This window comes from Athene noctua, chromosome 1 (genome assembly GCF_965140245.1).
Source record: "Athene noctua chromosome 1, bAthNoc1.hap1.1, whole genome shotgun sequence".
NCBI lineage: Eukaryota > Metazoa > Chordata > Aves > Strigiformes > Strigidae > Athene > Athene noctua.
The window spans coordinates 176,636,858-176,925,215 of record NC_134037.1 but is presented as its reverse complement, the minus strand read 5'-3'; the positions used below and the strand labels follow the sequence as shown (position 1 = coordinate 176,925,215).

Below are 288,358 nucleotides of genomic sequence, written 5' to 3'. Positions count from 1 at the left end.
GCTCCAGTTAACATTATACCCCTACTAACAACTATCTTATGCATCAGAAAAGGCAACTTTTAAGTACTTTTCCTGAACATTTGAAGGAACCATCTTCTAAATACCACCTTTCCTTTGACTCTCTGAGTTTACCCAGGTAGCATCGCACTGAATGCCTACCTTGCCCTGCCTGACTCTGATTTTCCCTCCCTGGTTTGTTTTCTCTATTATCAATGAGTTTCTGCTTAGACTCATTTTAAAATTCAGTTTTCATATCAGTTCATTAAAGTATCTTGATCTAAACTTTTTCTGTTGAAAAAGAAATGGCATTAAGCATATCTGCAATTTCTTGTGTGAAGTAAATCTGAACTGAAATAACACTTCTACAGATTTCAAAGCTGCTGTAGCTCCTTGTCATATTATACTGATAGTACCATAACAACTAATTAAAGATTTTACCCTCTTTGAAAATGTGTGCTCTTTTTTTTCTCTGTTTTCTCAGACAAGAAGTTCTGATTTTTTTAGTAGCACCTGATATTTCTGGAAGACATGTTTTCCAGATAGATATTCTGGAAACAGCAGTAATAATTTCTGACCTATTATGGGCAAATCAGCAGTATTAAATCATCTTCAAAGCACTTCTGCGGATGGTGCAAAATGTATATAAGCTGCTACAACCAGTTATTGACAAAATTATCTACCTTCTGGTGCCATTACACAGAACAGCCTAATATGCATAATTACAGTAATTATGCAGAGTATAGCACAAACAAAAACAAAATTATATGCTGCTTCACACTGACACTTTCAGCCAAATTCATTTTCACATTTACAGTATTGCAAATACAGACAACATTATTAAAGCAGAATTTGAACATAATTATGAGTACTGAGTCCATATTAAATTGGTGTTTTCCATCTTCAATAAGTTGCAGGTAGCTGCTGTGATGTCATTTTGATGGTACGTTAAACCACCTAAAGTCTAACAACCTATAAGACTATCTCTGCTTTTCTTTCAACAGTATTGCCGGAAGTGAAATATTACAGCATCTGTAATCACCTGATGCCTTCAAGCTAACAGTCCCTGCTTTACATAGCACAAGAAGCTGGTAGGAATTAGCAGACAAGAAATCTTGACTTTGGAACCAAACGAGTCCAAAATCACATCTTCAGGCAATCCTGAGAAGAAACACCTTTTCTCTTTCAGGATTAAAAATATACTTTTTAATTTCTACCTCAAAAAGGAAAAAGTCTAGAGAAAATATTTTAAGCACTATTATTTAATTTCATTTCACTTATTTTTAAGCAAAATGGAACCTTGGAGCCCAAGCTCTGAGACTTCCCACACCCCAGTAACAACCTGCATGAGCACAGCTGCTTCCGGAACGTACATCCCTCTATACCCTCTGATAAAATTTCAAGCTATTCTTATTTTAAGCATGAGGTTATATAAAAGGAGAACCTCTGCTGGGACAGAAGACTGCTCTGAGTTTGGGGCTGCCAGTTTGGCCTGTGGTTTGCTGGGAGCCAAACTGGACTTTTTCCTCCTGCCAGCCCCAGAATCTGAGCAAGGCACTGGGACAAGGACAAGAAGGAACTGTGATTTGCTGACAAGTATTTTAGGGGACAAAGTTGAAGGTACCTGCAAAAGATTCATCAGGCACAAGTGATAAGATACTGCTATGGCTGAAAGAGTTTCCAGACTCATCTAGCCAAGCGGTAAGTGATTATAGCTCTGGGATCTGATTGTAAGGGGTGAGTTATTGCTGGCACAGAATACCTGCACTTGGAAACTCTGTAGCTGAAAGAGGAAGAATAAAGGATGGCCCAGCTTAAAGACTCCAAGGGAAGAAGCTTGATAGCAGCAGTGATTATGGAAGTCTTTTTCACCTATTTGGATACCAGCTCTTTCACAAGTGGCTTCGTCTGTTCAGGATTTTGATACTTGGGAGTGGGAAGGGGGAGAAAGAAGGAACATCGCAAGCAAGCTGCTGAGGAAAGCCAAATTCTGAATAATTTGTTAAAGGACTAAATTAGTAGAACATTCTTCCACATTGATACACGTTAATGATGTCCTCCTTCAGCTCAGAGTGGATACCCTAGCTGACATTAAAACCAAGACCACCAGGAAATGCAGAGAGTCAGCAAAGACTGCAAATGTGAGAGGAAATCCGTGAAGCCCCATTGTGGGTCAGCAGGGAGGGGGTGATGTTCAGGCTTGCCCTGACTGATCAAGCATGAGAGAGGAGACCTTGTCACCAACAGCCAGACTCTTCCAATCACTGACCTGTCCTCAAGGTCCCCACATCTGAAGAACCGTTTGAGCAGAAAAGTACTGTTTCTTTTCATATGTTCCTGTAGTCAGCTTTGGTTCTTATTTTAAGAGTGAAAGCTAAAATGCTAACATTTCTTAAGGAAACAAGGCTCTTGGTGTCTGCATCTGTGCTTGTTTGTCTTTTGTTTGGGTGTCTCTTCCCTAACCTTTTGTGAGCCTGCTGGCCAATTTTGATCTAATAAGACAAGTAAAAAGAAGCCTTAAATTCATTAAGTTCCTACATGTTTCCGGAAAATAAGGTGTGGGTGGAAGAAAAAGTCCTCATTAATGCTGTCTGTGAGGGAAAGGCTGTTGAACAAACTCCCACCTCTCTAGAAACCAGATTGCTCACAAGAGAAGGAAGGCAAGAGGTTATGAATATCTCAAGTGTGGGAAAAGCTTCACTGAGCACTCACGCCTTGGTAGTCTGCAGAGGACCCAGACAGAAAGCTCAGAACCACAGAAATCCAAACTTCCCTTTCTCATATATTTTGACATTCAGTATTACCATTTGGGATAACTCAATCTTTTTTAGTTTCAGGATCTGAAATGAGAAGGGGACCAGATGTGTTTGTGCCTGGGGTCTAAGTGTGGACATCTGTGAGCCCACATAACCTTCATGCAGGGGGGAAACATGCCTCAAATAACACACAAAATTACTCATGTATTTTTAACTGTCCTGAGACTGGGGAATTGCCATCCGGAATTGCTGATAGTTGATGATCATTGATAAAATTGATGGAGCCTTGGTTGTTGAATGGACTGTGTTATACAGGCAGGACAACATCTTGCAGGAAAGGAAAGGAAGTGTTTGGTTACAACAAGATAACTTAAAGCTAAGATGAAATCTTTATAATCAGAGTTGCAGTTGTGGTTCATGTATTAGATAAACATTCTGCTTCTGTGTGGAGATGTCACCCAGCTAAATGGATCAGCTTTGACTCTTTGATAAAATTATCTATTTAATCAAGTTTAGAATCAAATAGTGGTGAATTTCTTACTAATTTCTTCACAGTGAATATGATTTTGATTTATTTATTTTTTTATATGTTAGCATGCTGTGTGGACTCTGACTGGATCTCCACCAGGTGCAGGGACTCACTTTTCCTGGCAGAAAATCTCCTACAATTCCCCTAAAGTTCAAGCCTCAATTCTCACACTTCTACAGCACTCTGTATATAAGTCTCCAAGTTGTCACTTAGGAGATATGGCAACCACTTGAAAACAATGACCCAAAACAGCTTTTCAAGCATCTACTTTTTTTATCTTACATTTCTTTTAACCTTAATTTCTATAGAAACAAAAATTTTTAAAGACAAAAAGATTTTAAATGGGGAAGATGATATTTTAATGTAATATCTTTAATCGCAAGATTTTCAAAAATGTGTCCACTGCAAAATAAAAATTTCCACATAAATGCTTGAAAAATAAAATGCATTCCACAGAATGTTTTCAGCTTCTTGGAGTCACGATATTTAATTTCCATATCTGATTTATTTTATGGGAGTGTTCTGCCCATTTTACTTTATCCCGTGATGTTGTTAGAATGAATTAATTTTATCCTTAGATCAATCCACCTCCCTAACAGGTTTGTGTATCCTTTTGGCCACGTTGCTTGTGCTCCAGAGCAGTGCCGAAACTGTTGAGTCAGTACATCCAAGCCAACACAGCACCTATCTGCTCCCAAAAAACCCTGCACCCACAAGAGTACAGCACTGCACCTGAGCCAAGTGAGGTGAAACATGGTGCTCACACTACTGTAGCAAATGTGACAATCACTGCTCAGCCATTTCTACACTTCCAGAACAGAACAGGCAGATATTTTCCTTGAGGGAAGGAAAAAAAAAAAAAAACAAAAAAAAAACCACGATCTATCTGTGATGGGATTATATGGAAATTAGCTGTCTACTGACCCCTTCAGTCCTATACTGAGAGTCTCAAAAACTAAAGAGTGAGGGTCTCACTCACACACTCGCTCTCTAGCGTTACATGCCTGTCTATAGGCACCTGCATTTTCAGCCTTAAAGCTCCTCTGGTGCTACCTCAAACCTGGGCTCCCACCAGAATTTACAAACCATGGCATTTGTCCATTTGCATGCCTCACTGCTGCTGCCATTCGCAGGCAACTCTACCAGGGCCAGCTGAGGGTAAATCAGCCACAGGGGTTAGACACACGACAGAAGCTGAGTCCACACAGGGCAAAAGATGATCACACAAACACTCCAGTGGGAAGCCACCATCCTGCTTTAGGTCCAGGATGGGACAGATTAGCTCAAACTTCTTTCACCCGCTGCAAGTGGACAGTGACAGTCAGGTGATGCATCACCAAGAAACAGTCACTGGATTTCATATTGGCCAGAAATGAATTTTCCTAATGAGCACTGATTAAGAGAGGCTGGAAAGGGTTTTGCTGCCTCCCTTATGACATCTAGAGAACAAGTCCTGTGAGGAGCAGCTGAGGGAACTGGGATTGTTTGATCTGGAGAAAAGGAGGCTCAGGGGAGACCTTGTGGCTCTCTACAACTATCTGAAAGGAGCTTGTAGCAAGGTGAGTATTGGTCTCTTTTCCCAAGTAACAAGTGATAGGACAAGAGGAAACAGCCTCAAGTTGCACCAGGGGAAGTTTAGATTAGATGTTAGGAAAAATTTCTTCACTGAAAGGATTGTCAAGCATTGGAACAGGCTGCCCAGGTAAGTGGTTGAGCCACCATCCCTGGAGGAATTTAAAAGACATTTAGATGTGGCACTTAGGGACATGGTTTTGTGGTGGACTTGGCAGTGTTAGGTTTATGGTTGGACTTGATGATCTTAAGGTCTTTTTCAACCTAAATGATTCTCTGATGGTACAATCTCAAAAGATCTGGAAAGCTGGCATTAGTATTCACAAAACTCTGTTAAAATGAAGATTACTCTGAGTGCACATCACTTATGGCCAAAGGCCACGCTTCCACAGTTTCTATGGGTGGCATCTGGAATCCTGGCCAGTCCCCAGGAGGAAAGTTGTTTGAAAGCTGCATGGAACTTTGGTTTTCCAGGAGAAGGGCAAAAAGCTAAGGATCTCAAGGAGCCCAGTTTGATTCAATAGAGAGAAACTTTTTGGAGTCTCCTACAGGACACCTGGGCTCTGTTCTCTGTTCCTGTTCCCATGAAAAGGTCTCAACCTCTGAGTAAAAATGTATTCTGGGTTCACAAAATCATAGACTGCTTGAGGTTGCAAGGCAAATCATCCAGTCCAAAACTGTGCTCAGAGCAGGGTCAGCAAGAGACAGTTGCTCAGGGCTGTGTCCAGTTAGGTTTTGGATGTCTCCAGGATGGAGACTCCACAACCTGTCTGAGAAACCTGTGCCAGTGTTGGCTCACCCTCACAGAATAAAAAATAAATTTAAAAAAAAAAATTATTACATTTAAATAGAAATTCCTGTATTTAGGTTTGTGCCTCATCCTTTCGCTAGGCACCAATGAGAATAGTCTGGCTCCATCTTTTTTATGCCCCCCCCATCAGCTATTTAGACACATTGATGAGATCCACCCTGAGCCTTCTTTTCTCTAGGCTGAGCATACCCAGCTCTCTCAGCCTCTCCTCGTATGTCAGACACTCCAGCCCCTTAATCATCTTCACAGGCCTTCGCTGGACTCTCTCCAGTATGTCCATGTCTCTCTTGTATTGGGGACCACAGAACCAGACCCAGCACTCTAGGTGTATCTCACCAGTGCTGAGTAGCGGGGAAGGATCACCTCCCTTGACTTGCTGGCAATACTTTGCCTAATGACACCCAGGGGACCATTCACCTTCTTTGACATAAGGGCACACTGCTGGCACCAGGACCCCTGAGTCCTTTACTGCAAACCTGCTTTCCAGCCAGCACGTAACTGGTGCCTGAGATGATTCCTCCCCAAGGGCAGGACTTGGCCTTTCCCTTTCCCTTTGCTGAATTTCATGAGGTTCCTGTCAGCTCATTTCTCCAACCTGTTGAGGTCCCTACGAATGGCAGCGCAACCATCTGGTGTATCAAAAACTGCTCCAGTTTTGTAGTGTCTGCTAACTGGCTACACTTGGATACAGCTGCCCCCTTCTTGAAGCAGCTCCAATTTATCAGTCAACCACCTGAAAGTACTGAAAAATATCTCTCTGGGTAGAATATCAGTATTGATCTGTCTTTTAGCAGAAAGGCATGAATTTGCCTAGGGGCAATTTTTCCTATAAGGTTCAATATTAAAAGAAGCAGTCCTACTATAAAACCTGTATCAAGTGATTTAATAAAAGATACCATCTCTTCCTAAAATGTCACATCTCTTATTAGACTAAAATGGTTGCTACTAGTACTACTGCCATTGTTACTATAAAATTTCAATCTTCTTATTTGGGCTTTAGGAGTAGAATTTACGGATTCTTTACCAGGAGTTAAAAACCCCTGGCTCTTACCTCTGCATACTTGAATAAATTGCCTCAGATAGTCTGTTAAATTAATCACATTTATTAGCTGAAGATTTAAGCCTCCATTTGAGAGATCCATAGAGAGAGTAAGGAGGCACACACTGTTGGAGGGGCACATTGCTGAGCTCTCTACTTCTTCCATTAATCAAGGCACCAAAGGAAAGATCTCCACCAATACAGCTACACCAGTTCTCACCAGGCAACCATCTCCTTTTAATGTCTGAAAAGCATTTCTTATTTAACAATGCTAGATAATTAAATAACCAGAGAAGCATATGTCTATGGAGAGTCAGAGAAGTATAAGCCTATGAAGATTGTTCAGTCCCAGGCACAAGTGTGAGAATGGGGTTTTTTCCTCTAATTAGTACTGAAGTTAATTTCCTCCTTAACTCTTTATCTTACTGCTCATTTGAATTTCTCAGAAGCATTCATTTTTACTCTAAGAAAATCTGTGTTTCAAATGCTTGCACCTTTGCTGATGTTCAGATTAGATCTCCTCACGGAGCAAAGCGTTCCCCAGGACGGGTCTGCTTAGCAGGACGCAGGGCTCGATATTTGTGTGAATCAATCCAGACCGTTTCAGGGTCACTTTTAGCAAAGGAAAGCCTGCCTGTTAAGACCAGATAAGAGTGAGGTCATTGATTTATTTTTTCCTCATTATCTGGCAAGGTTTCAGTTGAAGCCTAAACTCATTATCTCTGTGGAAATACAAACATAAGTCGGTCCCTTGAAGCAAGTTAATTTAGTTTGAAAACAGTTAGGGAGTTACCTTCTGAATTCAATTAGCTAATAACTCCTGACGGGTAAAGGTCACAGAAGATCAAGACACCATGCTGGTTTAAGTTAAATGCAATTCCAGGTAATATCAGAGCAGCACTTTTCCCCTTCCTACTGAATCATGGCTGCAGCTTCTGGCCACCATCTCCAAATTCTCCATCAATAAGAGAGACAGGTTTAAGCCAGAAGGGAACACCTTCAGGTATGAGGACCAGTACTTTGAGTCACAGCTCCTTCAAGGACTTCCCTTTGTACAGAGAAGAAGTTGGTAGGGGAAGACCTTGCCCCTTCCAACCACACTGAATCAAGCCCCTCTACTCACCTACATTAATAAGAATAATGTGTACGTTAAAATCCAGATCCCTCTCTGCAGCAAGGCTGCAGCTAAATACAGGATCCATTTTCTATTCCCAGATGTAGAGACGTTTTTACAAGGATTCATGCCATAGAAGAGCCTGTGTTTCTGCAGAAGATGTAACTTCTGGATCACTCATGGGTCACCAGCCACAGAGGCTGTTTCAGGCTGGGCTGGGAAAACATATCCAGCTTAACAGCCAAGTTAGAAAATAACACTATGATAGAAACACTGACAGGCTTGATCACAGTATAATAACTGTTGGTATCACTATAATGGAGGGGAAGTAAATGGTGCAAGGGCGGCACATTGTAATTGTTCTCTCAAGGAAACACCGGACTCTAAACTACTCTGGGCAATCACAAGCTGCAAGCAGCTCCCTCTTAGAGAAACGATTTTTCATGTTACAATGTGAAAGCAAATTTCTTGCCAGTATTACCTCAGGTCATTAGCTGGATTGTAATTCCTGTGTTTTTCCAAACTGATTTCCACCTTAATTTGATTTTGAGCACCTGATTAAATTTACCCTCCCTGAAGAAACAGACATTCAATTTAACTCCAGCTCAATGTTATCCTTGTACCAAAATACAGTTCTCATGGTTGCACTCTTAGCTATAGAGTAATTTTGTCACAGTTTTAAAGTAGCATTCTCTAACCAATGACAATATATTGCCTTGCTCCTGCACATTTGTGCTATACACAAGCTCAGAAAGTAGAACAATAAACTGTACAGTGTAACAGGCGGAGCAGTAACTCATCAGAGAACTACAAAACATTGAATTACAGGATGAGGAAAGCCATGTATCTATCATGCATTACTCTCAACACACCTTACCTAACATGCAAGGTGCAGCACTGGTATTCATTTTACTTCCTCATCCCACAAGGAACAGAATTCAGTACCCAAAAGCATGGGTATCTCTTTGGTTCATTACAGTAGTCCTCAGGGCTCTGCCCTCCTCAGGTGGCTGGATTCATGTGACCTTCTGGATACTTTCTCCTGAGACTCCAAGTGCATATCCAGGCTAGGTCTAAATTCTTTAAGTAGAGATTAAGCCTCAGGACCCTGTGTGTCTCTGGGGTATTTTATGTGTCTTTCTCCCAGACTGATTCCTCATAAAAACGTTATGCAGAAAAATTAGATCAGATCAGATCAAAGGTTAATTTAGCCCACTATCCCACTGCTCACAAGAACCAACAGCAGATACCAAGGGGAACATTTTTAAAAAGAGGTAATCACTCAGGCATATTCTCCACTCTCTCCTCCCTGCATCCATCAGCCTGCCACACAGGCAGCTCCTTAGGCAGGAATGTCATCTTGCTGCCTAATAGCCCCTGATGGATATTTTTTTCCCATTAATTCATGTGATCGTTTTTGAGCCTGTCTAACCTCTTGACACCCATCAGATACTGTGAGACTGGTTCCAGTGTAATCACACACCGCAAGGACCGAGTTGTTTGCTGTTGTTTGCTTAAGCCACTAACCAGCAATTCCACCTGATGTCCCTTGTTCTTGTTCTGGGAGAAACGCAAATAATCATTTGCTACTTATTTTCTCCATGCCACTCATGATTTTAAACACCGCTATTGCATGCTTTTCTACCTTCTCTTTTCCCATCTAAAGAGTCTATTTAATCAATCTCAATTCAGAAGCCATTCTCTATTTCTGAAAACACTTGTCAGGTTTCTCTCTCCCTTTTGGACTCTGCTGTATCTTTTCTTAGACAGGGAGACCAGAACAGCGCAGAGTAATCAAGAGGTGAATGCACAGCAAAATGATTATTTTGTTTTCTGTGTCTTCCCCAGCAATTTCTGACAATCTATTTACTTTTTGAGCGTTGCTCTGCCCTCAGCCAACATTTCTTAGAATTACTGACAGCCACTCTGAACTCTCTTCCCTGAGTGGTAAGAGGCAGTTTAAAGGCCATCTTCAGGGTCATACAGTCAGGTTTATTTTTTCCCATGTGTATTATTTTGTGCTTATTGGCACTAAATGTGGGCCGCCATTTTACTGTAATGCTACTTGGTATCATGAGATTCTTCCACATTTTTTAAAGTAGAATTTTATATTTCTTACCCTGAATAACTCAGTTAAAGAAACATCCAGCACGTCACTAGCACATTTTCCAGACCACTTATGAATATGCCAGACATCACAGATCTTTGTGCAGATCCCTGTGGGATTCTACTTGTTATCTCCCAGTGAAATACCTGACCGTTTATTCCTACCACTCACATCAGTTCCAGAGGGGATCTTTCCTTTCATCCTGCTACAGTTTTGCTTCTTTAGGGTCTTCCAACTGAGGAGCTTATCAAAAGCTTTTGGAAAATCTGAGCACAACATACCAACAAAATCACCCTAATCCATACACGTGTCAGTGCTTCAGATGAACAGCAGCAGATTTCTCTCAGACACAATTTGTGTCGACAAAAGTCACATTGACATTTTTCCAAAATCCTTTTTAAAGATTCATGTCAAATTGCCATTTTCCCTTCCTGTGGTCCTTTAGTACAGTGGATTGGGGGGGGGGGGGGGGGGGGGATTCCTGCTCCGCTACTGAGAGTTGGCTGAAACACAGTACACTGTGGTTGCAATGACCAAAAGTCCCTCCAGTCCTAACTGTGCAAACGAGGCCCCGCTTGCTCTTCTGAATGACGCCACACATTGTTTCTTCTCACGGAGATTCCCTGTTTAGTGACTTACAAGCAGTCACTTGTGCTGCTTACAACAGCAGTCTCCCTCCCCATCACGATGCTTTCCCCACTAACACTCCTATTTTTTTCTTCAGCTGATCGGTTCTGTGGATTGGTCCCACTCCTTTAATGTCCTAAACAACCCCTGCAGAATAGCCTTCCCCTCAGCCATCAGACCTCTCATGCAGCCACTCAGGACACTCCTCGGGAACTCAGGCCCTTCTGGAGCTCACCTGGAGGGCTGGGGATCTGCTTTCAAAGGGGTGAAGCCCCTGCCTTTCACCCCCGTGTTCAGCCATCCCTGATGAACATCACATGATAGAGCTGTCTTTTAAGAAGTGTTAACAAAAGCCCAATTTACAATTCATATGGGTTGCCCAGTGATGAAAATTTTGAACCTACAGAACCATACTGGCCCTTCCCTCTATGATTCTAGGTTAATTGTCTTAGTGTTACGGCTACTCATCTAAAGCCTGAGACATTGACTAAATGTATGTCAGTGATAGAGTTCCTCTAATAACATCCAGCTATTTGTCAACAGATACACTAGTTATTCAAAAGTGTTGTGGTTATTCCAAATAAAATTTAACTATGCAAACATACTTGGTTCTTTCTAATTTTACTTATTTTTATGTTAACGGGCTTATTCTTATCTTATTCTTATCCCTTTTCAGATTTTTCATTCAATGCCTTGAAAAATATAAATGTGCAAGTTCCAGTGGCAACTTAGCTTTTCAGAACACATCACAAGTTCTTAAGCCTTTATACATACAATCAGTAAAAAATTCACCAGGATCTTAGGCACTGCTTTGCATGTATGAGGTGCTATCTGTAAAAGAATTCAATCAGAAAATTCATTACAAAATGTGAGAAATGGCCCAGAACCTACATTCTAGTGTATGCAGAACTTTATGAAGTGGTGCAAAGGGAAAATTGTTTCCAGAAGGCATCAGATGGATAAGATAGCAAAGATAAAAACTTCCAGATAAGAAATCAGAAAACAGACCACACAGTAATGCCCAAAAATATGCCATCATAATTCAAGATACCGATGCTCTAGTTAACAGGTAGATTTGTATCCACTCATGTGAAGCAAGACTGGGAATTAAAAATGTTCCTGTCTCTGAAAACAGGTATTATGAAGTACATCAATATTAATTGAGTATTCTCCACTGAAGAGGTAAAACCTTCCAGTGGCAGAAAAAAAAATAATTTGGGTTTTCCGACTGACACGCGTATGTGTCTCTTGTGTATAGGTACATAAAGACGGCCACATGAGATCATAGAGCACTGTGAAAACATATGCTTTGAGCTTTGCCGTATTTTTCCAATCAAAAGATGAAAGAAGTAAGGTAGCAATACTGCTCTGTTGTGAAACACCAATGTGTGAAACGTTTTGTTTCGGATGAAATGTCTTTTGGACAGAACCATTTATGTCACTGGAGCTACAGTAAGTACCATTAGGCAGTAACTGGTATCATTTACTGCAAAATTTAGTGTACAAAAAAGTCTCCCTCCACAGCACTCCAGAAGCCAGGACACATGTATAATGAATATTTCAGTACTTAGCATTCATAAAGAAAGGAAAATTCAGCAGTGTTAAATCCCAAACCCAACCACATTAGGACAATCACTGCACAGAAACAGAGTTTAAATGAACAGTTTCCAAATAATTAAAACCTAACAACCGTAGCAATGTTTCCAGCTCTGCACGCTTCACTAACGTTTCATTTTTTTCCATTAACATTCATTTCATATAATATTTTAGCAATATTTGAGTCTTTTGATACCCAGACTCAGCTCAGCTTCCTCAAGTCTTTATTCCGTGATAATTCCCTCAAGTACCGGAGTCAGTCTTTCAGAGATGACATTCCTCCAAACCCAGGCCTGGCCAGCTGTCTTGAGGTATTTAACCAGGGCAGTAGGGTCCATTAGGCAGAGTGGAAGCAGAGTAACACCAGACTCCCCCTAGTGATGCCTGTAATCTCCTTTTCTCCAACCAGCCTCTGAAAACGGCTCTGACCCTGCTCCATTTCCCAGCAGCAGTTGCCTACTGGGGAAGGGAGGGTGGAAGGAGCTGCTGGCCTCTCCCTTAGCCAGCCAGCAGCAGGAGAAGCCTGCAGGCACAGCAGAGGCTGAGCACCTGCATGGACCCCCATGCGCTCTGTCCTTACAGCCACCTTGCATAAGAGCCAAGATCAAATCTGACCCATGGCGAAAGGAGGAGACTCCTCCAGGCTGTTCTGCCTTCACCTGCCCAAAGGCTGGGCACAATTCTTCAGGAGCATCAAAATATTTTCTTATTTTCCCAAAGTCCCTCCTTCAAAGGTCTCGTAATTACATGAAAACTCATCTTTCATTTAAAACAAACAACAGTTTTGGACCTTCATGGAAGCCCAGACATATGAACCCTACATGAACACAAGGAACCAGATAGGTCCAAAGGTCTCCAAGTCTATTACTGTTACTGCTTCCCATCTCCTGATCTTTTAGCATCTGGATTGGCAACACTGCACAAAATCTCAAGGCATGGGGCTCATCATTTCCTTTCTTCAAGCCTTGGGACTGTTATGTGCCACTGGGGCTGAGGAAAGGGGGCAGTTTTTCCCCCACTCGTCTGCCAAGAAGCAGACCACTACTGCCCAGAGAAGCTCCCGCTCTTCAGTTGTGGGACCACTGCCTTCACCAACAGCAGGCTTCACATCAGAGACATTCAGGCTAAATGCAAAATCTTTACAGCTGCCAAAAAACAGACAGCCCCTGTAGCTACAGACAGGGCAGGTTCACATTTTCTTTGAGCGGGTGCAGAAGGATTTAGCACATTTACTGACCAGGCTATACGTTGTCATCTGGAGCCTTCTGCTTGTTTGTAATTTAAAAAAAAAAAAAACCACCTTGGTGAGGAAGGACATAACCTGGGTTGCTGGTGACAGTCTTTTCCCTCCCTCCTGCAAAAACAACCCCACAGCAGCTCTCTCGCCATTATCAGAAGCACCCAGGAGCACCAAGATGGGACCATGGATGCGCTGAAGCGTGATGTGGTGTGGGATTATAATGAGCTACTGACCCTTAACAATAATTTGGTAAATTTAACAGCAGTTACCCACAGCAGCTCTCCCGCCATTATCAGAAGCACCCAGGAGCACCAAGATGGGACCATGGATGCGCTGAAGCATGATGTGGTGTGGGATTATAATGAGCTACTGACCCTTAACAAATAATTTGGTAAATTTAACAGCAGTTACCTACAGTGACCTATTCAAACGTGGCCAGGCACCAGGCGCAGTGAGCAGGTAATTTGCAAGGCCTACTGCTGGTGCCTGCAGAGGAACCGAGCACGAAGTCCGTGCCTGTTTGGTATCGATGCCAACTTGCCACAGCTGTTTCTGGCTGTATCCATAGTTTTCCAGGAAGTAAACTGCTCTTAGGTAATAAAAATGAAATCACCGAAGAGAAGATGTCAGGTATTTTTAATGAGGCATTTTTAAAATTAATTATTCCATGCTAAACAGTGAGAGGCTCCAATCTGCTGGTAACATAGCTGCAGACTCACCAGGATGAAAAGCATCATGTCAGTCCTCTGCGAAATGCCAGCAAATGTTGCAAATGACCTTGAAGTCTGCTTTCCTACAGGATGATCGGGGGATATGGAATCTGACTTTTCCTTTTTTTTTAAAAAAGTGCTGCTTGTTTCATTTCCATTAAAAATACCATCTGGCAGAAGTCTTATCTCAGAAATCAACACCTAGGTCTAAGAGAGGAATTCTGCCCCATGAACTATTTAGTTATCAGCTTTCTTAACTGGGAACTTGAGCTCACTCAGCCAACTTTTCGTAACAACTATTTCAAAGCGTAGGCCTCAGGAATAATTCCATGTAACAGCTAGCTGTGCAGCAGGTCAACACATTATTTCATTTATCTCAGCAATACCTACCATCTTCAAAATCTTGGAAAGTTTTAAAATCTTTTTTAAAATAGCGGGAATTATTTAGCAGCACCTCCCACTCAGTGGGAGGCAGAGATGATACAAATTTTGACAAGACGATTGCAGCTCCACAGCAGTTCAGATGTACCTGTCCCCATGTCCAGAGACAGGCTTTGCTGCCTTGAACCGTGTGGAGAGCAGCCCTCAGCATTAATGGGAAATGTGCACATGCAGAACTGCTCTTTTATTTTCAGATTACCTGATGACATGAACAAACCCATTCCCTTTTTTATCACTTTAGGCTCCATACTGAAGAAAATAGTCACAGTATTTCCATTTTCACTCCTGTATTGTGATTTAAGTTGCATACCATGCTTTACTATAGGCTTTGAGAGCAGCAGATACAAGAAAATCAGCTGCACTCAACTGCAGCAAGTATTAGTATTTTTTACACATTTTCCTCCATATTTTGATTCTGTAATGGTGAATGAGATTGTAGGGTATAAACATATAAATGCTTGCATATAAGTAGTATACTTTAAGTGTACTATCTTGAATACATACAGTATGTTGAAATCCTTATGCCTTCACTTAAGAGTTTGTAAACTTGCAAACTTTTCTAAACATCTAAGAAGATGTCTTTCTCAAGAAAAAGTAAGCACGTAATAGTAAACAAAAGCCTTAGCTATAAAAGACAGGGTTTTTTTCCTTTAGTTATGAGAAAACAACAGCACTCAATTTCAAGTTTAGATGTGGTAGATCAAATATCGGTTCTTGCACAGAGGCATGGCTTCCCAAGGCACCTTGGAAAGTTGACGATTCAAAGCAGAGAAAGAGCTTTGACTCAAACAGGGGTTATGTTAGTACTGACCTAAATTAATATACAGTTTACTACCAACACAATTTATATGCCCAATTAGGCGATAGGAGCTAACTGAAGGAGATTCAAGACACATACCTATCTATGGTCTGGGGAACACAACTATTAGATCTGTTTCGCTTCCAATGACTAAGAAATTTTGCTTTGCAAGGAAACCTCTAGGTCCTTGCATTAGACCAAGCAGACGAGGTGAAATAGTTGAATCTCTGAAATGTATGCAAAATTTAATTAGAATGGATGAGAATATTACCATAAAAATTTGTAAAGTCTTCATTTCTTTACAGCAATTCTAAATGGAGCACAGGGATTTCTGAAGCAGCAGAGAAGAACAAGGACCTGCGCACTCCACACAGCTTAGTTAAAGTAGAGATGATAGCTTTCTGGACTGCTATTTAACCCCGCAGAAAACTGTGTCTAGCTAGCAAAAAAGGAAGCAGAAACAAAAATCCAATATTGATTTCAGTACTTCATAGTGATCAGGTTAAAACTTATCTTCTGTTACAAATTTCCACCTTTTTCACCACGAATTTTATGGTTATTTTTTTCTTATTCTGCCCTCCTTTTTAAGAGACTACTTTAGTATCCCCAGCATCTTCACTCTTGGAGGCATAATAGAGAAAACTTACTGAAAAATTACACAAGGGTGATTACCTTTATTGTTGTAACAAGTTCACAGGACCTTCATCTTGCATTTCCCACACCTGTGGACCTTGCACTTTAGAAAAAACATAAAAAAGAAAAAGTGGTTCTGATACCAGATCCTCAGGTTTTAGGAAATTTCAGATACTTGGAGAATACACGACTTCATTTTTTTAAATCAGTATAACAGCATCTTACTGCCACCTAGTGAGCAACGTAAAAGCGACTAACTCATCAACGTGCGTAAATATTTCCGGTCAAAAGCCATTTTTCTCTTTCACAAGTCCAAATAGAAAAGGAAAGCAAATTTACATATGGAACAGTGCTAGAAAATAAATAATACAAATGGCTTTTCAAGAGAAGACTGAAGAGGGGCAGGCAGGCAAGCATAAGGAACGGAGCTGGGAATTTTCTAAGACCACATTATCCTGGTATCATGGGAATGCAGCCTCCTCTCCTCCACAGATCTTAATGTGACCACCCATGCTTCAGGCAGTACAGTCTACTTTTTTGACAACAGCTAAACATTTAATTTTCCTCCACTTAGCCCAAATGCAAGGCAGCTAGCACACCCATAAACTTGAGTGAGGCTTTAGTGACTACCCACAGAAGAGGAATACCCAGGTATCATCAACAACACCAGTTCTCGTTTGAGACAATATGAAATTGTGTTGCCACAGAGTTTCTTTCCACACATGAGGCTGTGGTGCAGATCCCTGTGAGGGCAGGACGCAGCTTTGCTTTCTGTCTGAGCCAAGATGACAAATTTTCCACCTTTTCCCAAAGTCTGACTGAGCTCGAGGCTTAGACCAGAGTGTGCTTGTCTCAGTTCAGACCGAAGGAGGCAAAGCCAAGCATGGGACCCTGAGGGCAGGAGCCTGTGAATCTCCATTAATGATGCTGAGGGAGACCACTACACTTGACACAGTGGGGTTACTGCTCTGTGGGTGAAGGTCTCTCTTGGTCAGCAACACCAGACAAAGATAGATATGTTATTTTGGCTAGCAAGCTTCTAGATGTGATGGTCTCAGGGCAAGTCAGCAGCACACTTCCAAGGGTAAGTCCAGACATCCAGTGTTGATTTTCTGGAGCAATACCTCAGCTATCCTTCATAGTCCATTGACTTGTAGAGGACAGCATATGTCTAACGCATTTTGTTCGGTGTTGACTTTCTCTGACTTTGCTTGTCAGTGCGACTGTCCAAAAATTGTGCTAATGCTCAGAGACATTTTGGGCACTTTCTTTGAGTACATGTTTGCTAGGAAGAAAAAATTAGATAGAGCATAGACACACTTGTAACCCACCCCCGGGTGACAGCCAAAGGAAAACTGACAGGGCCCACAAGAACTATGTTATTTATTAGGTCAAGAAGGTGGTTTTACAATATTTGTTGACATTCACAAATTGGTAGATTCTGTCAGCACTTACAGAGGCAGAAGAAATCTTGGAACAGGTGGTGCTTTAGGAACCCTACACTGCCATTGCCCAGTGACTAGCAATATTGATGGCCCTTTTTTGCCACACTCAGTCAAACACATTAATAACATGCTAGGTCTTGTTCCTATCACACAGGCTCTGCAGGGTTTCTGACACTGATGCTGCAGGAAGCAAAGCCAGCTGGAGGAGAAAGGAAAAGAAATGAAGCAGAACTTTTCTATGGCAGGTGTGTTTGCAGAGGAAAATCATAAATTCATCTCCAAACACTAGCATATTCCCCAAAGGTAGGTTACAGGAATAAATATGATACCTCTACACTACTGTGTGGCAGGTTTTAGAACTTTATATCTACTCAGCCATACTGCTTCAGCTAGCTGATAATATTAGCAGCAGTTAGAAGTCAGGATGAAGTTCCCATCAAAGCAAACGGCACCACCCAGCACTTCCCAGCCTGCTACACATTTTCTTCAAGGAGTCTTTGCAGTCAGTGCACACACAGCTGATCTCACCAATCTAGCCTTATCAAGAGCCAAAAAGGAGAAGAATTCTCTAATTGGTAATTTTAATTATGGTCATTCTGATCCAATACCACTTACAAAACACATGTTTTCTACCCTCTTTTCTCAAGCAAAGTTTTCTACACTACAGATTTTCTGTCATGCATGACAAGCAATGCACTATATTTGTTAAAATGTCCCTGTAAGCCATGAGGAAGATAAGCACAACTGCTAGTTTCACCAGCACAATATTGAACATCTGCTCCATCTGTTCCAGGAAATGGTGACAGACATCTTGCTACAAAATAGTATGCTAATTTTTCCAAGATAATTTTATATTAGGTCATTTAAATGATAGTGAAGTATTTTATTACTACAGGCAAGAATAGACAGAACCTCTATAACCATTTCTAAATTGCTTTAGTAGCCTAAATCACTCTCTGCTTCCATAACTTTATTGACACTGTGGCAATTACACCCTGCCACAATCAAGCCCTTTGCCAAAACTGAACAACCTTGTGAGCCTGAATATGGTGTGACAGGCAGGAACACAGCCTGTTAAAAGAAAGGAAAGATTTAAGAGCTTTCCCTTTGCACACCTACCATCTTTGGAGCTGTACAACTGAATAAGTGTAGCACAGTGATGAATGTAGCACCATGTTACTCATATTCCATACTAACATCATAACTTAATTTCATCAATTTAACAAAAAAATCAGTATTCAGATCAAGTATTTCATCACCACTCAAAGAAAGAAGCTGCCATGTTATCTGTTTGGACACTGAAGAGTGATAGATATGTGGATTTCTTCTTGGATTTCATTTACAAAATTTTTAATTTTTAATCACTTGCAGAAGTTTTGATAGTACAGCGACAGCCAGAAGATCTTTCTTGTTGCTCTCCTGAACTCTCTTACATGCCTATATATAATCACATATGAACTTCAAATTAGTGCTATTTAACTAACATTATATTCTGCAGATAAAACCCATTTTTCTCCTTCAGCATTTTCTCCACTCACCAGAGGCCTGATTCTTTTCTATTTTTACTGCATTGATTGTATTGGTTTTCTCTCTCATTTATTGGCATCTTTCAACTGAGGGATGTTAACATTATGCAAAGTGCATACCTCTCAACCTCTCACTTTTTTTCAACTTCACTATACAACTAGTCTTCAAATCACTACTCTTTTACAGAGAAGAGCAGGTACAACCAAAACAACTTTGTGAGGCCATGACTGTCACTTTCCTTACAAGCAGTGAGATTTAGGAAAGCTTGATGTTCAGTACGACTAGAGTTGGATCATGCAAGACAGTAATCTATCAACACATTTTAGCAAGCTTAAATGTAAGGCACGCCTGAATCTGAAATAAGTGGGAACACATAGATTGTTGAAGTGCTTTTTTTCCATCAGGGCCAGAGTGCTTAAGCAAACAGGTTTTGTTCATCCTCCCTTTAATGACATGCCCTTGATAGGGGAGGAAGGTCAAACTTAAGCAGCAGTGCTGAAAAGATCAGATTTTATCCTGCTTCCAATATTTTAGGAGGTATAATCAGACTGACCACCATCAACTCCATGTGAAAAAAAAACCAAAAGGACAAAGGGATCTCGTGCCATCAAGTCCATTTCTCCTGTAGGCAGACATTTAATACAGTTTTCCATAATTTCACACACACTGATCAAGCCTGGCAGCTATGTAGGTGTTTTGCTTCCATAGCCATCAGAGGACTGTTCCAGAGCCTTACCCTTCTGATCCTCAATATCTTCAATTCCTTCAGGTGAGCAAATACACCCCAGTAAGATTATTACTGTGACAGTAACAGTATGAATGGCATTTTATAAGCATGATCCGTAACTTGTAGAGCCTAGACTGGAACTTAAAGGCAAGCATGACAAGAGATGGGAAGGGAAAGAAAGGAGAATCTTCTGAAGAGAAGTCAGAGCTTTGGGAGAAAGGAACGTAAAATCACAGGTTAAGAAGTGCAAGCATGCTTGCAAGGTCTTGTTTCTCCCACTTCCATTAATTTAATTTTGTGAAATATCTTTTTAAAGGGTGGATTCTGTTGTAGGAAACCAGAAAAATAGTGGGATTTGTTCAAAGCACAACATATAATGATAGGTGCCTTGCTAACTCCTTTCTTCTTCTACAGAGACCGTATTCTTTGAAAATAGCCCTCAGCATTTTCTTTTGGCTCTGTTCTATATCATTTCCCCTGGAAAAGGGGAAATATAACCACCATTTTTACAAAGGGAAAAAAGTACGGCTTGGAGAACTACAGGCCGGTCAGTCTCACCTCTGTGCCCAAGATCATGGAGCAGATCCTCCTGGAAACTATGCTAAGGCACATGGAAAATAAGGAGGTGATTGGTGACAGCCAACATGGCTTCACTAAGGGCAAATTGTGCCTGACAAATTCAGTGGCCTTCTGTGACAGGGTTACAGTGCTGGTGGATAATGGAAAAGCAATTGACATCATCTACCTGGACTTGTGAAAAGCATTCAACGCTATTCCACATGACATCCTTGTCACTAAATTGGAGAGATGTGGATTTGACAAATGGACCTCTCAGAGGATAGGGAATTGACTGGATGGTCATGCTCAAAGAGTTGCCACCAACAATTCGGTGTCCAAATGGAGAGCAGTGACAAGTGGTGTTCCCCAGGGGTCAGTGTTGGGACCGGCGCTGTTTAACATCTTTGTTGGTGACACAGACAGTGGGACTGAGTGCACCCTCAGCAAGTTTGACAGTGACACCAAGCTGTGTGGTGCAGTCCACACGCTGGAGGGAAGGGATGGCATCCAGAGGGACCAGGACAGGCTTGAGAGGTGGGACCGTGCAAACCTCATGAAGCTCAGCAAAGCCAAGGGCAAGGTCCTGCACATGGGTCAGGGCAATCCCAAGCACAAATCCAGGCTGGGCGATGAGTGGATTGAGAGCAGCATTGTGGAGAAGGACTTGGGGGTAGTAGTGGGGAAAACTGACTATGAGCCACAATGTGCACTCACAGCCCAGAAAGCCAACCGTATCCTGGGCTGCATCAAGAGAAGTGTGGCCAGCAAGCCGAGGGAGGTGATTCTCCCCCTCCACTCTGCTCTTGTGAGACCTGTGCTGGGTTTTTGTGGTGGGGTTTTGGTAGCAGGGGAGGGGGCTACAGCAGTGGCTCCCTATGAGAATCTTCTGGAAAGCTCCCCTGTCTCCAAGTCAGACCCATCTCTGGCCAAGGCTGAGCCAATTAGTGATGGTGGCTGTGCCTCTGCAATAACGTATTTAAGAAGGGGAATCTGAAAGGGGGCTGAGACTTGTGAGGAGGAGTTACAGGAAGGACACTATGTGAACACTGAGGTCAGTGGAAGGAAGGAGAAGGGGGGGAGGTATGCCTGAGCAGCTGTTATGTGAAAAGCAAATTCATGCCTGGCAGGCAATAAAACAGTCTTAACACACTCAGGAGAGATACTGTATTTATTCAAGCCTGGGGGCTCAGTGGACTTTTCCACAAATCAAGCACACCAACAGCAGGTTTTCATGTTCCTTATCTCCATTCCTGAGCTTTTTGTTTCATTTTCTCCTTCCCTGTGCTGGGGGGGGAAGGAGGGAATGAACAGCTGTGGGGCACCCACTTGCCCTCTGGGCTCAAACCACAACAGACCCACCTGCAGTGCTGTGTCCAGCTCTGGAGCCTCCAGAGTAAGAAAGACATGAACCTGTTGGAGTGAGTCCAGAGGAGGACACGCAGATGATCTGTGGGCTGGAGCACCTGAGGACAGGCTGAGAGAGTTGGGGTTGTTCAGCCTAGAGGAGAGAAGGCTCCGGGGAGACCTTATAGCGGCCTTCCTGTACTTAAAGGGGGCCTACGGGAAAGATGGGGAGGGACTGTCTATCAGGGAGTGTAGGGATAGGAGAAAAGGCCATGGTTTTAAACTAAAAGAGTGTAGATTTAGACTAGATATAAGGAAGAAATTTTTTACAGTGAGGTTGGTGAAACACTGGAGCAGATTGCCCAGAGAAGTTGTGGATGCCCCATCTCTGAAAAATCAAGGTCAGGCTGAACATGGCTCTGAGCAGTCTGATCTAGTTGAAGGGTCCCTGCTCACTGCAGGGGGGTTGAACTAAATGACCTTTAAAGGTCCCTTCCTATCAAAACCGTTCTGTGATTCTGTGAATTAAAAGACACTTAGTCGTCTCATTTTTGTTTAACCACACTCTTAATGCAGCCACCACACGCACTACGTGGAGCTTGTTCAGAAATCACTGCCCAGCTGAGAGCAATTCCAGATTTCAGACCTAAGGCAGTATGCTTTTCCACATTTAGGGTATTCAGTTAGGCCAGAACCTATAAGCTGCACTTGGCAGAGACTGGTGTGACCGCGAGTGATGAAATGCCCACAGAACCCACGCTGCCACAGACAGGAGAGATAGCAGGCGGGAAATCTCACGTTAGCAGAGTTTCTGCAGTCACACGCGCTGGACGGCACGCATGCTCTCTCCCCACATACACCTTCATTTTCCTTTTCTCCACACACATACACAAGTTGCCATTTCCTCCGGGGCTGAAGCGTGAGCCCACAGCCCCGCCGGCCCTGCCCGGGCCCAGGCGGCGGCAGCGCCCAGCGCCACCGAAAGGCGGGCTCCGGGGAGGGCTGTGCGGGCGGGGGCAGCGCGGCGGGCCGCGGGCCTCCGCCTCTCCTCCCGCAGCCGGCCCGGGGGCGGCCCCGGCGGGCTGGGGGCCGGCTCTGGGGTGGGGGCCGGCGCCGCGGCCGGCAGCGTGCGAGAGCGCACCGGCCAAGCTCCTCCCCGCCGCCGGGACGTGCACTCGGTCGGCGGACTATGGAGGCGGCGCGGCGGCGGCTGCGGGCGGGCGGCGCGGCGAAGGCCCGGAGCTCCGCGCTGCTGCTCCTGATGCTGGCGGCGGCGCTGGGAGGCGGTGCGGCGGAGGCGGAGGAGCCGCGGCCGGCGCGGCAGCGGGGGGACGAGCAGTGCCATTACTACGCGGGTGGGCAGGTGTACCCCGGGGAGGCGGCTCGTGTGCCGGTGTCCGACCACTCGCTGCACCTCAGCCAGGCCAAGAGTAGGTGCCGGGCGGGGCGGGCGGGGGCTGCCGCTGAGGGGCGGCCCGGGGCCGGGGCGGGGCGGGGCGGGCGGTGCCCGCAGTGCGCCTCCTCTCGGGCCGTGCCGCGGGGTGAGGGACCGCGCGGGGCCGTTAACGGCCGCGGGCGGCGGCGGCGGCGCCACGTCAGGCGCTCCGCGCCGGGGGGAGGCGGCGGGGTTCCGGCTCTCCCGCCCCTCTCTCCCCCGACATCCCGCGGCGGAGAGGCTCATCCCCGGCGGGTGGCCGGACGGCTCGAGCAGCCCCGGGCCCGGCACGGCCCGGTCGCGGGTGTCCCTGCGGGGCGGCAGCGGCCGTGCGCCCCTTCCCCAGAGGGGCTCCGGGCCGCGGCAGCACGGCCCCTTCCAGCCCTGCGCCTTTGTGGGGAGGTGGCGGCGAGTTAAACGCTTCACAAGACCTTTAGCAAGGTCTGTGGTTCCAGAGTAGCGAATGAGTTAAGGGAAACGCTTTAAACGATAGACAGAAGCGTTTTGTTACGTTGAGTCGCGGGGGGATGTTCAGGGGCACCCCCTCAACTGTCAGATGCTCCCCAAAAGTCCCGCTCTGCAGAACAGAGAAGAGAGGCAAGTCGAGTAGAAACGATCTTCGCTGTGAGAATTTACAGCTTAAATCCTTTTCCTTTACCGAGCCAGGGCATGACTTCTGTTTTAAACGTTTGCAAACATGCTGCGAAAAAAAACGGAAAACCAGCCAAAATATTTGTAACTAACAGTTTGGTTTTTCCTCCCTTCCTAATGTAAATTCTTGCAGCGTTTCAGACAAGTGTTTTTAATCCCCAAAAAGTCACCTTAATTAGGGAAGGGGGTCAAGATGCATATTTTACTTTGCTTTTCCTTCTCCCTCATAATCTTAAAGTCAGTTGAAGAGAATGTTTTGCTACAGAAATTAGATTTGGGGTGTCACTATTTTGTAAAGAGCAACATATTTGAAACATTTTTGGAGACCTTGAAGAAACTTGGAGGTTAATCCTTGCTTTCACTTGAAAATAGTCCCGTACCTGCAAAGACTCAATAAAAAAAACATTAGAAGTCGGGGGCTTGATATCTGATCAGAAAGAATCCTGCAGAAGACTTTGAGAGGAAGAAGAGCATTTCTTCAAAAAATGTAAACTGAAATCATCGGTCATACCTACTGACTCTCTGCATTGCTGCATCCTTTGTGAATTACATCAAGTGAAACCAGACTTCCCACACAGGGGCACAAGCTGTCTGATGATTTGGGGTATTTTTTGCAGTCCTTGTTGTACATCCTCACTAACTTATTGTACGGCTGTGGGTTGTCCTAAGAAAAAGAGAGCCCAACAACAGTCATCCAGATAATTAAGATTCCATATATTTTTCTCAGCAGCGTTTCCCCAATGTCCTTTACATCACAGGTGTATTTATATTGCCTTGTACCTCCAGCATACCCTATCCTTTGTCTCAGAATTCACGTTACTATGAAAACAGTACCTGGCAGGTTCATTTTTAATATTTTTAATTCAAGGTTAATCCGTTCTGATAGGAATAGTAAATACATTTCATGTGTTTTAATTGGATTATTTTTTTTAAACACAACTATCTTCAAATTATTATTTGCTTAGGAGTTGTATGTTAATAAATATACACTGCATTTTTAGGTATTCGTCTCCAAAAATGTTCTAGCATGTATTTTTTATGGACTTGAATTCCAAGTAGTTTTTATGGCTAAAAAGTAACAATATGAATTTGAACCATCTTATGCTTCTGGTTCGCAACAGCTATTAAAAATAAAATACTGAGGGTTCCTGAAGTTTTAAACAGTTTCTCTAACAGTTGTTCTGCCATGAGCTGGTAGTGCACACGTGGTTCGTTCAGTATGCCCAGATAAGGTTTGTGTGCCCTTGATTATCAGTGATTCAGAGGGCTCACGTATAAGCACAAGTTGGTCAAAATATTTGCTTTCCACGTGTACTGAAACCTGCATGTCTTCATCATCCTGTAACCTCTGCCAGCTGTGAACTTTTTTAAGTGGTAAGAAAATTTCATTTTTTAACTGTGTCCAGTAGGTTGTTTTTCAAGCAAAAGGAGGAACAGTTGTCCTTGCACACCAGCTAGCTAATGAACAGCTTTGAACACATGCTTTGCATTCTGACTTTTAGCTGAATGTCTTTCCTATTTCAGTCTCCAAGCCAGCACCTTACTGGGAAGGAACAGCCGTCATTAATGGAGAGTTTAAAGAGTTGAAATTAACGGATTATGAAGGAAAATATCTTGTCTTTTTCTTCTATCCTCTTGACTTGTAAGTATGACCAGTGTACATACCAAGACTGAGTGCAGCTGCACTAGACTCATCACTCAGTAATTTTCTTTTCTTTCAAGGTCTTGTTATTTTGTTTGGTAAGGGTTTGGGGGAGAAGAAAGGAGTGACAGAAGAAAATACATTCTTTGCATTTGTGCTTTCTTCATGCATTGATAAAATTGCAACCCAATCTTTGTTCTAATAAGTGTGTCCACTAATTTGTCTCTCCACACAAAAAAAATAGCTTTCAGTCTGTAGTAGAAGAGGTGGCATTTTCCCTTTAAGCTCATCCCTTAACATCCTAAAAACACTTAACCATTACCCTTCTTTGTTTAGAATACTTAACTGGCTGAGTGAAAACATCTCTGCTTTCTACCAGACAATCCCATTTCTTTCCACAAAATGAGGAAAAGAGGACAGAGATGCCTAACTACCATAATATAAAGGAAATAAGGTGGCTCTTGGCCCTTAGCTTCCAGGCCCTAGATATTGTGATCTTTACCACTTCATTTCTTCTGTAGTGGAATAAGTTCACGTCAAAACAGTTAAAACTTGCAGACATGCACAGTAACAACAAATTACAGTATGTACCTCTGAAAAAAATTGGCTAATTGTGCTTAAATTCAAGCACTTAATGTTCATAAAGTGTAAAAGAAAGTAAGTGTAAAAACACTTGAATCCAGATTGTAAGATAACTGTAGGTTTATAATCTTCAGTAATAAATCATTTGTAACTAAGCTGGAGTCTAAGGCTGGAAGACTTGTCAGGCAGCATTTCAGTTAAGTACTTGAAGAACCAACAAAAATAAGTAAAAGCTGAAATAATTTATGATAAATACACCATTTTAAGTTAAACAGAGAACTTACTGGATGTTTCATAAAATTTTTACTCTATCTTGTCTTAAATTATCTAGTACATTTGTATGTCCAACTGAGATAATCGCCTTCAGTGACAGAATTGAAGAATTCAGAGCAATAAATACCGAAGTAGTAGCATGTTCTGTGGACTCAAAGTTCACTCACTTAGCATGGTATGTATCTTATCCTTGTCTTTCTCTAAAAGTTACTCATGGGTCTATCTTAGCTGAAGAACGGTCTCCCCAGATTTTTAACCTATGTAGGTATATCATAATGTGTAAAAGTGTGACTCTATTGAGACAAATGTTTAAAATATTTTTCAGTGGTAAAATTCTTAACCCTAGTGCAGGAAAATACCTTTATCTTTGAAGCTTGTGAAATACATCATGTCTCAGTCCAAAAAATACTGCATATACAAAAAAAAAAAAAAGAGATAAGGATGCAAGTGCCTGTAAATGCATCACACTGTCCCAATTCATGAACACATTGGTATAAAGCAAATATGACTGATAAGAAAGAGGTCATTATTAATAGATGCAGCCAAACACTGCAAAAGATCTACTGAACATTTTGCTTGAACCATAAATAGTATTCATCTCTGTTTTGTGCAGAACGAGAAAAATGTCGCTTGCACTAAATCCTTCTGTCTGTACTGTTCTGGTTTGTGACTTCTGATTTTGTGTAGGGAATATAAATCTTTGTGAGAAATACATCTGTATCTCATTTCTTTCAAAGGATTAATACTCCTCGAAAACAAGGAGGACTTGGACCTATGAAGATTCCACTTCTTTCAGACTTGACACACCAAATTTCAAAGGATTATGGAGTATATCTGGAAGATCAAGGGCATACACTTAGGTATTTCACTTGATTAGAGTTCGTTGGGATTATTTTTTTGCCGGGATAGTACTTACTACTCTATATGTAAAGGAGCATTTGAAATCTTTCTTTGAGAGCATATTTTACTTGGGGATTCATGCCGAGAGACAAAATAAATATTGAAGAACACAAAAAAATAGCCCTAATGGGTCAAAACAGGGGTGGAGGTTAATATCCTATTTAACAGCAGTCATCAGCGGGTACCTAGGGGAGGGCAAACATGCAGAATTCCCCAGAACTGCAGTTACTCAGGGACCCCCAAATCCAAGTGGAGTCAAGACTGAGGGTAACTAATGGCCTCAAGAGGGACATCTTTCATAAACTTGATTAGTTGCTTTTGGGATCCCTGTAACATGATAGAATCTGCAACATCCCCTGGCAGGGCCTGTCAAAGCTTAGTTTTGTGTTCTGCAGAGAAGTATCCTTTTTTGTTTTTAACTTACCCTCAGCTCATGTCATGTGATACCCCAGGTAAAGAATAGTAGGTTACTAGCATTCTAAGGTGGTGGGTATTGGATGGTGTTTGCAGAGATCAAATTCCTCCCATTCAGCAGACATGAAATAGTGCTTAAACACAACACTGTAATTAGTTCTGTTTCCTAACACACACAAAAAAAATATTTTCACAGAGGCCTTTTCATTGTTGATGATAAGAGAATCCTTCGACAGATCACGATGAATGACCTTCCTGTTGGGAGATCAGTGGATGAAACGCTTCGTTTAGTACAAGCATTCCAATACACAGACAAACATGGAGAAGGTGCTCTTTTAAATACTTTCATGCTGAAGATTGTTTTGCTTAGACTGGAAGCTGTATTTGTAGCTTTTTGGAAGAAAGGTACTCAGCAGCATTAGAGACTAGCCTTATGCTACAAGATTCTGTGGTCCCCATATCTCCATAGGTTGTTTCTAGAATAGTAGTTCACATTTTGCTTCACGTCCATGAGAATGCAGAGCATAAAGCATTCCTTAGTCTGAATTAAGGCATTCTGTACCATTGTCATGGTTTAACCCTCGCCAACAGCTGAGCCCTACTCAGCTGCTCGCTCACTTCTTCCCCCTCCCAGTGGAAAGGGGAGGTGAGTCAAAAAAAAAAAAAAAGTAAAACCTGTGGATTGAGATAAGAACAGTTTAATAACAGAAATAAAATATAGTAGTAATATAATAATAGTAACGGAATATAATAGTAATAATTGTAATGACAAGGAATATAGCAAAAAGAGAGAGAAATAAAACCCCAAGAAAAAAAGTGATCCACAGTGCAGTTGCTCACCACACACTAACCGATGCCTGAGCAGCGATCCGACCCTCCCAGCCAACTCCCTCCATTTATATTCTGAGCATGACATTGGCCAGTTTGGGTCTGGTGCTCTGGCTGTGCTCCCTCCTGGCTACTTGTGCACCTGCACACAAGCAGGATGCAGGAAGCTGACAAGTCCTTGATCTCTTCATAACTAAAAACATCAGTGCATTATCAACATTCTTCTCATACCAAATCCCATACTGAACCCAAACCGCAGTACTATTCTAGCTACTAAGAAGAAAAATTAGCTCTGTCCCAGCCAAAATCAGGGCAACCATCTGTCAGAAGCGTAAGTCTGTACAAAATACGAGGCTGTGAAGAATCAGGCCAAATACTTCCGTTCCTGTTGGCAGTACAAAATAATTGAGATGCAGGCCATCCTTGTCCTGGGTCATTCATTGGGGATCTGTGACAAGTAATTAAGAGTACTTCGTGTCAAGATACATGGTGATACTGTGAAAGTTAGACTGCCATCACTTTTTTTGTTACAAGTCCTATGTGATCACCTTCCCCTGACAAAGAAGGTTTCACTGGCTTCAGATCATTACTTTTTCTCAAGAATTCATATTACCCCAGTTCAAGCATAGGGTGAACTTTTCACATTTCTTTAAATAATGTGGTTAAATAAACACATTTATTTGTTTAAATATTAATACACATGTTCACCAGCTTAACTTCCATTTCAACTCAATTTCACCTGGCATTTTAAAGTACCTTTATCCGTAGGAACAAGTCATTACATGCTTTGCTGTACAGATTTAGAAAGATAAATGCTGATACTTAGGCTATGCACATGTAACTAAGGAAATTTAGCCTCTCTTTAGTTACAAAGCTGTCTTACAGAATACTGATGTGCAGTGTGTTTCCAGAGTACCACATTTTTTTCCAGCTCTACATGAAACCTCACTGGCTTTTGTATGCCTTCCTAGGCGTCTTACTGAATCCTTTGCACAGAACACAGGAAAAAAATTGTCCAAAATTCCTAATTGCATTTGTGGTGCTTTGTCTAACAGCATGCCTCAAAGCAGTCTAATAAGGCATAACTCATTGGGCTAAAGCCTCAGAGGGAGAACTCTGAACAGATAAGAGCTTCACTCCAGAATGTGTGACTATGCAGGTGGTCTCGGGGCTCTCAGCCACACTGCATGTTAACCACATGCTATAATCCCTTTACTTTGGAGGAAGGCTCCAAATAAAATCACTCAGTCTCATGTGGAATCTTTCAACTGATTTCTTTGCTTAAAAAATTTACCCTAGCATTGGTTTTAAAGAAAGAATGGTAGGTCTCCGTGTAGTCACCTGAATTTTATCATGAAACTTTTGTTTCGACTAGAAGAGGTGTTCATTGTCAGATACTGCTTTGCCAGTACTTTGTCTAGAGGGGCCCGAGAATTAAACCAAGGCATAGGCATCCATCCAGAGATACGCAGCTTCCAGGTAATGGAAGTGGTAGGTGGTATCAGGTATAAAATGTTATGACACTATCCCATGTATAAAGAAAACTGCATATTTAATAGTTGCAGACATTTACATGTGACACCTGTGTGCTGTTTTAGTTTAAGTTCAGAAAGAGAATATTGTGCTCAAAATTAAGCATGTCTAAAAACACGTTTAACATTGTGCTTGGTTTTGTTTTTTTTTCCAGTTTGCCCTGCTGGTTGGAAACCTGGCAGTGAAACAGTAAGTCACTGTTTTTATTTAAATGCACATGCTACTGAAAAACACTGTTACCATATCCAATAAAGCCAAATCCAAAATCTTTGCAACTTACAATGAGATGATATGAGTATACTCACATTATTATAGTTACAGCTTTTGGATTACTGCTGATTTAATTAGGAGCTCATTTCCTGCACACTAGGAATATTCCAGTTGTTTCACATTTCCTGTGTGTGAACAAAAACACTTGAGCAGCAATGAGTTCATGATCAAAAACTTTTTTTTCCTCTTACCACCTGATGAGAGAGGAAGTTGGAAACTCTTGAGGCTGTCCTACCTTCTCGGTTATTTGTCCATATAAATTGTTGGCTCTGTTGAGTCTTACTGTGGATCCTAGGCACTACCCAAAAAAAGAAAGGTACAAGTTCCCAGGCTGCTGTAATATCTGACAGAGCCTATGTGCCACTGTCAGAACTCCAGCAGAGAGCACTGCTTTGCTGTGCAATAGCTCTTCCTCCTTTGTTACTACTCACCTACATGTGACTACAAGCAGAAGAGCTAGGCTTCAGATAAACACTCATTGAACTTGTTTGTGTTCTCTGACTTGGATCAAGCCTCAGCAGAATAATGAAACTTTCACTAGAGGGCTGAGCTGCCTAGTTCAGATGAGATCACTGTCATTTATTTGAGCATGTGGCTTTCTTCTGAACCATCTGGTGATGACAGAATGTTGTTGTTTAAGAGCTGACTCAACAAAAAGTAGGTCCCAGCGGCCTCTTAAGAAGGGTAGTGAGCGTGGTAATTGATAATAAAAACTGTGGAATGTTAAACCATGTTTCTTTGCTGGATGTGAAAACTTCCCAGGATGACTGGAGGCTAGGAGTCACCTCTTTCAAGCTAGCAGAGGAGCGTCTTAGTGAGGGAAGCTGGATATTAAGACTGTAAAATGAAAGCAGGCTGGCTGGCCTAACAGACATATCTTGAAGTTCTGCCCTCCATAACCATGGGTCACTTAAATAATACATTATCATATTTTCTATAAAACAGTCTTAGTGCATCTCCAATACTACCAGTTTAAAGATCTAAGCCAATACGTAAGCATTCTCTTTATCCTCTGTGCAAAAGATGCAGATAATTTTAAATAGCGTAGTAGTTAAAAAAGCCTTTCTCAAAGATGTAGCCATGCCTTCTAAATGTATTTGATTTAATTAGATCAAACCAGAGGAAGCCATGAGAGTGTGGTGGCCAAGGGAAGAACTGTAAGTAAGTTCTAAGCCTCTTGATTACAGATGTTAAGTTATTAAAATGTCTCGCCTTTGGGGCAAGCAACATAGATGTATGTGCTCCCAGCTGTCAAAATTCTTCCTTTGGTAGGCTGCACTCTCTTTTTCCCCAGTCAGTTAAATCTTTCTGCCTACTCTCTTAGGTACCTTTAGAGATAAACCATAACCTAGTGTCAAGTCAACTGATAAATTGCTCTTCAGCATTGCTAATGTATTGGCCTTAGCATCATATTATGAACTACTATGCTTTTTTATTTTATGGTTTGTTGTGTTTGTGTGGTTTTGGTTCTTGACTAACATTTTCCTTTTTCTTTCTTGCACAGATAATTCCAGATCCAGCTGGAAAACTGAAGTATTTTGATAAACTAAACTGAGTCTCACTTCTGTTGAATTACATAGGTCACATTCAACTTGATTTTTGCCAATAAAATTTCATTAATTTTGTTACTTTCATGAGTTTGACTAATATGTAACTAGTAGACCAGTAAAGGTCTTGTTGCTTAAACAGGAGTCTAACCTGTGCGAAGCACAGGTACCTCATTAGTTATCAGGGAATGGTCTTATGAAATACATGTTTTCCCTTGTTTAGATGCTTGGTTTTCCCAAAATTTACTTTTCTTAGCATCTCAAGCTTAGATTCATGATTTTTGCTATTGCTAGATTACTTAATTTCTGCAAAAATGTTGTCTGCTGGGTCACATTCTAGGAGCTACAGCTAGAAAAGAGCCACCTGATTATGGTATGTTAGTCCATAGTCCAGAGGCAATAGCAGCTAACCCAAAAATCAGAAATAAGTTAGTTGATGAATTAAGTTTCCAGTCTGTCCAAAGCTGGAAAACTTGTTGAAACTACTAAGAACGTACCCTACACTACATAAGTCAGTACAACTACACTGAAAGAAATACAGCTGTGCCAGTTCCTGTGATTCGAGAGCTGAACCGTGCTTTTCTATGCTTGTGTTTGTAGTGTACATGCTGATAAGATCAATTGCATTTCACATGGTCTGAATTTTTTCCCTGGCCCTACACTGTTGACATATGTACATAGTGGTTAGTGTCCTGTGCTAATCCACTCATTAACCATGGCTCCAAGTTTTAAGGGAGTAATTGTAGCCTTTCCCAAGATCAGTATTGACATGTCCAATGTCCATCAGAAACTCTTGTGGCTCATGTACATTAATTTCTTCTTTCAAGGGCAAAGAACATCTCCATAGATAACATACTTGTGTGCACTGGAGAACCCTTTCATAAGAATGTATTTTCCTGCTTCTTCCCACCTCTCCCTCTTTTTACCATGGTGTTCTAGAGTCTGTGCAACTGGAAAACAGCACCTGAAATCAGTGTCAGCTCTTCACCAGGGTCATCCCTGAAAGGCCACAGAGAAGGCGTCCTCCCTGCTCCAGTCCAGCACCACTACATTATTACTCTTGGATGAATCCCACACTGGTGGGAACTCGCTTCCCCTTCCCCCACCAGACCATACAATTCCCTTTCTGTACACAGACACTTCAGTACAGTTCTACAAACTAGATCAGAAGTTGCATTTTCACTTAAAGTTACCTGATTTTGTAGACACTGGTGAATACTGAGCAGCTCTCCGGAGTACTCGCTGCAGCTGCTTGACTTCTGCTTCAGCTGCGATACAAATACCAGCACCTAAGCGCTTGCCTAGGGCAGAGGGAACCACGGCCAGAGCAAGCAGAACTCCGCCAAGCCCCAGCCTCCCTGTCTCTGTGAGGCCCGAGGAAAGGAGCAGTTCCCGATCCCGTCCAGGGGGTAATGGAGGCACAGTGGGACCAACACCAAAGGCTGCTCAAGTGCTGCTCCAGCCCATGTGATCGCAAAGACCAGAAGGCAGCATGTAGAGAGGTGGTTTCTCATGTTACTAGGCTGTATATCAGTGGCTTGAATTTTACTCAGAATTTTGTTTACAGCCTTTATCAACCCTGAAACATCAAAAACATCAACACAGAGAATGTTCAAATAACTCCAACTGCAGTGTGACAAATGCAGGCCCAGCTATTACGTGGATATTCATGAGCAGCCCAAGGCATGAGACAAACCTTCTGCCTGCCTTAGAAACAGGGCTTGTGCCTTCTTCAGCAGCTTTGCCTGCCTCTCCAGCCAGGACAATCTCATGGATATCTAACACTCTCCCAGCAGCAAAAACCACTGTGGCACCAGGCCAGAAAATGAGATATTACAAAGACGGAGATATCACCCACGCGTTGAACATGCTCCATCCAGCCCGCGGCTCCTTGTGGAGCCAGGCGAGTAGCAAGTTACAGCAACAAAACCACAGGTTGTATCCCTGTAGCACATAACAGCAGTGAAAGCATCAAACAAAAGCAGATGTCGAAAGCTGTACGAACCCTCAGCCAAGAAAGGAAAAAAGGACTGAGAACACTTACTGACTGAAAGAAACTGAGGCCATCTGAACACTTTGAACGTTGCAGAATTAGGTCTACAGCAGAGTATGTGTGCCAAATTTGAAAGCCCCAGCCCTCTCAAAGGAATGGGCTAAGGAGTTACTTTTTTTTTAAAAGCAGTTCAGTAGGAATAAAAAGTCTTAGGGAAATAGTCCTTAAGCAAAGACCTGAGGTCGCTATGTCGCATTACATATTTGAAATAAAAGATTATTTCTATGGAAAGAGAGAATGGGGTTTTGCAGAGATTTGGCTATACTGGTAGGGAAGTTTAGGAAGGAAAAGACTGCGAAAAAAATGCAAAAGTGATAGTGTTTGAGGAGGAGAAGTGAGAGTCTGGGGGTGGAAACAAAGGTAGATTCTCAGTTACACACTGCCTCCAGGAAAGAGGGAAACCAAAGGACAGGAGATGAGATCCATGAATAGAATAATAAAATTAGAAACTCGGTGGGGGCGAGGAGGAAGAAACACTTTAGTTTGTGGGTTTGGGATCATAAGGATTTGCAGATCATAGAATCACAGAATCGTTTGGATTGTCAGACACCTTAAAGGCCACCTAGTTCCACCCCCCCTGCCATGGGCAGGGACACCTTCCACCAGACCAGGTTGCTCAAAGGCTGGTGCAGCCTGGCCTTGAACACTGCCAGGGAGGGGGCAGCCACAGCCTCTCTGGGCAACCTGTGCCGGTGCCTCACCACCCTCACAGTAAATAATTTCTTCTTTATGTCTAATGTAAATCTCCCCTCCTTCAGTTTAAAACCGTCACCCTTCATCCTATCCCTACACTCCCTGATAGAGTTCCTCCCCATCTTTCCTGTAGCCCCTTTAAGTACTGGAAGGCTGCTGTAAGGTCTCCCCAGAGCCTTCTCTCCTCTAGGCTGAAAAACCCCAACTCTCTCAGCCTGTCCTCATAGGGGAGGTGCTCCAGCCCCCAGAGCATCTTTGTGGCCTCCTCTGGACTCCCTCCAACAGGTCCGTGTCCTTCTTATGTTGGGGTCCCCAAAACCAAACACAGCACTCCAGATGAGGTCTCACAAGAGCAGAGCAGAGGGGGAGAATCACCTCCCTTGACCTGTTGGCCACACTTCTCTTGATGCAGCCCAGGATACAGTTGGCTTTCTGGGCTGTGAGTGCACATTGCTGGCTCATAATCAGTTTTCACCACTACTACCCTCAGGTGCTTCCCTGAAGAACTGCTCTCAATCCACTCATCGCCCAGCCTGTATTTGTGCTTGGGATTGCCCTGACCCATGCACAGGACCTTGCACTTGGCCTTGCTGAACTTCATCGAGGTTTGCACAGGCCCAACTCTCAAGCTTGTCTTGACCCTTTCAAATGTTGGCACAGAGAGTTGAGTCTAAGAGCCTGATTTTCAGCCGCTGGTTTGAAAATGCTGACTCACATCATGGCAACCTCAAATGAATCCTGATAGACCAGGCAATGCCACCTGCAATGGTCTCTCACAAATGATTAACTGAACAAACAGCAGAGTGGTCTGTTCTTCCAGCACTCTTCACCTGATGTTTGAAATAGTGGAAGAATTAAATTTCACACAACTCTGCTTCCCAAATCCTGAGATGTATTCATGGGTCTCTCTTGGAATTGCATGAAACACAGGTGCACAGAGCTGCTATTGTGAATTCAACTTTTCCATGGAAAAAGCAAAGAGCTCTGCAAAGCAGTAACCAGTAATGAGACTGTCTTCAACTTCCACTGCTGTTTCAGGCAAGCCTCTCGCATGCCTTGACTGCTCTCTCAGCTGTTAAAGAGAAACTTGATAGGGTGCTGAGCTCTGCAGCTAAAAGCCACCTCTCCAAGCAGGACAGATCTAGGCTGGGGTAGGAACTTTTGTGACCCAACCCCCCTTGGGACAGGTACTCCAGCAAGCCTACCCCACTGAACACCACCCACCAGTGCTGCCCCACTGCCTGCAGATGCTCTGAGCAAGTTCTGCCTCCCCAGCAGCCAGCCCTGCGTCTCCTGCACTGCAGAGCCCTGCACTAGCCTCCTTGCAACACCTGTAAGAAGAAAATCACTTTTAGCAGCACAATTCTGGAGGTCATCCCCTCACAGGCACCCCACCAACTGAACTCAGAGGGCCCAAGTGACTGCTCCCTGCTGCAGGGACCACACCTGAATTTTCTGCTGAACAGTTACCAGATAAAGAAGTGACACTGTGAGCAGGGACCAGACCCCGTACCACTGTCCTTTCTGAGTGTCCCAAGTACCAGTCCCCAGAGACACGCTCCCCTCCTCCAGAAATCTCCCATTTCTGCTATATAACAAAAAAATAAGAGAGTAAGGAGCAGCTAATGCCCAGAAGTGCCTCCAGCCTCATGGATTGGAGCCCTGCAAGGATAAGGATCCCCTGCTGTCAGGGAAAGTGCTCCAGTATATTTTTTGTGCAGGTATTGTCATCCAGCTACACCTTCCACAAAAGGCATCCCCCTGGTTCTCTTTCAAGAGATCTGCATATTTCTATCTTCCTGTTAACTACTGCCTTGCCCGTGAAGAAATCATCTCTCCCACACCTAGTTAAAAATGGATTCAGAGGAGGATCAACAATCAAACAAGTCTGTCACCAGACAAAGGCTCAACTGAACATGCAGTAAAACCAATTAAGCATGCAGTAAGTTTAGAGCAGGTTTCTGAACTAAAACCCTTGCTCAGTGGCCCATGCTGCACCAGCTCCAGTAAGCTTCTTCCCAGAACACTGTACACCATGACATAGCTGCAAAGGAATCGTGCGCATTTGAAGGAGGCAAGCAGAAGCTGTTACAGTAAGTCTGAGTAAAGTAATTTAAATTATTTTTTTTTTTAAACTCAGAAAAATAAAAACATTTAAACCAAAGTGCTTTTTCAGGCACTGAGCTCAACCAGTCCCACAGAAATTTCCTTTTATATCACCATTAAGGGAGAGGGTTAGGGGAGGCAATCCAGCTACCACAGGATTCCCCCTCCTCCTTGCTGTATTCCAAGACACGATGGGCACAGAAACATTCAGTTCCCACTACAGAGCCACAGCCAATTACATAGATAGGTTCACTACAAATAAACAGATTTTCTACTAATACCTGTAGGCTTGTGTGGTAATGGTTAGTCACTTACAGTAGTGACGAATGGTCACTGAGTTGCAATGTAAACTCAATATTAATTAGTATGTTACTTTAATTCTGAATGTGAGATCTCAGAACCATTTTATCACACACAAAGATATACAACGATGTGCATAAATTACACCCTTGAACAAAGATACGTTTAGCCTATTATCAGAGAGCGGAACAATTTGGAGTGACCTTCTCAGAGTAAAAAATATGTGAGCACATATTCTATGTCTTTCTGTTTATTACTGTATATATTTTATATCTTTTACATATGTATATATACACACACACATTCTGTATGACTGTACATACATTTCTATAACTACTGTGATTGTGGTACATGATTAAGTTATCATGAACTTCAACAGCACAGTAATTCTTCTAAGCATCTTCATTTGCAGGATTCGTTTTCTTCACTGTGTCCAGAGGTTCTGATGACACACCTTGACCCCTACTCTATTAACCTCTTTTTCTCCTCTCCAATCCCTTCCCGAAGGTTGAATTTAGAAATTATGATAAATTCATCTTCAAATACAGCTGAAAAGGCAGTAGAAAAAGAACTTGGTACCCCCTTAACTTTAAAATGTTACACAAAAGTGACCCAGGTAGGACCACTGGGTCAATGGTAAAAATCTGCAGATAATCAGAAGTAATACATAGTTCTGAAATAGATCCCTCCACTTCCTGCCTTCCTACTTATTTTTTAACAGCTAACAGTGACCAATGCAGCAACAGGGAAAAAAGCTGGGGTAGAATTTCAGTTTGTTTATTTGTGTGGTCAGTCAAGTATATTGAGATTCCAAAGAGTTTTAAAAAGAAGAAAAACAGAAAATACAATATATATCCACAATGTCATAATCATTAAAGAAAAAGATTATATCATCATACAGACTGCATCAGCACTGGAGCATGGCTAAAGAGAGAAACTCCACGTAAGGAACCAAGAGCTTACTATCACTGTGATGCATTCACCTGATCTGGATCAGGCAACACCCTTGTGCCTCTACTGGAAAGCTATCTAATTTACAGATAAAGGCAGCCAAATCTAAGAAAGGAAAGGCTGATGTATGACATGCTGGTTTTTACAACGCTCACCATCCTGACATGAATAGCAATCAGCTGTTAGGAGTCGTGACCTTCATGCTATTCCAGCACCAAAGGAAGCTGGTCCTAACTGTGAATGTCTTAAACTTTCTTATGCAGAAGTAAAATTTCAACATGTTGCTTTATTTTATCAACCTGTTTCATGCATCTGTGCTGGTTCACATGAATTCTACTTGCTGCTTCCTGATTTCAAAAGATTTTAAACCTAGCAAGGAAGCCAGAGTCTATTCTTATGTATTATAAGACATCATATTTCATCCATTTAACCTACCATTGAGTCCAACTACTACTCTTTGGGTGTCTTGATGAGACAGGGTATCAGTCTTGATTTGAAGGTACCACAGGTCCAGTTTTGTGCTTGTGACTAATCATCCTCACTGCTAGAAGTTGATGCCTCCCATCCACTCACCTTCCTAATTTCAGGATGTTGAGCTTTATCTGCCAGATACTGGAGATTATTAAAACTTTATCCACCACATCAGAAGCACTTCAGTATCAAGTATTTTCTTCCTGTTACTTATTTGCCATAGTTACGTCCCCTCTGTGGTGGGAAGCTACTCTGTCCTTCACAGGTAAACTTGACAACCTACAAAGCTGTGCAATATTCATGTTTCATTACAGTCTACCATGGAACCAGACAAATAATCCAGCTGAGGAGGCTGTCCTCTAGCTGTATGATAAAAAGTCAGTGCGATAAAAATCCCCCCACCATTCAGCAGCTGACTTGGGAGCTGGTCAACACAGATTCTCTGGACCCTAACTCCAGCATCAAACATAACCATTACCATTTTAGCAGCATTTTACCTTTCCTGCTCCCAGTCCCTAACAAACCAAAATGCTATGCTCTGCAGTGCCATTTTCCAGTCCCACCCAATCTCACCAATCAGATCTCGACTCTACAGACCATGAGAAACAATTCATTAAGGAACTCACTCACAGTTACATAAAAATAAAAAAAAAAAAAAAGTTAAAAGTGGCTGGCAAAGACTGGCTGTACGCAAACAGAATGCCTGAAGAGACCATCTGGCCACCTCATTTCACGGCAAAAATCAGTTTCCTCCCATAGGAACGTCCAACTATCCAAAAGAGGAGCTACAACGACCTTATAAAATCCCAGCTGATGGGAAACACCTGCTTTACACTGTGCACACACTAGTAACTTCCAAGTTTATGCTGCTGCCCAGATACATGTGTCCTTGTCAAAAAAAAGACCCTAAACCTAATTTACACAAAAGTGTAGGTCAAATGAATTCATCTGTGTGTATCTACTTATGCACACATTCTTCTGATAGAACTTCTATCCCTTAACAGGGAAACACAAAACAGAGCTGCTAAGGGAAAGAAGGCAGATGGTGACAAGCAAAGGTTGCAATGAGATCTCTCAAAGCAGACAAAGAGAAGCTATCTAAAGCTTAAAATTGTATTTTTTCAGCCTTTTTTCCTAGCATCAGCATACAAAAGTAGCTTTCAGCAATTCCTAGTAGCAGAGAATAAAAAATCCAAATATATGGAAATACATAAATAGCACTAAAAAGGTGGGGTGTGGGGTTTTGTTTTGGGGTGGGGTTTTTTTAGTATTGCAAACACCTGTCTGTTAGCCATCTCTGGTGACAACTCTTTCCAAGACAGCATACTGCTACACTGCTGATGCAGCCTTCAGCATGTCAAATGTCTTTCATGATTGCAGCAAAGTGTCGTTTCCCATCTAAATACAACATGGACTCTGAAATAAGGTGGAGAAAAGGGAGAACCACATTAGTAACTCAGTATCAGTACTGCAGCAACTACACAGAATGGCAAGATTATGAAGCAATCCACACTGTTATCAAAGCATAAAATAAATGTGGCTTGCCATGAAATCCTGTTAAATTATTCAAATGCCAACAGTCCACCTACTAAAATGACCAATGTTCCAACAGAAAGCAAGTCGTCTTGTCCACAGAGTTATGATGACAATGCATTAATTGGATACTTGCCTCCGTAAGTTTTGGGGACAACCTGTGGGACCTCATTTTCTGATATAAACGTAAAATGGAAGATATTTGTTGTCTGGTGCTCCCTGGTATCTGCATCATAAACTTCACTGTGTACTCGAACCTGGATGTAGTTTTTTTCTGTGTAACAGACCTGCACAGTTAAGATAAGAGTTATAGTTTGTAATTTATCACTGGCACTAAAAAACTTACAGACTTCCTTACACTGTTTAACAATAAAAGTCACACGCTCTCATAATGCACTGTTCATTATCAGTGATTAAAAGTCACTACAGCAAAGTTTTTCTCCTACCTGTCCAGAAAGCAGTAATAAGGATCCAACTTCAACTGGCCTCTGAAACATGATATCGTCAACAGATACAATAAAAGGTCTGGAACTCCTGAGCAAGAAAAAGAGACATTTCTTCTCAAGAATAATGAGGGTGTTTGGAGAAATTTAAAATATTTCATTGTCAGCATTTTAATGAAACCTCTCATGCAAAAAATACACACTCTCTAAAGATACATTATTGCATCATTACTGTATCTTATGACTTACACTTGCTAGGCAATCTTCATGCCATCAATGCTTAGGCCTCAATTTTCCAAGCACTGAAATAAAACACTTTCCATCAGGCTATGCATGCTCCATTAAACCTATGTATATATCTTTGTTGGGTGATGACCTCAGTCACACTTTTTAAGCACAAGCAGTTACTGGAAGTTCAGAAACCACTCCTCTTGTGTATGGAATGAAAAGATGTAATATATATTTGATAGAATGTCTATTTTATATGTTTAGAAAGAAAACATATCTTCAAAAGTCAATCTCAATAACTTGGTAAGATTAAAGAAAACAGAAAAAGGATCTATCTTCTATCTTGACATGCAATGCTTAAAAACCAAGCTCCAAGGAGCAAGATGCAAATCTCTTCATAAATACAAACAGATGCTCTAAGTAAAATAGTGCTGTGCACTAACAGTGCAAGATCCTACTAGATAGCTAGGTCTTTTCTATTCATTAGATTGGTTAGCTTGACTTCCTAACCTACGTATATGTGCACAGGGCTCTGGATTATATACATATTGCAGGCCTACAACTCACCCATAGCTGCAAGCAGTTGCCCATCCCAGTTCAAATGCCTTTCTCATGAGAAAACCCCCAAAGATTCTATTGAAGATGTTCCGTTCCTGTATGTAAGGGAAAAAAAAAAAAAAAAAAATCGAACTGCTGTATTACATATATTCTATTCATTGTGTTGAAGTCTACACTTCAGTTCATAGCATTTAACAGAACTCCCAGCATCCGAACGTATAAAAAGCACTACTGAAATATATATGCAAAAATCAAAATGGTTGAGGCAACTTAATAGGAGTTCATCCAACTCATCTGACAACGTAAGATAAAAACTCCAAATTGTTTCAGCAAGTAGAAGTCCAACTTAAACACTGTGCAAAGGAATTTCTTTATAGAAAATGAAAGAAAACAAAGTAAAAATCTTCTATTTGCAGTGGCAATCCATACAGATAATAAAAAAATGGCAAAAGAAACCAAGATCAAAATACATTGCAAGGATTGCAGAACAGAAACAAAATAATGGCTTGACTAGTCTTACAAGACAAATCATAAGTAACTGTTTCTGTAATTCATTCATATTTTTCAAAATACCTGAGGATGGCAAATCTGTAGGCCTTTTAGCTTTGCATCTTCCATCCACACTGAATTGGGTGGTAATTTACGACTCCGGAAACTTACTGTCCTTTGGAAGAGACAATAAACTTTATAGCCCACATTAGCAGAATTCAGCAAGTCAAAAATGCACAAATGGCAAATGCAGACATACACTAAAAAAAAAAAAAAAAAAAGAAACCACCAAAAAAACCCCCAAAACCCAGAAATGGTATCACTTAACACTGTTACAACTAACCTTGAAGCCTTATCTAAAATGATACTCTGATTTGTTATTGCAATAAGCCTACACTCTGCTCTTTCAAAAACTTCTGCTAATGTTTAACCTTACGTGAATGAACCAGCTTGAGAAAGGTACGTGAAAGAAAAGATGAATCACGACCACAAAGCTCACACTCTGTCAGAAAAGCCTTGCTCTGTTTTTTGACCCATAATATGAATTAAAAGCACACAGTGAACTAACAGAGTAATTCAACATCAAACATGCAGATGGTTCAAGGTTTTCAAATCCATACAGAATGCATACAAAATACACCTGCCAATTTTAAGGGAAAGCATGTCTCAGTTTGGTAAACAGTTTTGAAAATAACAATTGTTTAATGTTAGTAAATTACATAAATTATAAATTATCCACAAATACAACATTGCACTAATGTTATTAGGCACTGTTCTATCACCACTGGCACTGGACAATTTCACACAAATTGTTGTTCTCATACTTGAGAAGTATGCCAACAACAGTCCCCCCTCAAATAATGTTGTCAGGTATTATATTTAAAACACATTGCAAGGTTACCCAGTCAAAATATGGCCAATTCCTTCCCTGACAGGTATTTTTCTAGATATCATGGCAGAAAACTCCTTGAGTATGCAAGTCACATGGCTGCAAAACCATTCCATTCCCTTACTTGGTTAAACAACATTAACCTTTTTCCTCAAGATTATTCCTAACAGCTTGCTCAGAAGCTCTTTGTGCTTACACTATCACTTTCACCATCTTGGCACTGCTAACACTTTAACAACAGACTCTTGTAAGAGATGCAGACATCATATTAAAGTTTGCACCTGTGTTTCAAATAAAATGCCACTGAATTTAAATAGTTAAAAGGGAAAACAAAATGTGTGTGTTTATTCCATGCTACTCTGTTACTAAAAACCACTCAAAAGGCACATTATTTTTCTCTTTCATAAGACTTCAGTCCTCCTCCACCCCTCCCCTTCTTGCCTTGTGTCCAATGTATTAAGGAATATGTCATGAATAATTTTCCTTTCTTCTGCAGTGGGAGCCATTTTCAGTAAGGAAGCAGTGCTGAAATCAATCCTCTTCAGCTTGTTCACTAAACGCACACACAAAAAATCATATTACAGTTCAAAGAAAAAGGAAAAAAAAAATCGGCTTTGCTCTCAGATTTTAACCTGGAATGAGCTATCTCTTTCCTTTTTCCATTTTCCCCCTGTAAGTTAAAAGCTGTAACTTCACAGTCCCATAAATTCAAACAGAAGTTTGGCTTTTAGAATTGACTGCAAATTAAAAATAAGGCAGAAGTTCACTGTTACCTCACCAATGTGATGAAGACATTTTATACATATTCTATGACACCCACCCACCAGTCCTACAGAAAACTTAAGTACTCCCCTCAAAGTACAGAAAAACATATCAAACAAGAAACCCTACAGAACAAACAATCCTCTTCAGGTTTTGCGAGTGGTACAAGAACGTAAATTTATGATAGAACTTATCACCACAGGCCACACTGATGGAAATTTTAGCTTAAAAGATCTTCTGTTCAGTTTATTCAGTTTTTAAAGTTTCTCTAATTCCCTGATTTAAAATTCCAGCTTGAAACAAAAGAAGATGGAACTACACACTCCTTCCCTGGCTCTCCCCCTTTCTTTTGGAGTTTCCTTCCAAAAGGAACATGGGACCCCAGACAGGTACGGAGCTATGATGCACCTAGTAGACCCACCACGTGGGCAATCAATCACTCAGAGCACTAGGAAAGCCTGCCCTGCACTCAGATCTGAGGTGCACTGAGCATCCTGGAAACAGAGGGGTCTAGTGAAGGTGCAGAGCACATCAGGAGCGCCCTTGTCTGTCAGTCTAGCCAAAGAGTTTCCAAGAATGTAAGAGCCTTTTAAACTCTCTTGCTGACAACATGTGACAGAACAAAAATCTGTTTTTAAACAAATTAGGAGCATTTGTAAGTAGCAGAACTTCTGAATTTTACTTCCTTCCAGCTATTAAGTTGAACCTGAGGCAGATGTGCATACTACCGGGAAATATGACATACATTCTCCTTGCTTGAAGATTTCTTCCTCCTCAGGGCTCTCAGGAACAAGTGGATTAACAAACGCTGGCCTATGGACAGGAATTTTTTTTTAAGTTACAAACTTTACAAAAATTTGTCCTGTAAATATGTTATAACAGTCTTCCATTTTTGCTTACATAGGCAATACAAGATGAAAAGACAAACTTCAGGTTATATCATAGAAATAAATATATTATTTCATAATGTGCAGCTGCCAACACTATAACACATTGGTTTAAACTCTGAATAGGCAGTTGAAGTAATCCAACCACTATACAGTATAACTGAGAAAGAGTAAGTGATAAGGGGTGAATCCATGCTTCTTAAAGAGCTAAAACTGTATCCATAGATTATAATGAAGATTATTCAAGCAGAAAGCTGTTTAGAAACACAGCAAATGAAGATGTGATGATCTAGGATAGTCTAAAACAGATATACAAAACTTGAATGGTATCATTCCTCCTGGAATAGAAAGAGCACAGTGCCGTAGCTAGCAAGCATTCTTATAATCTACACGTTCCCATGACAGCCTTATCAACAGCCAGAAGCTGTTTACCCCGTGTACCACTTATCAAAGAGAATGATATGAGGCTGCTTTGAGCACAAATTTGTATGTTTATTTTACTGCACAAATAAGTTTACTCTAAACTCATTATACAACATTTAATTATTTCTTTTCACAAAGAAAGTCAAATATTTATTTTCAAGAGCCATTCTTCCCCATAATTTCTAATTTCTATTTTTCTGTTTTCCACATTTATACAAATACTCAGAACAATATACATATATACGTACACACACACAAATATCTGCTGAACAATTCACCTCTACCCCAAGCATTTACTCAGGCTGGTGACAAGAGACATGCGGAGAGGATCTTTTCACTTGGAACAAACTGCTCTTTCCTGGTTTGCTAAACCTCTGGATTTTGGAGACACACCAGCTTCTTCTCCATCGCAGAGCTCATTTGCCCTCTTCTCAGCTCAGGACACATTGGCTTTCGTGTCCAAGCCCCAGGCTGCTGACATGCAAGCTTGCAATGGTCCAAAAGCCACACGACCATGTTTCTGTGGCACTATAACCAATCCAACATACCCTGTAGTCCTCTGAAAGGTTTTTACCTCACATAGAATAAATGCCCTTCTTATATGGACAGAATGCTTCCAAAACACAGCTGGCTTGTGGCCAGCTGGCTTGAAGAACAGCCACTGAAGCTTGTATCTATCTGCACAAGTCCATGTAGGCTTGTCCTCAGTCAATCTGCGAGTGTATAATTCCATCAGATTTTATGTAATTCTTTTGCAAGCAAAACCCCTTCATTAAATACAGGCAATTATTTAAATTAGTTAGAAACAGAAAATTGTTTATTACTTTTGCAGGCTATACAAGTAAGAGCTAAGAAATACAACCAATTTTTCTGGTGCTGGAATCATAAACCAAAACTGAAACTGAGCAGCCTGTTAGTTTAATGACCAAGAAATTACAGAGAGAGTAAACCCCAAAAATAAGAAAATTTGCTGGCGTTTTTTTAAGTTCTGTGGGAATACTTATCGGTTCCATGTTACTTACATAAGCAAGTTTTAGGCTGAATTATTCTGACCTATCATGTATCTATTAGGGAATTAGAGTACTATTCACTCAAAGACTATTTAACCATTGAAACTCAATCTTTTCCATTTTTATGGCAAGAAGGTAATTAATTCTAACAACTACTAGATTGCAGGTAGGTTTCTAGCAGACTCACTCAATTCTGCGTTCATCAGACCAGTTATTCCGGCACAAACAAAATCTGTTCAAGAAAAGGGTCAGATCCCAAGAGTAACAACAATTCCTAGTGTCATCTCACTGCTGAAAGCAATGCTCTGAAGCTTGCTGCAGGAAAGTAACACTTGCCAGTAGAAAACACTGACTATGTGATCTATTTATCACCTACACTGTATGGCCTCTACACATACATGGCAAGCTGACATGTTTGCTATTTTCACCACAGCAGGAGTCTGAAAATTATTTTTCTGTCCTACAAATTACCGTTTATTCTCTGGATCCCGGGCCACCATGACAAAGGTTGCATCTAACACAGGGCTGTAATCACCATCATGTAGCTAAGAGAGACAGGAAAAAGTTGTATTTTTAAACTCTATAATTGTAAATGTGTTTAGCAAGCTATTCAGCTGACATCAACTATGCCATCACACTGTTAATGTCGTTTATTTTCATGTTCTGTCATCCCTTACAAGATCTCTCACAACAGGTCGAAGAAAAGGAAATAACACAAATTAAAACTCTAGTTTCAGGAATGCTGCAATGTAAACATTAAGCAGGGAATGCTTATTGATTACTACCTTCAGTTGGAAGGGGAGGAAACACAGGCATTGTAAAAGGACCCATTTACCCTTTACTGTGAGAAATGTCAAAACATTTTTTGTCAATACCAAATTGCCACAAATGCCAGCATTGTGAGGAGTTCTGACAGTAAAGGTGTAACGTTATTTTCTACATCAGAGACTTTACTTAAGGAGACCAACTGAATAAACAGAGATTTACCTCTTTATCTGAATTATAGCCACTAACACCACTTAAGTGTTTATAGCCTATCTTTGTTAGTCTAACTAATTAAATTGACCTTTCAGTTAACTAATCAACTGACAGTAAATATTCAATAGAAATGTTAAGAATTTTTAAATTTAATTATTAATATTCCTTCTGTTTACTGAACAGTGTAACCTAGCTACCCTTCATTTACTTTCTAATATTTAGTATTTAATAACTTATTACAAAAATTATGCTACACAGTAGATAAGATGAACGCAAGAGATACAATTTAATACTGAATCTGAGTATCAACATTAAAATTTATAAATTATAAAATGAAAAGGTATAAGGAAAATAAAGTTTTTCAAAAGCAGGGAGAAATTTGTTTATGAACATGCAGAGCACAGACACCAATTTTTTCTGTAGGGAGTACTGTGTTGCAATTTAATTACAAAATGCTGGTTAAGAAAAATGCATCTCTTGAAAGAAAGATTAGCAACAGAGTATCTTGCTGCACCTAGACTACTGGAAGTCACCTCCGTCTTGAAACACAAGGGCTGTCTCAGGTCCTTCAAAAACAGTTATTCTAGAAAATATAATTTAGATTGCTAATGCCATCATCCAGAATTCCCCTTGAAGCACCTCATGCCTGTCATAATATGGAGAGAAGTCACAGGAACTAACCTGCAGCATGTGCATCTTCACTTCCATTGAGGTCCTCCCAACCCAAGAAACATTGCCTGTGAATTTGATGTCACAGTCTGGATATATAATCTTCTTGCACAAATCTACAAGACAAACATTAGAGGTTACTGAAGACAGATCACACATCTAATATTAGAAAGACCAGACACTCTAAAACCTTTTTTTGTTCTGCAAGTGGCAGCACAGACAAAGACAACCCAGAAGAGAGAGTTGTTGCAAGGGACCACACTGCTAGCCTGCAGTTTCTGCCTTTTCAGATGACTACAACCAGAACAGGAGGAGGAAGCAGGCACACAGGAGGCAGACAGACGGCAGACTCACAGAGGTGTTCAGCAGGACATTCGACACAAGCAAGGTCCAACGCCACCAGAACAAACACTGTTCAATAATGCAACTAAGGAAACTCACTTTCCAAAATAAAACCAAACACAGAAGTGCAGGAAGCATGAAAATTGTATTTTGAAGGGAAGGGAAATACAAAAATGGTGAAAAGCATCTACAAAACCCTCTTCCCTCCTCCCTTCAACAAAAGCCACAGTGCTGAGTTCAAAGCCAAAACAAGATGTAGTACACTAAACAGGAGAGTGAAGAAATTATCCTCAGTAACAACCATGGGAAGGCAGTAGCTGCTGAAAGAGTAAGGCAAACAGATGAAACCATTTCTACTGACCAAATTGCCACTTACTGATTTTATCCACCAGAGCTGTAACTATTGATAAGGGAGACCTTGGCTGCATTTCCTGCTTGGTGTGAGTGTAGCAAATAAGAACTGTGGAGAGACCAAAAATGGAGTCAGCTCTTTAACAGAAACCTCAGTGGAGCAGATCAAAGTCATCTTTGTGAAGCATGAGGAGTACCTGCAAAACACAAACTGAAGAATCATACTGTAAGAGTGCACACAACTTCCACATTTTCATGTATGTAACTCACAGGATTGCTATTAAAAAACCCACTAATTCAGCAGATGTCTCAGTTATCTGCGTATTTACATGCCACACAGAGAAATTCAGCTGAGCACTTTAAATCAATCCATCACTCCCGATCCAATGTAATCTCTTCCCTCTACCCTACAGCCCACTGTCTCAGATGCTTCCTACCCTCTATTTTGTCATGCAGGTTGTCCAAGGATATGTGATGAGGACTTATTTTCAAATTCACCTTTAAAGAGGTGCAGATTAGATGAACTGTGCCTTACAGGCATGAAAGCACAGTCAGAGGTATTCATTATACTGTAATTACTACTAGACAAACCACTATTTAAATTGATTATCTGTGCTCATAAGAGCACATCCAAGTAAACGTGCTCCTTAGAATAATACGAGGCTGCAAAGATTTTTTTTTTTTGCAGTATTCATACAATTTTCCCTCAACACAGATTTACATAGTCAAGAGTATCTGTTTGTACTTAAGGAGAGATAAGAGAGAGGGACAAATTCTGTCCTTCCAGGTAATCTAAGATTTTTTTTTCCCTAAAATTACTGAAGTCACAATTCTAAAAACTGTTATGCCTATCAACTCATGACATCAATAAGATTAATAAGAGTCTGAATGGGATTTATCCAAATCTTATTGCCAAAGACAAAAAACTAGAAGTCGATCAGACCTTTATGCAGTACATCTGCCAGATCACAGAATATATTGGGGCAGGGCAGAAGGGAGATGAAACAGTACATTTTCTTGTGAAAACTACTGACCAGCATCCTGAATACTGTGTTATTGGGACAGAATCTTGATAAACCCAAATCGATACATCCCCAGTGGAACTTACTGAAGCCCAGTACGACTACAAACAAGGCAAAGACATTCTGTGCCGCAAAAGGAAAAACTTAAGATCTTCACAGATTTCCAGGGAAAACAAACAAGGCACAGAATGAAAAACAGGCTCATCTCATCTACCAATGAAGGGTAGCCAATAGTTTCAAGTTTCCTTTTCTAATTCAGGACAGGTACTGAAACCAGTATCTTCTACATCCCAGAAATAAATATAAATTATCTAGCTATCTTGTCTATCCTTGATAGACAGGTGACATGCATTCACTTGTTTCTTTGTCTTCTCAGTCTTGCCCATCTGGATCCACAGAAGGGCTTTCTTTCCTGACCAAAAAAAAAAAAACAAACCTATTCTATTCAGAACTTCCTGTTAATAAGCACTTACTCTTTGTCAAAAACCTCCGTTAAAATGCTCCCAACCAGCTACAGAACTCTGATGAAGAAGGAAGTCAGCTGGTGACATTTTAAGGTAAAAGTATATCTGAGTTATATAATATTAATGACCTAGCTCTTATTTTATCTGCAAAACAAAAGTCAAGGATCTTGACCTTTTAAAGACCATAAATAAATGAAAAGGAGAAAAAAAAAAAGCCAACTCATGAAACAACTGAGTTGTTTTTACCCTTAACATCAATTTGGAGACAGAACCCAAGAATCTGTATCAAGTGTTTTTCATCTGTTCTCAACGGATACATTCTGTTCTTTCCAGATTATACTCTCCTTTCCCCAAAGGGAAGATTAAGATATCTGCACCTCCCTATCTGTTAGGTTTTGTGATTTTTTTTTAAAGAGAAGAATCATATGTTTTAATTTGAACTAGTGCACTCTGCAAATTTTCTCTGATTTAATATCCAATGCAGATTAATAATCTAGGATCATTTCTCAGTAAATTATTCTTGTAGTTGGTCCTTTACAAAATTGGCAGAGGCAAGAAGCTGAAGCTGAGCAATTTTGCTTCCGTCTGTTCTTTATCATCCTTTCTTCTCTTTCAGCTTTGGTATCTTTCCTTTTTTTCCTCCTCCTTTGAAACAGCACATCGATATGACTTCCTCCCTCACTGATGTGTCTCCTTCCCTCATATCAAACAGTGCTCAATAGTACTCAAACTCACTTTGTCTGCCCTGCTTGTGCATTCTTTACAAGGGCATAGATACATACCTCCTAAACTGTCAAGATCTTCAAGTATCCTTCCAAACCTGTAAGATACGTTTTTGGACAGTTAAATACCTACGTACATAGAAAATGAAAGTTAATGCTTTCCTGTATGTGTAACACGGTTGCTTCGTTACCTTACACTGTTGTGTACATTCAAGTACTTTTCTCTTATTTCAGGTTGACTTCCTAGAGGTAGAATAACTTCCAAGTAGCTATCCTTCATTCTCCTAGGAGGGAGATCTTCCTGTTGTTTTGCCAGTAAAGTATGAAGAGCTTTTCTTTCTTGCATTGCTTGCACATGATCCCTGGTAAGAAAAAAAAACCAAACCACTTCGTCTGGAGTATGACAACAGAACTGCAACCCTAGCTAAAAGATGGCACACTGAAAATTATCAAAATGAAAACAAAAAAATAGTAAAAATAGGAAGACACAGTGAGCGTGCCTTGAAAAGAAAGTGAAATGCACATGATGAGATATACTAAGCAAAACTACTGCAGAAAACATAAATAGTTTTGTGTACAAGTGGCAAGCACATACTTTGCACAAGAGATGATCTGAATGCTACCAAAATGGTTCCCCTTGAAAAGAACAAATCAGATGTAATTTAACCTATGAGGTTCTGTGCATATGCATGTCTTCCATAACTACCGTATCACAACTCTTCCTACAGTACCAATTTTAAAGGACTGACTGTCAACTTACAATCTCTCCCAAGAAGTAAAGCAGATGTACAGTGTCAGTTAGTACTAACAACAAAGCTAACTAATCTGCTAAACATGCTATCATCCACAGGTGAGTTCTCCCTCTCCAGCATTAGTTCATACAGCATACACTTGATCAGCAAGCTAAAACAAAGGGAAAATTAATCTATTTCTCTCTCTCTTCCTACCCAGTCATCTATTGACTATACAGCAAAGTTATAGAAACAACACAGAAAAGGAAGCACTACCCCTTCAGAGCTGCTTTTCCAGCACCACCAAGTCAGAGGGGTTGCAACTCTCACAAGGGAGTAAGGGCCAACTTACTGTCACTTCCTTCCAATCTACCAAGTTGGCTCCTTGCACAGGTATGTATAACAACCTTACCCAAGACTCTCACTGACCTGTGCCTCCAGTATTCCCTCCCTTTAAAAGTGCAACCTGACTGAATGGAGCAAGTATTTTATAACATCCCCAGAATCGACAACAATGCATTAAAAACCTAAGGCTTAAAAATGTAACAGTTCCGGTATAAAGCCAAGAAGTATGCAAAACTATGAATCCATCTCATAGAGCAAGAGAAGACATAAAACATTATGTAACAAAACTTCATTTTAAACTTGTGGATGCATGCCATTCATTCCGTAGTTCATGCTGCATTGCTGAGACATGAGTGCCACTGTGTTTAACAAAACCAATTTTAAAAAATAACTGAAAGAAAATGACAGAAAGAACCTTTTCACTAAAAAGAAAATTTGTCTTAAGATTTGACTTTGGATGGATTCTGGGTATTAGACATTTAAGATGAAGACTTTTTTGGCTTGAGTTTTATTTTTGGAAAAGTAAAAAGCAGTCACACTTCAACATATTTATATTCCCTCTTTTCTGTTTCATAATTTTTGGGGAACTAAGAATAATCCATGATCAAAGAGAGTAAAAGTCTAGCAGAAAATGTCAATTAGTTTTGTTTTAAACATGAAATATGGTTTACCCCATCCGAGCAACATGATTACTGCACAGTTCAGAGAAAATAGAAACACCCTCCTCCAGGGGGTTAGTGTTTGAAGTTATGTCACTGCATAGAAATAGAATATACTGGATGACTAAGGAAAGACGCAATGTCCAAAATTATGTACTTTTATGCTTTTTAAAAGATTTGTTTCCAAGGTCTTTCAGTGAAAGGTTTAAGAGAAATTAATTAGAGAGTAAATCAGTAATTTGTCTACAAGAACAGAGAAACCAAAGAATGAAAATTTAACTATATCCCGTTTTCACCAGTCCCATCCTGGTTCCTCTGAGGTCAGCAGCAGAACTCTTCTTGATGTCAGCTTCAGAATGTATTCTTCAACATATGGAAGTATTGGGCTCAAGACAATAACATTTTTCAACAGATAAATACTGTTACACACTGCAGTACTAGTCATAGTACTGCAGTACTAGTCATACAGTAACAATACTTCATCTAAGTATTAACTAATACCTACTCTAAACATTCTGAGAAACTGCATTATTGATTTCTGAAATGGCCACAAATCTATCTAGATTACAGTTAGCAATGAACAGATTAATAATTTTAAGTACAACTTAAGTACAAACCCAGACTAAAAATATAATCAAGATATTTCTTTCTAATACAAAATGCCACTGGCCTTTACAAAAGAAATCATGAACCACAGTTCCCTTTTAGCAAAATTAACAGCCAAAGGCATTCCTCCAACATGCGTCTCTCCTCCTTCCCAGCAATTCAGAGGTATCATTCCTTCCCTAGTTCCAATTTTGGGACCCTATCAAGCTATTCTCTTAGGTTTGTCCTTTTTTAGTCATTCTGTGGCCTAACTCAACTAAAGCACTGGCTGTTCAGTCTCCACATGTATCAATGCTTTGTCACTCCATTTTAAAAGTGGGATCTCAAAGGCTATATGATCCATGTCCTCCAAACCTCTCCATATTAAACTCATCATTCTCAAGCACTCCCGGCTATGGGCTCCCTGGCTTTACTTCTTCATGGTAGTTGAAGCATACAGTACTCTACAAACCATTTCTGCTGTATTTTATACAGCATAAGGGACATACCTATCTCAGAAAAACAGTGCTGTGATGATCCTGGCTTCAGTCTGCTCTCCTTCCAGTGTGGGAGCAGTGGGGAAAAAGAAATGGACAGAAAATCAAATTTGACCAGAGCCCCCTAAAATCTCAATCCTCAGATGGTACTTCCATGTGGTGCGGTTCTTCTCCATCCATTCTGGGCTGCAGAAAAGGCCTTTATAAAAGTCAACTTCTAGAGCCCTTTCAGCTGACCTACTAAAAATTTCAAGCGCCCTTCTGCTTAGATCTAAGCAAAAATCAGCTTCCCAGATGCAGGCGTTTTCTTTAGTGTGCCTATAATCCTGTTTAAATAAACCTTGTCAGAAGGCCTGGACACATCAGACACTCCACCCATGCAAGCCTCTCTCATTTCCCTATCAGTGGACAAAGTGTGAAAGAAGTGCACAGCAAACACAGCCACAGCAAATTAACAATCAATACAATAACTATGTGACCAACCAAACTGCAGTATAATTCCCCCAGACTGCTATATTGCCTTTTTCAGAACTATTAACAGTAAAGGATTACAGTCAACTCTGGCTTATTCAATGTAATGGAAGGGGAGGAAGGTCACCTGAATAAAGCCAAAACATCAATTATTTAAATTATATGCAAATTAATCTAAAATTAAGTTACAGCAAAGAAAGAAATGCCTGAGATGCTCCTGACTAAGGAGACACTGATCCCAAGTTGACAATTTTCCAAAGTGACATAGGTGCTGTCAGGCCATTTGTAATGTGGCCTGCTTCACACTGAACCAGCTGCCAATGAATCCAGTGCAGGATAAATCTACCATACGGGTAATCCACCTACACATAAATCAAGAGGTAACAGCAACATAACACTTCCAGCCAGGCTCCATAGCTCTTAAATTTCCATTGGGTTCAAAGCTAATGGGAGAAAGTTGTAAGCATCAAGATCACATATTTTGTTCCTTTGGTGTTTAAGATCTTCTGCCAGAGAAACCTCAGAAGTTTGTGATTCATAAAGTAACAATTCAGAAACCTTGTTTGAATTACTTTTTAGCTGGATCTTTTTTCTTCCCCAGTCAGCAAGCTAACATTGTTAACTTCCACTACCACAATGCTGAGTTCTACCTGGGTTTCACAAATAAAGTAAAATACATTTAATGTACACTGTACCTCCAGTTGGTAGATGCTCCCACTATATCCCTCAATCTGCTCCGCACTGAAAAAAAAAAAAAAAATCAAAGCAAATCAAGCTTAGCTCTGCAAGTGATGAACATGAGGTTGCCTGGTGTAAAAGGCACAATCCTCATCCCAGACCAGGAAAATTAAGCAAATTCATGCAAATAGCAGCTCAGGAACAGAAATTTGGCCAATTACTGAGGCTGTTAGTAGGCATATCACAATAATGGGTTGAGTAACATGATTCCGTAGCTTATTGTGTATAGCCAACAAAGAGTGTTTGTTAATGCAGTCAAGAACCTACAGTGCTAATTAACGGCTGAAAGAGCAAATTGAGATCAGATTGAGGAATTTTGATGTGAAAATATTTCAGCCTAAACACAAACAAACTGTGGAGATAACACAAATCAGAAAGTCATAAAAGAACATAAAAAGGAACAGTGCAGCTGGGAGACGGGGAATGAGAAGAGTACTATTTAAATAATTTCACCCATGAAGGCAGGTAATGTCAGCAGACTGGCTGTTGTCAGCAGGGTTTTGTAGCCTAAATTCTAAGCACTCTCAAAGAACACAGTGTTAAGACACTGAAGCCAGACCTATAAAACTGATTCCGGCACTGTTTGCACCATCCAAATTAACACTAGATCTGCACAAGTTTTTCCTAAATTTTAAGAATACTTAAGTGTGCTAAGGTCCCATCAAATATATCAAACTGCTCCATCACTGTTAGGATGGTGAATGTATGCTGTTTGGAAACACCTGAAAACAAGCAGCAACAATTCTCAAGCTCAGAACAGAAGTTGAGAATTGTATAGTAGGGATTCCTTGCTTATTTACAAATATTTTTAGACAAGGGGGTTCAAATATTAGGACAAAATAGTTAGGGACACATCAAGGAAGGGCTACCCAAAAAAAATCCAAAATTTCATGGTAAAACAGAAAGAGGGCTGCTGGTGACTCACAAGCTGATCATAACACTGAGTAACTTTTGGGTTATTAGACATCATCAGGCTTGGCACTTTTCAAGCTAAATGCCCAGTCAGAGTATTCACAATGATCAGCAAGCTGTCCTATGAACCCTGCAGTGAGCAGAGCCTGATTTCCTAGGTAAATCACATACCCCACTCTCACTCAGATCCACTCAGCTCTGCCTCCCTCCTCTCCATACAGTCACTTCAGCTTCTGCTGCTTTCCTACAGAAGTGCCCCACACCATCACTACTGCAATACCCCCAGACTCCCCTTTCTCATTCCTTCCCCTGCAACACCCTCAGCTCCCATCCCTACACTCACAGCCTGCTTTTGTTTCATCTGCCCATGAGATGTGGTTAGCCCAGAGGCAGGCAAGGGGCTGGCTGCCAGCAGCCAGCACACAGATCCTAGCCACTCGCCAACTGCCAGCAAACACCACGGTCCGGGGCTGACCCCAACACCAGCTCTGGCACCCTAACAAACCTCTGATTTGGAAGACAGTTTTCACAAAGCTTGTGGAAACCACGTTTCTCTTCGAGATTTATGCTCATCTATTTTGGCTGACATCGAGCAACAAAAGGTTCTGGAAGAAGGAGACAAGAAGATAAGCGGACAAAGACAAAATAGACTGCTTAGGCATCAATTCTTTAGGAAATTAGGCTAAAAACATGTCTTGGAATTAGAAGAGTTCTACTACTAATTCTAAGAACAAAAAAATTTTGCACAAAAGAAACTGATTGAAAATATAAGGTCGATTTTTTTTGGAAGGGGGGAAGGTCTGAAAGAAGCAGCAGGCTTGTTTACAGAATGGGTACTACTTTCCTGTTACTCATACTCCACCTGTGAAGCTGCCATAGCATACATTGGATCAATACAGTGTTAGCAGAAACACTGTTACAGCTTCTAGAAGACAAAACCTCAATTTTCCAACAATGTGCAGACTGTGCTGGGATGAAGGGAGAATAAACAGCACTTTTCTCTGTTTAAACTAAGTTCATCTTCCTTTTCAACTCTAAAGGGGTAAAAAGCTCTGAAAAAAATCTCAGGTCAAACCTGCAAATATATATACACCATTAGACCCATTTAATACTTCTGATTTCAATTTTAAGCGTACAAGTAAACATTTGCCAGGGTGAGACCACATAGTTTTTATTTTAACAATAAAAGCAACAAAGCGTGAAAGTGTTTCCAAGCTAAATCTAGTCCATTTTACAGGCTCCTAAGTGCACAGCTGGTTTTTTGGGAAGTCTTGGGAAGACTGTATCACTCTTCTAGATATTGGTTACCTTACAGCAGAAATTTAAGTAAGTAATTCAGCATAAAAATCCATAAACTCTTTCTCTTTTCTTATTTGGCAAATGTATTAAACACGCAAAACAACTACAGCAAATGGTTTATCTGTAGTTATCATTTTGCTTATTTCACAGCATATCCTAAACTGTAATCAGTGGATCGTTAATGCCAGAACAGCAGGGTCTGAGTTTATTTGCACTGTGTTGTGACGAAGGACAAGGGCAGCAGTACAAGATTGATGCATTTATCTCTGACAGTGAGATCTGTCCCCCCTTGTGCTGGTGTCTCCCCAGGCTGTATCCAGGTTCAGGTAGGCCACTACGGTGTATTTTACCACCAGTTTTGGTACAGACCTTGGTCTGGAGTTCAGTGAAAGATGCAGGTACAAATGTCAAAAATGAAGCTAAATACTGCAGGAGTTGCTGTGCAAGAGATTTTGTATCCCACAAGCCTCTTAGAAAGGTGTTATCCGGCACGCCACCAGAAACACAGTGTGCTGCCAGAGATCTAGTACAATAATACTGCCACAAATAAGATCACAGCCATTCACTGAAGGCAAAGAGGCTTTAAGCAAGTCGACAGAGAAGAATAATAGCATTTTTCATGAATGCTAAAGTAAGGAAAAACAGTAGCTAAGTTTAGTGTTATAGCAAATATTAAAATATGTACAGATTACCACAACACACCATTATTCACATGAATGGGTAAGTGTCCTGTGGAGTGGAAAACACATGTCAGATTAACAATTAAAAGAAACAATGCAAACAACATCTAGTAAGGAGTTACCTGATTATTCTACCTGCTTGACTTTCACTTACGCATATGTTCCTTAATTTTAGTCAGCAGCTGTAGGCAACCTGTCCTTGCCTCATTTACAGTCAGTACTTTTGTATTTTCAACCGAATTCATCCTTTTCTTCAATGCCAGCTTTCCAGTTCCTTTGTATACTGACTCTATGTAGTATCTGCTTGCAATGTAATTCCAATCTGTTTTTCAAACTTGGTGCTACCATTGTATTGTTGACAAACACTATTAACTTTGGAAATAATATCTGGAGCATTTTTTAGGAAGCGAGATGAGAGTTACCTCAGAGGAAACTTCTAAAGTCCTGCTTGGTGTAGCCTTTGGGGGAACCACGGAAGAAATGAGGGCATTCACAACTGGGACCCGAAGTTGTGAGGAAGCATATGGAAAACTAGCAAGAATAAAGTATTTGGTGTTTTCTGAAAGCATGGGTACCAAATCAACACAAAATAGTTTACGTATCAGCAAAAGTTTGTATAACGTTATTTAAATGTTACAATTTTAAAACAGAAACTCAAATATTTACAGTTACAGTAGTCCAAAAAATATGAGCATTCCTTGGAAACAAATCACAGGCAAAACCAGTATGGCCTCACTGCTTCACTATTTTTACTGCCCTTCTAGGTGGTAACATTATCAAATATCCAAATAAAAGGGAGGAGTAGTATTTGCAAATATGAAATATTCTGTATCCTTGCTTCTCTCCTTTAACCTCACAGATTACTATTTAATAACAATAATGAAAAAAAGTTCTCTGACAATGAATAACCCTTATTTTCTCTTTTACTGGATAATCTGTGGTTTCTATTTAGAGAACAAAGGGGAAGATTTCAGAAACAAGCAGGACTTCTTGAAGAAATTATTTATACTTGTCTCCAGCCCTTTCCCTTCTCCCTTTTTTTGCAGTACATGGGATTAGAATGGGATTAGAATGCAAGAAAACTTTTTTAAAAGCTTCTGAAACAGGAACATTATGGTTTATTACTATTAGAGCACTAAAACAGTCTTTCAACACAAAGGTCTATTGTCAAGAGCATTTTCACAAGGCAATGCTGCTGATCTGATTAAAAGGTTTCTTCAAGTTTACAAAATTAATGGTACTGACACATTAAAAGTTCTGTAAAACATTATTTCCACTCAGTTCCTCCATTTCTTGGCCATTCTCTCCAGTTGCCATAATACCCGTCTGGACTATGTTTACTTCCTATCTAGAGTCAACCTGAGAAGCAGTTGTCCCTCCAGAAAATAATCAGAAAACGCTCTTCCAAGACTAAAGAACCGGACAAGCCTCTAAATCTGCATGATTGTGCATATTTGTTGCCATTAATCTCCAAACATACACAGTGATTTTCTGCTACTTCCACATTATGAGCTTACATTCAAGGGCATGTTCATTATCCAAACCATATTAACACATGAAGGGCCACCACCTCAAAGAATAAACTCCTTAGAAACATTGCTAAATCTTCCAAAGTACAGCCAATTACTTTACCTTCAGACATGTCGGGAAGCACTGGAGAGCCACTGGTCCCAGTAGTGAGTGTCCTAGCCAGAAGAGATGGAAGCTTCCTCATGATGCACAACCTATAGGCAGAACAGAAGAATTTAGTGTCATCAAAACCAATGCCATCAAAATAATTTAGGATTAATTTTTGGAACGGTGCTGATTTCTTCAGAAACACCGCTCCTTATTTTCAGCCTCATTTTTAGAACCAGATACAATCAGTACGACAGTTCATGCCCGCTGAAACTCCAACTGATACCTGTCCTTATCTGAAAACAGGAAGGAAGAATAATTTGCTGGCGGTAACTGTTCTCTTCACTGACTATTCAGATGCCCTGGGACAACCAGCTTAAACCAAACTCCAGTTTCTTACTCCATAGACATCCTAACACTGATGGGATCTGTGTGCATCTAGGAAATCATCCATGACCCTAACCATACACTTCTCCTCCACTTGGCTAGTGTGCACAGCGGTGGAATACCCCAAGAAGGATAACACAAGGCCTCCCACACAGTCCCATTCAGCTAAGCCTGGTCTTCTCCTCCATGGCTTAGTACTGCTGCGACTCAGAAAAAGCCCAAAGTGCAAGATATAATCCTTTTAGCTGTGCAGCCAAAGGGTAAACCACAAAACCCTTCAGAGAATGTCATCCACTCAGCAATTCAGTAACTGTTCAACCAGGTAGTAGCCAGTGTGACTCCTCCACTGTGTAGTGGTACCACAAAAATACACAGAGCATCAGCAGGAGTAAAACCCCTCCTGACAGTTCACGGCATTTTCCTGACAGGAACGTGGGTTGCCTGTCCCTTCGTTTTCTTCAGCTGAGGCTGGGGTTTCACCTCAAAAAAATAGCAAGTCTCCAGGCTCCAAAGGAAAAGAAGGGCCATGTACACATGCGTCTATATATACATCCCTCACGTACATATCATGTGCACATAAGCTTCCTCTGGCTGCAGGTATACCGGGAGTACTTAAGGGAGTAAAAGGGAACACACACAAAAAACCCCTCAGAAGCCAGCAGTGTGTCCTACGCCCCAGACAGGACATGAATGGCAGTGGGGAAAACTCCGTATAAGGGGCACAGCTTCTTGGCTCGTGTCTCATGGCACAGTCAGCAAACGACTCCCCGCTCGGCCCAGCCTGCGCCCCGGCAGGACCTCCCCAAGCTGGGGACATTCAGACGCGCTGGGGGACGGGACAGGCGCTCCCCCTGCCCAGAGGGGCCAGCACTGACACGGCCAGGCGCCATCACCGAACCCGCGCTGCCTCCGCCGCTGCTTCAAGTTTTAGGGTGCCACGCCCCGACATCGCCCCGCCGGCCAACGCGTCGAGCCTCCCCTCGCCGCAGAGGGCTGGGCAGCCGCGGAGCGAGGGTCGGGGCGCGGCACCGCACCCCCCGGGGCAGGGCGGCGGCCCAGGGCCCTGCCCGCCCCGGCACCGCCGCGGGGAACCGCCGCCTCCCCGCCTCGGGGAGCGGCGTCTCCGCCGGCCGCGCCCCCCCTCCCCCAGCCCCGCCGCGGCGGGCAGGGGCTAAGCGGCACGGGGGCAGCCTTACCGGGTGGCCCGCATGGTGCTCGCCGCCGCCGGGGCCAGGGACGGAGCCGAGGCTGGGGCAGAGACCGGGGCCACGCCCGCCCAAGGCACGCGGGGGGCCGGGCACCGAACGTGCTCCGTGCGCGGCCCTTCCGCCGCGGCGCCCCGCAGGCAGGGCCGCTCGCCGCCGGCTCCCCCCCGCCCCCCGGGCCCGCCGGGCGGTGCCGCTGGGCCCCGGCCTCCGCCAGCGCCCGCGCCTCCCACAGCGGGGCCGCGCTGAGGGGCGGAGGTTGGGGTCGCCGTTCGGCGTTGGCAGGGCCGCGGCAGAGCGGGCCAGCGCTGCCCGCCGGGCTCCGCCTGAGGCTCGCCGCTGATCAATACCGCCGTCGTTTTAATTTTTATTTTTAAATAAATTACTCCTTTTTCCTTATTTTTTTTTTACTGTGTCTTGAAGAGGGCGGGCTCGCGGGCGCAGAGCGGGGCGTGCCGGGGCACCGGGCCCCGGTCCCGCCGGCCTCCCCCAGCCCGGGCGGCGTAGGCGGGCGCTCGGCGGGACCCGGCGGCGCCGGTTCAGCCGCCGCAGGGCTGCGCGCAGCCGGGGCACGGGGGGCCTCGGCCTCCTTCCCCCGGCCGGTCACCTGGTGGCACTGTAAGGGAAGGTAACGGAGAGCGCTGGTATTTTCTAGGGAGGTTGACGAGAACACTGCCGTGTGAAATAAGCCGTGCGCTTTCCGCAGACGAAGAATCAGCAGATCTAACTCAGGAGAACTACTTTCATTGCTGGGGACTGCACAGCCTCAGAGCAGAGAGCAGAGTCGGCCTGCGGCGGGGTCCGCGGGCAGCGGGGCAGGTCCCGGGCTGCCCGCAGGCGCCGTAGAGCCGGTGAGGGTCCGACATGGAGAGAACCCGCCGGCCGCGGCGCCCGCACCTCCGAGGGACTTGGCTGTAGGTGACCAGGCGCGGCCCGCGGCTTACACCGACCGGCACGGGTGTGGCTCTCGCGGGGCCTTTCAGCTTGCCAGCAAAGTGGTGCTGACAGGAGGTACGGCTCGGCAAAGGCCTTGTTAAACGTGCCTGGCTAAAGACTTACCAGGGGCCCCACTGAGATAGCACGAGGGTCTAAGAAAACGGATGTGCTAGCAAACAGTGAAAGTGCATGAACCAGATTATTCATTATTTGCAAGAGTAACACCCAATCAGTCTTTATATCACCTGCTCCTTGATAAACGGCTTCCAAACTAAGGGTATGCGAACTGGAAAACAGGACTCTGTCATGAGACTCGTGAGAGATTGCAGATTTCTGGTTTGGAAGACCGGTGGCCTGAAGTTGTGTGTCTTGCGCACCAAGTACAACCCACCCAGAACCGACTCTTGCTACTAACACAGTTCTTCTGTCATGGATGCGATGCGAGCGCTGCCTTTCTGTTCCATGGCCGCATCACCAGGCACAAGTGAGGGGCCTGGCAGGTGGTCCCCGTTTGTGGAGGAGGCAGAGAGCAGGCAGGGTGGCAGCCACGGCAGGATGGGGGAAGGCTCCTTTCAGCTGGCCCACACATCTTACTCACAAGTCCCGTTTCCAGCTACAGCCCTTGTACCCACCAGCCCATCCAGTCACACGCCTCTGGCCACACATCCACCGGTTCTGCGTGTCGACAGAGGAAAAACTCAAGAGGATTGTTGCAAAGCTGCTTCATATGGTTTGGGAAAAAAATGCGGAAACCTGGTATGGGCGCATGCTGAAGGTTAAAAAAACAAGATGCAGTGAAAAGAATCACCGCCAGACAGTGAAAAAGGCTGCGCCAAAAGACAAAGTTGTGATTGTGATGTGTAAGAAAAACACTTGCTCATCATTTGAATCTCCATTAGTTTCAAGGAAAAATTTACATTCCCCTGGTTTCTTTTTAGAGCCCAAGATATTGCACCCAAGAACACTGATTTAAGTATATTGCAGGATCAGAGCCAAAGGGATTTCTACTGTATCCAAAACATAAAGTTACAAAATTGAGGCCTGGCTTGATTTTTTTCTCAACGCTTATTTCAGTAACTTTTACACCCCAAATTATTTTCATGGATGATACAGATGATTTGTGGATGCAGGCAGATAATTAGTTATGTCTAACTCCCAAATTCATCAAATTTCATAATTACAAATGACAGAGGAGATGGACTACTTTACAGGAATAGGGTTCTAATGACCTAAAATAAATCTTCAAAGATAATAATGGAAAATTAGGGTCCTTTTAGTTCCCGCACACGGAAATTCATGTAGTTTTATTATATGAAACTGTTGATTTTGCATTGCTGTGAATTCTGAGCAGTACTCCTACAGCATTTATTTACTATTCTGTGCTATTCTGATAGAAATGAATTCATGCTTTTTCTGTGTACAGCCTAGTGTTGATAAACTGTCAATTGCTTGAAAAAATATCTGGAAGCACCTGTAAACTCAAAAATATCAGTGCAAGTTCTAAGTATTAGGAAGAAATTATTCAGTTGAAAATGCTAAGAGAATCCTGACTTTTGTCCAAAGACTAATATAGAAAAATTACAGGTCAATACTGAATATTAACTGCACTTAATCTATTTTACTCCAGAAATTTGACAGGAGATATAATTTAGAGATACAATTTGGATTGAAATACTTGAGAACATTTAATAATGTAATCAAAAATTATTAACTCCCTGCATTTTAATGTGGAATAAGCAGTTCTTCCCTCTTTTATTTATTATAAACAGAGAACCTTTGAGGCATGGGGGAGGCATTCATGAAGGAATTCAAGGAATCTTTCTAGCGAAGGAGGAAATCAAAAATTAAAATACAAGAAGAGAGTTTGATTAGTTGAACAGTAAACTGGTGCCCACTTTGAGCTTTTCCGTACAGCCAGCAAGAAAAGAGAATATTCAGAAATTCAGATGCAAATAAAAATATGTTATCAGTACAAGTCCAGCTGAGATCCTGTAACTCTCTGAATAAATTGTTCAGTTGCATCACCATGAAGGGATCTTGGGGAACTAGCACTGTTATTTCCTGTAGCTTGTGACTAGACAAGACCTCCATCTCTGGAGAGGATGTCGGGAAAACTTGCCTCAGTCACATATGTAGCACTCTGTATGCTTTTGTTAGCACCAGTTCCTGTTGCATGCTAAAAAACTGCTTCTTGCTATTTTGCATTATATTTTCTGTTTCTCCACTTACAAGTAAGATTTAGGGAGGAGATAAACTGAGAATAAGAGCAACGATGCACATGATCTTTTGAGATAATTCTAACCATTCTACCCCTCAAACACCGAAGTACTAACCCTCCTAGTGAAAATGCAAATGGATTCACTCAGCAAGTTCTGCATGGAAGAAGCTGCTGGCTGGGAACAGAAAAGCAAGCTAACCCAGACTTCAGCGCGTATTTCATTAAAAGAGGTTATTTCAACAACAGTTTACCTTGTTTGCTAGCCACTTTCCAGCGTAGATATTAGAATAATTTGAGAAAAACTTGATCCTTTTCAGTACATTTACCACTACTCATTCCCTTGGAGAGAAGTGCAAATAAACAGGCTGACCACTCAAGGATAAAATCCAAGCCCTATGCAAGTCATTAGAGATTTCACCACTGACCTCAGCTACGACAAGATGACACAAAACTTGCTCAAAGATGAAGAGACCTGAGACGAAAGGAAGAAGCTGTGAAGTACCCCATCCACAATCTGACTCATTCACAAAACTGAGTTCTTTTAGAACCTCTTTGTAAAATATTCTTACAGTTCTTATTGATCTTATTTATTCTGAAAAACTGCCTCTAGTAATATATAACTAAATAATTGCAGCATAGCCTCTGACATCTAGGTATCTCAGATATTTTTAATTTTTCTTCTTTTTTTTCCTCTGCATTTCCTATTTTTTCATGAAAATATTTTTGATACTTTAGGAAATTTTATAATAGTGTTTACTTCTGCCCTGTGAATTTCAAAGCTAACTCCAGTGAACTGTATTCACTGGGATAACACAATATCAGCATATTTCTGAGCAAGTTAAAGCAGGACTTTCAAAAACAGTCAAAGTGGAAAATGTGGGGTTTTTTTGCTGAAACTTCAGCTTCTAAAATCATGACATTTCTGACTTGATAATGAAAGAAATCAGGCACTTTCTGTTCTTACACAACAGTAGGTTTCCTGACAGCATGACTTCCTCATTGTGAAATGCAAAACAAGAACAGTTGACACAACACAAACACTGTTAAGTCTTTCGAAGGGAAGTATTCCGCATTTCTGATCCCAGTCAGATCATTTCTAGGGATTGAAAAAATGTCTTTTAATTAAATGTATGTAGTTAGGCTGAGTCCGTTCTTTGCATTCCGTTCAGATTCAGTCTCCCTACCAAAAGCCCTATCCTGAAGAATTTCCAGATCTGTAACTCATGAAACAAATCTTAACTGTTCTACTACTAGCTATTGGCAGTTGATTTGTGTTTTGGAAATGCTTCTGTTCTATGGGCATCTCCATTTTTGCTCCAATAGAGGGTAAACTGAGCCAGTGAGGGTGTTTGCATAAATCCTACATTACTCTTCCGGGACTCTAGGCACTTTCCACTGTGTGCCAAAGTATTTTCTTAGCTAACACGAGCCACCAGAATACACATTTCTTTATACAATTCTCTTGTAGTATCATGTTCCATGCTGACCCCTCTGTCTAAATGAAGGTGAAGCTCATCGGTCGTTGGATACACTGAAAAATAAAAGGGCGAGTGTTGTGAGAGTGTTTGGGAATCCAGGTTTTCAGGACTGTTACTCTGCAGCAGTAGCATGACCTAGTGTCTTCCCATATCCCAAATCACTCTTGAAACAAGTCAGATTAAGCTAAATGTAAAATAAAGAGTTCTTCACAGTATCTAACAAAGTTTGCAGAAGAGAGTGAAAAAACCCCATGTGTATGCTAAAGAATTATACTACTCTGGGTGGCCTAGCTGGTCGGTCTATAAGCACAGGTAGTCATTTAGATCAGGATCTGGCGCTCATTCTGCGGCACAGATCTACATCTGTAGTTAGCAAAGAGCTGGGCTGGGGATAAATCCTTCATCCTTTCATACCCCAAAGCCATTTGGGGAAATTTATCACACCCACCTCTCTCCTCAGGGATATCCATACCTCCATCGGGAAGGAGTCTCAGCCTCCCTTACGGCAGATTACTGGCAGAGCCCTACTGTTCTGAAACACTCCCTTCCTTTGTGCTTCTCCCAGCGCTACCCCTTCCTCTCCAGTCGGGCTGGTCAACCAGGTCGGTTACGGTCCGTGTGTCAGGCTGGGGAATGTCCCAGGCCCAAAGTGCAACTAGATGTTTCGAACCTTTTTCCATCAGGACGCTCCCGCCCAGGGCGTCCCGTGGTACCAGACACACACCCCCGCCTCGGGGTTCGATACCGATCATTACTTAGTATCTCAAGCAAGTACAAAGGAATGGGTTTTTGTTCCACACCGTGCCGAAAGCCGCCGTACTCCCCGAGCGCTGGCCCCGCGGCCAAGGCGGCGCCCCGGCCCCTAAAACGGTGAGGCAGAGCCCCGAGTCAGGCGCAGTCGCGCTCGCTGGGGCGACGACGAGTTCGCTTTACGGGAAACCCGGCAGCCGGTGCCGGAAGAAGGCCGAAGCCCCGAGGGGCGCCGGGGCGGGCTCCCCGGGCGGGGCTGGGGGCCCCCTCGCCCCGGAACCGCCACCCCCCCCCGCCCGGCGCCCGGTGCCGCGGAGGGCGAAGGGGCGGGGTCCGGCCGCGGCTCCGCTAGGGGGCGCCACCGCGCGGAGCGGGCAGGGGGCAGGGCCCGAGTCACGAGACAGCCCGCAGCAGCTGTTGCCGGCAGGCTGAGGCCAGGCCCCGGGGAAGGGCGTTATCATTGGCCGAGGGCGAGCGCCACCGGCGCTCCTATTGGCTCGGGTGCGGAGAGAGGCGGGGCGTGGACGTCTATAAGTAGGGAAGGCGGGGCGGGCGCGGGCACAGGTCGGGTCGGGGGAACGGTGAGAGCCGCGGGAGCGTCGCCTGTCTGCAGAACGCCGCCGGGACATGCTCGCAGCCTGACTGACCGCAGGTGGCCGCCGCGCCCGGGACACGAATGAAGAAGCTGTTGCTCCTCCTGTTCACACATCGGGGACTCGTCAGCCGAGGGGGCCGCAGGGGGAAGCGCCGTCGAAAATGGCATCGTTCAGCATCCGCGCCGCGCGTCCGGATGACTGCCCCGAGCTCCTGCGACTGATCAAGGTGCGGGGCGGAGGGAGAGAGGAGGGAGGGAGGGAGGGCGGGCGGTGGTTGGCGGGGGTCAGAGTCGTTCCCCCCTCGCTTGCGCGCCCCTCTCGCCGCGCCCTGCCGGGGAGGGCGCAGAGGGTTCCTCAGGCGCCGGTCCGCCCGTGGTGGGCGGCCCGGTTGGGGCAGATCCGCAGTGATCGGGGGGGGCGGGGGGGGGCACTTTGCCCTTATGTCTGAACAAAAACAAGCTCTTGCGCAAGGCGGCGGGGGGGGCAGGGAGCGGCCAATGGGGAAGCGGGGGCCTGCGGGGAGAGTCCGCTTACACGGCCTTTTCTTCCAGGAACTAGCGAAATACGAGGACATGGAGGATCAAGTGGTGCTAACTGAGAAAGGTATAAAAGCGACGTCGGTTCGGCGGGCTGGTGGCCTGATGACGGTCTCTGTATGTAGCTCAGGTGCCGATTTGTTCTCCTTTTCTAGAACTGCTTGAGGATGGTTTTGGCGAGCACCCTTTCTACCACTGTCTGGTTGCGGAAGTGCCAAAAGAACAGTGGTCGTCTGAAGGTGAGACTTCCTGATGCTTACTTTTAGACGCTAAATACACAAGAGGCATCTTGTCCTTAATGTTTTCGGTTATACGTAAGGTCCCACCAGTGCACTGGGGTAGGAGGAATAGGTTAACTGTTAAATGCAGTAACATACAGTGATACTCTGCTGAAGTAGTTGCTAATCCTGGAGGAGTGGGAAGATCAGGTATAACGTAATTGTACTTGACTCCAGTTAATTAAATGGCTTTTCTTGTTTGACCCTGACTTACCTTTATGTAAACCTGTTGAATCACATTTTTTTCTTTAATTTGTCCCCAATCTTCAGGTTACAGTCTCTAGCTTCGCCATGTACATGGCCCTTCCGTGTACATGGATGGGCGGGGAGGTAACTAAAAGATCCGTTACACAATAAAGTAGATGATCATAATATGAGGTAAGGTCTACAGGGACAAGTGCTATTCCCAAACCTTTACCAAAGACACAGTAGATGAGAAATCTGTTTGCACGCTTCTCTTACAGTATGTGCAGAGAGTTAATGGCAGATACAATTAAAATACTCAAGGTTTAGGTTTGAGTGGGCTGCTGTTGGAAAAAGAGTTGGTTTCTCTTCCCTCTTGAGCCACAGAATTGTAATTGAAACTGCAGCTTTACTTACCTTGACTTTATGGTGCTGAAGGTCAAGAAAACAGTGTGATGCTCTCAGTGGAAGCAGAAGTTGAGGTGCTGGAAATGCTGCTGTAAAGGTGGCCTGTCAGCATGCTCTCTCGCACAGTGTAGTTAACTGAGGAATATACATTGAAAGATCAGTGTCCTTTAGTGTTCAATAGACTGTTTTGGTTACTAAGGAAGCAGAGTTGGGGCAGTCACTGAGATTGTGAACTGATGTGTAAAGTTTTCACTTGTATTCCAGAATGAAAATACTGATACATCCATAGGGTATGCATTTGTTCATAGAAAAGAAGGCTTGTGTTCAGCACTTACTGTGATACTGCTTTTGAGGATTTCAGGGTACAGCAAGGTTGTGTCAGGTTGATACAAGTTTGTCAGAACTCGTATTTTCAGTTGTGTGCTTACTTGCAAACCTCATTCTTAATTCTAACCTAGTAGCAAATGTCTGCATGTCACAGAAAGAATCTGTACGTTTAAACATGCATGTAAGACTTAATATTTTTGCCTTTTAAATTCAGACTAGCTCAAGTTACACCCTTTGTTTCAGAACACTGCATTGTGGGCTTTGCCATGTATTACTTCACTTACGATCCATGGATTGGAAAACTGCTGTATCTTGAAGATTTTTATGTGATGGCTGAGTATAGAGGTATGTATTACAGAATTAGATGAGTTGCTTCCTGTAGGCCATCTTTTAAAATTAAAATAGTTTCTTGGTTTTGTTTTTTTTTTTAGGACTGGGCATTGGGTCAGAAATTCTGAAGAACTTGAGTCAGGTATGTCTAAGTGATGTCTAAAGTGAACTGAGGACATGTGGCATGGCAGTATTCTTGCTCTTCTGTTAACTGCATGAGAGCTTCCCCTTCAGCACTAATCAGAGTTAAAAGGAGGTAACAGGACACTAAACAGCTTAAAACATTGTCTAGAGGCTGTTAAACAGTGTCAAGTGCTGAAGTGACCGACAGAATGAACTTGATGACTTGTGGTGATACACAGTTTGTGCTGAGTAGTTTCACCGGTTCTTACTAGGCTTATCATCTAGGATAAGATTACTAGGATTGTTGTTTGAAATGTCATGTTGCACACTTTTGCAGGTTGCTGTGAAGTGCCGCTGCAGCAGTATGCACTTCCTCGTTGCAGAGTGGAACGAACCATCCATCAGGTTCTATAAGAGAAGAGGCGCCTCTGATCTGTCCACTGAGGAGGGGTGGAGGCTCTTCAAAATTGACAAAGAATATCTCTTGAAGATGGCAACAGAAGAGTGAGAGATTATTCCAGCAAATAAATTCTTTCTGCGAATATATATGCTCTCTGAATAAACTCCTTCTTGCTTTCTGTGTACAGTTTGTAGTGGAATAAAGTAGTGTGGATGCTAATAATGAAAATGCTATGCAGGTGTGGTCATAGAGTAATTAGTACTGTGATCTGGAATTGAGGCATCTGTGAAGTTGTGTATGTGCTTGTGTGCATCCTTTACCAGTGTGGGCTTGTAATCTTTGTATATGGAAACTTCATTCTTGTAAGTGTCATTCAAATGTGTACAATGTACACACTGGTAGAGTTTGTTTTAATTATTGCCTTTTATAAAAATAAATAGTGTTTTCACTTCATGGCAGTAGTTTTGACTTTAATTCTCAGATACAGCTTTCAGTTAAAGTGATGCAAATTAATAAAAGACACTCTTACACACCCAAACATCTTCATGTGTGAAGCATGATTTACCACAGCCTCAGAGTGATAAAAGGAGCACTTGTGTGCTGGCAAAACCCAGGGCTGAGGTTCTGAGCCCTTGTGCTGAAGTGGAGTGTTTAGAGGGGTTTGAGATCAACTTCTGATTCTTGTGTGTTGCAAAGCACCTTGTCAAGGAAGCACTCTGTGCCAGTGAGCTATGTTTGTGTGGCCGTTGGTTCATGGGGAGTCCTTCAGTTAGACTGCTGATCTCGGCCCTCTAGAAAGCAGCTCCAGAAAAAGGAGCTTGTGGTGTTACCTTCTTGGGACTTAACAGTGAACTGCAGAACTCCTCTGTCATGAGGGCATAACCGTGAAGGTGCATCCAGTGGCTCTTCACTAAATCACAGAAATAGGTTTGACAGGTCAGGAGTAGGAGAAATACTTTTACAAATCATTACAGAACTCCCTCACGTGAGTATTAAAACATCAACATTGAATGCTGCTGGTAATTGGGTTTATGTCCATCGTTTCAGATACTGCACAGTTTTTCACATGCTTCAGTGCTGTGTGGTCACTGCCTGAAATTAAGTGCTGTGTTAAGCACTGAAATATCTCATGTCCTGTGTGTTTAAACCTTTGTATAGCAGTAAGTGAAAATAGTACTACTCATCAACTTTTTAATCAGCTTGGAAATGGACTTATGGACTTCACAATACTGTGTCTGCCTTTCTCATAAATTTATGGTGAAAGTGGATGCATGCAAGTTTTATACCGCTCTCCTCTTGCTCTGTAGTAATCCTGCAATAAAAGACATTTTTGCCAGCACTGCTTTCACTTCAAAAGAAGGGAAGAGACTTACCTGCTTTGTAACATGCACTGGTTTAAATAAACCAAGGTTTTAAACTAATTTTGACTGCTGCATAAATTGTGTGCCATCTGGAAGATGTCTCCTCATCCTAGAGAGTAGTGATCAGTGACTGCTTCAATCATCGGTAATGCTGAGCTCATTTTAAGAAAAAGATGTTCCTCTGCCCAGTGCCAGCAGTAGGTTGTGTAGGGCATTTAGCTGAAATTATTCTTGTTTTCTGCTTTGTTTTTGTTTTTAACTAAGGCGTAGGCAGCAGTGTGCCAGCTCTGCCCAGGTGTGAGATACGGCTGTCAGCTGTTGCCTCAGGAATGAGAAGGCCAATACGGAGAAATACAGGAGCTCTTGGAAGAGAACAGGAGGTAGCATATGTCCAAGTGTTTGTTTGGACAACACAGGCTGGATTGAGCCCAGAATCTGTCACATAAATTACCCTGATTTAGCAGATCAGGTTCTGCGTAAGAAACAAACATCTGCAGACACTCCCCGTGTCTGCACAGCACCTCAGCTGCTGTGACAGCATTCATACCACGAGCAGGAGCCTGAGGCTCAAATCCCTCTCCCACCCAAGACGGACAAAAATCTGGTTTCTCGCTTGACAGCATGTTAACTGCTAGGCTACCAACTGCCCTACTTGCTCTTGCTGAGCCTGTACTCTTCTGCAAATCAGCAGGCCAAAGGAGGTGAGAGTAAGTAAGCCTGGCCAATGAACCGGCCTGCTAACTAGAGCTGGAGGTGGTATGGGTAGGATGAGGTGGTCTCCAGCACCTCTTGCTAAGCATCAGAGTATTGCACCTTTTCACTGGTGAAGCTCTAGTAACTTCACCGGTTAACTCTGTGAGCTGCAGCAACCTACTTGTGCATCTCAGGCCTAGTCGTTTGAAGTTATTTTAAGTTGGTGCTTTTGGCTCTATATATCAGTCCAGAAGGTGATTACTAGCAGAGCAGTTTAAGAATGTTTTTATTTTCAAATTAACAGTTCATTAGATATCTAGGACAGACCTGCTTAAATCTCAGGCCCCAGACTTCTGGAGCACAATAAGGCTATCAAAGCTGCGTGACTGAATAGAACAAGCTTACTAATTAGGCAGTATAATTAGGAAAGTAAGCAGTCCGGTCAAATTTTCAATCAATTTAAAAGTGTTTATCGTATCTTGTTCATATTCTTTTGCCAAAGCAGTTTACCATTGCATTTTCTAAATGAGTTCTGCTGAAATAGATTCTCATGAAGTCATAGAAAACAAGTGAGGCAGTGCTAAATGAGAAGACCTTTTCTAGCCAACTGTGATAATTTTAAACATTCACACTTGAAAGTAAAGAAAAGGACTAACCTTTCAGATGTGACTTTCACTGAAATCCTACTAAGAGGTAGGATTTTTAAAACCAGCAGAAATATTCTCACAGTTACTGTACAGTGTCCAGCAGAGTGATGTGGTAATGCCATGGCTCAAGGAAGGACCAATTTTAAATTCCCTCAATAACTGTATCAAGCTACCAGGGGACCAAAGTAACTCTGTAACTACAAGACATGCAGCTGAGCATTTTCTATGGGTTTAGACACAAGACATCCTCACCTGACTTGACTTTCTTCATTTCCAGGATCATGATCGCACCACCAACACGCAGCGTGACCATATAATCGGGGCTAAGCAGTACCAGTAGGCTTTGAGCTGATCACTGGTATCACACCGGCAGAATCCATCACAGCACAGGCACAGGATTTGTTTGGGGCCTGCAGGTATGTCAGACTTCTGCATTGCCCTATTTCCTTGCTGCAGAGTCCCTGCCTCTGGGGAAGAGTTACAGAGTGGGTGTTACAACAATGCTGATAACATCTCTGGGGAGGTGAGGTGCAAAGATCCTCCTAGATCTTGCTCTCAGGCTCATGACCTGGGAAGTTCTCCTCAAGCCAAACCAGCCAGCAGAAGATTTTGGAACTGCAGTGTTTCCTCATGTGTGGGTAGGGAAAGGTGGCCTTGGACATACTTGCAGCTGGAGGATGCAGTGGAGGGCCATACCCGGCTGCAAGAAGGAGCCCTGGGCTCACTGCCCCCTCTCTGCTTGGTGTTTTCCTGCTTGCAGGCTCCTGCACAATGATCAGAGCTGTAGCCATAGCGACGGCATGGAAGGAGACTTTTTTGTCTACATAATTTGAATTAAAACATAATATATGCGAGAAAAACAACCCTTCCCCCTCCCCTTTTCTTTTAAAGAGCCTTTGCTCTCAACTCGATTAAAGAGCCTTTGCTCTCATTTCAAAAAGCCGATGAAAACTTTTCCCCCAAAGAGCATATAGGTGCTTTAACGTGTTCCTGCACATGGCATTTTGTCTTGGGAGGCTTGCCATCCTGGAGCCTGGCCAGCTGAATGCGGAGGTCTCACTGACGCAGCTTCGGGGAAAACACCAGCTACGTATGGAGCAGAGACTCAGAAAACCATTGTGTAATTCACCACTGCACAGTGTTACCGCAGGCTGGAGGCTAGCCCAGAGATGTGCTTCATGCCTCCCTTTCTTTAACTTGACCAGAAAGTTTATTTCCTTCAGCTTGCACAAGTTTCCTCCTCACAGTGTTCGTTCCCCTGGGCTCTCCTTCCACATGCCTTGTGGGAGCAAAAGCTGAGCGGAATGCACACACACGCTGACCGATGGCAGCACCGATGAAACCTGCAGTGTGCAGCTGTTTGCTTTGGTTTAAATAATTCAGCTCACGTAACAGACTCAGCTTTGCCCAGTTGTTTTGCTTGCCTGGACAGGATTGCTTAAACGTTTTTGGTTTTTTTTTTTTTTTAACTCCGGTTTCAGAGAAGTGGCTGCAATTTAAATAAAGGCATTAGCTGCTATCTGAAACAAAACAGCACATGACTAGCTTGCCTGCCACTAATGTTTAATCTCACTGCAAACTCAAAACAGGCTGTAACGTCACCATCCAGGCACGACTCCCTTCCAGGACTCTTCTTTCTCCCCCCACAACCTGGCGAACTTTTTTCTGTCAAGCAGGTTTGTTAACTGCAACCTTGATGGAGGTCTTTAGAGTCCATCAGGAGGTCACACTAGTCCCTGTAGGGAACTCATGGAGGAGAAGATGTAAGGCTGAAGATGGTGGATGTGGGCTCTGGGGCAGGAGCACAGCCCGACACCAGTGCAGCACTGCCAGGGGCGCTTCTGTCCCCCAGGCTTCACCCTACTTCGCTCTGACTTTTTCTGCAATCAGAAATGCTCACCGTGGTTGATAACAAAATAAAGCACAGATACACCTCTCCCAAAAATGGAGGGCGAGGAGGAATTCCATCTTCAAACCAGTTTCAGTTTCATTTCACAGATTTACTGGATGTCAAAGCAAGAGATTAAAATCCTCAGGGGATAATTAGCTCATGAGAATGAAAAACAAACATGGGTTGCAAAAACTCCTCTAAATTAAATAGTTTTCTTTATTTGCACTTGGACCTTTGTGTATTTCTATTATTCGCACAGCAGGTGTGAGCTGGTCACATTTGCTCAAAGGGAAAAGGCTTCTCCATTTTCTTGAGCTCTGTTTCCCTTCTTCGCCAAAACAGGTTAAAAGGGTGGTGCTTTGGGAAGCTGAAACTATCTGGCCATCATCTCCTGAAAGTTTGCAGTACAGCATGATGAGGTGGCTTCATGTCTTCCAAATCACCACCCAGGAGCCCACCATGCAGGGAAGGGACATGAATCCCTGAAATTCCTTGTAGAAACCTTCCTTCTCCTGGGTAAAAAGCATGAGAGAGTAGCTTTCCACATGACAGCCCATCGTGTTTCCAAATAACATGGATATTGCAGTGGCATTTTCAAAACACGCTGGTAAAAGTGCAGGGTGAGATTTTTCAAAGCTGGTTACTATAATTAGGCTCCCAGATAAGACTGCAAAGGTACTTTCAAACAGTCTTCCTCTAATTGCTCTCCTGATGTGCAAACTCCAGTCTGGGTTCTTTACAGTCTCCCTGAACTTTCACATTTGACCCGTTTAAGTCACTGACATAGAAACACCATTGTATAGATTGTAAAATAGGAAACAAAAGAACTCTTAGTTTTGGTCTATCGTCTGGTGCCTTCTGCAATCCATTCAAATGATATAATTTTGTTTTTTTCTCCAGCCAACTTCCTACCATGGGCTAACACAGATGTATAAGAACAGTTCCCACCACACAGCCTGAATATGATTTAGCTACCGTTACAGACACATGGGTCTCTTTTTAAAAAAATTTTTTCAGGTTTAATGTGAAGAGAAGGATCTAAATCTGCGTTCACCACTCCTAGAGGTAATAACCTCCACACAGAGCTGTAGGTTTGCCATTGGGATAGAAAATGTAAAGAAAAAAGAGGCAGGAGGAGAGGTCTGCAGCAGTGAAGAGAAGTCAGGTACAGGGGCTGACTATGTAGCCTGCCACAGGAAGCCATGCACCCCACAGAGGCAATGGCATCAAGGGAAATGGGTTAGGCTTCAATCTTTACACGTAAATGTAATCAGAAGAAACTAGAAGACTCTTATTTCATGAAATCACAAGCCTCAGTGGTAAATTCCTGGGATATATTAATAATTTCTGGATTATTTTTACCTCCTATCAATCTCATTAGCCATAACTCAATGGATTAGCAAGCATTGGATTTAGTGGTGCAGAAGCAGGAATTACTTGTTGCTGAAGAGCAACAGGCAGAACTGGCAGATAGAGGCAGCAACAAGCGCTATACTATAGTAATCCAGTTTTAAACAAAAACAAAACTAGATCAGAATTCAAGGGATAGTGGCAGTCAGTATGCTGTTCCTTAGCCAGTCAAGGAAGCACACCCGTTTTATGTAACTACATATCTCTGAAAGCTGGCAGACTGTAAAAAAGGCTGTAAAACAAAGTCCACCGCATTACAAAGTACAGCTGGTCCAAATTATGGTGAAGTGGGGACAAGGTTAAAGAATACCAGAGGAAAAAAACAAAACCTTTTAATAAGCAAATACTCAGGATTTATAGATATCAGTTGATTACCTTCTCAGCACAGGGTAGTAATAAAATGATTCTCCATTTCCATGCTGAGTTTGCCATCAGCAAGATTTGACTGAAATTTGATTACAGAAGTCCTTCGGGGAATCAGAACCCTAAGGCTCCTTTTCTAGACATTTGGGCTTGGTGTCAGCAAGCTATTATTTTCTGCTGTTAAAAGCCAAAGCACTTTTCACCCCTGCAGTTCAACGTACTCACGTCACTGCTTCACTCCCAGCCAGGACCAGGTTTGCCTCTATGCACCCATAGCCATGTGCCTCTCCAGCACAGTTCAGGCAGCTGGGGCTTCCCTTGTACACGTTTACGTCTGGTTTCTCAGCTAGGGTATTTTCTGGAATAAGCATAGGACTGTAAGAGCCAAAGTTCCTCTTAACACAGGTCTAAAAGCCAAAAGGGTTCATGAGATGTAGAGGAGGATGTGACATTACCTCCCATTCTTTCTGAGAGAAGCTGTTGAGCCTTTGGGATCCAAGAATTGATGGACCTTTCATTTAAAATATAAAGCATCAGGTGCTCCTGTTGCAGGAGTAAAGAATGTAGATCAAATCTAAATCCTCCTAAAGCCATGTGCAGCTTGCAACAAAAGGGTGAGAAACACAAGTATGCCATGGGCTGTGTGGGGCCAGCCCTCGCTGCTTGCTGGGGTCCAGCCCCTCAGCTGGCTGGGCTGCTGTGCGTGCTCCATAGACCCAGCGTTATGGGGACAGTGGCACTTGCAGCTGGTCCTTCTGTTTCATGACCTTTTCTAAGTTCGGCCATGGTGGTCTTACTTTATAAAGCTCCAAACAGCACCCGTACCCCCTCCTTAAACCCATCACAGGCACTGCAGTATGTGTTTCAGGGGAGGTTCTGTGGGTGCTGGCACAGGATGAAGTGGCATGGAGGTGGCCATGAGCAGCTGAAAGCCCTCAACCCCTTTGGTGCACAAGAACTTGCCCTGCGCTGGAGGTCCCACCAAGTACTCCATGGGACAACTGGCTGGGAAATGATCACAGACATCTGCAAGTGTCAAAGTCTCATAGCATCATCTCTGGTGCTACTGCAGACAGCAAAACCTGCCCGGCTTCAGCGTGGGGAACATCTTCTGCAAGCTCAGCACCTGCTGACACACCACAGGGACTCATGCTTCTGCCAGTCAAAGCCAAAACATCTCTTTCCAGTGAGGCTGAGCCCCAGCAATCTCATGACACAGCAAACAGTATTTGGGAAGAGCCTGGTTTCGTTTGAGACAACTTCTCTGCAGCGGGGCTGAGCTGTGGCAGATGAGCTCTGGTGCCTGCTGGGACATGAAAGCCAGAATCACGGCCATGGCCTCACCGTGGTCTGTGGTGGGAGCACAGTGGAGGAGAAACCCACTGAGGTAAACATGGGGAGAAGTGGGGAGCAGGTGTGGGTTCATCCTTCCTCAGGATGGCACCCGACTGGCCAACGGGGAGGCCTGGGCACGCCAAGGGCAGGGGAGGGCCGGCAGTGGGTCCACTTCACTGCCAGGCTCCCTCGACAGCCATCTTACATCCCAGGGAGAGAGAGGAAGCTCACACTTCTCCTTCAGACAAGGAAGTGTCTCATCCGAAGAGACTTTCAGACTTGAACGTGATACACAAGGGGTGTGTTATGGGGCCATGGGCACATGCTCGGGTACCTGTCTCACAGGCTGCTTTCTGGCACACTGCATAAAACTTACATCAAGTTTTACAAGCAAAAAAATACAGCACCGTACACTCAAACAACAGGCATTCCCCAAAACAGCTTTCTGCAACACAGCTGGCATGAAACATAAATATTTTTTCCAGAGACCCTTTTTTAACTAAAACCCTGCAAACTCGGCTGCTGCCTTGGCCAGGCAGCTGCCAGCAGTCAGGGCCTGCACACCCATGATTGGGGACAGCACCGGGGCGTCCCCGGGGCCGAGTGAGTACAGCCAGGGGGATGTTCAGGGATCCCCTTGAATCAGCCCTCACTGAAACACCTGGCAATGACTGCTATGGACATCCGACAGAGCTATTGCCATTAACTAAATCTCCTTTTCTTCGGTGTAGTTTATTAAATCATAGCCTCATAGTTGTGTTTGACTTCTTGTATAATGTGTGTATGTATGTGAATTCCTCTTCTTTCGCTCTGTTAAAGCTATAGTTAAAAGACTTTTCCCACAGAAATATAGTGGAATTTTACTTCTTTCCCAGCAAATGCAGTGTCTGAGTGATAACACAAATAGATAGTGTGTAAGTTGCACGAGGTCATGATGTGGTTTTTGTGTTCTTTCCATTAAAAAAGTAACAGTGAACTAATGCCCATGCTCGGCTGTGGGATGAGCAGGTTTATGGTGTGCTGAATGAAGAACTGGCTGAACAGCAGTGCTCAAACAATTGTAGTGAATAGGCCTACATCTGGCTGGCAACCAGCCACTAGCAGTGTTCCTCAGGGCTCAATTCTAGGGTCAGTTCTGTTCAATATTTCTATCAATGATGTGGATTCAGGAGTTGAATACACCATTAGCAAGTCTGCTGATGATACCAAACTGGGAGGTGCTGTTGACTCTCTTGAAGAATAAGAGGACTTGCAGAGGGATCTGTATAGGTTGGAGCATTGGACAATGATTAACGGGATGAAATTTAGCAAGTGCACATGCCAGATTCTGCACCTCGGATGGAGTAACACCGGGCACAAGTATAAACGGGGAGAGGAGTGGCCGGAGAGCAGCCCTGCAGGAAGGGTCTGTGGGTGCCGGGCGCCAGCAGGCTCAGTGTGCGTCAGCAGTGCCCTGGCAGCCACGAGGGCAAACTGCACCCGGGGCCCATCAGACGCAGCATAACCAGCCGGACAAAGGAGGTGATTATCCCGCTGCATTCAGGGTTGGTGTGGCCTCACCTTGAGGACTGTGTTCGGCTCTGGGCCCCACCATTTAAGAAGGATGTGAAGGTCCTTGAATGTGTCCAGAGGAGGGCAACAAAGCTGGTGAAAGGGCTGGAAGGCATGTCCTGTGCGGAGTGGCCAGGGACTTTGGGTTTGTCTGCTTTGGAGAAAAGGAATCTGAGGGGTGACCTCATTGCTCTCTGCAGCTTCCTGAGGAGGGGAAGTGGAGAGGGAGGTGCTGAGCTCCTCTCCCTGGGATCCAGGAACACGGGAACAGTTCAAAGCTGTATCAGCCAGGGGAGGTTCAGAATGGACATTAGGAAGCATTTCTTCACTAAGAGCCTTCCTAGAGAGGTGGTCAATGACCCATGCCTGTCAGCGTTTAAAAGGCATTTAGACAAGGCCCCTAAAAATATTTTAACTTTTAGACAGTCCTGAAATGGTCAGGCAGTTGAACTAGATGATCGTTGTAGGTCCCTTCCTGCTGAGCTGAGCTATGCTATGCTATGCTATTCCATTCTATTTCATTCCATTCCATTCCACTGAAGACCACAGAAAAGTGTGTTAAAGACACTAAACATTGCATTTATGTATAAAGTAACATTCTGTTTTACTCTTTGGACAAGCAACTGCACTATTAGAGCATTAAATAAGAGACTTTTACAGCCACCAATAACAAGTGCATACTATAGCCTTGGGAATTGCTGTCCACTGCAACCAAGTGCCATGTTTTGTGTGCCCTTTGCTCAGCTGAGAAAGACACACTCCACCCAGCAGCCCTGGCATGTCCCCAGCTGCATCCCAGCAGGTGAGGAGTTGGTCCCTGCAGCAAAGACCAGCAGCCCCGGAGGGCTCCAGCCCCAGCCAGTACCTGCCAGCTGCCTCTATAAAGGTGTTACAGGGCTTTTTGGCACAGGAGGAGAGCCCACATCCCGCTGAGCCCTGTGGCAGGGCTGACTAATGGCAGAGGCATGTCTCCAGTGCAATCCTGTTTGCTTACAGCAAGCCCTCTTTTCCTGGAGGGCAGGGGGTGACCAGAATGCCATTTAGGCATTTTTTCTTGCCTTTCATTTTGGAAAAAGGGCAGGGGGCCCTGCAGTGAGCCCCTGGGCCACGCATGTTGCCCTGACATGCAGCATGTGGGGTCTCAGCATCGCCTCAGGATCACCTTCCTTGGGCCATCACCTTGCAAGTGGCCTCGGCACACCCTGTCGCCATGAGCTCGCACCAGCACTGCCTGCAATACCAGCTTCCTGCAAGTTAGCCCTAAAAATACCGGTTGGGCATCCGACACCTGCCAGTTTCTTTTTAGTCAGAGGCTCCGCGACACTCACTTTTATCTGTCCTTTCCTGCCCTGAGACAACCCCTCATTTCACTGACTCATCTGAACGTAAATAATGCCCAGGTAACTTGGTGCTCAGAAGGAAATCCTCACCTCTACTGTGGCTGCTAAAAGGTTACGAGACACAGCTGTAACCTTCAGGCATGCACCAGGAAAAACATCTGGCACACTTTTCAGAAAAGCATTTAATAACATTTATTAATCCAAAACCACCACTGGACTGGGATTGACATATGATATATTACTTCAGGGTGCCTACTTTTCATTAAGATAATCGATGGCTCAGGATTGTTAATCTATAAAGAGAATTAGGGCACTGTAATTGCACAGGCCTGCTTGGAGAGGCCCAGATAGCTGCTTCTTTGTTATAAGCACAATTTTACTTGTATCTTCCTGTTTGTTTTTGTTTTGTTTTTTTATTTTTTATTTTTAGGACAAATTAAATAGATCAGATGAATAAATCAATGGCTAAATCTCCATCCCAGGAGAAGCAAGCAGCTGTTCTGTATGCCTTGCTACTGTTCTCTATGAATTTTTTAAAAATCTCACATAAATTCCCTTTTCCAGAAGCCAAAATGTCTGAATGTCAAAATGTTTAAAGAATACATTACCTAAAGCAATCAAAAGAAAACTCATTATGAAATATGTGTTTGAGTGCTGCCTTTCAATCTAATGATCCAGTCTAATTCTCACATTTGTTATAAACATGCCATTGAAAAAAAATAAATACCTCCTAAGGAGGGGAAAAAACTCTCCTAGATTTATTAGTAGGCAGGGTTTCTCCTCTGCACACAAATTAGCACTCAGCCTCTGCTATTCCCTAACACAAAACAAGTAACATAAAGACCCTTTGCAACTACAAGGGTACATTAGGAAAAAATCATTATAACAAGATTTATGGGGCTATGTAGCACCTTGAGTGAAATCAGGGCTGTGTTGTTGCCTGCCCATCTCCAGCCTTTTGCAACCCAAAGAAAAAGCTTTCCTCTTACACAGCTGTAAGTCACCAACAAAAATATCCCTTAAGCTTTAATGTGGGGAGGAATGTGGCCCGCCTCCAAATGTACTGCTGAGCTGGGAATAGGAAAGGGGAGAAAGGAGAGGTAGGAAACCAGTCCTTACTAGCAGGGGTAGAAAGGCAGTAACAGGGAGCACACATTAAAAATTCTGCCATAGTTCCTCTGCATGCTTTCACTGTGTCCTGGCTGATCACAGTGCACACTTTTGCTCTCTCTTGTTCTGATGATTCTTTTTTCTCTGGTTCGTCATTGCCACAGTCCCCACACTCAGCACGGAGGGAAGGTCAGGTCCAAGGAGCTCACCTGCCCAAGGGTACCACCACAGCCTGCCAGTCAGGACAGCTATCCCCTGCACCTACGTTCACATGAGCAGGAAATTGAGCATTAGAAAAACAAATGCAATGCCAATCTCTTCATAAATAAACACTCATATCCTTCAAGTATGTCCCTTTTATGCAAGGCATGTGGTAACACCCTTTCAGATGGTTTTGGCTGCAGGGTGCCAAAAGAGAAGCAGTTGTTGCCAGGCTTTTAGGGACAGCCGCCTGACCTGCAGCCTCTCCCATAAGGGAGGAGAGACTGCTGATGCGCCAGCATGGGGAAAGAACCTGTATGAACCCATGTGAGCACTGGGTGATGCACCACAGCCCCGCGCACCACGTGTTTAGGAATAACGGCTCCAGGGGTATCAGAAGTCCTCCAGACATGCCAGCGCAGAGCCAAGGCTCCCTGTACTGGGTCACATGAGGCCAGCACAGTTGTCACCGTTAAAAATTAACCTGGTTCAACACCTTGACATCTAAAATAAATTTAAAAAACAGTGAGAACACTGTTCTCCATTTCTTAATTGACCAGGTTGTAAGGAAACACTGTCTCAAAATCGGTACTAAAAGCTTTTAGCAGTAACCATACATGAGAAAGAGTTTGAGGAATCCATAAATGAGAAACCTTGAAAGCAGGGGAAATGAGGTGTAGAAGTCCTCAAGAAAATTACTGAAATGAGAGAAAAATGTTTGGAAGACCTCAGCAGGACCCGCAAGCCAGGGAGGTGTGCCAGGCAAAGCCGGACAAGTCTGCCAGAGAGGGGTCACAAACACAGTGAGAGGAGAAAGGTGAAGCAAGTTGGTGCAGAGAATTAAGTCAAGAATCAAGTATGGAAAATGTTACTGGACCTTCTGCCTAGGGACCCCAGTGCTGAGTTTCTGCAGATGTGGGCAGAAAGATCCCTGTTTTCCAGTTGGGAGGAATGGTTTTGAGCTCTCGGATGTTCTGGGAGCATCCCTCCAGGGCTGGCAGGTGAGCCAGGTAGTTCCCACAGTTCTCCTCAGCCTTCCTGCAGGCAGAGCAGTTTTTCATCTACAGAAGAGGGGAGAACTTGTGTGCAAATAAAACTGCTCCCCCCATGCCTTTCACTCCGCAGGAAAATACAAACACAGGGGAAGTCCTGCAGGATTACTAATTAAAATGACCACTTCACCCTCCTTAACAGTTACGATTTTTTTCATGGCAGTTTACTTAAAATTGATGGCTATGAGTTTATACATAGTAGCTAACCCTGTAGCTTTCCAGGACAAAAATCAAACTCGGAGCACAGGACATTCTTAGCTCAGAGGCTTGTCACCCAACGTATGTAGCAAGTTCTGTCCACCTGTGTCACCTTAGCTTACCCACCGGGAACCTAAAATCACTTGGGTTTTTTGCTCCCATAGTTCTGTTACTTTTGTGAGTCACCCGTTAGCCCAGGGCTGAGGGTGTTTTTACACCACTGTTCCTCTAACATTCCTCAAACAACAGTCTCCTTAGCAGGCTAACCTCATCTACAAATAGAATAGTGTAAAAACAATAATGCTAAAAAGCAACTGGTAAAGTATCTGGCTTTTTAGCGTTTGAGAAGGGTCACGGTAAAGAGTAAAAGAGGATGCACTCACATTTATGTTGTTACCACTTTTTTCCACACGCTAAGACTTCTTCCCCTTTACTGTTTTCTTTTTGGTCAAAACACAGTTGCTGATTTTAGCATGTGTGTGTTTTGCTCTCTTGTACAAGGATAGATCACGCTGATCTTATGCCATCAAGACAAAAGTACAGCCAAAGGTTGTTTGGCCCCAGGGACATGCCCTTGTACAGTTGGATGCTGTGCAAAAGCTGCTAAATGACAGAGGACTCCAATATTATGTATGAATTGGCTCGTTCTCTCTTTTGGCAGAGATGTGGGAGAGCCGAGCAGATGCACATTTCCTTCTTCCATCAGCCAGTAACAGCTCATCTTTTTTATTGTCAGATGAACCTGGAGGCAAGCACAGGAGGGATAAACACAACAGACTGTGCCTCACTGGTGTCCCACCAAACCACAGACAGAAAAGTAAGTCCTTTACCGCTGTTAACAGCTGAGTTTTCTCCAGAATTTTCACTCAGTTTAGTGTACAAGGGGTTGTGCTGAGCCCCGAGCCTGCCTGGGCTTGCTGGCAAGGCTGCTGTGCAAGCACCGTGCGTGGCACCGCGCCGGGGGCCAACGCTGACTCACAGCTCCTGATGCCATTCCTCATCTCTGGCAGGATATGGAAAATGCGTCAAGCCTGGCACACAATAGTAAACATACTCTTTTGGGCTGGCTTTGGTGCTTTTACCAGCCCGTTTTAGTTCAGGCAGTTTGTAAACGATGCTTCTAAGACAAGATCTAAAAACCCAGTGGTGCGGCTCCTCAGTAAATGCAAAGATGACTTTAGGGTGCTGCGTTAAGTAACAACACTTTTTTGTACAACCCCAAAGTATCAGCGGCAGTGCTTTGAACGGAGGTTACCTTTATGATTCACAGCATGAATGAGCACTTAGTGGGTGCATACAAGAGCGCTGTACGAATCAGGAAATGGCTCTTTCAGGTCTCCTTACAAAAGGAAGTGAGTCTGAAGCTTACTAAATTTACAGAGAGGACGTTTGTGAACTTAATCTAGGGCAGGGGAGGGGAGGAAGGAAAGAATCCCTTTTATTTCACTGTGGGTTGATACATGAACTCTGCAGGTTTCGGTACACAATTTGTAACAACAAAAAAGGAAAGTAAAGGGGCTAAGACTGTGGCAGTGAGGGCTGTCTCCACATGACCCTTAGCTGGTGCGTGCCTACAGCCACGAAGACTCTTCTGGCTTCCTGCTTCAGTGTTCCCCAACATCCCTGGGAAAATGAGCGCTTCTCAATGTCCCCGAGGTACAGCCATGAGTTGGCTCGGAGGGAGCATCACTGCCCACCTCTACTCAGGACGTTCTTCCTGCCTCCTCTCTGCCTCGTTACCCGGCTGCTTGAGGAGCGGGGGCACAGCAGGCTCGCAGGGCACCTCAGTACTCTCGGCCAAGGGCTGGATGTGGCTCATTTTCAGTTCAAAGCAACAGATCAGATCTTCAAAGGCACGGGTGCTGCACCCTGGAGTTGAGTGTAGGTACTTCAGGTTAAGACTTGGGAGATACGGATGCAGTGGGACACAGAGCACTGGATTTTGAAAGGTTTGGGTATGGGAGGTGGTATGATCCTGTGGCCTTCACACCGAAACGGCCAAAGGAGGAAGGAATCAGGTTCTCCTCTCGAAGTTATTTTTTTATCCAGGCATGCGGTTGCTGAACTCACTGCTACCTTAAAATGAATGCTGAGCAAGCCCCTGAAGCAAGATGAGGTGCTCACATGCAGCCCTCCAGCGCTCATCCGCACAGCAGTCTCAGGGCTACAGGCTGCTTGCCTCAGGTGGAAGGACTGATGAACCCAAGTGGTAAAAGCCAGCAGCAACAGCCTTTCTGACATGGCACCTGCCCTCTCTGCCAAAGTGTGTTATAAATTACCCATCTCATTACTTCACATCTTCCAAACTTCAGGTTAGTATTGCTGAACAAGATCTGGACACTCAGACTACCCATAAAGCACATCCTCTAGCTTTAGTCTCTATCAAATTAAATTATTGAGTCTTGTGCAGGTTTATATCCATACTAAAAACAAAAAGAGAAGTTCCCTGACCAAGCTGTTCCATTGTCCCACTGTTGTTTTCATGGAGGGCACAAAGGCTTTGGGATCATGAGTCCGAGCACAGTTCAGGCTGCTACATGGCTATTCCCAGGTAAAAGGTACCAAGTCACCTGGGATCCATCTTCCTCTCTCCAGAAGATCTAGCAAAGTTTACCAATAACAAGATCATGACTCAGTAACTGGGCCTGGTGATGCAACACCACAGCTGGACATGGCCCACATGACTGACTGGCTCTGCATGTTAGTTGGTAGATTTACATCTTTAAATGCACCCCCAAAAAAAAGCCAGGAGTCAGCAAGAGAGCCTGACAGCTTAGACTGGTACATGCACACTGTAGCCCCACTTCCTATGCAGAAAGGTATTTTTAGAGGAAGAAGATTGGTAGCCAGCTGTGAGACATCATGAGCCCACCTTTGATCTCTCCAGCTTTCACCACCAATGCAATGGCTACAGTAGCACCAGCTTGAAAATGTGGCTGTGAGAGCTGCATTCTGGTGGAATCCATAAAAGTCCATATCAGACTTTGGTCTTTAACAAGAGATGGGCAGTTATGAACTTCACTGACATGAAAGAGTCAAAACCACAACGGCATCAATATACAAACGTTGCTTCCAGAGAAACCTTAAGAAAGCTGTCAGCTCCAGTCAATTTGAGAACCATACAGTCAAAAAATAACAGAATCAACTAATGGTCCAGGCTTAAGAGGACAGGGAGTTGTTACACAATTAGAAACATCCTTATTCTACAATTTCTGCCCTGTAGTTATTATTATCAAAGGTTTTCCTTGTAAACAAGAAGCTTTTGTACCTGTCAAAACTGGTCTGCCATGGGGCTGACCTATCCAGCTGCCAGGCCATCCAGGTGCAACAGCTGACCTGCTTTGAAATTCTGCATCTAGGAAGGTCCAGCAGGAAGTTACGCAGGTCTCCCCAGCACGCCTCAAGAGTCAAAATGCTCTCTGTCAATAGAAGTTTATTATGATAAGATTGGCTTTACAAGGAGCTTGGGATTTATGGGAAGGTACAGAAATAACCTTTACCAAAAATAAAGAAAAAAAAAGAAAAAAAAGAAAAAACCCTACATGCAACAGGAGCTCATATCTGTTCTGAAACAAATGTGCTCACACTGAGATTTTTCTGCCAGGGTTAATAAATGGAGCAGCAGCAAGCCCCTTCAACTTCCAAGGCATTATTTTCTCTATGTCTAAAATATGATTCCCTCCACATCAATCTTGCTCTTTATTGCACTGCAGTTGTAGCTCTCTTTGAAGGTGACAGATGCAATGAAGAACACTCCAAAACATTTCAGTTACAACCTCTACTAATAAGTCTGTGTCTGGGGCCTTATGCACTGAGTCTAAACCAGATTTTTGCAGTGAACACTTGTGGCAAAACATTTACACAAGGCTGCAAGACTCTGTCATAGTTACCTGGGCTAATAGGATTATTCCAGCTTGGTGATGCTCTAACAAAAGGAGAGGCTACACTGTCCACTTTTATTCAGACAATTAACACAGTACCTATAGGAACTGTCATCCCAGCATTGAGGCCTGCATAGGCCAAGTTGATGATCTCCAGTTGTATGATTTTCACATGCTGCAGAGATTAAAGATCGTATTTTTAAGAGAGCACTACAACCTGGCCCCAACGTATCCGCTAACAACCACTATGGCCAAGGATGCTGAGATGAGAACACTATTTCACAGTTGCACAGACTCATTACCAAGCTGAAAGGCTTCCAGTCGAAATATGACCAAATGATGGGAAACCCAGGTGGGGAATATATCTTTTTTAGCTTCTGTTGTAATACCCACAGGCAAAGTCTGGCAAAAGATAACACATGCACATAAAAGGTAGTTCCATGGATCTCTGTATGCGTACGTACGTGTGTGTGTATATATATATATATATATATGTATTAACAGTGGTCAGTTGCTCTCCTGTTCCTCATTAGGAAAGTCTGTGCCGAGTGAGTTTAATGTTTATGGTCTCTTGCACTCTTACCAGCATGAAACTTTTTTTTATTTCGCGTATTTGTAAAAACCAGAAGACACAAGGAAAGGATTTCAGTTAAGGCTATCTTGCTCACATTTTGGAACCATCTCCTCATCATGTGCATATGCAGGTGCTCAAAAGCAGTCATTTCCTGCTAGATAAAAGAATTCTGTTTTGGTGTCTGTGGCTTGGGACATTTTTAAGCAGCACTGTAAATATGCAGTATGAAGATGTGACCATGTAAAAAGCATTTAAGTCAAGTGATACTTATTTAACCCAGGATTTCATAAACATGCACATACATATATATGTAAACAAATATTAAAAGCTATTGTGTTTGGATGAGGATTAGCTATTGAAACAGACTGGACATGAAAAATTTCACTTTGCTTTCACAGGCAGTAAAAGACGACAGAATAGCAAACCGCTGGATCAAAAAAGAATGAGGAAAGCACATATTGGTAAGAGTCTAGGGGTGAAAATACCTGAATTACAAAGTTATGTTCTTAAAAGGTCACTGTGGCATATGCCAAATACTACTGAAAAAAAAAAATACAGGCCTTTAATGCTGTATTCCTAACTCAATGGTAATACAGTTCTCTACAATATGAGAATGCATAAGTGAAAGACTATCTTTAAGAGAAGAAACAAATTTATGCTTGTATTGCAAGAACATTGTAACACAGCAGTTACAGCTATGACTGATATTTCTCAAGTTTCGTTTCCACTACTGACAAAAACACGACTTTGATCCTCCCAAGCCTGTCTGAGCTACGCTGGTGAATTTACAGTAAAAACAAAAACCACACACACCCCCAAACCCCACACAAGAACTCTGCTCCCTTTGCTAAATCAACATCCATCTTTACCAGTCTAAAACAATCATAGAAGCACACACTGAACATGTCAGGAGATACTGTTTTTCCATCTGAGACAACCACATGCCTTATGCCTGTATTAAAAAAAAAAAAAAGGCCTGTTTTATAATGCCCACACAGACTGGTATTTGCCTCGCCAGGGTCTGGTTGTTTTTCTCTAAACATTTGTGGAATACGCTCAGCTGGAATACCTAACCAAGTAATAACAAAGATGTTTAAAAGCATTTTGAATCTGATTTACTTTGTATTTTCTTCCCTGTTCTTTAGAAAGTTAATATACCATACCAGCACACATTTAATTCCATCCTTCCTCCATTCCTCATATTCACTGATTAATTTAGCAACATTTAAGACTCACCAACACAGCTTTAAATGCTCCAAGCTACTTGTATTACAGTAACTTGTAAAGCATCATGCCCCACAAGACTCACTCATGAAAATGGCAACATATTATGAAAGGGTTTTATTGTGCAAAGATTTCAAAATGCTGGAAAACCTTTTGTATTTCCCTTTGCTTCCCCTTTTCCTGCCCTCCCCTGGCTGGGAATAAGGAAACAGCCAAGTTAATTCTATAGCTGGTTCCCACCACTGTAACGTTCTGGTTCCCACTGAGCTGTGCATTCAAGCAAAAACAAGAACAAACGTTAACAGCTCCATTCCCATCCATCTACTAGACAGGAACTCACAGATGCTTCATTATATACCTCCTGCTGGCACTGATGAGGCAGAAGATTTGTATAGAAAGGAGGGGCACACTCAGACAAAACACAAGAGTCACTGTAATTGTTCTCATTCGTAATTCTATGAGCTAATGTTAGCCAAAACATCGTGCTACTTCAAGCTTTTCCTCACTGTTAAAAAATACAGGCATTGTCAACAGCATCTCGAGAACCTTTCACAGATTGTACAAATGTCACATATATGAATTTAAAGAAGATAGGAGGCGAGAAAAAAACAGGACTATTTTGTGTAACTGGAATTTTATTTTATATATAAATAATAAGAGACTGAAGAATTTTGAGGTTTGCTACTAGCAATGCTGATCCTGCAATGGGACAAGCATGGACAGACTTGAGTCCCGCTGCAGAACTGAGGACAAGGTCTCAAGGCTGACCTAAAATACATAGTGTCCTTTCACAGATTCCATACCAGCAGTCCAAGCAGCACACCGTCATTCTTTCCTGAGGCAGAAGGCAGATTAGTCACATTCAAAATCAAAATGGATTCAGATGTTTCTCCTCTTTTTCTTGGGAAACTGTTGCTCATATCTATATTTTTTTATTCACCTATAGCCAAAGAAAGGGGACAGAGGATATGGGGGAGAGAGAAAGAGGGAGAAAGCAGAATTACAATATCATAGGTCTTTTCTTTCAACTGTCAAAGTGTAATTCAAACATTTTTTCCTTTTTTTTTTTTTTTGATGTGGCAAGTTGATCAAACTCTATCTGAGGAGCATAATACAAATTTACTTCTAAGTAAAGATATTTAACTCTTCATATTACTGACATTCGAGCACTAATGATGATGTCTGCTCTAGAGAACTGGATTCCTACAGTTGAACTGTATGGAAATATAAAAAAGAAACAACACTTCATAGCAACAAAGCACCAACTGGAATCTCATGTAGTAAACCAACTTTCTCAAAAAGAATTCTTTTTAAATTCCCATCAAATGCATTTTTTCCTAATCTCACTTACTCGGGTGTAAAGCTGGGATAATTTAATGCAAAGAAATGGAATTACATAAATATAGAACCTGAACAGAGTGAAAATGACATATGTTATCTTCATGGAAAAACACAAAGCCATGTCACTTCCGTGCAACTCCTCAGCACAACAGCTGGATAAAATTAAAGCTTGCTTCTCCAATAATGGGATGTGGTTTGAGCTGTAGTTTGCATATAATTATTGATAACAGACATACTGTAATAAAGGAGGTGCAATGCTGCTGGTTTTTGGAATGGAGACATGTTACTGTCTCCAACCCAAAGTGATTTTGTCCTTGGCTGACCATTCACAATTCAGAGACCCATGCTGTGGCAAACTGTTGAGGAAAATGAGATTGTCTTTATTTTAGTAACCGTATTCAACTAGGAATATTGCCAACAGCTGAAAACAGTGAGACATTCAGGATTGATCTCGTTCAGAATAAACAAACATGTCTTTTCAAAGGTAACAGCAGCATTCTCCAACCTTTGGGATCACCCAAATCCAACAAAACATCTGGACTTGGGTATGGAGCTAAATAACTGGATTCAATTCCAAGCAGAAGTAACAAATCACCGCCCCCGCAGAACAGCTGAAAATTGATACTGAATTGAACTTTCACCATCTGGTTGCTCTCGGTCAAAAAATCTAGCAGTTCCATCTATGTATCTCCTCCAGAAACAACATGTGGCAAAGAAAGTAAATTTCAAAACCAGCAGCACCCAGGTACTTTAAGCACTTGAGTACTTATCTTCACTCTTTAAAAAACCACAGAGGAACATCTGCGACAGCAACTGTTAGTGAGGTTTTCCTCAAAATTTACTTACATAGCATAAGTATATTTACGATTAAGATCCTGAAGACAGAGGGTCTGGATACCAAATTTAGTGAAAGCCTTCCTGACAGTTTCTGTTCCTTTCCTTCCACCACCCCACCCCCACCAACTCCCCACAAAAAGATAATGTGCCTTAAGCAAAAAGCACTAACATTTCAAAAAGTGAGTAAAGACCTACCAGAAATTATATTCACAGAGTATGAAATGCTTAAAGAAAATAAAAGCTATTTATGGATTTCTGTTTCTAATGAACCTTGGTATTTGTACAGTGTCCCACATACAGAAACAAAAGTTAAATTTTCCTGGATTTTTATCATTTAGTAGCTCTGTCCTAATTCACAGTAAGTACAACATTTTAGTGAATTTTAGAGAAGCTTTGCTTCCTCTTGGTTCTCCTGGGTATCTTTACTCAAAAAAACACCTCTTCCTCCTAATTTTTTTTTATTTTTATTTTGCATGGCTATTTTATAAAGGTCTTTTAAATTCTTAAAGTTTTCTTAAAGAAAAGATTTTTCTTAAAGATTTTATATTCATATGTCTGAAGGAAAAAATAATGTAGGCATTAAATCAGCCAGCGAACATACCTTTTAGCCCTTGCGAGAGTTAGCTATAGCAATTAAAAACTCATTAAGGAAAACACAACATTAGAAGATAGTTTTGCTTTTAAAGCTGACCACGTAACAGTGGAACACTGTTGCACAGCAGATGTGTGCGTTCCATCACATCTGCAAACATCTTTGACTGGTGATGATGCATGGAAGAAAAAATGGATGCAGTTTTCTAAATCCGAACTTTATTTACACAGTTGGCAGTTAGGAAAAAAGATCATTTTTCTGGTAAATGGAACACTGCATACAAAAATAATGAGGAGTCCCTACAATGCTGGAATCACTTTCTAATGAAAAATAAGCCTTTAACATAATGTAAAAATAATACAGGGCAGAGACAAGCAACTAGAAAACATGTTCAGAAGAGACATCCTTCATCAACAGATAACACAGCAGACATTATATGATATTTTGTACTAAATAATGTCCAGTTACATTATCAATAATAAGCCTCAAATACAGAGCAATTTTTGTGCTATGAAATTGAACCATCTTAAAGTTGAGAGGGTGTTTTTGTGTGGCTTTTCTAGAAACTGTAACAACCACAGGACTTGCTTGAGTAGAAAGCAGCCCAGTGGCCAAGTCAGAAACAGAACTGGCATTTCAGCTTCTATGAGCTTCTGGCTCATAGAATTGGAAAATGCTGCCTCCATTTCCTCCACCATTCATTCCCGACTGATGAAGTACGTCTCATTAGGGAGGTGCATCAACATGAAAGGTCAGGCACATTGTGGACTGTTACATTCTGTAAGATAACGCTGTATGCTGGCATTGAGAAATCTTTCCGGAAAGGATATCAGCAGGGAAAAGGTTTCTTTCCCTGCCTTCATACCTGCACAAGGGTGACAAAGGAGGCTTTAGGTATGGGAAGCAGAAATGGGGAGAAGGAAAAAGAAAAACCAACTAACAACTAACAATACATTAAAACAAGACCTTGCTAAATTAAACCAGAACCCTTGGCAGAAACATATTTACTTGCTATGCTCTAAAGTTGAAGTATTTAAATTAGTTAAATAGTGTTAAGGAACAAGCATACTCTTAACAAATGTTACAACAAATAAAATTATTACCTGTCTTCTCCTCTTCATCAATATGAAGAAAATAACTACAAGTCAAACTTGCAAATATTCAGCTTTTCCAAGTTATTTTGCTGCTGTAGTCACATACTATTACCACTCTTTACCTGTTTCATGCCAACTGATTTGGTGTTCTACTTCTGGACTCGCTCTTCATTTGAAGCAGCATGGATTTCCAGGGACTTGTTACCATCTGCATCACCCTTGCAGAGGGAGAAATACGCACAAAATTTCAACTGAGGCAATCCATGATTAATGTTTTTGCCAGAACAGAAACCCTCTTCAAAAGCTGAAACCAAAAATTCTTGCAAAATCACGTGGTTGATGAGACTAATTCGGTATAATATACTCAAATATGATCTTCTCCCAAACGGTTTCTAGATTTACATCTTCCTGTAGTTAGCTGAGCAATTAAAGGTTTTGAAAGAACAAGTAGTTCAACAGAAATGCTTTAATTGACTCATTTTGCCTGCACTAATAACAGAGGATGAATTCCCACAGAGTAGTTGCTATTTTGCATTCCCTAAATTCTGTGTGGATTTATACAATAGGTCTCTTTTAATACATATCCTTTGAGAGAGTGTTCTCACACTTTCCCCAAAATAAATGATAGCAATCAAAGAAGGGAGGGAGGCTTGTTAGAGTGTCTGGTCTATCTACTTGCCAAGTATGCTATAACGAACAGGCATTTGACTATAGTTTTAAATAGATATCAACAAAACATACTTAAAGGGCCACACACGGCTATGGGACTGAAGCACATGACATACAAGGACAGACTGAAATGTGGGCCTGTTCAGTCTGGAGAAGACCAGACAAAGGGGGAACCTAATTGCTATCCACAGTTCCTTAATGGGCATTTACATATTTGGAAGAGCTATGCTTCCCAGAGGTTCACACCAAAAGGACAGGGAGCAAAGGACACGAGCATGGTAAATTTCTATTAGATCTAAAATAAATGTATTGCACCATTGATCAAGCACTGGAGCAGGTTTTCCGGAGAACTTTTTGAATCTCCATCCTTGGAAATATTCAGCACTTGCCAGCACGAGGCCTGAGCCAATAAATCTAACTCCTAAGCTGTCTGTTTTGAACAGGGTGTTGGATGAATTGATCAGTGGTGGCACCCAGCCTTAATTATTCTTAAATTCTACATATGAAAATTAAACGGAATTTTCTTTTTCTTCTAAAAAAGATATTTTTACCAATTCAACTTAAATGTGATAGAAAATATGAAAAAAAGAAGCCAGAAGAGACTAGAAGACAAACATTTCACAGGATGGGTCAAATTTATGTCCCAGCACAAACTGAATGTTATGCATAAGGCATCAAGTCTGTGAGATCCTGCATATGCTGTGCTGAAGACAGGGACTCAATACATTAAGATTCAATTATTAAGCTAATTCTTAAATTTCTTATTCAAAATATGCCTAGCAAGAACTTTAAAAGGTAATTCTTTCTTTCAAAAGCCCATTCTGTTTTGTTCACTATGCTGGGTATTTTATAGTATAGGAAATCACATCTACAAACCACACCCATTTCAAAATAATGATCTGCTCTAATTTTCCTGTAGAGGAACTTGTAAATTATGACATTTTACTACAATTTATAATGAATAATCTGATTTGCAATGCTTCATCTCAGGGATTACTCAATCCTGAACAAATGAACTAAAAATAAGTTAATAAATTGTTCACAGAGAGTTCTATGTTTTTCCACTTGCTTGTTTTAACTTGTAAAAAACAAATACCATCTAGATAACCTTTTTTTTTTTTTTTTTTGTCCTGAAAGAGGTAACAATCCCCATAGCAACACACACACAAATGTACAGGAAAATAAGGGTCTTGCTCAGTTCCTTTGTTTCTGTGAGCTCAGTAGATCTCATCACAGGGCTTGTCTTCACTAGATCTGTTAACCCAGAGTTATTTAATTCGAGCCAATCCACTGCTAAACTGTCATTCCTCACACAAACTCATTTGCTGAATTAGCAATTAAGAAGTTCTTTTAACTCCTGCCACTGTACATGCCCACTACATAGTGAGCCTGAGTGAGACTGATCAAGCAGTAACATGGGTAGCCAGAAAACTTTTCCTTTCAACTGGCACAGGAAAAACACAGCTAATTTTGCAACAAAGTGTCAAAGTCCTCTAGTCATACTCAAAACCAGATCAGAAGCAAGAAATGTGTTTAGATCAATGACCCAGAAGACAGACCTCCCCTGTGCCATGATGCCCTCTCATAATTAGAAGCAGGCACATGATCAAGACGGTCTTTCTACTTTCTGGCTCCACACAACCACTCCATAATATATCTGAGTGGCCAGAGGAATTCACGCATCAGAGCTCTATCCCACAGCTGAAGGGGAAGTATTTTGCATTCTTATGCTTCTGACAGTTTCAACCAAAAGGTAACTGATAAGAAATCTCTGTAACACATTCATTAGTGAAGTGGTCAGTACATTAGGATTCCACGTGGTTAAAAAAAAAAAATCATTTGAAGTTGAAAATAATACTGGAACTAAGGGGACCATACACAATGCTTTTTGTAAGATTTCAACACGAGTGATTAAAAAATACCCCACCTTCGCTCTCAATATCTAACAGAGATACATTGAGACCTAAATTTTAAACAACAAACTTAAGCCACAATGATTTCTCTGAAAATCTTCCTTCCATACTGAGAAAAATGCCCCAAAGCAACCTAGCCTAATGTAAAAAAAACCCTGAAGGTATGGTGGCTTTTTTCTTACATTACAGACTATCCAGATGCAGAAGTTAGTTTCTGTTGCTACCTCTGAAAAAAGTCTTATAGATGGCCAGACCCTTTTACACTGGCAACCTCAAGAGACTAAATCCAAAGACAGGTATTAATCTCTCTCATGCTTATGGGAAACTCTTGAAAGGTAGAGTGCAGCCACCAGAAAAAAAACCAATGGCTCATCTGGGCTCAGAGATTAATAATTTACCTTTTCTTCTGTCCTCTTCTCTTTGCAATGTATTGCTTAGAATAAAGAGAACATCACTGGTTTACTTTATTCATCCTCCACTGGTCAATCAATAACTTATTCTCTTTTTTTTATTTTCAGTTGAGCTTGAACTTGACTTTCTCAGAAATACGAAGCATTTGTAAAAATGTTACTCTAAACTGCCCTGAAAAAGCCCAACTTTTTGCAGAGTAGATTCTGTCTTTCCCACCTCTAGCACATTCAAATTCACTGCTACCCATACTAAGGATCCAACTAAAAAGAATAATTTTTTTCAAGTTTTACTCTGTTGTTCTTACTACCAAGCAACAAAAGGAGAGCATATGACAGAGAACAGTATTTCCTGTCAGAAGTAGATGTTTATCTTTCAGTTCAGATGACCAAACTTTTGCTTGTTTGTTCAGAAACTACCAAAAACAATTCTTACAAGCATTTGCTGTAGAAAGGAGTTCTCTCATCTGCTTATGTTGTGTTTTAAATGATGCTCAAAACACAAGTGACTTAAAAACTCTCTTCTTAAAAAACAATTTAAGGTTTGCTACAGTCACAATCTGTGATGCTGAAGGTAAAGCTCCCCAGTCAACACACTGACACAACTTCCACCAGAGCTTTCAGGTGAGGAAAGTTCAGGTCTACAATTTCCTTAATGCTTGTTCTGAGCAAGCACAAGAAACCAGCACCCAATGCTGAGCAGTCTTTGTACTTGGAAGCAAAGCTAGCCTGGGGACTTGGAAGTCACCAGCTAGCACTTTAGAAAATACCCAGAGATAGCCATATAGAGATTTGTTAATATTTATATATTTTTATGTGTGTAATACATATATATCTATAGGTTAAAAATATATACTACTATTAGTAAGTCAAGATGGTGTCTATCAACAGACCAGGCAGGAGTGAAAACCAAACAATAAGACACAAGAGTGTCTCAATCTCTGAAGCTGTTTTAATCAAAGGACAGACAGAAAAAAAAAAACCCAAACCATTAAAAAAATCAGTTTCCTGTAAGATCTTATTACTGATTGGATCAAAGTAGGAAAGAGCACACACTTGAAGATCAAGGAACAAGATCTGAAGAGGAGGGTGTTCTTAGAGCTCTAGTGCTGTTCTATTTTTTCATATTTTGGCCACTTTAATAAAAACAACAGGTGTCCAACTCAGTGTCAGGGAAGAGAGAGAATCCAGAAAGGCTGAAAATACAGCAAAAGTCTCTGAGTGGTATAAATACAAGACAAAGTGAAGAACTGTTTCTGCATGTTTCAGTACGTATTAGCACACTGGCTGGAACAAAACCTGAGTTTAAGTGACTTGGTGCCATAACACCACAAGACAAAGACAAAGTCATTATAGTATGAGAGCTAACAACCCTACAACACAATAAACCAGTACAAATTATGGAAGTATAGAAATCAGCAGCAGAAGAGGAAGGCCAAAAAGGCTGCACTTCATGAAAATAAACATCAAATGAGCTAACTGACAAACAGACCAGACAGTTAGAAGCTTACAGGTAATATGTTTTGAACTGTAGCTCTGAATTACTAATCTTCAAGCAGCTTTCTGTAAATAAGTTATAATCCTTTGTATGGAAAACCACAGTCCTTAAGTTTATGCTCCTGCACAAAATCCTCAAGCTGCTCATCCATCCCTCTGACCTAAGGACAGGTATTAAAGCTGATAAACTCAGATAGTATTAAACAGTTTGTTGTGGAGAAAAAAAAAAAAAGCTGCAATTCACTGGCTTAACAGTTCAGTTAGTTCAACACTAAGGCAAAAAGTGTAGAAGAAAATAAACGTTGAAAAAGATCTTGCATGAACTACAATAACATCGGGCAGAGCAGAGGGACCAGTTACGCACAAAGACTAGCTGAAAGCAGTGCAGGGTATTAGCCCTGGTAACTGCAAAACTCCAGTAATGAAAGTTTGGTGCTGCCTAAGGCTATCAAAAGGCTTTCAAAGACACCAGAATTGCATAAAGGTGTAAGCTTCTCTACAAATTTTGCATGCTAACTTTAAGATAAACAAGGTTTGAGGGACATGATCCATTTCACTATCACTTCCCCTGAAGATTTACAACTGATAATATAAATGTTAATACTATTTCCACTGATTTTTGTGGAATTACTTCTTGTGAGTAAAGATCACTTAAGCAAGCAAAAGACTTTCAGAAGATAAAAAGCCTTAAAATATACCTGGTGACCCAATAAGATGGTTACATTTCTTCTACTATCTTCTCTACAAGGGGGAAGTAGAAAAGTTGACCACTTTTTATTGAAATAAAGAATAAAGAAGCTGAATAACTGCTCCTGCTCCCCCTTATTAGGAAAATGTTTCATCCTTTTGGAAATAAAGAATGTGAGCACTGATTTTTATTTATGTTACTTGTGTAGTTTTAGCAAAGGGCTTTCATCCTGACATCCTGAAGAGCTGGTTCCTCCAACAAGCCAGCTTCAGGATACCAGAATGCTACACTGTAAACAGCACATTCAAAACCTTTTTAGACTGACTTGCTGTATGGAGGGGCTCCAGGCAGAATGTTTTGAAATGTAGCAGTAGAAAGTCCTGGAATTCATCTTCCTTGGCAAAACTTAGATTTCAGTTGATATGACCTCAATTTGGCACAGGTTTTCGTTTCATAAAACCTTCAGAAAATCAGCATACCACATCTATTTTAATGACATACTGCTGCACAAACATGAAGTTATGCACAGCTGTGGTACCTATGACTATCAAACAAATTATGAGCAATGTAACAAATTAACACAAGCCAAGAAGAGCCACCCATATACTGCTTGACTATTTGCAAGAATCCTTTGTGTAGCAACAGGAAAATGCTAGAGTAAATGTCACAAAACCAAAAAAAAAATCATGTTTTGCTCTGGCATAGTTTCACAAAGTGAGTTACATCTGCTGTAACAACATCAAGAATAACATTTATATTTGCCTTAACTAGTTAAGGAATCTAGCTGCCTAGTAGACAGTAAGAAATAAATACACAAAACCGACCCAGTTCTTTCACAGGGCTGTCAAGACAGAAGTCCCAGAACCTATCCCAGAATGCTTTGCCAATTTTAGTACATGATAGTTAGAAGTATTTATTTTCTTCCAAGACACTTCTGTTAGGAGTAAAAGCTCCAGTAAGAATGTATCTTAAGCAGAAATTATTTTGATGGAAAAGTTGATACTGATTTGGTGAATCTAATAATCTGTGGGAACAAAAAGTACTTTTTTTGCCCCAGTATAACCATACAGCATTAGAGACAGACTGAAAGTTTTTCTCGGGTAGACTTCACCTCTCATCTCATGTTAGGGACATACCAGTGCTTACATGTATATAAAAAAAACCCCAACAACCAAACAAACAACACACACCAACAAAAAAAAAAAAAAAAGGTTTTCATTATTAACTGTGACTGACCACATCCTGATAGATCATCACAACATTGTCTTAAAAAAAACCCAGAACAACAAAAAAAGAAACCTGCCCCTACCTCCCCAAACTCTCAATGATTCAATGATGTATTTCATACTGCTTCACTGACACAGACCGAAGGAAGTTTCAGAGCAGATTTCTTCCATTAGAAATATTTTTCAGTCCACATTCGAGCAACTTCAAAAGCATGTGACTTTTTACAACTGCTGTTCAGCTTCTCTAGACACCAGGGAGACAATACCTTCTCTTTAACAATTTCAGAGGACAAAGAAACAATGAGGCTGTGTGCTCCCGGGGTAAGAGATCACTGAACATCTGAAATGCAAGCAATTTCATCAAGTGCGTAATGCTTCTTCATTTGAGTCACAGGATTTTCATATCCTGCCTAATCCATCACATTAAATGGCAACAGTTAATGCTAACAGTATCTGAACAATTAGACAAAATTTAAGTCAAAACCATCCAATGGAATTTCACTCCTTTGTGCAAATAACATATTTTGGCAACTAAAGGGTGTGATTTAAAGATTCTGCAAGGAGGAAGAGAAAGAAGTGTGTTTACTTAGTGGTCTCTGCAATTTTGCATGTCGTTTGTTTTTCTGCTGAGGTAGCAAGTGCTTGAATAAGCCTTATAATAAGATGAAAGCTTCAGAAGTTTTTGCCTTCCAATAACAACCACGTGTTTCCTTTTGAAAGCCTGGGACACAATAAAATAAAAAGCTCAGCTAATTTTTACTGATGCTGTCAGTTTGTCTTTCTGAAATGTTTTAATGTTGCCTATTTTTTTGAGATACTTTTGACAGCTTAGGTTTTAGGAAAGGTACAGTATGATTGATTAACTTGTGTTTATTCAAAGAGCTATACAAGTGCATTTACTGAAGTGCCTAGGGCCAATACAGGATGAGTATCCACTGATGAAAGTCTCCAGTCTCATAAGACTCAGCAACTGACAGGATACATGAGCACTGTTCTAATCCAGCTTGTTTGGACCTAGTCCCACACCTACACCTATGTAGGGAATTCAGTCCCATACCCACATTCTATTCAAGTGCGATTGACTCTCCAAAACATCTCCCTCCCAGTGGCCCTTATATCTTCGGCCTCTGGGTTGAAAATACCATGTTCTTGTCAGATAGGACTTCTGGTTTACAACTACCCAGAAGCTATACATCACCGGCAACCTAGTATGAGCTGTTACCACTTGTGTGCTCTAGCTCTATCAGGAGGTCCGCAGCAGAAGACCAAGACTTTCTGCTGGTTCAAAGCTGTTTTCTAATCACCTGTTAGTTTTGCCACGTTACATTAAACAACTAAAATAAGAGATAGGAAGCAGTCCGCAGATATGGCAGCAGTTCATATCAACAGAACAAGCATAGTTACTTAGAAATCAGGAATTAAAGATGCAGTGACTTTAGAAGTTAATTTTAAACCACAGAAGCTTTACGTTATGCACCTGAACTTTTATTTCTTTCAGTAGCAGTTAAAAAAATTCCCTAAAAACCTTACAGGCTCTCCCTGGCACCCATTTAATCAACTCACACAGTCCTCTGGTATCTTACACTCTGCTTCACTGAGCCATCTAAATATATTTGCTAGAAGTCAGTTTGCTTATCTATATTAGAGTGGTACAACTACAAAGAGAGCTTGCTCCTGCGGGATAACAGAAATGTCTAGTAGATAAAAAACCAAAAACATCATTAAGATACTTAACTTCAGAAGCTTCAAGCAGGTTCTAAATTATGCTCAAGACATTACATAATGTAATGATTCATTAAAAGAAGTTCTCATTTCTTCACAATCTTCAACTAATATCATGAATCAATCACAGAAACTTGGCAGCATTTTGTAGAGTGCAAGATGCATCTTGAAGCAGCAAAACAGAATTTTCTTCTTTATGATTTTTGGGCGGGGGGGAATATTTATGAATATTTGCTCGAACATAATGATGTCACTGTTACTGCTCTATTGGACATTACTATCCAGTCATAACATCTAGCAATTTGTAGAAGCAAGCAATTATAGATACATAAAACCAGAATCCTACAATTCACTACAGTTTTGTATTATGTTTGACCAACTCTATAAAGTTTAAGTACTGTGTCCAGTTCTGGGTTGCCCAGTATAAGAGACACATGGACATTCTGGACAGAGTCCAGCAAAAGGCCACAAAGGTGATGAAGGGAGCATCTCTCCTATGAGGACAGGCTGAGAGAGCTGGGACTGTTCAGCCTGGAAGAGGGAAGGCTCAGGGGGAATCTCATCCGTGTGTATAATACCTGAAGGGAAGGTGCACATAAGATGCAGCCAGGCTCATTTCAGTGGTGTTCAGTGACAGGACCAGAGGCGACAGGCACACACTGAAACACAGGAGGGTCCCTCTGAACATCAGGAAACACTTTGTACTGTGAGGGTGGCTGAGGCCGGGCACAGGTTGCCCAGGGAGGTTGTAGAGTCTCTGTCCTTGGAGATATTCAAAAGCTGCCTGGACACGGTCCTGGACAACTGGCTCTAAGTGGCCCCACCTGAGCAAGGGGTTGGACCAGATGATCTCCAGAGGTCCCTTCCAACCTCAACCATCCTGTGGTTTTATAGAAAAATGTAATACACGTTATATATATAGTCCATACAGTGTATTATACTCTACTTGGCAGAGTACCATGAGATAAAGCCCTGGAGGAAAGAGGGGCACAAGAAAGTTGGTTAATATTAAAGGATCACCTCCTCCAAGCTCAGGAGTGATGCATACTGACCAAGAGGAAACTAGGTAAACCCGAAGGCCTGAATGGATGAACAAGGAGGTTCTGGACAAGCTCAAACACAAAAAGAAAGCCTACAGAGAGTCAAAGCAAGGACAGGTAGCCTGGGAAAAATACAGAGAAACTCTTCAAGCAGCCAGGGATCAGGTTAGGAAGGCCAAAGCACTACCAGAATTAAATTTGGCCAGGGACATCAAGGGCAACAAGAAAAACTTCTATAGATACATCAGTGGTAGAAGGAAGACTAGGGAAAATGTGGCCCCTCTCTGGAAGGGAACAGGAGACTTGGTTACTCAGGATATGGAAAAGGTTGAGGTACTCAATAAATTTTTTGCTTCAATCTTCATTAGCAAGTGCTCCAGCCACACTGCCCAAGACACAGAAGGCAAAGGTAGGGACTTGGAGAATAAAGAACTGCCCACTGTAGGAGAAGATCAGATCTGAGACCATTTAAGGAACCTGAAGGTGTACAAGTCCATGGGACCTGATGAGATTCATCTACAGGTCCTGAAGGAACAGGCAGATGAAGTGGCTAAGCCACTATCCATCATATTTGAGAACTCATGGCAGACTGGTAAACTTCCTGCTGAATGGAAAAGGGGAAACATAACCCCATTTTTAAAAAGGGAAAAAGGAAGGCTTGGAGAATTACAGGCCAGTTGGTCTCACCTCTGTGCCTGCCAAGATCACGGAGCGGATCCTCCTGGAAACTATGCTAAGGCATAAGGAGGTGATTGGTGACAGCCAACATGGCTTCACTAAGGGCAAATTGTGCCTGCAAATTCGGTGGCCTTCTACAATGGGGTTACAGCGCTGGCAGATAAGGAAAGAGCAATTGATATCATCTACCTGGATTTGTGCAAACTTTTGGACACTGTCCCACGTGACATCCCTAAATTGGAGAGATGTGGATTTGACAAATGGACCTCTCAGAGGATAGGGAATTGGCTGGATGGTCGCACTCCGAGTTGCAGCCAAGAGCTGCAACTGATGGTGAGTTGCGTTCCTCAAGTGTCAGTGTTGGGACCGGCGCTGTTTAACATCTTTGTTGGTGACACAGACAGTGGGACTGAGTGCACCCTCAGCAAGTTTGCCAACAACACCAAGCTGTGTGGTGCAGTTGACACGCTGGAGGGAAGGGATGGCATCCAGAGGGACCGGGACAGGCTTGAGAGGTGGGACCGTGCAAGCCTCATGAAGCTCAGCAAAGCCAAGGGCAAGGTCCTGCACATGGGTTGGGGCAATCCCAAGCACAAATACAGGCTGGGCGATGAGTGGATTGAGAGCAGTTCTTCAGGGAAGCACCTGAGGGTAGTAGTGGTGAAAACTGACTATGAGCCAGCAATGTGCAGTCACAGCCCAGAAAGCCAACCGTATCCTGGGCTACATCAAGAGAAGTGTGGCCAGCAGGTCATGGGAGGGGATTCTCCCCATCTACTCTGCCCTTGTGAGACCTCATCTGGAGTGCTGTGTTTAGCTCTGGGGCCCCCAACATAAGAACATGGACCTGTTGGAGCAAGTCCAGAGGAGTCCATGAGGATGACCAAGGGGCTGGAGCACCTCCCCTATGAGGACAGGCTGAGAATTGAGGCTATTTAGTCTGGAGAAGAGAAGGTTCTGGGGAGATCTTATAGTGGCCTACAGTACTACAGGGGGCCTACAGTAAAGATGCAGAGGGACTCTCTATCAGGGAGTGTAGTTATAGGTCAAGTGGTAACAGTTTTAAACTGAAAGAGGGGAGATTTAGATTAAACATAAGGAAGAAATTATTTACTGTGAGGGTGGTGAGGCACTGGCACAGGTTGCCCAGAGAAGCTGTGGCTGCCCCCTCCCTGGCAGTGTTCAAGGCCAGGCTGGACGGGGCTTTGAGCAACCTGGTCTAGTGGAAGATGTCCCTGCACATGGCAGGGGGGGTTGGAACTAGGTGATCTTTAAGGTCCCTTCCAACCCAAACCATTGTGTGATTATATATATATATATATATATATAAAAATCTAACATAAAGCATTAATATACACTATTTTAACACACACAGACATACAATAAAATAGTTAGGTACCAATACAAACACTAACTCAAAACCAAGGATAAATTCATTCATGTACGCTAAATAATATGACTTAAATACAGCACAACTATTTCAATGACTATAAATCAACTATGCAAAAGCACTCTTGCTGAGATACTGAGATTTCAAGTAACTAAAGGCACACATGTCTTAAAATGGTGGTCTTGTATAAGCATGGACCACAGGAGTGCTGGAAAAAAAGGTTTCCTTTCTCTGGTGAAGTACACAAGGAAACCCTACTGTATCACTGATGCTCTATAGGGGCAATAAGGAAAGCTGATCCATTCTAAAACTGAAAATAAGCCTGTAGACATTCACTCAGTTGTATTAGCAGCATCAATTCAAAAATACTGTTTTAAAGAAACTTCAGTGCTTGTCAAACTAGAAGACAAAGCCATTATGTTAGCATTTGCTGTGTCATCGGATGCAGGCATCTCTAAGGCATGACATCAGTCTGCTTAGTATAACACAGAACAATAATGCCAGGCCAAAAAAAAACACCCCCCCCCCCCAACTTGCAGAACAGAAAATAAAGATGAATGTATTCTAACTAAAATTAAAATAAATAAATAAATAAAATCACACATGTATGTTAGTCTGACACCTCATACAACATTTAACAATCTAGAAAGTAAAAACTTAGAAACTTTCAGCAATGGCTTGGTACCTCACTAGAATGCCCGCTTCAAATCAGACTCAAAAGAAACTCAGTATTTATTGGCAGTCTTCTGGATGAGAAGCAATTAAATCAAAGTTTCCTAAAATAGGGCTGTAAGTATTAAACCACATGGCTAGTTGTCTAGGACTAAATCCCCAAGAACTGCATATCCCTATAAACTGCTTTTTTTATGACTAGATAGTAACATTTAATAGAGCAGCACACAATGACATCATGCTAGAGCAAATACTTGTGAACATTCAAAGGACAAAAGGGAATAAACTGGAAACAAGATTCTATCTTCTCCCCTTCAAAGAGGAGATATGTAACGAAAAATGTTTTCCGATTTTTAAGATGGAGCTTGTCAAATTGCTTTAAAAAAACCCCAAACAATACCAAGTCACTTTAAATAATCAAGACCATAAAAGCCTTGATCCCTAGCATTCCAATCACAATATTCCCAATTTTCCTATTAAACACTTCATAGATTTTACTAAAGAAAACTTCCAAATAGCACCTCTGAAAGTTTAACTTTTCCAGAGCTTAGAAAAACGAATGAAATCTTAAGTCTTCAGAAATAAAAGCTGAGTGAGAGTGGAAAAAGCAACACTATTGTTAGTATATTTTGTCTGAAAATGCAGTGATAAATTCAGAAATCAAGGTCCTCAGACTTCTTACCTTACCACTTTTTTCCCCAGATTTCTTCTTTTTAGGATTATCCTTCCAAAGAGATTCTACAGCAATATATCCCTGAAGACTCCAGTCATACAGCTGTGTACCAGCAACCTTTGAAACAAAAGATATCAGAAAGCATAAACTTAATAATCTGGGAAATATTATTTTGCTTTGTGTTTAAGTGGAAGAAGTCTCAAAAGACAAGATCTTTAATATCTTCCTGTTCAAGCTCAGGGTGTATAGCGCTAATAAACATCTTGAAAACACATGACACATGAGGAATAAGAAAAGCCTGCTTGGTATAATACTGTTTGAAAGCTACCTGAAAATACATCTGTATAAAAAAGGGTGAATGATCCTGCATGGAAATAAATCTGGTTTCCTTAGGATTTGATGTTCAACAGATTTAACATATGCAAATTATTTCTTAATTTTACTATACTCATTTTAAAGACCAAAAAACCCTCACAAACCACCCAACCCAAGCCTTATTTAGTTTGTCATTATTTTGCCATTTTACATTTTCGCTGCTTTGACAGAACAGTAAGAATACCCCTTTATTTCTTTTTATTTGCTATTTAGAAGAAAGCCCTAATTTGCTGATAGATGGCTGTAATGAATAACCATCTGCCAACTCTCAAAACAGAAGACAGACAGGAAAGAGGGTGTTTGCTATAATACAGCAACACATAATTTTACTACAGGAAAAATCCCTAAATTTAATAAAAGAGTATCTCCTGCCCCTTACATAATATGGAACTATAGTATTCACAGCATCCTTTAAAACTCAGGAGCATTAGGTTTTTACAGTTGTAGGCTCAGGGCAATACTCACTTTCATATCACTATCAGTGAAAAGCAAAAATGGACAATTCGCCCAACTAGACAGCTAATAAAGTAAAAAACTTATGAAATTAAGTAATAAGAAGGTATCATCCTGTCTTCCACAGCAGGGAAAGCTGGAAAACCAAAACTATGAGAACAGGGCAAGCATAAACAATGTTTCTGAAACAGTTTCTGAAAGAAGTTTCTTCCAATCTCCAACAATTCACTGCTCAGAGTACATGCATAACAATGCCCAAGGAATTTCCCTCCTATGAACTTGTTGCACTTCCCCTTGAACCCCAGACATATTTTTAGCATCCACAACATCCTGTGCCATGGCGTTCTACTGCTGGGCATGCATGGTGCGAAGAACCACTTCCCTTTATTTGTCTGAACAAAATTATGTACACCAGTTATGTATCACAGCAGTAAGTGATGTGCTTCTGGCAGAGATCATGTTACTACCTTACAGAAAAGGCTATTTAATAATTAGAATTAAAAGAAAACAAACCCAAATCGGCAACTACATTTCCAAGTCACAACTAAATCCGAAACGTAGGCTGTTTTAAATACAAAGAGCTAGCATATTTGTCACCACATTCGACAATTACATTTGTACTTTGGTTTTAAACAAGTCTGTATGATGCACTGAGTTCTCTCTATATTTGAAGGTGATAAATGTCATCAGAAGAAAAGCATACCAACTGCTTCAGGGATGAACGTGTTAAATCTCCAAAATCCCTGAATTCACACATTACAGATACAGACAGTTACCTTCTTTTTCAAGATCAGGAGTGTTCATTCTCAAGTACTTCAACAAACTAGTTCTGAAAGTCAGAGGAGCCTATGGCTCATCTGGAAAGATAGTGCGATCAGTTGTGCAAGCAGTACAAACCTACCTGGACTGAAAACCAACCACCATAAACAAACAAAGGGTTTTTTTTGTCTGCAATGATATTCTGGACACAGCTATCAACATAAAATGAGAAACAACCACCATCCATAAGCCATTTGTTGTCTTGCTTAAAAATACTCCATTGAAATACTTAAAATCACTCTAAACATAAAAATATTCTCATTATAAAAGCCATATAATCAAGTCAATGAATTGCACTACATGAGAAACTGGTCATTCACATCGCTGGAGTAAAGTGGCTACATCACAAGGTACAGCAACCCAGATAGTTTAGTCTGCCACAGTCAACCAATATTTCAACACTGTACACACCTCCCAAGAGCTGGGACCCACGCACACGTTCACAGTTCGCATGGGTTCAAAAATACAGTTCTAGACTGTAAGCTGAAAATTACAGGGTCAACAGGAACATAGCCAAGAAATGCTTCTAACCACCCAACGCATCCTCTCATGAACACAACACTCGAGTCATATGTTAGGCTTGTGTTTTGTATCTCCTCTTTTTCATGGAGTAGTTGAAGAGGAAGTAGATAAGTGTACTGCAGTTGCCACCACTATTCTTGGCAGTGGCAGGTCAAACCAGAAAAAGTAAAAGGAACAATAACAACACAAACAGTTCATTCAGTTGTTGAACGTGTTCACTCAAACATTCATGCAAAGAGTTCCTTTCAAAGGGGGACAAGTTTTTCAGTCATTTGGAATTCTTAATTTCTGGAAGATAACAATTTCCAGCTTGTTTGTGTTAAATTACAACATGCTAAAATACCATCTCACCATCTCTTAGTGCAACACTAAGTAAGTTTGTATTCTAAAATCTGAAGAAACAAGTTCAAAAGAGATATTGAATGTTTCTCAACAGAGACTCTGAAAGAGTTTGGAAGCAACTTTGGGCCACAAACATCTGTACTAGGCACTACTGGGTAGCGTCAGCAGTCTCTAAGGCCTGATGTGCATGTAAACAAGCTCCCATATTTTAATTCCACACAGAACTGTAAGTATATAATATTGACTATACCATATGATATATATCAAGATTATTGAGCAGAATTATGGTTAGCAATTTTTTGTCTACATTGCATGCTGAGAAACTAAACTGAGAATCCGCTGGCTTTTCTACATTTGTGTTGTTAAAGTAGCCATAACGCAATTTCACAAGCATTTCATTCAGCAGCAAACATCGATCAACTGACCCCAAACTCCTCCTTTTCAACCCACAGTTCCTGTAATCATGTCATGCTCTCAGTTGTGCCAGTACAACTGTTTATGCCTTATGGACTGAACCGAGCAAGGGACAAGGTATAGGTTCAAAACAAACAGAAATAACGTAGTTTGTTGTCAAAAAATAAACTCACGTATTAGGAAGCTTTTCTTTCTTTCAAGAAGGTGGTAAGCATAGCACACACTAGGAAATCTGAGAAGTTCTAATGACAAGGAATAAAAATTAAATTCTAATGATAGAGACTGATTTAAGTAGTTTCATAACGGAAAGTTTTTTCCAGATGGAAGATAAGCTGCAGTAAATACAAAATATTTTGAATGTGTCATGATTAGCTGGAAAGCAATACAGTTCCAAAACACTAAAGTTCCACTAGAATAAAATAAATGTCAGTATTAAATTCAGTTCCCTTACCACATATACAGTCTGACCACTTGTTCAAAGTCATAAAAAGTAAAGTAATACTAGCAGTGAGGAAATAAATCCCTTACAAATGTGTGATGCATTAGAATGATTACTAAAGCAGGGAAAAAAATAATTAGTTTGTGCATGTCTTCCATCTCCAGTTAGATGAATAGTGTCTGAAAACTACCTATTACCAATGGTGAACTCTGCTGCTCTACCTTAGCAACTCATACATTTTCATTAAATAAAAAAGTTTTATTCCAGACAGATGCATCAAGTATTGTACCTCAACTACAAATGTATTTCGCTGTGTTTATTTCCAACTCTCCAATGGAAAATCTTTAATAAAAGCGGGAAGGAAAAAAACCTAAACCTAAACACCCAAAACTCTTTTAGTCTTTTAACGTATGGTCAAATCTGAAAGTTTACCAAATGAAAGGAACTATACCACTGTAAATGAAAAAGCCATGATGAAGTATTCAAATGTGGAAGAAAAATATAAAGAACGTAATATAAAGCATAAATAAATTAAATTTTATGTTCCAGAATATTTCCTATATTCTTCTATTAACTTGGCAAGTGAGCTTTGTACTGCAGGCATCCCTTTCTAGGCTTACAGAATTTTTTGAAAGGCTTATGAAGCATTTCAAAATAATTACTAGAGAGCAAAGTGTTTCCAATTTTAGATTAAAGCATAAAAATTATGAATAGTAAAATGTGGTATGATTAAAACTGTGCTTCTTTAGAAAATAAGAGTGTGATAGAGATTAGAGCAACTAAAAAAGTACCTAGGATATCACTCTCTCCACAGAAGTTTCCAAATTCCTATGTCTAGTGTCCTGACCAAGTCAACAAAGCTAAACCTATTCCAATCAAGCTTCAGGCTCATGGTCTCATATCAGATTTTTCATTACAGTCAAACCAAGAACTGTGAATTAATCAAAGGGCAATCATGCACTTCAAAGTTTTCATAAAATAAACAAGGTATTGTGAAGCTGTTAGTAGCAAATCCATAGTTAAGACAGAACTGAGCTTCTTTAAAAACAGTAACATCAGTTTGAACATCATTCAGTCACTTCCCACTTCACTGTTCAGAAGGCAACTAGAATTTTAATACACAGTTTCCAACAGAAATGTCTAACCTTTTTAAATTTTGGTGGGTTTTTGTCTGCCACTTGTGTAATTTTCACTCCCTGAGAATAACTCAACAGAACTATCCGTATTTAGAGCTTCTGAAACCCGGAAACACTAAAAAAAAGATTCCATTAAATATCAGGGTATCATCATACTGGCAGAGTTCAAACACAGTGGTTTTGACTCTCCCTAAGTTTATGACCTTTCAGTTTTCAAAGAACACCATATGTTCTTGCAAATATCATATTTTCATCCTGACATCTCAGTGTCATTCACAAGTCCCTAATAACTGCATAGCCAATTTACCAAAGCCTGAACTATAAAGAATTTCTGACACATGAAGTATGTGCACTGTGAATGGTTAAAAGCTGGATTTGGAAAAGAATATGCTGGAGAACTGAGGAATCTGACAGGACAATTAAGCGTGGACAGCAAGGCACAGGAACTGACATCAGTAGGGGTGTAAACAATTGTCTGGTCTCTTCAGTTTCTTCTTTCACAGGAAACCCACTTATGCAACTGTAAGTTAATGTGCTTCTTATGTGCCTGATACAACAAATGCACAAACAGGAAAGGGATCCAATAAGCAGCAGAATTCTCAGCCCATTCCAGAATGTGCATGCTATCTGTCTTAAAACTCTTATCCAACAAAAAAGCAGAAAACCTCAATAACAAAGTTTATCTCAAAACACTGTTCCGAAGACTTCTTTACAGAACTTTTTGTTTTGTTGTTGTTCTTTATTTCAAACCCTGTTTTCATCTGCTCTCAAGATATTTCAGGCTTCCTTAGTCTTGTAGGTAAATGTTCAAACTGTACTCACTAAGCATTTTTACATTAATTTATAATTACTTGAGGTTAGAGATTCAGAAAGGAATTATGTTCCTCAAACTGAAGACACTACTGTAGATGTTCGAAAAAAACAGTCACAAAAAGAAACAAGAGTGTCTGACCATCGTTCAGCCTAGACTGCTTGTTCTTTGACAAAATAACTAACATTTTGTTAAGTGCCAAGCACAGACATGGCTTTTAAAAATGGATTACCAGTTAATTTGAAGGCAGGAGGCAATAATCAAAGTAAAAGCCACTTCTCCAAATAAAGGTATCATCACTTACTTTTGCAATAGCAACTGCTTGCTGAGGGTAATACATGGAGGCACCAATACCCATGAGACCTGTGGGATACACTAACTTCTTTATTCTTGAGCCTGTTTCATAACAAAAAAAACAAAAAACACCACAAAACACTGTTAGAATATATGTTAACCAAGACAGCTGAATGGCCCTACCCTTTTATTTATAATCAAAACAATTTTACTAAATACAATTTAGCATATTCTCTGTTCAGTCCTACTGGTTTCTTAAGAAACATGATTACTTTTATCAGTAATTATTCTTTTAAAATTTTAGATATTTTTATGAGTATCTTTCCATAATGAAAAATTACCTTACAACTATATTTACTTTAGTCATAGATGATTTATTTTAGTACTGAATAATGAAGTAAAAGCCACAGCTAAGAGATATGCAAGAGAATTATACCAACTAATACTCTTTTCTAAAAGGAAAAATTCAGGCAAAGAAAGGTTAGGATAACGTTCTTTTGATACATCAAGCAGAACAAGAGACATTCCAATACAAACTTTGTAAGTTACCTTGACTCACAAAAACTGATTTCTTCCACAACGGCGATTATGAATAATTTTTTCTTAAATCACTATTGCAATTTGCAAAGCATTTGAAAGTACTTTTAAAGTACTTACAAATTATGCTATATGCCTATTGCTCAGTCCCCAACTAAATTTTGAACAGTTTAATCAATTTGAACTCTCTATTCAATTATATGAGTCTAAAATAATTTAACTGCCTGAAAAGTTCATCCTCTTATGACAGCTGGCCAGAGGTTGCATATCCTGGCTGGCCAGTGACAACATGCATCACTGAATCAGTTACGGGGCATGCTGCAGTTTATCCAGTCAGAAAGGAACATAGAAGGGAACAGGTGAAGGAGAAGAACAAGCAGTACAGGAGAAAAAAAGTCATAGAACAGACGTACAGGAATCAGGACGCAGCAGTTCTGTTCCTCATAGAACAGCCTGTTCTGTATGTGAAGCCACACGTGCTTCTAATAAAGGAATAATTAATTTTGAAGAGGAAATGCATATTAGAAGTGTTTAAGGTTTCCACTAACATATGCTCAAGATGAGATGAGAAACTTAGCAGTAAACAAGAGACATTCATAAAGTGATGTTTCTAGCCTTGTGAGGAGGGAAGTTGGTACCAATTAGCTGTAAGAAAGCACAGAAAAGGCAAGCTTCACTGCTTTTAATGCCTGGGAACAGGGAAATCTTCGTCAGTGACAGCTTATCAGTGTGCCTACAGCATCACTTTAGGAATAAACATAATAACTGAAGATAGTAATGCCTTCCAACAGGCTGTTACCTGCTGAAGATACCCATTAGAGGGAAGTTTAGGAATACTCCTGTATCCATTCCATTACTACTCAACAAGGCTAGAACAAATTTCTTTAAGGCATTTTACACCATGCTGGATGACTGCACAATATTCACATGATTAAACTCTGAATACCGTACTTCCTACATAGTGGGCAGCTGTATCTTCAAGTGTTAGGCCTGGAAGATTTTTTCCTGTACCTTCCAAGACAGTTTTTCCAGTAAGACCAAGAGGGGATGAGATTAAAAAAAAGAGGACATTTGGTTCTAACTTTCGGTAGCATCAAAATTAAGGGGCACTTCCTTCTACAGCTTGAATACTTTCTGGAAATAACATCCAGTATTGTAAACCATAACCAGACAAAAAGTTTTAAAACTACGGCTCCCATCCTAAAAGATTCACAAATCAGACATTTGTATTATGAGGGATCTTTATTTTTACTAAATACTGAATTAGGATCCTCTAGTCTTTCAGATCCAGCCCCAAGACTGCACTCCCCTCACCCCCTCCCTATTTTGCTACCGTTGTAAAGGCTGGAAGCTGATTTCATTCATAATCACATAACTCAAGAAGCAGGAATCTGAAGAGAAAGAACTTCAAACAGGTAAAGTTGGAGACCTTGATTTTCATTTAAAAAAAGGTTAGAAAAAAAAGTACTGCTTTCATCATCTTCATTAGAAAATGAAATATTTTGAGGACTGCATATACCAGTGCATATATTCACAGGCTGCTTTCCATTTCTACATGGACAAGCACACACTTCCAGTTTGTTCAACACATACAGGCCCCACAAAGGTGTATTTTTATCCGAAGCAAGTCCTCACTAGTACTTAAATTCTAGAACTTTACAGTTCTGTTACCTACCAGTTTTCTTGTGTTACTTCATTTCACTGTATTAAGAATATCTCAATACAAACACAAAAGACTGTTTCACAATTAACAATTCTAAGACAACATTTCTATGAAAGCATAAACATATTAATTTCTTCAACTAGTGTGATGAAATTAACTGTATCATATTTCTATAGCATAAAATGATGGATGTATGTGTGTATAGTACACTCACGAGTTCACAAGTATTTTTGCCAAGTATCACAATCTGCAGCAGCTCTGTGCCTGAACACACGATACTTTGAAGGAACTTGAATATACAACTAATTGTATGCGTGTCACAGTTCAGGAACCTCTGTATTTTACTATAATTTATTCCTCCGCAGTTTTCTACAGTGACATATGTGATCAAGAACTTAAGTAATTAAAAATATTTTTAGGCTAAAAAAATAATCCTTTCCTACTTTTGCTGTAATAAGCTAGAACTGGAAAAGATCAAAGACTAGAATTCCAGTAACAAATACAGTATTCATAAACAATAATTGATGATTATTACACACCTTTTACGTGAAGTTTCTTTATAATTGCAGGAACGCTGTAGAAACAGGCTTGTACAGTTAAGTTAGATCTCATGCATCACAAATAAAAACTAGTACCGAAACCCACAAATAGACTATTTATCCCAAACTGTAACATAAGCAGTTCAAAAGGTTCTCACTTACCTCTAGCAAGAAACAATCCAACAATTCCAGCAAAACCTATCACACCAAGCCTTGGATAAAATCCAGCAGGGGGGTTTTGGAGAAATTCATAGCCTTCTGAAAAGAAGCCAGAACAAAGTGCTTTAATGTAATGTGAAAGTGTTTTTGTGATAAGGAATCATCAATACATGCTGGCAATTGTTATAAAACAAAGAGTTATCAAAACACATTTAACTATCAGGCACATTTCAGATCCGCTGGCATAAAATTCAAAGCCTTTGAGATCTCTAGTGACACATGAATGAAACTGAACATCGTATTGTATTTACCAATTTTCACAGAAGCTTCTGCCTTTGCTCCTGGGCCATGTGTTTTGTTTTGCTCTTTTGCATCTAGATTATATCTTCTTCAAAGTAATGATAAAAACCTTTGCAAAATGGATTCTTACATTTACATATTAACAAGAATTAGTTTCAGTAAAACATCACACAAAAAACAAACTACAGAACAAAGGAAAGACACAGCATAAACAAAGCTCACTCCAAGATGGGGGCCTGATTCGGGAACGAAAAACTATGAAAAAACTTCCATACAAAGGAGTTCAAAAGACTGAGACTGTTAAGTTTAAGGAGAATAGACACAGTATCTAAAATGAGCTCTCGATAGCATCCATGCTCAGTCCTGATGAGCCTAAGTACAAAAGGATGCTTCAAAAATAAAAAATAAATACAAATTATTTTTGATTAATTCAAAATTCTTAGGAGATCCAAGAAAGTAAACCAAACTGAAAGGCTTAACATTACAAACAAAAGACCTAACCCTTGCGACAATTAATAAACATTGCAGAAAATTTCAGTTACTAGTCTGGATCAAGTAAATACTACCAACTAGGAATAAATTGTGAGGCACTTTTTTTTTTTCCCCCTCCCCTTCTTTTCCTGTATAACTGTCATTATTAGTGACATTGGTCAACATAGATGCAGGTCTCAGACTACAATTGTTTAGAAATGTAGTGTCATAAACACCTACAAAGGAAATTTGAACAAATACACAGAGCAAATAAAGTAGTCTTAAATGCATCAGAAATTACATATATAATGATGCTTAATGGAACTCCCCTTTAACCAAAGATACAGTACAGTCCTGTATTTTAAATTGCTTTTTAAGAAAACTAAACTGATTTACCTCTACCGTGCTCAACAGCTTTTTCTAATCTGGGCATAGCTTTGGCATAAAGATCCTAAAAAAAAGGAAGAAAAAAATAACAACAGTAAATAGGTACCAAGTAAGTAAAATATTAACTACAGATTGTAACTGACACGATCAAGAAAAGAGGGGGGGAAAAAAAAAAGGAAAAAGAAAAAAGTGTCAGATCCCTAAAATAATTTTATTCCCACTTCCACCCTTAAATGGCTATGCTTGGTCATCGCAACGTTTGGTATAACTTACAGCTTCTACTCAAGTTAGTCTTTGGACACAGATAAAATACAATACCTCAAAACACAGAAGTCAACTTCAGTATTTCACCGAGTTCCTGGTCAGGTAGCTGGAAGTTAGAATTATCTCAGGTTTCTCATTGTGTGTAGGTATGACAAAAATACCTGAGTCGATACAAAGAAAAGTACAACACACTAACAACCTCTTTCCTAGAACTTCACTGGGGTACATGACTCATTCTCCAAAGTGATAAATTCCACTTTCCAAGAGACTATCTTAGGCCAACAAAACTGCATTTTTGAAGTGATGTGGAAAATGAGATGTCCATACAATGTCTGAAGTAAATCAAGGAGGACTACGTCAAACCCACAAACTATTTCTAGACTTTTTTCCTCAGACTCAAAATGTGCAGGAAAAAAAAGAATTCACATTGCCTTTAATCAAAGTGGAAAGAAAAACCTCAACATGAGCAACCCTGCTAATTGTTATTATGTTAATAATCCTTCAGAGAGGCAGTGTAAGACTGTGTATCACTTAAGGAACAAATTCATAAACGTGCATGACCAAAGCTAAAGCAGAGAATGATCTCGCAATAGCTCCTGAGCTGCATCTGTGCAGAAGTGAAAGCATTTCTTTAGAACACTGCATGGGGATAGTATCTTTCATTTCCTCACTGGCAAGAGTGACTTAAAAAAAAAACCTGTCATGAAAAAAAAGTGTTAGCATGTGACACACATCACAACTCTAAATGAATGTTGGTCTTATTAAAAGCCAATGAAAAAGCACATGCTCGAAAGACCCCAGAGGCTAGGTCTGATCTTCTGTCGCAGCTCACACGTAACTGGCTCATTTCTACATCTGTTTTGAACGGACTTTCCACTACAGTTAAGCAAGCAATTTTTGAAAAGTAAAATGGATATATGAACATAACCCATTTTATTCTCATTATCCTGCGTTATATATTTAATCTTAAAGACAACTGATACACCCCTAAAATGTTATTTTCTTTAACATAGCAGGGGTGGGGGGAAGGAACCAAAACTATCTGACTATAGTTAAACAAGTAAGATGACCCCAAACCCATGAAGTTTACATACCCACTTCATAAAATGAGTCAGTAAACCACTGCCAGGAAATGGTTTGTTGTGTGCGAGCAGAAGAGCACATCTTATGTAAGTGACCACCACACAGACAAAAAATAAAGCAAATAGGAAAAGAAGAGGCCAGTGAGACAAAGCACTGCTCAAGGCTTAACCTGCAGTCAGTCCAACTGGGCAACTAACCTCGTCTCACATTTCTTTCCTGGTTATGGTTATCACAGGCAACCAAACAGAAAATGCGTTTAGAAGGTCAGAGCTCTAACTATACTGTGGAAAATCCCCCTTCTTCAAAACTGAGGTCAGCACTTCTGATGGTGGCACTTTAGAAACACATCACTAGACTGAGTAACCTTGAGTATTTCTGGAAAAACATTTTAGTGTTAAAGGTTAGCACCACAATGCAGAACTTCTAGGCAGAAAGGACACACTGATCTCAACCGCTTAGCTTTCTAAGGAGAACTGGAAAACCAGCTTGCAGCCTAACAGGATTCACAGCACCAAGAGTGCAAAGTAGAGAATCACCTAAAGTTGCCAAGAGGCAACCAGATGACAAGGATGCCTTTGCTTCAAAAGTAAACCTCAATATTTGCTGGGTCAGGAAAGAGCAAGAAAGCCATCATATGAATCTGCAATCTAATTACCAATAATTTAGGCCTTGATTACAAAGATCTTGGTTTTTCTGTGTGCAACAAAGACTTATTTTTGTATACAATGACTGTTTAGTATAAACATGCTAACTAATAAAATACATATGAAAGTTTTGGGGTAAGGTCCGAGGGCTAGGTTTGCCACTCCTAGTGGCCTAAGATTTTCTCTCTTCCAGAGACGCACTCCTTCCCTCAACATTCCAGTTCAGCAAATACTGACTTATTTTCTGCAAAGTTGTGTTTGGTCACAATTGCAGTAAAAGCACAACTCGGTATTGCTGCTCCAAAACACAGTGCTTGATAACTTAAGGCCATCTCCTTGAGAATGGAAAATGAAAATTTAATCACTCTCCTGTCTTCCTCAGTCACGGGACAGTACCAAATCCAGATATTCCTAGATATCTTTAAGCTTAAAGTTTATTTCAAATAACAGTTCTAAGCTTTAGTTAATTTTCTTTTAATTCTCTTGGAGTGATACAAAACACCAAAAAGCAGGGGTTTAGTTCAGCAAATCAGTAGAAAGAAACAACTGGTTTTGTGTGAGGAGGGGGCAAATATTATGACCCAAACTGGGGAAAATTTTTAAATAATGAAGCATTTTTGAAGAATGCTTGTACAGCTATCAACTTTTACTTTGCTGGCATCTATTAATTCTGCCTTTAAAAAAAAAAAAAATCCCAGCTCAACCCTTACCACTGAACCACTACCAGATATGATATAAAACCATTATACCTGACACCAGGCTGTATATGGCTCCATAACATGCCGTAAACGCGAAACCCCCTCTTCCAATTGGGTTTGTGGATTCTCCACATATTTAGTCTCACGAGCTGGAGAGGAGTAGAGTGACAGCTGTGAATATTAGCAAACAAGAGGTTAAAAAACAAAGGTGTAATTGTGTAACTAGGTCTTCAGGGCATGAACAGTCTAACCAGAGAATACCTAACACAGTGCTTACTACATAAACAATACATAATAAAAATTCAGGTAGAGCTGTGAGACAACCACTATGAGCAAAGTTTAATTATACACTACGATGAAGATGACTTCTAATTGCTGTGCAATTCATCCATTGCTGCTGTATGATCCAAGTCACAGGTTATAAATTAATATTAAACTAGTTTAATAAGAACACAAAACATAATTGTGAAAAATGTTTCTAGTCTTAATTAGCACTTCTGGTTCCAAGTTAACATACTAAATGTACTAGAACTCTGAAATCACAATCGATCATTTTCTATATTTGCACAAGCCATCATTAAAGAGCCTAAGTAGCTTCTAACAAAGGTAACATCCGATACAAATTTGTTTGTTTGTTACTGAGCAGGAAAATGGTACAACATCCCAATGATGCAGTCATGAACCACATCAGCAACTGTCAGCATTAATAGCACCACAGGGCTGAGCAAATAGGAACTGTAATATCCACCTGAAAAGCAATGGACATCTTCACATAATAAATATTAAATACAGTGGTTTAGCGTTTAGCATCACAATGTATTTATTACAATTACCCAACCTACTTAAAATTTCTATTCTATCAAAAAAAAAGAGAACGAAGTCTATGCTGTTGAAGATGATCAGCAAAGTTTACATTAAACCAAAACCTGTTAAAATTCCTAGCAGTTTTTATATTACTGTTTAATATAAAGAGCTTATATTTTATACCACATTTATACTAAATTTCGTGGTTTATAATAAACTGATGTTTACACACTGTTGCATCAAAGTGTAGATAAGTTGGAAAACAACTGTATCTCTATCATAATAAAAAAGCTGCTCACCATAAGAAAAATATATGATGACATTGAATATGTCAAATAATTCATTAACTCATGCAGCTGGATTTCCCACAGTACTTCAAAAGACAAGCATTTTAAGTCTCATTTCCCTAGGAAATTTGGCCATCTCTGGCAATCATAGTTACAATCAGTTTAACTCTGATCCTGTGAGACAACCTAAGAAGCTTGTCTGGCACCAGGACAGAAGTCTCAGAGATAAGGAAATTTCCACACATTTCATGAAACTAGACAGCTGACAGAACTGAGACCCAAACTAAGATACTCTGTGAATGGCAAGAAAGGCAGCCAAAACTCCATGGCTTGCACATTCTGCTTTGCTGAAGCTGATGGGCAAGCCAATTATTCAGCATATAAGTAACTTCAAACTGCTGTCTCATTACTGACTCATGCCAGCGGTGGTGGAGGGCACGAGATGGCCCAAGCTAAGTTTACTTCACTGGGGTGAAGCCAGGAGACTTCTTCAACTAGTGATCCTCTCATATTATGACCGTGAACTGCCCATGTGGGCACATCCAAAGGATCTAAGCATACACAAAAATATGCTTAATTTAGTTTCACTGCTCACGTAACAACACTTTAGCTTGGGTTGAAGTACTTCCAATTTTTAAACAACTACAAACTCATGCATATAATGCTGTATTTAGTTATATATGTTGGTGGGTTTTTTTTTTAATCTTGGAGACTGTTAAAAGCCTTTGGAACAATGCTGGTGAGTCTACAGTTTGACAGGGTGTTTTAAAGCTCTACTTGTGCTATAACCAATTCATAACAGAGAAGCAATAAAGTTACAGGGTTTTATTATTGACACTTAGGGTATTTGCTGTTGCTTAGGTCTGAATGCTGTAAAGGAAGGAAAACTGATAAAATTCTCTAGGCTACTAAATCGGATTCAAAGCACTGCCAGACAAGAATTTTGCCTGTAAAAAAAGATAATATTTTTAGAAATAAAACCTTCTGATTTCCTGTTTTACTGGAGAACATAAATGAAATTGTATTAGAATTTGCCAATAGTACTTGTAATAAAAAATACATGGTGTTACCTGGATAAAAAGCAAACAAAATATTGGATTTGGTTTTTTATTGGATTTGAAACATGATCACAAGTAAATCTACAAACATTAAAAAGTAATTTCTGAATGAAGAACAGGCAGCTTTAATGTAGGAAGATCTCACACAGAAGCAAGCTTGATGTTATCAAATGGTGGATATCAAATGCAATCCTCAGGTAAAAGAAGCAAAACCATATCAACATCTCCATTACTGTAAATAGAGAAGCAAGTTTAAAGGCAAGAATACAAAAGGTGAAGAGATGTACCCAAATACTTCCATGCTTCAAAAGATCATGTCTTCCAGAATTCTGTAGATAGTTCCATATAGACAGAAGAGCACTAGGACTCTAACCATACTTACTTCCTCGATTTTCAGCAACTCCTTTTTGGAAGTCTTCTCTGAAGAGGAAGCATAAACCTGGAGAGAGAGCAAGCTCAGGCTAACAGGGGTGGCCCCCAGCCGAATTACCTAGAAACATTATAGGAAGACAGTAAATCATTAAATTCAAACAAAATGGCAACATGTTTGAACACATCCATGTAGACAATGTTTACATCCCCACATATGGTAATAAGTGATACATTATGATGCTTAGGAGAAGGGGGAAACAGTGGTACACAATCTAATGCTCTCAGGCAATCGAATGATAACAACTAAATTATTCAGATGGTATTTGGAAAAGCCTAAGGCTGAAGGAGACAGTAGATGTAAATGCTAATCTCATCAGTTTTCATCTCAAGATCTTCTGTTTTCTCTCAATCAAAACATAATTTTCATTAACTTTCTCGGTAGAGCCACTAACAACATTATATTTGTATTTTAAACAACTCTGTGAATGTCCATAACACCACCGTTTTTTGTAGTTAGTACCATTAAATTCAGCACTTTATTTCTACTTATTGTCTGCATCTAGATTAGCAAAAAAAAAAAAGAGACCTACAGTTGAAAGTATCAGAACGTAATCACTGCTTTCTAAGAATTTTAAGAATGTCTCCTACTTTTCTGCAAGAAACATGAATTAGATGACAGACACTTGACTGTTTCTGAATACAGATTCAATCCAGTCACACAGCACAACCACCATGAGTAAGGTGAATATAATTCTTCCTATGTTCAAGATCTACTCTGAAGTGTATTTCTTAACAGGAGAGACTGCTTTAACTTAAAAAAACAGTAGATAAAAATCTTATCTGTGTAGTGAATCAAGAACGCATGGAAAACATTTTCCAACAAATGCACATCCTTATTAAGAGCACCATTTAACTCAAGAAATGGCAGTTGAAACAGGAAACCTTTCAATGTCTCATATTCATGTTACTGCTCAGATAAACATATTCAAAGTTACAATAGCCTGTGTTTTGTTGTATCAGGTTACAGCGTGAGTGGATCTAACAGCCTGCGGCCACCCAACTGGAGAGGTCTGGCTCTGCTTGCGGCATCAGTTCCCAGAAGTCCTGCTGCTCACCTTGCCCTAGCTTTGGTGGTTGGACACTTCCACCACAAGGCAACTCACCTCGCCAATTTGGCAAAAGATTAATCCTGAAAAAGAAGTGGAGAGCTTTGTGCGGGCTTAGTAAATTGAACCCATCCATGAAACAGCCTGACAAGCACCAGAGGAACTGTGTGGACAGGGAAGAGGGGATGTAAAAGGAGAAGGCAGCAAGCCCTCTTCCTTTTCAGAAATAGTAAGGGTACATTACACTGACCTAGATGCTTGTGAAACTGAAGCCTTAGTCAAGCCATTATGATAACTGACCTAGTCACAGGACTCCGAAACTTCATTTCTGTCCATTGCAGAACTGTTAGAAGATAGCTTTAAAATTATCCAGACTTCATGCTTATTGTATACAGATCAGCATTTGCAGCTTAAATTTCTTCCACTGCTTTGCAGATGAAATATTTATTAAATGTAACCAAGAAACTCCTCAAACTTAACATCAGACTATATAGCTGTCAAACTTCCTGAAAATGTTTAGTTATCTATAGAGAAACAGCACACAAGAACTAGGTCATAGGATTGCTTTTCAGAAGAATGTAAGGGATCTGACGGATCAAAAGGTACAGGAAAAACTTGCTTAAAATTGAAGTTTTTCCTCACTTGAATTTATGGACTCATTATTACAGCACTATAATGAAACACCACAATGACTGGATCAGTTGTTTCACAGCCAAGGAAAGACATGAATAATCTTTAACACTGTTTACTTAAAGACTTTTCACATAATTTCATTAGCCAAGATAAAGACATGAACGCCACTAACCATTAATAGATGAAGAATCTATTTTCTTAATCTTTCCTTTTTTCACTGCAAAACTGTTCTGTCACTGAAAAGGCAAAAATCTAAATGCATTTTCAATCTGAAAAATACTTGCAAACTGTATATATAAATGGTGCTAAATGTCATCAGCAGAAACAGTAAATCCAAATGCTTTAAATATTTGAGATTTTTATATAAAGATTCAAACAGTGAAGCACAAGAACAGAAGCACCTTGGTTTTACAAACAGGTATCACTGATCACAGAACTACTGAGACCAAAACCATCAACTGTTCATATTATCAAAATACTGAAGTGCAGACATTTTCCAAAGGTTCCATGTTTACTTTTTAAACAAAAGGAAATTAACCACTAAAAGTGCAAGATTAATCTCTCCTTAAATGTACTGTTCAAGCTATACTGCAACAGTGCCCTACATCAGCAAAGTTTATGGGACAGATACAACCAGTACTGAAGTACCATATATACACACACACTAAAAGGTTTACTCGGTAGTATGAAAGATTAACCGTTCTACTTTTTGTTTCCAAAATTCACTTTAGGATCTCATTTCTTAATTTCATATTAACCACGTATTACTAAACCAATCGGTTTAGTAAAGCATTTTGAGCTGTGCCTTCAGTCTGCCTAGCTTACAACTATTCAGTTGATACCAAAAAAGTAGAGCTGACATTTTCTCTACGCAATACTCTGCATTTACTTTAAGTTAAAAAAGATACTAAGCTTATTCCTTCCCCTAGCTGAAAAATTCAACTTTATCTGTAGACACCAGATCACTTGTAAGCAAGTTCTGTGTGAAAGTTGGAGGGGAAAAAGACTATCGTATTTCATCTTCTGTTGTCCTGCTTTTCTGTCTTTCTCAAAGTTCTTAATTCTTAACTAAAAAATGCCTCTGAGAAGCAGAAATCCTATATTAGTTCTCAGTGCAAGCAGGGGAACAAAGAGCTAAAGATTAACTAGAACTTTTGAATTTTTCTTCCTCTTGTCTGTGGTTTCTCAGTTCACTTGTCGCTGTTCTTGTCACCCTGTCAAAACTTGGGAAGGAAGAACACAAGGAAAAAAAATCCTTAAACATATTTTTGTGAAGGCTGATATTTGTCCTAATGGATGAAGCTGCTTCATTTTTCTCTTTTTACATTCTTCCTCCTCAATCCCAAGTGAAAAAACAAAACCTCCAAAACCAAACTCTTCAGTACTCCTGCTCCCTGAAGCACAGATATCAAGGACAAGAAGCCACTTTCTCCTTTTGCTTTTGGAGGCAAAAATTTAGGTTGGCCTAAAGCACTGAGTTCTGCCTAACCTCAATTGTTGTGTAAAAGTAGTAATATTACGCACAGTACCTAAAACCACGGTTCACATGTAACTTCTTTAATGACAATTCAGCATCACTTACGGAATGCTCAACGATTCTGAAATAAAATCCTTACATCACAATTCCAGCAGTTGTCCCAACATTAAAGTACAAAAAAAAAAAAAAGGTTGTCACAAGAGCACAGAAAGCACGGGCTGCTCAGCAATGAGTATATTGATATCTATTGATATATTACCATCAATAACTGGCAAACAAAAAAGGTACAAAAGGGAACGAATTTTAAGAATCAAGTGTCACCAGTTTTTAAAAGACCTCCAGCTTCTCGTGTAGTTATGACAATTTGATTGAAAAACACAACTTTTAGCCCGAGGGGATCTGGGGTTGTTCTTATCAGAGGCAAATACTTTTGAGACAATTATCTGATTTAAGCTCAGCTCACGCACGTTGACCCCTGTTCACTAGATTTTCCTGACAACCTACGTGCAATAAAGGGAGACTTTCAAGACGAGGACTTTCACAGCTGTACAAATCCAAATTCTGCAATAACACTAACTCACAGCTCTGTGATGCTGTATCCAAGAAGTAATTTTAAGTAAGGAGTGTGTTTAGGCGTTTCTTTTCGTGCAACACGGATAGGGCACACAATTCTGAAATATTAAAAAGAGATTACGCAGCTGCAACGGGAGTAAAGCTAACAGCTTCTGAGAGGTACAAAATACCCTGAGTACAGCTGCCACCAGATAACACGGGTTTTCGAGCAACTTCAGCTGGAACGTGAAAAAAATCACTCGCTGGGAACGACGCCACGGTATTCGCTACCGCGTCTCGTCAACCGAGTCATAAACAACTGCTTTAAAACGGGAACCGGGAGAAACGGGCCCGCCCCGCCCTCGGGGCCAGCGCGCCGGCCGGCTTCACCCCTCACGGCGGGCCGCGCTCTCGGGCCGCCCCCTGCCGGCTTCGCCCGCCCGCCGCACCGGACACGGGCGCCCCCCGAGCGACGGCCCGGCGGCATCGCAGCAGCCCTGCCGCCTCCGCGGGAAGCGGCGCGTCCCGCTGCAAGGCCCCGGGCCGGGGCGGCGGCCAGGCCTGAAGGGAAGGGCCGCCGCCTGCCCCCGCCCTGTCGGAGGCAGGTGGCGGGGGGAGCCCTGTCAGCAGAGCGGGGCTGACGGAGGGACGGGCGGGGAACAGCGACGGCCACAAGCGGGGGCAACGGCTTCCTCACCTTGAACATGGCTCTGCCGGGCGGGCGGTACACACCGGCCGCGTCGCCGCGCTGTGACGTCAAAAAAAATGGCCGGTAGGGGAGGTGGGAAGGCTGGCAGCACGACCCCAGAGGCCGGCCCAGGCCCCGCCCACCGGCGGCGCGGTAACCTGGCAACGCCGAGGGGGCGGGGCTTTCTCATCACCCCTGTGGCCCCGCCCACCACCCTCCTGCTGCCGGCAGCGGCCGCGACGACAGCGGCAGCGGTGGCGAAGAATGAAGGGAGAGAAAAGGGGGGGAAAAGGAGGCTGTGTACGGCCACATTAGGGAAAGGAGGCGCCATGGCTTGTGCAGGCTAGGCGAGGGCATGGTTTCTATCCATTGTTAATATTAAAAGCAATGCAAGCGTGTATTCATAGGTAAGGGGAGTGCATGAGGCACAGTTTGAATTGTTGTTTAAATTTGGACTTACTTTGAACTTGGATCTTATTTTGAGTAAGTGCTTACTGTGCACTGGAAGAAGCTTGGTAATGGAAAATGTTCCAAATTTCAGTATCTGCAATGCAGAAACATCTCTTTAGAACTTACGTATGAAAAAGAACAAAGTGCCAGCGCGCCAAAAGCACATACACACTGTTCTTTAGACTTGCAAGCCCGGCTTAGTGTGTTACTTTGTGGCCTTTATAAAGTTTATTCAGAGACATCTCAGTGCCAGTAGAATCTGTTCCTCTGTTGCGGCTCACTCCGTCAGGAGTTGGAGTGAAGGGGCGATGCAGGCTGCCTGACTTCTGAAACCTCGTAGGAGCCCCTGCTGCCTGGGCAGGGATGAGGTGTAGGCTCTGCCACAGGGTTCACAGCAGCGCCTTTCTGCTTTGAAGCACACTCTGTCATCTCCTCCTCCTCCCCGCCATGGGGACAACAGCCTACGCTCCTCATTTAGATATATAGGAACACCAAGAAAATAATGTGGCTCCTCTCTTTATGAGTTTTTCAGGTTCCCCAAAATATTACAGTAATTTAAAACTATTGATTTTAGAGTATGAAGAATAGCACCCTATTAAGTCCTGGAAAATGTTATAAAAAAGAATTTTTACATACAAAGTAAAGCACCTGAAGAACACAGTAGCAAATAATTCATCAGGAAGGGTATTGTGGAAAGACAGATGAGGTATGCACCCTCTTATAATCTTAAATTTTCTGATAATTTTTATTGTTCCCTCTTTAAGAGTATCCCTAAATTTCTTTATTGTAGTCCCTTTACAGACCTGATAGAATCAGCTATACCAGGAACAAGTATTTTCCAGACTAATGGGGGTGTTTAGCCATCGCATTGCAGAATTGGGTGATGCTTCTCAATGAGCTGTTTGTAAAATCAGCAGACAGTCCTTCTCATTTGTTGGCACATTGGATTATTGTCAGAAGCAATTTGAGGTGAGATGAAAAGACTTAAGGTTTGTGGTTTGTGTCTTTTTTTTAAAAAGCTTACTGTGTTTTTCTGCTGTATTTCACAGGCAGCTGCTGGTGTTTGCAAGTTAATGGGGTATCAGAAATACTATGAACAAATGGTACAAGATGAGCTTCAGTACCCAAACCACAGGATAACAGATTACAATGATATTTTATTACATATTTGGTTATGAAGATTCCCTCTTTAGCAAGGAAGAGTTATACCTAAAATGTACATAAATGACCATTGGGTGAAGAATGCTAATGGGCCTCTTTCTCCATTGTGTTTATGCTTTGAGGACAGAGTCAGTTATATCTGTGGAACACAAGCAGCCAGGGTGTGGCATATGTGTGGAAAGCTGATTTTGCAGTATTTTATGGCAGTTTTGTGAGAGCATGGAGAGTGATCAAGTGGTTTGTAAAGCTGTTGCATTTCTTGATGCATTTCATTCATCCTGAAGGAGTTAGAGAAAGAAAATATTCAAAGCTCAAAATGACAGTAAAGCCCACAAGTGGAGTGATGGCACTGAGGTTTGGCACTGAATATTGGCACCTGCTCAGGTTAGTTCTCGACCAAAGCTAAATCCCAGGCTGTGGGTGGGACTGGCTGTTTCCCGGTTTTGCAGAGGACAGACATAAGAATACTTCAAGTGCATTCTCTTTTTAAGTTTGGTACATGAACAGTAATGAAAATTCCAATTGTTTCTACACATACAATTGTGTATATCTTAAAAATACATATTTTTGTGATCAATTTATATTCAATGACTACACAGCAATTATTGATACAATTATGTAACACAGATATAAATATCTGAAGAACAGATGGCTGTTTTATAAAATTCTTTTAACCAAACAATTTTATCAGCTCCAGCACCTCCAGTGCATTTTTTTCTTTAATGTGGAATCTAATCTTTAAAGTGATTGATATGACCAATTAAAAAGAATGGGAAAACCTTTATAGAGAAGAACAATACAAATATATTAGCTTTCCAGTAGGTGTATTGTTCTCTTAACAGTCTACCAATAATCTGGATGAAAGCCCTGCGTACTCTGATGGCACGAATAACTGCTGGATAAAGTCATCTCTACAAAATTTCCCTGGGACAACGATAATATAAGCCACAATGGATTATGCACAGTCCAAAACATTGTCAGACAGGCTTAAGAAGGTGCTGAAGTTTCTTCTGCTGAGGCCACAGAATAAAGAGCTCTGGCATGATTGACTCCTGCATGAAACTATACCAAGTTTCAGTTTTATTTCGCATGCCACTATTTTTCCCTTTCCTTGATAAGTGGCTTTTCTAAATACTTGTGAAAGAAATACTTCCTTTAGGAAGTTGCAGCTCAGAGGGGCTTGAAAATGTTGCCACAGTTCATAAACTGTATTTCAGCCCAGGCAGAAATACAATTTAAGAAACTTAATCTCTAATCCTTTGCCTTAGCCATTAGAATCTGAGCTTTCATGATGTTGCATTATAGTGCTTATTTACAGTTTAATTTTTTGTCAGGAAAATAAGAACAGTCCTTTACTAGCAATACAATGACAGTTATTTGTAACACATTTACTGGTATAGTAGAAAAAAAATGGATTTGTTGCACATTTCTGTTAAAATGTGAGTTTGCAACATCTGCTCATTAAATACCAATGCAGTTACCTACTCAGACCACTGGAAAACATAATTGTGAAAGGCTGGCATATTTTGATGTTCTCCTTCATGATAAATCTTGTTTTATATTAAAAAAAAAAAAAAAAGCCAAATTCTTCCATGCACCTTTTATTCATTAAAATGAGTGAAATTTTTAATACCATAACTTGCCACTACAGTTTTGCCAGCCTGTTTAGGATTCATTTTTAAGATCTTTATAAAATAAACTGCTTTTCTGCCTCTCACAGCTTTTCTGTGTTGTGTTTTAAGTTAAAAGAATGCTGTTTGGCAGATCTCTCTTCAAGGTTTTTTGAAAATGTGTAGTTAATAGGAAATACACCCCCACAAGGGCTCCAATAAAAACTTTCAGGCGTTAAGCAGCTTCACCTAATGCCATGAGCCTGGCTTTCTAAAATGCTCCACACAAATCACAGTCAGAGGTGACACGTCAGATACACAGCTTATCTAGATTGGTCTCCAAAGTACACGATCCATTTCTCACATTCCCATCACTTTCAGCACATATGTGCTGAACAGCTGATTGAACTGGCTTTTATAGCGGTGAGTGATGATGGACCTTTCACAGTGCCTTTATGAAGGAAGTGCAGCTCGCATATTCATAAGAATATTCTTTCATTCTTTCTACTTTATTCACTTCCCAATTTGTTAAAAAAAAAAGGTGTTGAACAGATTTTTTTATTTAATGATACGGTTTTATTTGGAGTGAAACTTACCTTGTGCTTTTGCTTTTCATGCTTTTCAATGTTTGTCATAGGTGCTCTTTTAGCAACTACAATGTCTGAAGTCAGACATTCTGAAAGTAAACTGAATGTTAAGGACAGATGCCATTGCAGAGCTCTTTGTGCCTTCTCACTGACCTACCTTTAATTGCATCAAAGGCATTACTGCATTCACACCTGGAGTAAACCAGTATTTGAATTTCAGCACATGCTCTGTTGAATCAACTTTGTCACATTCTGACAACATCCAAAATACACTCAGTGCTTTCCAAATAAAGATTCTATATTCTGAGACAGGGGACAGATAGAAAAGAGAAACATACCATGCTAAAAAAACAGTGTAATCCAACTGCATAAAGTTTCACTTTTGATATTGCCATGGTTAAACACCCAAATGTTCCTTCCCCAATTCAAATCCTTGACTTCTCACTGCAACCATCAGTAGCTCTAGTTCCACATTTTTCTATTACTCCCTTCCAGCACCAACAAATAACTCTTCTGATAAAAGCTGTTGATACTACCATCAGAGATGTCAGCTAATGTGTGGTGTAGCAATCATCTTCTAAAGCACAGATATATGCTACCATAGCAGTGAGAACACAAACACGTTTCTGATGCTCTTAAGCACCCATCACAACAAAGCCCAAGTCCTTTCAAAGTTCAGATGCATCTTGATTTCAGCCAAGCTGAATACATTTTGGAAATCAACTGAGGCTAAGAGGTGAAAGGTCTTGCATCTGTTGCCAGTCTCTCTAGTTATTTAGTGCATTAGATCTTTTTATCTTAAAAACTATTTTCACAGTAACACTTAATTTCTTAGCAAGATGATGTGAGTATCTTTATCTCATTTGCCTATAAATGTATTATCAGAATCTTCATAAATATATATATTAAATGTAGTCCTTATTTACCTGAATGTTTCTAGGTCTACCAAATAATTTCCAATTAAAGGCACACATTCCTTCTTTTACTGTGCCACCTCTTCAATAATTAATGTGACATGCTGAGCTTACTTTGTTACTTATAACTCACTTTTAGGATGATCCTTTTTGAAGGGTTTTAATTCCTACTTTACTTTCTACCAGGGCACATGATCTAGTTCTCCCAGGAATGAGCAGAATGCATTGTATGCTTACTATATATACATATACCATTACATGATTATTACACTCTATTACTGAAAGTGTTCCAGTGTCTTCGATTTTGCTGTTAGGAAATGGCACTTAAAATGTTTCTAACAGTATACACAGTCACTTGTAAGAGTGAGAGAAGTTACAGTGAGGTCTATGGAACTTACCACTCACACATACAGAGACCAGCTGGAGAATGCAGCATGTACCACTACCTGCTGTGTGACATCTTGCATGATACAAGTTACTGAGAAATAGAGAAAGATTTGTGTACTTGAGTAGTGAAGCCTCTACTTCTGTTGTTAATTAACTCTTGGCTTAAGCTCTGACTTGCTCCCCCATTAAGCCCCTAGGCTGGGGCTTGGAGCCTTACAGGATCCAAGAGACCAGAAGAGCAGCAGTCAGTTCTGCAGAGGTTTGTTTGTGCAGCTTGAAGAAGAAGGGAGACAGAGCTGAGCAGCACATGAAGAATCATCCAGATTTCTTCTTCACTGATGCTGCCACCACCATTTGATGTAACAGAAGAGTGTAAAGGAAACCCTTTATTATTCTATTTTTAGAAGGCAGAATTTGGTTTCACAACTTCAGTCTAGAATAACACCCTTCTGGAGAGGAAAAGTTTGTATTTAGATTTTAAATATTTTTATTTATTTAGATTTTAAATATTTTTATTTTCTAGATCTTCATTTCCATATAGTTCATCAGTCACTTCTTCATTTTACTCTTACTGGCCCACTACAGCATCCATGCAGCCAACATGTTGCTCTGCTCAAGTTCAACAGAGGCTAGCAAAAATGAAGAGTATGTATTTCATTGAGAGAGAATGAGAGATATGAGGCAAAACTGGAAGCAAGATATCCTTTTCAGGGCATCTGTGTTTCTGTGTACTCATTAGGCAGGAAGTCCTCCTTGCTCTTTGGTACCATGGCATGTGTTCAGCCTGGGTTTGCACCTTTCCCTTCCTTTGCCTCACATTCATCAAAAACCATGATGTCCGGTACCTTCAACTACTGTTTCCAGTCTGGGAGCATCTTCCACAAAGGAGTAACAGTCAACCTTACACATGCTTAATCCTGAAGGGCATTTAGGAAACTGTAGGACATGTTTCCGGGGTCTTTCACAACCACTAATGAAAACTGTCATTTAGATGTTTCCCCAGTGATCCCTTATATGTTCAATATGTGTTATAACAGGAGTTCTCATAACAGGAAGTTGTTTATGATTTTGCCCCACACACTATGGAAGAGAGCTATGGCTGGCATAATTCCAGCTCATGGTATAGGATCTAAACGGGCACTGGGTAGCAATGCACAGACCGACATGGTCTTTAAACTGTTTCTCTCTAGCACAGCATATGAAACCTCCTCTTCAGTCATGTAAATTAGTACAATATGGCACAGGCACAGGTTAAAAACAATGCTTTAGCTTACTTTGGCAGTTTCACAGATGAGAAAAATGTCACATTTCTCAAGTGTGATTGAATAGGTTCCTAGTCCTGTATAACAATGCACAGTATTGTACAGGTAGAGGAACTGAATGTTACAAATAGAAGTGAGTTTGCTGAACATCAAAGGATGGCATTTTCATGAACTGAAAAGCCTGAGGGATCAATCTATTGCTACAGAAGAATGGGAATATGAAGCAGGTAAATTGTATGCCTGGCCCCAGGCATTGTCTCTGAAGGATACTGGACTATTTCCATCTACAGCAGATGCATAAGTCTTCAGAAGTTAAGGTACTGGAAAACTGCTAACCCTTCTAGTCACTTTAATGCATTCCACCCTGCTTTGAACAAGGCTTGCAAATCTGAAAGGATGGCCTCCCACGCCAGTTTAACAAGTTTAGCAAACCATACATTCTTGTAATTTTTACCATGGGGAAAAAAACAATCTCCGCACTGCAAAGCTAGGACAAAACGAAAACTGAGCAACTGTGGTAATTTAGTAAGGTTTGTAACTTCTGCACAGTACAGCTGTTTGATTATCTGGGTATTAACAGTTTTGTACTAAGATTTCTTTGGCTGGAGTACTTAGTTTATTTACTTATGTAGAGGTCACCCTCACTGAGCCAAAATCAGTCTCTTTCAGAAACCAACTAAAACACTTCCAATAAGGTTGTTAATTGGATCAACTCCCAACTTTAAAACCATGAAAAGTCATTAAATTAAAAGTGTAATTAAATTAAAAAGTAGTTCAGTTAATTATCACCACCTTTTTTTTTTTCTGACTACGTAATTTTTTTAAAATGTTTTGGATAATCTATCAGGAGAAACAGTGAAGGAAAAAATATTACTTGATAGTAACTCTTCCTGACTGCAATAAATGAACAGAGAATCAGGAGAAGTATATATTTAAAAAAGGGTTTGCACTCTGAAATGTCTTCTTCTGAAGCTTTAATTTTTGATGTTTCAGGTTTCATTATAATAACTTAAGTTATTAATATCGAGTTGCCACCTGTATTACATAAAAAACTCCTTGCAGAATTGCCTGTAAGAACCAGAGGAAGAAGTGAGTACATGTGACATGAGGCAAACCCCATGGAACATCCTCAGCCAACCAAGGACACCCAAGTGACTAGGACCCCGTCCTGGTAATAAACTAGCCAACAGGGCTTTCCAAGAGGGGCAAGATGACAGCAGAGCAATTTCTTGTTTCCCAGGAGTGAAAATGAAGACCATCACTACACCAACATAGAAAGTGCTTAGGCCATGTCTTGCACTGACACCAGTGTCACCACCGCAAGCTCAACTGCATCTCGTATGACTTCAGCAATCTGGGAAGGTAAAGACAAGAGGAATACACTGACCATCTTGGAATTTCTCCCCTGAGGCTATGGAAATTAAACATAGGGGAAATACTTGGTTTCACTTAGCATTATGCAGTTCTTTTGACAAAGAAGCAACGGTAATATTGGTAATATTGGAAAGTCTCATCAGTAGTACTCAAATACATATAAACAGACCCATAACATGCACATTTCCCCACAGGAGGTAAAGATTCTCACATAGAAAAAGAATTTTATGGTTGGTATAACTCAAACGTGTGAGATGAAACACATGACAAAAAAAGGAGCAAACAGACCAATGCTTAGAACATGCCTGAGGACATACTGAAACAGGTGTGGGAAAGAAGGCTGCCAGCTTAGGCCAAAGAGGTATCTGTCTGATAAAATTAAACAGTGCAATAAGAGTTAACCATTAAAGCCATCTATTTCATTAGAAAAATTATTTTTCAGCATCATTTATTGTGCAACATTTACCCATAATACAGGAGAACTGCTACCAAGTGTGACATCACCAGTTGTCACATCTGACAGACATCAGATACATGGCAAAAGGAGTATTTTTTTAGGTCGTCAAGTATTACATAAGATCAATCTAGAAGGCCTGGCACTCAACATGTGAAGCTTAATGCTGGCGTTCATTCCAATGGATAGATGACTGAAGAGTCACTGGGTTCTTCAGCAATCATCACAAGGCTTATTTCTACCTGTAAATATCACCTAAAGCACCTGTCAGTGCAACTAAAGCATCAAATGCAAAAGTGGAAAGTGATAATGAAAACAAGAAATTAAAGCTGTCTTTACAGATATCCCCTACCCTCTCCCTTGACAGAACAAAAGTTTTGCACATGCCAAGAAAGTTGCCTTGGACAAGGCGGCACTCATTGATACTGAAACACTGGTAAGACTTGGTAGGCTAAAGGCTGGGTGGGGGATCACATGCGCACGAGTATGTTACGAACTCAAAAGGTACAGAACTAAACAGAATCTATGCAACACCCAAAGCGACACTTTTCCTTTCCATGTTACAAAGCTGATGGAATCAGAAAAGAAAAAAACACACAAAACCAAAACCCCAATTTGTAACAAAGGGGGAACATCTGTTGAAATTAAGAATTTCAAGTCAACAGAGGTGGATAACTTATACCAAAGAATCTGGAAGGAATTAACTGAAAAAAAACCCCATTTGCTAAACTAAACATTAATTTCGTATCACACAAAGCAAGTGAATACAGATGACTGAACTACTGCCAAAAAATAAGGCTGCACATTCAAAAAAAAAAGTGAGGAATTTGGTATGAACAACTATGAACCAATGTGACAGCTCTCCTTAGTGAAATAATGGAACTGTTATTGGAGATTCTAATCAACTACAGAGGTGCTAACAAATAAGTCAAGTTGGCTGGTGTAGCATCATGGAGGAAAGGTATTGCCAAAAATACAACCTGGCTCACTAGAAGAGAAATTTAAAAGGTGAACAAAAACAATTGTAAATAACATTTACAGTGTGAAAAGATTGCTGTCATCTTGTCTTCCAGTGTATAGTCTAATACATTTGGTCTCCTTTTGAACCAAAAAATGGGGACACATGACAGCTAAGAGACCCTTCCACCCGTGAAGCATTCCACTAGGACCTGCACAAATTCATCCATAGCATTCTCCCATTAAACAGTACTACTTAGTGTAGGATGAAGTCAAGTTACTAAGGAGGAAGCAGGGAAAAAAAGGTTACTTCATGCAAATAAAGTTTTAAGTCATTCAAAGTATTAAAATAAAATTAAAATGCTATTTTAGAACTCAAAAAAAATCAGTTCTTTTCAAACATTCTTGATAGTTGGTTTTTAAACCAGGAGTTTTGATCTGACAGCAAGAGAGCTGCTGAAAAATAGTGGCAGAGAAAAGGAAAAGCGTGGCAAGGGACTGTCAAGGAAGGCTTTCATCAGACTGCTTGAGAAAATACAACCATAACCTCCTGTTTTACCTGCCCGACCCCTCCCCCCCTCCCTTGCTTGGTATTGAATGTTGTTCTAATCTGACACTTTAATCCTGAAATGAAGTTTCCCCTTCCTGTTACGGGAAACATTACACAGTATAACTTGGAGTTCTGACACTTTGAGGTCCAAGTGTGTGATGAACACATGTTGTCTCAGAGCCCTCAATTCCGTGTACTTGATAGCGGAGAACAGTCTCTTCTCCTGGCTTCTGACTAACACCAAAGGCTGACTGCAGTTTGCAGTCATATTTAAATTTATGCCTTGACACTGAGCTACAAATGTAATGATGATGTCAACTCAACATTATTTCAAGCCTGAAATGCAGAGTAGACACATGAATGCACTACAGCGATTAAAATTGGGAAGACTGTAAGCTGAAGATATGAGCTTGTAAGGGCACCCAACTTTTCTTGTTGGGATAACTTTAATGAAATGTTATGAATTACAGCAACAAAACATTTTTGAAGAGTTGCTTAACCAAGTAAACTCTGAAGTCCTGTAGAAAGTAATCCAGGTGCACTACACTTTGAGTATTACAAAGTTTACACACGAGTGTTTAAAGATTAAAAATATTTTATTTACACTTTTCTTTATACACATTTTATACATTTTTTTCAGTTTAAAACCCAAACAGAGCACATATATGCAAGTCTGAGCATACTGTATCCATAGCTAGGGAAAACTACTTTCTGCCAAAAAGAGAGACAAGAAAAAAAGGTTTTAAAACAGTTAAGAAGAGGCAATTCTTAAATTATTCAGAGAAGTTTATAGCAGCCCTGGGGTAATCATTAGACAGTTAATCCAAATGTACATATGAGGTCATATATATATAATTTTAATTTTCTATAGGAAAAGTATTTCCAATTGCTAGACACAAACACAGCATGGTTTGAAAATAACTTTTCCTGTTAACGTATCAAATACATTCTTTTCAATACAAACAATCTGATATTGTACACTGGAATCAAGTGGGATACTATAGTGGAAATGCAATCTCCGGCATATAATAATTTATTTTAAAAAGATCTATAAAAATAACAATATATAGGGAAAATATTTAAAATAAAAACATAGCTCACTCTTCCCTTCACCTGTTCCCAGAACTGACATAAAAATTAAGTGGGTCCCACTGAGGTAATAAAAGCCCCCTAAGTATAGATAAACTTTACAGTCCTACATAACATTGTATTTTCTAGACTTAACAGTAAGGTTTTCTACCAGAGCCATAAACAAAAAACTACCCTCTGCAAACAGAAGTGGTTTTCCCCTAGCTACCAACTTAATATTAATCCATAGGTGTTTGAAATTGATCTCTGAAAGTTATTTTTAAAAGACTATAAAAATATTAACTGAAATTTGGGAAGTGAAAAAGAAAAAATTCATAGAGAGAAATCCAGGAAAGCTGTGCTCAAAACAACTCAGTTTTTCTGCCACCTGCCAAAACTATGTTTTATGAAACTTACCCACATGAATAGAAATCTTATTTACCAACTTCCAAAAATAGAATACAGGTGCAAAAGTAGTCATTAGTATTTATTCTAAGCAGCTTCAGACTGTTTTACAAACATTAAAATCAGGACACTGGCAAGCTTTAAGTAGATGACATGTGCTTTCCAGTTATGTTCTTTCCCACTCTCCGGCAGGGAGCCCTGCCACATGTGATAGACCACACTTATTCAAGTAACTTCACCTGCTGTATTTTTTTAATGGAAGGAGAGCAGGACAGAAGTTTTCTTTGATGCCCCTAACCCTATAAACACTTAAGCACAGGTTTTAAAAGAAAGCAAAAGTGCAAATGTTGTAAGTACCTTAGAGTTTTCTTTATATTAGACTGTTCACATATGTGAAATACACGCTTGAAGTGTTAAAAGAATCAGGGGTCCAATTCACTACTACTTTTTTTTGGAAGGAAAAACATAATAAAAAGGCAAAATACCTCTACAAATGTGACTATTTCTAAGAAGACTTGTCATATAAATGCTGACACAAGCTTGAAGTTTAAAGAGCCATTAGCATCTCCCCGTGATATTTACCCTCCTTTTGCAAAAGAACGGACATAGTGAATTAAAGCAATGTTTTCCTTTGTAAACGGATTGGAATTTGTACCTGCTGAATTTTATCCTTTGCTTTCCGAGTGTCAAGCGAAGCTTTGCCCCTTATGCAAGTATTATCAGCATGAAAAGACACATCACTTGGGTTTGTAAGGCAGGAGGTCCTCAAAAAAAATGGCTGCAAATCTCAGAAACCAGAGAATTATTAAAGTCAAAAACCCTTAAGAGCTAGTTGTAATAGGACTGTTATCACACTGCCTAAAGTAGGGCATCCCCAATTTCAAAAGAATGTAACATAAAAGCAGGTTGCCAGGTAGCTCATACTCTGCTGCTAGCTCTTCTTGCTAGCAGTGCTTTCTGAAAGAGCAGAGCCTTTGTAAAATCAAGTACTGCCTTCCTCCAGCTGAATCAACAGGGAAAAAAAATTCAAAAGGTGTTTTTGCAACCTAATACCTCCCACTACAAAATTACTACCAACACCCTCTGTGGAGAAAAATGAGCTATTTTTATCTTAGGCAATACTTTGAAAAAAATTATCTGTCCTCTAAAAACAGAAACAGCAGCGTATGGAATGGGAACTGGCACTGTCCAACCCCTTTACAGCACTATGCTTTTTCTCCATTCTGGCTCATCTGAAACCAAACTTTCCTACTGGAGCTAGTTGCTCAATTAAGACATGAAGTCAAAACATTTTTGCAATAAATGTGAAAAAACAAAACAAAACAAAATTCTAGACTGTAACTCACTATGTCCATCTTTTTTAAGAAAAGGTAAGTACACTTGCTGTTTAAAAGCAGGTCACATGTTAAATTTTAAGTATGTGAGTAAGATTAGATTTGCTGGTATGCCAGTATGGTTGGGGTGGGAATAGAAAAACCATCCCCCTCTAAACTCGGTAATCACAGATTGTAACTTACCTTTTCCATGACAAACAAGGGGCATTTAAATGTTTTTAAAACCCATGTTAATCTGATCATGATGCTCAAAATTTGACCGTAACAGACAATTCTTATTAGTCAATTTAGGGGGGTTTCAATTTAAACACTAAATTATCTGGAGCTAAATACTAAAAGCAAACACAAACAGAAATTTTCAATTAAGAAAACAAAAATCCTTCTGATATATAAAGGAATAAAAATAACTACCTCAAAAGTTCCACTGCAATGGGAAATAGATTGTAAACTGATTTTATATTTCAAGGTTTGAAACAACAAAAGCACAGTAGAAATGTCAATTAACAAAATAGTCTCACATACCCCCACGTTCTAAACCCAAGCAAATTCCAATCATTCCTAATGCTGGAAAGGTTACAGCCAGCTTCTCAATGGAGAGACAACTTCAGGGAAGCTGAAACCAACAGTTCAAGTTAGAATTTCACAGAATAATTACTATTACAATCCTGAACAACATCTTTCAGAACTGGGCACCTGAAGATAAATATGAACTTAAAAACAGAGCACCTAAAAATTATCTGGTTCTTCATGTTTCAAGTGTCAATACTCACCAATGACTTTAGAGGCAGTTGCTTAGCACACAAAATTTCAGAAGGTGCTTAAATGCAGACTCAAAATCGTAATTTGATACACCCCCATCTTTACCATTATTTTTAATAAAGTCTTGGCCATGTCTCTTTACCACACCTGAATCATGGAAGACTGGACATCCAGAACCACATTCATTCCCCAAACTGGCCCTAGATAAAAGTGAAGTACTCCACACTATATAACATGCCCATGAAAGCCTGCTCAAGCAGGATTAGTTTTTGCTGCCCCATAAACTTGTTGAGAAATGAGCTGGTGACAAAAAGAATAAAAACAATAAAAAAACCCTTGTCTTTTTCTTGTGCACCAATATTCCACGAACTATGTACAGTAGGACCTTTTTACTTGCACACAGCCAGCACCTACCAGAGTCAGTTTATCTCTTCACCCATGCAGGGTAATGTACATGCAAGTCTCACAGTGAAACTGAGGTTTTAGTATAAGCCACACTGGCTTTAAGTTAGATATTAAGAAAGTAAATTAGAATTCTAATTCAGTAAACTGAATTTTGATTAAAAAAAAGACTTAAATTTAACCGCAAACTAGTCTGCATCAGAAAGCTGAATAACAATATTTGGTCCAGCCACTACTGGTGTAAGTAACTGATCACAACAGCTATGATGGCATACATTCTCTCTTTCTGTTAAAAACTATGAAAAGAAAACACTATCTATCAGTAAATAATTTCTAATTTTAAAAAAACCTTAAATATCTGCCAACTTGCCATATAGCTCCAAATCCTCACATCTCAACCCAGAACATGATTACTACAAAAATATCAAAATACAAGTATGAGGAGTTTTACACGTCCTTTTAACTTCTATCAATTATTTCAAACTTAGTTTAGGCAAGTAAGTATTATTTTTAACATAGGAAATATAGGGTGATTTTGGTCCCTTTGTAAGTGCATTCTTTTGAACTCCCTGAGTACTGTACATTCCTTTTCTACAGTGATTTCTGACTGGAAGATGCTGAATAAAGTGATTTTGCATTGCTGCATATAAAGTAAAGTCTATTGCTTCAAGTGAAACATGGCAGCGTAAGATTTTACAGAACATGCAGGTGCTTGTTTCAGCATTTTACCCCTATGCATCTGAACTAAGTGTGAGCCTTCAACTTCTCCAAATCTCTCCTTTAGATTCCAGAAGTGGCTAATTTTATGTCATTAAAGATATGTAATTACTGTTATTATTTATGTCTTGACAGATAATTCTTACCAGTCTGTCAGTAATATTTGCAAGTTAACACAATGGAGTTATTCAAAGCCCTCTTGGACCACACATCTCGACTCATGCACTTCGAGGTCAGTAGCTGTAGCTGTGTAAGTTTTTTTTGTAACATAAACGGTACCAACCATCCAACCATCTAACTCCACATTTTCAAAACACAGTAGTTCATAGCAGTTGATAATTAAAATTATACTAATAAAAAAGATTATACCACTTCAATACGAGTACCAACAAAGTACCTGAATTGAAGTATGAGTACAAGCAAAGTACTGAGAATTAACTGTAATATATCCAGTTCTGAAAATAACTGTGGGTCAAAGCAGTGCTGAGCATCTGCTTATTGATATTTTCCTTTTTCATAAAAAAAGAAAACTGGGCACCGCATCCAAACATAAAAGAAACTCAGGTAAGATGTGTTTAACTTTAAAAAAAAAATATTATAAATAACAAATCATCAACAGTTCATTATGTAGCATCAATATAAAGAGTTTAAAGTTACTGAATCAATCAGTATATACCAAAGATACTTCGATACCAAATGAGGCCTCCAGTTACTTAAGAACTTTGAATTATTTAGCTCATTAAAGGATAGTACTATACCTTAAATTCAACAGATATGGCTGAATCTGTGCACTAGTTAAAATATAATATTGTAACTGCACATAAAAAGATGTATTTATATATAGTTTTTTACAGTGTATGCATGTGCGTGTATATATTTTTTACTCACCAACAAACACAATGCAGACAATAGAAGGCAGCATAGAAATAGTGTTTTGAATATAAAAATGGTTTGTTTTCAATTTAGTAGAAAATGTGTAGTTTTCATTTTGGCAGACTTACTGGTACTACTATACAAAACCAGGAAAAAGGTCATGCAAAGGGGTTTAGATTATTCTTTAACATATATGAGGGAAAACAAAAACACCTAACAGATTAGAGAATACTTTGCAATTAATGGGGAAAGCATCCAAAAGACAACACAAAATACAGAAATTGTTTAGTTCTGTTATTTTATATCTGGTTATACCCTCGTACAGATGATGAGTTTTATTTTGATGCTCAATAAAAAATGAAAATAAAGTCTTTCTTCTCTTCCACATTTTGTTAAACTCAACTGATTTCAGAAGCACGGTGGTATAATGGCCATTAAAAAAAAATAAAAAGAAAGCATTATGGACATAAAATGTTACAAAAAAATAAGCACACTCAAAAATATATTTTTCTTTCCCTTACTTACAATTATGTTTGTTAAAAAAACCCAAATCTTTTACAATATCAGACCAACTATTGGCTTTTCTAATAAACTCGATTAAGTACACTCCCTGTACAACCTGTTTCTCTTAAGCATTTAGCAGTTGTTCTTCTACACAAAGTGATGTCTCTGAAGGAATTCAACTGGTTTGTATTTTTTGACAAATTAGGTACAGCTTTTTGTATTTCATTGGGTTGTTCATTCTGTTTTAGCTGCAGCGTCTAACATGCTCCAGAACATATTCAGGGAAGTGCAAGCTGCAGACCTGTAAGCCATCCAGCTTGCACGGCATCCTTGGATATTCATCTTCTTTCCATTTGTTTTCCTCTGGATCAAAGGTGAGAATTGAATCACTGTAATGACCATTGTAACAAAGGCCTCCAAGAACCATTATCTGTTTGTCCAGAACAGCTACACCATGACCACTCCTACCAATTGGCATAGAAGCCAATATAGTCCATTGATCAGTATCTGGGTCATAAACCTCTGTGGAAGGACATCCTTGAGATTCAAAGGAGGCCCTCAGGATCACACAGACACCACCAAAGACATAAAGTTTACCATTATAAGAAATCATTTTGTGAAAGCATCTTGCATAATTCATTTTGCATTTGTTCTCCCAACAGTTAGTGACCACTTGAGTTCTCCTTGTTCGCTGCTCTACTGTCCCTTCTTTACTGGGATCAAACACACACACTTGCTTAGAAGTTGAAGATGATGTAATTCCACCAGTGATATACAACTTGTTACCAAGCACAGTCCCTTCATGTCCGTATTTATTGACTGGATAGGGATCCACAAATTCCCATTTATCTTCAGTGATATCATACCGTTCAGTTGAGTAAAACGTTTCATCCCTGGTTCTCCCAGCCACTGCATAAACATACCTCCCAATAACTCCAACAGCAAACTCAGAACGTGGAACAGACATGTCTGCCATTCGTAACCAAGTGTTCTGTCTTGGGTCATATCTAAACACTTTGGATGAAGCATGAAACTCACCATCCGGCCCCAGTTCTTCCCCACCTAATAGGAACACAAAGTTATTCACAATGGCAAGGCAGTCTGGTCGTAAAGGTACTTGAGGACCCTCTAGTTCCCACCAGACCCTTGGTTTGTGCAAGAGAAGAATTTTACTGTTTACCATACTGTGTCCTATCATTCCTCTAAATACTGCAGTCTGGGGTTTGGCAGAACGAATTTTGTTCGATTTCATTTCCATCAAAGGCTGTTGGTGAACGCTATGAAAGTAATTCATGGCTTGGTCAACCTCATGTCGCAGCTGCCGGGAGTATCGATAAAACTCTGATGTTTTTACCTATGAATACATTTAAAAGATATTAAAATTCTGACCAAGAGAAACAATCCAGAAAACCTAAATGACTATGTGTCATTAGGAGATTATTTTACTTAGTTTCATTCAGGCAATCTTGACAGCAGTTGCATTTGTGCACGGGGGCTTAAGCTAATATACTGTTGTCCAAAATCCAGAAGGTAATTTAGTGATTAACAGCAGTGACTAACATTTTCAGCAGAATACTCACACGCAGAATTTAAGGTGGAATTAGACACAATTGAAATCCCCAAGTCTAAAAAACCATTATTCCTTCACCCCAAAAAAAGCCTCTGTTAACCATGTGCTTAATCCACGAAGCACCTGAACTAAAAATGCACTATTTTCCTCGTTTCGAAAAACATTCTACACATCCATTCTGTGTTTATCAGGGTCTACCTTAGTCTAATTTCTAATGAATTCTCACAACTGACCCCAAGCAGGTATTCCCAAATACCAGTCTCTGCTCACAGGGTTATTTTATTGGGGTGGGAAGCAAAGGTACCCAAATCCCTTTCTTCGGAACACGTGATCACACTAACCACTTGTCAGGATGGTTACCTTATGGTTTCCCCTCTGTGAGTCTCCACATGTTAACAAACACCTTCAACACAAGAGAAAAACATCTCAACCTATAATCCTTTGGTTATGCATTTTTTTGGTAAATTGTGGAGGTAGGTTTAAACTTCCACTTCCCACCTGAGAGTTACAAACTTTGAATTACCACATAGTAGTAAAGTGCTCCTTCTCAGTGCCACCTCAATTTGAAAAAGAGCTATTCCTGCTCAGTTTTGCTGGAGTAGAGGGGGGAGATTATAAGAATTTACCTTTCTAGGACCCCTCCCACTATCTAAGCCCATTTAAGTTCGTGAGACTGGTCCTGAGACAATGCCAAAACACAACGCCATCTTGAACATCTAGTTCCAGGCAGTCCTTGGGTCACCATGGGATTCTCTTCAAAGGGGCTTCAACTCTTCTTGTACAGTCTGGTCTAACACAGAATAACACTTCTAAAACAAATTACAACCCACCAGATTATTACCAAATCCACAATCCTTTAACAGATTTGATCCTAAATCCCAGTTCCTTTCACATAAAAATGGATTGCTTTCAAACACCCTGAATGCTTTTAGCTCCCATCAACTCAAAAAAGAAAAGCAACACTCTGAATCAATGTCAGGCCACCCTGAAGTTTCAAAGTGACCACAAGGTAACATCAGAAGCTACTATTTTTCAATATATGTTCCCCCCCCCTCTTATTCCCTGTCCCAAGGGACAAAAGTCTGTACCACCACTTACCTAAGGGGTGGTGGTATGAGTTTTCATGTATATGAAAAGCAATTTGGAAATGAATGTTCTTTATACCTTGTGAATAAAGTAGTTGCTTGTTCCATAAACACATACCATTCAAATTCTATTAGCTTTCTGTTAATCATTTCTCTTCCTTGTATAGTAATTAACACATTCTGCTGTCAGATGAACATTTTAAAAAAATCCTTTGAACTGTTATTACTGGACATGATTCACATGGATTTTGAGATTGTTTTACACACCAGATTTTCAAAAAACCCTGAATACTAACTTACCATTGTAAAGCACTGTATAGCTCAGGAGTTACAGTGAATTTGATAGTTTTATTTACACTTTTTCTTTCCCCCATTTTATTTTGGCAAGTTCAACTTTGCTTGGAAAAAGAGTATGGTCACATGCAGATTTGATATATTATTCCCGGGGCAGTATCCAGCTTCTACCATTTTTACTGGGGGTGATGATGGACCAAGAAAGTTTACTTAGGGATAGTGCTTATAAAACACCCACAGTAAGTTCAGCTCTTCTGGGGAATAAAAGATCTATTTTCTTACTGCAAATAAAGAATATACCATTCAAACACAGGAGATCTGCTCATATGGCATTTGTTAGAATAAACCATATACCTTGCCTGACTGAAAAGACTGAACATAAATTCTAGAAAATATGCTGGGGGAGGGGTGGTGGGGAGAACCACAGCACAGGAAAATGGTAACATACAGAAAGCCTTCAAGGTTACAAAAATGAAACAAAGTTAAAGTAACAAAGAATCATGGATGGATTACTCTATCCTTAAAAGTAACTTTCAAATTCAAAACCAGCATGACTATTTCACACATTCCCAAGATGAAGCTATCATTTTTGGAATTAAACATAAAGGAAAAAGATTTTTGTTCCACCTATATGCATTTCAAGTTTTCTTGGATGATTATGGAAGACAACAGGATCAACATGCTTACCATGTGAAGCATGCCAGCAAAGCCTGGCAGAGATGAAAAATGTTTTTTCTTTCCCCCTCAACATTTACAACTCTGTCTTTAGATCTAGAAATTGAAATGCCAGCCAGAAACTGAAATTAAAATAAGTCTCATATATCCTCACCACTCTACTCCTTCACATCGCCTAAATCTCACCCCATGAGAACATGCAAAAGGAAACAACAACTATCTCTAATTCCAGAGACAGAATCTCAAGACCAGGGAATCAATCTATTAGTAGTTTACTACTACTTATCTTGACAAAGGCACTGACATCAAAGCAAAGCCTCAATCTCTGACCTTAAAGCAGAAAGACATCAAAAAGCAAATGCAACTGCAAGTTATAAACAACTCTTTCAGACTCAAGTTTGTGGGGAAATTATCTACAAGCACAACCTTGAAGAGATGAACGTGAAAATAAACAAGCACTAGCAATTCTTTCAATATTTGGAAAAAAAACCCCACAAAACAGTGACAAACCATCTAAATTCTGGTAAGAGAAAGACAGTCGGAGGCTTCATAGACTTTGCTGCTGAGGAAAAGTATCAGTGTTTCTAGCCTTCCACCTTTCACGTGTGCAATCTCTGCCTCTCCTGAGGCTCAGATGATGGCTTAAGATGAATGTTAGGATATGCCTATATGAAAGTACAAACTGCTCACGACTGTGCGATGCAAATGAAGCCAAAGCAAATGTAGGTCAGTTTGCTCACTTTCACATTCACACACTGTCTGCGTGAAATCTTCCACAATTATTTGAAAGTCATATTCAGCCCATAGCAAGGAAAACCCTCCAAAGACCTACCCTTCTGTGTAACTTTACAATACTTTTAACTACTTGTGTATATAATCAAAAAAGACCAGCATTAAAATGTAAGCGTTTAGGTATTAAAACACAACTCTAAGTTGTGCACCTATTTTAGTTTTAGTAGATGAAATAACACAGCCTTCAGCAAGCCTTTTGTGGGATTTGTTGTCTGACACCCAAAATACACTGAAGGAAATCTCTCAGCATTCGGAAAGTAGGCTTCTGCCACTACCCGTAAGTAGCAACAAGTAGTTGATCAACAAACATCTAAGTGATTACCAACAGACTGATTTTCCTGTTAGATTCAAATGGAGCTCTAGAAGGAACATGCCCCTAATTACCAACATACTTAGAGAGAACACTCACAAGTTTCTGCAAAACATCCAAACCAGATGGAAATGTACACTAACCACTATGAACCTTAAAGTAAAACAAATGCATATGCTTAAGAGTATACCATCAACTCTGAATTGATTTAAAAAAAAAATGCTTCAGTGTTTTCAAAGTTTAAAGGAAGATTATCCTGCTAAAGGATCTCAAATAAAGTTTAAGTTGAATTCCCTTACCAACCCCAGTCTTACTGTAAAAAAGGAATTTAATCCAAGCGCTAAAGCTTTGCTTGTGTGATTTTTTGCTTTTTAATATTCTTTCAAATTCTTTCTCTTCAGTTTTCTGGACAAAATTTTACAGAGGTTCTGTTGGGACACAGCACTAATACAAGAGCTCCCCAAAGAAGTCTAATGAGAACTACCTCCCTGCATTACCTACCAGTTACAGTGGTTCACAGTTGGACTTTTAGCTACCCAGACAGGGAACAGCATAAATAAAATCAAGTGTATCATTCCATAAAAAAGGTAATTAAGAAAATAATTAAAAACATCCACCTCTCTACTCACCCCCTAGGTAGTCAATACCAAAACCACCAAGACTTCACCAAAATCACCACCATCCCTCCAGCCATAGTAAATTGGAGCTTGAATGCGTTTTCTTTTCTTCATTTTGCATCAGTGAAGCACTCAGTAAAAACTGCTGGCTTTCCAAATTAATGCAGCTATTAATCATTGCCTATTTTTCTGCTGTACTGTATGCTTTTCTAGTTGCAGCAGCTATGTAAGTTTCAGAATTTTCCATCTATATTCTATGAAAAAGTAAAACCAAAAATGTGACATTAGTTTCTAATTTGAAAAGTGATCCCTACAAAAACCAGATGTATCCCATATCATGTTTATCATCTTTCCCCTTCACCTTAAAACAATTAAGCAAACTAATAACCTGCAGGAAGAACAATGAAATGCAAGGTAAATGTTCTGTAACACAAGTTTGACTTCAGTATATAACTTTTTTGTTGTTTGGGTTTTTTTTCATACAACCATTTACAGCTACTGCTCTATTTGCATTTTTGTTACTTAGGCTTTTAGGAAAAAGCTTTCAAAACCATAAAGAAAGGCTACTTCTGAAGTGCCAAAACTAAACATCTATTATTTGTACACCTGGTAACTAAATCTTAACATGTTATTGTAGGGGGTAGATATTTGCTTGGTTCTTTCTGTAGAACTGTTAAAAAAGCAGCACAATCTGGATGGCTCATAATGTGACTATCATCTCTAGCCACACAAGCAGAGAACTATTCTGAAGGTTATAAAATTGTCCTTACTTAAGTTTTCTAAAATTGCTAATTCTGAATGTCTAAGTGATGCGACTCAAACTCAACTACTAGGAATACAGAAGCCACGCTACACCATTTCAGTCAATAATGACGGTGTCTGCATCAGACTTCTAGAGAGCAAATTCTTCCTTTTACTTGCAAAAATCCCAATATTTTACTAGAGTTTAAGCTGAATCAAAGCATCAGTCCTACTAACTAGGTTTCTTATTATTTTCACATCTACTTATCTCTTTATTCTGAGCACAATTATAAGCCTGTCAACAAATATTATTAAAATATTAACAAACATGCCAAATGAAAATTCATTCAAACAGAAAAGTCACACATGTCTCTAAAACAGTAGCAACCCGAATTACTTTGCAACCAAACATCAGTATACATAGCACTGGACAAGCTGCTGTACTTAACTCTCCCTTTTTATAGTGTGGGTCATTACTTGCATCTCATGATCAGTATGAAAACTGGTCAGTAGCAGTATAGGGCTCTGAAGGGCTACTCTGCAAGTCACTTACTGTTTTTCAGCCTAAGCATAGATAGACAATATGACATAGCCTCTGTGCAGCAAGGACAATGCCTTCAAATTGAATATTTTGTCTCTTTCTTTTTAGAAACTGGCAAGATAAATTATCACAATCAAGCTGGAATCTAATTCAAATCTATTATCTCAAAGCAGAGTTGAGCCAACAATCTATATGCCCGAATTAAGATGTTCAGCACATAACAAACACTGCTAGCAAGTCTGTCCAAGTCAGCAATAACCTTCAGACATAAAAATATCAAGGGCAGCACCTATTCAAGAGAAGAGGGGCCCACTAACCTCATCCACTAGACACTTTATTCTAAGCTTCAGCATACGAAGTCATAGAGGAATTACTAGATATGGAAGTAAATGAGAAAAACGAGAAATTCAACACATTTATCAAAGGTAAAGTCACAACAACATAAAATTACAATGACATGTTCTCAAAAATTACTATTTTATAGGCACAGGAAAGCACATACTCAAAGATAACGTGTGATGCACCTAGTGATTACTAGGTTTTTGATTTAAGCTGAGAATTTATAAATTAGCATGGGCTAGTCATAACAAACCCTACAGATTGGACACCAAAAACATCCCTTTCAATTTTAAGGCTAGAGGTTTTGAAATAACATTTCAGTCTGAGTAGTACACAGAACCTAAACAGAGCTTAAACAGTGTATGAACATAACATGGTTGCCTCCAATAACACAGAGATGAACTTAAAACTAGGAGAAATGGCCCGACTTTTATCTCCAACCTTCCTCAAGACTTTCAGAGCCACATTTTTCAAATAAAGGAAAGTGTAACATGGATAGTGGAACTTGTGCTTCTCCCTACATATTTTGCCTTTATTTTCTAACTATTCCCAAATCCCTTACTTCATTTATCTTTCCATTTTCCCTCATATATCTACATCTATTTTGACAGCTGAGGAACAAAAGGATCCATACTTCAGAAGTATTTTTTTCAGGACAGTTTTGAGTAAGCAAACAGGCTGCATCTTCACTTGTGCGCTCCAAACACACATCAGCCTCAAGGTATAAATCTAGAGTCACTCATCATTTCATTTTTAAAAGGATAAGCCATCCCACTCACATTGTAACTCTCAAAAATTATGTAAGAAATAGAATGGCTTAAGAGGCCAAAAGTATCCTTATTGTGACTTGCAAAGTTAAGTTACATAAGTGATTTATATATTACAGTAACAGGCATCTTAGAAATGTGTATGAGAAAGTTTACATGAGAGTACATATGACAAGACAGCCAGCGTACAGCAAATACAAAGTTTGCTGAACCGGAAACGTCAACCTCAGATTGTATTTGGTACATTCACGCAGGCATTTAGTAATGTGCTGGCTTCAGGAAAAGGGTGAATTCTGTTTGTGGATCTCCAAAAAAAAAGCAGTTTTACCAGTATTTTCCCTATGCTACACGGAGAAGAAAGAGTTCTCAGGTTACTGCCAGAACAGTTAAGAGACATGCTCTTTTATTTTTTTAAAAAAAAGGTAAAAAGTATGATCTATATTTTGATGTTAGCTCCAACTGCAGTTGTCTTCAGCCACTTGCCATGCTGGATTACTCAATGCTTTCTAAGCCAGGGCAAAACACAAATACATTCCCAGCTACAGCAACAAATCACTTACTTATCTAGCTGTGTCTCCCTCTGCTGAGTTGTCCCACTCCAGAATCTGCACTGGCTTCTCTCTGCTTCCACATACAATTAATGGAAAGGGTATTCACAGATAAAGCTTTTACATGTGGGTATATAAACTGGGATGCTGAAAATGACATCTCTCCGACCTATCTGGCTGTTTGTCAAGATAAAACAGGAAAAGCACTGTAGGCAGGATTTATGCCACTGATAGCAAAACAAGCTCCAGAAGTTATACCTAAATATAATGCTGAAGACCAGCATATACTTTTCACTTGTGCTTACAGAAATCTAACTGAAGACAGCTTGATGCTTGAATTCGCATCCCAAAACCACAAAGACTCTTTCACACAAGTCTTAACCTATTAAACTAACCTTAAGGATACTTTGTGAATCCTACCAGTTTTCCTACTGAAGACTTTAAATTGTGTAATAAGGCAAAAATACATATAATAAGGTAAAAACGTTATTAATGTTACGAAAAACATAAAGTGTTACAAGACACTACACAGTATCTTGCAGAGTTCAGCTCTTACTAGCTGGAAATGTTTTAATCCAATATAAACATTACATTACTGTTCTAAAATGTTTAGGTTTTTATTTTGTTTATATCTACACACTAATATAGGATCATAGATGTATTTTATGTATTACTTCTTCTACTCAATTTACGCACACAAAATTTTCCAAAATATAAAAACTCACTAATCTCTGAAGTAATTCATAGCTTTTATAATTTAAAATACAAGTGTAAACATTACTGCTTAAATGATCCAGTATCCCTTAAAACCACAAAGAATAATATAGCCTTATCTGTATATTCACTAGATACCAAAGTAAAAATATAAGGAAAATGTGTAAGAAGCCCAAAAAAACCACAGGGTCTTAAATCTTATTAATTCACTGCAAGGTGAAAAATACACAAGTTAAAGTTGTATCCTACACACAAAATTAACATTGTTAAAACAAAATAGCACAGTTTAAGTAATTCCTAACTGGAATATCCTTACTGTTACCAGCCTGTGAGAGAGCTGCTTACAAAATTTTGTAATTTCTACTGTTGACAAATACTCAGAGATTCTCAAGAACTAGAAAACATTTTTTTTGTCTATTCTTCAACAGAACAGTAGAAAAAGCAAGTTCTCTTTTAACCTCTTAATACATACAATGATCAGTTGAATTTTAGATCACCTGTTACAAAGATTTCTCTGATATTTATAGGAAATCATTACATTTCACTGTCAGTAACTTCTGATTGTATTATGCGCCTTGTGTAGAATGAAATGTATGTGTAACTTTGCAGAATCAGGGCTTACTTCCAACTGCTGTGTAACAGCACAAGCACTGAAGATACTACAACAACAACAACAACAAAAACATGCTGCACATTTAACAGCAGATGCTAGTTTTCAATTGTAACTAAAAAAAAATCTGTACTTAAACCATGTAAAATCTACAGACACTGTGTTTTGATTATATTGATAACAATTATCATGACATATGCCCTGCACACTGTATGCAGCTCTAAAAATCTCTGAAAAGCAAGAAGCAACTTGTGGAAAACAGTAAGAACTATTGAAATAAAACTTGATACCAGTGACCTTACTTTAAAATGTCCTTTCCATATGAAGTCACTTAAAAACATTTATTGTAAACCTACCTGTTCTCCACCCACTGTACATACTATTGTCTAATAATCAGATGACAATAATTTTAGATGTCTTCTACAGGTTTATTAGAAAAATAAATGCTATCTTTTTGCTCCTCCTAATAGGTTTGAGAATCTTACCTATTTAATGGCATGCTGCCCTAGCTAAATGATGAATCCTGTCTATTGCTTTTCAAATGCACCAACCTTCTCAAAAACACTGGATGGTGTCATCAAACAAAACCTGATGTTCTGAATGATGGTGTCCGTATGCCTCCAGCGTCTTCTATCATGGCGCAGCCAGGCCTGAACAGCTTCATACAGCTCTATCTCTGGAAACCTGCTCAGATGATCATTATCCAAGTAAGACATGAGCTTCTCAAAGCTCAGATATGAAAGGAAGTCAGGTCTGGACATGAGTGGCACAAAATTCTCTAGCAGAAAGGAGTCCAATTTTTCCCTAACTCCTTCGATGTTTACACCAAAATCATCCAGAAGTCTCATAATTTCTGCACAGTTTTCTAAGCAGATTTTAGCTAAGAGAAAAGAGCAGCAAAATTTTACCACCTCTATAAGCTGGACATACATGGCAGCCTGAAGGATTTCATGAACAGTGTTCATACTCAGTTCAATAGTTCCATAGTACATGAATTGGAGGACATGACTGAAGCCTGTAGCTGTCAGACCTTTCAAATGGATTTTGTCCTGATCTCGTTCTCGCATATCAGCTGTGAACATAATCCTGAAGTAATCACTCTGGGTGGCAAGCAGTGCTTTATGGGCCTGAAATTGGTGGTCTTCAATGACAAGTGTGACATCAAGAAGCAATCCCTCCTCATACAGTGCTCTGAATCCAGCAGAGACACTGGTGTCATGGATGGAGGAGCTAAACCCTTCCACGTCCCCTGCCATGAATCACCTGGGGGGAAGAAAAAATAAATAAATAAAAATAAAAATAAACTGTTATTTCTAATAACATATCACAAGCCCTTCTTGACCAGATAAATCCTAAGATTTTTTTAATTAAGACTTAAAGTCTTCACCGCCCCTTTTTGTTTTCTCTTCAGCTGAAAAATCAACTTAAGAAGCAATTTAAAAGACAAACTTTAAATATTTCTCCCCCCCAAATATTCTCATTTTAAAAGAAAGTGTAATGAACAAGAATAACTATGCAATACTGCCAAAATGATTCCTCACTCCAAGCTACTTAGTGGTCAGATAATGAATACGCAATACTAAAAAGACTGTCATGGTTTTCTTCCTCTCCCCCACCCCTCAATCTTTCTAAAAAATTATGTCAGGGGAGCAATAAAACACCCACTCTTGAATATCAAAGGCTTCAGAAAGGAAACCAAACTTACTTAGCTTCAGACAGAAGATGTGTACAAGGTATAAACTAAAAAAATTTGTGCCTTTAAAAATATGTCAATTTACTCAAAAGTTATTTCTAGGAAACTGAACGTTTTCAGAGATATTATTTAAGTTTGTGTGTCTCACTTCTCCTGTAACAACATAGTCCCTTTTTTCCCCCCTCGTTTCTTACTATAGAGATTAATTAGATTATGAGATTTATAAAGAGCAATATACTAAGGCAACACGAAGCACTGACAAGACTAGGTCACAATAAACAATATTCTGTATACTGGCTTTAGTGAAGCTTAATTGCTTACTAAGCATTTAAACATTTGCAGATACAGTGTTACTTACATGCAAGCTATAGCCAAACTGTAAATAAGCCAAAAAGAAATTAAAGACTAGCAGGATCCTACCCTGTTAAAGTTAAGGAAGATAAATATTCAGTAAGAGTCTATATCAAAACTTATTCAAAATCCAGGAGTTTCTCAAAATTTTGCTCAACTTCCTTGGGTTTAAGTAGGGTGAAATTGCAGGAGGCAGCTTGAACTAATCTAACAATTTATCACTAGTTAAAGGGCAACTGGCACGTGCCATTTTCCCTCTCTGTCATTCTGGGCTCTGAGCTCCTGCTGCCTATTTTGAGTCATTTGTGGGGCTCACTGGACTGCTCTAGAAAGACAAGTCATAAACCTGGCAGAAAACTGAAGGGGGGGAGGCAACCACAACACACATACCACCCACCCCCAGCACACATAAAACCAGACAGCTTTCTGTTTATCAGTGAGCCGTCTTCTAACTTGACACTGCAGGGAGTATGGCACGAGAACCAACCTGATGCAGAGGGCAGGACATCACACATGAACAGGAACAGGGAAAAAGAGTATATAGGCATTAATCAGCTACTAGAATTGGTTCAGCCGTTTCTGTTTCACTTTATCCTACCTTAAAGTACACTGCAACATTCACTCGTGCCTTTAACTCTGAATTTCCTATAATAATTAAAGTTAATGTTTTGGTACTGGTAACCTGCATGAAAAGCTAAATAACACCAACATCAATACATTAAAAAACCTGCTAATTTTCAAGGTTATAGAACTTTACAGCAGTAGACCGACCCATAAGTGGCTCTAGGTTGGCTCAGGTTTCACAATTTCAGTGAGCAGCAGTTCACATGTTACTCCCACTTCCTCAAGCACCACATCCTGACTCCTGTCATTTTAACTGGAATGTATTTTATTAGACTCCATCAACAGATAATCATCTCCTCTCCATAATCCATCAGCACACATCCTGGAAAACAAAACTGGAGATACTCTTTGTCTATGCAAAGCTAAAATGGTGAGTGGGTGTTTGTAGCCACACCTCATGGAATTAGCACTGCTCCCACACTGTTGAAGCCTGCTGACAGGTTCTGTGCACAATAGAGTTAGTGCCAGAAGCGTTCATGAAAATTAAGGCCTTATGACAAAATTCAAATTCCTGAAAGTAAGAGCAGCAGCAAGAGAACAAAGCTGACAATCTAATCACTTTCTCACCAGTATCCATGATACCATACTCCCCTCAATGTCACTGAAGACAGAAGAGAGAAAATGCAAACTGCTCTAGAGATCTGTATGGCGAGTCCCTTATTCCTGAACACAACACATGCCTACCAGGAAGAAATATTACCATCAAATATTTTTCCTAGATGTTGGTAATTCTTGCATAAAAGCAGACAATGAAATAATTACTTTACTAACTTGTAGCACCTCAAAAAGAAGTGACAAACTGAAGAGGAAGCATAAAGCCTGACTTTGCATGATTTTGCTTTCTAATGGGATTGCTGATATCAGATAAAAGGTAATCATTAATAATAGTGCTTTTTTTTCTCTTGCTATAGAACTTGTGACAGCTCATCCCCCCCTGCCCCCAGTTCTCTAACGTTTATTAATAGTTGAGCTCATACTTCAGTCTTTCCTGTTTAAGAGATTTAATGGTCACTTGCCTTTAAATGGGCCACCTGTTTTCATAAACTATAGAGCAACTTGAAACAACTGTCCCCAGTCTTGTTTGAAATTGGCCAGAGGTTACTAAAGATTCTCAGTACAACTTTGTAAGTTGTATTTCTTTAAGAGACCAACTAAGACATATGCCCCAGCTTCAGTTCCAAGAATGGAAAAGACAGGACAGTTGGAATTTGCAGCTTGACACCTGAACAGAATAATACAATATATTTGAAAAAAAAAAAAAAAAAAAGTCAGAAATGAAGCAACACTCCCCAGGTGATGGAAGCAACATATATTAATCTAAAAATAATGAGGTTTCCCATCACACAGACTCATGCAGGTAGCAATCTCACAGAAGGGATTTCTTCAAAACAGTACATACATTACTACGTACAGGAACAACATAGAACCATACCAGTAAGCTCCAAACACATACTAGGGTCTTTCCCCTTAACTTGAAAAGATAACTACATCATAGGCACTCTGCAAATAAAAGGAAAAAAGTTAACTTCCACATAGGAAGGCTTTAAAAGACCTCTTTCGCCACCCTCAAAGAAGCAAAATGTTGGCAAGTGAAGGTAAGCAGAGGCAAATGGTAGAGGTTAAATGCACCAAAGCCAGAGGAGCACCTCCAGTGTTCCTTATAGGGATCAAAACAAATAAAAAATACACAAAGCCCAAAAGCCAGCATCAGAGAGTGTCCCGGGCAGTCGGCTTTAGATGGCCCCGCTGAGCGGGAGGGTGGGTTGGGGGGGTGGTGGATCAAATGACCTCCAGAGGTCCCTTCCAATCTCAACTAGACTGTAATCACGTTGCTTTTACACAGAGATTGCACCTATTTATTTTTTTAGCCACCTCCCCTTGAATTCTGATTAAACAGAAATAAGACACATGAAAAAAAAAAAAATCAGATATAAACTGCTTAGTACATTTCAAATCTTAAATCTATCAAAAAAATAAGGTGGTAGGAATCACCAAAATACATATAAAAACCCCCTGCATTTAGGGAACACCTTTCAGGGTTCCAATTTTCACATGTCCCTAAAACCACCTCTTCTATAAAAATATATTAAGCGCAGAAGTCAGACACAAAACTCTACAATGGTAACACAATGGTCAACACTCTGAAATTATTATTTCAGGATGTTTTAAAAATGTGGGGGTTTAAGTCACTTAATCCTTCTTTTCACATCCCTGCTTATATTAATTTTTAGTAAATCTACAGTTTTCAATCTCGAAGTATTTTTCTTCCCAAACATCAGGCAGCATATTGAATGGATTATTTAAGTAGAGACAAAACTAGTAAGGCTTCTCCATAATACAATCTAAAGAAGCTTCAGAATTCTACGAGTGAAAAGCGAAAGACTACTTGTCTCTCTGCATTAAATAAAAAGAGAAAATACCCTTTTTTTGGCATAAAGCCATACACAGTATCAGCAGACATTTTTCTTTACAACACAAAAATGTATTGGCCAGTGCAAACACACAAGGGGATGAAAATAGAACAGAAACTGGGAAATTAGATAGTTAAATGCATTTTATGATCAACTGGTAAAAATCTTCATTTCTATTGCTTTTGACTGAGGATATTAGCTAACAGCAATGTGGTAGTTCAAATATTAAAAAAGCAATAGAAAATACTCTCCAGTGAAGTCATTTTTCTAAAGCATAGCTATGCCATTCCTCCCACACACACATTTGCAATCTTAGATGTAATTCTATGCACTATTCAAATGCTGCAGCTTATTTCCCAGAGGACAATAACATAATGATTTTTTTTTCAAATTTTTCAATAAAAATGCAAAATCCAGAGTTAGATTTTCTTCAAGCATGCAAATCACAATAGCACACTTAATCCTAAGGAAGACATGTAGCCTACAGTGGTCTATAAGAAAACTGGAACAAAAAATTCCAATGCATAAACAATAAAGAAAAAAAAAAAATCTAAGTTGGCGTTCTGCATTGTTCTGCGCATAGTAGAGCTGATCAGTATAAGGCAGCACAGGAAGTAAGATTCTGCTGAAAAGCCAAGAGAAATACGCTTAACCTTATTAGCTTTTCCTGACACTTCTTTCTCTTTTAGCACATAATGCATTACAGAGTCTACTCTGCTGTGACTGTAAAAGCACTTACTCGGAACACTGATTTCTCATCTTTATTCTGCAGCTGTAATAAAAGTCTGAAAACCCTGTTCCAGACTGCTTTTTCTTGCTAAACAAGGAGAACCTTCTTTCCTCAGAGTGTCTGAGGCTCTTAGTCACAAGCAGAAGAAATGGAGTCTAAATGCACAAGCTATTGAGAAGGAAGTTATGGAATACCTGCTTTTTGCTCACGCCCTGCTTGATTTAAAAATCTATCCAAAAGCAGTACTTCCTGAAAACGTGCCCTTTAAATAAGTGTGTTTATGTAATATGTAAGCTTATATGCACTTTTGAGGGCCCGAATTGTATTGTTCCAGGAAGGTACTGACAATACCAACTGAAAGGCAGATTTCTGCTTTCCTTTACTGCTGTTCCTTAATAACTCATCTGAGATGCTGAGACAGAACTAACAGGCTCCTTTGTTCACAGATTATGAAGTACTTGTGCATTCTACCTACCTCACCGAAATTCTGAGAAAGCACCTGTGTGAACACAGCTGAACAACAATTCACATAATAGAACACTGCATCTATGAGTTACACGAAAAGATTTTTCACCAGACATACAGAACCATACTTTGGTTACACAAAGTACTAAAACAGAGCCTAAAATCCAATAATCTGTTCCATCTATCTGTTTCCTTTCATCCACCAAATGCATGCATTTAAATGCAAATTTTAAAGCCATTACATATGCTTTATTTAGTGAGATGCATAGCAAAGATGGCTTTGAGCAGAATTCTTTGACCTCAATTTTGTTAAAACAAACACTTTACTGCAGAAATAGGATGTTTCCCCATAGTCAAATGTTATATGTAAGTACGAAAAATACAATAAACACAGGCATTTGCACACACAAGCAAAACATTCAAACTGCACATATTCATCGCTAAAAAATGGGCCTTTGTATGCAGTGTACTGCAATGAGCGAGAATGCAATGAGTCTATAAATACATGTTTACACAATATGAATAATTTATCCCCAAATTAAATCTTTGTTTACATGGTTTGATGCTAAAACCATTAAACCTTGTCTGAACCACCATTTTTCATCATAATTCCCCTCCAACAGCAACAGAAAGAACGACACAAAACTGAGACAGATCACTAACCAGTGGATACTGAAACTCCACTGCTACAATTGCAGATGTAGGAAACAAAGAAACACATCCAAGTTTGTATGTGTTTCATCCAAAATCCTTTATGATTAATATGTGAAGTCTGGGAAACAATTTATCTTAAATACATAGATAGGTTCACACTATAGACAGACTTCACCCAATCCATGCAGAGAATTCCAAAACTACTGGATTACTTTAGGAGCGAGGAGTTAGGAGCTCACCGATTGCTGCCAGTCAGAGGAACCAGACTGCCAGAACTCTAGAAATTAAAACTTGGGTACTCCTGAAAACTGCCCACACTGCATGAAGTATTTCTTAGGGGCACGCATACTACCCTGACAGCTCCTTTTACAATCTCTACCCATGTTGCTATCCCTGAGTGATCTGCATCAGTCCATAACAACAGCAGCACTTTATTAACATATCAGTGGTCTCCGAGGTTGTTATGGGTATGCTAGAAGCATTATTACAACTAGTTACACCCAAACACATGAAACTCAGTGTGGACTGTGTCTCAGCTCAGTATGGTTATATACCACTCTATGCTAGAACCGTACTGAGTAAGTAGTCTTTAGCTATCTTCATAGAGTGGAGTAGTAGGAGAGAGTGTTTTGTTCTGTTTTCTGTTTGAGAAACCACTAACTCAAGCAGATGTGTTGGTGCTCTCATATGCATAAAGTCACAATGAATAGGTTTCTCAGCTCATATTGCTCTCTGTTCCTAAAAACTTAGACTATAACCCAGGTTAGTCTTTCTGCACAGAAGGCACCAATTATTATAAGCACACACACAAAATCATAGAATCATATGTTTGGGTTGGAAGGGACCTTAAAGATCATCTAGATCCAACCCCCCTGCCACAGGCAGGGACACCTTCCACCAGCCCAGGTTGCTCAAAGCCCCGTCCAACCTGGCCTTGAACACTGCCAGGGAGGGGGCAGCCACAGCTTCTCTGGGCAACCTGTGCCAGTGTTTCACCATCCTCATAGTAACAAATTTCTTTGTTATGTCTAATGTAAATCTACCCTCTTAACAGTTTAAAACCACTACTTCTCATCCTATCAGTATACTCCCTGATAAAGAGTCCCTCCCCATCTTTCCCGTAGGCCCCCTTTAAGTACAGGAAGGCCGCTATAAGGTCTCCCTAGGCGGAACAACCCCAACTCTCAGTCTCAGATCAGAACTATTTTTGAGGAGTATAGTTTTCACATATGTTCAATTTAGATGAATACTAATCGATGATGTGTCAGAAGCTTCCCATTTTACAACACTAGCCACCAGAAAATAAAATATGCTCCTCAGCTCAGCCCTTAAATCAAGTTTTAGGATGACTATCAAAAGGATTCTGATGAAAGTACATGCTTGACAAGCATTTTAAGACTGCCAAACTCAGGCAACAGCTGCAGTTACTTGACCAGTTTAACTTCACCTAACTGCATCTAAACTCAGCTTCTGTCTCATGAATTATCATCAATAAGATATACATTAGCTTCTCATTGTATTAGGCCATTATGCAAATGATGTGACTGCACTTCACAGACATTCAGTTAGTTCAAACCATTTGGCTTAAAGATCACTGTATCACTACACCTGCACAGAAAAACATATTCCTGAACGTAGAGCCAGCTCAGCTCAATGCTCTTCCAATTACATTTACTGATACCAGAACAGGTGCCAAGCATAAAATATTTTTAATATATCCATAAGAATGATAATTGTCTTTAGCTGAAAAAACTTGTATTACTAAGAGTTAAATGATAATAGTGTTGAAAACTACAGAATCACTACTGCTTTCTGAGTGGACAGGACTGCTCTACCTCAAGTGTCAACATTCCATATATATATATATTTGTGCCTTCTATAATGATTAGTTTTTTCAAATGTAAAAAAAAAAAAATTAACAAAGAGTTATTTTCTCATTGTGAAAAAATTAATCAAGGAAATCATGGCATATTTTATACAGAAAAGTAGCAAGTGAAGTATTTCTTAGTAGGAAAAATCTAATCCTACTTTCCTGAACTCTCATCACAAATTTTTAGCATAATTAAAAGGTAATGAGATACAAGTGTTATTTAAACTATATTGGTAAAAAAAATTAATCTAAATTAAGATATCTGATCTACCCCTTACAACTGTCTTTTTGTTATTATCTGTATATTTATTGCTAATTTAGTCAATACTTTTCGAATCTTCTGAAAAACGAGATCAATGAGATTATGCCTTTTGTTCAAGACACACAGCTTTTGACCTCATTGCCAAATGTCAACCTCATTTGTCAGAAAGACAGAAATCTCAATTTCCCCCAAATTGGCAGCAAGATAAATTAAAAAGATCCGGTGTCTCCAATGTGAGCTCAACAGTTATCCGTTCTGCTTTGCTTGCTGAAAGGCAAATCAACACATGTGTAGAACCAAACCAGCCACAGGGTATAATTAAAGAAAGTGAAAGGAGATGAGTGACAGTGGGAGAGTTTATAGGACATGTGGTAGAAATTAAAAGCGTTGGCTAGGTGTTGGAAGGAGAAAGACAGAAAGGATGTTGGCACATGGTGGTATGGTGGGATCGAGTGTGAACTGGGGCAATGATGGTGAAAGAGGTGGGTTACTATCTTAGAGACGAGTATACACAACAAAGAAGTCAACAGGAAGCCAGACTTCAGTAGTTCTGCCCCTTTTATCCAGTAACAGCTTTACGGTTCCCCTATTCTTCTTCTAAAGGAGGGGACCAAAAAAAAAAAAAAAAAATCGAAAACAACTCCGACACCCAAACAACAATAAAACAAAAACTTTACATTTTTAAGTGACATTTCAGTGTTTACCAACGAGGTCAAAGCTCCAGTACCAATCCTGGGCGGCAGTCTGCTCGTTCAGCTCACAGATACTTTTTTTCTCCCCCAACATCGCTGAGGGCGAAAGGACCATTTTCGGGGGTAGGAACTCGGATGCCCGACTTCAGAGGGTCTGCTTGACACGCTGAGCGCCGCACCGCTGGGAGCGAATGCTCCCAGGCCGAGCTCCCCGACGAACGGGGCCGGCGGGCTCTGGGACTCACGGACGCGCCGGCGCAGGAGCCCGCGGCGCCCGGCCCGGGGCTGCGGCCGCCCCGCGCCCCCCCGCCCTGCCCGCTGCCCCGCCGCTGCCTGCCTCCCGCCGCCACCGCCCCCCCCACCCCGGCGCCCGCGGGCACCCGGCTCGACGCCCCCCCCCGCCCCGCCGCGGCCAGGGGAGAAGGGTCCCCGGAGGCCAGGAGGGAGCCCAGGCCGCCCTCGGTAGGACAGGCAGCGACGGGAGAGCCCGGGGGACTCCGGCGGCGGCTTCACCTACCTCTCGGCGGCGGCGGCGCTGGAGACGCGGCTCCTCCCGCTGGACCGGCGGAGAGGGGGGCCCCTGTGTAACATAAAGCCGGGGGCGGCGGCGGAGGGAGGCGCCGGGGGGCTGAAGAGAGGGGCAATGGCTGAGGCAAAGCCGGGAGGAGGCGGAGGAAGAAGGGGGGATCCTGGGCTCCCTCCTCCCCGCGGTCCGTGCTCGGGGGGAGGTGGGGAGCCGGCCCCCGCCGTGCTGTGCCGCGCCGCCCGGGCACCGGCGCTCCTGGCCCTGCCCGGCCTGGCCTCGCCCCGGGGTCCCTGCCGCTCCCGCCCGCCGCCCGCCGCTCACACTTGTTTACCTTCCGCGCTGCCTAGCACGGCCGCAGGCGCCATCTTTCCCCGCGACAGGCACCCCGCGCCGGCCGTCACTTCCGCCGCCACCTGCGGGCCCGGCGGAGGGGGCTGCCCGGGGCGGCGAACCGCCACCGCCGCGCTCCCGCCCCGGCCCGGTGCCGCGCCCTGTCCCACCGGCACGGCCCTGCCCCTTGCCGGGCCAGCCCGGCGCCGGGCCGGCCCCGCCGCCCTCGGCCCACACCTTCGCCGGGATTGGAGCCCCTTACCGGAGCCTAGCGGGGGCCGCGCATGGCCGGGGCTGGGGACGGCGGCACCGGTCCCCCGCATCGGCGCCTGGGTGGCGGGGACGCGCCTCCACCGGCCGTCCGCTTCTGGCGGCTCGGGGCCGTGGCGTCGGCCGCCGCCTCCCGGCCGGCTCCCGCTACACGGCGCGGCCCCTTCCCTCGGCGCCTTCGCAGCTCCGGGTTTTCTCGGGCGGCGGCCCCGCGGGGCGGTGTAGCGCTGCGCCCACCCCGGGCAAGCGCAAGCCCTGCCAGGAGGCTGCCGAACGCCTCCCCCGGCACCTGGGCGGCCGCCGGCGCTGCGGGCGGATCCCAGGTCCCCTCCCGCCACTGGCAGCCTCGCCACCCGGCGTGGGAACCGGGTCACCGGAGCCCGGCGGGCCAGGGCCGCTCGGCCCAGCGACCCCCCAGCCACGACCCGCACGCAGCATGCGGGAAGCTGCAGCCCAGCGTGGGACGGACAGGGCTTTGCCTCAGCACAAACATCCCCTCCTTGCTTTCTCCATTTTGCCGTTGCCCGGCGAACTCCAACTTTATTGTAAGAGGGGAACTAAACTACACGGCCCTTCGGTTCGCCGCTGCCGCCCCCACCCCACTCGCTACCTGCCACGTGCTTCCCCCTCACCTTCTATGTCAGCCGCTGCCATCCTCTCCCTGTTTATTGCGGTTCTCATCCCCTTCCCCGCCTATTTTCAGTCTCTCATTACCACCCCCCACCCCCTTCTTGATTTATAAAACAAGAGGGTACCTCCTCTACAGCGGCCACCCCCGGGCTGAATGTCTTTCCCACCTTCCACAGCTGCACACAACCAACCAGCTATTCCCTGCGCTGCTTCACAGGAGACTTCCCGCTGCTATTCCCACTCTGTTCCCCTGCCCTCCTGCCGCTCCCTCACCGCCTACCGATCCCATACTACAGTCGCCCTGCTTCCATTCACTCCTTCAGCCCAGTGGCCCGACCTCTCTCTGCTCAGCAAACCGCACTATTCCACCTAATCAGCTTACTTGTGCAGTAAATTTGCCTCATCTCCCCAGTCGCTGTTTTACCACCTGTTATTTGTGCACTTAAACCGACCTTTACGTACGGACTCTGCCAAGACAGCTACCGTTCCTGCTGCCCAAGTCTCAAAGGAAAGACATTTTCCCCCTTATTCATCGGATATGTCTTCTGCTGCACCAAGCACGTACCCACTCACACCTCTTGCTTCAGCAAATTAAAACTGGAGTAGAAAATAAATTTATCGTACATAGCAATGATACAACCGAAATTTCATGCATCCTTCTGCCCTCTTCAGACCTCCGTAAAGTCAGCGAGGGTGGAAAAAGCCAAGCAGCACTGGTTTGCGTTTACCTGACTGTCATTGTTGCTGTTTGCAGTTTATGGCAAGCTGAGGCATAAGACAATCTTCAGGTCTCTCCTACACACTGCCATAGAAGACGACCTCAAACCTAGCCAAAAAAAAAAAAAGCGTAACAGCTTTGAAATACTTATTCTCAATACTGAAAAGCACAAAAAACCCCACCCCCATCCCCTTCTCCTTCTACCTCTACTGAAAAAATTAAAATGTTAATAACACTTCAATTCTAATCTCCTAAATAAAAATGTGAGACTGTTAAACTTGGGCCCTTGACAATGACCAGCAGTATCAACACTACCTTAGTTAATATTAATTTACATAAAGAGTTGGGCTGACCCCTCTTATTCAGGCATCTGTACAAAGTCCGTTACTAAGTAGTTCCCACTGGCTTAAATGAGACTATTGCAATTAATAACATTCTGCACAGAGGTTTTCGAGTTATATTAATACACTGTTTACCATTTAATTTGAATAACTTTAAACTTTAATTTATACATATATTTATAATATGCTTGACAACTCAGAAACGTTTTTACCTACTTTCATTAAACTTTAATAAAGACTGCTTTAAAAAGACTTCAATTTGCAGTCTTGAGACTTTTCTAGTTTTCCTTCATACTACACATATTTCCAAATGCAGTGAATCAAAGTAACAAGACTATCTCAGAGTATGTAAAATGCATAATCTCATTGTTAAAATAGGAGCAACAGTTTGTGTATTTTTTTCAGATTCCTGACAGGTTTCTTGGCAAGGATTAAATCCTTTCTAGAGGCTGCTGCAAATGTGACAAAAACTGTTTCCACAATTTTACATGGCACTGCTTTATTGCATAATTTAAATGGCTAAGTAACTACAGAGTCTAGTATTTTCAGTTCATTTTCATAGAAGAGTAAGTACACATGCCTGGACGTCGAGGCAACTACAACCAAGTATTGCATCATATTCCCACTACACTTTGTGTATCTCGGTCATAAGCATCTATTGTTTTTCCCAGAAGTGAGATGTTTTCCACAAAATTGAAAACATCATGTGTCTTGATGAAGATTAGATATGAAAATTTATTTTCCAGACCAATGTGTGGAATTATTGGGTTGCAAGACAAAATATACTTTGTCATCAGCAACCTCATTATACGTACTTCAAGGCTTCTTACCACACGTTCATACTCATTTCTTCAAAACAAGAACGCTGGCAAATGTATTTGCTCTAGGTATATCCAACAGCACTCACTCCTAACTCTTGTATCAGGGAAGAATGGAAATAGTAGTATTTGCAAGTGGGAGGTTACAAGCATTGTTAAACCAGGCATACCAGTTTCACACAGCGTTCCATCATCGCATTTCAATCACATGGTTGATTGCTCCAAACCTGTTTTTTTGACCCAAGCGGTTAGCCAGGCAAAATCTGAGAACCATCACATTTTCCTGCAGGCAAAGCCACTGTTGATGAATGTACACATATTTGATACAACTGGTTACTTACATGGAAACCTGTTTCTCTGCTCATAGAAGAAATCCTATTGGTAGCAACATCTTCTATACCTTAAGAAGTTTCTACGAAGGAGAATTTAACTCAATTTCTTGTGCAGAAGGCCTATGAATTTGCCCTTCAGACTCTGTTCAGCCTCTAAACTGGATCCCATCACCGGATCAGAGATTTAATTCGATTTTTAAAGCATTTATGTCATACCCAACTCTGAAAACAGCACACATTTTGTGGGGTTTTGAGCTGTTTGGTACAACTCAAGCTGCTTGTAACTTGGGGCAATGTCTTTTATCCATATGGTCTCCCTAACACCAAGAACTCAGCTTTAAAAATACAGTAGTAAGGTTGAAATCCAAAATCTTATCAGGCTGATAGCTAGCAGAGATTACTAACATAGGTATAGTGACATTTTACCGCTCAAGCAGATAAGGTGATCAGACATCGAAATAGATATGCTCGTTTCCACTACATACAAGCATATCTTGTTTCAATTTTACCCCATCTTCCTTTCTGCATCTCACCCACTCACTGCCCCAAATAAACCTACAGTGCCATGCTGTTAGACACGCATCAACAAATGTTGACGCATAAACCATACGCACAGGCTGAAGATCCTTTTTTTGGTGTATCTTTCAACAAAACTAGGTCTCCATCCTGATCACCCTACCGGAGCAATGTCAGTATTTCACGTGAGGAGCACACGCAGTACTAGCACAGAGTAACCGCGGGCTCAGCCGGCCTGTCACAGACAAAAGACAATCCCCCCCTTTCGGCAGAAGGACGCGCGGATTCCCCGGAGAGACGCCTGTCCTGCGGCGGTGACGGAAAGCTGTGTGTAAGACCACCCACACGTGCTCCCTAACGGTGCGGCTTAGCCGCCCCCCAGCCCCGGAGCCTCCCCTCAGCGGCCCCGCACGCCGCTCAGCCTTCGACCGTTACCCGGCGGCCGGCGCAGGCGCACGGCGCCCTCCCGGCGCCCCCGCCCCGCGCATGCGCGCGCCCGCGCTCCCCTGGCAGCGCCGGCGCACGCGGAGCGGCCCGCGCCGCCGGCCGGTTGCATCACCCGGCGCGAGAGAGACAGGGGTCCTTCCTGGGGCTGCCCTGGGCGCGCCTGAGTCGCTGCCGCCCCGCCGTGGGGCTGGCGGCAGTCCCGCCCCGCCCAGCGCGGCGGGTCCCCGAGCCGGGCGTCTGCCCCCTGGCCGGCGGGTGCCGGGTTGCTTGCCGGCGGCGGCGGTGCCGAGCGGAGCCGGGGGTCAGGCAGCCGCGCGAGCGTCCTCGCTTCCTCTTTGGGCCAAGATGGCGGGGGATGAGGCGGGAGTGACTCTGGGGCAGCCGCACCTCAGCCGGCAGGACCTCGCCACCTTGGTGAGACCCGCCCGCGGGGCGCCCAGGGGACGGGGGCAGGTGGCCGCGGGCAGGGGCGCTGAGGAGCGGCGGGCGCGGCCGGCGGGGCCGGGGCGGCCGGGCGGGCCGTTGTGGGGGTGGGGGGGCGGCGCTCGGAGCCGCAGGGGATCTGTATCTGCCTCCCGGCCCCGCCGCCGCCGGTGGGGTCCGAGGGGGTGCGGAAGGCGGCGGTGCTCGGGGAGGGGGGGGCGAGTTGCAGCACGCCGGGGCTGAGGGAAGGGGTAGATGGAGGAGGTAGGCGCAGCGTGGAGCGGCGGCGCTGGGAGCAGGTTAGGCTGGTCGCGGCGAGTTTGGGTGGCCTGATGAGGCGCTTCGCTTGCTGGTGAGTCCGAGCCTCGGCGGGCTGGCGTGCCGGCTTTGCCAGTGAAGCTTTTCTGTGACGGTGGAGCCGTGCAGTTTCTTCCTTGTAAGGGCTGGCCTGCTTACTGGTATTAAAGGCTTTTCTCTCCGAAGTAGAACCCTAAATTGGCGTTCTATTTCTCCAGCGGGCTAGATGGGTTCGTTGTCAGCCCTGTCTTGATTAGTCTACTGAGTAAATTTTCTTGACCACCAAGAAAATCAGTTGCAGTGGTCTCTGGCTGTGGTGGTCTTGCCTATTAAATGTTTCACCTGGGCTGTCTCACTTGTTACACATACATGCAGACAAAGTTAGTCCAAAAAAACCCTGTTGCTGTCTCAGGTGTTCAGCAAACTAGAAAAGCTTATTTGTCTCTACAGTAATAATGTTTGGGAATTTAGGGATTTGAGCGAAATAATTCTTTTTGTGTTATAACTAAGCATGTTGATAGTCATTAGTGAAGCACGTTAGTAATTTCAGAAAGTTTCTTTACATTCTTTTGTTGTGCACCATGGCATTTGCCAGTCAGAAAGAGTACGGATAGGCATAGTTGGGAGGTCAGTAGGCATTACCTTTAAGGCCTGTTCTCTGCCTTTTCAGTTGCCCCTTGAATGCTTACAGTTGACTGGAGCTTATAGCCGAGCTTGGCCTTTTACCAGTCTTGAGGAAAAAACTGCGTGTGTGCATAATTGTGTACACCAGGAACAAGTCTCTTGATGACAGGATTCGCATCGTGCTTACGTGCTTGTGACCCCTACTAGATGGTGCCATCTGCAGGTTATTTTCCAGTCGTTGACTTAAGTGAGCGTAGTCATTTAAGTTAGATATACAAGAAATATAAATTTAATTGCCTGCGTTAGGAGGACAAAACGTTTTGTATTGAACGTGATCGTTTTATTCATGTAATACTTAAGAACAGAATGAGTAAGCTTACATTTTTACACAGATGTGTTTGTTATGCACAGAACTTGTATTAACAGTGTAAACAATTTCTGTTTTAATGTAAATTGATGTGTGTGTGTGCTATTTCTGTATTAGCAAAATATTTATATCCAGTCCTGCACTGAGGACTCTTTTGGCATCATGAATCTTGCTTGAATTTAGCAGCTCTGAATTCAGTGCAGGATGAAAATCAGCTGTAAATGGTTTCAAAAATAGTACAGAGGAACATTTCAGTGGATTTCAGTGGATTTCAACATTTTCCCAGTATTTGGACAAACAGCTTTAAAAAAACCAAAACATCTCTTTCAGAGTTGCCTTTTTGACTATACTGAATGTATTTGTAGGTGTTTTGGTTTGCTGTCTGCTACTGGTAGGTTCATGCAACAGTCTATTTAGGACCGCAGAGTTTTTTTTCTGGTACCTACAGTAGCAATAACGGTATTTGAGGAAAAAGTAGCCATTTTAAAAAAACAAAACTAAATCCATGGCGCTAATGAAATCTCTGGACCTACTGACTCCAAGGTGCAAGTTCTAATTATATATCCGCTGTAATGGAAGCTTATACCAATTAAACAACTGTTTAGTGACAAACCTTTGTTTTTAAAATATAGGTGCCGTTCACCATGTAGCCCATGGAAAGTTAATTTGAATTTGCCTGTTATGTGTAATTTAATTTTGGAGGTAGATAAGGAGGTTTTTTGTGTTAGAGCTTCTTCTGAGGTTTTTTGTTTTGTTTACTTCCATCTTTAACACCTTGCAGCCTATCCCGATTTACAATCAGGGTTTTGATTTGCAACCTGTACCGATCTACAGTCAGAATTTTGTTCATTTTTTGTCTTAATTTCACATGCTTTAAAAGACTAGAATGCATATCTAGAATTATTTTAATAAGCTTGGTTGGATTTTGCTGAACAGAACTACTGCATAATTTTAAAGAAGATACGTGTAGTACTCTCTAAACTTCTAGATACGGGATGAATAAATTCTAAAATCTCCCTCATACAGGATGTTACCAAGTTGACGCCTCTTTCACCAGAAGTCATCAGCAGACAAGCAACAATTAATATAGGTAAAAACAAATTTCTAAAAAAGAGGGGTGCATTAATGTGACTCTTTCTGGTGCTCATGCAGTAGTGTATGATACCTCTGTGAGAACATTTTTAAGAAATTCTTACTGAGACAGACAGTAAAATAGATAGTGTTTTTATTATAAATTTTATCAAGGTGCAGGAAGAGCCTTGTCAAGCCCTTTTAACTTGAAAAGCACCAATTTTACTTCAAGAACACTGTTGAATGAATTAGGGAATAGTCTCTAAAGCAAATTTTATTTGCTCTTAAAATTAAGCATTGACATAAGTTTCATGAAAATGCAAAGATCTGTCCATTGAGAGCTCAATTTAGGATTTTTTTTGTTTAAACAAAAATTATTACAAAATCCATACATTCTTCTGATGGGAGCTCTGCACTTACTGTCTACAGAGAGTTTGGGGTAATTAGGTGTTGATCATAATGGAACATTGCACAAAACTAACCAGTGGATTATTGACAAACATTTCCTTTTAAAATTTAGGTACAATTGGTCATGTAGCCCATGGGAAGTCAACAGTAGTCAAAGCTATATCTGGAGTTCATACCGTCAGATTTAAAAATGAACTGGAAAGAAATATCACAATCAAGCTGGGTTATGCTAATGCAAAGGTGAGTTATTACCATAAATCTAGCAAATATGTTGCTAGTATATTTTAGATGGCTGTAAGCTTATAGGTAACTAACCCTTGATGAATTATACTTTTTTTTTTTTTTCAATTATTTTTAAAAATTACTTACAGATTTACAAGCTGGATGACCCAAGCTGTTCCCGGCCAGAGTGTTACCGATCATGTGGAAGTAGCACCCCGGATGAGTTCCCTACAGATATTCCTGGCACCAAAGGGAACTTTAAACTAGTCAGGTAACTGCTGTAAAATGAATGGTATAAATTGCGTTTGCTTCCTTTTATGTAACTGAGCTGTAAGCTGAATGAGTTTTTATGACAGACCATGTGTTCTTAGATGCTGGGCACCCCTGATCTAAGGTATTGCTGGAACTCCCTTACCTTTATTAGTTATGATGCGCAGTCCATGGTAGAGCACAACTGTCTTCTGTCCTTGGGTATTTGCAGGGCTCTGAAGTGAAATTTTTCTGGTATGTTAATATAAGTACATTTTGAAGACACCAGAGATAACTAATGTGGACCTCCCAAACTCATCTTTAAAATTCCTTTCTGGTTAAACTTTTTCTTCCTGGAGGCAACAAAGTTTTCAGAGTTCTTAAAATTAATATATGAAAGCCTGATGCTTAATGTGAAATCAGGCCTCTAAGCGGAGTCCAGGTGTTCTTTATTCATTTCTTATAAAGTATAGCATGGTCATAGCGCAAGCATAGTAACCACAGCAGTTGTTACCTGGGTCTTTACAATAATTGTTCAAATGAGAGTAGTCAGGAAGGCTGCTGTACAACAGGATTCCTAGTTCATGTATGTTGTGCTGTAATCACGCATTTCCTTCCTTTTCTCAGGTTCCCAGTGGAGCACTTGTTCTAACAATAACTTCTGTTGGAGTGTGACAATCAGTAGCCATTGTTAAACCATTGGTTAAAAGCTTTGAATTCTTTATCTTACTGTTCATTTGCTTATAGTAGATTTTTAACATTTTCAGTGAAGCAGCAAATTCATCCCTTCTTTTTGGTAGTATGTTACCAGGAAACAAGGATTTTTCTCTGAATAGTTTCAGGCAAGAATGTAGTGAATGGACTATTACAGTCTGCACAATAAAATCATAAGGTTGGAACTGAAAGCTGTAACACTGTCTCTGTAGATAAATGTTTGAAGTGCAATTATGACCGTGTAATTAAAGACACATAACTTTCTGAAATTGGAGAATGGAAGATGTTTTTTAATAGAGCTAAGAGAAACCCTGTGGTATGTTTGGGGATTTTTTGTTTTTGTTATTCTGGAGCATTTAAATGTAGTCTAATTTACAAGTAATTTTGTGAAATATTAAAGCAGTACCTAATACAGATATATGGTATCAAATCTTAAAACTCAGAAAACCTGTTCAGTAGCTGTTCAGTAGTCTTTGTGTTCTTTTACAGGTTTTTTTGAAAATACTTTTAAGGTATTACTTCTCAGCATCTGTCTTGAAATGTTTGTTTATTTTAAAGATACTTTTAACTTTTGTGTGTGCCTAGCCACTCACATAAATCAGTCAGAGAAATTGCTGATAATTGGCTTTTGGACTTATTTTTAACCTTCTTCAACAGGCACGTCTCTTTTGTGGATTGTCCTGGCCATGATATTTTGATGGCTACTATGTTAAACGGTGCAGCAGTAATGGATGCAGCTTTACTGTTGATAGGTAATGATTGCTACATAAAAGCAGAGTTCTATTCTTTAATATCATGAAGAAACTTTATATGGGTTTTAAAATTTATCGGGGTGAGCAATTAAAACAAGTGAATGCTTTTGAGATGTGTTTAAGAAAATAAAGTGATGAAAATGTACCCTAACAGGCTGGGTTTTTTAGACATCGTATACATACTCATTAGTCTGGTAGCTGGCCCAGTTGAAAGATGATTAGTCAGATAAGATGAAACCTTGTAGTGAGTGGTATAGTACTGTAAAATTTGTCATTTTATGGAAATAGATTAGCTACAGGTACATTCCAAGTTTCTGTTAAGCTTCAGTTTGCTTTAAATATGTATGTAGCCTTTGCTGTACAGGAGAGTTCACAAACATCAGTACAAACAGTAAACCCAGATGAGTACAGCTGAAATGAAAGTACAGATTTATCTTGCCAACAATTTTTGTTCTGATTTGCAAACAACAGGAAGTAAAACTAGTTTCTGTTTGTCTATAGAACAATATAGTGCTCTTCAGTGATAAATAGTAATTACCTTACCTAGGTAGGGCATGTCAACAAACAAGACAAACAGCTTCAGATTTGTAGTTTAAATACTCTGAGATAGCTGATGAGCTGTCATTCCTTCTGCCTGTTCAGATTTAGAAAGTGTGATACACCAGACTTCAAGTGAGACTAATCACTGTAATGGCACATCAGGCCAAAGCTGGCTTCTTCGATGACTGAAATCCAAACCATACTGATAACTGCCCTGTTCACAAACTTGATATATTTATTGTCTGTTATAGAGTTTGGGGATCTTGGCATTTTTATGGCTTTAGTGATAAGAAAATGCCATAGAATTTTAAGATACTTCTTGAAAACTGTGTTGTCCTTTATGCTACAGTCAGTACTGAGACATCTGAAGACCTAGAGGATGGAGTAAGTCAGGTAGACACAAATTAGCTGACAGTATCTTTGGAAATTTTAGATGTGTGTTTCTATTGGGAGCAAGCAGAATGGGGGAACCACTCTGGCAACCTCTCATCTGTCATGTATGGTGTGGATGCTACAGCTAGTCGTTCTGGGGAAGAGTAGGTGCTTACTAACTTGGATGCTTAACATGTAGCTTACTGAGAGGTGATTGGGTTTTTTTTATAAAGATACAATGGAAAGTAGATGTCCTAACTGTAGAAGTTTTGCCTACGTTTATAGTTTCTATATTGCAGTCACTTTTCTTTTTCAGCTGGTAATGAGTCATGCCCTCAACCCCAGACCTCAGAACATCTAGCTGCTATAGAAATCATGAAACTGAAACACATTTTGATTCTACAGAATAAGATTGATTTGGTGAAGGAGAGCCAGGCTAAAGAACAGTACGAACAGATTCTTGCATTTGTACAAGGTAAATTTTCAACAGCAGAAATCCAGTTAGTGGTGGACGTTCTTCAGTGTTGGGACACGGACACAGTGGCTTCCTATACATCTGTAGAAAAGCTTTTCTTACTTAGACATTGCTGGTGTACATAGTCTGTTAATCTGAAAAATAGACTACTGGAGTCGTACTTACCAGTTTTAGACAGCTTACATACAGTAGTGTTAAGGCTGTTGGTCAGAGCTGTTGATGTAAAACTTATAGCAATAGCTCTTATCTAGTAGCTTTCACTGAATTTGTGTCTGTTGTCTTTGTATTGTTTATTGAATTGTTTCTTTGGTAGAGATTGTACTGCGTTTTTACTGCAGTGAAGGAGTGAATGAAGCAGTATTTTAGAGGCACCTTGTAGGTATAAATGTGTTAATTTCTTTTAGCTAATCACAAAAGATTGGTCTTTCATCTTTCTCTTTAAGTCTAGTTCAGTCAATGTTATCCTACTACATCCATTAAGTTCTGCTCAACTTTAGTCTAGTGCTTTCAGTTTCATCTTTCCCAGGAGCTTGCACTGTTTTTCCTGCTTATCTGCTTTAGCTGGGGTATGCAAAAAGCTGCAGAGCTAGATTGTCACCATCAAAAGCAGCCAGTGGATCTGTCTCTTTTTCTAAGTTCAGAATTGTTGCCTTGATAGACTGTTCATAACAGCTATGTCAGTGGCTTGATGTATGAATTTGGAGTTTGAGAACTGGAGTTGCCACAAAAACGTAGCTATAGTTATCAACGCTTGTTAATAGTTTTTAACTAAATGCATCCTTCCATAAAACCAGGGGTTTTCTAAAATATGTACCTGTTGCAAAACGTAGAAAACGTAGATAATTAAATTGATAGGAATTTTAGTTTTTCAGAATTAAATCTGACTCTAAAATTAATGTGTTAAATACTGAGATATCTGATCTCTGAGGAAATTATCTTAATATTTCTGATCAGTAGGAAGTGAATTCTCCCTTAGAGGAGAATATTATCTTGCACAATGTCCAGAGAGCAACTCTTGAGTACACAATTATGCAAAGGCAACATGAGGGTTGTTTCAGAATGTCTCAAAAAGTAGGTCTGGCTGGTTTGAGCTAAAATACTGAAGGGGAGCATAAATGCTCTGGTACTGCTTTGCAAAATACAGATAAAATACACCTTGAAATTCATGAGTATTTTTAACAATGACAGAACACTTGATCATATTGCTGCAAATACTACATTAAGGCTTGATGTTGAACTTGATTTTTTTTTTAGGTACAGTTGCAGAAGGAGCTCCAATAATTCCAATCTCAGCACAGCTGAAATACAACATTGAGGTAGTTTGCGAGTATATAGTGAAGAAAATTCCAGTCCCTTTGCGAGACTTCACATCTGAACCAAGGCTTATTGGTATGTAAATGCTTAGGTCTGGGCTTTGGCAGCTAACCGTTTACTACCTGTATCTACACTTAAAATAGCATGTTGCTGAAGGCTCTAAAAAGAGATAGGTTTAAAAGGAACATTTAGTGCACTCTTACTTTAAAAGTTACATATTTTCAGAGAGCTGTATTTGTAGTTAATTGCTGTAGTTAAATCTGTCTGACGTAACTGCTGGGTTTTGTGTTTATGCTACGTTTATGATAGCACTAAAATGCAATAAAGATCAGAAATTTATCTGTGTCTTAAAAGCATTCTTTTAGTTGCTATGAATTTAAATTTGATTTAACAAAGCACTGATAGACTGTTGAATTTCAAAATTAAATTATTTCCATGAAAATCTTACAGGTAGCCTGGTTAGATTTTCTGTCAGCCTATCTCTTGGATATAGGGGTCAAAGTTTCAGATCTTGTTCAGCATATTATGAAATTCATTTCCACTACAATGAATCTGTTTGTTTGCTCTTTTTACCTCATAAAATATAGGAGACCTACAAAACATGTTCAGAATGCGTAAAAATTACCCATGTTAAAACAAGGTTACAGTATTTACTATGACTACATTAAAACAAGGTTCCAGTATTCACAGTCAATGTGAATATTGAAGGAATTTTGTAATAAAATTGATCATTCCTTTCTAATTCAGCTACTGATCTTCAACTTAATTTCTGCTATACATAAACAGTTTTAAAAAACATTTCTATATATGAGCAGCTTAAATGGTTTTGAGAACAAAATCGACTATATACATAAAAATTTGGAATAAAATGTTCATCATATTTTAGTATTCTTCCTGAATTACATTTTTGTACTATTTATAAATATGTGTATGCCTCCATAAGCATAGGGAAGCAGTCGAAGTTGCTAAAGACACTAATTCTTTAAAAACCTGATCTTAAATGCAAACCTGGTTATGGTCTATTCTTTTCAGTAATTAGATCTTTTGATGTCAACAAGCCTGGCTGTGAAGTTGATGACCTTAAGGGAGGTGTAGCTGGTGGCAGTATTCTAAAGGGTGTTTTAAAGGTAAACTTTTCCTTTTCTTGTCTGGAGATTTGTAATGATAATAATGAGCAGAGTTTTTCCATGCTTAGTACAAAATTAATCTATATAATAAAATTTTTTTATTAAACTAGAATACAGTCAGATGGCACTTATCCTTTTTGTCTGTGCTTCAATTTTACTTTCCTGTTTTAAAATACCAGAACAAGAAACACTGATTTAAAAAATTTTTTTAAATATATTTTTGTTACTGTAGTCTTAAGTTTTGCTAATAATTATACTGATAGCATTGCTTACAAAAATTGAGGGAGCTATTTTTTTTTCTGTTCTACCACTTCTACTTGATGAATTACTGGGGGGAAGAGGGGAGCAAAAGAATTTAAAAGTACCTCAGACGTGTGTGTATTCTGTATGTTTTGATATTTTATTTTGCTTGCGGGATATTATCAATAGGTGGAAACTTTAAAAGTTGCTCAGCTAGACTGGGAAGCAAACTACATCTTTGAACATTTATATGTCTTGCATTTTCTTTATCTTGCAGTTTATTGATTCTGATCAGTTACACTGATCAAATTAACTCAATTTTTCTCTGTGCTGGAGCACTTCTAAATGAAATGTTTAATTTTTAAAAATGACTAAAATTTAACTGCTGGAATTACTGCTGATAAAGATCCCTTGCTAAAGCACTTTTACAAATTGTATTAAAAAAAAAAAAATCAGTTGTTACATTGGCTATAAGACACAGAGTTTTCACTATTGTTCAATTTTCAGTAAACAGTGCAACAGAAGTCGTGGAAGTTCTACGGTAGCCCAGAACCAAGGACTTGTATAAATAGTAGGTCTTGGGAGAAGTAGGTCTTACCGGTGACTAGTGGTTAGCTTTATGTTCCTGTGAAAAAAACAGCTAATCACTTTTTCACTTTTGTAATTAGGTCGGCCAGGAAATTGAGGTCCGCCCTGGTATTGTGTCCAAGGACAGTGAAGGAAAACTCATGTGCAAGCCAATCTTTTCCAAAATTGTGTCACTCTTTGCTGAACACAATGATCTACAATATGCTGCTCCTGGAGGTCTTATAGGTAAGAATATTATCTTATGAAAAGATTTATTGCTTCATGCTTGTTGAAAACACTTGGTTTCATTCAGCAATGAATTCCACTGTAGTAAACAAAAAGGCTATGAACAGTTTCAAATTATTCATATCTGGAGAGAGACACAACATGGATGTGAAAATTAGATGTTTAATAAATAAATAATTTTCCTGAATGTCACTGGCCAACACAGATCAACTTGCATTGTTAATTGTACTGGCTTTAACAGTAGAATATTTTTTCATCTGTTTAGACAGAGCTCACAGTCTTGCTGACATTCTGAAAGTGCTGTCCAGGTAATAGGGAATTCCCAGTACATTCTCAGTTTGTTGTTTTTAGATCTCCTTCAAATATTTTCATGTGTAAATGTGACAGGTACCTTTCAGTTACTCCTTGTGACTTTCCTTGTTGTCTTCGTAGGTGTTGGAACTAAGATTGATCCAACTTTGTGTCGGGCTGACCGAATGGTAGGCCAAGTTCTTGGTGCAGTTGGAGCACTGCCAGAAATATTTACAGAGCTAGAAATTTCCTATTTCTTGCTGAGACGACTATTGGGTGTGCGCACTGAAGGAGACAAGAAAGCTGCGAAGGTCTGTACCCCTTTTTTGTTTTTCCTGAGTTGTCTTCTTGTGTTAAGTTTTATTAGTATATACATTTTTTGATCTTGTGTAGTAATTTTGTCCCTCTGTTCATACACGATTGTCACTGCTTATTTAATATTATAGAAGAATGCTTTTCAGAGGAGTAGGAGTTTATATCAGAGTAAAGTAGGTGTGGTGGTTTAAGCCCTGCCGGGACTGGAGACCATGTTGCCATTGCCCCTCCCCCACCCTCAGCCGGTCAGGCTGGAAGTGAGGCACAAACCCCGGGTTAAAATAAGAAGAAATTGAATACAACAGTGTGATAAACAATCTGAACAACAACAGTGGCAATTATAACAACAATGAACGGCAATAACAGTGAACAAGACAAAAGATATACAGAGAAATACCGCAATGGTTACAGAACAAACCCGCACACAAACCCACCGTGTGCTCCCCCGCCACCAATCCCGCTCGCCTGGACCTGAGTCAGCATGGTATGAATAACCCGGCTGGAGATCCCTTCCCCCTTCTCTGCTGGGGAAACTTAACCCTATCCTAGCTGAACCAGGACAGTAGCATAAAGGGTTTGTGTCCTGAAGTTAGGTATTCTTCCAAACATACTCACAGATTTCCTTTGTTATCAGTCTATTCATTTGTGCAGTAATTAGTCTTAAACACACACTGTTCTACCTCCTGTTTACATGCTTTCTGTAGATTCTCTCTCTGAAGAACTTTTTAAAGCTCAGTGTTTTTGAAACACTGTAGTTGAAAAGAAACTGAACTTGATGCACAGCAGTCTTGTGTTCCATGGTCCATTCTACACAAATCTAACTAAAAGATCATAGTTTTCCCTGTTAGCATTAAAATCTGTAAACTGCTTCATGCAACCCGGTTTAGTGCTTCAGTGCTCTCTTTATCCTATGAAATAAATTACATTTTGAGAGATAATTTTGTTGTATGTAGGCATAAGGGAAATGAGAATATCCAGATTATTTAAAAGAATGGTATAACATTCCAGTTTGTAGCAATATCTGAGACTCTATCCTTTTAATACAGTATGTGCAATCATTAGTATGTTTTATAGGAAACGTAGAGAAGTCCCAAGAAAGTATCTCATACCAAGAACCTGCAGTACTACCTGCACAACGCTTTTACCTATTTGTCCTTTCATATATGAACTTTATTCACATGGGTCTATTTAGAGTTTTTGCATTTCTCAGCTATATCTTTTTTTTTTTTTTTTTTTTTTTTGTGTGTGGCAGGTAGGTGACAAGATCTCAACATTGTCCGTGGTATTTTTTTTAAGTACTAAAGCATAAGTTTCAGAGTGTTTTATGTCTGTCTTCAGGTGCAAAAATTATCGAAGAATGAAGTTTTAATGGTAAACATAGGATCCTTATCTACTGGAGGGAGAGTCAGTGCAGTAAAGGCTGATTTGGGGAAGATTGTGCTAACTAACCCAGTATGCACAGAAGTGGGAGAAAAAATTGCTCTGAGTCGAAGAGTTGAGAAACACTGGCGGTAAGTTGATGCTATAGGATGCCTGGATGTTATATTGTTAACAAAAAAATACATGGATTTGATTTTGTTGCAGAATAGATAAGTATGTCTGTTTAAAAAAATTCCTCTGGATTTTCCTAACACATTGACAGCATTATTGTGGAATGCTTCATTTCATTACTACCCTCTTTCTTTAAAGAAGCATTACAATTGGGTAGATACCTATTAGTTAACAGACAAGGAAACATCTGAGGTTCATGGTTTGCTGCCAGAACTGCCATACTGTAAATTGAGCTAATAGTAGGCAGTCTTGGCAGAGCAGTTTGGGAATTCTAGTAGTGTTAAGCCAAAGCCTGTCTTATACACACCTGAGTCAGTGGTGTTCTACCTGTGGAGCTGTATGTGATTTCTAGCACAATCTTGAAGCGATAGCAGGAGAATGGAGGAAGGACATTCTAACATTCAATTATTTTATGTGCTATGAACAGAGAGGAAAGGAAAATGTATCAACTGGATTGACCCATTCAGATTACAAATACAGAATGTCTGACTGCACAGAAGCATTTGGAGGCTGAAAATGATGAGTAGAATTGGTTGATGATTCATTTTAGTCTTTGTGCCTATTTTTTAGATGATTACGTGTACTGTACCTGTTACGTGTTCCATAAGACTACATGAGTATCATAAGAACATAAGGGCATTTAGATTCATTGACCCTGCACAGCTCTTGCAGTATAAGGGAGCATAGCCATTTTTGCAAGAAGTCTCTACTGTATGAAAAAGAACCAAGCTTTAAATATCCATGGATGCATGCTTCTTTTTTAGATCAACAAGAAAGTGTAGATGGGAATTGAGTGCTTGCTGCCTCAGAGCTAGCTGACAAATTAGGGAAGAGATTATTTCCTGAAAAAAAACAAGGAAAAAGATAACATGTCTTGAACAGAAGGTAAAAAAAAAAAAAAAGGACAGGACCCAAATTAAGTCAGGGAAAGCAGAAGCAAGAAGAGAAACTATATTGAGAATGATGGGTTTTTTATGAGCTATAGACTGATAGCCTGTGCAAATTTTAATGTGAATTTTGTTGCTTCTGTAGATTACCTCCCACTTGAAAAACATAATCAAATTTTGCCAAAAAGCCCACTTATCTCTGGATTATGGGGTGAGCAAGTAGTGGCAGCCTGCTATAAAGATCCTGTTATTACAGAGTTTCTTTCTGTGCTGTATTAAAAGGACAGAGAGGCAACATAAGGAAACTGAAAGTTGAGAAAAGGGAAAGGAGTCGAACTGGAAAGAGCAGCATAATAAAATCCATTGGAGTAAAGATAATGTACAGTTGGTACCGTCAGAAAGATCTCGTAGCCTGAGGCAATGGAGTACTGAAAAGGTAGAAGGAAGCAAGAAAGCAAGAGATGAAAAGGAGGTTTAAAATAGAAAGTAAATATATAGAGGCATAGAAGATAAACAGCAAATGGCCAAGCAAACAGGATATACCCATGATTCCAAGGAACAACGGATTCAACAGTGGACTAGTTACAACCTATGGATATGGTCCTGAAAAGTGGAAAGTGCTGGGCTAATATACTACAGTTCTTTTTTAGTGTCCAGAGACAAGCTCTACTGCTTAGCAAATTAAATTGCAATGCACATATGGTTTCTGTGTACCTCCTTGACAGAAATGGGAAATGTTTTGAAGATGGTTGTATTAATAACACGGACTGCCTGCTGACTGTAGAAATGGACATAATCTTAATTTCTTTTTAAAAACTTATTTTGCTGAGACAACAGTGGCCTACAAACGGAGCCTTAATTTTACTGAATATAAAGAGTATAACTTATCTGAGAGTTGAGTTAGATCTATAGGTTACATGTTCATTGAGAGTTACAGCTGTTTATAATCCTCCTGTCATCTTGTCTGAATTTTCCCGTTTTCATTTCTTTTTGGAAGTAGTGCAGCACTTCAGGCATAGGTGAAAGAGATCAAGCTGTGAATAGATTTACAGTCCACTTGTACAACATGTTAGAATATTTTCAGATTTTTAGTTTAGCTGCTTACAAACATACAGATACTCTCTGTTCTTCATAATTTTTTATTCTGTGTTTTCAGTAACCAGTCTTAGACCTTGTAGGATGTTTTGGGTGGGAGACAAGTGGAGAAAATTCAAAATGTGAGAACCGAAGGCATAAGAACAACAGAAGGATGTCGATTTATCCAGGATATTTCTAACTACTATTAAAAGCAATATAATCTGTTTTTCTTTTTGCAGTTTAATTGGTTGGGGCCAGATCAGAAGAGGAGTGACAATCAAGCCAACTGTTGATGATGACTGAAGAACAAAAGAGTGCTTCATTTTTAAAGATGAAGTGCCTATTTCTATTCTGGAGGGGGTATATTTTCACAATGGAATTGGAAGCTGTGCAGTGTCTTTGTTGTATGGCTGTCCTTGTACGTTTTATTGAATTTTACCCTCTTACTAAAATACTAGTCACTATCACCATTAAAAGTGTAAAAGAATTGGTGTAGAAGTGGGTTTAATTATCCACGTTTTAGTAGAAATGAATTGTACATGTCTCATGGCATGTCTAATTTATGTTATTTTGTGTTTCAGACATATCTGTTTAATAACAGTCAAGCCAGCCCCAGTGTAACACACAAACCATAAATCTGGTATCAAAATAAAATATTGCTTATTTTCATTAATTCATACAGTTTTTCTGAGTAACAAGACTGCAGTGATTGTTCAACCAGTACAAGAATTAAAAGCAAAAAACCCAAACTCTTCTGGAAGACTAGTACCCTTTCTGCACATCTTGTTTTGTTTAGACAGCTGATTACAGCAAAAACTTTATTCCTTAGTGTGTATGGTTCTGCCTTCAGGATTCTAGCTGTATTACACTTTGTAATTAGGATGGCAATGTTGACTGACTTAAATTTGTCTCTTCCAATATGACAGTGAGCTTTGGTTAAACCCCGAAAGGAAAACTACAAGTAAACTGGATCTGAACCGGCAGTACTGGTTTTTACCTTACTTTAGAACAGATTTATGAAAAGAATGTGATTAATTTGAAACATAGCTGTTTGTCATCGTGGAACTCTGTGTGGGTGACCTGGGAGCCCTTCTACAGTAGGACTAAACTGCTAATTTCAAAGTTATATTGAACAAATACCAGCTGTGGTCTTGAACTCTAGAATGTCTGGAAGAGGCTGTAGAAGGGAATGATTTCAAGGGGTGGAATTCAGAATGAGATGAGGAAAAAGGTGTAAAAACACTTCTGCTTATCTAGCCTGTATCACACTCCTTAAGAGAAGACATAATGTAATAGATTTAGTGTAGGGTACTAATACTTCCATTTAGGTTTAACTTCATTTGTACTAATGTACATAGATCTAGGTATTTTATATATAGTGGACTATTTAGTAAGTCATGTTACTTTCCATATTTTTATACGAAGTACTGTGTTCATTTTGAAAACCTGGTTTCAGTTGTATTTAGTATCTTCAAGGGCATTCTAAAGGCAAATACCATTTCACTCATCAAAGTGGATTTTGATGAAGCAGCTTGAGTTTTGTTCCTGATTTTGCATTGTATTTTGTGTTTCCTTATTCCACCTACATTCCTGTACTAAATTTCTCCATTTGTAAAGTACTTCTACCTCGGATGGTGTTGAGAGTAAATACATTAATTTTTGTACAGTGCTTCTCCTTTTTAAAAGAAAGAGAGTCAGCTATAGTTCTTCCTGATTCTCCTAGCACTTAACCAGTATACAATCTTAAATGTGTCTGTTTCAAAGACTGTATCTTCCATGCTTTGGAGGCTCATTTCTGTGACTGAATTCTAGGAACTTACATTTTACCTAGTTTGGGAGCGTGAGGGTGAACACAAGAAAGTAAGATACCACAGAGCACAAGGATGACAGTCCACCACCGGGATGAGATCTAGTCTAAGGAGTTCTTTGTAAATGTGCTGAATCTGTGGTCTAATGATACAGAAATGCTGGAATGTTTCTGAGGAACTGGTTAAGCACCCACAGGCATTTTTAGACATCCGGATATTTTGGAGATTTGTCCTTAATCTCTTGATCTACAATTTAAAAAATAAAAGTGCCATAATCTTTCCAAAACACTTCATGCACTCCTTCACCTGGGTAGGTAATAAATGGAAGTTACTAGTATCGTCCTAGTGGTAGGATTAGTAGCCAGCCTTGCCTCCTTCCAGCTAAATGGCCATAGGTCATTATTTTATTCACCTAAAATGTGGTACTGCTGTAGTTGATCGCAGATTTATTAGGTAGGTCTGTATTAGTAACACTAAGAAATGCTTGATGAAAGTATCTTGTTGTCCCTGAAGTGTTTAGTATTTTGTTTTTCTGATGGTGTGCACAGGAACTGGTGGAAGCTAGAGAGAGAATAGAGGCAATGAAGTGCCAGGGTAGTGGATTTTGCTTCTGGCCCATTATTGCATCAGTCCGCTTTCACAGCTGTTCCCAGCCTGGGCTGGGGTTTTTTTAGCAGCTGCAACTGTCTCCCAAGGCAATTTCTTACATTCTAAACTGCTCTCCACTTCCTTCTGATGGTGGACTTGGGTTCTTTATTCGTGCACATATGCTGTGTTGTTGCCTAAGAGTGGGGTGGTTGTTACAGAATAGCATGTCTGGCCCACAGTCTGTTCCTGATCCTTCCCAAAAGAAGAAGGGAGGTTGGGAGCATGTATAGGTAGTGTGAGGTGTCAGCTATGATTTACATATGACATACACAGCGTGTTACATATCCTGTCACACTGTGGCGGTGGGAGGAAGGTGTAAAGTGCAAAGTTCTTTTTTGACACCAAACTGTTACTTTTCCTCTAACTGGAAAGCTTTGACTGCTGCCATGAGTGAAGAATAACGGGAACATTTTTAGGCTTCAATAAATGTATGAAGCACATGACTGCAGCATCAGAGAGCAGAGTGTGAACAGTGTTAAGTGTAAATATGTGCTGATGTGTCTATATCCACCCACTCTGCATTCACTGAATTGTGATACCAAGATTTAGGTGAATGACTAGAGAAAGGGACCATGTAAAACTAAGGAAGTTGAAAATTACTTAGATTTTTCTTGGCCAGGATGAAGATAGTAATATGACTTGTAAGCTCTTTCAGTTTACCAAGGATTTGTTTGAGAGATTTTCTTTTCTGTTTTACCCTTCATAGGTCAAATTTCGCTACCTGAATGTAGGTGTGCAGTTGCATTTCAAATGCGTTGACTAGCCAGGGGCACGCATGTGGAGTTGGCAGCTGCATGTGCCACATTCTGGAGTGGTAGCTGGGTAGAGCTGGGCATCTGAAATGGCACCAGTACCCACACTTAGGGAACTGAATCCTTTCCAATAATCTGTCAGAACTTGGTAACTGTTTTTAGGAGGGTGCTAGTATAGTCATACCTCTTCCCTATGGGGAGGGAGGTGTATCACCTCAGTAAATATTTTTCAAAATACTTCTGGTATCTAAGAAACCTACCAGACCAGTCTAAGTTAACTGAACTGCTACCAGGTTTGGTTTTGTTCTTATCAACCTGTGGTTGGTTCTGTATTAAAACTAGTAAGAGACACTAGCTGTCTTTCCAAGGAGTTTTTGCTGGTTACCACAAATTAAACAAGCTACTTAAGATCCTGAGTTCTCTATTATGTTTATCCATATCACAAATACGGTACTGCCCTGCAAACCACTCACTTCAGGTCAGTTACCTAGTTTAAGTGTAAGAAATTTGATTTTAAGGAAGCAGAGGTAGACAAAACTGCAAGTAGTTCTTTAGTTTTTTGTAAATGCCAGGGGGTGACTGCTGCTTCACTTGATTTTATGCATGGAAATGAGATTATTCATGGATGCTAGTTTCCTATTGTTTCTGATGGAGCTGAAGTCAAGTTTTAAACTGAATAGAAAGTAGGGAAGGAAAGAGTGTCTGCTGTCCAAGGTTGGCATGCAAGCCCTGACCTTGAGTAGCTCTCTAGCACTGTGCTGTATATCTGAGCCTTTGTGGCTACAGATTGTCCAAAAGAAGTTTTTCTATTGAAGATATCCCTCTAGGTTGTTGGGGTTTTTTTTAGTATTTCTGCTTCCCATCCTGATTTAAACCTTATTAATTAGGCTTATTAAACCTTATTAATGGTGCAAAACATATTTTAAGAGAGTGGAAACGCCCTATTCCAGACATCAAGGGTCATGTATCTCATTTCCAGCGAGGACTCGCATCTCTCTTCCACATCAGCATAGAATGCTGAAGTGCTTGTCACTCTGTGTACCACGGGTGGATTTTAATCCTCTGTATGTACACACTTCATGGCATGGGACTTGCAGCAACTGTTGGGATACTACAGGGATTTGGAGGACCGGTGTTCAGAACTGTGATTCTAATTAATTCGGGGGGGGGAAACTCTACTTACACTAAAGGGTAATAAATGCCCACAGGAGAGCTTGTTTCGGTTTATTCCTCTTTCCTTTCTTCCTACCCTTTCTCCCACCAGTTCTCTCAATGAAAATGAAAGGTAAAAGTGATCCCTTTGCTGCCCATCCTTACTTGTACAGAAGGTCTCATTGTCTTACAGACTCGCATCGAGTTACTAACAGTGACAAAAGACATAGAAGTGTCTTCCCAGTGCCCTGTTCTAAGTTCTCTTCAATCCAGATCTCACTGCATAACAGGCAAGAAAATAACCCACTACCTTAAATTTGCCATAAAGAAAAATGTAGGAAAAATGTATTTACTGGAATCTTTAAAATGAAGGTCAGTCACCTTCTACAGAAACATGAACCTGCTAAAATACGGAAAGGTCAGATTAATGGCAACTGTGGTCATACAGCTATTTTAAAGGAGCAGAAGTTTGAGTTGCTGTTGAAGCTTGGACCTGTCCTGCTCCTGGATACCTGTTGTATTGGCTCTAGTGCTTGTACAGATGTGCAGTGAATCAGGAGAGAATTTTTTTTTTTTTTTTTTTTTAAGAAACTAAATGAGAGATGCAGATAGAAGAGAGTCTTGGATTTAAAATGAAGTTTCTGCCATAAGGTTTCAGGTGACAGGGAATATGGGAAATTCTATTTTGCTTTCCCCAGGTAGAAAATGTTTTCTCAGATACCTAACATAATTTAAAACTTTATGTATGACTTTTCACTCTATCTCCATTAAACTAATACTACATCCCAGCCTGTGTGCATGTATCAGTTCTCTAGATCTATTAATTCACACTGATAATGCAGTTCAAGCCAGAATATTATAACTGTAATACTGCAGTTCCAAGTAGTAAAAATGCAAGTGAATGATGGATGAAATAAACCTGAAACATCTCCAGTTTTCCTTCCCCCAGTTTCTGGCAGTTTCCCCTGCTTCGTTATTTTTGGGAATTATTCTGGTGATCTGATGAAAGAGCAGAGGCACTGCTGAGAGTATGTGTGGAGGTGTATCTGCATTGTGGTTGGTTGTATAGCAAGGAGGGTTTTATAAAGAGAACATTTCCTGCTGTGGTGGTGCTGCTGCTGTTTACACCTTAGGCTGGCTTTCAAAGCCCTGGTTTCTCGAAAATGGGGGGAAGAGTCATCTTAATCTTGTGTTGAAGTTTTCTTGAAGGCATTAGTACATATATACTTATGTTGCTTACACTGTTGCATATAAATAACACCACCTTACTAGAAAAAGATCAGTGAATAGCTGTGCAGAAACTAAATAGAGTAATTCTGTGATGCAGACAAGAGATAAAGCTACGAATTTACACTTTGCATGATGCTTATTAAGGTTCATTCTTTGAAGAAACAGCTACAGAACACTGAGAAAGATTAAAAGTCTCAAAAGGATGGGTAGGCTTAGACTCAGCAAAAATATAGGATGATGTTTTATTTTGTTGCATTGTATACCTTAAAAAGGTTTTAGGAAGACTTGATTTGTAATCATACCTATAAAGGCAAAAAGATATTGCTTCTTTAACTGCCTTGGCTCTAACATACAGGACTAGTTCCTAAAAGGAAAAGTTTAAGCTCTACATAATCACCAGAGCCCTGTGGTTATATACTGATATATAAAGTTTGTTGTTGTAGAAGTTAAATATACCTAACGGTGGAGTGGGTAGATATTCAGGTGGGAGAAGAGTTTTGTGGTTAATTTTCAAAGACGACTGTTCTCCCAGTGTCTTGTGGGGAACTCCTTTAAACTAGTCAAAATAAAATGTGTTGGGGGAAAAAATGAGGGTGATTAGTGGTTCTGCTAGTTTAACAGTCGTTACATTCGTTTCTGTCTCGCCCTGTTTTCCTGATTGAGGCACTGAGTGGTTTTGAAGAGTGTAAAAGGGAAGGAGGTTTGACCTATCATACAGTATTTTGTACTGGCTCAAGCTGAACTAAAGCATTGTTAAAGGATACAATGCTGACTGAAAACATTGCAGTGCCAGGCTGCGTTACTTCAATATTTAAGAAGGCAGCATGCGGTACGTCATGCTGCTTTAATACAAATAAGTCGGTATCTTGTGCAATGGTACAAAGTTAAGGCGCTGTGTCAGTAATTCTTTCTGAGACTTCAGTATGAATTTGGGAGATGCCATTTCCAGCCAAATCTCAGATTTTGTTCTGGAGGGGTGAAGCATCCATTTTCCATTGACGTCTTTGCTGATTTTGTTCTAGTATATATAAAATCCAAAAGCATTTTTAAATTTGTTTTGTTGCATTAGTTTTCTAGCACTTTCACAAGTTTCTTCTAGCTCACTGCTGGAAAAGGAGTTTCTACTGTTTTTCCATGCTGAGTCATCTTGGTATTGCCCACACGAAAGATTTAAACTTCTGCCCTGGTCCCGTTCACGAGCTGACTTCCCATCAGTGTGTCCGCCAGCACAGTGCCCCGGCTACGCACACCCCTGCCCCTCGGGGACACTTCTTGCTGCAAGGCCGGGGCGCTTCAAGCAGCTGCCCTCCCTTAATGGTAACAGTAACAACGGCGGCAACGTTGCGCAGATCGCTGGTTTCCAGACCTTGTCACCTCCTGAGCACACGATGGCGCCTGTGCACGCATGATGGACGCAGTTCCCTTTTTACTGCAATCCCCAGACTCTGTGAACACTGCTTGTCATTCATCACTTCTCTCGTTGCCATAATTATTTTAGCACAGCTGGCTTAATAGCTGATGTTCACCTACCGTGATGTTAAAATTACGAATGTATTGCGGCTTCATGTTGCTGCTCTTGTTTCTGTAAAGCTACATCTATATGTGCACATCTAATTTTCTGTAAGTCTCCAGTCCATCTTAGTGGCATAGTAAAAGTGCTTTGTTTCACATCCCAGGTAGAATAAACATTTTTTTGAGAGGTTTTGGTATTCAGTGAGCTATATCTCAGCTGTGGCAGTCAAAAACTGTGAGTGATACAAATATGTGAATAAGTTCTCCTCCCTTCTTACCTTGAAAGGATGAAAATCCAAGCAAACAAGGCACCTAGCATGGGCAATGTGCAACAAAGAAGGAATAGGCAAGAGAACTTTGGTGCCAAGCAACAGGCATCTTGTCAAAGGAATTCAATCAAATATTTAAATAAATACATATTTTTCAATGTCTTCTATAAAATACAAGGAACTAGAGCACAATGCTCAAGCATGGATGAAAGCTGTTGAAGTATTTTAGTAGAAATAATGTTAATATGTATGATACTTATTTGCGTTGATGAAGGCTTCATTAAGAAATTGAAGGATATGCATTTATAAAACACCAGCCTTTCAGTACAAGCATTTGCTTTCTAAAGCCTGATAAACTTTTAAAAATATTTCAGTACATTTGAAAAAAAAAAACCCATAAGATTCATAAAATAAGTCTCATGTTCCACAATCCTAAGGATTCAAATGAATTGCAGCAACATCTCTCCTTTATTGCCTGTGGACATTTGTAAAGAAATCTAACATACTAGACAGGATTCATTATGTTATTTAGAAAGCCTCTTCCCCTGCCAAACATACAATTCTATGTTTAGTTATTTCAGTTTATTTAGTTTACAGTGAAGGCCTGAAAAGGATTTTCTCCTGCAAATGTGCCTTAAAGTTCTCTGATTCATTTTTCTTCCTTTTTTTTTTTTTTTTTTCTTAATCGTGTATTCGACTATGTAATCTATTATGAATCCCCAAGTATTTCATTTGCAACATGGTCTAACCACTACACATACAGAATTAAGTTACAGCTTTTGTTAAGTTTTCATTAAAGAAGCTTTTTCTTACCTCAGTGACGAGCACTGGTCATACAGAAGTAGAATACATTTTCTTTTGTCCTTTTTCCTAGCTACAGCCAAAATGCTGTTGACAACATAAAGTTTAGCAACAAGTATTTTTCTTTTTTTAAATCATCTGCCATTTATTCCTTTGGCAATAATTGTATACAACTTAATCCTTTATAAATCTAATGTGGACCCATACCTTTCACCAAAAAAAGGTGTGAGAATGTAATTAGTTCTTCTACAGCAATTTCGAGCATTCATGTATTCTCCATATGGTTTTGACTTCTCGCCTAGTTGTCTGATAATATGTGTGTTAAACACGCCGAGCCAGCAAACGCTGGTACAGCCCTGCAAACCATGTACCTGTATGCTTTAGGCACACAAATTGTCCTCTTAACACCAGTGGGACCATCATGCACTTAAAGCTTTTGCTTTAAGTGTTTTGGAAACTGTGATCTTAAATTACTTTAATTTTTCTGAAGGCCTAATTCTTCCTTTACATTACTTGCTACTTCATGCTGTTGCTATTCTACCAATTTGCGTGTTCATGCTGGGAATTTATTTTTGCAGTTAAAACCTCCTATTTATCTTTGAAAGGATTTTGAGCTTTACGGGAAACTCTCTGTTTTGACGCATAATGCCACAGAAAAGTGGACTTTTGGTACTTACCAGTGCAACCTGGCAGTTTATGGACTGTTGGAAAGCTGCTCCACTATAAGCAGATCACAAACTCCTATCAATTTCAGTAGAGCATGGACTCCACATCTCAAGTCATGTGAGGACAGAGAGAGATGAGGGTCTTCTTCAGAGAACCCTTTACTTTTAGAAGTTTTAGGTTTAAATTTGTGCTTTGCTTCTTACTTTTTGCTCCATTCTTGAGACCAGTTGTTCTAATCCTGTATAACATGTATTTTTATGTAAAGATTAGAAAAGAAATTGCTCGTATCTGTGTCAGAGGAACTCCATTTTCAGTTTTATGTAGGATCTCTAACTTGAGGGTTTCACAGTAGCCTTGTGGCTCACACAGAGCACAGTTAATGTAGCTATGGAAGAGTTTTGCTGGAAGGAGAGCAACTAACACAGCTTTGAACCAACAAATGCAACCCTAAAAATCAGTGCTGGCGTTACTGCTACTCTAGAAGCAAATTTTGTTCCTGTTAAAGTCTCACTAAAAAGAGGGTTTGTCCCTCAATGTAATGGTTTGTTTTGTAATGCCCTGCTGTCTTGTTAAACTATTTATTAGAGAAACAGGGAGGGGCTGGCACAGTCCTATTTCAAAATACAGTGCTTATGTAGTCATTGAAGCAGATAGCCCTCAGGGCCATCTACAACTTTATTAGCCAAGAAGAGAAAATGGAAATACCTTTTAACTCTTTGAATCTTCTCTTTTTCTTTTCCAAGATCTGTCAGTGCTGACTTCCAGCAACATACTGGGTTGAATATTTACTAGTCCTTTTACCTTTTTTACATGTATTCACCAGCAACTCTTGAGGTGGTATCTTTGATTCATGGACAAACAAGGCAAATGAAATGTGAGCTTACGGAATGATAGGGTAAATCTTGGATTCTTTTTTTTTTTTTTAATCTTTCTCCCCTTAAAACAGTAAGAGTTTAAACCAAGAGGATGTTATTTGAAATTGTAGAATAAATAATTAACTTCCCTGCCCAATTAAAAATTCCTTTAAGCTTGCACAGCACTTAGTAAGGAAGTGCTAGAAATAAAATTGCCTGTGAAACCCTACCTTTAACAACGAAGCATTAAGAAGTCTACTGAATATTTGTAAAGCAAGATATTTAAAAGGTTTTAATGCAGCCAAATAACTTGACAGTTGTGCAGAGGATGCCAGGGACCCCTGCTCAACACAAGGACCAGCCTGCTGCTTACACGAAAGATATTTTTTCAAATTTTTTTTCTTTCTTTAACTTTTAAATTAAAACCAAACCTTTTTTTAAAAAAAATTTTAATAAGGGCAAATAATCTGCATTTTAATCTCAGGCAGCTGAAAAAACTGTGTCTGGAATCTTCCCAAAAATATTCAGTCTGGGGCCAACACCCCTTATGGAAAATTTCAGACTTGTGAAAGCTGCCAAAGTTTTAGGAGCAACTAAAAACCTGTATAATGCAAAATGTCAGAGAGCTTCAAAATAAGTGACACTACACTGAACATTGCTAATATAAAATCTCAAAGGGGAAGAGGGTCTTTGCTCACAAGCTAGCAGGGCTCACTGACCAAGCTTTAAACTAGACTTGAAGTGGGATGGGGATAATATCAGGCTTCTCCATGACAAGCTGTGGGATGACATGCCAAGGTTAGAGGGATGGGGTGCTAGCGAGGGCCCTCAGCCTGTTGCTCTGAGATGTGCTGGCTACACTGCAGCACACTTAAAGTCTTATGGAGACGAGACAAGGGTTTCTGAGGTAACAGGAGCCAACAGGGAAACACCAGTGAAATACCTCAAAGGAATTAAGGAGTGTTCCTCTAAGAAGGTGACATGGCTGACAGCCCAGCTGAAGTGCCTCTACACCAAGGCACACAGCATGGGCAAAAAACAGGAGGATCTGGAAGCCACCATGCTGCTAGAAAGCTATGACCTAGTTGCTATTACTGAAACTTGGTGGGATGAATCCCACGACTGGAGTGTGGCTATCAATGGCTACAGGCTGTTCAGAAGGGACAGGTGAGGAAGGAGGGGAGAAGGCCTTGCCCTCTACATCGAGAAATGGATAAAGTGTGAAGAGCTGTCTCTGAATTTTCAGTCAAGCACGTTGAAAGCTAATGGGTAAGAATCAGAGACCAAGGCAACAAAGGGAGTCTTGTGGTTGGTCACCCAGTCAAGGGGAGCCTACTGACACAGCCTTCTTATTGCAGCTGCAGGAGGCATCACACTCGCAGGCTCTTGTCCTGCTGGAGGACTTCAATCACTTCAACATCAGCTGGAAAAGCAGCCCAGTGAGCTATAGGCAATCCAGGAGACCCCTAGAATGCATTGAGGATAACAAGTTCTTAAGTCAGGTAATAGCCCTACCAGAGGGCATGTGATACTGGACCTGTTGGTCACCAAGGCAAGCGAGCTAATCAGGACTGGAGGCTGCCGGGGCTGCTGTGGTCATGCACTGGTGGATTTTTACAGTGACTTCAGGACCCTGAATTTTAGGAAAGAAAAATTCCAGTTCTCTAAGGAATTAGTCAATAGGACCCCTTGGAAAACTGCCCTCAGGGACAAGGGAGCGGAAAAGAGCTGGCAGATCTTCAAGGACACTTTCCATAGAGAGCAAGAGCTCTTGATCCCCAGGTGTGAGAAATCAGAAAAGGAAGTCAAGAGACCGGCATGGCTATGTTGAGATCTGCTGGTCAAACTAGAGGGCAAGAAGGAAACGCACAGGCAGTGAAAGCAGGGACAGGTATCCTGCGAAGAGTGTAGGGATGTGCCTGGTTGTGCAGGGATGGGCTCATGAAGATCAAGGTGCAGCTGGAGCTGAACTTGGCAAGGGATGCAAAGAATAATAAGAAGGGCTTCTACAGCTATGTTAGCCAGAAAAGGATGGTCAAAGAAAGCATATGCCCTCTGATGAACAAGATTGGCAAACCGGTAACAACAGATGAGGAAAAGGCTGAGGTACTCAACTTTTTTGCCTCAGTCTTCATGGGCAACCTATCTTCCCACACCTCTTGAGTGGATGGACTGCAAGACAGGGACTGGGGGAGCAAAGTTCCACTGTAAGAGGGACATCAGGTTTGTGATCACCTGAGGAACCTGAACATATGTAAGCCTATAGGACCTGATGAGATGCATCCTAGAGACCTGAGGGATTTGGCTGATGTAGTTGCCAAGACACTCTTCATGATATTTGAAAAGTCATGGCAGTCAGGTGAAGTCCCTGGTGTCAGGAAAAAGGGAAACATTGCACCCGTTTTTAAAAAAGGTAGAAAAGAGGACCCTGGAAACTACTGACCTGTTAGCCTCACCTCTGTGCCTGGGAAGATCATGGAACAGATCCTGCTAGAAGTTATGCTAAGGCACATGGAGGACAAGCAGGTGATTTGAGACAGCCAGCATGACTTCACCAAAGGCAAGTCCTGTCTGACCAACCTAGTGGCTCTCTATGATGGAGTGACTACATCAGGACACAAGGGAAGAGCTATGGATATTGTCTATCGGGACTTTTGTAAGGTCTCTGACATGGTCCTCCACAACATCCTTCTCTAAACTGGAGAGATGGATTTGATGGGTGAACTGTTCAGTGGATGAGGAATTGGTTGAATGGTCACATCCAGAGGGTAGTAGTCAATGGCTCAATGTCTAGATGGAGATCAGTGACAAGTGGTGTCTCTCAGGGGTTCATACTGTGACCAGTACTGTTTAATACATTCATCAGTGACATAAACAGTGGGACCAAGTGCACCCTCAGCAAGAATGCTGATGACACCAAGCTGAGTGGTGCAGCTGACACAGCTGAAGGACAGGATGCCATCCAGAGGGTCCTGGACAAGCTTGGGAGGTGGGCCCATGTGAACCTTATGAGGTTCAACAAGGCCAAGTGCAAGGTCCTGCACCTTGGTCAGGACAACCCCTGTTATCAATACAGGCTGGGGGATGGAGGGATTGAGAGCAGCCCTGTTGAGGATTTGGGGGTACTGGTGGATGAAAAGCTTGACATGAGTCAGCAATATGCGCTCACAGCCCAGAAAACCAGCCACATGCTGAGCTGCATCAAAAGAAATGTGGCCAGCAGGTTGAGGGAAGTGATTCTCCCTCTCTACTCTACTCTCATGAGACACCATCTGGAGTGCTGTGTCCAGCTCTGGGGTCCTCAGCACAGGAATGACATGGACCTGTTGGCGTAGGTCCAGAGGAAGGCCACAAAAATGATCAGAGGGCTAGAACCCGCTTCAATGAGGACAGGCTGAGAGAGTTGGGGTTGTTCAGCCTGGAGAAGAGAAGCCTCCAGGGAATCCTTATTGTGGCCTTTCAATACTTAAAGGGGACTTATAAGAAAGATGAGGACAGACTTTTTAGTAGGGCCTGTTGTGATAGGATGAGGGGTAATGGATTTAAACTAAAAGAGGGCACACTCTAACTACATACAAGGATTTTTTATGGTGAAGGTGGTAAAACACTGGAACAGGTTGCCCAGAGACGTGGTAGATGTCCCATCCCTGAAAACATTCAAGGCCAGGTTGGACAGGGCTCTGAGCAACCTGATCTAGATGAAGATGTCCCTGCCCATTGCAGGGGGGTGTTGAAGTAGATGACCTTTAAAAGGTCCCTTCCAACCCAAACTATTCTGTGATTCTATGATTCTAAATAGATAAGTTATCCGAAATACACAGCTGTTGAGATTTCATATTGGCCTTACAATATTTTCACTGATTTAAACCTATTAGGTCAGTTCAAACCTATTGATTTTGTGTACCACCACAAAACAGACTATAAATATCTGGGCCACCTTCTCATCTTTCTCTATAACTTTCTTGCATAGCACAGCCCAGGCAGACCAAACACAAGGCCTTTGCATTCCTCTTCTGTATCCAATCATGCTGGGGGTGGGGTGGGGTGGTTCTTTACACTGGACACAGTTCTCTAAGATGGCTGAGAACATGTGAATAAAAAGCATGTCAGTCGGCCATCAGCCTGGTATGTCTGAACACATTTTTTAATTTCTCTTTTTTTTTTAAGTAGGAACCATTAGGAGGTCTGTCTAAATCTGCATCCATTTTTCAGACCCCAATCAACACTGACAAATAAGATATTCTCAGATCACATTTCACTGTTCAGTGTATTTCCTGCTCCTTTGCTATTAAATATCCCAGCCTTAGCATGATGAACTTCCTCCAAATGAACACATTGCCATGTTTCTTTCATAGATTTTCCACTGATACCTTATTCTTCAGCATTATACAGATCCCAGTAATGTCTACGTTGGGACTTGGAAAAATTATGTTTTATAATGCCATGGAAATCTTATTTGAAAGACTTATTTGATAAGCATTTTTAATGGCAATTTCTTCAAAAGACTTTTGTGTACTAACGCACGATTGTTCAGGTCAATCTTTGTTTCATTATTTCATACATTGCAACTGGTTTTCTCCTCAAAAAAGTATTTTTTACAGCTTCATTCATCTCCCTTTGCACTCGAGCCGTTGGCTCCCAAGCATTTTGGCTGCCTGTATGCACAGGCAGTTCAGTGAGCAACACAACTTTGGTCGTCTAAATTTGTCCTAAGTTTGGACACTGACGGACATAGTCAAATTCAACCACACTGAATAAAACAGGAGACTATTTCTGGTCTTAGAGGTGATTATTGCGCTATACCACAGGGTGGCTCAGTATCCCTGAGTGTGTATGGCCCTTTTGTCCCTAAGCTCTATGGGCTGAAGCGAGCTGGCGGCTCTGCACTGCGCGTGCTGGTATGGGCTGTAATGTGACTGTCCCAGTGGCCAAGCCATTTGTTCTGACAAACACCAGGCCAGATGCTACTTGAAACTCGGGCACTATGGCAGCCTGGGCACCTTTCCAGACCAGGTTGTGCCTTCCAAGCTGTTTCCCAGAAGCTATGTGAAGCTTTTCACCAACACCAAGCCAGCTCTCCCAGGTCTCTCAGGGAGCATCCTGAAGATCAGCAGTGATCGGCAAAGTGCAGATGGATGGGGCAGAGCTCTTTCACTGCCTCCTAGGGGAGGGTGATGGGCAGCATGCCAAGCCACAGCCTCAGCTGGTGCTTGAGCTCTGTGGTGAGGATACTGCCTGCTGGGAGCAGGTCATGCAGCAAACCCAGGAGAACTGCTAGTTGCTGAAGCTAGGTGATATGGTAGGTGACTGTCCTGGAGTTCTGTGCTGATTTTATCCTGTCTTTAATGAGGCAAATAACTAATGCAGCCACCTGGAGAACAGGGAAGCCTCTACTTGTGAGCAGCCTGTGAGCAATTTAGTGCCGAAGTCAAACCATTTGAACTGTGCCTTGGGAGAGGAATGCAAGATTATAAAGCACTTGCCCTTTGGTGCCTATGGATCACATACGCATAGTGAGATGTGGGCAGTTTTACAGGCTTGTGATCTCCTACCCACAAGATAGATTAATTATGTACACCTCTCATTCCCTTGTCCAGCAGGAATGCCAAGCCCCGACTCCTCATAATGTCGCCTCACACCTTGAAGCACCTTGTGCTCTTTTTGTCTGACTGCATCTGTCCTATGCTGTGATTTTGCTGAATTTGATGATGCTGGTTCCTTGGCCATAGTATGATTCAGTGCTTCATACTGTGCATAAAACATCCTGGCAATTCCAGATGACTTGAGCCATCTTCACTTTTCTGTAGGAGTTTCAAAGGACTTTGCTTCATCCATTGAGATTTTGTGCATGGCCACATGCCTCTGTCACAGCAAACAGCAATAACCAGCGCTGCTTTGGGAGGTTCCAGCAACTGTTTTCTTTCCAGAATTTTTGCCCCAAGTGAAAGGAGTTAGAGAACCTTCCTTTAAGACCCCTTTTGGGCTGGGATCAAATAATCTCTGACGCATTTCCTTCTGTGGGTTGCAAGTCATTCTTCACTGGATGCTTCCAGGTCCTGAATGGAAACCCTTGAGACCATCTAACCTGCAACGTTTTTGGTGAAGGACCAAGTGGTTGCCAGGAGATAATGAAGAGCTGGTGATGGCAACCCAGTGGCAATATTCTCTTGTGGTGGCAATGGAAAGACCCTTTCCTAAAGCAGTCAACAAAGAAAAACAGGAATAGGGTCTCCATCCAGCAGCAAAAGGCTTGGCAATATTTAGAAATACCAATCCTGTAATATCTGAGACTGGAGAGAGAGGAGAAACAGGCACTGCTGGCTGAGTGCAAGCACCTGAGCACAGGCACTAGAGGACTCCACAGAATTATCTCCACAGGTTTGTATTAGATAATTATTTAACTTAGAAACATAAATTAATGTCTGTACAATTCTTCAGAAATTCTGAACAGCTCTATGAAGACTACAATAAGGGACAAGAAGATTTTACTGTCTATTACACAGCAACTAGGCTGGGGCATGTCTTGGCAGAGCAAAACGAATTATTTTAAACTATTCTTAAACAGAAAACATCAGAATACCAAATAATAGAACTTCAAGAAATTATATTCTTCTAGATACCTGTACTTCCTTCCACTTCTGAAGGGGAAGACAGAATTGCCACAGATGGCCTAATATGAATCTCTCTATGGTGCAAGTCATTAAGTTTCACTCACTCTTTTGTGAACCAAAGGACTTTGACTCAGGCAAAAATACCAGAAAGCCATCCAATCCTGAGCTGAAGGCATCAAAGGGAGGAGAACCCATGCTGTCCCTTATGTTTTGCTTGTGGTTGATCACCTTTTACCATTTAGAAAGTCAAGTCTGAATTTTTAAATTGAATCCATCTTGTTTAAACTTCCAGCTAATTTCAGTTATGTCTTTCTAGTCTAAAGTGACTTCCCATTACCAGGAAAGCACTATATAATTCAGATACCTCTATTTTTTTGTTCCTATTGTTATTAAACTAAGCTAAAGACTTTTTAAGCCTCCAAATCCTTTTATGATTCTTTGTGGACTCTCCAGTTTTCTGTCTATTTAAAAAAGGGAACTCAGCAGATAAAAACTCACCTCATTTCTATCTACTTCACTGTTAGCATCCCCAAAGAGCACTAGCTCTTTTTGTCCCACATGTATACTAGACTCTTTTCAAAGTGTCTTGTGATTATGTCTCTGTTTTCCAGCATCCCGTAATATCTTCTAGGTACATGATTTGTATTCATTAATCCTAGATACAAAATTCTGCATTTGCACACATTCAGACACAATTTACTTTTAAGTGGTTCCATTTACAGAGTAATCCGGTCTCTGTGATTGCTCTGCATTATTGTTTTTTCCTCATCATCCACACATAGTCACTCCAGCAATTTGTCACAGCCACAAATAAAATCAGTGGCAATACTATGATGATTTCCAGACCACAATGAAAGTGTTGGCCCATAACTAAGGCTCCATCTCTGTGAACAATCCAACTGTTTGGTTATTTTTGTAATGTTACTTATTTCTTCAGATCTGTCAGCCCATCATCTTTTAAGCCATTTAACATATAATATTGAAACTGAGACTTAGTGTTGTATGAAGCACCTTACCAAAGCCTACTCCATCTATGCAGTTGATTTTGTGCTGAAGCTTCTCACCTATTCAAATAATGAAGCTCAGTGTTTGCCAAGATCTTCTTTCCTTAAGCCACACTTAGTGATATCGGTTATATTCCCACCCTTTTTTGCAGAGAAATCCCGTGGGGTTTTTTCCACTACTTTGCTCAAGGCTGACTTTAACATGATGGGTTGGCTTATTAGTACCTGACTCATCCTACTCAAATGGGAACGAGCCCTGGTATCACCCTTTCTGAAATGGCTCAAGATTTTTGAGATTTATTATTGTAAATAGACCAGACACCTCCTCTGCTGACAAAGGCAGGCAGAAGTGTATTCTGAGGCATGTACCACTCTACATTTTCCCTATACTTGTACTTCTCATTAGGCATTTTCTGCAGATTACTGTCCAGAAACAGCTTATGAGGTCTAACAGACTTTTGGTCTGACAGCCTTTCCTTTGTTACATTTATTTTTAAGACTCTAGAGTTATCTGAACCTGCAGATTAAATAGTATCAATAAAATGACTGTTTATCCCTCATACTTTCTCCACTTTGGGATGTATTTTTATAAGGATTCCTCTTCAGTGTAACTGTCCTAAATACACTATGCATGAAAAATGCCCCTAGTACAGTTGTAGCTTGTACCACAAAACACCACTTTAGTTGACATGCTTTATGCCACACTCCTTTCTTCTTCAGTAGATTAATTCTAATAAAGGAACTGACCTGGCAAACCTATCCCAGCAAAAGCTCACAATTTAAACCTTGCAGAGTTGCTTGTAGACTGAAAACTGCTTTATTTAATCTTCATGAATTACAAATACATTTTGCTGGTTTTGTCATATGGAAAACAGAAACACTTACTCCACCACCCCTTTTCATCTACTGATGGAAATACACATTTGCTAAAACCTGTTGTTGCTATCACACTACAAAGTTCTTTGTCCTCTACAGTCCTTGTCAGGGGCAGTTTTAGTGGTGATACAAGCAGTATGAAAACAAGAATACCAAACACTTGGGTGTTTGGATTCTTTGGAAATCCACATTTTTTTAAAATGCATGTAGTCTTTGATACTTATCATGGGTTGCTTGCATGAATAGCTGAGATGTTACCAGTAAAGGTAATTTGTTTCTCCTGGACATCACAAGTTTTTTAGTGGGTAGTAGTATTACAAGCACTGCCTCAGAATCACATGTACAAGATTTTGTATTTAATTGCACCAAATTCCTGTTTCTTGTGTAGTTAGTTTCAAAGTTTCACAGCCATGTAAAATGACAGGCTGTTTTTTCCAACTCCTCCTTACAGTAAGACTCAGCTACTCCAGTTATGAAGTAAAACTTTTTTACCACAGTTACAAGCCATCTTGTTAATCCTCCTTAGTCATTCCTTTCTAAGAAAATGATTGCAAGTAAATATTGTGGCATGTGCAATATGAACAACAACTAAACCAGAAAAAGTTATGGAACACTTTAGATCCTTGGATGAGAGTATTTCCTTCTTACAGACAAGTTTCAAATAGAAGCTGGAAGAAAAATTATTCCTAGAATTTCCATTAAAATATATTAACAGCAGACTACTCTGGGAGAAATTAAAACACCCCTCACCCAACTTTCTTTCCTACCCAGCCTCTAATTTTCCTCCATCACTGTGGCTGAATAGGAAAAACACGAACAGACCACTTCAGCAGGCTCAGTATGTTTGCTGTACAGTGAAGTAACCTCAATTCGACTCAAAATGACCACTCATCAGCAGTTGATGGGTTCGTCAAGGTTGAAAAATTGCTACTCTTAAAGGAAACACGGGAACATACCTGGATGATGAAATAATCTCATTCAATTTCATTGTAGATCAAGAAGCAAACACATCTTTACCTAAAGGCCTTCAAACCAGTCAACACAAAGCTAATGACCCTCAACTTAGCATCTTATAACCTAGGGCTGTTTGCAACAGAGGAGCCAGAGCTTGAGAAATCTGGCAGTGTTACAGGGGCACACTGGTGTTTGCTAAGCATCTTGCTGATACCTGGAAAGGGATCTAAATAATACACAAGATGCAGTAAGAAACTGTGATGGAATATGGCTCTTATTTTTACAATTTATTCACATGTAAATTATCAGTGAGATGGATGTAAACATTATCAGCCATACTGACTTACAGTTGTACCAATCCTTCATGACTTGAAGGACACAGTAACTCTTTTTAAGATTACCCAGATGGAACCTGATCATAAAATCGTAATAGCCCATGTGTTAATTAAGTATCTAAGTAAGAAATTACTAGCATGTATCTTCAGAACTAACTTCATGACTGTTATGTATGAGCACAGTTTTAAGAGGACATTCAGCAAAAGCCACCAGCTTCATTTTATTTTGTGAGGGCAAAGTCAGGTACAGCATGGTACCTACTGCTGAGTGACATTAAAACAAGCTTTAGGGAAAAACATAAAGAAACACTGGAACACAAGTAAAATTAGAGTCAGAAGGTAAGGGCTCTGTTCACAGGACTGTGAACAACTGAGCTACAAACTTTTATATACAAGCTACATTCTGTCTTTGGTGTATCAAATCTGACCCAATCGAATTACTAATTAAGGTCAGAAATCCTATTGTTTACTATGTATTTTTACATTGGTGCAAGTTACATTTGTGCTAATAAGTTAACCTATGTTGTTACAAAGTGGTGCAAGCATACCTGTTGTATCTGCAGTTTTCAAGCACATTCTGCCCTTGGACTCCTCTCCTAGCTGTGAGAGCAGAAATGGCTGTGAATATCAGTTGTAAACATGGTTTCCTTTCTGGCAGCTCCGCTGATGGGAGTTACCCTGTTCCTGATCATACCAAAGTGTTTATGGCCTATTGGAAACCATACTGGCTGGGGACAACATTTAGGTGATGGCTACATCAGGACAAAACATCTCTTTAAGGACTCAGAAGCTGCTGGTACCTGGCACCTGAGTAGTAAAGAACAAGGACATAAAGGTGAAACGGTTGTATGAAGACAGGGTGAATGGCCAACCAGTCAAGAAGTTAAAATTCAGGTCTTCACAAAAAATCTAGCCATTTGCCTTTCAATGGCATCACAGCTTTTCTGAGGTCTTCCCCTGCAATGATGTAACAATTGGATATGCCGAATCTTTGAAGGTAACAATTGGATATGCCGAATCTTTGAAGGTAATGTGTCCTGTGTCCTGGGCTTCCATGCCCTATGTGAATGACAGATTGATTAAAATGTCCTGGAAACCAAAGACCTTACAGGATATCCTGCCCTTCATTATAATTTACTATGCACCTTACATCTGTTGGAAACACTGACTTAAAAATCATAGAATTGTGTAAGTTGGAAGGTACCTCTGCAGATTGTCTAGTTCAACCCTCCTGCTCAGAGCAGGGTCAGCTACAGCAGGTTGCTCAAGGCGGTGTCCAGTTTTGTGTATCTCCAAAAATGGAGACTTCACAATCTCTCTGGGAAACCTGTTCCACTGTTTGAACAAATTCACAGCCTTTCCCCGCCCCTCCCCCCCCCTTATGTTTAAATTGAATTTCCCGTGTTTGTGCAACCACCTCTCATCCTTTCACTCAACACCACGAAGCCTAGCTCTGCCATCTTTACTTCCCCCATCCAGTATTTATACACATGGATAAACCTTCACATGGATGAGCCTTCCCTTCTCCAGGCTGAGCAGTCCCAGCTCTCTCAGCCTCTCCTTGTACATCAGATGCTCCAGCCCCTTAACCATTTTAAAAGCCTAGCCTCCACGAAAGCACTGTATAATACAGGCTATTAGAGACATGTTCCAACCAAGGATCTTATCAATTCATAAACAAAACCAGCAAATAGTTTGACCATTTTTTACTTTTCTGTATTAGACCTACCTTACTGCATCATCCTTCTCTGTTCTTGTTCCTTTGGCCTCTTCTGTCCTGACATATTTACTTAATACTAATTTACATTAATATCACATGTATGGTAAAGCTCAGCAATTCTTTTTAAGGCAAATATTTTAGGACCCTGTCTTGCAATACAGGTCTGGGCTGATTCTACAAAAGTTTTAACTACATCCCTCATGGAATTAAATAAAAGGAATTAATTTTTGAAGCGTTACAGTTCCTCTTCTGTTCTCAGTATTGTGGTTAATATTTGCATGGTGCAGTGTACATGTTTACCATACACTATACTGAAATAAACTACAAACATCGCCCAAATTACTTTTTAAGCCTGTATGTTATGATAGAAAAGACTAGTGCATAAAATTAAAGCTGAGTCAAAGCTGAACCCAAAGGCTCATTCACAACATAAACACTCCATGTATGCTGTTCTTGGCCTGATAAGTTACATTTGCATCGTCTGATAAGTGCAACAGCCAATTTGTTTCCAGTTTACTTAAATGGCAAGGACAGCATACAAAGTAGTCTCCTCAAGCCCTGACCCCACAATTACACAGTAATGCCAACCAAATTGAATGTACCTCCTCATCTTCATGAGGTTACTCGTGGTATGTAATTTCAGATGCCTTGAAAACTTTAGGCTGCATCTTTCAGGAATCAACAGCAATTGTTTTCTTTAAAAAAAAAAAAAAAATCTGGTTAACTTTCATGACAAGGACGAGAAAACACTGCTAGCCAGTACTTTGGTTTAGATGCCACATTATTTCAAATATTCTACTGTCTCCAAAGGGCGACAGCCCCCCCACCGGTGCCGCTGTTGCCGGGGGGAGCAGCGAGGGTCGAGCTCGGCGGCAGCCCCTTACATAAGTCTCGCGTGGAGGGGCCTCCTTCCGCGTAGAAACCCGGGGCTCCGGCTGCGCCCGCCACCGCCCCCCGGCACCAAGCCCCACCGCTTCACTGTTGTTATTATTGTTATTCGCAATAATTCCCGCTTGTGACCGCGCCCCGCGGTGACTCGAGGCCACGCAGCCCCGGCCCAGGACCCGCGTCCGCCCCAGCGCGGAGTTTCCGCACCTTAAAAATCCACCCCCCGTCCCCCGGCGCGCAGACGCGAGTTAAACACGCCGGTGGGAGCGCGGGGCCCGCCGGCCCGCACCGGGGCCGGGCCGCAGGCCTGGCGGCCGCGGGAGGCAGAGGGCGGGGGAGGCTCGCCCGGGCGGCGCCAGCATGGAGGGGCCGGGAGGGGGGTCCCCGGGGCAGACGCTCCGCTTCAGGAGCGCACGCCGAGCCCCGAGCGGCGGCTCGCGGCCGAGCTGCGGCGGAGGCGGCGGCAGGAGGAGCCGCGGGGAGCCGAGCGCCGCCGCGCCTCCCCCCCCCCGCCGCCACCACCACCCCCCCCTACCCGCGCCAGCTCGCCTCGCCCGGCAGCGGCCCCCGGCCCACCCGGCGGGCCCGGCCCCGGCGGGCGGCTGGCCCGAGGCGGCGGGCAGCGGCAGCGGCGCGCTCCCTTCCGCCTTTTCCTGGGTCTCTCTCGGGCAGTGACGTGACGTGCTGACGGCGGGCCCGGCCCGGGGAGCTTGGCCGCTTCCACTCAGCTCCGAGCTCGGCCCCTCCCTCCCCTCCCGCCCGCCCGCCCCGCCGCAGCCGCCGCCGCCGCCGCGCTCGGCCCAGTCGCGCTGAGAGAGGCCGCGCCGAGGCGAGCGCCGCCGCCCGCCACCCGCACGGTAAGCAGCCCCGGGGCTGGGCCCCGCCGCCCGGCCCGGCCCGGGCCTTCCCCTGCCCGCACCAGGCCGCAGCGCAGGCCCCGAGGAGGCCGCAGGTAGGCCGCGCCAGGGCTCCGGCAAAAGAGCGGGCCGCAGGGCCCGGGCCGGCGGGTTCTGCACGCCCGGCGCGGCCCTGGGCAGCGGGGGCAGCGGCGTCGGGGGAGCGGAAGCGGAGGGGGGTGGTTGCGGACCCAGGGGGAGGCGGGTGAGGTCGGTGCCAGGCCCCGGGCCCGGCCGAGGGGGGTTCGGAGAGTGTCTGGAGGAGGAGACAAAATGGCGGCGCGCGGGGGGGGGGAGGCGGAGGGCGCCGGGCGCCATCTTGAATTAATCGCTCGCCATAGCCCGTGCCTCCGCGCAGGCCGGGCCGGGCCGGAGGGGGGAGCCCCTGGCCCCGCTCATCGCAGCGCTGGGCTGCAGGCTCCAGAGAGGGAGAGCCCGCAGCCTCCCCACCTCCGCTTCTCATTCCCCCCCCCCCCCCACCCCCCGCCTCTCCCTCCTCCCCGCCTCGGCGCCTGCCAGCCAGCGAGTCGCAGGGGAGCTCGGCGCTTTCCGGCCCGTGGCGGCTTCCTGTGCGGCCGCGCCAGGGCTGCCAGCCGTGCCCCCTCCTGCCGCGGCGCCCGGGGCACCAGCCCCGCGATCTCCTTTCCTGCCGGCCGGGATTTTGGACAGCGGTGGGAGGTTGCCCAGCGCTTCCTTCGGCCAGTCGCCCTGCCAGGAGCCGGGTGCGGAGGCACAGGGTCCCCCGACTCCCTTGGGACCCCCCCTTGGTGTTGGCTGCTTCTCCTCTTTGGCTCTCCCTCTCCTGCGGAGGCCCCCAGCTGAGTGGAGAGTAGTTTCAAAGGGTCGCCCGGGAGGGGTTATTTCCCTAATTTAGGTTTCGTTAAGAATTCGCTTGAGTGTCGTCTGATGCACAACATCCCTATGAAATGTGGAGAAAACCCTTTTCTTTAACCAGTTTCTGCAAATACCCACACCACTGAACCACAACAAAGAGGAAAAGACAGGAGATTTTTTACGAAATCACAGTGAAAACAGCAGTACTAATTCTCCTGCCAAAGCTGAGGGAGATGCATCAAGAAATAAACAGCTAAATGATTACACTGTCACATTTGTAACATCGTTTTTATTCTTCCATTTATTCACATAATAATGGGGATTATTTCCCAGATAAGAGTTAGATTCTATAGGAGTACAATTCTTGTACCTTTCATTTGTGTGTGTGACTGAGAGTGTGTGTGTACATTGCATTCTCCATAAGTGGGTCATGTAAGGAGAGTTGTGACACTGCAGCAATAGTGTAGACTGAGCCCACAGTCGTCTCATAACCACAGCGAAGCTTCGGGTAGCTCGGGGCTCTAACCCAATTGGGACATGCAAGGCATGCTGCAATTTTTAATGTGATGTAGCAAGGCACGATGGGAACTTGGTTATGGTTCTACACTAAGTCATGTCAGTGTAGGTAGGGGCCAGGGCTTGAATGTGGGGAATTTTTGCTGTTCATGCCTTGATTTTTCTGGGAAGGGTCAGAGTTTTGATGCGTGGGTATTTGGTTTATGCCCTTATTGCAAATAAACAGATGTACTGTTCTTTCCTTAGGAGTAGGCAAATGACTATCATGTATTTCTTTTTCATAAGGATGGCTTTTCTGAAGCTTTTTCTCTTTTTTTCCCCATTTTCTTTGGGTTTTTTTGGTGAAAGCAGAGAAACTGACAGTTTCTGTAGCATATTAAAGCCCTTTCTTCTAAGGAACTCTTTTTAAAGTTCTCTCGCTTTAAAACTTGACAGCTCGTCTATTTATTTCATCTTGATTACCTTGCTAGGCCTATTGAGTCAGGGATTTGTAATGTGGCAAGACTAGTGCACTGTCTATGTTGCTTCTCTTCACTGATTGTACTCAAGATCAGATTTACAGAAAATACCCATTTTTATTTTGGGAGGTTATTTTATTACTAATAGCTTAATACCATTTCTTCCATGAATATATATTTTTTTTATCTGTCCTCCCACTTGAAAATACTGCCTTAACTTTCATAAAACCAAAACCAGCCAAGTCTCAGAATAACTAGGTAAAAATCAATTTTTAAGAGGTGACTTTACAAACAAAATGCACTAACTCTTGGTCCATGTGAAGCTGGTGTAGACCCAAGCTAAGTAAAAGATGTAGATGTTTAGTTCTTTTCAGAGGTGTGAGACCTGGTTTTAGGTGCCTAGGCTTTTTCTGTCATAGTGGCAGAAGAGCAGTTCCTGAACTACTGAGATGGGAACGAAGAGCCACGTAGATTTGGGTGTTGAGAAAGACTAAGTGTAGGAACATGGCTGGGCACCTTCTTCTCTTTGAGAGTTTAGGTTCCCAAACCAGAACTGAAAATTGATTCTGTCTGCTTCGGTGCCAGAACCTGCTCCTGAGGTAAGTGTTGGCTGGAATATTTTGAAAGAACTGAGAGGAGTTTCTGCCCTTCTTGAAATCTTGCAGGAAAATGAACTGCTGGAATTGCTTCTTAGCCTTATAGGTACCACAGAGCTTAGGGCGCTTGCCAGGTAATTTGAAGGTATTCAGTGTGGTGCTCCCAACAGGAAGCTCTGGTATTTCTTGTGTTGCAGAAGAGTGCCTTCATCATGGAGCTGCCATTTGGTACAGAACCATGTGGCATACCTTCCTTTGTGTTGCTTAATCTTGGGCCCCTGTGCTGGCCTGCTGCTCAGAAGGGCAAGTAGGAAGAAACCCAGTATTTTTTCATCTGCTGGTTGGAATGCTCAAACTCTGAATTCATTTCAGAAAATTTTTAGGTTGTTTTTTTTTTTTCCTCATTCAGGACAGATGCCTTGATGCCAGCTTGGACTGCAGATTTTGATTTAGGCACCTTTATCATTTTAGACCTGTTAGATCCTCTTTTTAAGTGCATGCATCCTCTCTCTGCAGCAAATTTCTGTGGAGGTGGGGTCTGTGCCCTGCTAAAGTCTTTATGGTCCTGCCCAGATATAAGAATTTGTGTACATTAATTTGTTGGTTGGGTCTGGGTACAAAAGTACAATATGGGAAACCATATTTAGGAAGAAATTCACTCAGTGAAAGGGTTGGTGTTTTTTTCTTCTTTGGAACAAGTACCAAAGCATAAATCTGTGGTCTTTTTAAGACTTGGTCTTGAAAATACATGTGCCTAGGAAACTTCAGTTTAAGTAGAACCTGAGCCTTTGTTTTGCAGCATATTGTGCCCCTGTAGGTGAAAAGACTTTGCTAGTACAGAAGAGGCCACACTGTTACACAGAATGTGCAGTTGGAGGTCTGCTGGGCTGTCACTGCTGGTGGCGATGTCTTTATGAAACTTCACCATCGTGAACACCACAGAGACTCGTTGCTTTTAGCATCTGTTGCCTGGAATCTGGGCAGCAGTGAGCGTAGCAGTGAAGAGATGGCATCAGTAAGCACGTTCTAGAAGCTGGGAAGTAGTGGTGGCAGCCCCTGGGTCTTGTGGGTGAAGAGGATAGACAGGAGGATGATGGAGAGCCTCGCTCATAGAGACAGGAATTAGGGGAGAAGATAGGGCTAGAGAAAGTACGTGCATGAATCATAAGACATAGGAATTTGTGGTGGAGTGATGGTCACGTGAGTGTTGAAAGCATGAAGCGGAGAAAATGAATGCCAGTTCTTCCAGTAGCTAGTGGTGAACTGACACTTCAGGCTCGTTGGGTCCCAGCTGATCAGAGGCTAATATGTATGATGATACAATCCTCAAAAGCACAGGTAGAAACAGGGTCTTGAGTTTTCCCAGAGAGCTGGACAGCGAGTGCTGAGTGTTGCCTGAGGAGAGGGGCAATTTGTTTCCAACAACCCTTAATTCCCCCTGCCTCCTCTAAAAAAAAATCTCTAAACAGCTGATACAATCTTTGCTACAAATTGATGAGTAGCAGGGTTTTGTGTGAATGATGGGAGTGTGCTGTAGTTACAAGCTGGAGAGATGAAATGAGCGAATGAGGAGGTAATGAACATTGTATGGGTACAGGCACACATTGAAGACAACATAGAAAAGGTGACAAGATGAGTAGGAAAGACATTTGCAATAGACTGGCTAGGTATATACTGAATAGGTGGAAGTAAACCAGTTTGGATATGAATAATCCTTGCTTAAAGGGCTGTGTGAAGCCTTGTTACTCTGTTGTTTCTGTGGCATGGCAGAAGTTGATTGCCATCAGTTGAGCTATGTCTTGTATCTGAGGCTGAGAAACACTTTCCTTCTGCTCTTGATTCTGAAGAAAAACATTGGTGTGAAGAGCTGTTCTTGTTAATAGTGCGTGCTTCTGACAGAAATGCTTGACAGTCAGAATAATTTTGAGGTGGTTTATGTCCAGCTGGACACCACAGTGATTTGTTAGCGCAGCTGTCTTTGCATATATATAAATCATTGTATAGCAGTTTCCCCAATGAAGACTTAATATAAACGTTAGATGACATAATTTGGAAAGGTTGTGATTCTTACGGGAACCCTGGGCAGAATCTTAATGTTTCTCTAGGTCTTTTCTGAAAGTATCACACTAATGGGGAGATTTCTGTCTGTCACTGTGAAAAATGTTTAGATTAAGGACAATTGCATCTTCTGCTTGTACAGAAACATGAGCAGAAGTGTGTAGCAACATTCTGTTGCCTCTTACTGGTTCTGCACTTAGGAAACTAGTTGGTCTAAGTGCAAGGGAGTAGTACTAGTTTATGTTAGATCACATTTTACACAACTGGGTTTGCCTGATCCTAATTGTGATGCACATATGTAAGCAGCAAAATTTAGATTGCAATTCCAGATTTTAGTAAGTATTTTCAACTTTGTGGTCTTGTTTGTTTTTTTTCTTAAGAAGATTGAAATCTCAAGTTGTTATGCATTGAAGAAATGTTGACATTCTGTTCAAAGAAGTTTGGTAGAATATGACATTTAGTAATTTTTGAGAACTGGTGATATTTTTTTAATACAAAAGCAAATTGTCTTGGGGCAAGAGTTTTTGAAATATTCACACATCTGGGGTTCGAAAACATACAATGTTATGTTCTGGAAGCAGTTTCCATTGATGATTTCAATTCTTGAAGTGACATAAGAATAACTTCCTCTTGACTGCCCAAGTGTGAACACAGGGGACATCAAAAGCAGTGTGCATTTCAGATTATTAGTTGTCTACCTTTAATTTACCTTACTGAGCTTTATTGATTTGACAGTGCTGTGTTCCTCACCATCCAAAAATACTTGAGTGTGAACTTGTCTAGGCTTTGCCTTTTTTTTTTTTCTTTGTAAGATTACAAGGAAATCATATTTTCATATCCCCTGTATCGGCTGCTTCTGTGTTTGTGGAGCTGTGGTGTTTTGAGAAATGGACCTGGAGTGTTGAAACAACTCTTACTCAGACCCTGGGTGTTTGGTGTTCTAGGGTAGTATTTCTGGAACCCAACTGGAGGTACACTGAGTGAAATTTGGCCCATCTTAAAGTTAAAGAGTTGTTATCTGTTAACTTTAAATGCATCCAAAATTTCTGCTTTTCAGAACACAGGCAAAGGCAGCCTTCACAGCATAATACGTGTTAAATAACCTTTCTTCTTTACCTTCTACAGACACTGTGACTGATGAGAGTTAAAGGCCATGGATGAAGATGGGCTTGAATTGCAGCCACATGAGCCAAATGCATTTTTTGATCCAACAGGTCTGTCAGGAGATAATATGTAGATAAGAGTGTTTGCATTAGATGCAATTTACTGTCATTTATTTTGTCTTTGCTTAAAAGTGCTGTGCTACATCCATGATTTTGTATAGAGTAGTCACTTTCGATTTTTGGTTGTTTTTATTGTTCAGAGCAATATGAATGAGCTACTGTTCTGTCAAGTAATAGTTGTTTGGATATTGGGGGAGAGTCTAAAAATTGGTCATCTTTTCCAGGAGAGAAAATGTTGTTTCTCTTTGTTATATTAGCATCTACTGAAGACTTGCTTTATCAGCTTCCCATATATCTGCCTATCTTAATTGCTCATAGGCTGTTATGCCTGCTGGACTAAATTGCAGCATTGTGTAAAAGTTGAAGTAAAATAGAAGTAATTTCGTTTATTAACTGCCTCACCTGAATTAGTTTTACAATTTAACTACTATTTTAATTGTGTTTTTCAGGAGCTGATGCAGCACATATGGATGGAGATCAGATTGTTGTGGAAGTACAGGAAACAGTGTTTGTTTCAGATGTAGTCGACTCAGATATAACTGTGCATAATTTTGTTCCTGATGATCCAGATTCTGTAGTAATCCAAGATGTCATTGAGGATGTTGTTATCGAGGATGTTCAGTGTCCAGACATCATGGAGGAGCCAGATGTATCTGAAACTGTCATTATTCCTGAACAAGTGTTGGACACAGACGTGGCTGAAGAGGTTTCTTTGGCCCATTGCACTGTCCCAGATGATGTTTTAGCTTCTGACATTACAGCAGAAGCAATGTCTATACCAGAACATGTACTGACAAGTGAGTCAATGCATGTACCTGAAGTTGGACATGTAGAACATGTAGTTCATGATAATGTTGAAGAAACAGATATTGTCAGTGCTACTCTGGGAACAGATGTTGTTTCTGAGGAAGTCTTGGTGGCAGACTGTGCATCAGAGGCAGTGATCGATGCCAATGGGATCCCTGTGGAACATCAAGATGAGAAGGGCAACTGTGAAGATTACCTTATGATTTCCTGTAAGTGTCTGAGTAAAGTCATCCACATTCTTATGATATAGGCCTGGATGGTGCTTGAAATACCTGAGGGAGGTCTTATGTGACAGTACCAAAACCAGAAATTCTGTATTATTTAATGAAATGCAGATCTTGCAGATCTCAAATATGGGTATTTTTAGGAATATGTCCTAGCTAAAAATCCTGGTGAAGCTAATGGAGAGACGTGCTGGCAAATGGCTGTCCAATTATAAATTATTTCTGTAGCATTTTGTAGCATATGAACAAAAGAGTAAGAATTCCAGTAAACTAAATATCATATACTTAGTAAGAACTGAAGGAAAATAAATGTGACACTGTTTGAAAATGCATATATATACAGGTTACTACAATTACTGCCAAGACATTAAGAACACAAGAAAAAATTATTTCATGGAAAAGGGAAAGTAAAAATACCTATTTTTTGGAAGTCCAAATGACAATTGGTTATCCTTGTCTTGCTTTTTGCTCAGTCCCCACCCCTTCGACCCCATTTATAGTTAGGTACAGGCAACAACATGGTTTTTGCTCTTAGGGTGTGTTTTCTTCTCTTAAGCAAAGGGAAGTGGTATGCTGCTAACAAAAAGAGTAGCTATTGCAGCTCATAGCTGAGGAGCAACCATGAATATCTCCCTTAGGAACAGTGGCACAATCCATTTGAATCATATTTCAAAAGACTTAGAGGGTGGAGAAAAGCAGAGCATGTAGTCAATGCTTTTTTCTACTGCAGATGTCCATTTGTGTGAACTAGAGCTTACTCTTAAGAATGTTACCTATTATAGTGATTACTCACTGAAGCACCTAGGAGCATCAGAGCGTCACTGCTGAACATTTGTTTTTAATAGAAGTAGAAAAGCTTTGTTAGGCTGGTTTGTTTAGTTGCCATTTCAGGCACTTCTCTGTTGTCTAGCATTAAATGACTTCATTGATGAGGTATACTTCATGCTCTGCTTCAGTTACTTTTTTTTAGCTTTTTTTTTTTTTTCACCTTTGGACACTTTTTTGAAATGTATTGTTTTAATTTTATATTCTGTGCTTATGGATTTTAATGTTGCTTCTCCTTACCTAGGATCACTGCATTTCTTAATTTATCATCTCTTGAGTTCCTTGAGTAACCTTGTGCAGCCATGTTTTGAGTTTATATGAGGTACAGTTAATTCTCTATTATCTGGGAAAACAATGAAATGGGATAATGCAAAATACAGATAACACAAAATATTGTAAAATTAAGCTGCAAGCTCATACTGAGGTGAAGTAGGTCAGGGATGCTGTTCTTTAAAATGGTATTTATCCAGACTAATAAATGCACTCTGTACAGTATCATACAGATGTAACTTCCTGATTCTGAACCTGAGTGGGATCAGATGAAAGCAGCTCAAATGTTTCTGCACCTGCATCATAGTTAGGCAACAAAGTGGATAATCTACCTACGGATAATCGAGGCCTGACTGTGTAAAGACTCTGGTGGTGATCCTTACCTGTTTCTTATCCCTGACTGTAGCTCTTTAAGATACTGTTGCTCCTGTCTCTGCTCACGCTTTCCCTGCAGGTTGTCATCCTGCAGCATGGGCAGCACAGTGAGGCCTCTGGGGCTGCTGTCACAGAACAGTTTGCAAACTGTCTGTAATTTCAAGTGAGAGGAGTGGGTAGATACATGTCGTATTCAGCTGTTGCCCGTGGCTGAATGAGGACACACTGTCTTGGTAGATGCCATGATTCCTGAAATACCCATCCAGCTAGGAGGTCTTCTTAGATGTACCAGTCATCAACAGGTGGTAACTGGCAGAAAACACGGGAATTCAATTGTTCAGTTGCACTGGGATACTCTCAATTTTCAGTCATGTATTTTTGCAGTTTCATATTTTATTTAATATTAAATGCCTCTTGATAGTCTTGTAGTGTACTTTGTTTAGATTCAGAACCTTATATAAGCCATTTAAAACAATTGTTTTGCTACAAAACATGCATCCTTTCTATTTATGTTTAAAATGGGAGGTATGTTCTACAGTTCATTTTACAGGGAAGTTCCCTATTACCACCTACTGTGTTTAAAGCCTGCATAACAAGTTCTTCTGGTTGTGAAGTCGGAGTCTAGTGCTTTTCCCTCAAGTAAAGACTATCTTGCCAAATAGTCTCTTCATTGTATGGAAAACATTATTTGAATTAGTTTCCTTTTTTTTTTTTTTTTGCATCGGCAGTATATGTGCTCTGTTGATTGTCTCGGTTCTTCGGTTACCCTTAGTGTTAGGTGGTTTTTAAAAGGTGGTAACATCAGCCTAATTTTTGATTTTTTTTTTTATCCTAACCTATAAATTCAAGCTTGGCAAACCTCCCTGAACTGCTAGGCCAGATGTTGGAATGTAATCTTGTCTGCCATTACAGTAGCCAAATGTAGCTGCTTCACAGGTCAGGGAGCTAGACTCTGTTCTTCAGGATACTTCTGCCTGTTGTCTTTTGGCGAGTCATTTGCAAGGCACTTTGTGTTCTTTCTGCCATAGGTTTCTCAGTCTATGTTATTCAGTGGAAGTTAGCGGCAAAATCTTTTTGCTATCTTATTATCTTGTGGCTCTCTTTAAGCATTTCCATATTTGTTCTTAATTAACCGAGTCTACATAGATTTTCATAAAATAAGATAATTTTCTTAGCTTTATCCTGAAAATACCTGTTTTGAAATTGCTAATCTATGTGTACTTTTAAAAATGTTGTGTTTCTACCTTCTTTCTTGGTTTCAGACTGGTTTGTCTTTTCCAATAGTACAGTCCCTGTGGGTTTCATTCTGTGACTTTGCTTCAATAAACTCAGTATTTTAATATTTCTTTTCCCATTTAGATTTAATTTAGCTTCTGCATTGATACGCCTTTGCTTTATTCATTTCCAGGATAATGTTTCTTGGCACAGCTTATAGTATCACCTTTTGATGTATTCAGCTTTTTTCTTGGGTACTTTGTCTTTGCCCTCAAGCTTCATTTTTGGTCCATGGTGGATTTGGGGCACTTAGCAGAGCAGAATCAGGTATTCATTCAACAAAGAATGCAAACTGCTACTAGTTAGTAGCTTGGAAAGGGTTCAATGAAGTTTGATAAATGAGTTTTTCTTTCACATATGCCATAACAAGCCAGGTCATGAGTTTGGTCAGGAAAGGGTATATCGTATTCTGGCTCACACTGCTACTGATTATTTAGTAGCAAATTTTAAGGCTTGGAAAATCATTTCTCCGTAAGTGAAATAGTAATGGTGAGATTAGCTGATGTTTGTCAAAAATTCAACAAAAAACCCTCTGCATTTTCTAGCCAAGGAAAGTAATGCCTTATGCCTGGCCATAAGACAGAAATTAAGATTTTTTGCTTGTCTGATTTTATTCAGTTTGGCAAAGTAAGACATACTCTGGCATGAACTCGTTCCATACAACAAAAAGTTGTGCTGTGATATATTTAATTGCAGTAAAAATGGTGAGGCACAAAGGAGGTTTTGACATGGGGGGCCTGGAGGGTAGCCTCACAAAGTTTAAACTGCAGTTTTAGGAAGTTATATGATGGTTGCAAATACAGGGGCTATGTAAATGTCCATCCATATCCTTACTTCACTCTTGAGTTAGACGTGTCTTTTGTTTGTGTCTGAATTAACACTTTTTCATTACAGGAGTCACAACCCAGGGTACTCAGAATAATGATTACATCTTTTCATAGGTCGAGGTTGAAACCTATCTTTTCTCATCCTTGTTGGATGTTTAAGTTGAAAGCAATGGATCTGATCAACAAAGCCATAAAGTTCATGCCTTCATTAAGGCCATCCAGTAGACTTCTAGTCAAGAAAACAAAATGCCTTTGTTTTTTTTAGTGTGAATAAGTACCTCCCTCTTTTTTCCCTGGAGGTTTGTCAAGGTGCAGGAAATCACATATTTCTTTCTGTGAGGTAGAACTTGCTGCCACACTTCTGTCTGACCCAGTGGAATGGCACCAACAGTTGTTGCAGCTGAGGCTGTTCAGGAGGTCACCGTGAGAGGTGATGGAGATGAGAGTGCCCTTGGGCTGAGTGATGCCTCAGAGCTTAGTCTGGTTTGTGTGCTAGGGAGAGCAGGATGAAAAGGACAAGTGTTAGATACCAGTTTGGAGCTCAGGAAGTTCTCTGCTAGAATGCTGCCCTGAGGGGAGCTTCAGACGCATAGGGTATACTGTTGCTCATGTGTAATGGCAATGGCATTAAAATCAAAATAGAACAGATTTCTATTTTCTCACAGGTTAGGAAACCTGATTTGCCACTTAAGAAGTAACTGGATGGTAAAAATAACTTCTAGGAATTCTTAGCTATCAAGTGCAGTACAAGTGAAATGTTTCTATCACAGATAACTGAACAAAGTCTGTTTGGGGAATACGGCATGCTTTTAATCTCTTTTAGAGAAAGCAGTAGTTATCAACAGCCTTTTTCATTAAGAATGGTTAAATAGGCTTGTTTATTTTGTAAGCAGGGAAATATCCCATGATACGCATTTTTTTTAGCAGCGAAGAGAATAATTTGGAAACATAAAGGCTGACAAAATTCTCATCTAATTGTTTCATAGACAGATTTTAAGATCTGGTGTAGAGATAGACTTTTTCTTAGAATGTAAGAATTGTTTTGATGTGTTACTTGGCAATGAGCAGTGTGTGCTTGAAAATCATGGAAGGTTTCTTAGTGCTTAAGTGAATTTTATCTGTTACAACCCTTTTATTTTCCTAATTAATCCCATATATAGGAGAAATGGTAGTAAAGAGTAAATGTAGAAGCTTATGAAAACCATTAAAAAAATAAAAGACAGTTACAGATACTTGCATTTTTCTGGTTAGGAGTAAAAGACTGCAAGGTTATATGTAAAAGTCTGTATCTGCTGATCCATTAAATATTACATATAAAAAACTAAAAGCAACTCTTGGGAAAATTATGTATCATGGTTAAACAAAAGATGTATGTAATTATTCATTGGGCATTGTAGTTTATGACTTTTTATTAGATTTAATATTTTCTAGGAGACAAATGCTGTCATCATGATAGAACACATTAAACAAACAATCTGTTATTAGTGTTGCCTGCATCATATATTTCTTTGCTTTACTCTTTATTCCTTTTTTTAATCTGTTGGTCCCTTTTTGTTGATACCCTTGTATTGTAAATGGTAACTAGACAGGCTTTAAATATGCCACATCTTCCATGTTGTATGACACCTTTCTCATCTGTTTGTGCTTTTAATAAAAATTCAAGCATTATCTTTATATGGAAGCAATTATTGCAGCATTGGAGAAGTGCATAGGTTTTTTAGTTTTCTTGCAGCTAATAGTATGCAAAGAGCAGGTTGCTCTCATCAGTGAAGTCTCTGAAGAATGTCAGCAAACTAACCATAGAATTCATTCTTGCAATTTACTTCAAATAATGTTATTTCTAATAATTTTTCCTTTTTTAAAACTTGGAACACTAGTCTGAATTCACTTGTTTACTGAAGTAAAGCTACCAGCTAGTAGAGGGAAGGAAAAACTATACATTTAAAGTTTTTAGTGTTCAGTTAATATCTAATTAAATGGAGGCACAGGGTATGACAGCATTGGAATAATGAATGCTAGTCTAAATTTTTCTTGTGGGATGTGACTTGTCATTAGTAACTGCCCCACATCTCTACTTGAAAGGAAGTGGTCTCTTACATGCTTAACTAACACTTTTAAGTTCTTCTGTTTGGTTTTTTTTTTTGTTATTTCAAAGAGCAACAATGTGAGAGAAGATCAGTCATGTGTGGTACTTGTGAGATCCCTTGATGGACTGTGAATCTGAGTGAAAAATTCAATCATCAGAGTTCCTTCAGACATTGATCAGTCAAGTATCGTTTTCTCTGACTGTGAGTCTGACATATGTGGACAATGTACAAACATAGGGCAAGTGTTATATAGAAATCAAATTTCATAAATGCTGCCAGAATATCAGTTCATCAGTATACATAAATGCTTATGTAGACATAGGAAAAAATACCGTGGAAAGGTTGCTTTGTGTGATAGATGCCCATTCTCTTTCACCTTGTTTGTCTCTTCTGATTTTTATCTTTTTTCTTACCTTTTTCTCTGCCCCCCCACTTACCTTCCTGTTACCCATTTGCTACTATACTGCAAATACTATTACTTTTCAAGCCTTTCAGGGACTGTAGTTTTTCAAGTATTACCACCTGTCGCGTGAAATTTTTTCCTTTTGGATGAGAAAAGTTGGCCTAATACTCCTACAGATCAATTTCCCTACAGTGTAATGGCACTGTTAAGAGCTGTTTAAAACCAGTTGTTACATGTTTTAAAACACTGTTGAATGTAGAGGGAAATCAGGGATAAACAAACTAAATTGTGTAATGATTTTTTTTTTTTTTAAGATCATGTTTAAAAGATTTTTTGAACCTTGGAAAACTTATTTCAGAGAGTAAATGGAGCATATTTTTGAGATCTAGAATTCTTCTGTTATGTGAATGTTATCAGTGGATCCTTACATATAGGTATGGAAATAAAAAACTGTTTTGGTTAAAAGACACCAGCCTGTTTCATATGGTGCATGTAGGTTTGTTTTCTCTCTGATTGCTTCAGCCATAATTTCCTTTCTTATGTTCCAGCATCAGTTGAGCTTGGTGGCAGACTTCCCCTTTGGCTTCAGCAGTGTAAAATCAGTCTACGCTGATTTGAAAGTCTTCCAAGTACACGTGCGTGACACTGGAAACAGCCAAGTTAAAGGAGAACAGCTACATAGATCTAGTGTAGGAGCGAAAGCAAGTTTTCTGTTTGTCAGAATTCCAGTGACGTTTGGCATTTCATGCATATGCCAAAGAATTTACGAAAGTCTGCTCGATAACTGAACTGTGTTGTTAGCATGATTCAAAAGAATGTCTTAAGGTTTTTAGTTTTGAAATACTTTGGGGTTTCGGCTACAAGATTTTATGTTGTCCCAGGACACAAAGTAATTTTTTAAACATCTTCTTGAAACGTTCTGTACAGTGGCCATTGATCATGAACTTGGCATAAGAGTATTTGATGTTTTTTCTGCTGCTCTTTTGATGAGGAGAGAGATCAATTATTTTAGTGCTTCATAATTTAATGTTGCTCCTATTTTGGGGTGAATAATAATGAGAAATTGTATTTAAATACAGTTGTGTTTTGATACATGAGACAGAACATGTGCTAGTTTAATTTAAAGGCTAATTTATTGACTTCATGGCAGGAAAAGAATAATAATAGCAACATTTTGAGATTTTTTTTTTTCCTTTTTTTAAGTTGATCCTGAAGTAAATGGAAGAGTTGCAGTTACTGAGTAGTAAAGCTGTGATTTAGTTATGAGGATGGTTTAGTGAGTGCCAGTAAAATTAACATACTTTATTAAGTATTTTATATGTGCTAGGCATGGTAGTTAAAAATTCTACAGCATTCATGGGACAGTTCTTAGGCTTCTTTTAGTATAAAGTTCATGTCTTGTCATGAATTGAAGCTATACATGGCTCTGAGGGACCCATGTCAGCCTCCAAAAGTGACTTTATGAACACTAAAGTCAAAAATAACAGAAGTATACTGTCACGTTAAGAATTATTAAATTTATCTCAAGACTCGAGAAACCTCTGGGGCTTCTGAAATTGGGGAGTCTCTGAAGGTGTTAAGATGCTGAATTTGATTTTTGGTGAATACATAGTTAGTATTTTTTTTCTTGAAAACCCATGCTTGGTAAAATAAGAAGGGGGGTGGTGTGTGTGTGTGCCTATGTAGAGTAAGTCTTAAAAATCAGAAATGTGTTCCTCATAAAGCTGGCTGTTAGCCATGTTTATGTGGGAGGCCTAGGCAAGTTATGGCAATTCAAACTGAAGCGTGGTGTTGTTGCACTTCTGAAAGCAAGAGAACAAAATTGGAGATGATAGTAAGGAGAGTATATAGGGCTACTATAGCATAAAATCCAGTGTGAGTCCCTTTCAGTGAGGGTGCCATGAACAATCAGTTGAATGAGTACACCAGTGCAGTAGTGTCAGGGCAGTGTTTTGACACTGTGCTGGATCCTTCAGCTGTTGAGTGAATGAGAAAAGTGGAGGATTTTCTGCCTGTGGTTTTCATTTAGGTTTCCTCTCTAGTCAGCTGAAGAAGCATTAATAACACCACTTTGCAAGGAACCAGGTCTGACTGGCAGCAGCAGTACTAATTCCATTAGAGACAGGTTTGAGCAACAGATAATGCTTTTGAAAAAAACAGTTAAAATCTTATTAGTTGTGAAAGAGAAAGCAATTAAAACTGAGTATAAGTGAAATTCGGCCACAGAGTAAGTACTAACATGCAGTTTCTTCCTACCATCATCTTGCTGCAGATCACTGCTTCCCTATTATTAGCATTGTCTGATGGTGTGCTCATGCTTCTAGTCATATCTCTGTAGCACTTGTTGCACTTCCTCCTTAACTAGAAGATACGGCTTGAATTTATTTTTGTATTTATTGTAGTTTTGAAGGGTATGAAAACAATACTTGTGGGTAGGTTCTTTATCACAACTCTTTAATTATGAACTGCTTCCAGATTTGAGTAATAAAGTCTTTCATATCTGTCTGTCTGTATATGGCTGCATAATTGCAATAACTTGTTTTTATAGTGGATGATGCCGGTAAGATAGAACACGAAGGTTCTGCTGAAATTACCATGGAAGCAGAGTCAGAAAGTGGCTCTTGTAAAGTGGATGGCATTTGTCCAGAAGTCATCAAGGTCTACATATTCAAAGCAGATCCTGGAGAAGATGATTTAGGTAAAATAACGCTCATTTTAGAACACTCAAACCTGACATTTGAAATTTTGCATAATTAAAGACTGTTGTTTCTGTCAAGTCACCTGTAAAGAGATGTGGGTCTAATGTTAAAGAGTGTCAACCTTTCAATTTTCTGCTGTTTAGCATAGAATTTGAACAAAGTGTATTTAAAATATTTTGCTCTGGTCTTCCTAATTAGGGGGCACAGTAGACATTGTGGAGAGCGAGCCAGAGAATGACCACGCAGTTGGATTACTTGATCAAAATAGCAGTATTCGTATTCCAAGGGAGAAAATGGTTTACATGACTGTAAATGATTCTCAGCATGAAGATGAAGACTTAAGTAAGTAGGTGGCCTTCATTTGGGAACAGGGATTTTTAATTTCAGCAGTGCAGTGTTCCTACTGATTTTTTTCTTGACTTCTTTTTCTCTTAGATGTTGCAGAAATAGCTGATGAGGTTTATATGGAAGTGATTGTAGGAGAGGAGGATGCAGCAGTGGCCCATGAACAGCAAATTGATGACACTGAAATTAAAACTTTCATGCCCATAGCATGGGCAGCAGCTTATGGTAGGTAATAAAGAATTCTTCCTGGTGACTGTTCATAGCAAAATGTCAGGGATTGTTTTTTGCAAGGTAGTGGAGTATTTGTGTTTTTGTGTTTGTTTTTAAAATTTTAGTTTAAGTGGTTTCTTGGCATAATGAACCTTAAAAAGAGAAGAGAGAAGCTGTAAGGCAGGCTTTTTTACTCCTGTTTTAACAGGCATTTTCCTCCATATTTTTACAATGTAGAAGGGGAAGTACATGAGCTTTCAGCTGAAAAATGTATCTCAAGTACATCTGTCCTTCACAGTTTTAGGACACAGTAAGAGCTGGCTTGGGAATAGAACTGAATATTGGGGTGGGGAGCAGATGGAAATATGTAAGATTCAGTGAAAAGCAACACTGACCTCTAGCCATCTTTAAATGCTTTCTGGAGGGAATGTATAAATATGAGATCTCACTAATGGAAATAATTAATTGATTAACAAAAGAGAAGTTGTAGGGAGACATCTTAAAGTTATAGCGAAACCTTGAGTGTGTTTCCAGCATACAGAACCATTTTTCTTGATTGTTAGTATCTGAGCAGTTAGTATCTGGTGCACAGACTGATTTCCAAAACTTACATAAGCTGATAGACCAAAATCTCATTTTAGAAATGTTTCCGTGTTGCCCCTTTCTCTTACTAAACAAAGCAGAAAAAATAGTAGAGTAGAGGACAAAACTTAGGTTATGTGTCTGCATGATATTGATTGTGGTGATGTTGCCAGCAGACAAATGGCAGGGGAGTGCTGAGAATGTGACAGGGGCTGGAATCACAGATGAAAGTCAAGGGAGGGCAAGATTTCAGGGGGCAGCGCATGTTAAAAGTTGTTCAGGAGATGGATGGCAGTGCACCCAGAGCCTTATCTTTGGACATACACTAGTGACCACAGTTTTAGTGAAGAGGAAAGAACAGAAGCCAGGTTGAGTGGGAATTAAAAATGAAATTTAAGTGAAGTCGAAACAACAGTTGTAGACTGAACATTCAGTGATTTTGGAGGAGGAGAAAATTGAGCAGGGTGTATTAAGAACAGAGAGATGGAATTGAAAGGAGAATTTAAGAATGTGGGAAGCAGTGGAGTGATTGCATTGTCAGCAGTGAGCAACCTAGCATGCAAGGTGAGAGGTGGCAGGGAAGGGAAGAAATAATAAAGGATGAAAATGGCAGAGGTTTGTCATCTGCATTTATCAGAACTCTTCTCCACTTAAAGAGCATTTAAGAGCTGGTAACAATGGCATCTTAAAATGTTGATTTTGTTTTGTCACTGTGTTGTAGCAAAGCCCAGTCCCACTGTGCTGATTCCAGCAAGTTCTTGCACTTCTATTCTAGTCTTACAAAATATTTGGGGCCTGTTTCATGTTATAGTCTAGAAGGACACTTCATGCACCTGTTGCAAACTGTACTTTCGACGTGTAAGATGTGAAATGGGTTTCTGTTTTCAATGTTATCGCTTGCCATGTTTGCTGTGCCAAGCTTGAGCTAGCATATAGATCAGAATCTTCAGGCTCTGCACGTGCCTGTTCCTGGCTCTTGAGTCTTCTTACATTAATCATGAATATTCTTAGCACTCTACAATGGGAACAGCTATTGAGCATCTTTCACTTTCTTCCACTTCAATCTTCCTGTCTTATTTTTGTGCCTTGCTTTCACTAGGAACTGTTGCTTTCTCTTGATTCAAGTAAATACTTAACCATAAAACTTGTTATTAAAATTTGTTTATGCCCTTATATCACCAATATTAAACTGATTGCCAATAAATACCTTCCCAAATATATAGATATATTTGCTTGTAATTTTCATGTTTGTTTTACATCCAGTGATACCATTTGTGTGTTAAACATGAAGCTCTGTGAGGCAAAGATTGTTTCCTTCTTTCTATTATACAATACTGAGCATGCTCTTTGTTCCCAGTAGAAAGAATTTGTAAGTGTTAAAGCATCAGGCGTGCAAAGAGTAAGTAGTGTACTTTGCGTGCAAATTTATGGGCCGTTCAGAACAATTGTTTAATCGCAGTTCCAGTTCTGAAACTTGACGTGTGAGAAACTTCAGTCAGGTGAATTCAGATGTCCAGAAGTGAATGGGAGCTCACACATGTATGTGTTTCAGGACTGAGAAGTAAATTGGGTGCAATAAATATTGTGACATACCATTGTTTACTGATGTTAAACATTTTGGGCATAATTAGCAACCAAAAAAATGCAAAAAATACTCTATTTGAAGGAGGACTCTTGTGAAATTAATTCCTGTAAATTATGTACTCATGTAAAATTAGATTAATGAAGCCATTGCTTCCAGGTTCATAATACCAAACGTAATTCGGAAGTTGCGTACAGAGATGTTTTCCAGCTCATCCTGTACATCATTATAGCTTGATTGAATGTCCAGATAATAGTTTATAATTTCTTTTATTATCAGTGTAGAGTTTGTTACTCAGATAATCTGGAGAGTGATGACGGTAGGTAACTTTTTAATTTATGTTGTTAGGTAATAACAATGATGGCATTGAAAGTCGGAATGGCACTGCAAGTGCTCTTTTGCACATTGATGAGTCAGCTGGACTTGGGAGACTGGCTAAGCAAAAACCAAAGAAAAAAAGGAGACCTGAGTCCAGGCAGTATCAAACAGGTGAGTATGTGGTGGCTGGCTATACTCTCATTCCTCTAGGCACTTATCCATAAACAATGTACTTTGCTGGTAGCATGCGCAATGTCTTGCAAAAAACAGTGATTATTTGGGGAATTATTTAATTTAAAACACTTTTACATCATAAATGAGTGTGTATTTTATTGTAAAGTTTTTTAATACATTGTTGGTTTGGATTGTGGGGGGTTGTTTTAAAGAAAACCATCTCTGATGTAGGAAAAAACCAGTATCTTAGTAAAAGGTTAAAAACTTATATATTTAACTTTCCACACCAATTTTGATGTTTAATGTAACTTTTTTAAAGGCAATATTAGATAAACAGTGTTTTGTAACAGTGCTTTCTAAAAACCCTTTTTGTCTTTATTGAAAATATATAGAACAATACATTTCATTATATCAGCTCAATAGGAACTGAAAAATTTTGAACATTATATATTACATTTGTTAGTGTAACTTCTACAGCATTTTCTGTTTTAATCATGAAATACATTGCCTTGATGTTCATGCTGGTGTTCTTACTTGCATCTGTAAGAACAGATGTGCTGCTTTGGCATTTGGTTTCTGCTGTTGAACTGTATTATGAACTGAATGATCTGTTTGGTCTGATAAAGTTGAAAAAGCATACGACTGTTTTTTATAGTAGCCTTGCCTTAAATGATACTAACTAAAAGTTTCTTTCCAAATTGTGACTTAGCTGTAGGAGTTCTGTTTTGTCGAGTACTGAATCAGTAAACCAGGAAATTTTAATCTTAAAGCTTGCTTTTTCTATTTCCAGCTACTTAGTCAGTTCTCCTTCTAAACCATTTTTGGAAGAGAGAGCTTTTTAGCATGCCTAGACAAATTCAGAGTAAACAAATCAGGTTGATGGATGAGTGCAAGTAAGTTCCAAAGCTCTGAGGTGTCCGTGTGTGAAATGTGTTCTCATTGATTCCTGCTTGATACCTCTTCAGATTTGTAACTGTGACAGATGGCACAAGAGGAGGTGTTGGATTGGGGACATGTGAATTGTAGTCGGCGTTAGATGATTAAACTGCCAGATTAAAGTTTAGCTACAGATTTGTGGAAAGTCAAAGAAGATCGTGTGCTAAGCTTACTATGTAGTACTCAGTTCAGTGAGTTGGCTGCTGTTCTTTGCACCAGTGTTGGTTTCTGAGTGTATTTAATGTGTGAACTCAGTCAGAATTCTTCAAATAGAATTATTTGAGGTGAAGAACAGCTGGGTGATGCTTTGGTCATCTCCACTGAAAAACAGTATTTCCTTTCTCCTGATAATAAAAATGAATGAAAGTAGTAATTCCCTCAATTTCTTCTACCTAACCCAGTAACAGGCTTGTTTATTATAAAGTATGTGTGTCTGATCTTATTTAACAATTCAGCTTATTGTTAAGGTTGAACTACAACATGTATTGAAGTGTAATTTTGTTGTATAATATTGACAAAGGGTTCTGTGTTGTTTTTCAGCAATAATCATTGGCCCTGATGGTCATCCGTTGACAGTCTATCCCTGCATGATTTGTGGAAAGAAATTTAAATCTAGAGGTTTCTTGAAAAGGCACATGAAAAACCACCCGGAGCACCTTCTTACTAAGAAGAAATACAGATGTACAGACTGTGATTACACTACGAATAAAAAAATAAGTTTACATAACCACTTGGAGAGTCACAAGCTGACCAACAAAACAGAAAAGCTTATTGAGTGCGATGAGTGTGGGAAAAGCTTCTCTCATGCAGGAACTTTATTTACTCACAAGATGGTGCACAGGGACAAAGGAGTTAATAAAATGCACAAGTGCAAATTCTGCGATTATGAGACAGCAGAACAAGGATTACTGAGTCATCACCTTTTAGCTGTCCACAGCAAGAACTTTCCTCACATTTGCGTGGAGTGTGGCAAAGGATTTCGCCATCCGTCAGAGCTCAAGAAGCACATGCGAATCCACACTGGTGAAAAACCATACCAGTGCCAATATTGTGAATACCGATCTGCCGACTCTTCTAACTTGAAAACTCATGTAAAGACTAAACACAGTAAGGAAACGCCATTAAAGTGCGATATTTGTTTCCAGACTTTTTCAGATACCAAAGAGCTACAGCAGCATACGCTTATGCATCAAGAAAGTAAAACACATCAGTGTTTGCATTGTGATCATAAGAGCTCAAACTCGAGTGATCTGAAACGACACATAATTTCAGTCCACACGAAAGACTACCCTCATAAGTGTGATATGTGTGATAAAGGCTTTCACAGGCCTTCGGAACTGAAAAAACACGTGGCGGCTCACAAGGGTAAAAAATTGCACCAATGCAGACATTGTGACTTTAAGATTGCAGATCCGTTCATTCTGAGTCGCCACATACTCTCAGTTCACACAAAAGATCTTCCATTCAGGTGCAAGAGATGTAGAAAGGGCTTTAGGCAACAAAACGAGCTGAAAAAACACATGAAAACACACAGTGGTAGGAAAGTGTATCAATGTGAGTACTGTGAGTATAGCACTACAGACGCCTCAGGCTTCAAACGGCATGTTATTTCCATTCATACAAAAGACTACCCTCACCGTTGTGAGTACTGCAAGAAAGGTTTCCGAAGGCCTTCAGAGAAGAACCAGCACATTATGCGGCATCATAAAGATGTTGGGCTGCCTTAAAGTCTCTTTCACAGACTTACGGCTGGAATTAGAAAGGAATTTTGCCTTTCAGGCAGTTAGCTTATTTTAAAGCCAATCACCTGCGATCACACACAAAAAAACAACAACAAAAAAAACATACTGTGCATTTGATTTGTTGCTGTATAAAAATAGGATTATTGCTTCTAGTTGACTTTTATACCTTTTGTTCAATAGCGTGTTCTGAATTCTATTCAGTTTGTTTAATAAATGAAGAAAAGATGGCAACAATAAAGTTGCATTTAATAAAGTAAACCCTGTCTCTTACTGAATTTTTCAACCGTAATAGTTTATTTAAGTATATTTATCTTACTGACCTCGTTGATACTCACAGTGTCCATGTTAATGCAGTTTTGTCGTGAATTTTAAAATATGGAATTTCTCTTGATGAAATTGTCAGAGGTGTGTATAAAATGGGGAATTGTGATGTTGAAGATAAAGTCACTAGGGCCCACCTTGATTGTCTTGTTTTGATTATACAGACTTTGTAGCAGGTTAACTATTTTCCATTTGAGGAGTTACACATCTAACTTTATTGCGGAAAACTATTCTGCGTTTTAATTCAGGTTTCAGAGAGATGAATTTTTAAAAAATTATTTGGGGCATTTGTTACCTTTATCTGATGAATTTAAAAGTGTGCTTAAATACTACATTTATTGTTCTGTGCTTCTTTGTCTTTTAAAGGTTTTGCGTGTTACAAATGAGTTGGGTTTTTTTTCAATTTACAGCTGTCTTAATGTTGGAAACATAAAATACTGTTGTTTCATTTGCAGAGTTAATAGATCACAACTGTCTGTACGTGCTGGTAATCGTACCTCAACACAATGCTTTTATGTGTATTAGTATTTCTTTGAAAGAACAGTTTGTGGTTCAAGTCACATTTTTATTGTGAGTTGTTCTAGAATAAAATTTAAGACCAAGAGGTGCCTCGATTTTGCAAACAAGACACATACAGTGAGAGCTTCAGAGGGGGATGGAGTGAGGCAGATGCATTCATAAGGAGCAGAGATGTTTTAATGTAGATACGCTTAATAAGAAAAGTAACTTATGATAGTAACAACTGTTTCTAAATTGAATGTTTTTCCTGAGCCATTAGCAGATGTGTTAAGCTGCTGTTTATTGATTAGTACAATATCCAGAATTAACCCAGTTCTTCTAATCTGTTTATAAACAGCTGGGAGAACATTACAATTATTATATGCAATTTTGCCACCTGAAGACTATTATAAAATAGCGCCATGACATTTGCTAATTGCAGCATAAATGTACCTTAACAACAACTGTGGAGCAAAATCCCCAAGCCATTTAATTACATGCCAGAGTTTAGGACCCAGCCCCACTCCCCTTGCTCACATTCCCACCAAAGCCAGTGGTTGACAATGGATTGCAGAATTCAGACCCGGCTGCCTGTGAGATTAGGATAGATTTGTAAACCACAATTCACTAATGGAAAGGGTTCCGAGCCTGGCCCAGTGTAGACTCTTTGCTTCTAGGCAGGTAAACTTCCTATTGAAATCCAACAGGAATTTTAGTGGTGATTTCAGGTTTGGGGCGATAAAGGGACAAAGGTTTCCTTCTGGATGTGCGTCTGCTAAGGGTGTTGTATTTTGTTTTGTTGCCGAGCCCTGCTCCTACTGCTCAGCCCGTCAGTTTCACTGTAAGCCTAAATACTTGTGTGTAGTTTGCAGTTCAGGAGAGTCAAATGCCATGTCACTACCTTTATTGTATAATGTTTTTTTTTCTTTTGATGCCTGCGTGACGGTGCCCCTAGACTTGTCCAACATGCTCTTGTGTAATATTGCTACTAACGGGCCGTGAACCTGTAGTGTGTAATACCTAGATGTGCTGCACTGTGCCTTCCTTGAAATCCCCGGTGAAGTCAGTGGATTTTCTACATGGCCGTAGCTGTCTCTTGACTACTGATTGCCAAATCAGATGCAGTAAAACCCAGTAGAGATTTTTCCATTTGCGTCTTGCACACTCCTGCAACTTTTTTTTTCCCCTCTTACGTTCAAGCGTGTTCAAACTGGAAACCTGAGAAGTGTACAAAATCTGCATAAATTCCCATAGCATTGCCGAGGATTTTAGCCATTTTGAACTTTATTTTTTTAAATAAGCTGAAAGACAAAGAACACAATTTTACACATTTTCTTTCTCTTACGTAGCCTGGAATCATACACACTTTTTTTTTTAAAGCACAATGTTGAAACTTTTTTTTTTTTAAATATTAAGGGTTTGGTCAAGTGGATTTTGTAAAATGTATTTGTCTGTATAAAGAGAAAATGACATAGTTATTGTTAATGTACTGACATTAGTTACAGGTTAGTTTTAATTCTTAAATAATTTGCTTAGCAAATGCTATAAAATGGATGTTTCAGTTTAATGTTTAAAAAAGGTACAGATTTTTACAAGGACATAATATAAATTATTGTTCTGTAGAAAATACCCTGTTAAATATTGTATACGTCCTTCCCTCTGTACACTTTGTAAAAAAGACAAAAGAAAAAACAAAATACATAGAATCATATAGGGATGTGTGACATTATTGTAATTGTGTACTTGATAATAACGTGAAAAAATAAAATTCAAAATATTTTCCTGTTAATGAACGTTTAGTCTATTTGATGCCAGTACTGAGATCAAGCGTTGTTCTGAGGGGCACAGTCCTCTGCAACTCTAGTGCTCTTCAACTTATTTTTCTGCTCCCCATTTTTCAGTTCATGTTGTGTAGTACTGGGGTGCGGGTTATTCAGTCCCTCATTTGGTTGAAATGTACCTTTATGAGCAAGTCTGTGAAAGGCAGGGATGGCACGTCTTTGAAATCCATTTTAATGCCTGTTTTTATAGTAGGGAATTCATATCTGTTAAACTTCTTATAATGCCTTAATGTTTTTCAGCAAGGTGGTTACCTACTAAGTGCTACTACGCTATCCCAGAAAGCCCCCACCAAACCTCGAGTCCGAATGAGGTAGTGTACCGCTCTCGTCAAAATTTATAAAATACGTTTCCTGATGCTGCTGCTTTTGGGACACGAGCCCCCGCAGGTGCTGCCGTTGCCCTTGTGGCTGGTGGGAGCCCAGCTCCCTTCCCCTCCCGCCGGCATGGGTGAGCACCCGGGCAGGGCAATGGCCTGGGTGGGGGCTCTGCCCCTCCTCGACACCTGCCCCAGCTCTTCCACCCGCTGCTCCCTGGTGGGGCTGGCCCCGGGTCAGCAGTGGGGATAAGGCTGTTTCTCCCTCTGCTCTAGGATTGCTTCAGCCCCCTTAAAACTGTGCATGCGGGAATAATTTTGCTAATAGCTCATCCGGCACAGGCCATCCTGCTTGAGTGGCGTGTGTGACCCGCTGGCAACCCCTTGCCCCCAGTAACCTGATGGCAGAAGTGCTGCTGGGTGTCGCTGCCCTCTGTACCAGCCTGAGAAGGGAGGAGGTGGAGCGTGGAGGTGGCGTGTCTGCTGCCCCAGGTCTCCTCAGTCCAATTAGTTTACTCTCACTGGAGACCTTTAGGAAATGCTGACTCACTCCTCATCTTGGTTCATCCTGCAGCCAGACTGGCATTGGGCAACTTTTCACAGTAAGAAGCTGTTGCGCCGAGGAGCCAGCAATCTGCTTGTGACTTGATTTGTTTTCTTATTTTCTCCATCTACCTGACGTTCATCCACTGCTCATCATGACACTGTACGTTGAGTACCAGAGACAGGCAGGGCACTGGAGAACAAATACACCCATTTCTGGCTGCTGTGAGGAAGAGCCAGGAGCAATTACCAGTTCTAGCTCATACAGACTAGTAAATCCCCCCCTCCCCTTGGATCTAACCCCACCTTCCTCTTGGATTTCCTTAGCTGTGAAAGCCTCGCTACTTCACTGCCAGGCGCTGCTGAAGGCTCCCTGGCTTGCCCCGGTGCCTGCAGCCCCCACGGGTGACGGGACACAGCAGGAAAGGCACCCAGAGCCTGGATGCCAACCTAAGAGCTCCTGGACAGCCTTGTTTGTGAGCCAAAAGGCTGTGTCACTAATTAAGAAAAGAAGCAACCGGCTAACAACTCACTGTGGTTTGCTGGCTTATTCAGGGCAGTAATTAAATAATATATTGTTAATAGGAAACTATTAATATGTTAACAATTATGATGGGTAGAAAACTGACCAAGGAGTGGCTGACTGGAACCAGTAAGCAGGTCGACAGAGGGGTCAGGAGCAAAGTAGTTGTTGATACACATAAAAGGCAGGCACACCAAAAACTTTCCCTAGGTAGAGATGTTTGAAGGGCGGGTTGGGTGTTTTAGGTTTCCTTGAAATGCTAATGCAGAAAAGGCAAGCATTTTGGTTTTTGTTTTTCTTTTCGAAAAGTAGCAGAAATATCAAACGAAGCTGGGGATGTTTTTTTTCTGGACCTGTGGCAATCAAGAATGCTATTAATTTCTACAGGCCATGAGCAGTTTAAAAACTGCCAGGCATAGGTGGTTCAGAGGCCATGTAGCATACAGCCTTTTGTAATATTTACCAGAATCCCACAGAAGCACCACAAATCTGGAAAAATGCTACCGTTCTACTGAAGACAAAATTTAGAGGGTCATCTCAGCATGAGCCCAGGCAGAGTATTGGTTTAAAGAATTGCTGCCATTATGACCAAGTAAAGAACCTGAAGGGAACAGGAAGAGATAAACACAATGAATGCGTCCTATGTTACAGATACAGGGCACATATATATACCCTGCCTTTGAACAAGCTCATTCAACACCTTGGTAGTGCAGCGCCCGTATGCTGAGCTGTCCCTCGTGTGAAAATGCAGCCCCCACACCCGTGGCCCGTGTACCACCGTGCCTGCTCGCCCCTGATCTCTCTCTCAGCTTGTTTCCTGCTGCGGTTTAACTGTTGATCGCAGCTGACTTCAGGCAGCTCCTCCGGGAGCCAAGGGTGGGGTGTCATGAGCTTCAGGACAGGTGACTCCCATTGTGGTGGCTGGCTCCACTTGCCTCCTGGCTGGGGGATGGCTGTCCATCCTGCCACCCTGCGACACTAATGCCCCCATGCCAGCCAGGGGCTGAGCTGCCTGCCTGAGCATCCTGGAGTCTATTCTGAAGAGCCAAGTGCTTAAAATCAGGTTTCTGACTGAAAAACTTACACTCCATAATCAAAGCCCAAAATGGGTCACCAGAGAGCATCAGCCCTGATGAGGGCATTTCCAATGGAGACCACAGAGACGTTCATGCCTTCGGAAACAGAAAGTCACACAAAGTGCTCAGTCTGAGATTTTTTTTAAACCAAAGTCTAGCAGGTTGGCTAGAAGCTTGGAGGACAACCTATGAGTCCAGTGGCATGGGTCTGAAAGTCCTGCCTTGTCCTATTTAGACTTCTTAGTTCAGGTGCTCACATCTAGGCACCAAAAGTCACCTGTGATCATCTTGGGATCGCTAGGTGCTACACAGGGTAGACCTGCACCTGGTGGTGGGGTGCCCAGAGCACCTCCCACAGTGCTTGGAGCCCATGGAGGGGTAGTGACATCCTCCAGGGATGTTTCCTACTTGCACCAACGGATGAGTCCTTCGAATCAAATGCGGATGAAAACACACTTTTGTGACATGCAGAAAAGGAAATAGTACCGACATGATTTTTCTCTTGCACTGGCATGAATCAAGAGGTTTGTTAAGGCTGATTCTGTAAAGTTAGTTTTAAGAAGACTGGGACATTTTTTGTCTGACACAGCCCAGGAAAACAAGGAATGCCAGGATTGTATCCATTTGAAAGGATTAATCATAAGTAACAAGCACTTACAGGTATGAGAGCTGGGATGTTACAGCAGGTCAAATGACTGGCAGAAACAGGGAATGCTAAGAGTAAAGAAGTAATTGAAAATCAGAAAATTAATATATAGTTTCTATATTTTTTAATGTAATTATGGTATCATTAATACCATTTTGCCTGGTTATCATGGACCTACTAAAAGAGTACTTCAGTTTCCGTACTTAATTTTCCTTACTTGTCAGGCTTTTGATGCAGCAGTTTTGCTGGGAAGCTTCTGCCAAGGAGCAGTGTGAATCCTCTGTGAGCAGTTAGAGCAATGCTGACACTTGACTAGACCCACTGAGATCTTTTGCAGCAGTACCCAAAGCTGTCATCTCACTGGACAATTGACCAGTATCACAATAAACCTAACATGGATGCAGGAAAAAAAAAAAAACAACCAACAAACGAACAAACAAAAAAAAAACCCACAACAAACACAACCCTATATTGCCATACCTTTCAGTAGTACAACACACACCTTGCAAAAAGACACCAGCAAGCTGGGGTGGCGATATGGCCTCGTGGTAGTTGCGGAGCAAGGGGAGCCTCATCTAGAGAAGTTCTGGGGCTGTCACCACAAATTCAAATGCTTCACACATGCAGGCACAGAGCCTGAGGAAGCATCAGGAGAAGCTGGCCACTGCAGAGAGGCAAACAGCCTCTCTCCAAGTGCCCTGTGACAGGCTTTCCATGCAAGCCTAAAGAGAACCACCAAAGGTGAGTGGGATCGGCTCCTGCCCATGGCAGGAGGGACGGTGGAGCCGTACTGCTGAGGCCAGGTGGCTCTTACCTGCAGACATGGACCGAAACCTGCCCCGTAATGTTCTGGCAAGAAGGATCCCTGTTTGGCTACCTTCCTGGGAGTCCAAATCACTTGTGGTGGGGAGGTCATGTGGCCTCCTGAGGACTGCATGAGGAAGGAGCTAACCCCCTCGCCTCCTCTGGCTCTGTCTGGAGGGAGGGACAGCTGCTTGCCTAGCAAGAGTGGCTCAGCAGCAACTGCTGCTTTTCTTACTAGATACCCCTTTTTGTTGGTAAGAGCTTTTGAAATGAGCTGTAGACAACCAAATGCAACCCAAGTACCCACCTGGCCACTTACAGGGGGGTCAGCTACAGAAAGAAGTGGCTACAAAGATAATTCCTTCCTGCTGCAGGGAGACAAAGAGGCTGGGAAGGGGTCACCTGCAGTTAGGCACCAGCTGTGTCACATTTCCTGGTGCAGAAGACCTGTTCCCAGCAAAGAGAAATCCCTTGTACTTGAAGGACCATCACCGGCTTCTCAAGGAAGGGAAGGACTTGATTTACCCTCTGTGTTCAAATAAACACAAGTGGGAGAAGGTAAGAGATGTTCCCCAGAAGATACACCCACCCAGGAAATACATCGGTGCTTGAGAGGTAAAAATACTTGGCCAGTGATGTCTGGTCAGTGTGTCACAGGTCTTATTTAAAAGAAAACTAAACTAACTTGATCTTGACTTTGAAAGTCAAAAGCAATCCAGATTACAGAGGAACTGCTTAAGAGTTGAGCTTCAAGTGCATAAAAATAGCATTTTTTTCCCATTTCTATTTGTTTATGTTTTGGAAGAACATACAACAAGCTGTAATGGAAATGGAAAATAACATACAACTAACTAGACCCAAAGGCTCTGTCTACATTAACCAGGAGGCTGGATTGCTAGAAGAGGACCTGTAGAGGAAGAGCTCAATGCTGAGGGCACCAAGTCCCTCCTTTAGTCATGTCGGTGTGTTTTGTATGATTCGGATGTGCAGAGCCACTCCTGGGCTACAAGATCACCCCTGCGGTGCTGGAGACACCATTTCAACCCCTGAGCCACGTGATGTGCCCTGTGCCAGCACCCCCCAGCCAAGCACCTCGCTTCCCTGCAGGCGGCTGTTTCTTTCCCATACAGGATTAAGTGAATTCTTGTATCCAAAGCCTCATCAGACCTGCTGGTGCTTAGCTCATTAGCACTAAGAGGCTTGTGAGCCTTAAATCGGTGATCCCATTAGTGGGACCAGCAGTAGGAACCTGTAGGAGTCCTGTTCCCTCTAGGGGCTGCCCTGTTCAAGGGACAGAAATCACAGGTTTTCTTTTGCTTTTCAGTTGGCTTGGCCAAGATCAAGTTAACAGTCTGCTGACTGACTGTGCTGGCTTTGTGCAGCGGGGTTTGGTATCAGGGGAGGGTGCTAGAGCAGTGGTCCCCTGTGAGAAGCTTCTCAAAGCTCCCCTGGCTCCACGCTGGTCCCGCCTCTGGCCAAGGTTGGGCCAAGTAGTGATGGTGGCTGCGCCTCTGCAGTATCATATTTAAGAAGGGGAACCTTCTTGAGGAGGACACCTATGTGAACACCAAGGTCAGTGGAAGAAAGGATAAGTGGGTGAGCTGCACTAGAGCAGAGACTCCCCTGCAGCCCATGGTGAGATGACAGAGTCGCCCTCCACACCCCAGTGGAGGTCACCGGAGGAGCAGAGATTTGCCTGAGGCCTGTGGAGGGCTCCACACCGGAGCAGGCAGCTATGCCCGAAGGAGGTTGAGACTTTGTCGGAAGAATAAGCCCCTGCTGTTGTAGTTTGGTGCTGGAAGGACTGCAACATGTTGGGGGGACCCACGCTGGAGCATCTGGAGAAGAATGCATCCCGTAGGAAGGACTCAGACCAGAGAGAGTTTGTGGAGGACTGTTTCCCATGAGAGTGACCACATATGGAGCAGGGGGAAGAATGCAGAAAAATGCTTCTAGCCCCAGCTTGGAGGAAGAAGTGGTGGACTGACTGCACCCCCCATCCCCTGCGCTGATGGGGGAGGAGGTGAAGGTATTGGGCACAAAACTGAGCCCGGAAAGAAAGGAGGGGTGGGGGGAGGTGTTTTTAAGACATGCTAACGCTTCTCACTGTCCCATTCTATCTGCTAAATGGTGCTGTTGTTAGTGTTTTGAATTGAAGTTATATTCTTTTTCTTCCCCTAATGAGCCTGTCTTTTGTCTGTGGACCCTCCCTATCCTTATCTCCATTTCTGAGCCATTTGATTCATTTTTCTCTTTCCCAGCTCTGAAGGGAAAGTGGTGGCTGCATGGAGTTCAGTTGTCCTCTGGACTCAAACCACGACAATGACCAAATCATGGCACAGTTCAGGGTGGCACAGCTTTTCTTCCACCAACACAGAGGAGGCTCTGTCAGTGCGTGATGCTCCTGGCTGCAGAGATGGGGTTTGAACAGGGTTTTGGAAAAGCTGCCAGTCAGAGAGGGACCTGGGGGTGTTGATTGACAGCCGGCTGAACAGGAGCCAGCAGTGTGCCCGGGTGGCCAAGAAGGCCAATGGCATCCTGGCTTGTGTCAGCAATAGCGTGGCCAGCAGGGACAGGGAAGGGATCTGGCCCCTGTACTCGGCACTGGTGAGGCCACACCTCGATTCCTGTGTTCAGTTTTGGGCCCCTCACTGCAAAAAGGACATAGAGTTACTCAAACATGTCCAGAGAAGGGCTTCAAAGCTGGTCAAGGGTCTGGAACACATGTCCTATAAGGAGCGGCTGAGGGAACTGGGATTGTTTAGTCTGGAGAAGAGGAGGCTGAGGGGAGACCTCATTGCCCTCTACAGCTACCTGAAAGGAGGGTGCAGAGAGCTGGGGATGAGTCTCTTTAACCAAGTAACAAGCAACAGGACAAGAGGGAATGGCCTCAAGTTGCATGAGTGAAGGTTTAGGCTGGATATTAGGAAGCATTTCTTTCCAGAAGGGGTTGTTAGGCGTTGGAATGTGCTGCCCAGGGAGGTGGTGGAGTCCCCATCCCTGGAGGTGTTTAAGAGTCGGGTCGACATAGCGCTGAGGGATGTGGTGTAGTTGGGAACTGTCAGTGTTAAGTTAATGGTTGGACTGGATGATCTTCAAGGTCTTTTTCAACCTAGATGATTCTGTGAACAACCAAACCAACCCTGAAACCCACCCCAACACTTTAGGGGAGAGGTGTTGAGGAGTGTTTCCAAACAAGGGGAAAATCGTGCAGCTTTCCCGGCCGATGTGTGGTCAGACACTTTGTGGTGCTTCGGCTTTGCCAGCCTCCCGCTGCTGGGAGACTTTCTGTTCTGTGATGAGCAGGAGGCCGGAGGGGCGAGAAGCAGGAGTTGCTCTGGCGGGGCTGGGAAGCCCCCTGCATGCAGCGCTTGCCCTAACTTCTGCTCCTCTCCCCACCTTACTGGCAGCAGCCCCCCCGGGGCAGCACCGCGCCCTCCCACGGCAGAAGCCACCAGCCTGCCAAGGCCGAAGCCCTCGGCAGCGGGTCTGATGCTCCCGGGACACGGCGACCGGCCGCTCGCGACCCCGGGGCGAGGGCCCGCCCCGCTGGGCTCCCGGCGGCTGCGGCGCGGGGTCCCGAGCGCCCGGAGCCGGCTCTGCCCGCCGCGGCCGTCGGCCCAGCGCCGCGCCCCGGGCCCCGACGTGCGGCGCCGCCGCCAGCCCCGGGCGGCAGCTCCGGGCCGGGCAGCGGGGCTCTCGCCGGGCCAACGCTCCCACCACCGCCGGAGCCGCTCGCCCGTTGCCTCCGCTCCCCGTCAGGCGGCGGCGGACAGCCTGGCCCCGGGGCGGCGGGGCCCGGGGTTCCCGTCGGTAGGTGGCGGTGCCGGGTAAGGCCTCCGAGACCCAGGAGCGCCCCCCCGAGCCCTCTTCCTCGCCCACGAGTGCTCCTCGCCCGTCCCCGCGTCCCGCGCCTCCCCGCGGGGAACCGGGAGAGCGTCGTCGTTAAACCGCTTCCCGCCGGTAGCGTGGGGGGGCCCTGGCAGCCCAGACGTCCCCCGGGAGTGTAAGTCAGACCCGAGGGCACCGCGGGGGGGTGAGAGACCCCACCCCACACCCCACACACACACGAGCAGGGAAGGGGAGCGCCGGCCCCGCAGGCGTTAGCTCCCCCATGCCCGGGGAAAGTGAAACGCATGGCCCCGCACCGGCCATGGGCGCGGACCCCCCCACCTCCTGCCCCGGCTTTGTGTAACCGGCGCCCTGCCGAGCCCCCGGGAGCGGGACAAAACAAGGGTGCCCACCCCACGGGCCGCGGCAGCGAGCGGGGAGACCGGGACACCGTCCCGCGGGACAGCGGGTCAGATCGGTGGCGCCGGGGCACCGGCGAGGGACCCTTGGGGGACGCAAAGCGACGGTGGGATTATAGGTTGGTTCTATCATGCAGGCAAACACGTTCATCGCAGCCGCTGTTGATACAGCGAGTACCAAAGGAATTAATGATTCACCACTTAATTTCTCCTTCCCTTACTCCCTCCACCTTGCTTTTGCTTTAATAAACTGGTCTGGAGCCAACTGCAGCATCAGGTTGGTAATGACTTTAAGCACCATTTATGCTGCTAGCGTGGCAATTTAAATTGTCACTTTCTATTAAAAGGTCTAACTCCAAATGGTTTTAGCTGAAAGCATCGGCACTGACTGCAATTAAATAAAGAAACTCTTTTCTCGGGATGTCAGTGCAAACTCATTTTAAATAAGGGCTCAGAAGCACCTTGCTAATTTAAACTACAGTATAGCTTTCTAGTGAAGAATAATAGCCAATGCAAGCGATTTTCTCCATGTTGCATGACAGTTCTCATTGTCACTGTAAGAAACTTAAAGGAGTGATGTGCCAGAGGAGTCCAGCAGCCTTTGAAAATCCCTTCATGATAAACACAGGCAGCGCTGCATAAGCAAGAGCCATCATTTCTTAGTAGCTATCCATGAAAAGATATTCATCATGTTCCTAAAGGACTCTGATTTACAGTCTTGCTTTCTTCCAGACAGTTTCTAAGAACAAATCACCTTACTAGGCATCCGTCTGATTCTTTGTCTCTAGCTATACCAGCTATCTCCTAGAAACAAAATATGTATAGTGTACTTTGCATGTCTCACATCCCCTTTTTCTATGGCTCTTAAGTCATTTATAAATCATATTATTCTGTGGGAAAAGAGACTCCATCTGTGTTGTAGCTCACCTGTAAAAATCACATCCAGTTCCTCAGCTGGCTGCTAAAAAACAAAAGCACTTTTTTGCAAGCTCTGTGCAGCAGCTGCAGTGCCCCGTGCCTGGCTGGCCAGCCAACTAACTCCTCCTTCCCCACCTCCTCTGCCTCAGCATCACCTCCCTCTAGGTCTTTCCTTCTGCGCTGGGCACAGGCTGGTCCTCCTTTAGCAAACACCTCTGAGCTCCTGATCTTCAACTCTACCTCGCACATTACACTGTTTATCTTTTGGTATCAAATAAAAGTCCTTTTGCGGCAAGAGGGAAGGACATGCTACTGTTTCACATGTAAAAAGTGTTTAGCATCCTAACTGAATTACCTAGCATGAATATTATAAAACGCAGCATCACAAACATGTTTGCTCAACTTGGGCTGCTTTTCCTATTCCTATGGAAGAGGCAGTCTGGCAGCACAGCCTTTTTAGTTTTTTTAAAGAGTTACTAGATATCAGACAGAATAACAGAACTGCAATCTTTGGTGTCTGTGCCTTAAATAAGAAGTTGAAAAATACCTGAACAGCTTTAATGGTTCATATTTTACTTTAATGGCTTCAAAGCTTCTCCAGTACATGAGAGTGTCCCTTATGTTATGACCACTATGGTTTCTGAAGTGTATTACACCTGCTGGAAATAAATAAGTCATAACACTTACGCTCCCCCTGTCCCATTCTCAGTTGCTACGGTTATTGCTCTGAAGGACACTGAGACACATCTTGAGATAAGTATCTGTAGGATGGTTATGGATGTGATTTTTATGTCTACACAATTACATTTCTAGCTACAAAGCACTCCACATTTTACCACTTCACTGCAAAAAAAAATGTAGCAAGAGAGATTGATTTATGGCTGACCCTTACAAAAATAATATGCAAGGGAATAGGATCAAAAGTAATTTTATTCACAGAATTATGAATATTATTCTGTTTCATTTCTTTTTAATGGAGAACAAGAAGAAAAATATACTGGTATTTTGAGGAGAAATGAAAGAAAGGTACTGCATAGTTGTAGAAGAAAGGATTCGGTGGTACAAGTAGTTAGGACTTTTTACTTAATAATTTTGTCATCATAAAAGTGGCATATTTATTAAAATGAAAAGTTTTTGTGAGAACAAGCCCATTTTCCACTTTCAGTGGAGCTCTTGCTTTGTGCAAAGCCTGCACACTGCCTCTCCTGAACAGTTGTCTTCTAGCTAGTTTTTCTGTCTTCAACCTTACTTTCAAAGACCTTAATTTTCCAAAGCTTAAAAAACTTTTTTTTTTTAATATAAAAAGATTTTTATGAGGCAGAAGAAATAATTTACTGTCCAGGTCTAATTCTGGATTAGAAAAGAAAGAGATCTGGGAAATGTGATCAGACAGAAGTGCTCTTCAAGGACAAATAATATATGCAGGATGCCTATGGGAATGCGAAATGCCAACATGCTCAAATATTAGTCAAAGCAGGTGAGGGAAAATGAATTTTGGAAAAAAAAAAAAAAGATATCCTGTTCATTCTGCAGGTTTCCACATGGCTCTGAAACTCAGAGGCAGAGCGTGACAATTCTGTCTGGTAAAACAGGGTGCTACCTTTGGCAGTGCCTCAATAGCACCAGGCATTACCCCTTTACTGGGCAGTACGGCCTCGTCCAAGCTCTGGGCAGGTTGAAGGGTGTTCCAAATTTCACCATTTTTACATGGTAGTAAATAAGAAAACTTGGGTTTCCCAATGAGATCTTCTACTTATAAACTTTGTGTAGCTATTTCTTGGGCTTCACTGTGGCTAGGTGGAGTGAGCTCGTCCTCTCACCACATTTCTGCTCCCCAGAAGAGCCCCCAGGGCCTTCCCATCAGTGAAAAGTAAGTGAGGCCCCTGGTCTTGGGCCCTCGGAGCCGGATGCAGGAGGCCGGGAGAGGAAGGAGGGGAGGAGAGGGGGCTTCCTGGCAGTTTGTGTGTGCGCCCGCATGTGTGTGAACTAGCCAGGAATGGCACGGTGCCAAATTCCCCAGCTCTATCCCTCCCCACCCCATTCTTGCTGCCAGTGCATGATGATCACTGTGGTGATGATGATAGATCACCGTGACAGATGATAATCACCACAATGAGGGTGACGATCGCCAAGTTGGACGCCCTTTGTGGGAGTTAGTCCACCCATGCCTGCATGTATCTGGTAGCTGCCATGTTGTAAGGCCTGGGCTTGGAGGTGTTCCTGTGCTGCCTCTGCTATGGCAGAAATGTGGCTATGGCATGGCCTTGGCCTCCTGGTGTAATGTCTCCTTCAGTGGCAGGGAAATGGCAGAGACCCTACAGCCTGGCCATGGGCTTAAGGGCGTGCGTACCTCTGTCCTGGCTCAGCTAGAGGGGCTTCCCCTTCACCCAGGTTTAACTCCACTGGGGCAGGCAGAGGTTCATGTGTTGCTGACAAGGAGTTCGCTCCGGTTTTGAGCCTCTCCGCCCTTTACACACCTTTAATTTTGGGACTTTACCCAGGTTACACAACTGATAGGAAATATTTGTTCATGGCCTCTTAGGGCAGTGAAATAACACTCCCAAAGAAGTAGCTAGACAGGATTGTACAATTAATGGTTTTTACAATTTACAATTATTTTGTCAGAACAACCCTGACTGCAGGGAGTGGTTCTGTCCTGTAATACCCAAGAAACCTGCCAAAATTAAACCAAGTCAATAGCTGCAGATAGGAAATCTAATCTTTTGACTGCCTAGTCCTTTTGCCAGGGCTTGGCTGGGAGGACGACGGGCCACATTATATGGGGTCATTTGGATCCCTTCCTCCACTTCGCATCCTTCATGAGAAAATGACACCTAGCCATCCTCGTGCTCATTTTTCCTAACTCATTCTCAAACATAAATCAATTGCCTTCACAACATTATTTTAGCTGAGGATAAAAAAGAAAACATCTTCTAGGTCAACATTAAGAGCAACATGAGTTAGCTAAATTAATCTATAGCTTTTTTACACTCTTCTGTCCTCTGGTGGAGCAACTGTTGCTGTGCGCTTCAGAGCAACCCTAGGCTGGGTGTTTGGGACCATCAGGTGCTGTGGTTTAGGCTGGAATCCCACCTGTGTGAAGGAACCTTCTCTCCGCCCTTGTGCCATTAGCCATACTTAGCCCCTGCTTGCCCCAACAGACAGTAAGCCCTTTTCTCCTCTTTCACTTTTCAGATCAGACGAAGCAGGTCAAGCAGGCATTTTCCCACAGGTGACAGGGACACCCTGGGCTTCCTCAGCTTCTCCTTCCTTGTGTACTCCTGTACTGCTGTGCCCACTGCTGGGGCTCTTCTCCCCGTCCGTTTATTGCCAGATATTTCAGCAGGCCAGCTGGCCCTGGTTCCTGGGCTCTGTTGCCATTAAAAGCTTTGCTTCACGTTAGGGGATGACTCTTAACAGAAACACTTCTCAGACCTAATGAAGCAGCACCAGCCACACTCACACATTTCAGGCCTGCTCACTGGTCTCTTTTTCCAATCTCCCCTCTTTCTCTTGAGATATAAACAGGGTTTCTGTACTTTTTTAGGCTTCCCTTTCTCTCTGAAATCCTTGCAGGGAATAGGGGGGGTGGGGGTTCACTTTTGCTTTAGAGCTTTGCCACTGAGGTTGTATCAAATACACAAAACATAATGTGAGTCATTTTTCATTACTTTTTCAGGTATGTGGGAAGACCCTGCTAGTGTAGGTTACTTCTTGTTGACCAGTATGTATCTGCTGTAGATGCAGAAGTAAGAACATAATGACATTTTAAAATTATTTGGGCATACAAAACATACACGGGTACATTTGCAAACCAGAGAAGTACCCACATTGTATAAAAAAGCATCTAGAAACCAGACTATTCCAGGGATGCAGCTGAGCATGTAAAATGATAGGTGGCTGTACATTATAGCACATATATGAGGAGAGCCTGCGAAAGCTGGGACTGTTCAGCCCGAGGAAGACTCAGTGGGACCTTCTCCATGTATAAAAATACCTGGTAGTATTTATATATGGTGGTGGCAGTGTGTGCATATATATACATATAAATACCTGGTGATACTTATAGAGGAGTAAAGATTATGGAGTCACACCCTCCTCAGTGGCGCCCAGTGACGAGAGGCAACAGGCACAAACTGAAACACAGAAGGTTCCACTGAACATAACAAGACACTTCATTACTGTGAGGCTGATCAAGTCCTGGCATAGGTTACCTAGTGAAGCCGTGGAGTCTCTATCTATGGAGATATTAAAACCCCAGCTGGACATGGCCCAAAGTAACCTGCTCTCACTGGCCCTGCCCTGAGCAGGGGGGCAGAATAAATGATCTCTGAGGGTGCTGTCCCTCCTCAGCAGGTCTGTGGTTCTGTGTAATCCAGCACGACAGTGTGGTCCTTCTCTAAGACAACATCACTTGCTGTTTCCTGGGTGTCCTGCACATGGGTGACAGGAGTGGATGGAGAATGGGTGCTGGAACACAGCTGAGAGATGCTCTCCACTGGCACACAAAAGTGGTGAGTTGCTTTAGCACAGGCATATCTTTAATCTCCAGAAATGGTTACTGATTTTGCTGCATCATGGCTTCACAGGGACACTCGCAGCTCCACATGGTTTTATACAGGTCAATAACTTCCTAGTGGGATAGAAACAGCTTCCACAAAGGCCACTACAGGCAGTGGGAACTGCAGGCAGAACACAAGGAAAGGCAAGGAATCACCCTTTCTTCCAGAACTGCAAAAACCAGCAGCACATGAATGCATTTGGGAACCATACTGAGTACGTAACAATGCTGCGCTTTATGTCTATCTATTTTTAAGCATCAGAGGCATTATACCTGACTTTTAAAAAGGGAACAGGTTTGTCAAGTGTTGCAAAAATAGCCCAAGAATCATTAAAAGCATGGTTTTGGTTTGAATACATTTTCTTCAGTATTCTAGCTTATTGGACTAAGCTGTTACAAGCCTGGTTCACAGAATGGTGAGATTTAAAGAGATACATACCTTTTGTTGTATTCTGTTGGGGAGGTTTGTGGTTTATTTTGTGGTGTTATGGTGGGGTGGTTTTTTTTAATTTTTAGGATATAGATCACATTTTTGATATTTTTTCCTGATAAAAATATCTTTAAAAAATGGACTTTTATTTTGAGCAAAAGCTGCTGTTCTTGAAGAAAATGAGACTTCAAGAAAAATAACAAGTATTATGAAGTTTCTGTTCTTTCCAGAGTGATAACAATGTGGCTTTTTGCAAGTGTTTCACTGAATTAGTTTTACTGACATGAATGTTTTTAGCCATAGTAAATTCCAGGCAACTGCTGTCAAATGTTTATATAAATTACTTTTAGGCCATGCAAATGTTTGCATTGAAGAAATTGGACCCTAAGTATTACCTGTCAGTCAGACAAGATAATAATTTTCTATCGTGAGACTTGAACACCTCCCCCCACAAAATACATAGCTCAGCATTTGAGTGGAACTTACTTCAGCTTCTTGCTTTCACTTACAAAGTCAGAATGAATTGCTGGGGAGTAAATACTGGAGAAACTGTAAACTGACTACATAGAATTGGGAGTCAGAGGAAAAAGAAACAAAGGGCATCAGAGAAATTATTCTCTGAAAATTATTATGTGAGAACGACAGTTCTGAAGCAGGACAGATACCATATTATTCAGCTGTCAGTAAGGCCTGAAAGATGCTGGGGGAGCTGTGATAGTTGCTATATGAAGGTGCTAGTCAACTTGTCAGATGCTAGGAAAGAGGAAATTGGTGGCAAGGGGAGATAATAGAAGAGGCAAGTGGAGGTAAATTAGAAGGGTGTTAGACTAAGGGAGAGCTAACAGATGCTGCCATGGGAACTGCCAAGCAAGAGTAGGAGAGCTTGCTTGTGTCTCAGATAGACCACACACCCTGCAACCTGCACATTAACATGAACAATTTATCCTGTAAAACAAAAAGATATTCTAATAAAAATAACAAAAAGATGAGGGGAAGAGAGAAAGAGGCTATCAGGAACGTAAGCAGTATCTGAAAATATTTGTTGAATTCATCAAACCAAGAGAAAGATGTGGAGAAAGGGTCTCTCTAGGGGCTAGCTCATAGTATGTTAAAATTGCTTTGAGCCTAGTTGCAGTTGTAAAGCTGCCTAAGTTTACTGTATTTGAGCCATAAATTTTATTGGGGAAGCAAATATATCTATTAAAATGTCACTGGCACACTACTGTCTCTGATGGTTCCTCACATCTGAAAGCTTTCCTCTATTTTCCCAGCTTGCACAAGTTGGGCTAATTATCTCTTCCTACAATTTTCCTCACTAGCATGCAAAACATCTGTTTTTCTTTCTCTTTTGTATGTTGTTTGGTTTTTTGGTTTGGGTTTTGGTGGGGTTGTTTTGATTTTTATTTTTTTTTTTAAACAATGTCTTTATAATGATCTTTGTCCCCTCAGGAACTTGGGAATATATCTATTACCTGTCCTGAGATGAGATAATGAAATGTAAGATGAATATGTAGCAGCTGTTTTGAAAATGGTTCAAGAAATAAAGTGGCCAGCAGTACAGTTTCTAGTTGCTCTAAAGCACCTCCTTCCTTCCTGAAACAGATGCTGATGACATTCATATTGATAAAGTGTGTGCATTTACATTGACAGGTTTTTCTGGGAGAATAGTGTCCCTGAACAGGCATTAAAAGAGGCTCTGCTGATACTAAAACAAGGTGGACATCTGGGATACGCTGCTGCAGCTATCTTCAGTTATGCAGAAATGCCATGGAAATCAGCCTGCTAACTTCAGAGTAGCCTGACAGAAGGGTACCTTTGGAGAGACATGGCTCTGGTCTTCTAATAAATCTCAGCTACTGGCTGTTGGGTGAGAGCCTCAAAGTCCCAGCCTTTACCAGAAACATTGCACGCATCTCTCCTGCTCTTCAGCCCCAGCCTTCCTATCCCTCTTGAGTTTGCTGTGAAAGCACCAGAGTAACAGTTCATATAATTATAAGCACTGTGTGGGGGTGACATCCTTCTCCGCGGTTAGAAACCTGCTTGTGGCCAGCTGATGCACCTTTGTTGCCACGTCTGCCACAGGTCGCACCAGCAGTTGGACGGGGATGGGCTGCCAGGCTGAGTCTGGGTCCGATCAGCCCACTCTTACACAGGCTGCAGAAGTGGAACATGCAAGATGTACTCTACCCAAAGGTGAGTTGCCACAATGTATCTTTTGCCCCAGTCTCCCACCAGGTCAGATGTGGACCTTCTGGAAATGCAGGAGTACCAAAACTCTGACATTTGGAACAGGAATTTCTATCTCAGCTTGAAAGACACAACCAGGAACTTCCAAGCTGTCTACTGGCAGATACTACTTTTGCTTCCTTATGGAAAGACGGGCTCTGAGTTTCACCTAATGAAACAGGTATTGAGCCTTTGCCAGAGAAACCCCTCCTGAGTCAAGCCAGATAGGATCTCCTGAAAGTCCTGCTCTGCAGTCTTCTGGCTTTGTAAACTGGAGCCCCAATTCACAGTCTCTCAGGAGCCGTATCTCAGTTCAGGGTGGCTATGGTGTGCACCTATGTCCTATGTGTGTATTTACTCCAGATGGAAGAGGATGACAGATTAACACTTTGAACTAAGTAGGATTAAAGTGTACGAGGAGGGGAAGAGAACTGCATTCAGACAAAATCCAGATACGTACAAAATAGATGACAACACTCATTACATCTATTCCACCTGAAATTGCTTTTCATTTCTGTCAGGTCTTTGCAAATTTGCTTCATGTGTAATCTTCCATATCAATGGATCATGAGAGTTAACGCTGTCAGGAATTTGTCAGTGTTGCCTTAGGCAGAGCTGCATTAGGAGAAGGCGGCATTTTTGTAGCATATTTGTTTAAATCATCAGAAATTAAATCATGGCTATCAGACTCCATTCAAAGGTTTGAGAGGGCAGAAGTGCACAGAAAATGAAACTTCTAAATATAATTATATGCTTACTACAGTGATGCTGTTTGTTCACTTTTTAAGGCTGGTATGAACCTATGCTTACAATTATTTGCTGATGATTTTTTTATACTACTTCATACTCCATTTAGGTTTTGGACAGTCACAGATTTCTAGCTGTACCCCCTGACAGCTGCTAAAATTATGTGACAGCTGCTGATAGGATGTGGATATTTATAGTCATTCGTGGTTCATTATGCTCAAGGAGTAAGCTGATCTCAACCCATCTTTTGGCTAATACAAATATCAGCTAATACAATTATTCAGTGTCTCTCTCTTTGTAAATGACACCTTTAACCCCATACTTGGGAATAAATGATAACAGTGATACATTTCCAAATATGAAAAGCATCAGAATAAATCACTTGCCTACTTGTACGGTAATCGAGAAAAACTGTAACGTTTCTTGTCCTCCTGCAACCATCACTGGAGGGCCCCTTCCACCGCTCTGCTCTGCAGGCCAAGCACAGCTTTGCCATTGCACAGACAGAAAAGCTGAGACTCAGACCAGTTGTTTCACTTCTACAATAGGATGAAAGAAACCTTTGCTAAAACCCAAAAGATACCACAGCTATTGTGAATCTCCGTTGTATTCACAAGGCGCATATTTCTGTCCAAATGCAGATACAATGCAAACAAAATATTTGGGCTCTTAAGAGAATACCATAAAACCCAAGAATGGCACAGGTTATTCATTATCAAGGCAATACTAATACAATGTGAATATTTAGCTGTTAAATACTGGAAACCACAAAAACCAGCCATCCCCTTGGGAAGGACCTTATAGCTTTCTCCCATGTCCCCCCTCCCTCTGGCAGCCTGAGCTGCCCCTGCCTGTCTCTGTGAGCTGGGGGAGAGTCAGGGAAACCCCCCAGGGGCCACGGGGCAGGCACACCAACCGCAGCAACCAGTTCCCTAAGGTGAAACACCTCATGCGTTGCAACAAGTTATCACATGTTGTAAAAACTTCCAGGGGTGCAGGGAAGAAAGCTATAGGGTCTTTTGCAAGTTAGTGTTTTGGGTATTTTTTCTGTTCTGAGAACTACAAACATTCTGGCAAGGTTTGTAGGTCCTGGAGGGAATGGACACCCCCAGCCTCAAGAGAAGAGCTGCTCCTGGCTTAGCAGTTTTATGTCTGGAGCACATTTGTCCCACACATGTGGATTAGAGGTACAGACACCATTTGCACAAAGAAAGGGGGATGTGCTAGAGACAGCTGCACAGTCTCTTACTCTTGCTAAAAGTTTCATAGTTTGTTGTTTTGTGGTTTGTTTTTTTTGTTTGTTTGTTTGTTTTGGTTGTTGTTTGTGTTGTTTTTTGTTTTTGTTTTGTTTTTTTTTCCAGCTTACTGCAACCTGTATATTATTTCATAACATGTCAGACCATCCAACTATTCCTGCCCAGTTTTGGTATTTGTCAGAAGCCTAACTTCCAGTTTTTGTCTGCAGACAGTGTATCTTTCAGCTATTACAAACGCGTGGCTAATGTTTAATTGGAGGGTTTTCCTTTTCCTTTCTAGCCAAACTGCGCTCCAGACGGTCTTGCTTCTCTACCAAAAATCTCTTCACTGCTCCTGTCGGCTCTGTTAACTGTAGGACAAAAATTCATAACTGAATGCCATTTGCAGGCTGTTTGTGCTCTTCTTTCATTTTCACAACTCAGTGCAAACTCAGATATTGCCTATGGCTTGTGTTACATGTTTTTAAAGCCATGAATTTCCCATGGATGTAGGGAGAGCTGTAGAACTGAGGTAGCTTTCAAATAACACAAAACTGAAAACACTTTTTTTTTTTTTTTTCCCCTGACTATAAATTTCTTCATCTAATTTCTATTAATCCCTTACAGGAAAAAACCTTAGGAGTGCATGTCTAGCCAGAAATAAGGTTCATTTTAGAGGAAGAATAAACAGATAATATAAATACACAACCTAAGCTCCCCAGCTTTCACAAGCTGCATTTATGTAAATGTTAAAAGTACAGTGTCAGGCTGTAGTATCGATTCTGTAGGTAGACAGTCCAGGATTTTGGTGATGCCCAGGCTACTGGCAAGGCAGCCTCACTGCTATGGTGACTAAAATCTGCACTGACAACGTTTTGCATTCACACCTGTAAGCTTTGTTTCTCCTTGCTTGCTAGCAGGAGATCTGCTTGCTACACAAAGCAACATACCTCTAGTTTTGGAGGATGTTCTATTTCTTTTTTTTTATTATTATATTATTATGTTACAGCTTTACTGTTGTGTATGTGTTCTGGTTTGGGGTTTTTTTTTTCCTTCCTAGGAATAGCAATACTGAAGGAGCAAAAAACATTTCTTCCTGTTATGACCTGTGGGAAGAAATGCATGATCTGTCTTGCCCAGCACCTGACTGTTGTGGAAAAAGCAGACTTAGTCATTAACAGCAGTGTGCCTGAGATGCCGTTTTCCAGTCAGAAAACTTTCCAGTTAGCAACTTCTAAAGAGAATCCCGCTTTCCCCTCCAGGAAACAGCTGTAAAACATGATCTCAAGCATGACTATATATACACTATTCCATAAAGACATCCCTAGCTTTTCTTTATCCAATTCCATAAAGAGGTCCTTAGCTTTTCTTTAGGTCTGGTGTCTGTTCTGCTGATTAAGGATACCAGTTAAACTCAGACACCAGAGTGAAAAGAGCAGGCGTATTTTACTGGTGATAACAGTGTAATACAGAAAACATGCAGTAAAAAAAAAGCAGAATAGTGCACTTAAAGCAGCAAACAGGAAAAAACAGGTAATGCAAATCATTACTACATGAGAGAGAGAATGGAGATTAAGAAAGATCCATCACCACTTGCACACGTTACCATCACCCAGCCCCCGCAGTGGCTGGGCAGCCCCGGTTACAGCGAGGGTTTGGGGAGCCTGTCCCGGCAAGGGGGAAATCCTACGCGGGGCGTCCACCCATAGCTGAGGCTTCCAAAGTCGCTGCAAATGGGCCCAGCCTTATATACCAGAGATCGACAGGCCAGAATAGCTGGCACCTTTGTTTTGAGTGGAAATTTTCTCGTTTCATTCTCTTGTTGGATTTCACCCAAAGCCTGGCCAGGGCTCGGGGGGGGGAGACCAAGGGAGTTTCTAACAAGGCCAGATACGTGGGTTCTCAGCCTTGAACAAGGCTAAACAAGGGAAGTTGGATACATTCTCTCCTCACTACTGATTCTATTTTGTCTAAGCTGCATCTTTCACTAGCGAGTTTACATACTTTGTTAATGATTACACACTAAGCAGCTTCGGCTTGGGGCCTGTTGTTCAGGCTTCAGTATTTCAATGCTTTAGCACTTTTTACATCAGCATAAGTGGGTTGTTATAACTTAGTACAATACCTACTAGCACAATGGTTTTCAGTTATAAAATATACAGGATTCATCTATAGGTCAACTCTGGCTTGGGCCAGTTGTCCAAGCCTTAGCACTTCAGTGTCCTGAATTAAGCTGAAAAGCAGAAATGTCTATAAACAAACAAAAAAAAATCGATTTGTTCACAGTTTTCTCATTTTGAACACTGAATTTTGATTTCCACCCCTTTTTTATTTTAATGAGTTTCAGAAGGTTTCACATTTCAAAATTTGCTTTGAACAGTAGATGCAGAACAGTTCACATGGGAAATGTCAAATTGTTTATGTATATGTATCCACATAAACTGAAGTTAAAAAATAGTTTCCTGTCAATAAATCTTTTGAAAATCACCCCTCTTATCAGAAGTTTTGGTTCAGATGAACTGGCATTTTTGACATATAAACTTCTCAAAATTCTTGACAATTCTCCTCTAGAAGGTGAGGATTATAAATCAAGACTGGGAAGGAAAAATCTACAGAAATTCATGCTAGGGAAAGAACTTCTTAATCCTAATCTATTCTTTTTGATGCTGAAGATTTGTGAGGTTTGTCTTTGCCCATCAGTGCCCTTGGACACATATGAGATGCTCACAAAGTGGCATTTACTTGGTCCTTAAGACGTATTTGTCTTACTGCTCATCAACACTCCTTTGGGGAAAAACTTCCATTGCTGAAAAGCTCTGCAATCAAATATGTGTACTTTACCAGCGCAATGGCAGAGCAAATGCACTGCCTGCCTCTATTCTCCCTCAGGATGCTGATTGTTGGCTACCTCCCCCCCCCCCTCACCACCAATTTGGGGTCCTAATTTTATAAGGTTCTTTCAGCTCTTTGTTCTACTATGAAGTACTGTGCATTTCCTTTCTGATGTTCTGCTGCCACATTCAACTGATCATAAGTTGAACAGGTAAAACAAGGCAAATAATTACTCGTATCTGGATAAAAGTTTAACAATATATTATAAAAATAATAGATTGGTTCTGCCTCTTTATATTTCTCCCCTATATTGACTGCCAGAAACTGATTTGCTACTTCGGAAGAGAGATAAAATCAAACTTGTTAGCTTGAGATTTAATGAAAGCCTCTCTCTCCTCTTTTACTGCTTCTCTACTGATAAGAGTCTTTGTCTGAGCTTTCCTCTTAAAAACACAGGTGTAAAGCTTTTGGCAGACCTGATATTCTTTTTCATGTAGAAATTTGTCCATCTGAATAAGCATGAAAACATTACACAATCTAGTTTTGTTATCTCAATTTAATTGTAATCACTGTATTTCTTTATTTTTACAGTTGCTGCCAAGATCCAAATAACAAGCAAATCCCATTACTAATTATTTTTAACAGTGATGTAGATGTTCCTTCTCTTACATTAATGAGCCACCTTTTCTGAAATGGGTAGTTTATTACTAGCAGTAGGTGAAAAGTCAACAACCACTTTATAGTGGAAAAGGCCAAGTTGCATCTAAGTTCAATTTGCTATAGCTGAGATTTAATTTAATTATTGAACCTGTACATGCCTTTGGAAGCTGCACAATTGTAGCTGACTTTTCTTAGCTGATTGAGTATCCAAACTTGTGAGAAATTGGATGTACGTACAGTCCTATTGAAAACTGTTGATTTATTTTTCTTGTTAGCTAACTTATTAAATACAAACCTTTCTTGTTAGCTTGAACTCAGCTGAACATAATTTCCTCCCCCAGGAAAGGTCTTTGACTGTATTTCCCATCTGCACAATGATGATGACGATGTCTGCTAGACCTCCCTACAACCAGAATACGTTAGCCTAGCCTACGTATCCTATGTGATGGAGCTTGGAGTTCATCCTGTGAGACAGCCTGCAGGATCTCCTGCTGTTCAGTTTCTGAGCCAGGCCTGACATCAGGATTTCTGTCTATAGGTTTGTCCCACCAATACGGGATAGAGGGGCTGTGTCACCTTCGGAAGGCCAGTATGCCTCCTTCAGGGAAAAACCACAGATGGCATCAGCTCCTCCAGACTGCACGCCATGGGGGCAACGGTCACAACAGGCACCCTGCTCAGCAGAGCCAAGAGGAGGACCCGGTTACTCCTGCAGTAAGGCTGGTGAAAATGAAAGTCATTATAAAAGTGGAAGAAAGATAAACATCTGCAGTGCTCTTTAAAAGAAGAGAACACTGGTAAAAGCAAAGGGACATGTTCCTTGAGAAGAAACAAATCTGAGCACTACCGTGTCTGGAAGGGGGCTGAACCACAAAGTACCTAAAGCCCCTGGTAAACAGAGGCAGAGAACTGCATTCACAGGTGGTTTTTATTCTGAGGAACTGTGAAATTCTCTGGATGCATCTAAATGGATAGGTGATCCATTTATAAATACTTTTCTACTGCTGAATGAGTTTTTTTGTGGCAAATATCCTGTATTAAACTAAAAGGTTAAACGAAAAACTGAAATAGTGAAGCTGGCTCCTGGGATTTAAAGGGTTTATTGTTGGTGTAGAGACCCGGCATTTGGCTTAGAGGCCCATGTGGAGAGGGCACTGCTGAAGAGCCTGGGCTAAGAAAGTGTGCATGGAGCAGCATACCTCCAGCTGTGGTAGCTGAAGGGTCATGGCATGTTCTTCAGTTTGATTTATTAAATTTAAGGACTGTCAGGCAATTACTGTTGCCAAGAAACAGCCCAGAATGTGAAGAAGAAGTGATGCATGCTTCCCCCAGACATACGGCAGCTTTTAAGGAAGTGAATCTAATGTTTGACCCAAAGATGGCAAATTGTCTTTCTAACAAAAAGGAATCACAATAGGTTTTTGGGTTTAGATTCTGTTCTGTGTGAGAGACTCCAGTAGAAGAGAGGGTAGGACGGATCTCTACAACAGCAGCTGAGAATTGATTCTTAACCTCTGAACTTCAACCGGTCAATTTTCTATAGGTTGAAGACAAGAAATTCTCTTAATGCCACGTCCAGTGTATGCTGCAGTATTTGCTCCAAACAGTATTGCCGAATAACTAAAATATGTCAAATCCAAAATTGTTACTGTGTGCATTCTTCAAGTCAAAGCAGGCGCTGGGTTTCTTTTAAATACAATAATATAGCCATGAGTTTTGTCACTCCCATCTATACATAACGTGTGAATTTCTTTAACAAAAGCATTGACAACCCTGCCTCATTCAAAAAGGGGATTTGCAGGAAAGGGATTTTTAATTTTAGCCTTCAGGGAATACAAGGAGCTGGCAACCAAAATTGCAGCAGATGGGAGTCCTGTTGTCTCCACTCAGGAAGAAGTGGAGACAAGGCCTTCAAAGGCCTTGGGCCATACTTCCATCTCAGCAAATCCTAACTTGAGCTTTCAGCCACATTTCAGAATATGTGATCACCTTCAAATAGTTTGATAAAAAAACAAGCAAACTGGGTAGAAAATGCGTAAGTGTATAAAGGCTATTTCCCCCTCTACTACCAACTGTTTCTTCAGGATGAGTAAACAGACTTCCAAATAGAAAATAAGCTAGAACATTGTTTTAAGAATTTTGCCTGCATCTTTCTGCAGCTGAGCAGCAGATGATGTGCTGGATGGAGGATGTTCTGGGCAGCCTGAAGACTGGGCAGATACCACATTCTAACAGCCAGTTACCACTGCAACCCTCCCAGCGAAACTGTAAAGCTCTCCTCTTCACCTTTCAATGCAGTGAAAACAATGACAGCAATGCCAAGGAGGACTCAAAATAGATGGCTTTGGTCTGCAACCAAGCCCTCCCAACAGTAACAGAACAGGCTGTCAGCAGCCTCCTCTGTCTTGCTCCCAAGTCCTGCCGCACTGGAAGGGATCTGCCTTTTCTCGATTGAGTACCTGCTGGTATTAGCCACCGAGCAGTTCAGTTCTCTGCATCCCAGTGTTCTTGCTGGCAGCGTTTTAGTGTCTGGCCTGTCCTTCCTGCAAAACCTTTGGGAATCCTGTGAAAACTGTAAGATGGCAGTTTTCACCACAAGGGCCTGTGGTGCCTATAAACATCCCCCAGTCCCTAAATTCCCCACCTCCCCCCGGTTTGTTCTAGTTCCTGGAATGCCACCTCAATGAAGGGAGGCCTCCATATGTATCGTAGCTGGTTTGTGTCTTCCCTTCTTTATCCAGTAAGTCCTGGCTTTCCTTTGCTGATTCCTCAGCTGTCATTTCTGAGGACTATCCACTGTGGCCCCAAGATCTTTTTCCTGAGCGGCAATAGCTCATCATTGCGTAGGTAGTTAGGGCTGCTGTCCTTCTCCCCCCGAACACTGCTTTGCATTTATTGATACAGCGTGTTGCCTGCTGTTTTGTCACCCGGTGCCGTAACCATCCCTCTGCTGCTTCCCACGGCCAGCTTTCAGTCTGGCTGTCCAGAACAACTCGGTGGGTCCCCAAACTCCATCGCTTCATTACTCATTCCCTTTTCCTGCAAACAGCCTGAAAAGACTCAAGCTGCAGAAAAGATCCTTCCAGCAGGTGAAACATGCGGGAAAGCGGAGAATCCCTCAGTGTATTCCTCCCCTCGACGTGCTCTCCTTCAGCCCGTGCGGATGGAGCAGCTTTTCGAGACATTGCAGCCAAGATTATGGGGAAGCCTTGGGTGAAGGGCTCCGTGGAAAGTCCTTCGAATGTCTGCGCAATGACCAAGTAACTTTTTGCCTCCCCAGGCGCCTGCAGAGAGCGCAGAACCCAGGGCTGCTCGGACCGGGCTGGGGTGAGGGCGGACACGGCGCTGGGCAGCCCAGCCCGCTCCTGGGCGGATTCCCCCCATCCCTCGGCCGCAGCCCGCCCTCCGGTGCGAGACCCGGCTCCCGGGGCACCGACACCCGGGGTCCGCGAAGGAAGGGGGCGGGGAGGGCTCGCTGCACCTCCGCGGAGGCCGAGCCAGGACCAGCCGGGACACGGCTGCTGGCGGATGGAGCGGGGGCGAGGGGGGCGCGTCGCCCCCCCGGGCTCGGCGCTGTGCCCCACGCCGGTGTTCGGGGCCGCTGGGCGCCAGGAGGCAGCGCGGAGGCCGGGCCCTGCGCGCCGCCCGCCCGGCCCCGGCCCCGGGCTAATCATTAACCGCCCCCCGGCGGCGCCGAGCGGCCCGGGCTGGGCACCGCGTCTCCCGCGCTCGCCAGGGACCAGCCGGCGGGCACCGGCCCCTCGGCTCTGCCCGGGCACGGCGGCGGCCGCGCCGCCATGGAGGGCGAGGCCAACGGGACCCACCACCCGTCCTGCGCCGCCCGCCAGCCGCCCTACTCGCAGGAGCTTCTCCAGAGTAAGTGCGGCCGCCCGCGCCGGGCCGGGGCGAGGCGTGAGGGAGAGGGGGGCCGCCCGCTGCCCCCCCGCCTGCCGTTAACGGCCGCGCCGCCCGCAGCGCCCACCGGCGGCGGCTGCCCCTGCCCCTGCCCGCCCCGGCGAGGGAATCCTTCGGCCAGAAGCAGGCGGCCGTCAGTCCCGGCCCGAGCTCCGCCTGGCCGGGGGCCGAGCTGCCTCCGGCTTCGGGGAGGGGAGCGAGGAGAGCGCGGCCCCCAGCGCTGCGGGGCTGAGAGAAGTCGGCGGCGGGCGGGGAGGGCCGGGGGGGGCCTCCCGGTAGGGGCCGAACCGAGCGCTGCAGCGGCCACAGACCCGCGCCTGGCCCGGGGCTCCCCCGTGGCGGGGTCCGAGGTGTGCAGATGCCCGCCGAGACGGGGGCTGCCCCGCCCGCAGCAGAGTCTGGAGCGGGCGCTGTTGTGGAGCCCGTGAGGGTAAAGAGGCTGGGGCCGAGGCTCACCTTCGCAGGCGCTGCTCGGTATGCCTTTAGGCGGGCCACAGCCACAGCGGGAGTTAGAACCAGGGATGAGCATGAACTTCTCCTCAGTTAAGCATGACAAATACACCCCAACCATCAGCCGCGGGTAGAAGTTGATATCCATACCTAGTGTCAGTGGAGGCATAAACCCCATCAGCCCTGGGTAGATGTTGATATCCATATCCAGCTTTAAGGGAGAAGTTAAAAGGAATTTGGTGAAGGCATCAAGTTTTTTCTCAGGCTAGATATATCAGGGGCTTATCTTTACATTGCTTGTGTGCACCACAAACTTCCACCGAGCCCTTAAAAAGTTTGCATGCCTGAGGAAGTTATGCACAAAACGTGCCTATGAACATACAATGGAAGCAAAGAACTAATACTGAGTAAATACATTTTTGCTTGTAGTCAGCCTGGAAAAGTTCCCGGAATATTTATTTACTGTATTTATATATGTTCTGTTACGTATTTACGTCATCTAAGGACATTTGTCCTGGAACTCCACCTTTCTGAAGGAGACTTTTGCATAATGCTTTGAGAACATGCAGGCATATTCTTCCCATATGCTCTCTGTGGATCGTGGAAACATCTGGCCATGAACTTAAGTATTTGAATCATCCTGTGGAGGCAATGGTCTCTCTATGTAGCTAAGGATGAGTGCAAGTCTTTGCAGAAATAGGGCTAAGAAGCTCCTCAGAGATTGTGTCCTTACATTAAATGTTTGGAATGCTTATTAAATAAATCAGAACTGTCTCTTTTTTTCTCTCTCTCTTCAGGCCTTGACCTACCAGGAAGACTTCTCTTTGCAATCTTGACTCTGATGGCGCTAATTGCCAATCTTGTGTTTATAGAGGAAGCGGTCTACATCTACAGGAAAATCCCCTCCTCCAAAAGATCAATCATAATTTGGATTAATGCTGCAGCTCCAGTAAGTTACCATGGAAAAGAGATAAAATTGAACGTTGAAAATGGGGTTTCCCCAAAAATCCACATGAACCTGCTTTATCTCTGCCCTTCTTACAACCCTCCTCCCTTTCTCTGTAGGTGATTGCTACTACTTCATGCATTGGCATGTGGATTCCTCGCTCAACAATGTTTACAGATTTCACAGCAGCCATGTGAGTATTCTGCTTGTTTCTAGATGTTGCCCCAAACCCTGAATTTCTTCCCTTTAAACATCTGCTGCTCTTGGTAAACACAGTCATTTTGTAAATTTAACAATTTAGTAATTTTTGGTTTGAGTTGAAATCTCTTGGCAGCTCTTTTCTGAGAGGTGGAATATGCTGAAGCAGTTCCACAGTACTACAGTCCCCTAGTGTGGGAACCTCAGTATGAAAGATCTGTGACTCGCATGTAATTGATCCCTCAGATTGACAGTAGCTTTGAAGCAGTACTCTTTCTTTCCTCTCTCTGTGTGTCATGTGGAATGAGATTCTGACCTGTGACTCCTTCTCTGTGCTTTTACTAATGATGAGCCGTGGAGGTCTATTATTAATGGTGGCAAGTGAACCTCCGATGAGTATATCAGTGTAAAAATGTTCCACAGTTCTTCTGATAAAAGCTGCTTCTGTACGAGCATGACAGCTCTGACATGCACAGAGAAGAAGAGAGAAGTGTGATCTTCGCTTTCTGGAGGAGGTGGCCCAGCCCTGGTAGGCAGAGACAGGTGGGGGGATGCTCTGGCCTTGGGTACTCCATAGTTGATTTGGGGATGATTTTGGAACCCACTGCAGGATGGTATCAGACTCGCATGAATAGCCTCACCTCACGTCACACTGCGTTTGCCAGAAGAGTAGAGTAAAGAACGAGGGAAAACAGTAGCAGGGAACACTGTTAGCATGAAGCAATTTGTGCAGGTAGTGCAGCTTGCCAGAAACTTCCAAAGATCTGGTCCTATGGCACTTCAAGACTGAATCCTCGCTCCTCCCTTGCCCAAGCTGCAGGTTCCCATCCACTCACTTGCATCCACTACCACTCAGTCTCCAGCTGCACAGCAAGCTCCTTCAAGGAGGCAGTGCAGCTGAAGAGGACCTCTTTTATCTGGAGAGGTTGCATTTCAGTGAATCAGTTCCCTAAAATAATTTGAGGCAGGGAGGAAAGGGTGGTTGCACAATCTGTAGTTGCTGGGAAAGGTCGGGAATGTGCAGCTGATGTAGGGAGAGGTGGCATTGCAGCAGTCAGTGCTTGGATCAGCTTTGGCTGCAGAGGAGCCACACCCTGACTGGGCCAACACATTCAATGATAGCTATATATATATATATATGAACCTGGACATTTTTGTTGTTGGGTTTTTGGGTTTGTTTTTTTTAAGAGGAGGAAGAGGACTGTTTCTAAGAAGTTTGGACCAGACAGGACTAAGATAACTGATGGAAAAATATGGCCATAATGACTTGGGCCAGAAAAGCCTGTGCTTTAATACTGTCTCCGCCACCAGCCACCAGTTTGGCTTTGGGAAATTCTACAGCTGCTCTGTGTCTCGCTTTATTCCTCTTTTGCTGAGGTTAGGGCAATTCTGGTCCTCCAAGGTGATGGAAAGCAGAAGGTTTTTCACAGCTAGTGCTAGAATTTTTGTTGATTGCAAAGTGCAAGATGTAAAAACCCTGGACAGAAGGTGGCACTGGCCTGCACAGGCATACGACAGACACACAGGCAAGTTCAAACTAGCATTTTCTTCCTCTCCTAGATTTTTTGCCATAGTTATCCACAAGTTCCTGATGATGATGATTAAAGAGTGCGGAGGTCAAAAGCTGCTCCTCAGGCGGTTTGAAAATGGTCGCTTCAAGATCAGCACCGGTCCCTGCTGTTGCTGCTGCCTTTGCCTCCCTCGCGTGCGCATCACTAGGTGAGTTGCCCTTTAAGATTTCCGAGCTGGAAAACGGGTGCTGGAATTCAGCCAACTTGGCAAGGCCAGGCTTACAGCAAAGCGCCTCCTTGCTTCCCGAAAGTCAGTCTCAAGCCATTTCTTTTAAACAGTGCCATCACTTTGGGGCTGTATACCACCACTAATTTATTTCGGTTTTGTAATACAGAATTTTGCGTAAGAGTCGAGAACACGAGCTCTCGCAGTTTAACCCAGTGCAGTGTTCCCACTCATACTAATGCTGAGCACTGTTTTATCTCCTCAACTAATCCCAGTCTCTTCCAAAAAACCATTTCTATAGTAAGCAGTGGTGTGTGGGAGGAGGAATTTCTACGCTAGAAAACCTAATAATTGAGATTTCAGTTTCTTTTCATTCCAGAAGGGAACAAATATCTCCAAATTGGGTATTTTTCACAAGCAGAACTGTCAAATTGAGGCAGTCTTGAAAGAAAATGTCTTACTTTGATGAAATTGAACTGGTTTATTCTGATTTTTACTTTAAAACTACTTCATATTAAAATAATTCTTAGAGAAAAACCCAGATCTAATCCCTGAAAAGCTTTGATCTCAATGAAATGGCATTGTCTGGTGAGGAAAACTCAAATATTTTCTTCTACTAAACTTAGTATTAATGCACTTTTGAGAAGTGGGGTGTGGATGGAGAGCTGCACCTGCAGGAGACAATATACTGTAACATAAATCCTGCCTCCTTTGAGCACTGCCTTGTGGGGCTCCTCCTCTGTCTAGTGTCACCCTGTCATTTACACACCACTCCAAAGCCTGGAAGCCTCATGTGTTTCCCAGGGTTTCCTACTGGCACAGAGTATGAGAATGTTTCTGTCACTAAGAGCAAAAGCTGAAGGACTGAATGTACAAGACAGAGACTTTTCTATGAGGGCCTGGACACTGGTGTCAAAGGGACCTTAGGAATGTTGTGGTCTGGTTAAGTGAAAGCAGTTTGTGATGCACTTGAAAAAATTCTTATTTTTTATTGTAATAATTCTTCTTTAAACTGCCTCATTCAGTTTTAGAATTTAAACTCTTGCTTCCGTCATTTTATTGTTACAGAGTAACACTAATTATTTACATGGAGGGAGCACCAAGAAGAATAGGTAGTAAACGAACCAAAAAATATATCTTTAAAAATGGATGTAATACAATGACATGAAATCAGCAACTACTGATAGGGATCTAAATGAATCCTATTAATTTTCATTGGCATTGGTTTAGGCTCATTTCAGCAGTCAGAGCTGAAGAAATGCCATGGGACAGAGCTGGGCTATAGATCTAATGTGTCACCAGTATATTTGGGTTTTTTTCTGTATCGGTCACCCTCTGTATAGGTTGTAGTAGCTAGGAGCTTGGGAGAGGATCCTCTACTGTGCCCTCCTGTTGGTGAGTCCAGTGACAGCTTATGCAGGATATTAGCTAATATTAACTCCTTTCAGGAGCTAGATAGTGTCTACAACTGCTGGGAGGAAGGACAGCTGTCAAAAAAAAAAAAAAAGCTTTTTTCTCTGCAGAGGACTTAGAGCTCCTTCTCTGGTGTCTGTAGCACTGGGAAGCCCATACATTGTCACTGCTTCTTACTTCTAGCCTTTTCCCATTACAAGGTACATGTTCTTTCTAAAATATGAGCATGCTATACCAGAGAAAGGTCAGTCTCACATTCCTCCCGTAGGTATCTTTTGAGGAAACAGGGAGGTAGGGATTCATTCTTTAAAAAAAACATATACTATCGAGCAGTTCTGGGAAAGCTGACAGGGTGTAGTAGGCAGATGAGGCAAAGTAACAAGCTGTACAACAGGGAGAGATGTGGCAGAAGAGGTCTGACGGTGAAGAAAGGTAGACCTGCGTTGACAAGGGAAACAACTCGTGGCATTGCAGTGACTGCACTGTTTGTGATGCTATTCTTTAAAGCCTTTGGGAATAATAAATCTTTGAAAAGGCACACACACTAAGTGGCTGGCCAGTTGCAAACATGTGTTTGTGCTGTTCATAATCCTGTGGTTACTAGCTATATTATTTGTGCAATTCCTTGTTCCTGGTTCGTGGCTATATCCTGTAGCATACTAAATGGCAGCCTGTTGTCTGCTGGGGCATCTCCAATGGCAGTCTCAAGGACCCAGGGAGCTACAGCGAAGAAACATTGACAGTAGGGGAAGTACTACACAGTAATAGACTAAAACGTGAGCCAGCCATAGCAGCCACAACTTGTCCTGTGAAGGCTGAAGGAGAGTTCAGGTCAGTCAGCTTTCATGCCCTCTGTTAGAAAGTGCCTCTGCCCCTTTCCTGGTGGCCTTTGATGCTGGCTGGCCAGGTTACTGTGTCTGGGCTGAGTTCTGGACCCAGTTTGTACTGACAAAAGTAAGGAAATCCTTAGCTGTCCTGTTAGCCTTGTGCAGTTTGCCAAGTGAATGATAGTTCCTTTCTTCTCTTAGAGTACAGAGGAACAAAATCAGATGTTTACATGATAGTAGTCATGATGCATTGAAAAACTACCAGTCCTTTCACCTAGGTCTGTATGATTCCCTTTCTTGATCTACCATAGGACTAGGAAGTGTCTGAACAGGAAGGCTGATTACCAAATTTCATCAGAAAATTGAAATAGTAAGGCAACAAGGCAAGAGCGAGTGGCATTACTATTCAGAAACCGGTTATGCTGCTACTGGCTCTCTGGTTAGCTTCAGGGCAGAGAAACATCACATTTTGCCCAGCATTGGTTAGTATGTCATTTCTGCAGAACAGGAAAAGTACTATTTTTTTAGAAACTCTACTAAATAAACACTGGGTAATTCTTGGAAAGATTTTCTAATCCTGAAGCTGTTCCTCCCCAGATTTTCACCACATGCTACAGGAGTGGAAAAGTTTTGCAGCTGACAGTATCCAAAAAATGTTATTAAGGTTGCTAATAAGATCTTGGCCTATGTGATTTTTTTTTTTTTTTTTTTTGGCCAGGCGAACACTCTTTTGGCTGAAGCTGGGCACCTTTCAGTTTGCTTTCCTTCGACCCGTGTTCATGTTTTTATCAATAGTGCTTTGGACTAATGGCAATTACACCCTTTACAGTGTAAGTAAATACTTCAATTAGAGATGTCCACAAAAATCCATAGGTTTTAGGGCTGATGTTAGTATCTTAGCCTACAACTAAACTGTGAAATCTGGGAGCACTTCCAAGAGAGTCCTTACTGTATTCTTTTGAGACCCTGAAGCATGTAATTTCTGCCTTTCCCCAGACTCTCCATTTCCTGGCTTCTCTTGGAAAGAAACCCAGGGTGGGTTGGTCATCAGTTATGCTCCAATATGTTTCTCAGCTTGTATGGTAGAATAGCAGGACTGCAAGTTGCCCTGTGAGATGTACCTGTCCTGTATTTTGTAAGGTGCAGCCTTAAGAAAGAAGTGTATGTACTGGCACGCAAACAGGAAACCTAATTCTGTGTTTTTCTGCAAATCATGGTGATTTTTCTATCTGCACAAAGTAGAAAAGATAGTACTGTACTCCTGCTTTGTACCAGGTAAACTGCAAGATGATGGAGAAGTCTATATCTGCTAATAGTTTTGTACCTCTTGGATAACTCAGCTTAAAAGTAGCACATTTTTCTTGTTGTTTCATAGTATAAAATAAATGATGGCTCTCAGATGTCACACTGAATATGCTCTCATGAGCTGCTGAGCATTCCCAGGTGCTACTGGGGTCAGATTGAGGGATTGTGTCACTTGTTACCTTCTCAGGCTGAACAGCTTTACAGTGTGTGCCTGCTGGATGAGAGCGCTGTGCTAAGACTCCAGTTGGTACTGGGCAGTTTCCCCATGCAAACCCCAGTGACTTCTGCTGCCATCAGCTTTCATGGAGACAGAAACAAGAATTTTAACATCTGCATCATCCAGTTCACAACTTCTTCCTGGAAACAGTAAAATGCACTGGAAAGTTTCATACGTACGCTTGTTTGATTTGCTTCTCAGTTATCTCCCAAAGGAGCTGCAATATGGATTAGCTGCTTCGTTGGTGTCCTCACCATTACTGCTCTGTGGCCAGTTGCAATCATGTTTCAACAAGTTAGGACTCTCCTCACCTGTAAGAACATCATCCCAAAGTTTGCTCTTTATCAGGTGAGAAGTTTAATATTTCTGATAGGAATTTATCTCAACTGCTGATATAACATTGTCTTTCTGGCTGTTGGTCCTTTGTTGAAAAGTTCTAGTATTTTTTTTTTCCCATTAAATACACTGCAAAGGCATATTTTTATCTGATTAAAGCTGCATCCCTTTGAAGTATGCTCCTTGGCTGCTGTTCAGTTTCAGCTTGAGCCAATTTACCTCTAGTCTCTCAGGAGTGCTGGAGATGCGAAAGCTGCATAAAATCCATTTATCTTTAGGCAACTGAAATCAAAACAGCACCTTCTGCAGGGCTTGAAGGAAGCTTTGTAAATGCAGTATCCTGAAACACAATGTTAAAATGCTGGTGTGTACTTATAAAAACTAGGAAAGGATGTGGAGCATTGTATGGGTGGCTGTTGTTTGAACTGTTTCAGCATGTCACAATGTTCTGTTTTGACAATATTTTTCTTGGCCATTCTGCACTTTAGTGTTAGATAATAATGAAAATATTGGCTGGGAATCATTAAATAGTAAGGAGAAGAACCAGATAGGTTAGACTGAAAAAGCCCAGGGACAGGGCCACCCTCTTCCGTATCACCCTAAAGAGAGCACAGCAGAATCCTTGGATATGCATCCTTCCTGAACAGGACATATAGGAAGGCTGGTGCACTAAGGTCTCTGTTAAGTAAATTACCAAGCACTTACAAATGCAATAAAAGGATAGTCACACCTGAAAAGCTGCATTAGGTTTAGGATGGCAAACTGTTAATGCAAGGGTTTATACTCAGGCAGTTACACCAGCAGCTAGAGAGACACTTGGATGTCCCCAGGGCAGCAAAGGCCTAGCTCAGCGAATAGCAGGTAATATGATGAATAAGTGATTCTTGCTAAACCCAAGCTGCGAAGAGCCCTTATCCCTTCTGGCAAAGAAGCCGGTCTCGTATAACTTGGGGACCACCACGTCTCCCTGCTGTGGCAAAAAGAGTCAACAGAAAAAATGTTCTTTGAGTCCTGCCTCTGCTAAAGGAGAACATAGCTTATAGGTAAGATTAACAGGAAGTTTTTAAAACATTGTTGCCTATTATTCAGAGCTCCGTATTGTTTAAAATCCCAGCTGGGAGGTCTGTTTATATTGCCCCCCCCCAAATGAAGGGCTGAGAAGAAACAGTTTTCAAACAGAAGTTTAGTTTAATGCTTGCATTCAGAGCACTATCATCCTGACCTAAAGATGAATTCTGCAGAATGGCAGGCAGCCTGCTGGTAGATGGTAGGAGAGGGAGGGCAGGGAAGGAGGAATGAGACAAAAGAGGGTCTGTTATGAAAACAGAATTGTTATATGAACTATAAACCTTTTTCTGGTAGCTAAGGCATCAGTTTTCTCTTTCTGTTGCAGTTTATTCTCATTCTGAACCACCTGCAGACAGCTATTATCAACATCTTGGCTATGCAAAGAATCATTCCATGTGCTCCACCACTCTCCTCTTCAGCAAGAGGAGCATGTAAGTTCTTTTGGGAACGATGCTCTTCATTTATTTATAAAGGTGCCAGTTCAGTGTTGCTAACTGTGATATCTGGTGTTTTCCCAAAATACTGATTTTCCAGGGTCATGCAGCTTTTGAAGAATCTCAGCTTTTACTTAAAAAACAGTAACAAAAGTTTTATAGCTGTCATAGTCATGGAGAAAAACTCGATAATGGGAAGAGTTGGAATCAGAAATGAAAGGAAAAGAAATCAACATGCATAATTACTGTTAAATCTCTTCCATTTTGGATGCATAACTTATTACATGCTTATTGATGGACATTACTGTAATTCTGTAACTGATTTTATTGCCAAGTGTGAGAGAGACTCCATTATAGGGACAGGATGGTAGAGTTTATTTCTTCTGCACAGATGAAAATTAATGTCAGGTATTCATTTTGTGTTTGATAGTCATTTCCTCCTTTTTTTTTTTTTTTTGGCAGATATGACCCAGCAGCTCCTCATCATGGAAATGTTTCTGATAACCCTAATGTCAAGGGTAGTCTATCGGAGAAGATACGATGACCTAGAGCCTCCAGAGTGTACAGTTGAAGAAGCTGGGGATAACAAGCAGACTTCTAAGATTATCCTGAATGGTGCAGTTAGTGAAGATGGATTTCCAAGGGTTTAGAAGCCCCCTGTGCTCCTCTTCTGCAGGAGCTGGAAACTCAGCTTCAGGAGCTTGTATATTTTGCACCACAAATAGCTACTGCCCATGTCAGAAAAACTTCTGACATAAATGTTTGTGAGCTGTAGTACTGAGAGGACCACTAGTGAAAAGATAACCCTGTTTATTCTCCAGTGATATATACATGGTGTGAGTGTTTTCAGAACATGTAATTTAGTAAGATTTCATACCATGTACTTTTATGCTGTTATTGAGCACTTGATGGTAGCCAAACTGTCTCACAATGTGATTTTATTTTATTTTTTAGCTATTAGAATGGCTATGATTTATTTAATCCAGAGTCATTCTTATTCATCTCTCTTGACTTTTTAAAATCTTATTTCACCCTGGATTGCTGTCATATATTCAACACAGCATTTTTCCATCCTTCCTCCATTAAAATTTATCAGCTCTCTCTCTATGCCATGAGCTCACCATAGCTAATTCTGATCAGTAAATACATTTGCATATGTTTGTTCCGAAATCCCCAAGCCTCTCTGGGCTCTCCAGCTACAGAAATGATGATGTCTGTAGGGCAAGACTTTTTACACTCCGTAGCAATTCATCTCCTAACTTGGTAAAGACACAGTAGCTGTTTGTAAATATGTCACTAGCAGGTGTTCTTCCTAGGGACAGCAGGTACTCTGTCATTGACCTGGGAAAAAAGTGTGAATTAAGAGTCTGAGATATCTTCTGGCACTAGTCTGAGTTATTTGGTGCTTTGGTTCTCTGCTTGGAAAACAGGAATAATGATACTTGGAATACTTGTGCTAATAGTGTCTCTGGGGATAAGAGCAATTGAAAGGCACATTGGGGTTGGTTGACAGCCACCTGAATGTGAGCCAGCAGCGTTCCCAGGTGGCCGAGAAGGCCAGTAGCATCCTGGTTTATATCAGAAACATCATGGCCAGCAGGGCTAGGGAAGTGATTGTCCCCCTGTACTTGGCACTGGTGAGGCCACACCTCAAATACTGCGTTCAGTCCCTTCACTATAAGAAAGACACTGAGGTGCTGGAGGGAGTCCAGAGAAGGGCAACAAAGCTGGTGAAGGGTCTAGAGAACAGGTCTTATGAGGAGCGGCTGAAGGAACTGGAGTTGTTTAGCCTGAAGAAAAGGAGGTTCAGGGGAGACCTTATCACCCTCTACAACTCCCTGAAAGCAGATTGTAGAGAGGTGGGTGTCAGTCTCTTCTCCTAAATAACGAGTGATAGGATGAGAGGAAATGGCCTCAAGTTGTGCCAGGGGAGGTTTAGACTGGATATTAGCAAAGTTCCTACACTGAAAGGGTTGTCAAGCATTGGAACAGGCTGCCCAGGGAAGTGGTGGACTCGCCATCCCTGAAGGTATTTAAAAGACAAGTAGATGTGGCACTTAAGGACACGGTTCAGTGGTGGACTTGGCAGTGTTAGGTTAAGAGTTGAACTCGATGATCTTAAAGGTCTTTTCCAACTGAAACGATTCTAGGATTCTTATGCCACTGGGCTGCTGCTCGCTGTTGCCTTGTAACGTGATGAGCTGTGTTGGTTGTTCAGGAGTTGGAGGATCTGAACAAAGGACGTGCCTGCCTGTTCCCTTCGAAGGGATGCTGTCTGCTGGGCCAATGCTTAACAGGTCAATTTATATTAAAAATTGAGAGTGGCTTGACAGCCCCAACGGTGATTTGGAAATATTGGTGTACAAATTATAGTGAAATAGTTTCTGTGTTGGACTGGACATAAATAACTTGCAAAAACCTTCATTTGGCACACTCAACTTAGGGTACATATGTTACTTCATATGGCTTTGATACCAGTTTTGCATGTCACTCAGTTAACTCTGTGCAGGTGGTTAAATATAGAGAAATTGTAGGAGGGACTTGTGTGTGTATGTGCGCACTGGGAGAATCACGAAGGTTTATGGTTGGACTCGATGATTTTAAAGGTCTTTTCCAACCTAAATGATTCTGTGGAATCTCTTTCAAAAAATTCCTGCCTCCCCAGCTTCTTCACCCCAAATCTGACCTGCCCAGGCATCCAGTAGGACTTCAAGAATCACAGGATCTTTTCCATTCACGCTCATTGCTCCTTTTTGCATAAACTTTTTTTTTACTTTTTGCAAGTGGTCCTGTTCTTGGATGAACTCAGTTGCTTTGCTTTAGTTCACTACAATTAATAAAATGACACTGTGTTTAGTAAGCATTTGGATGTTCTGTTTGTTGGGATGGGAGGTGCAGCACCATATACTAGCACTTGTCTATCCTCATCTAGTCTGATCCCCAGAAGTGAATACTCAATCCATGCAGCAAGAATGCTTATTCCATATGTAGGCTGGGAAAATGTTTCATGTTGGAAAAGATGTTAATAACATCTTTCACTTACATTGTATCAAATATAACTTCTCATCAGAGCAAAGCTAGGCAGATAGAATCATAGAATCAAAGAATGGTTTGGGTTGGAAGGGACCTTTAAAGATCATCTAGTCCAACCCCTCTGCCTTGGCCAGGGACACCTTCCACTAGACCAGGTTGCTCAAAGCCCCGTCCAACCTGGCCTTGAACACTGCCAGGGAGGGGGCAGCCACAGCTTCTCTGGGCAACTTGTGCCCGTGTTTCACCAACCTCATAATAAAAAATTTCTTCCTTATATCTAGTTAGAATGTGCCCTCTTTTAGTTTAAAACCATCACCCTTTGTCCTATCACAACAGGCCCTACTAAAGAATTTCTCCCCATCTTTCCTGTAGGCCCCCTTTAAGTACAGGAAGGCTGCTTTAAGGTCTCCCCAGAGCCTTCTCTTCTCCAGGCTAAACCCCGACTCTCTCAGCCTGTCCACATGGTGGAGGTGCTCCAGGCCCCTGATCATCTTCATGGTCTCCTCTGGACCTGCTCCAACAGATAGTGGGGCTTTAGTTTACACTGAATTAAAAAAATGCTTTCAGTTTGGGAGTTCCTGGAAAATATTTTGAAAATAGTTAGTGAACCATCTGGAAGTAGAAAAGAGGACTGAATTAAACAAAATGTTTTCTTTCTGACTGAAGTCAGAAATAGTGTTCAATCTTTTTTTAAGCAGGCAGTCTGGGAACTTAATACAGATTCTTGAACTGCATTAATGTGAGAGGATCTGCACTTTTCCCTTGAAAAATATTTTAGGTGAAAATTTTCACTCTGCATTAGCTGGGATCAGCTAACATATTCTTAACATGAGAAATCTTCTTAATGTATTTTAACATTATGGCTATTGGTGTATTCCTGATGTTGCTTTATATCAGTGTAGTCTAGGCCACAGGTACCTATGTAGACTTGCAGAGCAGTACTTAATTTTATAGTGGCATTGGGAGTGGTTGACTGTGAGTTCAAGCAGCTTCAAAATTAGAAAATAAAATATTTTGAGTTGGTAAAGAATCTTTGTGAATTGTTGTGGAAAAGACTTTAATTACTAGAGCAAATGAGACAAATGAGCATTACTGGAAAATGTTTTCTGTAGTGGTTCTGTGAGGGTCATGACTTGGTGGGTGGGATCTGTGGCATAGAAGAGCAGATCCATGTGCCGTAGCATGGACAGTGTATTTGAAAACAGATGGAGAGTATGAAGGTGTGGTGGTCTCTGTAGGTCTGGCGAAGGCAGCTGCTGGGGCACAGCAAGAGTCTTCACTCATCGCTCTTGGTCTGACATCTGTCGTGTCTCTGAAGTGTCTGTTAAATACATCTTGTAAACATCAGCATGGGCCTGGTTTAGCCACAGGTATCACTAGCTGTTATGTGTTTGGATAGATATTTAATATTTGCTGTGATATTCATCTGACATGTTTCAGCAATAAAATGTACCATGATGGCTGTCAAGCAGACTTCAGATTTGGCAGCAAAGATGTTTCTTCTTGCTGTGTACAGTCATGAAGGTATCTTTCCAAAAAACACTTGCTTACACAGAACCCTTTTCAGGGCAAAATTGGATGTACTTTATCTTAAATATGTGCCTAAGTGCTTTCCTGAGATACAACATATGTGAATGCAGCAGAATGTATGGGTCTTATTGTTACAAATGGGGGTGGGGGTGTCTGAGCTTTTTAAATTAATAATTTCTTGCCCACCTGTCACTCAGGCCAGTAGCTGTGGCCTGCCTGATCGAGGTGCAGCATCTAGGTAGGTGCCTGGGAGCTGGCAGCCTGGGGCAGCAGGTGGCCTGCATTGCAGTGCATTCGTTCAGGTGCTCTTGAAATTAAGACACTGCAAATCACAACCTCCAGGTTGGACCTTAGACAGTCTGAGTATGGAAAAACAAAACAGAACGCCGGAAATTCCTCCAGTCTCAGTTCTGATAAGGATCCCTTTCAGGTCAGTGAAAAAAAAATTCAATGTGTTTGTGATTAAAGGATTTGAAAACATTTAATGAAAGCTAGAAGATAAATTTCACAACTCATTTTATACAGCTGATGTAAAGTAATGAGTGTTAAGGTGAGCACGTAACCTTTATGTTATGTTTGCTTGGGGTTATTGTGTGAGGAAGGGTAAAGGTAGTTTTATCAGTGTCTTTTGTGATAATAAAAGGCATCACCACCACTAAATAGAAAGCTAAGTATACATAGAGATGTGTGATCGAAGGTTAAGAGAGTTGAGGCATTTGGAAGCAATTAATGAGAACACAAGGGAAAAGATGAGTTATGTGTTCTGGGGGGCCATGTGCTGAAGGTGCAGGTGTGGAGGTGAACACTGACCATGGAACCTCCTGAAGCGTGACAGAGGGGTGTGCAGCATGAGCAGCACACGCTCAGGGCAGGGCGAGTGAATGCTAGGGCTGGCAAACAAAAGCTGCTCAGTGCTCTTCTTTCCCATCTGTTATTCAAGCTATTATTTTTAAAACACCACTGAGTGCCTCCTGTTCCAGAAGACCAGGGTGCAGGCTCCTGTTGGCTGCAGCGTAGGCAGCACTGGAACCTTGAAGAGGTCCCCCCAGCAGACCTGGCAGTGGCGAGCTGTCATTCCCTAGGTAGGGCTAGCTTTGGGGGGCAGTGAAGGGTGTATTTAAGTGCATGCCTTTGTGTTTCACCTTCGACAGCAGCAAAGGCCTCATGACTTCATACCCAAAGGATTTGTTTAAGGTGTTAACAGGGTGCTCTGTTGATTATAGACCTTTCTGTCCCTATCTCCCCTCTCCAATCGTCTTGCCTGTTCTTGCATGCTCCCTCTTGCCCCTGCCTCGTTCTCCCTGTCTAAGAGGAAAAAGATGGGGTGCTCCTGAGGCTGGACTGTGGAAGGAGATGCACAGGTGTCAGTTCATGCCTACAGACCTGCAGCAGCCAGACAACAGAACCTCCTTTCTATGCAGTGTCTGTTTCCAAGGAAAGGCCAAGGGAAAAAAAAAACCAAGAGTACAAGAGCTGAACTGTGATCCCATGGTTCCCAGAGCTAAGGCAGGTGATGAAGTTAGGTAGCACAGGAAGGTTACAAACAGTGGTAAACTGAACAAGTTGGGGAATAGGTAGGTGTAAGTGGTAGAGAAACCCAGAAGAAACCTCATGGATAGCTGAGAGGAGGACAGCAGCCATTTGCTACACAGCTGATGAAAATGCTAGGTCAGTTGCAGCAATTCCACCTATTCAACACACTGCCACTGGGCTTCCTTACTCTTAAACAAGGTCTGACTGCTGCTGACAGTTTGAATGCTACTGCTTTTACCAACAGCCATTCCTTCAGGACAGTTCACAAATCTGCTTGCACCTCCCCAGCTCCCAGGTAAAATGGATCACTATTTTAAAGACACAATTTGTGGGGAAAGACGGCTAAATAACACACTGGTTTTTGTTTGGGTTTTTTTGTTGTGGGGTGGGGTTTTTTTGGGTTTGTTTGGTTGTTTTTTTTGGGGTTTTTTTTACTGCTTTAGATCCTTTAAAAAGTGTTAAGTAAGTAATTCTAAGAGTTGCCTGAACTTGGTGAGCGTGATCATCTTTGTTTTAGCAAAGGGGAACTGAGGTAGAGGAATCTAGAGAACTTGACCAAAAGCCACACAGGAGAATTTTCCATCAGCTAGAATCATGCTTCAGAAGTTACCTGGTTCTAACCTCCCTGCTCTGAAAAACACTGCCTCTTAAATGTGGTAAGATCACAAATTAAGCTAAGAGTGTCTGAGTTAAGTAATGCTTAGGTGCATTAGATCATGGTTAGATAACGTGTCCACCAGAACAATAAAATGAGTTGCTCTCAGCTTTCATAACCCCATTCGAGTAAGAGCTACAGGTCAGAGCCTCTCTTTGTAGGTTGCGGAACTGGTGTGAAGAACAGATCTATGTATCGTTTACTTGTGAGAGAAGGTGGGCAGAATATTTTAGGCTATTTTTCTCTGCTGAGTAACACCTTAGTACAACTCCCCACAGACTGTTGTGCAGCCTTGTTACTAGAAATCCACAAACTCATCATCCTTTACTTCTCAAAATCGCAGTTCCTATTAAAATGTGTGTGCATAAAGACAATCAAAACATCCCACTGAATAAGCTCAGAACTCTATTTTTGCAGAATAATCTTTTTTTGCCATTTCTCAACTGTTATCACCCTTTCTTTACATTCAGAAAGCTTGTTATGCCCATACTGATGCCACGTACTGCCAAATAATCAAGCAGTTGGTGTATCAGCATAGCACTTGAAGGCACAGGTGCTTCATGACATACCTAAGGCAGCTTGAAGTCTCAGACTATTCTGTTCTTCAAACAAGGAAAAAACCAAACCCTTCTGCAGAACGTACATTGAAAAACAGGAAGATGATGTTACTGAATAATTTTTACATTTTTGTGGGAGAAACCAGACTTAAATTTTGGCAATATTTTTGACATTTCTGGTCAGTTCTACGGGGAGAGAAGAATTGTCCAAAGGCAATTTCCCTTTCATTTGTGGATGCCTCTTCCCTTCACAACTACAAATAGGCCACCTGCTTTAAGACCTGACTGCCCAGCATACATTATGCAGGTAGGGTCACAGCATACATAGAAAACTAATGGTAGGATCCTTTAATGCAATATAGCAGCTGAAAAACATCAGTTCCCTCTCTAGAGATTCAGGCATTGGATCACAGATGCCTTCTGGGACCGAAGGCATAGTTTTGATACAGGCTGAAATTGGTTTAGACATTTCAGAGAACTGCTGAGCTGTGAGAAGGTGCTGCAAGACATTCTGCAGAACAGAGCCGTGAGAAGAAATGTAAGATTGCTGGCAAAGGGGAGAGTGTTGACACAGGGATAATTACCAGCTCAGGGGTTCCTGAAAAGAGAAAACAACATGAAAAACATACAAAATCCTACAGAAACAAAACCCAGTACCCAGAGGATGGCAGCTTAGCAGTGTCGATGATCAGCCTGTTCTAAGCAGCAGTAGAAGGCAGCCCTTCCCCTCTTGCCTGAAGGCTGCCCAGCCAGCAGTGACTCCTTGGGAGCCTTATCAGGGGTGTTGAGCACATTAGCTTGTTAGCTCTACCTACACAGTGTGTATGTTGACCAATAAATTATAAGTTTTACTCTTTTAAGCTGAGAAATTCTTTTTGCAGAGGCTCAGTATGTAGCAAAAGGCACCCAAAGAACTGACCTAGAAGAGAAGGGTTACAAAACAAGGGAAGAAGTATTCAATATGGGCAGCACATCCTCCTCCAGCAACCTTTGAGAATCACTGCCTTAAAAACCAAAGGAAAAGTTAAATATAGCATGAAAACAACTTCTGAATTTATAATCATCCTTTAATGCAAATTATTGGAAAAGGTGAGTTTGTGTCTCCTTGTAGCCTTGTCATACCCAGCCAGCAAAGGGTGTGAGCTAATTGTTAAATTCAGTTCAACAAGTTCCTCATTAGGGGGAAATTACCTGAGTTTGAAATCTGCTAATTTTCCAATCAGGGTGAGTGTTTGCACTTGTGATTTGGAAATAATTAACACATGGTATAACATCAAAACCTATGTAAAGGCTAATGGTAGAAGGACTAATTTCCTTGGCATGAAAATGGTGTGCTCAGTTTCCCCAGAGCTCTATTACTATCCTATCAGTATCAGCTGTGTAGAATGTTCTAGTGTTTGTTTAGATTGATTCTTTGCAGAGTTGTACTTTTTTATGTTCATTGTGAAAAATGGAACTATTATTTTCCAGGGCTATGAGTAATTTTTTTGTTTTGAAAGGTGCTGTATTTATTTCTATTACATCCTGTCAATACAGACTTTCTCAGAATTACTCACTTCTATTATCTCTAAAAAGGAGATCATAAACTGTGATTTTAGACTAGGGCTTTAGCCTGAATTCTGCAAACTTTAAATGGCATGTTTGCAGGAGAGCCAAGTTCTGATCCTGTAGCATTTAGAAAGAAAGGATGTCCAGGTAGGACAATTAGGAAAGCAAACGTGTGCATGGGAGAAACAAATGTAGTTGGAAAACACAAACTAATTTTCTACCTTAAAGTTTCAGCTATTGATATAACCCTGATCATCACCACTTCTATGTATTATTAGATAATATTAGCTGGTCTAAACTAGATATTACTTCTGGTAAATGACACTACCCTTATAGCTTAGAGCATGGCACTTATACAACTCAGTGCATTAGTGACCTCTCACCAGGAAGTGTGCAAGGGAGAGAAGCAGCTGAATCAGCTCCACCCAAGGGTGTCATTGGTCCCGCTGGTGTGAGTATACTAGTAGCGACTTGTAGACAAGAAGGGTGTGACTTGGCAGCTACAGACAAGGCGAAGAGCCGGTTCCATGTGAGCAGGCAGCTTGCAGCAGAGCACAGGTACATTATCTGGATTAACGTCTAGTCTAGAAGCAGTCCAGTTTTGGCCACAGACGCAGTGACGCAGAGTGTGGTACATGAGCTCTGCTTCCCCAGGATTAGCATGTGGGGCTTTTCACTGCCTTTTGTCACTGCATCACCTTTAAGCCCCTAAAACCTCCAAGCAGAGCCTCCCACAAAACAGCAAGCCAACAAGGGTAGGGTAGCTTTAAATGGCATCTGATCTACCAAGGCTTCGTCACGCAGCATCCTCTAGGCAGAAAGGCTGCCTGGCAATGCCCTAGGAAGAAACGTGGCTCCTTCTGCACAGCCCTGTCCTCTCACGTGTCTATGGATACCTATGGCAACTGTTTGCACTGAGATAGGAATTGTGTTTCAGGTACATGTGAGTCAGCACTCAGGAATTCTCTGACTGGATTAATATTTTTGACTTAGGTAACCTGTTTTGAACACTTCCAGTATCTTAATTGTTTGGAGCTTTCTATTTTCAGTGCATTTTTGCATGAATTTAAATATAGCTCCCATTTCTCCTTTCACAGAAGGAGCATTTGTGACTTGCGTCCATGCCTGTCAGGCAGCATTCGTGCTGCCAGAAATGCTACGCACAGGTAGTAGGAATTTATTTGCATTTTCATGCAAGCTGACGATGACTCCCTTTCTTGGTCAGTTTTGCTTTTTATAGCTCATTGCATATGAAATACTGTTGCTTCTGAAATTGTAGACTTCGATTCTCATGTCCATTTTTCTGTTGTTCTGTCTCTGCCCACTTTTTGTTCACCTGACTACTTTTGTTCATGACATCAGCTGCTGCTGCTTTTGTGCTTCAGGAGATATTGTTCACATCCAAATTGGTGGCTTTGATTATAGGCAATATTTCCTATGTTAAATCCCCAGAGCTGTAAGAGCATCTTCTTTCTCTTGTATGGAGCATCCCCCCTCACATATGTAATGTGAAAAAGAGAGCAAGAGCAAGTGAGTCTGAGGGGCTAATACATTAAAATTCATGTTTTTGATTGGAGATGATTGCTTATTTTTCTGAAGCTATTTATTTTCCCTATGTACCTTATCTTTTCCTTCCAAAAAGGATCAAATTTCAAGCTCTGGTCAAGTAACCCTCATTTCACAAGAAATACATGGCCATTTCACTCTGGTTCTTACTGAGTAGCTATTGTGTTACAAAAGACACAGCTGGCAACTTGGGGATATTTTTTCTGCAGTGCCAGCTGCCTCAGGAGTTGCTGAAGAATCCACACTGCACAAGCAAGGAAGATCAAAGGTAGGTCATCTGCCAGAATGGGTACTGCCAGAATGGGCACTGCCTGTGAATAATGTTAAGGAGATAAAGCTCAACCAATTGTTTCTTTCTTCCTCTCTTGTCCTTTTGGTGTTGCTTTCTACTAGGCAACCTCTTCTTTCATTCTCCCTCCTTCCTTTGAAACGCTCTTCTTGGAGTCCTAAAGATTGCAGCCTCCTGTCCACAGACTGCCTGGGGAGAACAGCTCCTACCACCAAAATGGGAGATGCCTGACAAGGCCCCTGGTGAGATGCTGCCTTGCAGATGACCCAGGGCAGCTCTGAGCCCTCAGGTAAGTGGCTGTGAGGTTATGATGGTCTTTGCTGTCAGTATAATTATGTGTCAGAAAATCAGCCAGCTTCTAGAAGTTAATGGTATCCTCTTAAAAATAGTCATGAGTTAAATGTTAGTTGGTCTCTTACCAGCAAATTGTGGATGTCAAATGTAAATTACTTTGCTACCCAGCAGTACTTAAAAAAAAAAATAAAAAAAATAAATTATTAAATCTTGGTGATTCTCCCAGTGCGCACATACACACACAAGTCCCTCCTACAATTTCTCTATATTTAACCACCTGCACAGAGTTAACTGAGTGACATGCAAAACTGGTATCAAAGCCATATGAAGTAACATATGTACCCTAAGTTGAGTGTGCCAAATGAAGGTTTTTGCAAGTTATTTATGTCCAGTCCAACACAGAAACTATTTCACTATAATTTGTACACCAATATTTCCAAATCACCGTTGGGGCTGTCAAGCCACTCTCAATTTTTAATATAAATTGACCTGTTAAGCATTGGCCCAGCAGACAGCATCCCTTCGAAGGGAACAGGCAGGCACGTCCTTTGTTCAGATCCTCCAACTCCTGAACAACCAACACAGCTCATCACGTTACAAGGCAACAGCGAGCAGCAGCCCAGTGGCATAAGAATCCTAGAATCGTTTCAGTTGGAAAAGACCTTTAAGATCATCGAGTTCAACTCTTAACCTAACACTGCCAAGTCCACCACTGAACCGTGTCCTTAAGTGCCACATCTACTTGTCTTTTAAATACCTTCAGGGATGGCGAGTCCACCACTTCCCTGGGCAGCCTGTTCCAATGCTTGACAACCCTTTCAGTGTAGGAACTTTGCTAATATCCAGTCTAAACCTCCCCTGGCACAACTTGAGGCCATTTCCTCTCATCCTATCACTCGTTATTTAGGAGAAGAGACTGACACCCACCTCTCTACAATCTGCTTTCAGGGAGTTGTAGAGGGTGATAAGGTCTCCCCTGAACCTCCTTTTCTTCAGGCTAAACAACTCCAGTTCCTTCAGCTGCTCCTCATAAGACTTGTTCTCTAGACCCTTCACCAGCTTTGTTGCCCTTCTCTGGACTCCCTCCAGCACCTCAGTGTCTTTCTTATAGTGAGGGGACTGAACGCAGTATTTGAGGTGTGGCCTCACCAGTGCCAAGTACAGGGGGACAATCACTTCCCTAGTCTTGCTGGCCACACTATTTTTGATACAAGCTACGATGATATTGGTCACCTTCTTGGCCTCCTGGGCACACTGCTGGCTCATACTCAGCTGGCTGTCAGCCAACACCTTGAGGTCTTTTTCTGCTGGGCAGCTTTCCAGCCACTCTTCCCCAAGCCTGTAGTGTTACATGGGATTATTTTGACCCAAGTGCAGGACCCGACACTTGGCCTTGTTGAACCTCATACAACTGGCCTCAAGTTAGCCTTGCTTCTGCTGTATGGTGCCCTCAGCTACAGCTTCTTCAGTAAAAGTGTTCATGATTCCCTCACAAAGCATGAATTAAAATTTTTCTTGTAATGATTGTAATGGAATTTTGAATTGCTTTTCTAATGTTAAAAATAGAGAAAATGTTAGTATGGTACCTACACCCTCATCATCATTTATAGGCTGTCTCACCCTCAAGGAAAAGAATGCTGAGAGAGGGATTAAAATTATTTTATTTGGATTTATCATTCTTAATTTTCTAGACTTAAACCCACCCTTTGAATGACTCCTTTTGAGGAAGTGATCTGAATCTTTTATTAGCTTAATAGGATTTGGCTAATATTACTGACCTTATCCCATCCCCAAGCTGGATTTCCAATGATAGTCTAAACAGATTTCCCTGACACTAAGGCAAATCCTCTCTGTAAACAGTTGTAGCTGTCTGAGACAAGACTTAGTGGTGCTTTCCCTCCACATGAGTAAACAATCTCTGTTGAAACCCTCTCCTAAGGAGACATGAGGAAAGCGTGACTAAGTGCCAGCTGCCTGTTTGTTTTTTCTTTAAAATTGCATGATTAATTACTTCCAAATTTTCTTCTCCTATGTTCTTCTGCCACCCAAAGCTAGGTGAAGAAGACCTGTAATTGCATCACACTAAAAAATTTGAAGCAAGAGATGATTAGTAAAATTTGACCCATCTTCCCCCAGTCTGAATTCCTGTGTTCCTGGGAAACTGCAGGCTGCCTGGCAATGTGCAACAGCTATCCCCATCCCTGAGCCACTGGCAGGTTTTTCTTTCTTTTTCCAGCTATTTAATAGTTGAAAATGGCAAGCATGTGCAATGTGGTGTTCCCCTTACCTCTTGCATCTTTTAATTTTTGACTTATACTGCAGGTAGAGGAACACCTGGGTTTTTATTCTACACTGTCCTGTCTTTCAAATATTTTTTAGCAGAGAACAGATCCTCATTTTTCTTTTCTAAGACACATCAAATGATGTATTATGACAGATCTTAATTTTTTAAATTGTGAAAATAATAATCAGAAAAGTAAAATACTTCTTACAGAAAAAAGTTAATCATCCTCCATGATGATCTCCAAATGCCTCATTTTTTTTTCCCTGATGTGTAACGTTTGCATTGTGTGTGTCCCCAGGGAAAGCCTGTTTGGTCTAATCTTTGGTGGTTCTAGTCAGCAAGAGCTAAATCAAGTTAATTTGATTAACAGCTAGTGTGTTTAGCTCTTCAACTTGCATGTGCCAAAGTGACTAACAGAGCAAGGGAAGGGGAGCTACCAGAGAAGTGTCAGTGATAGAGGGCCAGTTAGCAAGGATAACAGCTGTAATTCCCCAGCAGCCTCAGCCTCAAGAGGTTCTAGCACACTGTCACTGGGATAGCAAAAGGGGCTGGAGTTTGTATTTGTAACAAGATGGGATATATAGTTCATCCTCATTTAATTTTTTAAATTTTTATTCTACAGTCTCTCCAGGGGTTTTAGTACTATACCATGAGAAAGAACTTCCTTCCAGTCATGAAGTCAAAATCACTTTGAGATTTTTTGAGATAATTCCCCACTCTGATTAGAAAGGAAGAAAAAAAAGGAATATGATAAAATAATTTTGTGTCACTCCCCATCCCCCTCCCGTTTCTACATTTCTTCACAGATGAGGAACTGAATGTAGTGCCTACAGCGTAAGGCAGTTCTTTCATAGATTGCAGAGCAACTATCCCTGTTGAATGCTTAGTCACTCCAAGAATAAGCAGCCTCTAAAGGCTGAACCCACTCCTTCTTATCTTCTCCAATAACCAGATTACCAGCAACTGCACTTTGAGGCATTCAGCATAACATCTGGGACATACAGATGTTCTGAAAAACAGAAACGCGAGGAATTCCTATATGTAGGCGCTGCAAGTAGTGATTTATCGAGGCAGTCTTCAGTCAAGCATATGCCAGTCACTAGATGGCACACTTAAACAACTCACAGCGCTTTCCTACCTTGCTCTACAGGTGCTGGGGTGCAGCAGAGAGCTTTTCCCGCGGGAGGCAAGGGATGTTTTGGATGCAGTCTCGCTCCGTGTACATTGCATTTTTATAGCAGTTTCCTGCCTTGATGGGTAAGCTTACAATTTATTATTAGGATGGAAACCTCATTTTTTTTTGGCCGTCAGCTATAGTTAAATTAGTCTTGCTGTCTTTAATTTTGGAGGACGGCCCGTTTCGGCTGCTTTGAGGAATGTCTGCAAAAAGTGATACGAACCTGGCTTGTCACTCCAGCAGTGGTCACACAGCTGCAACATTAGGGGGATCCGTGATTTATTTAGGGAGGAAGTAATGCATGGTGCAGCCCTTCCTGGATACTGTTTTGAAGGAGCAATATTTACAGAATATTTGTATTCCTTCCATCCTTTTACTTACACTGCCCAAAACATTTAGTAGGAGTTACTGGTGTTATCACTGCTACCAATAGCATAAGCAGTAAGAATCAAGTTTATCTTCTAACCATCCCTGTAGAGGAATAACGTAAACCAAACCAGGGATGGGTGGCAGTTTCAGTTGTTCTCGCTCAGATCCTACTGTATTTATCCTGCCAGGTGGGCGCTACTTCTCCTTTACTGCACAGTACACCTTTGTGTTGCAAAAATCACAAATTCAGTGAAGTTCCTCCTATCGCACCTTTTGCTCTGACTTTCAGCCTTGCCAACACAAGACTGTTTATGGGATGTAAAGATATATACACATATAGGTCTTGAACCCTTCCTTCCAAGTGGAGGGAGGCACTGGTGTGGGGACCTTGAGCTGGTTCTCCAACTTGTGTCGAAGTCCACCCCCTGCCTGGCACAAAGCAAACAACTCCCCAGGGATGCATTTTTACAGCTTGACAGACTGGATGTGTCCACTGTAAGGTTTTCAATTAGATCTGAAGCAGATCTTCTAATTGTGCTTCTAATGATGCCTTGGGCTGCCCAGGGGACTGATCTCTAAGTACTGCGCTTGGATGCCTTGGAGGGGGGAAAGCTCAAGAGGGAGATGTGCTCCAGGAGTGCACCTAGTGCTCCTTAGCTGCCAGCAGGTTTTCAGCCCACAGGATCAGCCTAGAACTAGTTCAAAATGTGAATAACAGAGATATTGGGTCATCAAAACAAACCATTGCACTGTACAGACATACCCCTATGGTGCCATGCTACCTGCCAAATGTACATGGAGATACTGTTCCTGACGCTTAATGTGAAATTTCCCCCAGTCTTCATTTGGGAGCAGTCCTGGAATTTGTCTATCAGCGGTCTCTATACTGTATGTAGTTTCCTTCAAATTAAAGCTTTTAGAGAATTTTTCCATCAACTGTTGAGAATGTGCCTACTGTGTGATATTTTTCTTCCCTCCTTTCTCCTCGCCCACCTGTATGAAGTATCAGTTGTGACTGCCCCAGGGATTTGTTCTTTGCAGTGCTGATGGACAACGTACCAGACACAGGAAAAATTCTATTTCACAGAGAGAAGTAACATAACCTGCTGCCCTGCTCCATATTCTGTGATGCTTAGGGGTTGGAACATTTTAAAGGCATGCTGGAAAAAAAAAAAAAAAAAAAGGAGGATTCAGTCATACAGGTAAGCTGTTTTCAACCTTGCTGGTTTTCACTTTATTGTTCTGATTTGGAATAGGATGTCTAAAATACAAGCTCAATGTGCCCTCTAGTGAGAGCCTATTCCTTCCTTCTTCTGGTTAAAGAGGCACAGTCAGAATTTAATGTCCTAGTTTATTCTCCCTTTAAATATGGCTAGGCAGAGCCTTTTGATACCACTTACTAGTGGAAAAAAATTCTTCACAGCAACTCCTTCTGTTAAACAACAATGATATCTAGTGATGCATGTTATCCATCTCCATTTTAGTTGGTGGTATCTGGTAACTTTAGTCCTTGAAGTAATGAAGCAGGGGCAAAGGGAGAGGAGGAAGAGAGCCAAGACTAGTGCTCACACCTGCAACCTTTTCTCAATGGGTCATTTTTCCTTGGGCACCTTCTACTATGCCAAAAGACTGCAAAGTTTAAAAACATATGGCAACTATTTGTATCAGCTAACATACAGTAGTACATAGGTACAACTAACAGGCTACTCGGGCCTTAGTAATTACAAGTATTACTGGGCAGGCAGGCAACTGTCGGTCAGGAGGGGAAGTTTTCATTTCCACGGCTCTTTGGAGAGGACTGTGATCTCTTGTCCAGCCAAGTTGCTGTCTGCTGAGTCCCTGCCTTCTTTCTTGGAGTGTTGCATCTTTCTTTTTTTTCCCCAGTATCTTCTGTATAACTGTTACTGCCTGTGTACATGTGGCTTTAGGTTACACTCTTTCTTGCAGCTGGATGACAACTTTCTAAGCAAAACTCAGCTAAGGCCTCACAGCTGTGCCACTGCAAAAGCAAGCCTTGGGTCACAGGCAGCTGAAGGTCTGGGCTGCTGTCTAGCATTTGAAAGTTAGCTGCACATTCCCACCAGAAAGGTAAAGGCATGACATTGCTCTCTGTTGCAACACCTAGACTGGTGTCATACTGATCATTAAAACTGGGGGGTTTTAAGATTAGGGCAGGTTGGACTACTAGCTCTTTGGATATTTTGGTACTGTCATGAAGTTCAGGCTAGACAGCTCATCATAACACCAGCAACAGAGTCCTTGAACTAACCGTTGATTATATCACCAAAAGTCTTCCAGATAAACACACCGGTTCTGATTTCTGAAAAAAACTTCTAGTGACAGAAAACGTCTCACAGCCTCAGATAGGTTGTCCTGGTGGTTGCTTTAACACCTTAAGAAGGACTAAGTGCACCAGAACATTTTCATCAAGACATCCTGGTTTTAAAATAGTCTGTAAAAAATCTGAACAACAAATTTTGTGCTGGAGTCTTTTGTAGAGAACAAAGAGAATATTAGAATCCACCTTTTCAAAGTTCAAATGCACAGGAAGAAGACCAAGCTTTTTTGGATAGCAGAGCAGAAAAGTCCCCAGGTATCTGATAACTAAAAGAAGCACTTACTTATCAGAAACCACATATACGGACAATGAAGAATATGATCTTGGTGGGGCAGCTGGAAAAAATCTCTTTGATTTGCTGGTTAATCAGAATGTACTGCAGAGAAATCAATATAAGGATAATCTCATTTGCTATTTATTTCTGGCTCATATTTTCACAGGCTTGGAAATATGCATTTCATCAGTCATCTACTCTGGAGAGGAACTGCATGAATTTCAACACTTCTGCTATTTTGCCTGCAAAATATTCAAAATTGCTTCTGCAGAAGCTATAGGCAGCAGTGGGGAACATTTATTTAAAGAAATTTGGAACAATGGATCACTAGTGATTAAAATAAAAATGGAAATTACATTCTGGATGCAGGAGGCAAATGAGTATTGCATTTACAATACTTTGGCATTTAGCATGTATGAACCATCCCCGAGTAGTTGCATTTTGGAAATTTTGAATCCTGGTTGTCTTTTGAAGCCTATGAAAAATGCAGACACAAGCTCCTTGTTTTATGTTAATATGAATAGGCAAGAATACCAGTTTGTTGAAACAAGGGAATTAGCATGTGAATGGGGAGTATTGGACTTCTCCCTCTTGAAAAGGCACCTTTCAATGTAGAAACTAGGATTTAAATCTCACACTGTGGTTCTCTTTTCATATCGTGAAATCATGTTACTTGTATGCATTAACAGCACTACAGCTGTTAATAACAGCCCATTGGGCTACAGGTGCTGTTATTTTAGCTAATAGCCATAATCTAGAAATCTAACTATCAACAAACCAATCTGTTTTCTCTCCCCCTTCCTAATACTTCTTTTGGATCTCAGTTTCAGTTTGCAGGAATGACGGTTATAAAAATACTTGTAAAGTAGGAATCTGACTGGGAGACCAGCCTGGACTCCCTCCTTCCTCATCAAATCCATCTTTACAGAGAACTGCATTGTCAGCCTCGTTGGAGAGGTTTGCCTTTGGTGCTGATGTATGCCTTGTGAACAAAACAAGCCTGCAGCAGTATGTTGCTGAGTAAGCTAGATTGAGGTGACACAGGAGAATTAGTGCCTATGGAAGGGAAAAGACTCGTGGAGATAGTTTCGGGAATGTTTCCAGCACAAGCAGCCAGCCACATGTCTATAACCGCACAGCTCAAACAACCTGGTCTCATACCGTAATGTACCGAGCCACCTTCAGCAGATGTTCTCTGCTCACCTGAAGTAAAAACTCGGGAATCTCTGCTGTGAACGAAATTCCTCAATGAAAGCAAAATTTTGCCTTCCAAACTCCTCTCCTTCCCCTCCTCCACCTCCTTTCCTCTGGATTAGCCATGGTAACCTGTCCTGTGTTTCAAACACCTGCTTGCATTTGTGCGACGGTGTGTGTGTTTGCTTTCCTTCATTGCATTTTATTTGCCTTTGATTAATGATTAAAGCAAAACACAACCATAGTATCTGGTTTTAAGTGCCTCCTTTAGCAGAGAATGGAGCTTGCAGTGTCTGTTCTGTGGCATGACTACTCTTGCCTCTGCCAGCACCAGAGCTGGGCCACCCTGGGCTGCTCTTGAGCCGAGTCCTGCAAATATGACTTGATATGATGCTCTCTGCCCCACCCAGCCTGCTTTTATCTGAAAATACATTCACATGATTTTGAAAACAATGTTTTATTTGATGATAACATGGAGATTTTTCAGTTTTAGTCTTGTTTGGGGTGGTCTTGGTAGTCTTACTTGTCTGGGGTGGTCTTGGAGGTCTTCTTATGAAGTAACACTGGTCTGAGCTCTGTAGCAACTGGATGTTCCCACTGCAATACCAGAGAGTAGTGGCTAAAATCCACTTCTGCTACACTGCCATTTGGAAAGGTAGCAAGAGGTGCAGTTACATTATACCCCTTTAAAAGTTATAAAACTTTTCCTTCTCCTGGCAATGTCAGTGTTTGCCTTTCTAACTAAATGATGAACTCTTTGATGCAATAGCTGCTTTGCTCCGTAGGGGGAATGTAAGTCACTCAATAAAACAAGCTTTTACAGTCATAAGATTACAAAGGTTGTTTGGTTTTGTTTGTTTTTAAAATGGATGTGTACTTGTCTTGATTGCCCTACTGGGCAATAAAAGTTGTCTAATCAGTTCAGTGCAAGTCTTGATTGGTACAGGACTGGTGTTGGTGCTGCCTTGTAATGAGATGTAGTGTCTTGCAAAAGGATTTCTCATAAGACACCTGTAATCTTCTCAAGAGAAGACAATTTATGTGGTAGCTGGTGGGAGAGAACATGCTATTTTTCAGTTCAAGTCACCCTGACCATCTTTTGAAAGCAGTAACTGGTGCCACATTCCTAAATCTGCTTTACAGTTTGCTGATTTCAATTAACTACCCGCCTGATGTCTCCATCAGAGAATCAGAAAGCTACTGCTATAGTTACAGTCAGGCTCTGCTTAAAGATGAGATGCTATAACACAGCTGAACAAATCTCACGCTGAACGGAGCAGCTCTACTACTACCCTGGTTCCTTTGCAGCTCTAGAGAGGATCTATAACCTCTTCTCTTCATTGTTTTGGTGAGGAGTGGGGAAGCAGGAGCACTTCTCTGCTTCTGCAGATTAACTCCCTAAACTGGCACAGTCCAAGGTTGGGTTTGTGCCCCCAGTGGGGCAAGGAGGCACACCCGAGAAAGGGAGCAGGGGAGGTGAGACAGTTGAGGTGCTTGTAGCAAGCAGTGAGCCTGATACAGTTGCAGCTGCTGACTATACTTTTCACTTAGACCAAGAAGCTCAAAATGAGGTGGCATTGCAACGTCCAGCCAATTCACAGACAGCACTCCATGACAAGTCAGGACTGGCTTACCCAGAGCTGTTAACTGCTGGGCGCCCTTTGATTCTTAAGCCTGAGCATTAGCAAGGCAGCCAAATGATTTTTGGCTGGGGCCAGGATGCAGAATCTTCCTCAGAGCTGTCTCAGCTTTCTACCTTCCTTGGAATTGTCTTAAGCTATTTTTCTACATCATGAATATTATTCATAGGATCTCCTTTTGGTTTGTTCAGTGTGGCCAGACAGAATACTGTGCTGTATAGAGCTGAACATTTTAAGGGCACTTTTCTCCCACACCCTGCAAGTGTACATGCTTATACAGACGTGCCTCACATTTGTGAACCTACATCAGATCATAAAGATTGAGTGGAATGTCTATATTTTACTAAAAAGAACCCTTTGTGATATCAGTATATATGGCCAGGAGACTTTCTGGCAAAACATTTTAATAAAAATGGTCAAAAACTGAGATGTTGAAAGAAATACATTAATTTTAAACAAATTCCTTGGTGGAGGGGAATGGGCTGAGACTATAAATAAATATGGGAACATTTACCAAAAAAATGTTAAAGCTGAGTAACAATAAATATGAAAATCAACTTCATAATTCCTATTCTATAATCATAAGATCACAGACTGGTTGAGGTTGGAAGGGACCTCTAGAGGTCACCTGGTACAACCCCCCCTGCTCAAGCAGGACCACCTAGAGCTGATCACCCAAGGCTATGTCGAGAGGTTTTTGAATATCTCCAAGAGTGGAGACTCCACAGCCTCTCTGGACAACCTGTGCCAGGGCTTTGTTATCCTCACAGTGAAAGAATGTTTCCTCATGTTCAGAGGGAACCTCCTGTGTTTCAGTTTGTGACTGTTGCCTCTGGTCCTGACACTGGGCACCACTTTACATTACGATGATCCCCCTGAGCCTTCTCTTGTTCAGGCTGAACATTCCCAGCTCTGTCAGCCCTCCCTCACAGGGGAAATGCTCCAGTCCTATCATCTTTGTGACCCCTCATTTGATTCTCTCCAGTATGTCCATCTCTTGTGCTGGGGAGCGCAGAGCTGGACCCAGCACTCCAGGTGTGGTGTGGCCTCACCACTGCTGAGTAGAGGAGAGGTATCACCTCCCTCAGCCTGCTGGCAATGGTGGCAATAATCATAACAACTGAAATATTTATTTTCACAAATAAAGTTATTTAGAAGGATGATACTAAATTATTTTGTAGAAGAAAAACATTTCATTTAGGTTTTCTGATAACTTAGTGAACTCAAATCTGTAAGATCAGAATTGCAACTACGATACTTATGAATATGTGAGATGTGAGTTGAAAGGGAGATGTAGTTTGAATCAAAAGGATGGGAAAATGCCTTAGAAATGGTGTGCGTTGTCTAATGTTTCTACAGTCAGAATCTAATACCCTGCTGACTGTCACTGCAGCACATCTAAAACATGTTATACGCATAGTAGTCACATAATCAGTTTGTGTCACTTACATCTGTGAGAAGGGGCTCAGTTTCACTTGTATAGCAAGACATTTATTTGTGAGGAACAATATTTTTCTTATGGCATTACTTTTCCAGCTGTTACTAAATAGCAGTGAAAACATTATTCATGTAAAAATACAAACTACAATAAAATAATGAAAGTGTGATTTCAACAGGTGAAAAATTATACAACAGGTCTAAGTGTCACAAACAAGCTGGTAAATACCATGCCATTATAACCAGTGAGCCAGGAGACAAAAGCAAAACCCCTGAAAAATGCAGCCTTACACCTGGTATTGTTATCCTTCCCTTCACTGTGCCTGGCTCAGAAAAATTATTTTTCATGTTAACAGAATTGGACACCAGCTTTCACTTAGATACATAAAAAAACGATAGTGAGGAGTGACAATAATCCCCTTATGTCCCTCCCAGAGTGATGTGAAAGTATCAAGCAAAGGACAATTTCTGAGAGCAACTCCCTCCAGCGCTGCTTTATCTCAGGCAATTGATTGCTCATCCCCAGGCTGCATGGACATTTTCTGTAGAGAAGTCCAGCTCATATTTGACACTATATTTTATCTGGAAAAGTGAGATTCAATAGTCGTGCTCCTCCAAGGGTAACAGCTGTAGCACAAACAAGACGTTTGAACTATAGGTTATACATGTCTAGGCCTGCTTATGCCATAGCTTCAGGTATGAGTGCACCTGATGAACCCTTTTTTCCCTTTCTCCTCACTTAGAAAAGTCGTCTTGTATTATGTCTTATTCATTATGCACACATAACATCAAACTACCAGAAGCTGGTACTGGTCAAGTGGTTAAGGGTTGCTGAATGTCTTCTGAATGTCTGCTGAACACAACTGAAAAATGGCTTCTAAAGGCAAGCATTCACCAATCTTAAAAATGGTCTGTGCTCCTCCTTCTGCTTTTTGGTGTGCCTATCACACACCACTCCCAGCTTCAGCTGAGAAGGAAAGCATTAACACTATACGGATGTGGAAATGATGCTAATCATTTGAATGTGACACCCTCATGTTTAGTATTAAATTGCTTAATGAAGTGTAAAGATGACTTTGGACCATCAGTAAATCCATTCTTATCCATGTCCACATCCATATCCATATCTAATCTTTCAAAGCTAATCCATCCTACAACAAACGTGTAAGCCTGAGTGATGGTGCAACGTGGAGAAAGTAAGACTTTCAAGTAGTCAGGTCTCTGCACAAATCCATTTTTCACCTAAAGAATGGTATTTTATTACTTCTGTTATCTCAAAGCACACATCTACAAGCAAACACTGAAGCAAAAGTTTGTTCCCCACCCATGAAGCTCTTGGTCTGTGCTTTCCCACTGATCATCAGAATAATTTGCAAACCAAGTTTCATATTATGCTTAGTAGGTAGAACAGATGAAAAAAAACATTTGTTTGTTTCTCTTGCAGTGTTTTCTAGTAATCTTTTTCAAGGAGGCCCGCGGTATTCCGTACTCCTGGAAAAGCCACCAGCTGTTGGGAGCAGGCCTTCAAGTCTGAACTGAGGCCTACTACGTTTACCAGGATCAGATGCGTGGATATGCCAAATGAACACGATGCATTCACTTCTCCCTTGGACTATGTATATAAAGAAAAACTAAAATGTTGTGCAATTCTTACCTGGCATTGGTCTTGAGCCCCACTATAGGCACAGATCTGAGCAACCACACTTGCATTCTGATGTGACTCCCTACTGTTAAGAGGAACTGGAAACTAGGATCATGATGCAAGAATGGCTGTACAATACCTACCAGAAAAGCTTATCTCTAACAAAAAACTAGTGCTATTACAACCCTGACAAAGCTTTCTTGTACTTGTGAGGAGACACAGTCTTCCTTTAATTGTTCTTTTCTTTCTCCTTGCAGAACTTCATCTGCTGGAAGTTATGCTCAGGGCTAATTTGTTAAGTCACTGTACAATAGATGTAACCACTGTGTTTGCCTATTCTCTCATCTAGACCAGTCTACAAGCTACCATTTGCAAATTATTACAGAAAATCAAGCAAAATACATTTTGCTGTTTACTCTACAGTGAAGGGGAACTCCAGAATCTGGCAAAAAGCAGTATCAGCAAAAGGTGCAAAAGTATATTTGGAGTCCAGGATGTCACAAAAAGGTTAAAGATGACATTTAACTTGTGCCATGTAAATGAGTTCAGTTTCTTTACTGTGCATTTCCAAATCAGTAATAAATAAACTGAATAAATATATGAAAATGGGAACAATAAAAGCTTTTTGGTTGAATAAATGAAAAATAGTGTTTTTAACAGAGAAATTGGAGAAACAACAATCATTCATTTAAAATTTCCATGGGCTCAAGTTAAGACTAAAAACCCCACCAATTAATGTGTAAATCTACAGAGTGAAGAAGTCCAATGAACAGTAAGAACTGCAGGTTAAGAAAACATGTCAAGTCAGACAAACCTGATACCCAAACCCACCGTAATTGCATGTGTGTTATATAAAGGCATTCTAGTGCACGTAATGATTATTGATTTCAGAAAAGCACTTGGTATGATACTGAGTTATAAAACTTCTAGCATTTAGTGCATGAGATACAAGGAAATATCATAATGGGGTGAAAAGGAGAGTGATTGATGCAGATGAACAAAGTGATGTATCATTGCATCCTCAGAGGGCAGAGCTGCTCTTGGAACAGAGGCTCTTCTCAACCCATTTTCTACTGCCAAGATCTGGGAGAGAAGGCAATCAGAAAATGCACTTGCACTTCCCTAAAATGTCTTTTTTTTTTTGAGAGAGAGAGAGGAAAATGGCTGATAATTCATTACAAAGGGTGTGTTTGGACTCAGAATTTGTTATTTGTGTGTCTCTTGGCACACAGATACCTCTGGAAAGTGCAGCTCAGGAGCAGGAATTACTCTCTGAAATATTTTTAACATTCTGAAAGTTCCACAATGACAAGCATGGCAGATCTTCCTCCCAGTTGTTTCTGGAGCTGAACTCCTTTATTATTTTGTTTAAAGAATACCATAAAATGGGTGGATTCTCAAAATGTTTTGATGTTTCTATAAAAACTGTGATGTTTCCTGGAATCTTTAGTTCTCACTTCATGGGTTACAGTGAAACAAAAAAGCCCCAGTTTCAGGACAGTCCATGTGGCAGAGCTGTGGAGGCTGGAGCATGAAAACCTTGGGAAAATTGCCCTCCAGTCCTCCAGGCTGCTGGATAGATAAGGGTGTCAAGTACCAGCAAAGATGGGAACAATTCCTGTGAGTTTATGGTGATTTTCAGACAAAACTGCCGGTTTCTTCTTGAAGATTTGAGTGCATGGAAAACAAATGTTCTATGCAAAATGAAGGAAAAGTGCATTTCTCTCCAGCTAAGAATTTTCAGAGCCAAGGCGACTCAAATCTACTCCCCTAAATGGCAGATTTTATTTCATTTATCTGAGGATAGAACTTTTGCTGCATGGTAAATTTCATGTAGCAAGACCTAACTCCTTTTCAGTTTTTTCTTCCCAAGGCCCCTGCAGGCTTCAGTTTCTGCAAACAAAAAGGTGCTGAGATGATTTTCCCCAAAGATAAAGGTATGTCAGGGTGTGGTTATAGCAACTGAAACTGAAATAAAATTTTGAATTTTCCCCTAGGAGACTCCCTAGCAATGGAAGAAGAAAAAAATCAAGAGATGGAATTTCTTTCAGGGGCACTCCTCTCCTACTAATGCCAACCTAGCGCTGTCTTCCTCCTCCTCCTCCTTGTAGGCTGACAATCTCATTTTAAATGATTTAGTACAAAACCCAGAGATGTATTTCTTATGTATATATCTTGTGACTCTTCCTCAGATGGTGTTCTTGCAAGCTGTTTCTGGCAGAGAAGATTAAATGTAAATACTTGGCATAAGTGTACTGACTGCTGGTTAGATTTGTTTTGCACATTTTAGATGCAAGTTAGGACCTGGTTGTGGGGGTTTTTGTACGTTTGAATGGTAAGAGGAGCACCAAGACAGTCTTATAGGGAGGGGATTCTTGTGATATGGTTCTGTGCCACACAATCACAGCTCTAACTCACTTGTTCACTCTTATGGCACAGGTAGGACAAAGTACCATGGCAATAAGGATACTCCTCCTAGATAGTTTCTTTGTTCCTTTCTGATAATTGTTACTTTGCTTCATCCTGTCTGTTAGGTCAAAACTGGACTTTCTACCTCACTGACATTTTTACCTGCTGCTGGGAGAACAGCCTCCTGCCACACAAGCATTGGGTTCAGAACTCTGCTCATGCCTTTGGGGTGCTGGTAGGGCACTGGGACAACCACAGACTGGCTCCTGCCTGGAGCTCACAAAGACTTGTCCTCCTTCTCCCAAAATGCATTTGGGAGAGGGGCAGATGTGAAATTCTGCTGGGGAAAGAAAGAGAGAGGAACACTGATGAAACAAAAGGAAAAAGCATGGCGAATGGTGTAGTGTTAAATAAGAGTGGGTGAACTCATAAACTTAAAGTGAGCTTTCCTCACTGCCAAGAGAAGTGGGTAAACTCTTTTTCTCTGCATTTACTCTCAGTTATCTCAGTGGCAAGGATATTCTCTCCCGCATGCCTTATCAATTTCAAAAGAAAATCACCTATTTGTTTTTCCTTAGAGATGAAATTTTCATGGGCTGTTGAAGAATAATGTAGCTCTGTCCATTAATATTGGACAGACAGATGGTGTCATCTGATAGAGAGCTGACAGCACCACCACGGTGGCACCAGCTCTACTTACTCTAAAGCGAATTACTGAGGATAGCTATATAATGGAAGGAGACATGGAGTGCCTACTCTAAAAAATCCTAACACATCTGAACCAGCTAATTATAAACACTTTGACAAGCCATGGTATTTTAATTTACAGAGAGAGTCAAGAATTTAACTTCGTAACTCTTAGATTTGCTGAACATATTTTTTGATAGTCCCTGATGGTTCCTTTAGGAAGACTGCTGAACTTTGCTCATGAACTAAATAGGATAAGGAACACAGTGGCAGTGGCTATCAGCTTTTGCTGGCAAAAAAACTTGGTAAAGAAACTTCGTTTTCTTGGGTAATAGACAAGAATGGCTGAAAATATAGACTATGATAGTAACAGAATCTAATACTATAGGTGCATTCCCAAATGTAATGACCATATTTAATTTAAACTCATGCCTCTGAGTGCTATCCATCTTCTGACCTTTATAGGTAACAGTTCATCCATACTTACTCTTCTGAGTGCCTAAATACTAGGAAGAGATAAATTATTAAAAATAAGAACAGAATATTTTTTAAAGTTTTAGGAAAGCTTCATTAAGAAAACTTACCCCTTTCAAACTCCATGTGTTCCCAATGTGGCTTTACATGATTCAGTACTTGAATCTACCCCTGAAAACATATAACGGCAGGTGGGGAAATACAGTACTGTTACCAATTAAAATTAGTACTATGAACAGAAGGAATTTGTATGAAACACCACACTACCCTATAGTAGTTTTTCCTGTTCTGTGCTGTTTTTTCTGTCATCTTGTAAAATGTTCTTCGGGACTATAATTCTCTGTGTGAATTTCCCCTAAATAACTGTTATTGGTTACTGTTATTGTTACTGTTTCAATTGTATTATACCCATTCTCAACAAGTGCTTCTGAACTTTAAGATACAGGGGTTAAAATAACTTCAATATAGGGTTTTTTTGGTTAAAAAAATTACTATGAATTCCATAAAGTCAATGTGTCTAGAAAACACTAATAACCATGTTTTCTTGGTTTACAGTTTAACATTCCTTTTCCCCTCCTCTGACATCCATACAAAGAAGTTCATTATGCTGAATCCCCTGCAGCTAGTTTATAGACCTACTGAGTATTCTGCAGTGAAGAAAAACAAGCTTTGTTAAGGAGATTATGGCTCTGGTGTTTTAATGATCTGAAATTTTCACTGTGAATAAATTTTAATTGGACAAAACATTAAATGCAAAAGCGTTGATCCCTGAAAACAGAAGTGCATGTAATATAAAGGTCTGGAAAGAACAAGATCTGAAAATGCAACAAAATGTGTCTTCTAAATTGTTTAGACAAAGTTTTGCTACAAATTTTTGTAGGGGTGAATCTCTAAACATAACTAAGCACCAAGAAAACTCAAACTTAGGGAGACCTTTTCTTTCCAGTAACTTATTTTTCTGACTACTAGTCATATATTATCTAACTCTGTGGCTCCACTGAGTTATCATATAAAGCCTAGTCCCATATGTAGAGCAGCAAAGGCTCTTCCACGTACACTCTGCCATTAGGGTACACCATAGCCATACACCATATGTCATAGCTAAAACACAAAAGTAGGGGAGGCCAGTTTTTGAATACCAGCACTGAATTCAGTGGGAAGCAGTCACCACTTAAAATTTCTGAGGGTAGGAAACACCAGAAAGCTTTCAGTTATGTAAATATGCTCTACATCAGATCCCTTGTTCTAGGGAATCCATCTGCAGCAAAACCTGGTATTGCTACTTTTCCCTCTCAGCTTCTGTGGTTTGTGAGTCAGAAGCATTGGTTTTACACCAATACAAAAACCCAAGAAAAATAATTAAGGCAACATTGGTTACTCACATTAAATTATCCATCTCCTTTGTCACAGTGATGACCCAACAAAAACTGGTTCGATGTGTCGGGGTGCTGCGAAGGCTGGGGCTTCCCGGGGGCTCCCGAGAATGGGCAGACAGTGGGGCCGGGTGGTGCTCTCAGGGCCAGGACACCATGGCCATCTCGTCCTCGACGTTGGGTTCTGGCAAGTGTCCATACCAAGACCCTGATTCTCTCCCAGATGCTGTGGTTTCCAATTGCCAGCACGTCCAACATTATTTAACTGAATGGGCACTAAGATGTTATGGCTACTAAAGGGACATGTAAATCTGGGGCATCTTTGATGCCTAGCCTACTTCCAATTATTCCAGCTTTGAATTTAACTGGAAAATATGAAAATAATACTCTTGATAAAAGGGAGATATTAAGCACCCACGAAATTCAGCAATGTTAGCTGTGTTATCAATGTTAACTTTTCCTAAGAGGCAAGTTCTTTCCTCCATGGACACCTATAAAGACTCTTTATCGTATAAACAAAAAATTCAGGGAGGCACTTGCAGAATGAGCTGCAGGAAGCATTTCTGCACTAGACTTGTGCTGAAATACATAAATGAGGTACAAGAAAGCCAACCTGTCCAAAAAACCTGCTCTTAGCAAAACTCAGCTTATACTTTAAGTCTGTTGATCCCAGGGTAATTTCTATTTAGCATGGTTTATGCCACTAACTTCTTTTTATTTAGGCAAATTGTTTAAGAACTAGGTTTACATGTATGCTTGTTGCTGTCTTGCATCGGTAAAACCACCACAGATTTACCTACATGCATTTTATGTTCTCTCAAGCAAGTCTTGCAGTCTTCTTACGCACAAGGTCAGGCAGAGTTGCTGGGTAAATTTGGGATTCATGTTTGTCTTTCAGAGAATTCAATCTATTTGTTATGTTCAAGAGAAGCAATCGAGAGTCCATTGGATGAGCACACCTTTCTTTTCCCGTGTCTTTGCCCAC

The 288,358-nt window shown here is 41.4% G+C and overlaps 8 protein-coding genes across 24 annotated transcripts; 5 read left to right on the top strand and 3 right to left on the bottom strand.

Annotated features, from left to right (window-relative positions):
* Positions 1 to 22,699: 22,699 nt before the first annotated feature.
* Positions 22,700 to 31,728, top strand: PRDX4 (peroxiredoxin 4). 2 transcript variants are annotated; one of them, XM_074929746.1, is made up of 8 exons: positions 22,700 to 23,002; positions 25,183 to 25,300; positions 26,214 to 26,330; positions 26,893 to 27,015; positions 27,666 to 27,796; positions 29,985 to 30,019; positions 31,211 to 31,257; positions 31,605 to 31,728. In XM_074929746.1, exons 1-8 carry the CDS (start codon positions 22,762 to 22,764, stop codon positions 31,606 to 31,608), a joined length of 816 nt encoding a protein of 271 aa, XP_074785847.1. In that variant the 5' UTR covers positions 22,700 to 22,761; the 3' UTR covers positions 31,609 to 31,728. The 2 variants fall into 2 exon arrangements, with proteins under 2 accessions (XP_074785847.1, XP_074785838.1); XM_074929737.1 differs by lacking the exon at positions 31,211 to 31,257 and having other exon boundaries at positions 22,702 to 23,002.
* A 5,293-nt stretch (positions 31,729 to 37,021) lies between these two features.
* ACOT9 (acyl-CoA thioesterase 9) lies at positions 37,022 to 60,543 on the bottom strand. 7 transcript variants are annotated; one of them, XM_074905848.1, is made up of 16 exons: positions 60,109 to 60,543; positions 58,541 to 58,632; positions 56,931 to 56,957; positions 53,975 to 54,020; positions 50,183 to 50,353; positions 50,052 to 50,089; positions 47,809 to 47,892; positions 47,103 to 47,206; positions 45,915 to 45,988; positions 43,869 to 43,936; positions 42,803 to 42,914; positions 41,557 to 41,647; positions 40,993 to 41,078; positions 40,201 to 40,288; positions 39,891 to 40,041; positions 37,022 to 39,637 (listed from the first exon to the last, which is right to left on the bottom strand). In XM_074905848.1, the coding sequence occupies exons 1-16, from the start codon at positions 60,120 to 60,122 to the stop codon at positions 39,579 to 39,581; spliced, it is 1,305 nt and encodes a 434-aa protein (XP_074761949.1). In that variant the 5' UTR covers positions 60,123 to 60,543; the 3' UTR covers positions 37,022 to 39,578. The 7 variants fall into 7 exon arrangements, with proteins under 7 accessions (XP_074761949.1, XP_074761969.1, XP_074761979.1 ...); XM_074905868.1 differs by lacking the exons at positions 56,931 to 56,957; positions 60,109 to 60,543 and adding exons at positions 52,023 to 52,112; positions 52,821 to 52,869 and having other exon boundaries at positions 58,541 to 58,601; XM_074905878.1 differs by lacking the exons at positions 56,931 to 56,957; positions 60,109 to 60,543 and adding exons at positions 52,023 to 52,089; positions 52,821 to 52,869 and having other exon boundaries at positions 58,541 to 58,601.
* Positions 60,544 to 66,061: 5,518 nt separating this feature from the next.
* Positions 66,062 to 69,133, top strand: SAT1 (spermidine/spermine N1-acetyltransferase 1). Its single transcript, XM_074905833.1, has 6 exons — positions 66,062 to 66,321; positions 66,647 to 66,698; positions 66,787 to 66,870; positions 68,071 to 68,172; positions 68,259 to 68,299; positions 68,618 to 69,133. Exons 1-6 carry the CDS (start codon positions 66,256 to 66,258, stop codon positions 68,786 to 68,788), a joined length of 516 nt encoding a protein of 171 aa, XP_074761934.1. The 5' UTR covers positions 66,062 to 66,255; the 3' UTR covers positions 68,789 to 69,133.
* Positions 69,134 to 87,657: 18,524 nt separating this feature from the next.
* On the bottom strand, positions 87,658 to 123,341 carry APOO (apolipoprotein O). Of its 6 annotated transcripts, none has more exons than XM_074905811.1 (9): positions 123,287 to 123,331; positions 118,832 to 118,888; positions 116,352 to 116,471; positions 113,621 to 113,675; positions 112,457 to 112,552; positions 109,566 to 109,657; positions 103,960 to 104,067; positions 91,498 to 91,593; positions 87,674 to 88,451 (listed from the first exon to the last, which is right to left on the bottom strand). In XM_074905811.1, the coding sequence occupies exons 1-8, from the start codon at positions 123,293 to 123,295 to the stop codon at positions 91,525 to 91,527; spliced, it is 606 nt and encodes a 201-aa protein (XP_074761912.1). In that variant the 5' UTR covers positions 123,296 to 123,331; the 3' UTR covers positions 87,674 to 88,451; positions 91,498 to 91,524. The 6 variants fall into 6 exon arrangements, with proteins under 6 accessions (XP_074761921.1, XP_074761912.1, XP_074761904.1 ...); XM_074905803.1 differs by lacking the exon at positions 123,287 to 123,331 and adding an exon at positions 120,733 to 120,753 and having other exon boundaries at positions 87,678 to 88,451; positions 118,832 to 118,939; XM_074905775.1 differs by having other exon boundaries at positions 87,682 to 88,451; positions 118,832 to 118,939; positions 123,287 to 123,341.
* Positions 123,342 to 133,566: 10,225 nt separating this feature from the next.
* On the bottom strand, positions 133,567 to 160,982 carry KLHL15 (kelch like family member 15). 5 transcript variants are annotated; one of them, XM_074905725.1, is made up of 4 exons: positions 159,519 to 159,695; positions 158,918 to 159,028; positions 149,200 to 149,911; positions 133,567 to 140,399 (listed from the first exon to the last, which is right to left on the bottom strand). In XM_074905725.1, the coding sequence occupies exons 3-4, from the start codon at positions 149,902 to 149,904 to the stop codon at positions 139,290 to 139,292; spliced, it is 1,815 nt and encodes a 604-aa protein (XP_074761826.1). In that variant the 5' UTR covers positions 149,905 to 149,911; positions 158,918 to 159,028; positions 159,519 to 159,695; the 3' UTR covers positions 133,567 to 139,289. The 5 variants fall into 5 exon arrangements, with proteins under 5 accessions (XP_074761826.1, XP_074761835.1, XP_074761864.1 ...); XM_074905734.1 differs by lacking the exon at positions 159,519 to 159,695 and adding an exon at positions 159,258 to 159,298; XM_074905763.1 differs by lacking the exons at positions 158,918 to 159,028; positions 159,519 to 159,695 and adding an exon at positions 160,885 to 160,982.
* A 2,626-nt stretch (positions 160,983 to 163,608) lies between these two features.
* EIF2S3 (eukaryotic translation initiation factor 2 subunit gamma) lies at positions 163,609 to 178,993 on the top strand. The gene is made up of 12 exons (XM_074905712.1): positions 163,609 to 163,742; positions 166,066 to 166,129; positions 166,631 to 166,758; positions 166,890 to 167,011; positions 168,361 to 168,455; positions 169,684 to 169,842; positions 171,097 to 171,231; positions 172,189 to 172,283; positions 173,192 to 173,336; positions 173,769 to 173,938; positions 175,281 to 175,453; positions 177,697 to 178,993. The coding sequence occupies exons 1-12, from the start codon at positions 163,674 to 163,676 to the stop codon at positions 177,758 to 177,760; spliced, it is 1,419 nt and encodes a 472-aa protein (XP_074761813.1). The 5' UTR covers positions 163,609 to 163,673; the 3' UTR covers positions 177,761 to 178,993.
* Positions 178,994 to 200,285: 21,292 nt separating this feature from the next.
* ZFX (zinc finger protein X-linked) lies at positions 200,286 to 224,407 on the top strand. The gene is made up of 8 exons (XM_074905698.1): positions 200,286 to 200,394; positions 206,021 to 206,109; positions 206,568 to 207,134; positions 215,760 to 215,909; positions 216,109 to 216,252; positions 216,346 to 216,480; positions 218,978 to 219,118; positions 220,598 to 224,407. Exons 2-8 carry the CDS (start codon positions 206,049 to 206,051, stop codon positions 221,782 to 221,784), a joined length of 2,385 nt encoding a protein of 794 aa, XP_074761799.1. The 5' UTR covers positions 200,286 to 200,394; positions 206,021 to 206,048; the 3' UTR covers positions 221,785 to 224,407.
* A 25,572-nt stretch (positions 224,408 to 249,979) lies between these two features.
* On the top strand, positions 249,980 to 262,806 carry LOC141971999 (organic solute transporter subunit alpha-like). Its single transcript, XM_074929726.1, has 8 exons — positions 249,980 to 250,100; positions 251,387 to 251,538; positions 251,655 to 251,728; positions 253,294 to 253,452; positions 256,429 to 256,540; positions 257,434 to 257,580; positions 258,962 to 259,067; positions 259,533 to 262,806. The coding sequence occupies exons 1-8, from the start codon at positions 250,022 to 250,024 to the stop codon at positions 259,718 to 259,720; spliced, it is 1,017 nt and encodes a 338-aa protein (XP_074785827.1). The 5' UTR covers positions 249,980 to 250,021; the 3' UTR covers positions 259,721 to 262,806.
* The last annotated feature ends 25,552 nt before the right edge of the window (positions 262,807 to 288,358 follow it).

Coding starts and splice junctions, on each gene's coding strand:
- PRDX4 (XM_074929746.1), top strand. CDS start 22,762: ATGGAGGCGGCGCGGCGGCGGCTGCGGGCGGGCGGCGCGGCGAAGGCC. Junction 26,331..26,892: donor AAGTTCACTCACTTAGCATG/GTATGTATCTTA, acceptor TTTCTTTCAAAG/GATTAATACTCCTCGAAAAC. Junction 27,797..29,984: donor CACAGACAAACATGGAGAAG/GTGCTCTTTTAA, acceptor TTTTTTTTCCAG/TTTGCCCTGCTGGTTGGAAA.
- LOC141971999 (XM_074929726.1), top strand. CDS start 250,022: ATGGAGGGCGAGGCCAACGGGACCCACCACCCGTCCTGCGCCGCCCGC. Junction 250,101..251,386: donor CTCGCAGGAGCTTCTCCAGA/GTAAGTGCGGCC, acceptor CTCTCTCTTCAG/GCCTTGACCTACCAGGAAGA. Junction 256,541..257,433: donor GCAATTACACCCTTTACAGT/GTAAGTAAATAC, acceptor TTTGCTTCTCAG/TTATCTCCCAAAGGAGCTGC.
- KLHL15 (XM_074905763.1), bottom strand. CDS start 149,904: ATGGCAGGGGACGTGGAAGGGTTTAGCTCCTCCATCCATGACACCAGT. Junction 140,400..149,199: donor CATCCAGTGTTTTTGAGAAG/GTTGGTGCATTT, acceptor ATGTATTCATAG/GTAAAAACATCAGAGTTTTA.
- SAT1 (XM_074905833.1), top strand. CDS start 66,256: ATGGCATCGTTCAGCATCCGCGCCGCGCGTCCGGATGACTGCCCCGAG. Junction 66,322..66,646: donor AGCTCCTGCGACTGATCAAG/GTGCGGGGCGGA, acceptor CTTTTCTTCCAG/GAACTAGCGAAATACGAGGA. Junction 66,699..66,786: donor AGTGGTGCTAACTGAGAAAG/GTATAAAAGCGA, acceptor CTCCTTTTCTAG/AACTGCTTGAGGATGGTTTT.
- ZFX (XM_074905698.1), top strand. CDS start 206,049: ATGGATGAAGATGGGCTTGAATTGCAGCCACATGAGCCAAATGCATTT. Junction 216,253..216,345: donor GCATGAAGATGAAGACTTAA/GTAAGTAGGTGG, acceptor TTTTTCTCTTAG/ATGTTGCAGAAATAGCTGAT. Junction 216,481..218,977: donor AGCATGGGCAGCAGCTTATG/GTAGGTAATAAA, acceptor TTATGTTGTTAG/GTAATAACAATGATGGCATT.
- ACOT9 (XM_074905848.1), bottom strand. Junction 42,915..43,868: donor AATCTTCAAGCAAGGAGAAT/GTATGTCATATT, acceptor GTGTGCGTTTAG/TGAACAAGCTGAAGAGGATT. Junction 40,042..40,200: donor TATTACTGCTTTCTGGACAG/GTAGGAGAAAAA, acceptor TTAACTGTGCAG/GTCTGTTACACAGAAAAAAA.
- EIF2S3 (XM_074905712.1), top strand. CDS start 163,674: ATGGCGGGGGATGAGGCGGGAGTGACTCTGGGGCAGCCGCACCTCAGC. Junction 163,743..166,065: donor GGCAGGACCTCGCCACCTTG/GTGAGACCCGCC, acceptor TCCCTCATACAG/GATGTTACCAAGTTGACGCC. Junction 168,456..169,683: donor TGCAGCTTTACTGTTGATAG/GTAATGATTGCT, acceptor TTTCTTTTTCAG/CTGGTAATGAGTCATGCCCT.
- APOO (XM_074905775.1), bottom strand. Junction 116,472..118,831: donor AGTTGCTGAAAATCGAGGAA/GTAAGTATGGTT, acceptor TAATATTCACAG/CTGTCACTCTACTCCTCTCC. Junction 104,068..109,565: donor AAGCAGTTGCTATTGCAAAA/GTAAGTGATGAT, acceptor TTTGTTTCAAAG/GTTGCTGGTACACAGCTGTA.